The 285,318-nt window shown below is 50.4% G+C and overlaps 2 protein-coding genes and 1 pseudogene across 5 annotated transcripts; 2 read left to right on the top strand and 1 right to left on the bottom strand.

The window, feature by feature from the left end:
- Positions 1 to 33,065: 33,065 nt before the first annotated feature.
- Positions 33,066 to 39,717, bottom strand: IFT22 (intraflagellar transport 22). 4 transcript variants are annotated; one of them, XM_037139202.2, is made up of 5 exons: positions 39,615 to 39,717; positions 36,491 to 36,567; positions 36,272 to 36,361; positions 35,803 to 36,005; positions 33,066 to 34,984 (listed from the first exon to the last, which is right to left on the bottom strand). In XM_037139202.2, the coding sequence occupies exons 1-5, from the start codon at positions 39,651 to 39,653 to the stop codon at positions 34,836 to 34,838; spliced, it is 558 nt and encodes a 185-aa protein (XP_036995097.2). In that variant the 5' UTR covers positions 39,654 to 39,717; the 3' UTR covers positions 33,066 to 34,835. The 4 variants fall into 4 exon arrangements, with proteins under 4 accessions (XP_036995097.2, XP_053511341.1, XP_036995096.2 ...); XM_053655366.1 differs by having other exon boundaries at positions 36,491 to 36,851; positions 39,615 to 39,702; XM_037139201.2 differs by lacking the exon at positions 39,615 to 39,717 and adding an exon at positions 39,451 to 39,596 and having other exon boundaries at positions 36,491 to 36,851.
- Positions 39,718 to 76,024: 36,307 nt separating this feature from the next.
- On the top strand, positions 76,025 to 246,966 carry COL26A1 (collagen type XXVI alpha 1 chain). The gene is made up of 13 exons (XM_037139114.2): positions 76,025 to 76,357; positions 117,930 to 118,052; positions 144,984 to 145,081; positions 225,161 to 225,222; positions 231,671 to 231,824; positions 234,027 to 234,125; positions 234,706 to 234,858; positions 236,780 to 236,863; positions 238,480 to 238,532; positions 241,646 to 241,681; positions 242,869 to 242,916; positions 244,644 to 244,728; positions 245,415 to 246,966. The coding sequence occupies exons 1-13, from the start codon at positions 76,200 to 76,202 to the stop codon at positions 245,573 to 245,575; spliced, it is 1,314 nt and encodes a 437-aa protein (XP_036995009.2). The 5' UTR covers positions 76,025 to 76,199; the 3' UTR covers positions 245,576 to 246,966.
- An 8,174-nt stretch (positions 246,967 to 255,140) lies between these two features.
- On the top strand, positions 255,141 to 268,151 carry LOC128625854 (60S ribosomal protein L9-like; annotated as a pseudogene).
- The last annotated feature ends 17,167 nt before the right edge of the window (positions 268,152 to 285,318 follow it).

Genomic DNA, 285,318 nt, shown 5'->3' with positions numbered 1-285,318 from the left:
AATGTCTGCGTGAACAAGAGCACTTAAAATGTTCCAGTCTGAACAGCATCCTCTCCCACCGCTTGGATGTGCTCAGATGCTAGATGTCCCAGAGGCCCAGCTGTGACTAAGCGCTGAACGGAAGCCGCTTCCTCTGAAAAGTAGATCATATCAAGCTGGGCTAATCTAAGAGCTAGTTCAGGCATTGAACCTTCCTAAATGTCAAAACTGTTAAGGTGCTTTGAAAATGGGGATTCTATCATTGCTGAGGATGCTCAGTCCAAAGTGCAGGACAGGGAGAGCAACCTGTAGGCACAGAGCACAGTCTTTCGCAGACTCCACTTGCCGAGCACCACTGTGCACCGGCTCGGAGAGACACCCTTGCTTTCGCCCTGCAGCTGCTCTCCCCAGGGGCTGCTGTCACACCCATTTTGGAGAGAAGGGACATGGGCTCAGATGAGAACCTTGAAGCACTAAAGAGGTGAAATATTTTATCTGTAGCTAGTTTTTGAAAAGTCCTTTTACAGGGTCTTTTGCAGAACAAGACTTTTAACTTTTGAAAAGTTAAACTTATCTTTTCTTTTTTTTAATGGATCATGCCTTCAATGTTATTATCTAAGAACATATTGACTAGAGCAGAGTTCCCAACCTTGGCACTACTGACCTTTTTGATGAATGATTCTTTATTTTGGGGAGCTGTCCTGTGTATTAGAGCATGTTTATCATTGTCCCTGACCTTCTACCCACTGAATGCCAGTCGCACCCCCATCCCCAGTTATGAAAATAAAAAAAAATGTCTCCAGACATTGACAAAAGCCCTCTGGGGGCAAAATCGCCCTCCAATGAGCCCTGTTGGGGGTGGGGGGGTGTGGTGCTCAGTTGGTTGGAGCCCCGTCCTGTACCCCAAAATGTTGCAGGTTCAATTTGTAGGTCCAGTCCTCGGTTGAGACATGTACAGGAGACAACCGATTGATGTTTTTCTGTTTCTCTCTCACATCGATGTTTCTTTCTCTCTAAAAAGCAATGAACATATCCTGGGGTGAGGATTAAAAAAATATCACCCTCGGTTGAGAACCAGCAGCCTAGCCCTAGGTCTTGAAAATTTTCTCCTATTCTGAAAGTTTTACATTTTACACAAAGTCTGTGAATTAATTTTTATATAAAGTGTAAGGTTTAGGCTGAGGTGGGTTTTGTTTGTGTTTGTTTTGCCTATGGATGTCTAATTACTTCCATACCATTCGGTGAGAAGACTATTTTTCCTTTTTAAATTGCTTTTGTGCCTTTGTCAAAAAGCAGTTGAGTGTATTTATTTGTATGGGTCTGTTTCTCAGTTCTCTATTGTGTTCTATTGAGCTACATACTTGTCAGCATTTTGGCTAAAATCAGGTGTCATCTATGTGTCTCCCTCTGCTGATCCTTCCTTCCTTCCTTCCTTCCTTCCTTCCTTCCTTCCTTCCTTCCTTCCTTCCTTCCTTCCTTCCTTCCTTCCTTCCTTCCTTCAGGGGAAGGAGGCAGGAAGAGAAGGAGGGAAATATCAATGTATGAGAGAAATATCAACTGGTTGCCTCTTGCACGCCCCCAACCGGGAACCTGGCCCACAACCTAGGCATGTGCCCTGACCAGGATCAAACTGGCAACCTTTTGGTTTGCTGGATGATGCCCAACCCACTTAGCCATACCAGTCAGGACGCACATTTTTGATTACTGTAGCTGTACAGTAAGTCTTGAAATCAAGTAAAGTTATACCTCCCACTTTAACCTTTTTCAAAGTTGTTTTGGCTCTTCTAGTTCATTTGCCTTTCCATTTATATATTTTTAAATGTTTGTCAATATCAACAGAAAATCTTGCAAAGATTTTGATAGAAATTGCATCGAATCTGTGGATAATTTGGGAAAAGTTGACATCTTTACTCTGTTAAGTCTTTCAATACGTGTATATGATATGTCTCTCCATTTATTTACATCTTTTTATCAGCATTTTGTAGTTTTCAGTACACAAATTCTGTTAGATTTATACTTTATACCTACCTACTTAATTTTTTAGTAATTGTAAATGTTATGTTTTAAATGTAAATGTCTTTTACATTTTAGTTTCCAAATGTCTGTTGTTTTAATGTTGACATATAATTAATTTTTGTATGTTGGTCTTGTATCATGAGGACTTGTTGGTGAATTCATTTATTAGTTCTAGTTTCTAAAAAAATTATTGTTGATTTTTTTAGGGTTTTGTTTTTAGACAACCATGTCATTTGAAAATAGAAATGGCTTTATTTCTTCCTTTCAATCGGTATGCTTTTTATTTCCTTCCCTTTATTGTGCTGATTAGGACTTCCAGTACTGTATTGAGCTGAGTGATGAGAGCAAAGATCTTGGCCTTATGCTCAATTGCAGGGGAAAAACACTCAGCCTTTCCCCATTAAGTAAAACGTCAGCTGTAGATTTTTTTTTGTAGATGCTCTTTATAGGGTTAAGGAAGTACCCTTCTATTCTAAGTTTATTGCGAGTTTTTATCATGAACGAGTGTTGAATTTCGTCAAATGCTTTCCCATGTCAATTGATAAGATCATGTGGTTTTTCTTTAGCCTGTTAATATGGTAGATTACACTGTTTGATTTTTGAATATGAACTCTCCTTGAATTTTTGCAATTAACCCTACTTGCTTAAAGTGTAAAATCGTTTTTATATAGTGCCGCATTTAATTTGCTAGGATCGTGTGGAGGACTTTGCATCTGTGTTTATGAGGAACATGGGTCTCCAGCCTTTGTATTTTGCTGTCACGGTTGTACTGGCCTCATAACATATGGTAGGGGGTGTTCTCTCTCCCATTGTCTGAACGTTGTGTATAATTGGTGCTATTATTTCCTTAAATATGGGTAGAATTTTCCAGTGAAACTATCTCGGTCTAGAGATTTCTTTTTAAAGAGTGTGAGGTAACAGTGAACATAGCTGGTCTGTTTCACTCATTTCTCACTTATCTCTGTGTCCATGGTGATGACCCTTGGTCAAACTCTGAGAACTAAACTCCTGGAATATTCACATAGCAACAGGTAAAATGTTATTCTCTATGTCCAAAGCAGTGGGTCAAGATAAACCAAGTTGTCGGCAAGTTTAAAGTAAGCATAAAAATTCATGATGTACACCTGGTGCCTTGATTGGGGGCAGGCTTGGTCACCAGCTGGTATGCAGGCAGCTCCCTTTAAAAACTTTGGACTCCAAGACTCAAATAGGATTTCCTGTAAAAGGACATCTCACATCTGTTCCTGCGGTTTGCACGTGGAGAAGATGTGTCTCTGATACTGAAGAGAGATAAGAAAACGTACATTGATCCTTCTTGCCTTTGCCCGTAAATGTTTTTTCCTGCTCTTCCTGCATTGTATCCTTGGGAAATCTTGAATATAACTTCGTATGGAGTCCTGTGAATCTTTCCAGGGAATCACCAAACTAGTGGTGGGGCAAGTGAGACAGAAAGTTGTTTTTTAAAAAAAAAATGAATTCAATTTTTAAAATTATTGTACAACTTTTATAATTATCTCTTTCATATTGAGTGAGTGTTGGTAGTTTGTGGTTTTCAAGGAACTGGTTTGTTCATCTGAGTTGTTGAATGTGTGTGGGTAAGTACGTCTATAGTGTTTCTTTATTATTTAAGGTCTTCAGAGTCTATAACGATAGCCAATGTCTCTCTCTCTCTCTCTCTCTCTTTGGTTTTCAACACACCTTTATGGAATTATTGACTCGATTCTAACTATAACTCATGTGCCAGGAAGAGCAGGTGGTATTATTTGCATACAGTTGACAAAGAAACTTACTTGCTCAGAAGCGAGTTTTCAAGACTATAGGGATAGAAATTGCAGAGCTGACAGGAGCGCCCAGGCCACTGACTCCAAACTTCTCTGTTGGTAATACGGTCCCAGCTGTCACTCCTGTGTGTTCCATGTCCTTCCGTACTGGTCTCATGGCTCTTTCGTAATGGACCACTTTATTCTGTATCTGATCTTCCCTGTCACGCTTTTTCTTTAGCAAATCCTATCTTAGACATCTTTTCCTGAGTTCACTCCAGACCTTCTTACACCTGGCCTCTCTCTTTTCTCTACATTTTAACCCCATCAAATCATACTTTCTCTTTTTGGAGACCCCAACATACTAAGGTCTAATCCAGTGGTTTCCAGTGGGGGACAACTTGGTCCCCAATGGACCTTTGGTAATATCTGGAGATGCGTTTGACTGTCACTACTTCGGGGCTTGCTACTGGCATCTAGTGAGGAGGTGCCACGGATATTGCAATATCCTACCACATACAGGACACCCCACCCCCACCCACACTCCAGCCCACAATGCCAGTCATGCTAAGGCTGAGGAACTTGCTGCAACCCTGCGCTGGGGGAGACCTTGTCCCACTCCTGACTGGCTCTCTGTAGGTGGGGCAGCAGTGCCAGGCCATCGGGGCTGTACTGCTTGAACTTGGAGCGGATGACCTGACAACCTGTGGCTCTCTGGTCTACGTGGAGGAGAGTGGCTTCTTGCTACATGGTCATAAAATAGGGCCCTGGACCCCTTGGATTCCACTTACAATTTGATCTCCATGATCTTCCATGGAGGTCAAGTTATATTTGCCAGTGTCTCAGTGTGGGACATCAAGCCCCACTGCCTGGACTGGTTACACCTCACTCAAGCCTACAGCATGCACTGGTCTGACACTTCAGTGGGGTGTCAAGTGACAGTTGTCATGGAGATAATGGCAGTAATTTCTTTTCCCAGACACTGGAAATATATTGGCTGTCCATCATCAATTCCCTTTCTTCACGTTATTACTGGTGGGTTTTGTGGCTGTGGTTCTCATGCACCTGCTTTGGAATAACCTGGTTAGGTACAACTGGGACATAGTGATGATCTCTGGAGGTTCTGGTGATGACTGGCCAGGCTGACAAAGGCTGAAAAATTATCTCTACAGATGTCTTTTGCTTCCCTCCACGCCACAGTCTGCTCCATGCTGTGCTTGGTGTGGGTGCCCAGAGATGCTGGGCATTGATTTCCTGGCCCTTGGCACCAGTGAGGTGTTAAGAATTAATCAGCAGTTTCTCTGAAGGGGTAGAAGTAAACAGGTAGTTTGTTCAAAAGGGCTTTCAGAGCTCTTGTATCCAAGGTGAGGGGCAGACCTAAGGGGTGAGGCGGCTACAGTGACGAGGAGGATATTCTATTGTGGATTTTTTTGGACAACAGAATTGGAGGAGATTGTTTTACCGGAGGCCCCGGGTCTGGGGAAGATGGGGCTAATTCCTCTGAAACTGCTAGAAGAGAGATGGGTGAGACTGAAGGCAGGATTTCCACTACTGCCTTGCAGGCATTATTTTCATGGTGCTGTGGGGTGTGTTTAATGAGCACCAGCGAGAGGCCATTAACTTGGTGCCGTCTTGTTGCATGACCCAACCTGCTGCTTTTCTGGCTCTGGGTCCGGACACTTCCATTGGCAGATCAGAGCCAAGCCTGTGTGTGGGACATTATTCTCATCACCCAGAGTGAGGCTTTCTGCCTGGACCTTCACATTGTTACAGAAATAACCCCGCTCCCGCCGGGGTCTTTTTGTATTATGGTTCTTTGCCCACTGCCATGTTAGGAACTGTGGTTCTCAATGCCAGAGTTTGATAAAAAGGAACTATTCAAAAGCTATACAGGTTTAGAGTAATGGCGAAATGTTACCATTAAATCCCAAAGTCCCTTAAAACACCTGCCCCCCAAACACAGTCCTGTCTCCTCTTGCCACACCAGGCCAGTCAGGGGTACTGTATCTCAGGAAAAGAAACAGAAGCCCGAAGCTCCTGTTCTTAATGCAAAACCTTATCCTCATGGTGGGCCAATGGGAGTCCTTCTGCATTCTTTCAAACTGCTAAGAGAGAGCTCTGCTTGGCTGCTACATCTTGCTTTCCTGCTTCCTAAGCCTTGTGGTCAAGAGCTCTTTCCTGGCTCCCAAAATCACGTGGTAAAAGCCCCCACATGGCTGCCGCACCTGGGTTTAAATCCTGTGTGGATCTTTCCCTGTAACCCCATTTCTGACTCTTCCCACAAAGTGGTCTTGTTCTTCTGCCTTTCTCTGCTGCCATGGTTGGTCTGAGCAGGCATGGCCACATGTGTGGAGTGAACCGTCTCCAAGCTCTCTAGCAGGTGCTGTAACTGAGGGAGCTGCCTCCCAGCTATGTCGCGTATCAAAGTCACACCCACCTCCCTGGCTTCTGAAGGCTATGAAGCTGGCCTGCTGTTACTGCCAAAATAATGCTCAGTCACTGTGCCGCTCCTTTCCCCAGCCCCTCAGCTAGGCTTGTGGGGGGCCTTGGGGTCCCTCAGCCTACACCCCATTAAGTCTACACCCTGTAAAGCCTACACCCCATTACAGCATGCCTTTCTTCCTTGTCCTAGATCCAATCAGTTCACGGCTGTCTAATGTTTCATTCTCGATATTGGTAATTTGTGTTCTTCCTCTTTTTCTTTATCAGTCTTTGCTAGAGGTTTACCAGCTTTCATCGACCCTTCAAAGAACCAGCTTTTTGTTTAATTGCCTTTCTATTGTTGTTGTTTGTCATTTCATTGGTTTTGGCTCTTTTCTTTATTATTTCTTTCCTTTTGTTAGTTTTGGGCTTATTTCCTTTTCTTTTTCTAGTTTCTTGTGAGAGTAGCTTAAATGATTGATCTGAGATCTTTTGTAAGCATTTAGTATTACGAATTTCCATCTCAGGTGGTTTTAGCTGTGTCCCACAAATTTTGATATGTACAGGTAATGGTTGTTTCTTTAAGAGACACCAGGGCTGTTTTCGAGACTTCTAATCTTCTGTTTTCAGAAGTTTGATTATGTGTCTTTGTGTGAATTTTTGGGCATTTATTGAATTTGTAGGTGTCTGCTTTTTGCCAGCTTAGGGAAATTTCAGCCATTATTTCTTCTAGTACTTTTTCAGACCCCCACTCTCTTTTCTCCTTTCGAGACCACAATGGCGTTAATGTTAGATCCTTTGTTATTTTTCCACAGGTCCCTGAAGTTCTGGTAATTTTTTTCAGTCAGTTTTTCTGCTTAGTCTGGGCACTTTCTATTGACCAGTCTTCATTTACTGGTTCCTCGTCACCTCTGTTACTGAGCCCATTCGATGAGTTTTTAAATTTGGTTATTATATTTTTCAGATCCGAAATTTCCACATGATTCCTCTTTATATTTTTTACTTCTTTGCCAAGACTTTGTTTTCATTTGTTCCAAGAATGTTTGCAATTGCTCCCTGAGACATTTTCATGATGTTTTTTTGACAACATTTTGTTGTCTTCTCAGGCTCTTCTCGGATGTGACGGCTTCTCAGATTTTTCTTGTTTTTGATGGCCTGCCAGTTTTAAGAAGTCAGATATTTTGTAGAATTTCCCTCAGTTGAGATTTGTCCGATGCTTTTCTCATGATTAGACTGGAGTTGAGGGTTTGGGGGACAAAGGTCACAGAGGTAAAGTGCCACCATCCTCCCTCACATCAAAGTCAACATGTCTCCTCACTGTTTGGTGCTGAGCTCGTTCACCTGGTGGAGGCCCTGTGTTTCGGCTTCTCCACTTGTAGTTTCTCTTCCGCCCCCACCCCCGCCCCATTCTGCACGACGGTCTTTGGGAGTTACTAAGCACAGCCACTATATTTTTAAAACGCTTACATCAGATCTTGTTTTACTTTTACAAATTTGGAGGCATTCATTTTTACTGGATCCACACTTTTCCAAACATTTCATTTTAGTGCTCATTGTGCCAACACAAAGCATTTATGCAGCAAAGATGAATAAAAACCATGATTTGAGAGACTAGTTCTCTTAATACTTTCAAATACCACAATAGCCATTTTCAGAAGAAGCCTAGAATCATACGCAGCTTAATGTCAATGGAATTATTCTGAATGCTTCAGTTAGTTTCAAAGAAATTTCTCAGAAAAAATAGAATCATTTCAGGTCTCTTTGGAAAGCTTATTTTAAAAAGAGAATCAGATCTTACACATAATTACCTCATGACTCTCCTAAATTCCAAAAGGGAAGCTCAATTGTTAATGTTATATTTGTCCTGTCATCACAGACAGGGCTATTTTCAGACCGGACAGAATGGTTTGTGCTTCGTGTAGTGTTCACGGCACACGGAGGCCTGTCAAACAGGCCTCTTGAGTGTATGAAAATTTGTGTCATGGGACTCGAAGCGTAATGTTACCCTTTTATATTACCAAAGGTCATCAGAAGTCTTATGCTTTTGCTTTTATGACATATTTACTAACTTGTCTGATGCTGAGTTTCTGGATATGAGTAATTGGCAAGACAAAAATAATGACTTTTAAACAGCACGACCCCAGGAATACATTGTGGAGGAAAAGGATGACTGCTTAAAATAAAGATGTCGTTATGGCACTATCTGTACTAAGGGGCCTTTGAGTAATCCCTGACGTCATGATAAACACGATGCTTTGTGATGATGTTACATTCTCATTTCATCCTCCTTCGTTTTGCTGAATGTGGTGCTCATGCACACAGCTGGTCACAGTGACATCACTCTTCTCTAAGGCACAGCTCGGTCTCTGAGTAACTCACCAGCTCCAACTGACCCACCTCATTTTCACCATGAGGAAAAAGAAGAGCAATGAGAAGAGAAATGTCTTATCAGACATTAAAACAACTTATAAAAAAGTGGTTTTAAAGTAATTTTAAAACAAAAATAATTATGTATTGGAGAAGGTACATATAAATGAAATAGAAATTCAAGAAAAAGACCCACATTTAAATGGGGATTTAACACATAGCAAAGGCAGCATTTTAAAAGTGGGGAGTGATGAAAGTGGGGAGGCTAGGTCTTTACCTCTGTCCTTACATTGTATTAAATTCTATTTGGATCCAATATTTTCACATACAAAAACGAAACCATGAAGGTGCTATTAAAAAGGATCCCTATTTTGTCCTGGCTGGTGTGGCTCAGTGGACTGAGTGCTGGCCTGCAAACCAAAGGATCGCCAGCTCAATTCCCAGTCAGGGCACATGCCTGGGTTGGAGTCAAGGTCCCCAGTAGGGGGTGTGCAAGAGACAACCACACACTGATGTTTCTCTCCCTTCCTTACCCTCTCTCTAAAAATAAATAAATAAAATTTTTTTTAAAAAGGATTCACATTTTAACAATTCTGGAGTAGAAAAAGTATAAATATTACACAAAATTTAGAAGCCATAAAATAAAAATGTACCGGCCTCTGCTTTAAAACATACATACACCAGAATGAAGAAGTGAATAAATAAATAAGCCAACCACAGAGAATTGCACATTTAGCTAAATAAAACACACACACACACACACAAACTTAAAAGACAAGTGACAAATTTGGAAGCTTATCTGTAACACATTTGACACACAAAGGGCAAATATCTTTAACGCATATGGAAGTTTTACAAAGGAGGAAGGGGAAAGACAAATAAATAAGACATGAAGCAATAAACATAGGAAGAGATATTTAACCTTGCAACAAATTATGAAGCCTTCTTAACCCACCTAGACTAAAATAAAGTAAAGATTCCAGAGGTGAGAAATTCAAGGCCATCCGGGAAGGGTGCGTCCCTGCCCACGGCCCCCCTCCAGCACAGCAGCTGCACCTCAGGCATCACACCCAGGGTCCACAGGAGGAAGGGGGGGGCGGGCAGGGAGAAAACAAAAGGTTCCTGTTTCAGAGTCCACGCCCTGTGATAAGTTTTCTTGGAAGCTCACTTCTGTTTATATTTCATGTGCCGGAACTGTCTCATGGCTGCATGGTGGGGGGAGGAGGAAGTGATTTGTTCCTAAATTTTCATCATATGAAGCGCACACACCAGAAGTTTGCCACTCATGGATTTTCGCAGAGTGAACACAACCATCTGGCCAGCATCCATGTCAAGAAACAGTGGAAACAGCCTCCTTGCGACTCCCCACGTGCTCTCTCTCAGTCATCAGAGAAGGTGTTTTTAATGGGTACCTTCTCACCGTGACCAAGATTGGGTTCATTCAGAAAAAAGCAAGTAAGTAACCAGTTGTCGGTCACACGCATTGTTTTATAACATATATTCACCCAAAGGCACTCGTTCTTAAATCTTCTACTCAACTCTTTCATTTTCAGCTTAAGAAATCTTCCTGTCCTTTAAGACAGAATGGTTAACATTTACATTTTCACGTTGTGAGACCAGGGCCAGGAGCAGAAACTGACCTGGAGCAAAACGTTTCGGCAGCGGGAGACCAGTAGGTGGACGTGACCAAAAGGTGCCTGTGCAAGACTGACCAGGTCCCTGAGGGTGTAGAGGTCTGAACATGGCAACATTTATGAGGGCCATCAGGGACCTCAGCCACAAACGGGATGACTGTTTGAAACTTCTGCAATGCTACTTACATTTTTCAGAAGTGAGAAAACTGCAAAATAAGTGTGACCAGTTTTAGAAAAGAATTCAAAATTTACTCAGTATTGCAGTATTCATATTGGAGAGAACAGCTTTGTTATGAATACTGGCAATGGTCCTTGGGGCTCCCATTCCACTGAACACCCTAACGTTCATCGTGGAGAGAATCCCTATTTGTGGGAGGCATCTGTCAGCCCCCAGCACCATGTGACATCAGCTAATTCACACTCTACAAACTCGATAAATGTGAACGCTTTCACGAAGTAGAGCTCATTCAACGTCAGAGAATTCACACTGGAGAAAAATCATATGCACGCAATGGATGTAAAAATGCTTTTGGACAGTGCTCGTAGCTAATTAGACATCTGGGATTTCATGGCCGAGAGGAGCCCTAGGGGCATAATGAGCGAGGAAGAGCCTTCAATCAGAGTTCCGTCCTCACACAATGTCAGCTAATTCCACTTTGGACTTGAACTGGTCATACGTGATGAGTATCTTGGGGAGGCGTGGAAGGCATTGAACATCGGATCATTCATCCTGGAGAGAAGTCTGTGAGCATAATCACTGTGGAAAATCATTTGGGGATAGCATGGCCTTTTCTTATCATGGGGTTATTCACGGAAAAGACACATTCACGCTGGGAAGACTGTGGGAGAGCGTTTAGTCAGTAATCAGGCTAATTCATTCTGGAGAAGGAGCTTGATTACGAAGAATGAGGAAAAGCCTTCAGTTCTTTACTGATTTTTAGAGAATCTTTAGTGTTATATGGGGAAACTTGGGGGAAATTTGGGGTTTATTAAGTATCACTGAAAGCATTCATTGCATTAAGTAGGGGTTTAAACTTCTTGCTTCCTTCGTCCCAACCAATGCTTTCATTCCTTTTTCTGATTATTTCATAGCCTTTTGTCTTTAACATCTTATCAACTGACTGCTTTCTCTCCTTGCAACCTCACTCTTTACCCCTAGACTAGGATTTTAAATCTTCCAGAAGACATCCTTACCTCCCACTATGCTCACTCTCCCATGGAGGAAGAAGAGATTCGGGTCTTGTGCATTTCTGCCTCCTGGCCTTGCTTAGAGAAAACAGGAAAAAAATAGAGAATAAAAGGAGTTGGGGAGAAGGGGACGAATGTGGGGAGTACCGTACATGGGAAGGGCTGCCAGTCAGGGTCCCTTATACCTGAGAGGATCTGCAATGGTACTAAGGCTGGCTGGAGAGCAGTCAAAAGGCCTGGTTTTCCATCCGTTTAGTTCCAGCTGTCGCACACCACTTGGAGCTCATGCAGGCCTGCTGTGGACACTGGGCTCCTTCTCCAGAAGTCACCCAGCCCGCCCGCCTTTGCCCACACCTGCTCACTGCGCCGCCTGCGTGTTTCCCACGGCTCTCTGGCCGGTGCCTGGGCTCTGCATCTCAGGCATTAGCACCACCCCATCCCCGGCCCCTCCCTCGGAACCTGGTCTTCCTAAAATTCAACACTGAGCTCCATTTTAGAAGACTCATGCTCATGCATCTAGAACTTTTTTAAAAAAATATTTTATTTATTTATTTTTAGACAGAGGGTAAGGGAGGAAGAAAGAGAGGGAGAGAAACATCAATTGGTTGCCTCTCACGCAACCTCTACTGGGGACCTGGCCCACCACCCAGGCATGTGCCCTGACTGGGAATCGAACCAGTGACCCCTTGCTTTTCAGGCTAGCACTCAATCCATTGAGCCACACCAACCAGGGCTCAAACCTGTTTCTTTTTTCCTTGTCTGTGTTCTGCAGGCCCCGGGAGTCGGGACTAAGTGCTGAAATCACTCTGTTGGCTGTGAGAACCCTTGACTTTATTTCCTACCATATAAGTAAGATTTCCAGTGTCTAAGTTTGGGTTGATTTTCAGTTTGGAACTATATCAAGAACCATGAGGCTCTTAGAATTTGAAGATGGAGAGGTTCAGGGGAGTGCTGTACTGGTTAAAAATGCCCATGGCTTCAAATAGCAGAAATCTGCTTAGAAAATAAAGACATTTAACTAATATATCAGTAAGGCTGGTTCCAGGACAGGTAGAGTGGCTTGATGATGTCATCAAGGACCCAGGTTCTTTTTGTCTGTCTGCCACCCTCAGTGTGTGGGCTTTTTCCCTTGTTCTTCTTGTCTCATGGTCTCATGACAGCTGCCGTAGTTCTAAACATCCTGTCCTCAAACATCTATATTTACAGCAGAAAGAAGGGACAGACCCGTTCACTATCTTCCCTTGAATCAAAAAGCAAAATTCTTTCCAGAAAGTTCCCCAGTCATTTTCTTATATGTTTAGACAGAACTAAGTCACGTGCCCATTTCTAAGCCAACTGACAGCAAAAGGACTAGGTAACCAGCCACCGCAGGGACACACGGGCGAGTAGGGCCTGGGGAGTCCTGGGCGCCCGGTGCCTCTGGGGCTGGCTCTTCTCTCCCTTCACGGGTCCCGGGTCTCCTTCGGTCACTCCCTCCTTCTTCCTCTTGCCAAGACCAGGCTCACTGTTCTTCCCCTGCAAGTGTATTTTCACTGTGTCATAGCTTGTGTCTTTTCTTCTTCAATTTCCAAGTTTCCTCTTCAGTTTAACTCTGGCTGGCACGTTGGTCCATCCAGGCACTATTTGCCCCCATAACATCTTGCCACACACTGCCTATGTTGTCTTGAATTTTGTTTTGGTTCAAATTTCCCAAAAGAAGAATCTGACTCTCTATATTTTTGAGTCAGGTGACTTCAAAAGTCTTTGGTCAGCCTGTAATGGATCCTGACCCCCTGACTGTGTACATGTGTGTGGGGAGGGGGAAGGAGGCAGGGTCGTGTGATACAGCACAGCCCCCCGGCAGTGGGGGCTGCGTGGGGCGGGGCAGGTATGGTGGATGGAGCGACAATATAAGGTTAGGCTCCAATACCAAGAGGGAGGCCACATGGGAGAGGAAGAAGGAAGGCATGAGACACATGATGGAAAAAGGCGTCTGGGACATTTCAGTCCCACTTCAGCAGACGCCACATGGAGAAAAGCGGAGGAATCGGCTGGCAGACAGCACCAGGGCTCCTGACCTGTGGCCACGGCCCAACCATCACAGTCACATCCAGCCACTTGGCCCCCCCAGTCGGGGCCCAGGCATGGTGGAGCAGAAATAAACTGTTCCTGCTTTGTTCTGCATGAATACCCTACAGAATTGACAGCATAATCAGATTCCTGGTCAGTCATGAGTCAAGAATCTCCCCGAATTCCTGTAGCAAAAATCCCGGTGACTGCTTGGAGAGGGCGGGACGTCTGTCAGGAATGTGGCTCTTACGGGGACTGGAGCGGTCGGTGCCTGCTGGACTCTACCTCTTGGAAACCAGCTGCGGCTCTGACAGGCTGGAGAAGGGACTGGGGAAGCAGAACTGTCTCAACATGGCCTGTAACAGAGGCAGAAAGTGGACTGGTTGTTCCAGCCAATGAGATTTGCAATCCTGCATTGGGAAGAGTGGACCGTTCAAGAGCATTGGTAATGGGCAGGACTGGATTTAAATCCTTGCTCTTCTTCTTACTGGATGCATGACCTTGGCAAGCACTTGAACCTGTCTTATTTCCTTCATTTGTAATGTGAAGATAGAAACACCCTATTTCATAGGAGGGTCACATAAGATGTTGTGTGGGAAGCACTCGGCACAGCGGGTACTAAGTGTGTGTTAGTTACTGCTGTCGTCAGTGTCTTACACACTCGGTGAGCGGGGTCAGAGCCCCACCAAGGACAGTCGACCTGCCACTGAACATCAAAAGAGGCTGCCCTGGCGGGGAACTCTCCTGTTGTCCTCCACGTGGGAGTGGGGGCGGGGTTGTCTTTACACACCATAAAGCACTTTATAGACTTCCTGCCGGACCCAGTTTCCTGAGCAATTTCCTAGAAGCCTTTGGAACAGCACTGGCCAGCTCTGTGGCAGTGCTGACGTGCCAGTCATCTGTCCCTCCAGCCCCTTCCTCCTTCAGTATCCTTCACTTGATTATCCACTTCAAGCTCCTCTCCCGTTTCCATAATTTCTTAATCAATTTGGTCTTGGAATAGTCACTAGAGGAGTGACTGGAGAGGGTTCTGCAGTCCCACTGTAAATGACGTTCCAGCCATAAGCTTCCAAGGCCGAAGACTGGAGCACAAAATCCCAGTGACCGGGTGTCCTCCTGTCCAGAGATGACCGCCTGAGTGTGTACGCCCTGGTGAGCAGATGACGAGGCAGCTGGCACGGGCCCTCCTTTCTTTCTCTCCTTAATGTTCAAGGGTGGGCTTGCACCTTCACCAGGTTGGAGTTCTAGCTGCTTCACAGCAGGCTTGGGTCCCTGGGAAATGCAGTTCTCACAGGCAGTGCCAGCCCTGACTACCCCACTGAAAACATCCTAACTTACTATGGAGAGTTTATTTATTTATTTTTAGAGAGGGGGAGAGAGGGAAGGAGGGAGAAAGAGTGGGAGAGAAACATCAGTGTGTGGCTGCCTCCCACGCGCCCCCTACTGGGGACCTGGCCCACAACCCAGGCATGTGCCCTGACTGGGAATCGAACCAGTGACCCTTTGGTTCATAGGCTGATGCTCAATCCACTGAGCTGCACCAGCCAGGGTTAACTTACTACCTGTTAAAGAAAGGTAGAAGAGAGCTCTGAGGTTCTATAAAACCCTGGATGTACACACAGAATGTGTCCTTCCCTTTATTGCAGGGAGACAGAAAATTTGCAACTAACAAAAGGCGAGAGGCCTTTTCTTCATTTTGTGCTTGGGACCCAGAAGTTTGCCATACACCAAAGGGAGGCTGTACTCTCAGCGGGGAGTCGGAGTCCACTATGGTCATTAGCATCTGTTCTCATCACCCCCGTGAGCTCCTTGGCTGCTGGTAACTAGAGACACAATTCACACACCCCATGCCAGATGAATATCTACTGGGTTCTAAGCGAGGCACTGCGAACATGGAGATGCTTCAGACCTAGTCCTTGAGAACTTCAAGTTCGTGCTGAAGGTGGTCCGTGAGCCAGCCATGCTTAGCCAGGACACTGATGGACACCTCTGCACCAGTACAGACTTTTTGCTTGTTCCCTGCCTGCCCCTCCCCAAGGTCATCCCCAGGATTAGCACAAAGCATGGTGGATAGCAACAGCCCACAGGCAGAGCTGAGGCAACAGCGACGAGGCACCTGCCACCTTATAGATATCGGGGCTAATCTGGCTAGCCTGCTGGGGTGGGAGTGGGGGGAAAGGGGCAGTCGGGGTGAGACCACCTTCCTTCCGTGGGACTTGGAAAAAAACGGCCACCAGTCATCTCAGAGAAGGCAGGCTCCATCTTTAGTCAGAGGTAATCACACCTGCATCCGGGACCTGCCTGCACTGCAAACCCAGCGGCTGCCATTGCAGTGCCCACAGCCGCACGTAGTGGCCAGTCCACTGTTGTCCCATCTGTCGCTGTCCCTCGAGTCTCTCAGAGCTGCCACGAAGAATACAAAGGACAAGATGTGGTCCTTTCTCAGAGAACTTTAGGCCTGTTTGAGAAGAAAAAGGCTTTTTATAAAAAGGCCGTGAAAGACTAGAACATTCCATGGGCACTAAACGGGTTTCACAGGCAGGGGACTCTCACAGACGTGCACAGTGGAAACCCAGTTGCGGGTGGGCAGGAGGGCTTCAGGGAAGAAGTGGGCCCTGGGCCAGGCTTGGGGGATGGGCAGAATTTGGTGGGGGGGCTGCATCCCAGGGTGGGGTGTGATAGGAGCAATGACCATGGGTGCTGAGAACACAGGTCGCTCCTCACTCCCTTGTGAAGTAAGGGGTTCGGCCAATGCTCTCGCTGCTCCTGCTGTCACGCTGACAGGAAACAAACAGCCAGAGGCTGCTGTTTTTGTGCACAGAGGTTTCTCAGAGACGGGGTGGGCTGGGGGTGGACGGGTCTTGCGACAGTCTCATTTCCCATGCTGTCACCATTGAGGGAAGCCAGGGCAAAGGACATACTGTTGACACAAACACACAGCCTTCCTGCCGGAGGAGAACTTGGGGTCGTCCTGGGAGGCCTGCTTCTCTTCAGAGGCCCGGATCGGGCACAAAATGCTGATGCAGATACCACTTTGGGAAACCAGATTCTAAGCCCAAACCTCATTCTACTGGCACGATACACGTGGCCAAACACTGGGACAGAATTCTGGCAGAATATCAAAGAGCCATGGAGCAGAGAAAAATCTTTGAATATTATGAATAGAGAAAATTTCCATTCATCCCTTGACTCACACTAGAGAGACACCCTGTGAATAGCACCGATGCAGGAGAATCCTGGGAGACGGGGACATCAAGGGCAGGGCTGCAGCGCCCGCGTCAGAGCTCGGCCCTCAGCGCCTCACACGGGAGAAAACTCACCTCCTCGCAGACCGGAGTGACGCACTGAGAAAGCACAGACCTTGGGCTAAATCTCTCCAATGTAATAATTTGGAGGCGATGGTCATTTAAGGAGAAACCAACACTTATTCACCGCCCAGAGCTCTTGGCTGGAGAGGGGGCCGCTGCTCGTTGTGAATGACGGAGCTCTTGGGGGTGTTCTGACCTCGTGAAACACGGGAGACCACGCAGGGCCCAAGGAAGATGTCAGAGGGGCCCTGTGAGGGAAAAACACGATGAAAGAGCAAACCTAGAAAACGATTTTGTTGGCAACGATTTTGTTACCTGATTGTACTTCTTGCACCAGTCATGGACAGACAGACTTCGGCTACAGGAATGCAGATGCCCTGGGGGAGAGAGCTTGACCGGGGGACACAAAGTGCACCTGTCCCCTTGGGTCTGCGCGCCGGGCTACCCAGGCTTGAGTGAGGGACACAGGCGGGCTCCGCGGCTCTTGGCAATTTTCTTTCCTGTGGAGCTGCCGTGTTTCTTCACTGTCTCTCTTCCTTCCTTTTCTTTCTTCAGTAGGGTTGTGGCCATGTGTCTTCACGTGTCTCTTACTGGTATTGTGCTGTGGGCAGGAGGCCACCCACCCATCAACAGGCCTGCCCCAGGGAATGCTGCTGTGGCGGGTTCCTTCAGTCAGTCCAGTGTTCATTCATTCAATGAGTGTTTTTAGATCTTGCTCTAATCTCTGCCTGCCTTGTTATCTCGGCTGAAGATAAAGGACAGGGAAGGAGGAAGTGTCAGCAGCGGGTGGTTGGGCAACTTCAGGGGAAAGAGTTGGGAACCAGGACAACAGTAGCGCCTCTGAGATTGCAGGGTACCTGTGTTCCAAGGTTTTGGGGTGGAGGGCGGGGTTCGGAGGGGGGGCCGTGGAGGCGGAGAGGAAGAACTCTGGTCTAACGGCTCTGTGCCCTGCGTCAGGACAGAATACACCTTCTCAGAGCAATCCTGTAAGCAAGTCCACAGCTAGTAAGTGGCAGAGCTGTGCTTTAAGCTACGTCCATCTCACTTGGAATCCTACTGTCTCCCAACCGTCACATCACAAGGGAGAGAAGGGGCCCTTCAGCGGCACTGTTCCTTGGGGATGTGTCCAGGGATTTAGGGGACAATGAAAGGCCCCTGGTGAACTGGCAGGGCAAAGGGCTGGAAAGAGAGAAGTAGACTGGCTTTTGAAGACTCTCCTTAAAGGAACTCATCTATTTAACATATCTCCACTGAGCCCTACAGAGTGCCAGGATATGCGCTCTGGTGCTGGGAATGCAAGGGTGTAAGACTGGCGTGGCCCCTGCCCTCCTGGAGCTTCCATTCTAGAAGGAGGCTGCAGTCTGGCTCGGTGTGCTGTGGCAGCCTCCTCTGCCCGCGGCCTTGGCAGTCCCTGCCCTTCCGCCTTTCTCTTACATGCTCATCTCTCTCTCATGAAAGCAACACAGGTATTGCTTGGTGCTACACCTGTGCCAGGTATATCTGATTGCCAGGTACCGGGAGGTCTGGAAGTCTATTCCACATGCTACACATGTTAAGCACAGGAGAGAGTCACATAACCCAGATTCACAGGGTTGAGAATGATTCCTGGGGAGAAGCAATGCCAGTTAACACATGGGAGAAGAAGGACCAGCCTGGGGTGTGCTGAGAAGCGTCTTCCAGAGAGAAACACGCTGGAAAGAGTGTTAGAGACAGAGCAGAATGAAGGAGGTGGAAAGGCAGCTGCTGCAGCCCACACGCAGAACACAGAGCACGGGGCGGACGGAGGGGACAGATTAACTAGGGCCCTTATCCTGGACCCTAAGGACAATGGGGAACCGTGAAGTGTGCTGGGTTTGGGGACAACCAAATTAGGTTTGTAGTTCATTCCTTTACTCAGAAACCCAAGGCTGCAACAGCGGGGAGAGAGCTGTTCAAGGATTTGTTAAATTGATGCAGACATAAAGGAGTGGGAATGTGAGTTGTCTTGTTTCCTCATGAACCAAGAAGGTTTCCAGGAGACGTCGTGAGCAGAATGAGCAATAAAGCGATTGCTAGCTATGGGTGGTCTCAGTGGGAGCTGTCAGCTCCTGGACCAGAGGAAGGAGGGACTTCCTAGTTCACTAGAAGAGGCTTTGGGACAGATGTGCATGAGCAAACACCCCCATCTTGTGGCCAAAAGAAGTATTGCTGTGCTCGCTTCAGCAGCACGTATACAAAAGAAGTATTGCTACACAGGGGCCAGCGGGAACCTTGGCTCTCATTCTGAAAGCCAGCTGAAAGGAAGTCGGGGCTGCATGTCAGCTGTGGACCCCAGGAGGCTCCCCACCCCTCTGTCCTGTATAACCCTGAATAGTGGAGAAAGTGCACCTAAATATACAATGTTACCAGTGATTCTGGAATAGTTAACTACATTTTTCATTTTGTTTATAGGTATTTTAAAAGTTTCTATTATGCACATGTATTACTTTTGCTGAGAGAGAGAGAGAGAGAGAGTCTAGAGAGAGAGAGAGAGTATCACATTACAAACCTGGCTGGCTACAAGGCCACAGAGAGAGGGTCTGTCTTGGGGAACCAGTCTTCCTGAAGGATGCCTCTCCTGTCCTCTTTCTAGCCATGTCCTTCATGCCCCTTCAGCTCACACATGCCCCAGCCTCTCCTGCCCATGGCCTTGGCAATCTCTGCCCTTCTGCTTTCTCTCGTGTGCTCACCTCTCTCTCACCAAAGTAACAGGCTCCTGACCTGGGCACACAGGTGGGCCTGTCAGCTGGGTTCTGGGGGATCTGGAGGTCTGTCCCACACTTGCTGGTTCTGTCCCAGCGTGTGGCGCTGATCCTCCGTGAGGGCTGGGTCTGCCACATGTGTTGCGTCTAGGGGGTCTCTGCCTGGACAGCTTTTCTGCTTTGGAACAAGTGGCTCATCTGGCTTATAGATGTGGTCGCTCTCCTCACCTTCAGAGCTTCTGTCTCTCCTGCTCGAAACTCCTCTTGTGGGCAGGGAAGCGGCTCCGCCTCACCTCCTGGAGGTTCCCTGATGCTGGTCTAAGGGACTAGAACATTCCGAGGTGTCTCCCAGCACTGGTGCCTGCAGGGCTTCCCAGGAGTCTGCATGAGTCACCTGTGTTGTCTTCTTTCAGCAAGTTCCTGATCTGAGCTGAACTCCTTGTCCTCAGCCCTGAGGTCACCAACTGAACTCCGAATTTCCCTTTTTGCTGTGCCAAAAGCAAGCCATTGAAATAAAATCCATGCCTATCACAGGGGATCGGTTACATAAATCATGGCACATTGACATAGCAATAAAAAATGAGCTTATAGAATAACGAATAATCACACATTTAAAAAAGTTATAAACACTATACATGTAGTGAGATTGAGTTACTTTCATTTTGTTTTTACACATATTTGTATTTTATAATGAACATGTACTACTTTTATAAGAAAAACTCCTCAAATTATTATTTGACAAACTTGGAAAATGGATCAAGAAAAAGTGGGGGACTGATGTGGCAGTGGGGTGACCGGAGGGGGAGTCTGAGAGGTTTGGGAAGAAGAACTTGAGCTCTCCTGGCCACACAGGAAGAGGGTGGCTGCGCAGGTAGCTAAGGAAGTGGCCCCGAGAGACCAGGGTTAGGGAGCTGCACAGAGTGAAGTCCTTGGGTATCTGTGGGGGGCGGCGGGGGCTGGAAGCTTGAGGCAACTATAGAACAGGTCAAAAGGAAGGGGCCCAAGGAGAGGGAAGGGGAGGGAAGAGAGCAGGATTGAAGGGATGGCCCTGTGCTGGATAAAGAACTCATGCACATCACAAATAATCATTTAAAAATAACTTTTATATATAAACATTTTGTAGTTTACATTTCTCCTTTACTTTCTCCTCTTTTATGTGATGTTTGCAGATGGGGAAACAGAGGCTCAGAGAAGTTAGAGGACTTGCCCAAGATAGCACAGCTAATACGCAGTGGAGCCAGGACCTGCAAACAGGTGGTTTCAGCATTTGTTTTGCTGGGTGGCAACAGTCAGCTGTCCCTCATGAACTTGGGGAGTGAAGGTGTACAAAGGCTTGAGGCCAAGGGGGACATTGCAAGCAGGTAACTACTCGTAGGGGTCAGGCACTGACTGGGAGAACAGGTGCTGGCTTCACCTGGAGATCCAGAGACAGGGGCCTGGAAGCCCCTGTAGGACCCAGTGATGACCATTAGATGCCAGACACTGGAGGGTCCCGAGGGTCAGCGGGAGTCACTCTCGGGGCACTTGGGGACGCAGCAGAAGCTGCTTACCAACCAGTCCAGGAGCATCTCACGATTTTAACACCCCAGCCATCCATTCTGGGGCGCACCAGGTGAGTGTCATCCTGTCTCTCGCCTCCCCCAGTTCGGTGTCCCAGAGACCCCAACAGAGACAGGACTCTGGAGCGGCCCAACGTGTCTCTTATTTCCTGTGGGGGAGCTCAAATAAGCGCACTCCGACGAGAAAAGACTAGCAGTTCCTCCTGATGTAGGTGTCCACAGGCGGTCCAAGTCTGTGAAGTCAAGTCTTAGCTCTTTGTAACCATGCGGAGCTCGGTGGGCACTGCCCATCTGAAGCAGAAAGCCCCTAGTGGTGCCACTCAGCCTTTCAATAAGCACGTATAGCCCTGTTACAAAGCAGTGCCAACTTCTGAGAATTCTGGGACACAGAAACAGTGGTGTACTGACGCCTCTCTGAAGGACGACACCGGTGTGCCCAGCCCCTCCACCCTGCCTGCTCCCTACTTGTGTTGGGGCGGATGCCTCACTGGGTCTGTTCCCTTGATTCCCAATGCCCCTGCCTTTCCCTGAGGCACAGCCCCCTCCACACACCACAAGGTGGCTTGATCTCCCAGGTTCCTTCCCTTCGGATGCTGAATACAGGATACATGTAGGAAAGAAGAAAAGTTAGTGAAGTTAGAAAAGTTAGAACTTCACTCCCAGTGAAGTTCTACATGGACTACACCATTTAGTGTGATTTGGCTAAAAAGCTATTGCACCGGAATTCAGAACAGCTCAGGACACTTCGCGGTGGCCGGGGTGCCTGTGGGTGGTGGAGACGAGGGTTTGCACTCCCTTTTCTGTCTTCCAAGGACCTCAGTTCCTCGGAGTTCTGGGCTTCAGGCCTCATGCTAGTTTGATGATCACCCTTGGCTCTCAGCCTGGACCTCAAGCTGTGATGTTCTGTCCTGCTTTACAACACAGGAGGGTCCAGGAAAAAGAAACAGATACTAATCTCTTCCCCAGGTGGTTTAAGCACCATCCTGTACACCAGCAGTTGTTGGTTCAATTCCTGGTCAAGGCACATGCCTAGGTTGCAGGTTTGATCTGCGGTCGAGTGGGTATGAGGCTCTTGTTTGACGTTTCTCTCTCATATTAGTGTTTTTTCCCTCTTTCTTTGTTCCTTCTTCTCTAAAATCAATAATGAAAAAAATCCTCAGGTGAGGATTAAAACATTATTTTCTAATTACAAAGCAACATGTGTTCATTGCAAAAAATACTGTATTGCCCCCAAAGTCCATTCTTTTTCCATAAAATATAAAGACACTTTATCTTTTCACCAATAACTTTATTGCTTTGGGGATTTTGTGTATGTAATGTTGACCATCGCTCACATGATATAACGTTGATTGTTCTCAGTCAATGTCTCTATTGATTGTTACCGACTTCAACTGGTCTGACCATGGAGCACTGTCCAGTGAGAAATCTCCAGCACAAAACTTCTTAAACCACTTTTGACACGTTCAATCAGTCACAGCACCTTCTCCATACACTGCACAAGTCTTTTTATTTTTTTGCTTTTCAGTCGTGTTTTTTACTTTTCTTGAAACAATAAATCATAATACGTAGGGGACCGGTTTGTCTTGGCCTGGCAAATGTGACTCAGCTCTGTATGGAAAACCTACAGATGTGAAGTGGTGGGCAGAACCCGAATTTACAAACCGAGTTTTCCTGTGGGAATCAGGCCTAGAAAATGCTTACAGATTGTTATAGCTTGCTCTTGCTAAAACTCCCTCACCCTGGTCTAAAGCAACAGATGTGTACTGTCTATCTTCAAGGTAATTTCCAAAGCCTGTATAAACTTTCCCAAGGACACAGCTAATCAGCTCATTGCCATCCCCCTCTGTGTGTTATTTTTATTTCCTTGATTGTACCTAGAATGTAGACAATAATCTTCTATGTGATAGATAATAAATCTTTCTCTGATATAAGACTCCAGGAAAACAATAAAAGCCTGTCTAGGGAAGGGTTGGGGCGCTCCCCTCCTGAGGGAGTGGCCGAGGCACCATAGACACTCTCCCCTTGAGAGAGTGGTCGTGCCTGTTCCCTTTTTCCACACAGGATTGTTGTCGCCTGTGCGTTCATTCTCGTCGTTGTAAGCCACAACAGGCGGACTCTGCTGGCCAGGGTCTGTCACAATAAAATGCTAAAAATGTTGCACATTTTCTTCCATCTTCAATGTTAAAATAACTACGCAAAAATTCTCCAATTTTGATAAGATTTTTTAAATGCACGTGATTTTTTAAATGCATTTTGATACAATAGCTGTCACAATAGAATCTAACAAAATTGTTTCGAATGACATTAAAGACAACTAAGCATTACTAGAGCCATGTCATGGAAAAAAGCCAAAGGAACATTTTTGCCAACCCATAATTAAATGTTACATAGTTTTTAAAAAAGATTTTACTTATTTGCTTTTAGAGGGAGGGGAAGGGAGGGAGAGAAGCATCCATGAAAGAGAAACGTTGATCCGGTTGCCTCTCTTTCGTGCCCAACCCCCAGGACCAAACCTGCAACCCAGGCCCGTGCCCCTGACGGGGAATCGGACATGGGCAACAGTTCCCTTTGCAGGATGACGCCCAAACCACTGAGCCACACAGGTCAGGGCATTTAACCACCACATGTTTAATAAAAACTTCAGAGACAAAGTCCTTCATAATCCTATTTCCCAGAGATAATGTAAAGTTGTTTTTAAAAAAGCTTCCCAGCTTTACTGAGGTACGGAATGAAAAGTTATATATATTTCAAAGGTACAACCTGATTACAAATTAATTTTGATTCAAGTTTTTATAAAAGTTATTTTGGAAACTAACTTTTATGTATATCAACTGTAATTTAAATCTATTGATACGACCACATTTCCTGAGCTCCTTCCCTGGATGCCCTGGTGTCAAATATTCTGTCTAGTCTTCGCCAGAGGACACCAGAGACATGGTCGGAAAATCCCACCCTACCTCTTCCAGCTGGTTTCTAAAACTTGGAAACGGTACCCAGGTCCTTTGTTGGGGCACTTGTATTAGTTCTCTATTACCGAGCAACAGATTACTCTAAAACTTAAAACAGCAAACAGGATGTTTCTCAGGCCCTGAGGCTGGGGCATCAGGGAGCAGCTGAGCTGGGTGGCTCTGGCTCAGGGTCTCTTATGAGGAGGAGGCCACGAGGCTGCTGACACCGGATTTGTGTCCCCAGAGATAACGAGTTTGCTAAGAACAGACTGTAGAAAGATAGCACATCTCAGGGCCTCACGGTGAGTCTCTCGGGGAGAAGGTGTCCTGAAGGGGTACAGAGACAAAGTCCTTACGGCTCGGTTTCAAGCAGAGGGTGAATAAGGAGCTCCCGGAATGAAAAGCACAGGCAGACGTGTGACACCTGCGTCTGATTCTGTATCGTGGGAGAATGTGCATGTTAGTTTCTGTAGAGGATGATTTAAAGACTGAGTGGTTTAAGCGATGCTTCAGATGAAGCATACCCAGGTAAGAATGAGACTCAGAGTGCCACAGGGAAAAACCTCCCAAACCCCAAACTCTAGGAAGTCATCCAAGGTCTAATTTATGTCCCAAAGGTAAAAGACAAGAGCTTAAGAGAAGTAGAAAAACACAGTGCTAGGTCAACACAGATTCGGCCTTTCTTTGGAGGAGGATGGGCCCCTCACTATTCTTACACATTCGTACTCTTTCCAACTGCTGGTCTGGTCCATTACATTCTCATTCTCGCCCTCCAGTATGAGCTCTACCCCCTCTCCACTGCCCAGTAGCTTTCCCAGCCCCAGCTCCCAGGGCAGGATGGTCAGGAACTGCTCCGGCATCAGCAGCTTCAGGATCTGCTCCTTCAAGGGCATCTCAGGCCTCAGCCACCAGCACTGAGCTCCTGGGGACAACCTCATGGGATCCCAAACCTCCTGGTCCTGAACTGTCTGAAGTGCGGACAGGCCTGCTCCTGGCTCGAAGATTCCTTGCAGCAAGGTCTCTTCCCCACCGCCACCCGTGCCAGTCAGTGGTCCTCTGGGTGGCCAAGGACACAGCCCCCACTCATTGCTGGGGTCATTCTCGACTGGAAAAGTCTCCAAAGGGGCTCACTTGTGCCGTTAACTTTTAGAAAAACTCATGAGCTTCTTGATATTTCAGACACTTTCTGAAAAAAACTGAAAACATGATTTTAGAAAATTTCAGCCCCACCAAAGAGAATACAATAATACAATGAACTCCCATGTGCCCACCACCCAGTCTCCATAGCTCAGGGTCCCTTATTTCCTGCCATGCTTCTTTCCTCCACGCTCCATTACACTTCCTGTGTGTGTGTGTCATACTTTAAAGCAAATTCTACTCATTTCACCCTGTATGCCTTTGTGGAGGCAACTTTGCCCCCAAAGTCCCGCCCGCCCCCCCCCCATCCGCCACGGATGAAAGGGAAACTACCAAGACATGATCTGCTTGGGAAGGAGAGGTGGCCAATTTTCTCAGAGGAGAAAGGCCAGCAGCCGCTTCCTCAATGGCTTTTATTGGGTTGTAATACACAAGAATACAGGCGGCAAGGATCAAACAGTAGATAACATTTCAAATAAATCTGAGGACTTAGTCTGAGTCGGTGTCTGTCAGGAAAGGGGGTTGCAGAAACTTTGGGAGACATACTCATTTCCTGCTCGGACCTTTATCATATGAATGAAAGCACTCTTATCAAAGCAGGCTTCACAGGACTTTTAGGAATTCTTTCTTATGCCCCATCACCCCAGATCCCGCTCTAGCCAGCAAGGGGCTGCACCACCTCCCTCATCACAGGTTTTCAGGCTTAAGTGGATTAGAGCCAGGAAGCGCTTCTCCCAGAGGACTTGGTGACTCAGGCTATGTCAGAATAGCTGGGGGGCAAGGGTCCATCACTCCCTCTTTGTTGCAGCCCCCGAGACCTTCCATGATGGCCTCCCAGGTGATTGTGTCTGGCTTAGATTGCCCCTCCTCTGAGGAGTCATATCGGTCTCTGACTAACTGACCATGCACTGGTAGCAGGGGAGGAAGCGGGCACAAGCTTTGTCTCCTTGTGGCTAGCATTCTGGAAGTCGCTCGTTCAGTCTTAGCGATGGGGGGCAGTTACAACTCCTGAAACCAGGCAGAGCGATTCCCAAACTGCCTTAATTTCCGGATAGGTAACTCTAGGAGATAAGAGAATTACAGTTGAAAAGATTTCTGAATATATATAATAGTAGAGAGCATAGTTTAGTAATCTCACTGTACCAATCACCACCTCCAATAATTATTGACACCTGTCCAATCTCCTTTCATCTGCTCTCCATCCACCCCCACCCCCCACCATACACACACTAGAGATTTTTTGAGCAAATCTCAGACTCCATTTCATCCATAAAGTCTGCAGTATATGTTTCTGAAACTATTTTCCTTTTTAAAGCACAACCCCAACAGCATTATCCCAAGTAAAAATTTAAAACAACAATTTGTTAATATCAACAATGCTCACTTATGTTTTTCTGATTTTTAAACAATTCACATCCCCCCCCCCCCCCTCCGGGGTCACGTGGCTCAGCTGGGTTGGAGCGCAGTTCCAGTGTACAGGAAGGTTGCAGGTTGATTCCCTGTCAAGGCACATGCCTAGGTTGTGGGTTCCATCCCTGGTTGGGGAGGCAACCAATTGACATTTGTCTCTCCCTTTCTCTCTGTCTCTCTATCCCTGGGTGAGGATTAAAAAAAAAATAACAATTTTATGGTTGTTAGAATCATCACCCAAACACAGTCCACATATTGCATTTGGCTGGTAAGTCTCTTTGTTTTCAGGACCACTTCCTTTAAACATTTTAACTTGAACTATTTCAGTTGTTTGTTCTTAGAATGAAATGAGCATGAACTTAAATGCTCGAGTGTCTGTTCTACCTAAAGCATTGTGTTTTGTGCTGGGAATACAGGGATGAGTTGACAGCCCTGGCTTGACCTTTGACTTGGGGCAATTCGGGACTCTCTTCTGTAACGTGAGGGAGTTGGAGCAGGGGTGCCCTGGATGGCTATAAAAGCGGGCTAACACAAACTTGTAAATTTACTTAAAACTTTTAATTTTTTTTTTCTCATCAGTCTTCGTTAGTGTTTGTGTATTCAATATGTGGCCCAAGACAACTCTTCTTCTTCCAGCGTGGCCCAGACACGCCGAGACGCGGGACGCCCCCGGTAGACGTTCTCTAAATGCCCCGCAGTGTGTCACCGCGACCCGCCACGCTGGTCCGAGCACGACGCCAGCCGAGTCAGTTCACGCCTTGGGAACTCGCACCGTAGCCAGCGGAACGAGGCCAAAGCCTGGGACCCAGGCGGCCGCCCACCAGCCCAGGGCCTCGGGAGATCAGGTAACGCGGAGGAGATCGCTCCAGACGCCAGAAAAAGCCTCACCAACCGGAGGGCCAGTGGGCGGGCTGAGATTCGCCCGGACCGCCGCGGCTAGCGGTCACCGCTCGGCCGGCCCCGCCCAACTACAGTTCCCAGAGTCCTTTGCGGCTTTTACGTAGGGTTCGTGACCCCACGGCCCTCGGGGAACAGGCCTGCACGTGGCCGTGAGCGGAACAGTCTCCCACCCACGAGGCTTTCAAACGGCCGGCGGTGCCCATTGTAACCAGTCCTTGGTTCTGGGGCCCAAGCCCGCAGAAACATTTGGCTTGGCCGTAGCCCGGAAGGCCGGACTACATTTCCCAGGAGGTTCAGGACTCACGCCACAACGGTGACTGGCAGTGGATTTCAAGGAGACGGTTCCCCGGGGTTTGGGCTCCTCAAGCCGGTGAACAGAGGAGCGGAAACAGAGAAGACTCCTGGACGAAATGATGAAGGAGAATGGAAATTCGGTTATAAAGCTGCGTTAAAGAGCACAGCCCCTTCCGTTTACACTTTTGTTTCCGCGGTCTCCCTGGACTACTGCGACCGTCGCACAGCCAGCTGGGAAGTGCTGGCGACGTTCCCTTAAGGGCTGCGGGAAATGTAGTGAGTGGTGAGCGGCTGCAGCTCTGATCACCTACGAAGCTTGCAGAGCAAAGGGGACAAAACCCTGTCTTGTCCAAACACAAATTTTACCGCCCTAATATTTCCTGAGTTTGTGCCTTTCTCTTCATGCCAACCCCCATTGCTGTATTTCAGACAGTTTGCATTTCCTCAAGCTGCTCCCAGTCTTGTTCACCTATTATCTACGCTGCCACCAAATTGTCCCTGCTGTGCTTCAGGCTCTCTAGTGGCTAATACAATCAAGGCCAGGTCCCTTGGCTGGCAGGTGTACTTGACCTAACCTACTGTGTCCCACCAGTCTCCTTGTACAGAAGAACCATGCTCTAAATCAGGAGTGTCCAACCTGCAGCCCCAGGCCACATGCAGCCCAGGATGGCTATGAATGCAGCTCAACACAAAATCGTAAATTTACTTAAAACATTATGAAAAAATTTTGATCATTACATGTTGCAGTGTATTTAATGTGTGGTCCAAGACAACTCTTCTTTCAGTGTGGCGCAGAGAAGATGCCAGCAGTTTGGACACCCCTGCCTGAAGCATTGACTTTCAACCAGTGTACCATGGCACACTCGTGTACCACAAGAATTTTTTAAATGTGCAATACCTATTTAGTCAGGGGTACTGACCTCTTTTCCCATAAATTGTCAAATTAAAAAAAAATGACAATAGCTATTGGTTTGAATGAATCAAAATTATACCTATTTTTGTCAGATCAGAAAAAAAATTATTTTTTTGATATGCCACAGAATTTTGGTAATTAGTTTGTGTGTGCCAATGGATGAAGAAGGTTGCAAATTGCTGCTCTAGGTGGCTCTTCATCTCATGTGATTAATGCATTAAAGCTATTTGTAGCTATTTATTTTTAATGCAGAGCACAGCTACCTGCTTTTAACAGTTGCACCCAAACTAGGGTGATACATTCCAAGAGTAGTTAGATTTGAACAATATTCTTGAAAAGCACTTGAAATATGTATGTTCTTTTATAAGTAAAAACCAAGTTCCTCGTACTCTGATAAAATAATAATTTTACCTGGCTGGTGTAGCTCAGTGGATTGAGCGCAGGCCTGCGAACCAGACAATTGGGGTTCAATTCCCAGTCAGGGCACATACCGGGGTTGCAGGCCAGTTCCCTGCAGGCCAGTTCCCTGCAGGGGACGCACGAAAGGCAACCGTACATTGATGTTTCTCTCCCTCTCTCCTTCCCTTCCCCTCAAAGATAAATAAATCTTTTTAAAAAATAATAATTTTATTTCTCTGAACAAAATATTTTATTACATGATATAGTTAACTCACATACAGGTGTTTTCTAGGCCTCTGTAAAGTCACACAAAGAATTTAAAAAGGATGGTTCTTGTATAAAGTACTTATTACAAAACTCCAGTAAGATATAAATGTAAGATAGATGAGTTTTATTTTACACAACATTTTGAATGTCTAACATCTATAATTATACCTTATCCAAAGAGCAGTGTGGCATGGATTTGTACTGAGACTTTAGAGAAGGGAGGCATACTTTTCTTTTGTTTTTTTGTTTTTTTACTGGCTGCTTGTCGTTTATTCTCATGTATGGCTTGGATAGTAACGAGTGGGGCTCTCTCAACTTCCTTTTTGGTGTTATGCTATTTTGATATAAAAGAACCCAAATGTTTCCACGTGCTGCAGTCTGTCTAGGGTATGGGATGGTGTGGGGAGGGGGAGGGGGTCGAGGAGAAGGGGTGTGTGGTGGGACCCGAAGAGCCTACTGCCTCCGGAAGTCTAGAGGATGACGGTGGTCACTCAGGATGACACACCCCTGCCCTCGCTGCCAACTCTGTTTGCTTTGCCAGGCTGCTTCCTCCTGGGTTCCTGAGCCAGGTCACAGGTGGTGATGCTGCTGCAGGCCCCAGTGCTCTGGGGACTCCCACACCGTGGCCATGAGGCAGAGAGGGGAGGCAAACTGTTAAAGACTGTCAAAAGCCTAGATAGGAATGAACTGTAGAGTGCAGAAAGATAGATGAGGTGTTGCTCACTTCAAAGCACTAAAAACTTTCCTTTTGAAGTGGGAATAGTTGGAAGACAAGCAATTTCCATTGGCTTTTAACTTCAGTAGGAAGAATGGCCTGTATCATAAATGTAGGAAATTATTTAACTGATAAAGCAGCGAGGAAGTAACATCAAAAATATGTTATCTATTCTTAAGATTCAAAGCAGAATTTCCTCCCTCCTCATTAATTTACTTTCTTTGGTTTTGATTTTTAAAACGTGAAATCATATCTTGCCAAGGAGAGAGTACATTTTTTGAGAAAGCATCAGCCACGGCTGGAATCTTCATGTAATCCTCAACGATCAGGTAGGGGAGTCTGAAGTCAAGATCAAGAAGAGCCATCATTCAGAGTAATTCTCCTAAGTGGTACAAACGCAGTCACCTTTTCAGTGGGTCAGGAGTCGTGCTTTTGTATTAACTCGAATATATGTCCTCAGGTACTACAAAGCTCTACTCTTGGTTACAGCAATTTAGCCTACCTACTGACATAACAATCTTACGGTGTTTCACAAAAAGTATAGTGATCTCCAGGAGCTTCCCCGAGCAATTTCCAGATATGTGCCTTCTAGTTACCATGTAAGTGAGTAAGTTAAGATTGTCTTTACAACAGACAGAGCTCTGGAATTCTACTCAATCATTTGATTGGTTCCAAGAAATATGAAGCTAGTTTCTATCAGCAACATACTTGCAAACCACTTTCAACTTCAAAAATGGTTATTTGCCATGCTGTTGTTGCTCTGGTTGTGTTGTTTAACTAGATTTAGTCTCAGAGGGTGTGACACTCTTAGCCAAATCCACTTGGTGACTCTGCCCAGTTACCACAGACAGCAGAAAGACCAGGGGTCTGGTTCTGTCCCTAATCTGCTGGGCCTGGGACTAGTTATTTGTCATCCTCTTCCCCCCAAACCTGCCGCTGCTTTTCAATTAATGCCCCAGTGAATGGCACCTGTATTAGGCTGAATAATGCCCCCTTCCCCTTAAATACCTGGTCCTGATCCCTGGAACCTGTAAATGTTACTTTTCTTGGAGAAAGCCCCTCTGCAGATGTGATTAAGGATCTTTAGACAGAGAGATTATCCTAGATTATCTGAGTGGGCCCTGACTGCAATTGTAAGGGTCCGTATAAGGTAGTGAAAGGGGAGTTTGAGTCAGATACACAGAGGAGAAGGTCATGTGCACAGGGAGCAGAGATCAGAAGATTCTGGCCTTGAAAACTGTAGTGATGCCACCACAAACCAAGGAGTGAGAGCAGCCACCTCCATACTGGTCCTTTCAATCCAGCACTCATGCCGCCATCAGGTTTCTCTAAAGTAGAGAGATGACCACATGAACCTGCAGTGAAAGTCCTTCAGTGGCATCTGAATGCCTGGAGGAGGAAACCCTAACTCCTAGAGGCCCTTCGGCATCTGGCCCCCGTTTTCTCCCGCTGCCACTCCCCTCCCCTGCACACTCAGACTCACTCACCTCCACTCTCCTCACCCACACACTCACTCACCCACTCACTGCTCGCACACTCAACTTGAGTCATGCTGAACTACTGAACTTCCCACATGACTAGGCTACTTTATGCATCTGTGGCTTTCAAGTGCATTGCCATATCTATGATACAAAAAAGAAATCTTATCCCCATCATACGCTAACACATGCATGGCAAAAATCATTGTTCAGTTAGATGCCCTGGCAGGTGTGGCTCAGTGGATTGAGTGCCGGCCTGCAAACCAAAGGGTCACCAGTTCGATTCCCAGTCTAGGGCACATGCCTAGGTTGCCGGCCAGGTTCCCAGTTTGGGGCATGTGAGAGGCAACTACACATTGATGTTTCTTTACCTCTCTTTCTCTCTTCCTTCTCTTCTCTCTAAAAATAAATAAATACACGACATCTTTAAAATAATCATTGTTCAGTTAGAAAATAGTTCTGCGAAATCATAAATCAAAACCAGGTTGCCAAGGCCAGCAATCTTAGTTTATCCTTCCCTTGAAAGGACTGACGATTGAAACCGCCTCCCTAAAAGTCCGATTTAAACATGTGTATCTCAAATCATGTTTTTTAAATGCCATTAGAAATGTTCATTGATAAGAATGTATTTCAGCTAGCTATTTAAAATATCTAATATAAAATGCCACCATCAATGGTTATGTGAAATATTATGGAGCTGTAACAAACAAGGCAGCTCTCTATATATTTATACAAATCTCCAAGATAAGAAAAAAATGAAGTGTAAAAAAGTGTGACTAGTTTGCTGCTGTGTCCATTAGTAAAACACATGTGTAAATGCACAGGCTGCCTCCATCAGAATATGGGGGGTACGGGTGGGGTCCGAGGGACACGGAAGACAGGGGGACGTCTCATTCAATGTCCTCTTGTAACTTGTGCACGTGTGGCCTATTAAAACTGAAAACATTTTTCTCAGTTCAAACACTTACAAGGGTTATACTCTGGCCATTAACATCAATGAAAGCTGCTGGATTAATTCTTCTATTGAGCTTTGGGATCATCATAAAAAGACATAATAATAATAATAATTTAGTTTTCTTTCTGAACTTGTATTCTACGAAATCAATGATTATTACTTCAGCTATTGCGTAAAGATGATTTGCTTCAGTTTGCATTAACATTACTGTGTGTTCTTTGCCTGTGCCCCAGCTGAGAGCTGGTTGGACAGCAGGAGGAAATTGACCCGGGCTTAGAATGTGCCCACGGACAGCCCAGGCGGTTCCCGAAGAGTTGACTGTAGTTCAGCCTAATGTTACCAGGGGGTTGTCACTGTCTGCAAATGCCACACAGCGCCATTCCAGTCTTCCTCACTGTAAAGTGAAATGCCCCCAACCATATTTATTCATCTCAAGTGCCTCTTCTTTTCTCTCTCAGTTGAGAAAACCTACATCTAATTTTAATCTATTTAATATATTTTCAGGTTAGCTATGTAAAAAGTTGCAAATATAAAAATTATGAATGAACAATAATTCCTAAGATTATTATTAGACAAACTTGCCTATACAAAAACTACAAACTCGCTTTTGGTTAGAGCATTAAATCTTTTGATTTAATTAGGTGTTATTACAACATTATATTGCTTTTATTTCATGTTTTAGAGAGAGGGGAAGGGAAGGAGAAAGAGGGCAAGAGGGATTGAAGTGAGAGAGAAACACTGATCTATTGCCTCTTATACACACCACAGCCGGGGACCAAACTCATGTGTCCTGACCAGGAATTCAACTGGTGACCCTTCACTTTGCAAAACTGAGCCACAGTGGTCAGGGTTATGTTGCTTTTTAAAAATGACATGAAGTAATATTTAAGAATTAAATTCCCCAGGGGTCATAAATTACTTTTTAGAAGATATATATGTATTCTACTTTGTGTAGTATCCAGATATCAAGGATATCTAAATAACAGTGAAATATTAGAGAAGTTAAATGCTACCGTTCTTCAAAAACATCTTAGGTGAACTGTACACCAATGTTCCTAGCAAATTACAACAGCCAAAAGGTAGAAACGCCCCAAATGTCCATCAACAGATGAATAGACACACAAAATGTGGTCCACACACACAGTGGGACAGGATTCAGCCTCACCATGGAAGGACGTTCTGACACTGCTACGACATGGATGAGCCTTGGGGACACTGTGAAAGGGAAGTAAGCCAGTCACCGAAGGACAAACACTGTGATCCCACTCACACGAGGCGCCAGAGTGGTCACACTCACAGAGCCAGAGAGCAGAACGGTGGCTGCCCGGGGCGGAGGGAGTGCGAATGAAGAGTTAGTGCAGCGTTTCAGCCTGGGACGACGAGAATGCCGCAGGGGTGGACGGCGGTGAGGGCTGCACGGCACCGGTGTGAATGCACGTAGTGCCAGAATGTACACGTGGAAATGGCCAAAATGGTAAATTTCATGTTATGTATATTTTACAATTAAAAAAGGATAATGGTATTGTGAAAATTTTATAAATATCATAAGTGATTAAGTAAACCTTCCTGTAGGTTTATAATGAAAGTATCATTGCATTTCTTACTATTGTAATGGGGGTAATATTCTGAAAATATTCACCTGCCATATTCTCAGTATCTCCCCACCCCAAATCATGTTTTTCTCCCAGTAAGCTGAGCACGGAGAAATGACTGGACAGGTCACTATGGCACAGGGTAAAGTGACCCTGCCGTACAGACACACAGAGACCAGGGACGGGTGGGGGACACGAATGGCTGGCAGAGATGTGCAGGGCCGGCCCTGCCAGGATGGGGCCGACTCAGTCTGGGACCGCTGCTTCCATGGGGAGAGCCCATGCTACAGGCCTCACCAGTCTCCCACCGGGCGGGAGATTCCAGTAGGGTGGCCACTGACATCTTGACAGAGGTCAGGGGGGAACCAGAGGACCTGCCCTTGGAACAGTTGCCCCACCCAACAAGGGCACAAACACTGTCCAGACACTCTGATACCGTGTTACAGAGCATGCGGAGGAAGTGGATTATAATCTTGAATTAATTAAATATTTATTAGAGACTGAACTAACCTGAAAACATTTAAATGCAAGAGGCGGAGATACAGTGGGTTCCCACTATTCATGGTCATCATGGTCTGTAAAGCCACCACAAAAACTATATTAGTAAACACCAAAGCCCTCTCCTGGGGAGATACAGGGCTCGGTTCAGACAGAGAAGAGATGGAATGCTTCAACTCCCTCGGTGACTGGTACTTTCGAGAAGGCAGACACAGTTTCTTCTAGAGCCACGGGAGAAGAAAACATCAGTACCCGGTAAGGTTTTGGACCTGTGCTGGGGAAGAAGTTGACCTCACTAGGGATGAGGAAGAGTCCAGGTAAAGGCTAGTTAGGTAATAATGGACATCTCCTCCCGGTCTCTGCTCTCAGACATGGAGTTGATGATGCTTTTTAAATATTTCATGAATTCCATCCGGATCTCTTCAGGGTCATCCTCAAGATTCGAGTGCACCAGCTTCAGCTTGTTCAAGGGTGGTGCTTAAAAAGGAAAAGAAGGCAATGAGGCACGGACTTTTATTGAAGGCCATTTCTAGTTCCAAATGGCTGGAACCTTATAGAAGTCAATTCGCTCAACTTTCTGAAGTCCACAGATAAGCTGTGTCTTGCTCAACATGATTTAACATAGGAAGGTTTCACCACACTGCCACCTGACAATAGGATGACAGTTCTATAAGCCACTGCCAGGTCCTCTTTGTTCTTATACCAGAAAGAAAGAGATGCCTGAACATTGTGAGTTATCTTCTATGATCACACTGTCACATCTGTAATGGTGTGTGTCCCATGCAGATTCAAGTTTTTCTTGAGAAAAGGCCAGTTAGGAAAGAGTGACCCTAATAATACTGATGAGCAGCTAAAACCAGCTGTTTCCCCTCTTGGTGTCTACCTGCTTTTAAAGTGTCTATATCCTTACCTGAATGGGATGTCAGATCTTCCAATCTGGCAATTCTGATTTACATGGTGAGAAAAACAAATGCCTAGGACATACCAGATGCTCACTAATTGCACACAAATACTGTTTTCAAGGACAAAGCCACGGCTGGGTAGCTCAGCCAGTTAGAGCACCATCCTGACACACCAAGGGTGTGGGTTCGATCTCCAGTCGGGGCACATATTAGAATCAACCAATGAACGCATAAAGAAGTGGGACAACAAACTGATGTTCTTCTCTCTCTCCCCCTTCCTTTCTCTTTCTAAAATTCAATTAAAAAGAAAACAAAAAACAAACACACAGAGCAATACACAAATGCCTGGAACACTGAAGACAGAAGCAGACAGGAGAATTGCAGTCTCCTTACACAAAGACAGGCTTCCTTTCTCACTTCCAGAGCCTGGTTTGTGGTGTGCAATCAACAGACACTGAGTATCCTGTAAGAACTGCTGTTGAACAAAGCAGGAATACCACATCTCAATTTCCTTCAGGTGGCTTGGGATGTCTGCGTTGAAGACAATCACCACTCCATGACAGTCCTTCATCAGGGCTGGCCAGCAAGATTCGAACCTGCGAGGTAGCAAAGAATTCAGCAAACGTTAGGTGGTTCCGGTTTCTAATGGTGGACTTAAAAAATAGTATCTTACTATTGCTAATTGATGGACGACTTCTCATTGTATTGAAACCCAATCACTAAAGTTTCAAGAGCAATGCATATTCTAAACAATTGACCAAGCCCCTAATACATGCTAGGAAGTGTGCTTGGCCACGGTGCCTGGTGGGAAGCTGATTTTCTTAATCATTTGATGAAGAAAACCCTCTTAAGGGAAACGTACTTTGGATCGCCGCCACAATCCCATAGCTCAAATTCGCACCCCGTGCCTTTGTTGTTGCTGGCAACGTGTGGGTTCTCGAATTCCAGGATCCTAGAAAGAAAAACAGCAGCAACATCGCTACTTTGGAAATATTATGCTTGTAGAGTACCATCAGCATCCAACGTAGAGGGTGGGTGGACAGGGGCTCTCTGGGACACAGATTCGTTCATCAGGGCTCACCTCACTCCTTGGGTTGGGTTGTATTCAGTGATGTCAGAAGATTCTGTCAGGAAGTTGGCCAAAACGGTTTTTCCACTCTGTGAAAATGAAGATAATAAAAATCTTTTCTGACGAGCAGGAAAGTAAACCATAAAAGAGCCCTCAGTAGCTGGTTTGGAAGCGGATGTGATGGAGTGCAGGCCGCAGCCACCGGGGATCACCGGAGCAGAGGGCTCCTCTGGTTGGGTGGACCTCGCTGACTGGGGCGGCGCGGTCTGCATAGTCTGCTCCAGGGCCCAGGCAGCAGGGAGTCCAGCACTGGCTCTGCCACGGGGCGACCATGCGCACGTGGATTTCCCCGGCTACCTCTCAGTTAACTCATCTAAGAACAGGAAAAAAAAATCATGTGAGCTTTTCCTGACTTGCTCCTCTTCACATCTTCAAGAAAAACCAGTCTGTCACAGCTCATTAGGAAGCCACTGAGGCCAAGAAAGGGGAAGAGAGTTTCTCTAAGTCAAAAAGAAGTTCAAAGTCGGAGCTGGGCCCCGGCTGGAGGACTCCTGGCTGGCTATGCCACACCCTCGTGTAGAGCAGTTTCTCCCTCTGCACAATACACACTCGAAATGAACAAACAGCCCTCCTGGTCCTTCCGCCCAAACTATCCGTCTGTCCACCCCACACCCTCTTCAAAGGTAACAACAATGATGTTTTTCAGATTTTTTTCCCTATACATTTGCATCATTCATTTAATAAACATTATGTATGCCCACATGTAAAAAATTTTTTTTCTCCACCCAAATTATTCCTTAGAAGGGGAATCTCTTATATTTGAATCCTTATTGAAAAATATCTCAAATTATGCTCTGCACTTCGGTAACTTTATTTTGAACAACTGCTTCACTAGAACGGCCTCAGTCGATGCCAGTTTGGGAGGCCTGTGCAGGTCGCTGGCTGGAATCAGGAAATAAGTAAATAAAAGGGAGGGGAGAGACTTAACATTGTTTTAATAATTTTCTCTGAGGATTTGGCCTCACAAATTATCACTTAACAATAACACAGTAAGTAGTCATATTAGAAATCATGAATATTTATCTAGATGGTGAATGAATAAAGCAAATGGCTTGATGTTATAGGAATGGTTCCTTGAGCTGGAATACATTTCCAGGAAGAGGTTCATACGCAGACTGAAAAAGTGACTACTTAGGTGGAGTGTTTTGTCAGGTGACTCAAAAAGTGGCACTAGTCATAAAGATGACTTTGGTGTCAAAGGTGCAGGTGAGGGGCTCGAATAAAACTGTCATGAAATGCAAGAATGGAATAAAACAGCATTCCTAAATTATCATAAGCTTAATGTACCTTTAAATGTGTATATAGCTACACTGATACAGAAAACATTATAAAAGCATACTTGTATATTTCATTTATGCCCTTAAAGTTTATGTATATTAGCCGACTAAAACCAATTTTTTAAAGGGGTGGGATCTTAAGGGGAAATGAAGAAATCGCCTGCTAGAACCATAAGACACTTATTTTTAAGTGTCTGACTTGTGCTAGGTGCTGTTGAATAAATTAGAAAGAGATAAAGAGATCAGTACCAGGATAAAAATTAAGCAGGGTGATATTAGAGTCTTTGAATTGGGTGGTCAAGGAAAGCCTAGATAAAGTTTAAATTGAGGTTTGAATGAGTCAACTGAGGCTCCCAATCAGAGGGCATAGCTGTTTCAGAGGCACCAGGGCAGGAATGGGCACAGCATGCTGAAGGAACAGAAGGTCAGTCAAGTTTGAAGAATAGTGAGGGAGAGAGAAATGTGTATGCAGAAATATATTTTGTTGTTGAAGTTGGGTGATGGGTACTAGGAGTTCATAGTTCTTTCTCCCTTTATATGTTTGAGAATTTCCATTAAAATGCTATCTATGCTTGTTTTACTTTTCCTTATTCTCTGCATATTGTTATTATCTATTTCACTTAATAATCTGTGTCTTGGAGAGTTCTCCATGTCAATACACAGACTTGCCATGTTTTGTTTAACTGCCACACAGTTCTCCAGAGTAAGAATGTACCTTAGTTTATGTAGGTATTCTATTACTGATGGTATCTAGGCTCCCAACTGTTCACTATTGTACATGACTCACGGGGAGCATCCACACGTTTTCAGCTCCTGTAGATGCTGAGAAATGTAAGTGCAGCATTAAAAGCTAAGCACATTTTAAATTTTAATGATTTGATCACCAAAAAAGCTGTCATCATTTTATAGCCCCAACAGAATCCTAGAATACTCATTTCCCTAAGCATTCGAACACTGGTGTTAATCAATTTAAATTTTTCTCATCCAATCTGATAGGTAAACAAACGTCATCTTTTTGTCTTAAGTTGAGTTCCTGCAACTGTGAAGCTGGGCGTCTTTCTCACACTTACTGATCAGTTGGATTTTAGTGCAGAGCCTTAGCTCAACTTTCTATTGAGTTCTCTCTTCTTTCTCAATGTCAAACTCGTGATCTAGCTATTAAGTCTTCATTTGTAGTGTATTTTGCAAATACTTTTCCTGGGCTTTAACTTCGCCGTCATTTCTTTTAAGTCTTTTTTATTTTTATGTTGTGCTTAATAAGAACTTCCCTATTTTAAGATTAAAAACGTATCTTTTGCAGTAGATATATTCATCTACCACAGTGGTTCTCAAAGTGTGGTCCCTGGGCAAACAGCATCAGCAAAATGCAACTCTCATTCTTTTACTACTTCCAAGTTTGTTTGTTTTTTTACACATTTAGTTTTAGTCCATCTGAATTTTATTTTTGTGTATGGTACACATAAAGACTTAACCCCCCCGGCCATCATCACACATACATTAATTGCTAATTGTTCCCAAACTAGGTTATAGTCCAGTCTTTCCTCCTTCTGGTTTTCTCGTACCACAGACATATTAATTAGGGATAGCCTCGAATGCAAAGTGAGATATAAGTTTTGGCTCCAAAACGCCACTCACTATATCTCGGGCCTTGAGGTCTCAATGAAACAGGGTCAGTGTCTGGAGGCTCGGCGTTTTCGGTGAGGCGGACGACTCCGTCCCATTTCCGGGGGGCGGGGGGCACCGGGAGCACCCCCGCCACCGCTCGCTGCGCCCGAAGCCACACCCGGCCCCGGCCTCACCTCGCAGGGCCCCACGAAGAGAATCTTGGCCTTCAGCATCGCGGTCCGCAGCCTACAGGCCCACCGGAGTCCACTCTAGAGTCGTCTGAGACCGCACCGTTTGTCGGGGAGGAGCCGCGGAAATCTTCGCGTGGATTGGCTGCTTTGTTTCCATGGAGACAGGGGAGGGGCCCGCGGGGGCCGACGGGAGAGAGCGGGCTCGGGCGCAGGTTCTGGCTGTTTGAAGGCGGTGGGTGGGCACGGCGACCCCCGCAGGGTGGCGTGAGCTTCTGGCTGAAAGTCGGCGTGCGAGGCTCAGGGACAGCGTAGGAGGGACACAAAAGCCTGACCTGGATTCAGACTTTCTTCTGAGCGGGGTCAGGGGCGGAACGTAGAGCTCGCGAGTCTGTCCTCTTTGTCGAAAGGTTGGATTGCGGCTTCTTTTTTATTTTTATATTTTAAGATTAAAAAATATATTTATTTACTTAGTTTCTTCCTCCCTCCCTCCCTTCCTCTCTCTCTCCCTCCCTCTCTTCTTATTTTTTTAGAGAGAGGACTAGGGAGGGAGAAAGAAAGGGGGAGATGAGGACCTGGCCCATAACCCAGGCAGGTGCCGGGAAGGGAATCGAACCAAGCAGAATCCAGCTGGCTGAACGTACTGTTCGGTTAGCACGCCCGGCACGCAATGCACCGAGCGAGCGGCACGCAATGCACCGGTCAGGGCGTATTGCGGTCCTCAATCTCCCTTATTTCTCGCTGTTAACTGGACAGCTCAAACAAGCCATGTAGCTGATGAACTGGGGTTGGAACCAGCCCCCTGTCGCCTTTTCACTCTGGCATGATACTGGCTACATTGAAAACGGATTTATCATATCCCTGGCCCAGTCTAGAAGAAGTCGAGGAAAAAACGAGCCTCTGGTCTCTGTAAAGGGATTTTGTAAAGGGATCTCTCTGTAAAGGGATAAGGGATCACTCACCTTATTTGGGCGATCTGGAAGGAACCAAAAGGGAAATGCCCTGATGTGTTCAGTGTAAGTGCCGGTGTCCGGATGTACTGCTGTTAAATTCAGTCATTAGGTCCGTCTTAAATTTCAGACCCGGTCCAGAATTTTGGGAGAGGCCATGAAATTAAGCATCTATGTGCCAAGAGTGCTGATAAAAGATATGTTAGCCCACAAAGGTGCTCCCCTGACTAAAAATACTAAAACTCGAGGTTTATTTTTTGGTAGGTTAGTTATATAGTCTCTGTATTACAAAGAGCTGGTGAGTGAACTATAAGGAAGAGTCTGCTTCAATATCAAGATGTCATGATTTGATTGATTGGTTAAATAAGTTCTTTTTAAAAAATATATATTTTATTTATTTTTATTTTATTTATTTATCTTTAGAGGGGAAGGAAGGAGAGAGGGAGAGAAACATCAATGTATGGTTGCCTCTTGTGTGTCCCCTACTGGGAACTGGCCTGCAACCCAGGCATGTTCCTTGACTGGGAATCAAACCATGATCCTCTGGGTTGCAGGCTTGTGCTCAATCCACTGAGCTACACCAGCCAGGGCAGTTAAATAAATATTTTTTGAATGCCTACTTTATACCAGGCACTCTTCTAAGTACTAGGGATGTTCCTATAATTCTTGAATCTGCCATTCCAATATAGTAAATGGAAATTCATTAAACAAGTAAATATTGGGTTGGCCAAAAAGTCCATTTAGTTTTTTTCTGTAAAATAAAAGGCACATTTTTTCATTTTCACCAATAACTTTATTGATTTGGATATTTTGAGAATGTCGGCTATCTCCCACTATTGGATTCTAGTGGGCAGAGGCCAAGGGTGCTGATAAACATAAGACATGCGTAACACAAAGCATTACTTGGCCAAAATGTCAGTAGAACCAAGAAACCTCACAAACCACTTTGACACATTTGACCATCGCAGCACTTTCTCCATACACTGCACAAAAAGTTTTTTGCATTGCAGTTGTGTTTTACCTTTTTGAAATAAAGCATAATATGCCAAAAATGTTGTGTATTGTCTTCCATCTTCAACATTAAAATGGCTTCACAAAAATTCACCAAATTTGATAAGTTTTTATTAGTGCATGCTGATATGACAGCTGTCACAATACAATCTAACAAAATTGTTTTGAATGAAGTTAAAGACAACTGAGCACTCCTAAAGCCATTGTGTGGAAAAAACTAAATGAACTATTTGCCCAACACAATAAATAACATACTCTCAGGTAGAGACAATTTTAGGTAGTGGTAAATGCTGTGAATAAAAATAAATCACTAAAGAGTTAGAGTGCTAAGGAGCCAATTTTGGACAAAATGGTTAAGGCAAGACCTTGGTGCACAGGTGACGTTGGAGCAGAAAGCTGAATGAAGAGAGGGCTCAGAAAAACAATGTGAAGATTTGGAGGGAGAGCTTTCCAACAGAACAGCAAGAGTAAAAACGCTGAGGTGGAGATAAACTTGACGTGTTCCAAGATCAGCCCAGAGAGCCCATGAGGTGGGTGCAGAGAAACCAAGGGGGAATGCATGTAAGACTTTGAGAATTTATTCTATGCTTGTATTGTATTTGGCTCTGCGTAATAGAAACTTCACCACAGCAATTTAACCAAGTGATGGATTTACTGTTTTCTCACCTCACAAGGAATCAAAGGATGAGCAAATGAGAACTGATGCAGCTGCTCAAGGAACAAGATCCTTACTCCCTTTGTGTCCCGACATCTTTGGCATGGCTACTTTACCTTTGTTTTTTTTGCTTGTTAGGTAGGAACAAAGGAAAACAAATGTCAAAGGTTGTATAGCACTAAAGTCTCCCCTTTTCTCAGGAAAGCGTAGCTTCCTTAGAATCCCTATTCAGTGATTTTTCCTGGGTCTCCAGGTTAGAATAGGATCACGTGACCTCCCTAACTGCAAGGGAATCTGGGAAATGTAGGTTGTAGTTTTGCATGTTGCTTTTCCCAAGAATGAGGGCAGGGGTGGTGAGGGGAAAGATGACATTGGCTAGGAACTTCGTGAGCCAAATAATCATTAAGGAGGGTTTTTGAACAGGGGATTGACATGATCTGATTTACATTTTAAGTTATCTTCCATTATTAAAATATTTGCTCATTTTTCACTGTAGGCAGTTCACATGGCAAAAATATTAAGCAGTTGGTTTTAGTGTGGTGTATAACTGCTGTATAAGGTTTCATCCTGAACCTCAAATCATGTAATTAATAATTCATCTTATTTATGACCTAACTGTAAGTCTTTTATTAGTAAAGGCTCATGGAAAAGATCTTTTATTAAGCTGATGACTTGACCTACATTTAATTTTCCTGCAGCATATGAAGTATTGTACCAGAGTGATAAAAGATATGTAACATTTTATTGATACAGCTCTCCTTCAGAAGGAATACATTTTAGGATTTTGATGTGAATCATGTCCATGTTGATAGTATGCACAATAATTTGTGTTTCAAGAGATTTATTTAATTGCCCTTTGCCCACATATATTATGTAGTCTATTTGCAATTGTTTATTTATTTAATTTTTTAAAATATGGTTTATTGATCATGCTATTACAGTTGCCCCATTTTTTCTCCCCTTTATTCCCCTCTGCCCTGCATACCCCACTCCCATCAGCATTCCCCGTCCCCCACTTAGTTCATGTCCATGGGCCGTACAGATAAGTTTTTTGGCTTCTCCATTTCCCACACTATTCTTAACCTCCCCTATCTATTTTGTAGCTACTATTTATGTTTCTTATTTCCTGCACCTTCCCCCCCAATTCTTCCCCTCTCCCTCCCCACTGATAACCCTCCATGTGATCTCTATTTCGGTGATTCTGTTCCTATTTTAGTTGTTTGCTTTTGTTTTTTTAGGTTCAGTTGTTGGTAGTTGTTTGTTGTCATTTTACTGTTCATAGTTTTGATCATCTTCTTTTTCTTAGATAAGTCCCTTTATTATTTCATATAATAAGGGCTTGGTGACAATGTTACTCCATTAACTTGACCTTATCTGGGAAGCACTTTAACTACCCTCTCATTCTAAATGAAAGCTTTGCTGGATAGACTAATCTTGGATGTAGGTCCTTGCCTTTCACGACTTGGAATATTTCTTTCCAGCCCCTTCTCACCTGTAAGGTTTCTTGTGAGAAATCAGCTGATAGTCTTATGGGAACTCCTTTGTAGGTAACTGTCTTCTTGTCTCTTGCACTTTTAAGATTCTCTCCTTATCTTTACTCTTGAATAATGTAAGTATGATGTGCCCTGATGTGTGCTTCGTTGGGTCCAGCTTCTTTTGGACTCTCTGAGCTTCCTGGACTTCCTGGAAGTCTATTGCCTTTGCCAGATTGGGGAAGTTCTCCTTCATTTTTTTTCAAAGAAGTTTTCAATTTTTTGCTCTTCCTCTTCTCCTTCTGGCACCCCTATTATGTGGATATTGGAACATTTAAAGTTGTCCCAGAAGTTTCTAAGCCTCTCCTCATTTTTTTGAATTCTTGTTTCTTCATTTTGTTCTGGTTGAATGTTTATTTCTTCCTTTTGGTCCAAACCATTTATTTGAGTCCCAGTTTCCTTCCCTTTACTGCTGGTTCCCCATACATTTTCTGTTATTTCACTTTGCATAGCCTTCACTTCTTCCTCTATTTTGTGACCATTTTTAACCATTTCTGTGAGCATCCTGATTACCAGTGTTTTGAACTCTGCATCTGATAAGTTGGCTATCTCTTCATTGCTTAGTTCTAGTTTTGGAACTTTGATCTATGCTTTCATTTGGGCCATATATATATTTTTGGTGTCTGCATGCCCGTTATGTAGTAAGAGCCTTAGGTATTCACCAGGGTGGGGCAACCCAGGTCACCACAGTTGTGGTGCTGTAAGTGGGGAGGGGTCCCAGAGGGAACAATGCTACTAGCTTGGCTCTCACCCTGCTTTCAGTCACTTCCCCCACTACCCACAAGGAGATTGTGCTCTTCTGGTGCTCATTCCCAGATGTGTGGGTTTATGTATGGTCTAGAACACTGTGGGTCTCTTCATCGAACTCTCCTGTGAGGCTGGGAGTTCCCACCAGAGCCACAAGCCCCACAGGTCTTTATAGTCAGAGGTTTTGAGGCTTTATTTCCCCACACTGGAACCCTGGGTTGTGGGGTCTCTCTTGCTCCGCAGTTGTTCCTCCTGGTTTATTCACATGCAAATGTGGGACTGCTCGGTCCACCAGCCACCACCTCGCCCTCCCTGGTTCTCTAGCTGCCACCTTGCCACCAGTCCCCTCTGTCTCTGTCCTCCCCTTCTACTGGACTGGATGAATGTTTCTTCTTTAACTGCTTGGTCATCGAATTTCCATACAATTCGATTTTCTGGCAGTTCTGGTTATTTTTTTGTTTTTAAATTTGTTGTTGTCCTTATTTTGGTTGTGCAAAGAGGCAAAGTGTATCTACCTAGGCCTCCATCTTGGCCAAAAGTCTATTTCTAGTTGTTTTTTTTAAAAGAGAATAGTTTTTATGGAGAAACATTAGTGGGTGTTAATTATCTCCCCACCTGTATTTCTGGGTGTTAGTTCAGCTGCTTTGCTAGTTGCAAAGCTGTATTATTAGAGTAAAAATGTATTTGTAAACAGTATGGGAATTAAAAATTAGAAATAAAACCATTTCCTTATAAAACGTAGTGATCACCAGCTGCTGTGTGGAAGAAAGTGGGCAACAGTGGACATACAAGTGCCAATCTGGAGTGTCCCCATGCAGTTTAAGAGATGAGTGATGATATTAACAGTGGAGGTTGGACTCATATTTTGAAGGTAGAGCTAGCGGGAGTTGCTGATGGATTAGATGTCAGGTGTGAGGGAAAGAGGAGTTAAGGATGACTTCCAGGACATTGACTTATTTGGTTGTGTGAATGAGTTTCTCCATTACCAGACCTGGGAAGGCTAGGGGAAGAGCAGGGTTAGGGAGTGGGAGATTAAGAGTTCTGTCAGTTTTGAAATGCCTATTAGCTGTTGAGTGACAAATGGGATATAAGATTCTGCACTGTATGGGAGAGGTCAGGACTAGAGATATAAATCTGGAAGAGATATTTATGAGCATATGGTATGCCATTAAAGCTGTGGACTAGACAGAATAAGTAGGGAGTAAGTGTAGGCAGAGAAGATAAGTGTAGACAGAGTACCCTGGGGCACTCTGCTATTTAGAGGGTAATCCAGCACAGGAGGCTGAAAGAGAACATCCAGAGAGGAGGGAGGAAAACTACAGCGATGGCATCAGGCAAGTCAAGTGAAGACAGCCAGTGTTGCAGGAGAGGGAGTGACCCCTTTTATCAAAGGCTTCTAAGGGATCCAATGAGGTCAAGGAAGGTGACCCAGAATTGAACACTGAATGGGGTAAGATGGAAGTTCTTGATCACTTTTAAAAAATACTTTTCACTAATATCTTTTTTAATGTTTATTTTTGAGTTCTCATCCAAGGACATGTTCACTGAATTTTAGAGAGAAGGGAAGAGAGAGTGAGAGAGAGAGAGAAAGAGAAAGAAACATCGATGTGAGAAAGAAACATTGATGGATTGACTCTCATATACACCTGACTGGGATGGAACCCACAACCTAGGTGTGTGCACTGACTGGGGATCAAACTCACAACCTTTTGATATATGGGAAGATGCTCCAACCTACTGAGCCACCCAGCCAGGCTGTTGCCATCTCTTTTTTATTTTTTCTTTAGCTTCCTTACTTCACCCTTGACTCTCCCTGTTCCTTCTTATTCCTTGAAGTTTTTGTTCCAGTGAAGAGGCAAACAATGGGTAAACCCCAAACAGGGAGTCCCTGCTAATAACCTTGGGTGAGTGTTTCAATATTTTTTTCATATACCTTATATATCCCCATTCTACATAGCTCTATATATATACAGATCCATAACAGTTGCCAAAACGTGACTCTTCGGATTTTGGCTGAGGCTTTAAAGGCTTGTAAACCATGTTAAGTGTCTTCCAGACTCTAGTGCATTTCTGGAGGACTTAGCATGTCACCTGGAAGTTATCAAGAGTCTTGAGGTTGACGAGGGAGAGGGAGAATTTCTTTGGAGAGTATGCTGTTTGCTCATCTTGGGTCAAGTTAGAAATGGGGCTTCAAAGAACCTTTGGCCCCTGGAATTTGGGCAGCATGAGGACAGGCTTGAGAAGCGGTAAGGAGATCTGGTCCAAGGCAAGAGGGTAGGGAAAGAAGAGGGTGCACTGGGAATCACCAAGGATATAAGAGCTTCTCCGAGGGACTTGAGGTGGGAGAGAGTGGGCTTTGGGTCATTTTGGGTTTTGCTTGTGAAAACCCCCTGGAAGAGGTGAATTTCCCAGAGAAGGTGGACTACTGGATTTCTGGGCTTAGGGAGGACATTGCAAGCCTTTACCTGGAGGTGGTACCCTATAAGGAAGCAGTAGTCAGAGCCTGTGTCCTGAAGGTTCCAAGAACCCTTGAAAGTTCCTCAAAGATATACAAATCAGCATGGGGCATCCTCTAATACCAGAGGGCACTAGTGCTGGATTATATCTGCACCTATTAAATAAGACCTTTTCTCTCCCTTCTCTCTCCTTCTCCTACCTCACCCCAAACTCAACTGTGGAATAGCCTGAAGTAGCCTGGAATGAGAGTTGGGGGAGCAGGAGTAGAAGATCAAGACTAGCAAAAAGGAAAGAAGATGGCCATGGCTCCTCCTCCTTCAGTCCTATCAGCCTGAAGCTGCCTGGGGCTGAGGGTAGGGATGGGGCAAAGGGTGGTGGTGACTTTAACTTTGAACAGAGTTTTGATTAGTACAGAGAACAAGACATTTTCAATAAAAGAGATTATTCTTGGAGCTGAAGGTGCTAGGGAGATTTATTGTTACCTGGGATTGACTGAAAAATTATGGAAAGTGCCTGAGATTTCATCTAAGGAGCGGGTAAGAATGAGTCTACAGAGAAGGTTTGAAGGAAACAGTTGGGGGAAAGAATAAACTTGTTCGAATAAATAAGTCTATCCAGTTCATCTTAAAAGTGGTTCAATATACACATACATATACACACACTTTTTTTGGTCATTGTTTTACAAAAGTGGGATCGTGTCCTAAATATTATTTTATATTTTGTTTTCTTTGTTTAACAATACCTTGCTCCAAGTCACTTATTGTAGTTCTATTACAGTTTTTAAGGTTGTATGCTTTTTATAGTCTGAATAAACCACAGTTAGTCATACATTTTCTTAATGATGGACATTATAGCTTAGGGCCAATAATAGCAATGTCTGGCTTTACATACTGGTGGCTTTACCTCTATAGAATCTATGGAGCAGGGAGAGGATTGCAGGGTCAAGGGGTATGTGTGTTTTAAATATTAATAGCTATTTCCAGATTACTTTCCACTTGTCTGTTTTAATGACGTTTCACCAGCACTAATTTTTGTCGATAATATATATTTTCATAATAGTTGGGGATTTTTAAAAAGGTTTTATTTATTTATCTTTAGAGGTGAAGGGAAGGAGAGAGGGAGAGAAATATCAATGTATGGTTGCCTCTCATGTGTCCCCGATGGGAACTGGCCTGCAACCCAGGCATGTGCCCTGACTGGGAATTGAACCTCAATCTTCTGATTCACAGGCCTGCGCTCAATCTACTGAGCTACACCAGCCAGGGCAATAGTTGGGGATCTTGATAAATGGTCTCAGTGGACTGATGAGGAAGAAAATTTGACTATAGGTTAAAAAGAGAATGAGAGGTATAGTAGCTTTTTATTGTTATGTAACTTAGTGCCTTAAAACAATAAGCATTTATATGTCGCAATTTCTCTGGGCCGGAAATCTGGGCATGATTTACTGCTGTCTCTGATTTAGAGTTTCTCACCAGGCTTTCATTAAGGTGTTGGCTAGAGCTGCAGCCACCTTAAGGCTTGAGTGGGGGAAGATCCACATCCAAGACCACTCTTCTGGCTGTTGGTAGGATCCAGTACTTGAGGGACTCAGTCCCTTTCTAGCTATTGGCAAGAGACCACCCTCATTTTCTTGCTAGGCAGGCCTCTCCATTGAGTGGCTTGTCATATGGCAGCTGGCTTCTGTTGGAGTGAGCAAGTGAGAAAACAAAGGAGAGTGAGCAAGATGGAAGCCACAGTCTCTTATAACCTAAACCTAGGAATGACATCCCATTACATTTGCTATATTATATTCCTTAGAAGAAAGTCCTTAGGTCTGGCCCACAATGAAAAGAGGGGATTAAATAAGGATGTGAATACCAAGGTGTGTATATCATTTGGGGCCATTTCAGAAGTGGATTCTAAAACACTGTGAATACAATTTTTCATAAAGAGAAAAAACCACTGCCATTTCAAATGTACTTATTAATTATAAAGAGGAGCTCATGCTTCCTGTAAAGGTGGTCTAGATAATTTGTTCCAATGCTCTACTGTATAACAAAACAGCTAAAATATTTAAAAATTATTTGCCTAGAGGCACCAGAGAAAGAATAGGACAGTGAAGTTTCACCTGATCAGAATCCGAGGAGGATGGAAGCCCAAGGAGAGGAGTCCCAGGCTTGGGGCTGGGTGTCCCTTGGATGTGCTTAATTATTTCAGAGGGGATGGCCAAAGGGCTGAAGAAAGACTGTGCAATAGAACTTCTTGGGCAGTGGGGCCATGGAATGGAGACTACGGTCTGCCAAGTGGGGAGGGCACTGATGAACTTTTCTCCATTTGGGGTTAAGGTCCTGAAGGGCTTCACCCCAAGATCAAGGTGCGGTGGAAGTAAAAAAGTCTGACAGGCACTGTGGCTCAGTCTCAGGTCTTCGTGATTCTTGTGTCTGTGAAAGGTGACCCCAGATTGTGAGTGCCACAGGTACCTGGGCAAAGGAAACAGATCTTTTCTGGAGAAAGATACATCATCCTGGGCCATAAATTATTTATACAATTTCGTACTTACCATGTCTGGCCTATAATGAAAGTAATTAGATACACGAAAGACAGAGTGACACACAAAGAAAAAAATATCAAGGAAGGACTCCAGTTATTGAATTATCAGAATCAGACTTAAATATAAATATACCTTGTATGCTTAGTATACTATATAAAAATAGGGTTTTTAAAAATATATGTAAGATTAAATAAGGTGGTAAAAATACGGTTGAGAATTTTAGCAGAAAACGTAAAACTATATAAATGTATATTTAAATGTACATAACATATATTCATAAATAAAAGAAACAAAACAGAAACTCTGTAACTAAATTTTGTTTTAAAAAGCCCAGGTTAACAAACAAACAAACAGATAAATAAATTGAACCGCTAATTTGAAAAGCTGAAGAGTGAATTAGTGACAGGGAAGATAGATCAGAAGAAAATATCTGGCACACAGAGCCAGCAGGTGCCATATCTGAGACTCTGTCAAACTGGCTTACACTGTTAGACCCACCATGGTGACAGTCTTATGGGTGATAGTCTCAGAGGCTCCACCCCACCCAACTTACGGGCCCACCAAAGCTGTGAACAGAGGCTTTTCCGTATGAATGGATGATTTTGTCTCATGTTTCACATTGTCTTAAATTCTCTCAAACAAGCAATAGCTGGCCTCAGCAAGCCTTCCAGCCCCCTATCTCTTGCTGGCCCCAGGCCTAGTACTAGCAGCAGCCAGCCTAGGTTCGCAGCTTGGATTCACCTGGGAATCTCCAAGCTCAGCGCAAGTAGCAGGCATTTGCAGATTGCTTTGTAGCTCATGCTGGGTGGCCCCTGGTGGAACACTGGTGGTGGCTGACCTAGGCCCAAACCACCTCGGAAACCCTAGAGCCTGTGCACCCGGTAGATAGCTACACACCATGTCAGAGCACCACCACCCTGCCCCTGTACAGCTGATCCTGCATGGAGAGCAGAGGTTGGTGGTCAGTGATCATAGCCAGTCCTTGCAGCTGACTGCCTGGGTAAATCCCTCCCACTGACCTGCCAACAGCAATCAAGGCTCAACTACATGAGGGTGTACCCAGCCCACACAGAGGGTGCACCTTGGGTCCTGAGCTTGGATGACAGGGCAGGCTGTGCCCCTGGACCCTAAGGGATACCTACTGCAGTAGGCCATGCTACCAAGGCAGGGAGTCATAGCAGCTCTACCTAATACCTAGAAACAAACACAGGGAGGCTACCAAAATGGGAAGACAAAGAAACATGGCTCCAATGACTGTGCAGATTAAAACTCCAGAAAAAGCACTGAACAAAATGGAGATGAGCAATCTACCAGATGCAGAGTTCAAAACATTGGTTATAAATACCTTATGTACCTCAACAGTATAAAATATTTGGTTAGAAATATAGAATACACTAATTAAAATAAAGAACAATTTACAAGTAATCAACAGTAGAGTGGATGAAGCTGAGAATCAAATCAATTATATGGAATGTAAGGAAGTAAAAAACAACCAATTAGAACAAGAAAAAAAAAGAATTCCCCCCCCCCACTCAAATGAGGCTAATGTAAGGAGCCTCTGGGACAACTTCAAGCAGTCCAACATTTGCATCATAGAGGTGCCAGAGGAGAAGAGAAAGAGCAAGAAATTGGAAATCTATTTGAAAAAAATAATGAAAGAAAACTTCCCTAACTTGCTGAAGTAAATAGACATGTAAGTCCAGGAAGCACAGAGTTCAAACCGGATGGATGCAAACAAGCTCACTCCAAGACACATCATAATTAAAATGCCAAAGTTAAAGATAAAGAGAGAATCTTAAAAGCAGCAAGAGAAAAGCAGTTAGTTACCTACAGGGGAATTCCCCTAAGACTGTCAGTTGATTTATCAAAAGAAACTTTGCAGGCTTGAAGGAATTGGCAAGAAATATTCAAAGTCATGAAAAGCAGGGACCTACAGCCAATATTTTCTACTTAGCAAAGCTATCGTTTAGAATTGAAGGACAGAGAAAAAGCTTCCCAGATAAGAAAAAACTAAAGGAATCTATCATCATAAAACCATTATTATATGAAATGTTAAAGGAACTTATTTAAGGAAAAAAAGATCAAAACCATGAACAATCAAATGGCAAAAAGTACATATCTATCAACAACTGAATCTAAAAAAACAAACTGAGCAAACAAGAACAGAGACAGAATCGTAGATATTAAGAGTGTTTTGATGGTTGCCAGATGGGAGAGGGGTGTGGGAGAATGGGTGAAGAAGAGAGGGGATTAAGCAGTACAAGTAGGTAGTTACAGAATAGCCATGGGTAAAGCACAGTATAGGAAATGGAGTAGCCAAATAACTTATATGCACGACCCATGGACATGAACAAAGGGGTGGGGATTGCCTGAGGGAGCATGGAGAGCTGGTTGGAGGGGGGCAAATGAAGAAAAATTAGGACAACTGTAATAGCATAATCAGTAAAATATAATTAAAAACACAGAAAAAAGAGTTCTATATGTAGCAAAATATCATTCAAGAATGAGGTGAAATAGTTTCAAATAATGAATATGTTGGATGCCAGCATGCCTGCTCTAAAAGGAATAATGAGTGTCCTTCAGGCAGAAGGAAGAAAAATGGTCTAGGTAGAAGTCTGAACATAAATAAGAGCACTGAAAATGTAAATAGCTGGATAAACTTAATAAATATTGACAGTATATTAATAATATCTTACTGGATTTAAAATACATATTTTTGTAACTAAGTACATTATATATGAGCTATAAAACAAATACATTACACATACTATAATGTGTATATGTTATAGATATGTTTATATAATTGAATATAAGTCAGAAGCTGGGAAAATGGAGCTAAAGTATTCTGAGTTCCTTGCAACATTCAGGGAAAGAGTGACAGTCACAATTAATACTAGACTTTGATAAGCCTAGAATGCATGCTTCAAATACTTAGGCTAACTATTTAAAGAATATAAAAGTGTATAATTTATGAGATGCTGAAAGTGAAAACAACATGTTAAAAGTAGTTTAGCCTTCTAATTAGACATGGCTTATTTAATATGTTAGTATTCACTAATCAGTGATGCTGCCTATTTTTGTCAGGCATAGAAGTAATTGTTTTATGACACTAGACAAGTACATACTTGCAAGCCCTGCATGAACTGGCTACTACGTGCCTATCCAGTCTCATTCCCGTCCACATCTACCATGGATTCCTCCCTCCACCTACTCATCACCTCTCAAGGCTTCTATGCTGTGTCTCGGGCTGTTCTTCCAACTCTTCTTGGCCCTTTGGATTTGCCATGATGCCATCTTGACTGAGATAGTTATAGTAATCTTGAGGATCACCATAATTAACGTCACTTAGCCCCCATTTTCAAAATGCACCTTTGAAGGTGCTTACATCCTTGGTTTGGGGGTCTGGAGAAAGAGGAGGGATGCATTCTCAGTTGATGGAAAGTGAAGATGGAATGAAGATAATCTGGAGGTAGAGCTTGGTATTCTGATTGGGAACTAGTTTGACTGAGATAACAAAACCCTGTGACAAAGGGTCTGGCCAGGGATGGTATGGCAGTTCAAAAATGGCCTCAGGCGCCAGGGAGAGGAAAATGGCTCTTTTCACCTTTTTTCCCTCTGCTGTCCTTAGATTTAGTTTTTGTCCTCATGCTTATTACCTCTTAGTCAAAAGGTAGCTGCTGTGCCTCCAGACATCATGCCTACAATTAAGAAAAGAGAAGCTGGCTGGTGTAGCTCAGGGGATTGAGCGCGGGCCTGCGAACCAGGCAATCGCGGTTCGATTCCCAGTCAGAGCACATGCCTGGGTTGCAGGCTGGTTCCCTGCAGGCCAGTTCCCAGCAGCGGACACATGAAAGGCAACCATACATTGATGTTTCTCTCCCTCTCTCCTTCCCTTCCCCTCTAAAGATAAATAAATTTAAAAATAATTAAAAAAAAAGAGAAGGAGGGAAGCACAAATACTTTGCTGGTTGAGTCTTCCCTTTTTTTAAAAAAAATCAACATTATTAAGTTTTAACTAAATTGAAGCATAAACATACATTGAAGTATACCTATTTTCATTGTTCTTTGAGTTCTAAAAGATGTATAGACTCATATAACTACTATTTTACTCTCCCAGTAAGTTCTTGTGTTTCGTTACAGTCAGCTCCCTCCGACCCCTGGCCCTAGGAATCCTCTTTTGTACAGTTTTGTCACCACAGCTTAGGTTTGCCTGTTTTAGAATTTCATATAAATGAAACCACACAACATTTACTTTCTTGTGTCTGGCTTCTTTCACTCAAGGTAACATTTTTGATATTTATCCATGTTGCGTGTATCAATAGTTCATTCCTTTTTATTGTCGAGCAATATTCCACATACAAATACACCATCATTTATTAGCCATTCTCCTGTTGACTGACATTTGGCTTGGGCTATTTCTAGTTTTTGACTATTATAAACACAGCTGCTAGAAAAAATGTTTTGTGCGGATGTATGTTTCATTCCTCTAGGGTAAATACATAGGAGTGAAATTGCTGGTCATAGTCTCTCTCTCTCTCTCCTCACCCTGCACCCCCACCCTGTTCCTAGTTTCTTATTTTATTCACTTGATTGTGCAGTTGACCCTTGAACATCATGGGTTTGAACTGTATGGGTCCACTTACAAGCAGATTTTTTTTGATAGATACTTGTACTATTTTCAGTCAGCATTGGGCGTTTGAGGATGCAGAGGGCCGACCGTGTGCATTGGTCTATGCCGTCTTATGTAGGGGACTTGAACATCTGCAGTCTGGGCATTGGCAGACGGTCCTAGAAACAATATCCTGCAGATACTGAGGGTAGTTAGGTTTTGGGGTAGTTGAAATCATACACAGATTTTCAGCAAAGTGGGGGGTGGGCACTCCTAACCTGCTGCATTGTTCAAGGATCACCTGTAATCTATTACCATCTGTTGCTTACTCTGATGCTCAAGTTGTCCTAGATTTAGCCATTGGGAGAAATTTTAAGCTGGTCCTTTTGAAATCTCCATGTCCTTCTGTGTGCTCTCTCTTACTTTTTGGCACCATTAAATATTCCCAGGTGGTTATTTTATTAATATTACTTCATAACCGTCAAATGTTATACACATTCCTTTGTATGTATTTAAAAATTAAAAGTTTCAAAAGTCCAGGGAATCTCAACAAAGTTGTTCCTTTTCACATCTGGAAAAATTTGAGGGGATTTTGCCTCCTCCCACTTTTTGACATGAAGTCTACTTAGACCTCTGCCTGGGGCTTTGGGAGAACCAGTGCTGGGTGCTTGGATGGGCGCTGGGCTCCGAGCTCCATCTGCATGGTCCCTGCCTCCAGGGAGCTCCTCCTGTAGATGGGAGACTGACCTATATAGTGCTTTTCAACTTCTCAAGTGCCTTTCCATGTATAACCTTATTTTAATTTACAATTGGAGCTATTACTAAAAGGCAAGCGATGTGTTCAAGCCCTAAATTGGTGTCAGGGAGGAGGCAGGAATCACGAGTCTTTACAAACAGCTCCAGTTCTTTCTATATGAAAAGATGCCACGTCTCCTCTGTGCACAGAAATGGCTTTGTGTCTCTTAGTCAGCCCCAGCTGTGGGGTCCAGAGCCCAGGCTTCCTCAGGCCCTGTACTTACTTTATCGCCCCGGCGATGCTACGTCCTCAACGACGGTGACTTTCTGCAGGGTCTCCTTCCTGTTTGTGTCCACTGGACCTAGTTCAAAGCCTGGCATACAGTAGGCACTCAATAAATGTCAGCAGTTTATTGTCGGCCTCTCCCCCTTTCCCAGCACACACGCACAGACACACATACACTTCATTTACTCTATAAATATTCAAGTTAATGAATGTTCCCTTGGACTTGCCATGGCCCTTTAGTTTTGTTTCCAGGTGAGAGAAATTAAAAAAAAAGTGAACTGATTTACATTTCTTGGATATACACACTATATAAATTTGGGATTATTATTATTGTAGATTATTGAAATACTTTGCTTTATGACTTTAATTTTAATTAGAAGAGGTTGACTTCAGACGGCTTAATACCCGGCCCCTGGTCCTGAAGGGAGCAATATGCCATTGGCAGGGGCCAGGGCTGGATGACCTAAGAGTAATTTTTCTCCTGATTATGTGACTCAATGCAATAAAATCTTTCACTTGAAAAAACTTAAGGAAATATATTTGACATATTTCAAATCCTTTCTATAAATTGTTGAAAAGATTTAATATAACCGCCAGTCATAAAATCTTTAATTTGAGTTGACCTTCCATGGTCCCAATTCTTACACATGCAGTTTTTATTACTAAAGAATAAATGATGGATTTTCTATTATTCAAGGGAATAAAAATGCCCTTCAATCACCTCCTCATGCAACACAGAGAGCTGAACATACTCAGTTCAACTCTCAAAAACAGGAATGATCACAAAGAGATTTGCAACCTGGAAATATTTTGTCCTCTATAAAAACAGGCATCCCTTATTTTTTTTAAAAAAAGCTTTAGCCAGGGATGAAGTCAGCAAGTTTGGTTTAGGGCAAAATCAATAAAGTAAAATTATTTCTCATCAATTTCCATGAGAAAGCTTGAGCTACGCTCTCAATATAAAAAAAAATATTTCCCAGTGGATTGAAGATAAAACTTCTGGCAAAAACAATGAAACAGGGATGTGGCTTAACCAGGACCTTTTGTCTTCATTTGGCCATGTCCTGCATGCAGGCTTTGGGGAGGTGTTGTGCAGCAGAAAGAGTACTGATTTTGGAGTAAGGCAAAATTTGAACTTAGCTGAGTGACCTTTAAAAAGCTACTCAAACTCTTGTGCTCAGTGGAACCCAGCATCCAAGAAGGGCCCAATGAACTTTACCTTTTGGTAGTTACGCTTTTGCATGGTCCCCTTTCACATTGAGTAGGGCCTTCCTGTGTAACCAATAGAAACTTGAGGGATGTGTGATTTCTGAGGCCGAGTAATAAAAAGACTTTGTAGTTTCTGTTTTCCACTCCCTTGGATCAGTTACTCTGGGGCAAGCCAGCTGCCGTGTCTTGAGTACACAAGTAACCCTGTGGAGAGCTCCATGTGGTGAGAAACTAAGGCCTCCTGCCTACCAGCTGGCACTGACTTATGAGACATGAGTGCGCCATCCTGGGGGTGGTCCTCCAGCTCCAGTCAAGCACCCAGATGAATGCAGCCCCAGCCAACATCTCAACTACAAACCTCAAGAGAGTTCTTGAGCCAGAACCACCTGGCTAAGCTACTCCCAAATTCCTGACCCATGGAAACTTTAAGTTCCTAAGTCTTGGGGCAATTTGTTATATAGCAATAGTTGACTAACACAAAACTTTAGTTTCCCACATAACCAAAATGGAGCTTTTAAAACATCCTTTAGGGTCTTTAGGATTGAATGAGATGAGACATACAAGCAGTTTAGCTCAGTTCCTAGCACATTAGGTGGTTGATATTTGGTAGCTACCAGCACTTTTAATGCTCGCAGGTCTTTACAACACTTTTGTGATCCTTTTTTTAACTCTCTACCACCCTGATCACAAGAGTTTTCCTATTACACCAATTGTATGTACCTTTTGCCCATTAAAACTTCCTTGTCTTCCTTTGTCTTTTCTTTTCCTCTTTCTATCTTTTTCTTTCTTTTTTCCTTACTTTTCCTTCTTTGCCTCTTCCTTCCCTTCCTTCTTCTCTCTATTCCTCTCTCTCCCCCCACCTCTCTTTTTTTTTGGGGGGGAGCATTTATATATTATATGTTTAACCTATCGCAAATAAGTTAATGCCTCTAACTAGCACATGATGTATTTCTGCTAAAATTTCTTTATAGATAGCTATTTTACTTCTGCTAAAGTTAGCTAATTTCCTGCTCTTTCAACTTAGCTTGCTCCAAATTCTGTATATTTGCTTAAAATGTAGGCTACTGTACACTAAGTGGCCAGTTCCAAATTCCAACTGCATTCATTATCTTAAGAAGTCTTCCTTTATACACCTTCCACACCGTGTTTATGTTCAGGAGCAAATTAGATCAAGTAGGCACGAGAAACTGTAGCGGACAACACCTAGGAATGACTACAGTAAACCTGTGGATTTCTAGGAGATTCCACATTATGGAGTGTGCTATCTTTATGCATTTATGAAAAAGACTTACTTTCCTAACTCGACTTCAGATTTGGTGTATTATCTGTTTTGGGGTCAGGTTTTAATCTGAAATTTAACCAACATGATTCTAGAGCCCTCTTTTCCGAATAAATGCCACCCTCATATAAAGCTGTTTTGAAAGGTGGGCTTTGTTACTTTTCAGGTATGGTAAGTCCAACAGCTCACCAGACGACTGCCACTGAAAAGACAGTTTGTTACAGTTCCCAGGAGGAGGGGCTTATCCCCACATTGGGGGCTGCTCATGAGGAAGCACCAAGGCTGGTCCCAAGGCAGAGGGATCGGGGGAAATGTGGGCAAGAGCCTTATTGTGGTTTCCTCAGGGAGAAGTGGGGAGGGTAGCGTTAGCAGGTTCAGATTTTGCTCGTCCGCACAATTTCAGTGGGTTCTGGGGCTGTCTCTAATTGTTTGGCACCTGGCGCTGGAGTGATTGGGGCAGAGCCTGAGAGACAGAGATGAGGAAGGAAGTGACTGGGGCAGGGAGTCGGAATTGCTTTATTTGCATACGAGTCCTGTGCTGGGCAGGCTGAGAGTTTATTGTCACTAGGAATAGTCCTGGAGGGGCAGTCTCTCCAGAGTCATGGAAACACAGGATTAATACAAAAGCCCCTTACTTGATATTGGTTAATATATTAACCAATATATTAAGAGAGAGGAAGGGAGAAAGAGACATCGATGTGACCAAGAAGCATCAACTGGTTGCCTCCCAGACGTGCCCGGAGTGGGGGCGGAACCCACCACAGACGCATGTGCCGTGACTGGGAATCAAACCTGCGACCCTTCAGTTACTGGACGACACTCCAACCAACTGAGCCACACTGGCTAGGGCAGCATATGTATTTTTGGACTTTCAAGAAACGTAATTATCTTTATAGACTTTGTCTTTACTACTTGGTATGGATTGCAGATTTTATTGTTTTAATGCTGTATGTTTAAACCTTTTACCGATCAGATGTATTTGGAAGCATTAGTTATTGTGCAGTGAAGTTCAGGAAAACTCAGTTCCCCTTTCACAGGTGGGAGAGCTGTGTTCAGGGAAACCCTGCACTGCCCAGCACCCTGCACAGGGTGCGGGCGGGGAGGTGGGGGAGGAGCTGTGAACAGCTGTTTTCTTACGGTGGTGCCTGTGCTCCAGGTGGGGCTCAGAATACATAAAGATGCCCTAGCCAGAATAAATAAATAAATAAATAAGTAAGTAAATAAATAAATAAATAATAAAAAGCCAGAGTCACTGTTTCTCCAGACAGGAGAGATATTTTCTCTCTCCTATGACACTAGATTCCATCATCTCCTGAAACAATTATTATTTACCATGCAGATGTGCTTGCCTGTGAATAATCAGGGAGGGAATCAGCTGCAGCCCTGGCTGGTAGGGACACTGGAGTGGGACCGCCGAAGCCTTCCTCAGCTTTCCCCTCAGAGCAGCCAGGGCTTCAGCAGCTGGTGGACGATGAGTCTCTGGAGACTGCAACACCCAAGAAGGGAGAGGAGGGTGAGGTCTCTTCTCCCCGTGGGGAAGGATGGGAGATTCCATAGCACAGGCGGGTCACCAGAAGGCCGAGTGACAGAGGGGATGGAGGAGAGAAAACTCAGGAGAACTTGGGACAAGTAGGATATTCTGATATCTGCTCACTAACTTCCATCCATAAAATTCAAGACTAAATTTTGTTTTCTTTGTTTAATTTAATTATACATATACATATTTTTATATTTTATTTATTTATCTTTAGAAGGGAAGGGAAGGAGAGAGGGAGAGAAACATCAATGTATGGTTGCCTTTTGTGCGTCCCCTGCTGGGAACTGGCCTGCAGGGAACTGGTCTGCAACCCAGGCATGTGCCCTGACTGGGAATCGAACCGCGATTGTCTGGTTTGCAGGCCCGCGCTCAATCTACTGATACACCAGCCAGGGCCTATTTTTAAGATTTTATTTATTTATTTTTAGAGGGGAAGGGAAGGAGAGAGGGAGAGAAACATCAGTGTATGGTTGCCTCTTGTGAGTCCCCTGCTGGGAACTGGCCTGCAACCCAGGCATGTGCTCTGACTGGGAATCGAACCTTGATCCCTTGGTTCACAGGCCTGCACTCAATCCACTGAGCTACACCAGCCAGGGCTAAATTTTGTTTTATTTGAGCTTTAAAATAGGTAGCAGATTCAAAATGGCTCAAAATGAGAATGTTAGAAAAAGAGTAATCCTGAAGAAGTCTTTCTCCCACCCTCCCATCCACATTTCCCCCAGGTAGATCATCATTTTTATTACTTTCTTATATGTCTTGTGTTGTTTCTCATATCAGCAAATATAAATACATGGTCTTATTTCTCTGTTTGTTGCACAAAGGCACCATATTCTAACATATCCTGTTTAATGCCTTTATTATCTTCACTTGATAGTATAGCGTGGAGATCTTTCTAAGCTTGTACATGAAGAGCATTCATTTCCTTTTTATTGCTGCATAGTATTCCACTGTGTGGATGTACCACACTTTAATCAGACCCATTTTGATGTGCACTTGGTGGCTTCCAGCAGGATACCGTTGCAAACCATGTTGTAGTTAAGCCTGTGTGTACCTCAGTTCTGATGTGTGCTGGTGTATAGGCAGCATAAACCCCCAGAAATGGGATTGCTGGGTCAAAGGGATGTGCACTGTTGATTTGGATAAATAGAACCGAGTTGCCCTCTGTCGAGGCGGTGTCATTTTGTACAACACTTCCACCGGCAATGGATGGCAGTGTCTGTTTCCCTGCAGTGTTGTCAACGGACACTGTAAAACTAATTCTCAAGGTTGCCAAACCAGTGATGCCGATGGTTTGAGATAGGGATATTTATGTCAAAAATATCAGCTAACTTCTGCAAAGTGTGTCTGCTCTTACTTGTCAACTGGTAATCCACGTACAACCGGCCCAGTGAGCACAGATGTGCAGGCACGGGCTGGTGGCCCTGGGAGGGGAAGAATAGACTTGGTCATGGAAGGGGTTGGACCAGAAGTCCTGGGATGTTCCTTCCATCCTAACTGTCTGGTTTGATAATATGTCTCATCTATGCATCTCATTTTCTTCCCCCCCCGATAAAACATGCATATTAAGGTCATGGTCTGAAACATGTGGTAATTGTCTTTCACTTAAGGTACACCTGGATGTCTAAGTGCATGCCAACACTTCGGGATCTGTCTGTGGTTGAACTGACTGTGTCAGGTCCCTTTTCCTCGTGTGACAGCTAAGCTGAGGGAAGATACGTTTGGGTGTGGAGCAGAGCTGGGCGACTTCGGCAGCTCTGGTAGGAGACTCGGGAATTGTTTGGGGGGACAATTCCTTTCTCACACAAAACAGCCCCGCAATCTGAGAGCAGACCCACTCATTGGCTGTAATCTCGTCTGAAGTCTCCCGGGAACCAATCCAAAAAACAAACACGGTGTTTCCTCCATCACTTCCCTTTGAAACACTGTGCTGCCATTATCTAATCAATCTCACAGCAGACTGCGGAAAGGAAGAGGGTTGCCTCCTGTCCTGCGCCTGCCAGTCAGGATGGCACAAGGCGATGTGACAAGGAGCAGAGGGCGGATTTCCGGCGGCGGCCCTCCTGCCGGTTGCCCGTGGGAGAGCCCTACTGCAGGGTGGCTCCCGCCTGCTCTCTGGACATCTTGGTGGATATTTGGGGCTGGTAGTCTGTGAGCTGAAGGCCCTTGTCCATAGTCATTGGCAACTCAGGCTTTCTGAACTCTCAGTACTAGCAATGTGCCTTTAGGTAAGTGTAAATATTTTTTTAGCTTCTGTAAGATAAGAATAGTAAGCTGTTTGTCCTGGGATTCATTAGGAACATAAAACGAGATAATGGACATGAAGGTGTTTGACATTAATTCGTAGTGGCCAGACATTAATTCATTCAGGTAAAACTAACCAGCTAACCAACCAACCAACCACACATCACCAGTATTATCATTATCATCACCACCACCACCAACAAAATAGCGCAATCCAAGCAGTTCAGTGGCATCTGAAAAACATCACAACAAACTGGAGCGCCACTGTCCCTGGCTGCTGTTGGGTGGGTGGCTGTGGGGGGCAGTGACGGGTGCACAGGGCGTTTAGGCTCTGCAGCTGGGCAGCCTAAGTTCAAATCCTGGCTCCACCACTTCCCAGATGCATGAGCTGGAACTGGCCACTTAATCACTTTGGGCCTCCATTATCTTGCCTATAGAATGGCCATAATAATAGCACCTGTGTTGCAGGACTGTTGTGACGGTAAATGTGCTCACTCACCTAAGGGAGTCAGCTCAGCTCCTGGCACCTGGGCAGAGCTCCACCACTGTCAGACTTTATAACTGTGCCGACCTGGCCCAACTCCAGTGTAGTGCTGTTGCGCAGACCTGTCTTTCTCCACTGGTACGAAAAGGTGCCTGTGGAGGAAAGATTCGGATCACTGCGAACTAGGAGGCAGGAAGTGGTTTGATTGTGTTGTATGGTGCCCTCAACTGCACACTCAGTAGCTACATACCTGCCCTGCACAGAGCAAGTGTGTGTGTGTGAGGTCACTGTGTCAAGAGAAGGTTCCTTTAAGTGCCCCTCGCAAGCTTTTGGCCCATGGTGCAGCTCTGGTGCAAAGGTTGGATGGTACTGGGCTGCAGAATGGCAGAGCTGATCACAAAGGCCTGCTTCCTTTTACTTCAGGGGAGAACCTACCCAGTGCCACAGGACAGACGTGGGGCCCCTGGGAAGTGGGGCATGGAGGGTCAACATCACATTGATTCTGTCGTCAGCAAGTTGTAAGGGAGCCTGGAGAGGTTTCGCAAGTTCTTATTTGAAAAAAGATCTCTTTGACCCAAGTGAAGTCTCCCAAAGTGGTGAAGGGGATTAATCAAATTGTTTGTGACAAAGGCCATGAAAACAAGAGAATTTAATTTGAAAATTAGGAGCACGTGAAAACTAAAAGGCACAGTTGTGGCCGAAGGACTTGAGGCGATTCTCAGCATTCCTGTGGGATGTGTTACGCAGCCAAGGAGAGGCTGGAAAGCGAGAGACAGAGCTGCTTTGGCGGATGGGGAACTTGAGGCATCGCAGGCATGAGGGGAGAACCGTCCCTTCGGGTGGTGGAATCAGGTTACAGTCTGGAGTCCTTAGTGCTACGCCCAACTTAAGTACTTTGCACATATCAACTCGTCTAAAATTTTCAACAACCTAATAGGTAGGCACTATTATTACTTTCTGTAATACGGAAGGTAGAATCAAGGCGGGGACTAACTTTTCGAGGCCATCCAGGATCTGAATGAAGACTGCCAGATGTGATGCCAGGACCCGAAGCCCTGGCACTGCCCTGTGCTGCTGCTACCTTAGTGATGCCATCGTCAGGGTGGAAAGTATGTCACTTGGTGCCTTGGCGGTGAGCTCTGCTTGACCAGGGAAACAAAGCAAGCTGGAGAGCAGACCGTTCATCTCAGAGGGAAGCCTCTAAACCTCTCACTGGGGGAGGGTGCACGCAGACTTCCTTCTCCTCCTTCCCTTCCTTCCTCTTCCTCCTCCCCCATTCTCTCTTTCTCCTTCTCCTTCTTCACTTGTTAATACAGATAATTTAAAATACATACCCATCATGTGTTTCAACAATTATCACCCACATTCAGTCACAGTTTATCTACCATTATGGCTTTGTTTTTCTGAGTATTTTAGAGCACGTCCCAGACACCGTGCCGTCTCACCAGTCTGTACAAGTGTTTAATGGAGAGGAGCTTTCTAAAAGCACAACCACTTGCCATTATCACACCTAATAAAGTGCACAGCAGGTCCTTAATGTCACCCAATATCCAGTCCATACCCAAATTTCCCTGATTGCCTTTGAGATGTTTTTACAACTGATTTGTTCAAACCAGGGTCCAAACAAAGGCCACACACAGTATCTGGCTGTTACGCTTTTAAAATCTCTCTAACTTTCTTTTTAATAAGGTTGGTTATTTTTTAAATTTTTAAAAAGATTTTATTTATTCATTTTTAGAGAGAAGAGAAAGGAGGGAGAGAGGGAGGGAAAGAGAGTGGGAGAGAAACATCACCGTGTGGTTGCCTCTTGTGTGCCCCAACTGGGAACCTGGCCTGCCACCCAGGCATGTGCCTTGACTGGGAATCAAACTGATGACCCTTTTCATTCACGGGTCTGTACTCAATCCACTGAGCTACACCAGCGAAGGCTAACTTTTTAAAATTACCTTTTCATTGTGTGACAGTTTCAGATTTGCAGAAGAATTGCAAAGCTAACACAGAGCTCCTGTGCGCCTTCCCTGGTTGTCACTAACGTCAGTACCTTACACAACAAGGGTGCGTTTGTCAAAAGTAAGAAATTAACATCGGTACACTGCTACTAACTACATTTCAGAGTTCATTCATATTTCATCACTTTTTCCACCAATGCCCTTTTTTCTGTTCCAGGACCCAACCCGATGCGTTTGGTAGGTCCCTTCTAATTTATAGCAACTCCCCCTCTTTTTTCTTTTTTTGCCTTCTTGCCACTGATGTTTGGAGAAACCAGGTCAACTGGCTCAGAGAATGTGCTGCGTTTGAACTTGGCTGATGGCTTCCTTCTGGTGTTGTTGAATTTGTTTCTCTCTCTTCTGTATTTTCTACACACTCATGGTTAGATGTAGTGGCTTCATCAGACCGAGGCTTCATTTCTCTTTCAGACAGGAGTTCTTCACCAGTGGCCCTGTTGAACCACATCGCGAGGCACGTAATGTCTGGAGGTCACACTTGCAGTGATTTCCGGAGGACCTTTTCTGATCCCACATTACATGTTTGTTTTATCTATGATCGCACTTTTTCAAAGCCCAAGTTCTTCTCGCCTTGGGTGGGTATTCTCCTTGCACTCCCCCCTACCATTAAAGTCTGCCTCAGTGTCACCTCTTCCCAGAGGTCAGCCTCCACCTCTCCATCTAAAGCGGTGTTCTCCATCCCTTATAACACCTGGCAGTTACAAATGGCGTGCCTGCTGTTTTCTTGTTTATTGCTGGGAGCCCTGAGCAGAACGTAAGAGTACTAAGAGCAGGGCCTTGGTTTGGCCTGTTCACTGAACACACCGTATATTCCTTTCCAGTTTTATGTGGAGCAGAGAAGTCTCTTCCTCCCCCAATTTAATCTGCTTTGTTAGGGCTTTTCTTTCAAATGATTCTCCTGCTGCAATGAACACATTCTTACGGTAAAGTGTCTTGCATGTTCTAGGCACTTAATAAATATTTCTCAAATGAGTCGATCCGGTGTATGTCAGGGTGGGGGCATCAGAGGTGAGGGAGATGGGAAGGGCGGGCTGAGTGAGGAGCGGTCTGGCGGGGCTCCCTCCTGGGCATCTCACGATCCGCTCCATGACTTCACAGTCCGTCTCCAGCATGGATTTGCGTCCTGAGCTCTAGGTTTGCCCCTTCGGTGACCTCCCCCACAAAAATCTCCTTGGATATCCTAGAGGCCCCACATTCAATGCATCCCCAAATGAATTCCTTTTTCCACCTGGCCAGCCTGCTCCTCCCTCCCCAGGCTCAGTTCACGGCATTATAAGAGGTGGGTGGTGTTTGTACTGACTATGGGCCTGGACCCTGGAGTCAAACTCAAACTGCCTGCGTCCAAAGCTCAGCTCTGCCCATGACCTCTCTGTGCCTTAGTTTTCCCATCTGTAAAATAGAGATAATAATGGCACCCATCTCATTATGTTGTTGGGGGAATAACACAATATGTAGTTAAGGTGCTTGGGGCAGTATCTGCATCCCGGAAGCCGGGGCTGTGTGTGCCACACATCACCACCATTATTATTGCTCAGTGCCCCGGGTGGGGACCCAGAGGCATCCTGGATACCTGAGCCCGCTTCCCGGCCCTGCTCATCCAGCACTGCTCAGTAGCGGTGTCACGTCAGCTTCAGAGGGGATTTTGAATTTTGAATAGCCACATTAACAACATTTACAAGAATTAAGGAACGTTAATTCTAACAATTTTATTTAGCCCAATGTATAAAGATGTGACCATTTTAACATAGAAGAAATGTGAAGGTTATTAGTAAGATATTTTACTTTTTAAAAAAATTTTGGAACTACGTCTTCAAAATCTGGTGTGTGTGCTACACTGACGGCACATTTCACGTTGGACCAGCTGCTTCCCGAGAGCTCGGTGGCCGCATGTGCTGGCGGCTACGGGATGTGACGGTGCAGGTCTAATTGGTCGGCAGGTTCTGAGGATTCTGCTCCCTCGACACCATGTCCACTAATCTTTAAGTTTTGCTCTTAGCCCTCCTCTGCAAGGGCCTCTGAACTGGTTTTCCCAGGCTCTAACCTTCCCTGCTCCTGTTCTGCACCCAGAGAAATGATCCCAAAATGCAAATCTGATTATTTCTTGTTTCGGAGGTGCCCCATCCCCTGCAAATGGAACAGCTTTGGCCTCCCAAGTCCCTAATGCTGTGTCCCCGTCATTCCAGCCCATGTGGCCTCGTTTTTTGTCCCTCTCCCACATCTTCTTGGCTCGGCTGCCTCTGTGACATTCCCTGCTCAGGCTGTTGCCCCTTCTGACACCCTCCTCATTTTCTCGCCAGTGAACTCCTACTCATGCCTAATGCTTAGCGCACACAGGTCTCTTCTGAGACACCTGTAACCCCCAGACGCTGACCTAGCGGCTGGGCCCTCTCCTGGCGGTTCCTCAACACCCCATGCACGTTTCCATTTCAGCAGGTGTCATATTGCTTACACCTGTGGGTTCGCTTATCCGTCTTTCCAGCTCCTGAGGACAGAACTGTGCCCTTACCTCTGGGTCCTGGGCACCGAGCCATGGGCAGTCTCAGCTGCTGTGATTTCCCAACCCTATAAATATAGCTTGTCTGAGGTTTATGTATGTGAAAGGGAGTGGTGAGAGATAGTTTTACAAAGGTAGTTGGGGCCAGGTGGTGAAGGGCCTTGCCTGCCAGGCCAAGGAAAGTTCAGACTTTATTCTGTAGACAACAGGGAGCCATTGGAGGTGTTAGAGGGAGAGCAGCTGGGACAAGAGATAAGGCCAAGAGGGCATTTTGGCCTGAGTGTCAGGCTCAAAGTGAGATTAAATCCTTATGCTTGGCACCCTCCAGAAAGGCCTGGAAGGGAATGAATAATCTGCATTCTGAAACTATGTTTTCTGAAAGCTACTACTTAGGGATGGTGGCAGAGAGGAAGTTAAGTAACACACCTTGAGCTTCTATAGGCCAGGCCCTTTTCTGACTTTATATGTAGGAACGTATGTAGGGATGAATTTTCCTAGTGACCTTAGGGGAGAACATTCTTTCCACCTTACAGAGAGAGAAGGAAACTGAAGCTTTCTTAACCTCGGTTAAGAAAGTTGTTCAAAGCACCCAGAGAAAGTGGTTCAGCTGGGGTCCCGCTGGACCTGAATGCTTGCTCGAGAGCCTGGGGGTTGCAGAGGAAGACCAGGGAGAGATTCCCGCGGGACCAGGTGGGCTCCTCGCCCTGAGCTTGACACCTGCGCAAAGGGTAGCAACCCCTGGGTGGCACCAGGAGGTGTGTGCTGGACCATGGGGCTGCTTCCCCATGGCCAGGTCCCCTGGGTGGCCCTGGGAGAGTGCACGTACCAGACTGAAAGTGCCTTTGAGTGGAGTCAGAGAGCTGCACGGGGCTTTGAATCAAAATGGGTTACTTGCTTTGTGCCCCTCATCCCCATAAGATTTTGATTCAATTGACAGGGGCTTCTGGTTGCAACCGACACCTTAGCTTTAATAATGCCTTGATTTGAAAACCCTTGAAATAATTTTTGCCTTTTTTAGCACGAAGAGATTTCCCTCCAAAGCCTTTAATTCTGCAGGCCTCCATTTTTCCCATCAAAGGAAAATCCACAGGACTTTCATGGTCTTAATTAATGACTCTCTAATCAGAGTTCCATTCTGACCGCTTTTTCTCCCCACTTCCACCTTTTTTTTTTCCTGGTTTCTCAATGAAGGGCTTATCTAGAACTTGTTTCAACTTCAAACGGACACTTCATAATAGTAAATTGCAATAAGGTTTTACCAAGTGGAACGACCCTTCATTCTCTCCCTTTCTTCTGGGCCTTGGTATCCAAGCCACCCCGCAGGGAGTACGGCCTGCCTTCCGTGTGGTTTCCAGCAACACACGCCTTCTGAGGGGCACGGGGAAGGTGTTTTAGATCACGTACCTCCATGGTGAGTCCTTACGAGATGATGGTGGGCCGACATTGGCGAGGCTACCTGCAGACGTTTGTTTGGTTTGAAGATCACAACTGACAATTCTTTCTTAAGTGCTAAATTCAATAATCTTGGATAAAGATATGAGCAGGTCAGGCACCGTCCCTCTCAGAATGAATGGCAATTCCATCCTGGGTCTGGCCACCTACAGGACTCACTTAACATTTTCATTGGTGGTTCTCTCTCCTTTTTTGCCAAATGTCAAGAAATAAGAAGCACAATCATGTCGGTCAGGGCCCAACACTTTAATGCGTGTCCTCCAGACGCCACCCTTGGGAGGGCAGTTTGGCCCTGGCTCTCCTCTTCCTGGGGTCTCAGGAGAATGAACTGAAGAGTTCACTGAGTTACCCAGATATCCAGCTAATGTTTACTAAGCTTTGACTGAGGTAATTTTTACATCCAGGAGGTGTGATGAGTGGGAAATCACTTTTGGTCTTGGTGTGTGCAACGTGTTGTGGGGAAGATGGCAATTGTGTTGAGAAGTAAGCATGGCAAGGGGAAGTGGGTCCACGGAAAAGGCTGCGGAAAGATCTCTTGGAGCACAGAGTGGGCTTCGGTCCTATTGCGGGGGTTGGTGAAGAGCTAGATCCTGAGGAAGGCTCCCCATGAAGAGACAGCAAGAGCGGAACTAGGAAGTCCAAGACCAAGGTGCTGGAAGATGTGATGTGGTGAGCACCTGTTTCCTGGTTCACAGACGTCCATCCCTTTGTAAGGGCAGAAGGGGTGAGGGAGCTCTGTGGGGTCTCTTTTATAGGGGCACTGATCCCATTCAGGAGGGCTCCACCCTCGGGACCTACGCACCTCCCGAAGGTCATACCACCTAGTATTACCACATTAGGGATTAGGATTTCAACATATGAATTATGGAGTGGGGGGCAGAAATTTTCAGTCTCTGGCAAAGGGCATTCTGTACAGAGGGAGCAGCCTGTGCAGCCACGGCGATGGGGATGATCTCGGCCCGTTGAGGGACTCCCAGCATTGCTCTGTGTTTAGCTCATGGGGAGAGGGTGTAGGGATGGAGAGAGGGTGAGAGGGGAAGGTGCGTGTTTGATGGGGGAGGATAGACAGGAAGACAGGCCAGGAAAAGGTGGTAGAGGACGTAAGGGCTCCATCAAGGAGGTGAGGATGGGGAGCCAGCAGAGGTCTGTTTCTGAGAGTGAGGGAATCATGCTGTATTTTGGGAGGAACTTTCTGGCAGCCGCACAAAAGAAAGGGTAGAGGGAGGGGACACAGGAGGCAAGGGCACCTTTTGGGGAGTTATTCCCAAAGCCTGTAGGGGACCTGACAAAAGCCAGGCAGAACACACACCTTGGCAGCAGCTGTGAGAGCTGGCAGGGGAGGATGTGCACAGAGAGAGGATCTAAGATCTATCTACAGTGGAGCAGGCATGTAGACCCCACCAGATATGGGGCAGGGGGTGCTGGATTTCATTCTGGGCGGTGGGCACACGGAGAAACCCATGTGGGTGGGGCTTGGCCCACAGGGCTGAACAGGCCCTGCTCACCTCTGCAGGTGAGTGAGCGGGAGCTGACATCCAGCCTGGGCTCTGTGGGCTGAGCGTACCCGGGGCTGTGTCCATCCAAATAATGGGGGTACCCTTCCTTAGCTTGCTCAGGTGTGGGCAGGCAGTGACCCCGGAATGGAGTTCAGCTCTTAACCTGCTGAGTTTGAAGGCCTCTGGGAGATGGGGATGAAGATGTCTGAGGGTGGTCCAAGGCAACAGCGTAGGGCACTGAGAGGATGGGGGCATGCAGAGCAACAGGACCGAGCAGGGGCAGCAGCACTACCCTGTTGCTGATCGCCCAGGTTGAGGGCTTGTTCCCTGTCATACCTGTCTTTTGCACACATCTTTGACTTTGCTCCCTGAGTCTGTAATCCTCACCCTGCTCAGCTCGCTGACTTTGGATCTTGACTCCCTGATCAGGCGACCTCTAGCCTGAGCCTGGTCCCCCAAACCCCACAAATGACAATTCCTCATGGGTTTTGCATGAGCCCTGGACTCCTGGGTGGAGCTGGGGGTGAGGCTGAAATTCTAGAGTCAGGGGTAGAGGGACAAAGGTGTCAGGGGGCAGACTGCATTGCAACGCAGAGCCCTCACTCACTTGGACAGCTCCTTTGGGAGATGGTCTCTCTCAAGCCTTCGTTTGTGCCTGTAGGTACATGCATGCACCTGGTGTGTGCACAGGTGTGTTGGGAGCTCCTTCCCAGCTGTTCCACTCCCCAGCCCTTTTAACCCAGCATATACTCCTGCCTTTGCCCCTTTGCCATGCTCCTGCCCAAAGCACCACTGGACTTTTAGCCTCCACTTGTTTCTCTGAGTTGTTAACTTTGGATCGTACGGCATTAGGGACAATGTCTATTTATAGCCTTCCTAAGGATCCTGTAAGTCCAACTGAGGGCAAAATTACATCTAACCTGACTGGGTACCACCAGGGCCCATGCAGTCTGGTTTGTGATGGATGAGAGTTTGCTCAGTGAGAGTGGGAGACACAGCTGGGAAATGACCCAGGTCGTGCAAAAGTGAAGATGGATAAGCATCAAAAGGTCCAACCTTGCCCTCATGAGGTCATTTTCTAATAGTTACTGCAGGGCAAAAGGCCACTTTGCACCAAGCCACCAAACCATGCATATGGGATGCTGCAATGACAACCGACATCTCAAAACAAAAGATGTCCAATGTTAGTTAGAGGGGACAGTGGGTGGAGGAGTTGTCTTCTGCCCTCAGGGACTCGGGCTGACAAGGGTCCAGCCCAGGGAAGGTCTGCCGTGACAGGAACTAAGAGAGCCCGGAGAACCCATACTCTCTTCTCTCTTTGGCTCAGAAGTGGCACAGGTTCTTTCTGCTCACAATCTGTTGGCCAGAGCTAGTCACGTGGCTCTGCCTGGCAGCGAGGAGGCTTCCAAGGGGGTCTTCTCTGTGTCCCGAGTGGACAGAAGACCCAGGCATTGGTGAGTACCAGTGGAGTGTCTGATACTTATTCATGCCTGTTTGGGGGAAATTCTACAGTTGTTTAAATCCCTTTCTTGCCTTCCCAAGAAAGGCAAGAAAGGTCTAGAATCACAGTCTAAGGGCCATCGGTAGTGCTTTCTGCTTAATTACAATGTTTCTACCAGTCGTTACCCCACTCTTTGCCTGGGTCCCTCTAGGGGTGGAGAGCTCACCCCTTGCCACCCCAGCCTTCATGCAGCTCAATCCAACCTGTCGTGAAGTTCTTCCTTGTATCCATTCAGTTGACATCTCTCATCCTTTGGTCCGCAATTCATCCTCAGACAAGTTTAATTCTTGTTTCCTGCATGGCTTAAAAAAGCTGGCTCACTTCCCCCAGCCTCTCCTTTTCTGAAGAGGACATCCCTCTCCTACCTGCCCTGGCAGCTCTCCTCTTCACTCACTGATGGTTTATTTTACCACCAGCTCTGTGGCAGGGGCTCCAAATGCTGAACTGCAGAACTGGGCAGTGAAGGGGCTGTGGAGAGCCGGGCGGGGGGAGTGCTGGGCAGATTCCCTGCTACAAGCCCTCGGCCTGGGGCACTGTTGGGTGGAACATCGTGATGTGGATTCATTGTCTGGACTTCCTGCCGCCTTCCTGCCTGTGCCAGGGTAAAGCTTGTGAAGTCAGCACAGTAAAACCGGGGGGCGTTGCCGATTTTTTGTTCTATAGCTGTAGTTCCCTGCAGTGGGCTGAGCGTTTGTGTGAATCCCCCACCTCCCCACGCATATGTTAAGATCCCAACCCCCAAAGTGATGGCATTGGCCATGCCTTTGGGAGGTAACTAGTTCATGGGGGTGGAACCCTCACAGATGTGATTAGTGCCCTTATGAGAGGGACTCCGGGGAGCTCCCCCACCCCTTCCACCCGGCGAGGACACCCTGGGGAGACAGCTCTCTAGGAACTGGGAGGCAGACCTGACACTTAGTCTGCTGTCGGCTTGATCTCAGGCTTCCAGCTCCAGGACTGTGAGAAGTACATTTCTGTTGTTTATAATTCTCCAGTTAATGAATGGTGCGCTGTTGTAGCAGCCCCGGCAGGCTAAGACGTGCCCTTTCATCATCCGTCACCGCGAATCTCATTCACCCCCCGGGGAGGCATTTGTTTAGCTGCGGCTGCGTTAGCCAGACTTCTCACCACGTTTAGTCGGGCTTTCAGCCTGGGCAATCGGGTACACTCCGTACCTTACGGTGTGTTGTGGGTTTTGCTTTTAGTACTTAAAAAAAACAAGACTTCTGTTTAAGATCATGGGCTATTTTGTAACAGCCACCTAATCTGCTGTCTTCTGGGTGCCTAGTTCATTGCCAGCACTTGGACCAGCAGGTAGGCTTACACTTGTAGGAATGCTGAGCACAGAATTCCCTTTTACGGGGCCTGGGTGAAATGTTGGGGGTGTCTGTGTAAAGAAAATTCAGGGTCCATCGCTAAAATACCCATGTTCTGTTCATATTTTGTCCTGGTCAAGCACAAGTCTGGAGCAGAACAAAGCAGCCCTTCTGTCGTGACCTTCCTGCTACCTTGAGTCAACGTCAGCCGGTTTCTGTACGGCCCTGGCATTAGAACAGCAGGGACGTGGGCTGCTGGAGAAATCAGCAGGACAATCACTCTGTTCCTACATTGCCTCCCAGAACTTCTAGGAGAACTGCAGGATCCATGTCCTATAGGGCAATGGGGGGAGGGGGTGGGTTCTGTTTTAGATTAACAGGAGGATTTATCATGCCAGAAGGTCAATATTTACCTTGGCTCCAGCTTGATGGGTATTTACTTCTTTGTTCGGGGGCTCTCTCTGCTGACTTCAGCAGAAGCGAAGATCTGCTTTTTGTCTGCTGGAGAGGATGCTGACTGATCTTTTCTTATCAGAAAACACAGTTGCGGAGGAGCCCACTTCTCTGGTGGCGACGGGGAGGGGTGGCTTTGTCTTCTTCCACCGAGAAATCTGATCCCTCCTTGAAGAAACAACCTCGGTTCTAAGGTGCCTTTGAACTTACAGAAAGCAGAGAGCACAGGATCCCAGGAAAATCACTTTTTCTCTCATCTCCGCATCTGGAAGACCCGGATTTTGAGAGGGCCTGCCTGGCTGTGTTTCAGGAAGTAAGGGTTGAGGAAGTAAGTTAGTGAAACACATCCGACTCTTACTTGTCCAGTTTTTATTTTACTGAGGTTTCTGGGGTTAGGTGATCAGCGAAGGTCACCAAGGAACTGGGGGAGAAGGTGCCAGCTCTACAACAGGGTCCCAGCTCCAAGCCTTTAATCCTCACTTTGGGCTCTTGGGAACAATGGCATCTGCCTCTACTGATATTTGCACATGCATCTAGGGAATGTGGAGGGTGTGGTTTGAAATATTGAGACGAGCACTGTGTGGAGGGCTGATCAGAGGTGAACCAGGGATGTCCATGTTTGAAACGCTATAGGCCTGCCCAGGGCACGACCGTCCCAGTGTCTCCAGGGCCGCTCCGACTACCCCACTCTTGCCCACCTCCAGTGTGTCATCTATTGCAAAGTAGTGTAAACGGCACACAAAGGCGCACCCTACCCAATATCATCAGTATCCATTTTAAAATGAAGTTTTGTTTTAAATTGTTGACCACGGAGGTAAGAGGTATTGTGTTATCCTGGGAGTCCGAGTTTTTTGAGAAATCTCTGAGCACTTCCAGGTATGAACCAACTGGCTGTCCCAACCCTGGGGCTTTGAGGAAGGTGTGTCCTTTAATTCTATCCCTCACCAAAACCTTGCAAATATTCAATAATAATAATTAAGCTTAGTGATCATCACGATGTGTCAGGTGCACCATTCCAAGTACTTGATGTGAATAATTCACTGGACTTTTTAAAAAGCAAAGCCATATGTTAGGTGCTGTTGTTATTAGTATTATTACAGATGAGGATGCTCAGAGGGGTTAAATGACTTGTCCACGGTCACACGGCTGGTACTTAGCACTGGACTCTACTAACTGGAGCTCTGGGTGGTGGTGCGGAGTTTACCGTGTGGTGCCACAGAACCTTTCTCTACTCTTCTGGGCCCCTGTGGCCTTGCTGAGGGTGCTGCAGCTGCGAATCTTGCCTGCAAGAGTGACCGTTCAGCAAGGTTCGGTATATGCACCATTGCCTTTCCCTCCATCGTGGACGGTGAAGGGAAAGGAGCATTACAGAAGGTCAGAGCTGGAAAGATCTTCGAGGACCAGCCAGCCCATTCTTCATTGTTTACTCTGGGTCGCTCAGTAAGTTAGTGGGGGAGTCAGGAGCTGACCTGGGTCTTCTTGGTCTGGGTAATGTGGGTAATAATACTTCTCTTGATTTGAAGCATCTTTGTCTTTTAACCCTCACCATCTAAATGGAACTGCCTCCTGTTTGCAGACTATTTGTCTGTACTGCCTACTGCCTTTTGAAGAGAAAAAGGCCATTTTAATGCCTTCCTAAAGAATAGTGTAAGCATGTTGTTATAGGGTGAGAATGATGTTATTTGCTTCTCTAAGAGCCTTCACTGCACCTGGCCCAATGGTGGACACACAGACATTTCTTGGTACATGTTCACGGGGCCAGAATGAACTTAGTGCCCTGGTGTGAAGAGGAGGACCAAACTTGGACAACTGCTTCAGTCCTGAAGTTTCTGGGGTGTATTCATTCTTTTTCCTGGAGCTTTCTGTTCTCAGAGAATCCTGCAACGTGCGGAGTAGTGTTCTCCCTTCCTCTCCTTGGTCCCTCTAGCTTGGGTGCAGCCCCAGGCACTGGAAAAATGGATTTAAAATAAAAAACAAACGTCTTGTTCCCTTACTGTAATGTCTGCAGCATGAAGCCAATTCACAGCAACATGGAATTTTCTGGTCTTTAAGATCCCATTATGCAAGTAAAGGAGGGGAAGGAGGAAGACAGAATGCTTACAAATTCCTGGGTCGGGGGGATGACCTCACCACTTATTCTGTGTTGGCCAGCTGCCCAAGGAGCACAGTGCAGATTCTTTTTGGGGGAGGCACTGAAAGTCCCTTGATAACCAAAATTCTCCAAATCTTTTAGGCCTTGCCAGAGGGATGAGTGAGAGAAAGGAAATGGTCCTAAGTCCCAGCTATGTTCCCATTAGGGGCTGTCCACTCTGAGCTGGGCTCTACCCATTCTGATTCCTTGATGGAGACTCTGCACTTGGGAAGTGTGGATGTTGCATTTAAAAGACCCAGGCAGGATTCAGGGGAGCTGAGTTGGTAAGGACGGGCAGCCGGGGAGAGGTGCAGTGGGTTGGGTGTGGTATCCTGGGACGTGTGCTCCAGGGGTGGGTACCTACAGGGCATGAGCACATGGGGTACATACTGGAGTATGAAAACAAGAGGACAAAAGCCAGCAAACCGTTGCAGGCCATTAGGCGCTTCCATGTTTGATGCCTTCTCTCCAGTCCTACAGGCATTTTACAGACGGTTCCACTGTTAGCAGGGGCAGAGCCCGCCTCAGGGCCTCTACCAGCCCCCAGGATGCTTTTGGCAGAATTAGAAAAAGACTCCCAACTTGGGGAAGGAGGCACAGGATGGGCTCGGGTCACGTCTGTCTCGGGCAGGGTGAAGAGCCGTGGGGATCGTGCAGCCCAGAGAAGACCAGCTTGTGGTGGAGGGCCCACGTGTGGACTGGAACTCAAGCCTCTTCATCTGTAAAAGGCGAGAATGTATTATACCTTCCCCAGCATCTTGCCAGATTGGATGCCTCACGCATCTGAGATTCTAGGGACCAATTCTCCTCCAAACGGAGAGCTCTCTCATTCCCAGTCACTTCGCACCTGAAGAGATAGCTGCGGAGGGAAGGGCTGAAGGAGAAGGCGGGGGAACTGAGTGTGCAATGGTTTGGTCCAAAGAACCCTGGAAAGGAGCATGTATTTTTCTGGTTTAATGTTTTTGAGCCTCAGTTTCCACCTCTGAAAAATGGAGAGAGCCTACTAGAGCAATGTTGTGGGGATTTAAACAACTTTACCAGGTGAAGTTTCCCGGCAAGGAGTGGGTGCTCCACAAGCATTTGCGGACTCGGAGCGGGTTTGGTTGGGAAGGTTGTAGAGTGTGTGCGCGGGGACCCTGGCGCAAGGTCTGGTTTTCAGGGCTTTTCGGCCTCTGGGACTCCCGGCGGGGTTCGAGCCCCGGTTCCGCGGCCGCTGCCGCCTCCTGGGCCCCGGGCCGCCGAGGGTTAATGAGAAAGCCCCACGCCCCCTTTGACGGCGTAGAGCCCACCTCGCTGAATTTTAAAAGGCGGCCCCGGAGAGGCGTGGGCGCCCCCCAGACACTCTCAGCTCGGACCCGGGCTCCGCTCGCCGGCTCCCTCGCTCTTCTCCGGCGGGGGCTGCGCGTTCGGTCCGGTCGCCGGTGCGCTCGCCGCCGTCCTCCCGCCTGGGGCTGCGGGTCCCCGCCGGCGGCCGCGCAAGATGAAGCTGGCTCTCCTCCTGCCCTGGGCGTGCTGCTGCCTCTGCGGGTCGGCGCTGGGCACCGGCTTCCTCTACCCCTTCCCGGCCGCAGCCCTGCAGCAGCACGGCTACCCCGAGCCCGGCGCCGGCTCTCCGGGCAGCGGCTACGGGGGGCGCCGGTGAGTAACGAAGCCACGGCGGGGCCTGGGGGCGCACGGCGCTCGAGGACCGGGGCCCGGGGACCCGAGTGATCGAGGGCTGAAGACAAGGACGGTGGGGGCGGGGGCGCGGGACGAGGGACGGAAGGTGCGGGGCCGCCCTCTCCCTCTTTTCCTTGCCCTCCCAACCTCCTCCCCTTCGGCGCCCGGCTTCGGGCGGAGGTGGCCGAAACCGGAGGCAAGGCCGGGGGAGGCGGCGTGGGCTGAGCGGCCCGGGCGGCTCCGTCCCGGGACGTGCGGCGACTCACGTGGCGCCGCCGCGCTCACCTGCGCGACCGCGGCTTTGTGTTGGGCAGCAGGTTCCCGGGTTGCCGAGGCCGCTCGTCCAGGTCCCCCGCCTCTTTTGCAGGCTGCCCAGGGGCACCGAAGGGGCAATCCTGTCCGATCTTGGGGGCTAGGTGCGCGCAGGAACCTCGGTTGCGGACAGCGAGCCACCGGGAGACGTGGAACCGGCTCGGATGGGACGGATCCGCCGTGGGTCTCAGTGGGGGCCGGGTCACTGAGCCCGCGGTGCCGGCATCCGCGGCGGCCTCCTCCTCCGCCGGCAGGTGGCGCCCTGGCCACCCCGGCGAAGATTAGGGCCGAGTCTCCTAGCTCCGGGGTCGAGTTCCTCTAGAAAACTCGGAAGCACGCAAGTAAAAGTTTTCAAACCTCATTTGGGCAAATCAATCGAAATTAACTTTCCCCCACTTAGTACTAATTACTATTCACACGGCTGTAGTGGTTCTCTGGAACGCACAACCTGCATTCAAAGCACCCGTTTCTTTTGATCCTAAAACTATTCCAGGGTTAACGTTTGTAGTTACCATCTTTCCTTTAACCAAGGAAACTGAGGCCCAGAGAGAGGCCCTCAGGTCAGTGGCAACCCAGGACTGACTTCCTGTGCCTCCTGACACCATTCTGCTTATTGCTCTGGAGGACAGCAAGAGACAGACCCCAGGTCTTTTCTCCTCCTGGTATTTACCAAACCTGGGAGGGCGACCACGATGAATTCTGGCAATGTCGTGCAGGAAGGAGACAGGGATATTTTGTGCTGGGAAGAACGTACACTAGGTGGCTGAATAAGAAGGCGAGACTCAGAAAAGCTTATAAAAATGCTTCTGGGAAGCCTTGCATGCACTTTTATTTCCCCCATTCTGTTTGGAACTACTCACCCAAAGGTTCGATTCTCCAAACACCCATGGTAGTGTGGCCTCTGCACAGTTCCATGTGAGAATAGTCTGAAAAGTAAGCTTTTCATGTTGCAGAATGATATGTTGAGCATGATCTCATTTATGAAAAAAATTCTGATCTTTGTCTAGGTGTATAAGTGCCTGGGATGGGAAAAAAGTCTGTAAGAAACCATTTTCCATGGTTACCTATATGGAGAGACCTGGGGCTAGGGTGGGGAGAAGGGAGAGAGTAGAAGAGAAGTTTGCTTTTTTTCCCTCTGTCTGCATCTTGTTTGCATAGGAGTGTATATTCATGCATTACTTTTGTAGTTAAATGGTGTGGGAGGAAAAAACCAGTTCCTGCAGCCTGGAATATGCACTCTGAGAAGAGCTGAAGGTTAAGCCCATGAAGAGAGTGAGTGAGTAATCACGTTCAGGGAGGATCTGGATGAATTTGTGGAAAATAGATTCCCAAATAGAATACTAGGAGGTGTTATGGAGTCCTGGGGCAGCTTCCAGATCTGGAGATTGATGCTCCAGAGTGTAACTGAGCCCTTCCACGCAAAGCCCCATTTGGGCATTGCAGGCTTCAGCTGGCCTGGTAGCCCATTTTTTCTCTCATCAGTCACAGGTGGCCCGTGTCCTTGAAATTCAAGAGCCTCAGAAGCAGAGGGTGTGGGGATGGCATTGGAAATGGTGTACTTCCCAGCTTTGGCTTCGTACGTTTGTTTATAGTGGCTTGGTCTCAGCTGACAGGCAAAACAACAGAACTGTTTTTGACAGTCTTCCTTTATTTCACAGTATTGCTCCTGTTGGTACCTGATTTTTGGACATGGCTCTCATCTGTGTGTGTGTATGTGTGTGTGTTTGCCTGTGCCCACCCTCCTGGGCCAGGCGTCCCATCTCACATGTGTCAGGGGCATCTTGCCTTACTCAGGAGTGCTCTGCTCTGATCACCTCCATCATAAGCCTTTTGTTTAAGCCATTTTGGCAAAAAGAAAAGGACCCCAATTCCTCAGAGGGCTGTATCCAGTAGACTCTCTGAGTCATTCAGATGCCAAATAAAAGCCAAAGGGAAACACGACATTCACTGACTGCAGGGCTGTGCTACAGACTGAGCCCCCAGCTACCACCTCCCCACCCTGCCCAGTGCCCCAATTCTTCTAAAGAGCATACATTTGGGACACTCTTTAAAGCATGCAAATCTCACCCGCTTCCCTCACTCCCTCCCACAGATATTTATTAAGGGTCTCATCTGTTGTCTTCTGTTCATCTCTATATCCAGCCTGAAAGCGGCCAGAACAGCAGCAAGTGATTGGGGTTTGGGGTACGCGGGGTAAGACCAGAGATAGGCCTGACCCCATCCGTGGTGCACATCTCCCAGGTGGAGGAGGGAGAAGTTCTACTTTAGATAAAAGATAAATTTTTAGTGTTAATTCTTAGAGAGTACTCCCCTCAGGGGAGTCAGGAGAGCTGTGGGACCAGCTGCTGGACTTCAGCAGAGGTGGGAGTGAGTGTGCCTGGAGAGCCGGTTCGTGGGCCAGGGGACAAAGGACAGGGCGGCTTTCTCCCCTGAAGAATGGCACTCATTCCATAAACCACTTACTCCTGTACAGGGCCTGGGGCCCAAGGACAAAGGGAAGTCACCTACTGTCAGGCTAAATATCTAATGATGATTAACTAAGTAGGTTAAGTAGGATCTGTTGCCAGCCTTGATGAACATGCCTTCACAACAACTTGGAAAACCAGGTTCATATGAGGAGTTCTTAGATGCCTTAGAATTCTGCTCTGGGAGATGTTGAGGGAGATGGCTGGCCCTGGCTCATCTTTTACCCTGGATCTCTCTCACACTGCGAGGGTTATGCACAGGCTTACAGACCCTTCGACCTGCATGTCCAAGTTCAGTTTACACCCCTTAGCCTCAGAAGGATGGCTTGGGAGACATGGCCTTGAATTTGGACTTGGGGACGTTTGGGTGGGGAACCTGAACCCCCAGAGCTAGGTCTAGAAAGAGGCAGGAGATTGGATAGGTACTTCCTCTTGGCCCCACAGACTCGTCATTTCATGGGAGGGACACAGTGAGAGGAGGAACGAGCAGGGTCCTCTCAATGCAAGACCCAAAGGGGGCCTCTCTGTGGCTCTGAGGGCTGCTGCTGCCCTCACTGCAGTGGGGTGGGGGCTTCTGGCCCTGCTCCTAATTAATAATGTGAACTTGCATGTATTCCTTGATCTCCCTGGGTCCATTTCCTGATGGGTCCTCCATGGAAACCTGGGTTTGGGTGTGAGGCTTTCTGGGAGCGCAAGGCGTGGAGAGCAGAATTGGGTGCATAGCTGCTGGGTTTGCAGAATGCAGATCTGCCCAATGAACGGACCTTTCTCAGCTGCCATAGAGGCCTTTCCCCTGGTTAAAACCCTTTGGTGGTCTGCCATCTCCTGCATCAGCTTGGCAGACTGGTTTTAACTCTTAGGTCAACTCTCACAGATTGATAGGAGCTGCCCAGGTCAGTGTGTTAAGAAGGATTCTGAGGCAGACTCTGGGCTCAGTGCGAAAGACGGCCAGGTCAATCAAATGATGTCACCATGGGTGTGGGACAGGAAAGTGCAGGCAGGTGGGATGTATTTGCAGCTCTGGCCTCCACGATAAAATCCACCCTCCCCAGGATAAAGGCTGTCTTTCAGAAGCCCATCCTCTGTCTCTGTACGCTGCACCAGCTACACTGCATTAAATATTTTTCTCATGCCTCTGTTTCTTTGCATATGTTTCATTTTCTTGGAATGCCTTTCCCCGATGAGCCAGATGCCCCCCGTGGGCATCTACAACACTGCTTACCTTTGTCTGGAGGTTTCTGAAGCTTAGTGACCTTAATGTGTGGGCTGGGTGGTCAGCTGTGGTGTCATCCTATGCACTACAGGGTGTTCAGCAGCAGCCCTGGCCTCTGCCCACTAAATGCCAGGAGCTCACCCCGCCTCCCCAAACTGTGACAACCAAAACTGTGTCCAGACACTGCCTGATGTCCCCTAAGATGCAAAATCAGAGGGAACCATTGCTCCCTCTGAAGCTGAACCTTTTGATTTGGGGACATTTAAATATATATTGCATTTAATTTTTTTCAGTGGATATTTTCAAGTCTGTACACAAGTAGAGAGTAAAATGAACCCTCAAGAGCCCTCACTGGGATTTGCCAACCACTATTTTTGTCTCCCGTATTTCCCCCCACCCCCAAATACTCCTTCTGTGTGTGTGCAGTGTTTTAAAGCAAATCCCAGACTCTGTGTTCACTTCACCAGTAATAGTCACGTACACCTGAGCTCTTGCTACTGTTACTTTTTGTTTCTTATTGTTGACCTAAAATCCAATTTACACTCATCCTTCTTCAATTGTCAAAAAAAAATTCATTGCTGTTAGTGGGTTCAAATCTGGATCTAAGTAGAGTCCCTTTGTTGTTGCGCCTCTTTAGTCTCCTTTCACGCAGGAGCGTCTGCTCTCCTGAAAAGGAGCGCTGCCCCCCAGGACGCCGACGTGCTGACGGAGGCCAGCTGTCCTGAAGAAACGTCCGTGTTCTAGGTTTGGCTTGTTTCAAAGTGGTGCATGTAATCTGATATTCTGCTCCTTGTATCTCTTCTACATTGAAGATTAGATGTAAAGGTTTGATTAGATTGTCACTTTTGGGGGGAGCAAGAATGCTTCATAATAAGTCCAATTTGTATCATATATAATCATATCATATCATATATCATATCATATCATATCATATCATATCATATCATATCATATCATATCCTACTGTGTCATGAAATGAATGTCATGCTTCCTCAAAATTCGTATATTGAAGCCTTACCCCCAGTGAGATGGCATTTGGAGGTGGGGCCTTTGGGGGGTGACTGGGCTTAGATGAAGCCAGGAGGGTGGGGCCTCGTGATGGGATTAGTGTCTTAATATGAAGAGGAAGAGAGACCAAAGGCCTCCACCCTTTTCACTCTGCCTTGCTGGTGGGGCTCAGTGGGTTGAGCCCTGGCCTGTGAAGCCAGGTTCGATTCCCAGTCACAGCACATGCCTGGGTTTCAGGCCAGGTGCCTTGTGGGGAACATGGGAGAGCAGCCATGCATTGATATTTCTGTCCTTCTCTTTCTCCCTCCCTTCCCTCTAAAAAAAATACAATCTTTTAAAAAAAGTGGAAGAAGAAAATCTAAACCTTAAAAAAAAAAGGCAGCATCTCAGGAATCCCACAATGCTTGGGCACTGCTCCTGCTTGTGACGTGTGGATGGCTTTTGTCTTCAACATCATTCCCTAAGGGCTGCAGAACAGTTCTAGTCTGATCCTGACATTTCGTTTTCAATTTGTTACTGGAATGCTGTACATGTAACTGTACCGTTATCCTCTATTCCTGGGCAGCCGCGTTCGGACTGCCTCTTCTTGCAGATCTGAGCATGCGCATATCCGTCTCCTCCTTCTCTTATGCGGAGGTGGCGCACTGGCTGCACTGTCCTGTGCTTGGAGATTTTTGCTTTACTCTGTGCTACGGCGACTGCTCTACATCAGGGCATACATACCTTCTGCATTTATGTTTATCTCAATTTAAAAAATTGTGGTTAAAATATGTGTGCCAAAATTTTCCACCTCAATCATCTTCGGTGCACAGGCGCTGGTGCTAAACACACTCCCAACAACACACAACCTTCAGCTCCTCGCATGTGCAGACCCGCTCCGGGCTCCTGCCCTTGTTCTGCCAGCTCTGCGTTCTCTGGGACGTGAGTGCCTGCAGTCTCTATGGCTTGCCCCACACGGAGAGACACTGGAGTGTTCTAACCTTTGGTCACATATAATGCCATGTTACATGTTGTTGTGCATTATTCATTTCATATTTTTGCAAACAAATCTTTAGTATACATTTTTTAAAAGTAGGTTTTCTGCGTGGGAGGGTAAGTGCCTATGTAATTCTATTAGTATCCAGCCACCCAGTTCTGTCATTTTACATTAGCATTAGCAGTGTTTCCTAGAAGGTACATTTTGAAGCCGTTTCACGGTGCTGGGTCAAAGTGGCCTTGTGGGGGTGGGCGCAAACTTCTCTGGCTTATATCACCTGTAAGCCTGGGCCACTCCTAACATTTGTGGGGCCCGGGACTAGGGTACAGATGAAGGCCCACGTACCGTACGTCTAAATATTTAAAAGTTATAAATCAAGCTTACAAACAGTTAAAATTTATTCTGTCATTGACCTTGATGAATGCACCCTCCTAATGACCCCCCCAGGGCCAGGTTCACGTTTAGAACTCCTGGCTTCCTTGAATTTTGTGCTGGCCTCAGTGGCTCAGGGCTAGTCACCCTTCCCTTTCCTTCTTGTCCTGCCTGGCCCCTGGTGTGCACACACTGTGGACGCTCTAGCCCCAGTCCTGGCTCCTCCCCTCGCCTTAGCAGTGGCCCCTTGGCCATACCTTCGGCTCAGCTCTTTGGGAAGGGAATCCCGGGCCCCTGGACACCTACGTGCATTCTGCACCAGTGGAGGGAGGATTTGTGTGCTCCACGTCCTTGCCACTTGGGTGACCTTTTCCCAAATGTCCCCAGTCATAAAGGCTGCATCACAGTGACCGAGTGAAGTTGTCTGCATCCAGATGTTCTCTTCTCATGTCTTTGCTACCTCAGCTGCTCCTCATGCCCCAGCAGATGAAGTGCCAAGGGGGACATCACTCACCTGCCTGTTTGGGGCCCAGTCCAGGACTTGGGAATAGAGTTGGGCTTCATCGTTGTGTTGAGCAAAGCAAATCACATCCACCAAAGACCCAACGAGGCCATGAATGTGGAGCGGACGTGGGTCCTAGCACAGGTCACTTTGCAGTTGCTGTGGCTGGTCCTGGCCCCGGCCCTGGTCCCGGCCCTGGTCCTGCACATACAGACCCCTTTCAGAAAAGACAGGGTGCACCAGAGCGGAAGCCTCCAGGCTGTCCATGGGAGCTTTTTTCCTCTTCTTTTCATAACACAGCTGTCTTCTGGCTTGATCAGGTTTTTTACCCATTTTCAGATGATTCTAAGGAGTGTTGGCATAAAATTTGGAACTTGCAACTGCTTTTTGATTTCCATTTAGAAACTCACTGGCAGGCCAGTTTTGGAAAAGGCTCGACCCCTGACGGGATGTCCGTGTCCTCTTCTCCCTCCCCCGGCTCCTCCGCCTTTGCCCCACTGCCTTCCTCCTCCTTCCGGGTCCCCCCAGGCAGGACCCCATTTGGCGAGCAAGGGGACCAGGGCCTAACATTAAACAGGGTCCCACACTTGGGATTTAATGCCTTGTGCTCACTGTTTTGAAATTTTCAGTCTTATCTTTCAATGTGTGCTCTGTGAGCAAGGTCTGAGGGGACAACGAAGCAACTCGGGGACTTGATCCTCAGCCTGAGCCATGTCCCACTTCTTGCCTCTTGTCACCGCTTCCTACCCCTTCGTTGGGGAGGGTTCTCAGCTGTTTGCTCCCCGCTCCCTGGCACCCCAGGTCCACTAGGCCTCCCCCTCTCCACTGCTGCCCTATGACTGCTGCCTCCTCTGCCTCTGGCCAGCCCCTGGGTGTGGCTTGAGGGAGGGTTGGTTTGGGTGCACGCACCCCGTGACATCCTGGAGTGGGGCATGGTGGCTGCAGTCTCTGCCCTGGTCCAGCAGTGCCACCGAGTGTTCAGTGGGGTGACCTGGCAAAGGAGATCCTCTTGTCACGCTGGCTTCTAGTGTGTCATGAGGCACAGATGGCCGTAGTCTTGAGGGTTTCCTGTCTGCTGTAGGTGCCCTGAGTAGGGCACCGAGCTTCTGCACCGTGGCTGGTGGGAAGGGCTGCACACAAGCCACAAGCACACTCACACACCCTGGAGTTGCAGGGAGGCGTGTGAGTGCCCCCCCCAGTATCCCTGCACCTGGGGGATGCATGTGAAACGGACCGCAAATAACAGGTCAGGAGAGAGAGGCTGAAGAAGCAAGGGGGGAAGCCCTGTAGTTCGGTATTTTCATGACACGCTTTCCCCAGCTTTTTAATGAGAGGTCCTGCATTTTTGTTTGGCGCTGTGCTCCGCAAATTAGTTAGCCGTCTCATTCCCATGTTTTGGGAGCAGCTTCCCCTAAACAGCAGAGCACTGATGGTCTCGTCGGGATAAACTGGGGAGATAAGAAAATTGGATATCCAGACCTATCCTTGACTCAGGAAGTCTAGGGCCTGGAGATGTGTTTTAATGGCTTTCCAGGTGCATTTTTGTGGTGCAGCCAGGTTTGGAAAGCAGTGCACGGAGAATGAAGTTTTTTGAGAGTCTTTCATCATGACCCATAAGAAGAAATACCTTTTATATGGGGGCTGAGGACGCCTGCCCGCGCAGGCGTACATGCACATCTGAAACAAGTTTCACAAAATAATGCTTACTGTTACCATATGTGATTCTCTTTTTTTTATTGTATTCTATCTAGTTCATAAAGTAGTGCTTGCCAAGACTCAGCAAATTGATTCCACAGACCCTGTAGGTTAAGACCTGCAGCGGGAGACCCCACTCCCTGGGGAAGGCAGGGGTCTCTTCGCCTCCCGCGCCTTCCAGTTTCCTCGCCTGGCCCTGCAGACCCTGGCTCTGGGGTCTTTTTCTTGTTTCAGTGGAGCCGAGGTGCTCGGTGTGCCACTCCCTGGCCCCCAAACGCCTCCCATACCCGGGCTCTGCCCTCTGCCCTGCGGACTACCTGCTCTGTTCCCTCTCCGTGAGCAGCCAGCCCCCTGTGCTTCTTGTATGGTGACCGATTGTTGTGTGAGTGCCCAGAACCCACGTCCCTTGTCCCTTCCACTCCCCGTGGGTGGAATCACTTCCACCTGTTTCCGCCCTAGCATAGTCCTGACCAGCGCACCTGGGACATGAGTGCACGAGCCTTCACCGCCCACCACCCATCCCTGCCTCTTGGGTGTGGGAGCTTATCCAGGCCAGGCAGTTAACTACCCAACCTTCCCTGGCCCCAGTAGCGGCAGGCTGGAGCTGGGGGCTCAAACGGGGGGCAGCGGCCTTGCCCCGAGACCTGTGCAGGTACCCTGCCTGACGCCTTAACTTTCAAGAAGTTACTCTTGAGCACCTACTGTGTACTTGGCACTGAGGGTAGTGAGATGATTGATAATTCAGACCCAGCCTCAGCCCTTGATAAGCTCAGAGACTACTGGGGCAGGCAGACCCGGGAACGAGTGTGGAATTTGCTGTGACACAAATGCTTGTGAAGTGGGGGGGGGGCAGGAAAGGGGCATGTATGTAAGCAAATACCTGGTCCAGGAGAGTTAGGGTATATGGGAGTTTGGGTCTTTGTATCTCAGTTTTCTCCTTTGTAAAATGGGGATAATCATGGTATTTACTTCCTAAATTGTTCTACAACTCAGTGAGTTAATAAAGTGCTTAGGAAAACACGTCATCAACACCATTAGGGCTAGTGATGTGTACTGTGCCAACGCACCTTGCAGAGGTGGGGAGGACAGCAGATTTCACGACACGAGAGGTCGTGGATGGTGGTCCAGACTCCACACTTTGGGAAACACTGGCCTTGCAGATTGGTCTGTACACTGAGGACTCCCCAGAGGACTCATGTTTTCAGTGGATTCTGTAGGGTGTCCCCAGCAGCGGCTGGGGAGTGCATTTTGGGTGTCAGAACAGTCGAGTAAGGGCTGGGAGGTGTGGCGGTGCCTGACCCGTAGTGAGTGCAGTTGAGTGAGGGAGGACTAGAGCGTGGGCTGCAGGCTCATCGGGGTAGGGGGTGCAGGCTGGCCTTTAGAACCTGCATGCAAAGCCCCTTTTCTGCCACCCTAAGGATCCTGGACTTTATGTTGGGTCGGGATCATAGCGGGACTGGTGCCCGCTTTGCTGGTGGGGAAGATGGGGCAAAGGAAGAAGAACCAGAGGAGGGAGGCGAGCTCACGGCGTCAGGAGACCTGAAGTTCGGCAGAGGCAGGTGCTCTGTGGGGCGCAGCGGCAGGGAGAGGAGTGCTCAGTCTGGCAGCTGGCACACCTGGCCACTGTGGACTGGGACAGGCAGGGGCAGGTTGCGGCCTGGGGCTTCTGGCCCTTCCCAGTGCTCCAGGGATGCTGGGGGCCAGACGCTTTGCAAAGATTCTGCTGTGTTTCTCAGCTTTGAAAAGATAGCACAGCACAACATTCACGCACTGCAGTCTGTTTTTGTAAAATACTTGTGTTTTTCCTCCACGGGTTTTGTAGCCTAATTTTAGTATCTAACACCCAGCTTGCACATATCAGGTATTCTGCGACTGCTTGATGAATGAATGACCAAATAAATTCCTTGATATGTCTCCTTGGAGAAACCAAGGCTGTGGCCGCTGCCCCGGGCAGGTCTGTTGCTCTGAGGGGTCTGGGAGAGACGCCCTTGTCTGTGCTTCGTCCGCACCAGGCCAGCTCTGGAAGCCACGTTAGAGGAACCAGGGATGCCGCCTACTTCAGAGGTTCCTGCTTTTTCCTTTGATGCAGGAGTGGGTGGGAAAGGGGGAATTTTCCTGAAAATCACACTGAATGGCCCTTTTCTAATGCCCCACGGTTTTTCGAATCTCCTCTCCCTTCATCTCTCTGCCCTCTCCCCCAGCCCGGCCTGTCTGTTATTTTAAAATCCATTCCCAGAGAAACAGTCCCTATGGCAATGAGAGCACCGCTCCAGGCTTCTCTTGGCTTGCACTGGCCCGACACTTCATTGCCGCGTCGAGAGTGTGTGAGCTGGACCCCAACCAACTCTGCCTGGAGCTGGGGAATAGAGTAACAATAACTAACTGTTAGAGGATTTTCGGGAATCCTGCGGTGAATCCTATGGAAGTAGACACATGGCACACTGTTCTCCTCTCTGAGGAGTCAGGGGTCCCAGCCTTTCTTACCGGGGCTTCCTTTTCTTGTCTCCCAGAAACCAGGGTCTAGATATTTCTCTTTGGTGGCCTGTGTGAGACCACCTTGAAAGGAGCTGGATGCAGTCCAGGTTAATTCTGTAACACTCGGAGAGAGAAGTGTGGGTTCCCACCACCCGCGCCTTGATGTCTGCCCCACCCCCAGAGGCCTCCACAGTGATCTGCAAAAGGTCAGAGCTGGCCAGGCTGCCTGCTGACCCTCGCCAGCTCCCCCTTGCCCGGAGAATATCCGGAGCTTGTTCCGGCAGGTGTTAATGGGAATCATGAGAAAGAATGTTGCTAGCCAAATTCAGGAGTTTCCTTAATGAAGAGGGAGGGTGTGAAGAGCAGGCTCTGGAGCCAGGCTTCCTGGGTCTGAATCCTTGCTCTGGGTGGCCCGGTTGAGTCACCTGACCTCTGCACCTCAGCGTCCCCATCTGTAAAATGGCAGTGATCATAGCATTTACTTTATCAGGTTGTTCTGGGGCTTAAATGAATGAACATTAAGGAAATGCTTAGACCAATATCTAGTAAACACTATGCAGTCTCATAAAATGATACCGGCTTTCCCAGAACCGGCAGTGTGCTGGCAGGCCTTGCCTACTTGGGAAATGGGGCGGGGGCGTCGGTCTCACAGGCACCTGAGGCCACCAGGTCCTTTTCCAGGGAGCGTTTCATTAAGGTGGTGTTCTAGACAATGTGCCCTGGGAAACTGGCCTGGCGGGTCCAGGTTAAATGCCTCAGTAGTCACAGTGCCCTTCGTCCTGTGGGAGCTGGTCCGAAGCTCTCCCCGGGGACATTTTCAACCTCTTCCTGTAGTCGATTACCCTGGTGCTTTGGTGGAGCCAGAGAAATGTAGAACCCCAGGTCCTTTTGGTCTTTCTGAACCCCCTCTTGGGTTTCAAGGTTTTGAATGAGGGGTACACCCGCTGGGGGACAAGCACAGAATTTGACTGGGGAGCAGGTTAGAGGGTTTGGAGGCCCTGAGATGCCCATAGTGAGGTCAGGGGCCAAGGAGTCCTGACGAGCTTTGTGCCCCAGGGGGTATGACCGCCAGGGAACCCCCTAGCACTTCTTCTGACGCGTTTCCTGCAGCTGGCCTGTGGTGACCCGCAGTCAAGCCGGCACTTCCCTGCATTGACTTGGTGCCTCACAAGTAACATGAAACTAATAGGATTGGGCTGAGATTAAATGAGGAAATGGGTTAAACATGCAAACTAATTATTACTCAGCGGTTCCTGCGTACTGGACGAGGGCCCTGCATTACAGCCCCCGGCCCCACTCACCTCTCTGAACAAGGTGGGGCGGGGGCAGCAACAGTGGCCAGAGGATGTCTGTGTGTGTTTAAGTTGTTTGTACCCATAGCTGGCTTCGGTTTGCAGCCCAAACATTTTATGTCTTTGTTTCAAAGTATCTGGTCCCACCCCCGTGTTCTGGAAGGACAGGGTTGCATGGTATCTGCAGAGAGGTGCCCCCCCCCATTCCTGGCACTAGGAAAGCCCAGCAGAGAGTCCTCCTTGCTCAGAGCCCCTGTGAAAGGCTCAGGCTTTGTTCTACCCTGGGGTGTAGCCTCTGGCATCAGGGACTGCGCCTGCCAGCAGACTCTGCCACCTGGCTGGCCCTGGCAGGTGCCAGGACCTGCCTGCCTGACACCCAGCCTCACTTGGGGAGCCTTTGAGAGAAGGTGGCAGTTTCCTTCTGATTTGGCTCCTGCTGCCTGTGCCTGGCCAGTTGCCGCTGGCATCTGGCATTTTTGTCATTCCTGCACCCCTGGAAGGGCTTATCTAGGAAATCAGCACTTCCCTCTTCCTGCCTCTCTGTGATTGACTTGGCCACGCGGCTGATTCTAGGCCGATTCCCTGGCTCTCCGAGGTCTCAGCCTGCCCGGGCACCCACCATCGCTGGGGTGATGACATGCTGGGCCTCTGAAGGGTTTGCCAGGCTCTTCCTCTCTTCGGTCCCACAGCCGATGATAACAATTAGCTGGGTCCCTGAAACTCTTCGTGCAAGAGCTCTGAACGCGTGGACCTCCCTGGAGAGGCGGCTGAGCCGGTGGGAGAAACTCCTACCTCGGGGTCCTGGAGGGAGCTCTGTCCTGGCTCCTCGTCTCTCTGGGTTCCCTGCTCACCACCAAGCCTGCCTTTTCACCTCAAGCCGCTTCCTGCGATCAGTGTTTATTTTCCTCTTGGGCTAACTAACTTCCGCTCAAAGCTCAGAGGTCAGCTTAAATATCACACCTTCAGGGAAACTTGCTGTACTCTCAGGTACGGTCAGTCAGGCTCCATTGTTAAATGTCCCCAGAACTCCCCACAACTGCAAGTCAGTCCTATAATTAATTGATTGATAATTAGTTATCTGCCCCAAGGCCCTCAGGTCTCTGAGGGCAGGGATCTCACCTGTCTTATTTGTTGCAGAGTGCCTGGCTGACCGGAAGTACCTGGGGAAGGACTGACCACTTTGTAAACTGTGTTAGTTTCTTATTGCTGCTGCAGCAGATGACCATAAACTTCATGGCTTCAAACAACACAAATTAACTTTCTTACAGTTCTCCAGGTCAGAAGTCCAGATGGATCCCCCTGGGCTGAAAGGTCTTCAAAGGACTGAACCTTCTGGAGGCTTCAGGGAAGAATCCATTTCCTTGCTTTTTGCGGCTTCTAGAAGCTGAGGGCATTCCTGGACTTGTAGCTCCTTTCTTCTCTTCTGAGGCACCCCCCCCCTTTCCATTTCCTGTCTCCCTGCCTGGCAGCTGCCTGCCCACCCTCGGAGGAGGACACTAGTGATCAGGTTGGGCCAGGGTCATCCCCTCACCTCTAGATCCTTCACCTATTCACAGCTGCCGAGTCCCTTTTCTCAGGTAAGAAAAGCTGTTCACAAGTTCCAGAGATTAGGATGGGTGTGATTATTTAGCCCGCCACATAAACAGAAATGGAAAGGGAAAGCTACATCAGATATTTGAGGCCCTGGAGAGTTAGACTGCTCCTAGATTTCAAACAGTGTTAACACTGAAGTGGCTTTGAGCACCAGAGGCCCGTGAAGACTCTGCCTTGTGTGAAGAGTCATGATAAAGCCGTGGCCTGCCCATCCAGGTTTTTACACAGGCTCTGAAGTAGGGGTTTAACTCGAGCTTTTTCCAACTCTCCCTCTTACTTCTGTTGAATAATCCATTCTTTCCCAATAATTTGAAATGCCACTTTAATCATATACTAAATTTCCCTATGCACATGGTCCTTTTTCTGGTGCCAACACCACACTTAAAAAAATCCTCATCCGAGGACATTGTTTCACTGCTTGGAAGAGAGAGAGAGAAAGAGAAGCAGTGATTGGTTGCTTTCTCTGTGCACCTGGACTAGGGATCAAACTCACAACCTAGAAAAATGCCCTGACTGGGAATCAGACCTGTGACCTTTTAGTTACAGGATGGTGCTCCAACCAACTCAGCCAAACCAGCCTGGGCAAAACTGCACTATTTTAATTACTATACCTTTATCGTATGTTTCATTAGCTGATAGAGCAATTTTTCCTTCACTGTTCATCTTTATCAAAATAAACTTAGCAGCTTTTGTACATTATTTTTCTTTTGGATGAGCTTTAGAATCATCTCTTCTAGTTCTAGCAAGCATACTGTTGGGGTTTTGATCTCGGCTTTGTTGACTTAATGGATGAGTAGAATTCAATGTTTATGATATTGGGTGTTTTTCAGGAACAATGTATATGCTCCATTTATCCTGATCTTGTTAGATTTTCTTAGGCATTTTATAGTTTTCATTGCTATTGTGAGTGAGTTTCTTTTGTCCTTGACATTTGTGAATGTTTGTTTGGCAGACAGGAAAGCTGCTGACTTGGAGCATGTTGACCTTCTCTCCAGCTACCTTCGTGCAGTAAAACAATTATTTTCATGATCGGGTGGATCCTGAGGGTTTTTGTGTGGGCTGAAACATTACACACAATGTTTGGGGCTTTACATTTCTTACAAAGGATGACAGGCACGGGGGTGCTGAGGGGAGAGAAAGGGGGTCTGGAAAGTGCATGGTGGTTTGGTCCTTCATAGTCACCTTCCCTCCTCTCCTCTCTCCCTCCTGACTCAGTCCGAGGAGGGGCAGATGTTGTGGGCCCAGGACGTGGCTAAAGGATGATGGTATCTTTGCCTCACTTCTTGGTTTGTAGATAGGACATTTTTTGGCACCAGAGGACTCGGGATTCACCAGCCTTTGTCTCCCCTACCTCTTCCCAGTTATTCACTAAAGAGCCTAACAATGGGTTGTGGTTCCTAGACTCCTAGTAGGGCTAGTCATTCCGCTATGAGGCTAAATTCTTTCTGCCGCCATCACCCACATGTTCCTTCCTCCTCCTGCCGTCAGCACCAGCTTATTCTTCCTGAAAACAGCGCTGGACTAGACCATGAGCTGTCAGCTTCTGTTTTGTTTTGTTTTTCTTCTTTCTCTCCAGCACCTGTTTTGAGGGGTTCCAAATGCTGAGCTGGGGGTGGGGTGTGTGAGTTTCCTCCCCCCCCCCCCCCGTCAGCTTGTCCTGTGCTCGGGGGCAGAGTGGAAATGAAAACTAAGGGCCATCTGGATTAGCAGAGGCAAACACATGAACCGGTGTCCTTCCACACAGGTGTCCTAGGTAGGTGGTGTCCCCAACCAAATTGCAGGTGGCCCAAAGCCTTCCTAAAAGTGAGAACAGTGTCTCAGGCTAGCATGATGTACTTGTATAGGCTGATGCTGGCTGGATCTCAGTCGGGGTGTCAGCCGTCCCTGAGGGCCTGACCTCGCTGGTTGGCTCTGGTCCTTCTGTGCCTGCTGGGGTGCCAGTAGGGGAATCGTAGGGACAGCCAAGATGAAGTCACAGTTGTGTCCTAGGGAATGCAGAGGGCCAAAATCATGTGTGCATGGAATCTTGGGACACCCCAGCAGGGAAGCTTCTGGGGACGAGAGGTTGTCTTCTTTGGTAATCACTATATCCCTGGCATCTGCCCATGTAGAACCAAAATTAAGTTCAGCTGGGTGGGCATCTGCCAGCTGTGCATAGGTGGGCGGGTAAGTTTATAAAGGCTCGGCCAAGTTGGGTGCGGTGGGTGGGCCTGATAGCACAGCTCTCATACTCAGAACCTTGGAGTCAGGCAAATTTACATCAGCAACTTGGCTCCCCCTCTCGCCGTGGGCAAGTTATTGTTAACATGCGTCTGTTTACACATCTGTAAGGTGGGACTAATCAGAGCGGTTCCTGTGGGAGCATGAGTGAGCCGTTTGAATCGATGCTGTGTGTTGCTCTTGGAGTCCAGGGCGAACAGTGGCCCCTGGAGCTGGTCGTGCTGCGTTCTGCACTGTGTGGCACCTGGCCGAGTGTCTGCCGTGAGCCACGTCCCCCGGTCCTGTCCTGGCTTGCTTTATTCTTGTTCCACGCTCCTTTTCCGCAGCTGGGCTGTGTGCCCCCTGGGGTCAGGAGCCCTGTTCTAGATGGCTTTGTCTGCCACGGCAGATAAGCCAGGGCTGAGCATAGATTGTGTGCTAGAACAGTCCCTTATTGATTCAACCATAACAGGATCGACTGGGACACCGCTGTGTCTACTTTCCAGTTTGAGAAGTCCAAGTCGCTCAGGAGCTCATGAGCCTCGAGTTGCATCCTAACCTGGAATGAACCAGGGAGTGAACAGGGAGCGCGGTGGATCCTAATGCAGGGTGAGGGCCCAGGCAATTGCATGAGCAAGGGGTTTGGCAGGAAAGCCCAGTTTCCTGCCTGGTCATTGGCAGGGAGGTGGTAATGCTGGAAGTCGTCTGCTTGTTGGCCTGGAGCAGCTGCACGTGGGGACAGCTGTCTCAGCTTCGGACATAGGATCTGCCCTGAGATTAATAACAGAGCCCGTGGGGAGTGGAGAGGGGCTTGGGTTACTGCGCCAGGAAATACGCCTGCCCTGCTGACAGTGGGTGGGTAGCCTGCAGGATGGATGGCTCCAGGGCCTGGGGGTGTCTGGGCAATCAGCTCACCTCTGGTGGAGCCAAATCCGCCCCCTTGGGGTGCAAGCCGACCCTCCCAAGGGCTGCTTTCTTTCCGCTAGACCTGAAACCAGCAGGAGCCGATCTCCAAGACTTATGTGAAGAGTTGAGAATGGAAACCAAATGTTGGTGTCAGGTAGAGAGAGCTGGTGGAAGCCCGCGGCCCAGCAGGCCTAAGAGCGGTGCGGGCTCAGGCTCCGGTGGCCGGTCCAGATGTTTGGGTAAAAGGGGCCTGGCACATTTTCTTTAAAAAAAAAAAGTATTTTGTTTTTTAATTATATAGCTCATTTGGGAAATAGGGGAAAGTGAAAAGAGGGAAAACATTTATATTTCATTTCGTAAGTGGTAAGTTTTTTATTCTTTTTATTGTGGTAAAATACACATAATGTAAAATTTACCATCTTAACCATTTTTAAGTGGTTCCGTGGCATTAAGTCCATCCGCATTGTTGGGTCGCCATCACCACCGCCATCTCCAGACTCTTCAGCTTTCAGAACAGAAACTCACACGCATTAGACACCGACGGCCCGGTCCCCTCCCCAGCCCCTGGCAGCCACCGCTCCACTCCTGTCTCTAACTTGGACTGCCCTGGGTGTCTCAGAGAGTGGACTCGACCAGTATTTTCACTTTTGTGACAGGCTTATTTCACTCACCATAATGTCCTAAGTTCACTCCCATTGTAGCACATGTCAGAATGTCCTCAGTTCTTAAGGCTGCGTAACGTTCCCGAGCTGCTGGGACATTAGAGCCGCTGTGGGCACGGACACACAGGTACCTCTTTGGGCCCCTGCTTCCAGTTCTTTGGGTATATGGACATAGAAATGGAGTCGCTGCATCCCGTGGTACTTCTGTTTTTAGTCTTTGATGGGCTGCCGTACTGTCTTTGCCGGTGCTGTGCCATTTTACTTTCCCACGAACAGGGCAAAAGCATTCCGGTTTCTCTGCGTCCTTGCCAACACTTATTTTCTGACTCTTTTTTGGAAAGCAGCCATTGTAATGGGTGTGAAGTGCTATCTCACTGTGGTTTCGATTCGCGTTTCTCTAGTGATTCTTGACATTAAGCATCTTTTCATGTATTTATTGGCCATTTGTATATCATCTTTGGAGAAATGTCTCTTCAAGTTCTTTGCCCATTTTTCATCAGATTTTTTGTTGTTGGAAGTATTCACTATATAGCCTAGATTTTAACCCTTCGTCGGATTTGTGAATATCTTCTCCCATCGTGTCGGGTTGCCATTTCACCCTGTTGCTTGTGTCCTGGGATGCACAAACATTTTTAATTTTGATGCCATCAGTTTACATATTATTTTCTTTTGTTGCCTGTGCGTTTGGTGTCGTGTCTAAGAAATCATTGCCGAATCCAGTATCATGAAGGTTTTTTGTTAAAATTGATTTTTAGGAAGAGAGAGAGAAAGGGAGAGAGAGAGAGAGACATCGGCCAGTTGTTCCACTTACTCACGCACGCATTGGCTGCTTCCTGTCTGTGCCTGGCCCGGTGGGGAGGGGAAGTGGCGGGGGGGAGGCCTGCAGCCTTGGTGCACTGGGGGGATGCTCTAATCAACTGGGCCACCCGGTCAGGGCGGGGAGCTTTTGTCTTATGTTTTCGTCTATGCTTCGCCCTAAGAGTTTTATTGTTTTAGGGCATATATTTAGGTCTGTGATCCATTTGGAGTTAGTTTTTGCATATAATGTAAGACAAGGATTCAGTTTCATTCTTTTGTATCTGGATGTCGAATTTTTTTTCAGCACTATCTGTTGAAAAGACAGTCCTTCCCTGTAATTCCGTTTTTGAGAGTCTTACTTCCTTTCGGTCTTTGCTCTGTGCTTGCTTATCTATGTATTTAACTATCTATCATCTGCCCATTATTTTTCAGAGTTGAGATCACACAGGATATATTGAGGAAAAAGGTCAGTATATTTAGTTTTGAATCCTGCCTTTTTTTAAAAACACATTTTCCCAGAAGCCTCAGTGAAGTGGTCTATATTCATCCTATAGATGATGGCCACAGTTCACGAGGGACTGTGTCAGTTGTTCAATGTGCAGAAATGATTCAGAAGGGGTCGCTGCCCTACAAGTCCAATAGAGGAGAATAAAGGAACAATTATCACAGGAGGCGAGGCAGAGGGGCAGGCTGAGAACGGGGAGTGAGCAGACTCAACGAGGAGGTGGCAGAGAGCCCTGAACGGCTCCGCCTAGGCTTCTGAAAACAAGAGGTGGGCAACAAGAGGATGGAGGTGAGTGCGAGCCATTTAATGGAGGGCCTGCCCTGCCAGGGGGAGAAGTTGTGACTTGTCCTGGGGACCACAGGGAGCCTCTGGAGGCCTGGAAGGAGGGGAGGGACATGGGCTACCAGATGTGATGCCAGGTCACAGGTGCGAACAACTGAAGATGAAAGCAAGGGACAAATAAGTGAATGCATGAGCGAGTGCCTGACCCGCTCTCCCTCAGGGACCGGAGGCACTCACCTTCATCCGGAGCAGGTCTGTCATTTCAAGGGGTCCTGGGCTGGAGTTCTTGTCTGTGATTTGTTCCACCAGATCAGCTTTCCAGAAGCCACTTTAAAGCAGCAATGGGGGCTGCCAGCTTTAGGGGTCTTGCTTCTTACTTTGAAGTGGGAGTGGGTGGAGAAAAGGAAGTTTTCCAGAAAATTCCTTGAGACAGCCTCAATGTAAATATCTGGTCTAGTCTCTCAGGAATTGGGAACCACTTCTCTGAGGCTGGGGAGCCAAGGGCTCGCTGCAGGGGGGCTGTGCTGCCCACCAGGCTGTGTGTGTGGGGGGTGCTTTGCCCACGGGCCTCCCACAGACCCTGCTTCCTTCCCCTGTGGCTTCAGGGCTCCCTCAGCGGAGCGTTCCCCTCCCCAGGTCTCCCCTTTGGCCTGTGCCCTTTGCCTCCACCCCGCCTCTCAGGACTGACCTGCTAATGAAAGCCTTCTGTGCGGAGGTCAGCACAGCCTGGCTGTGGTAACGGAGGCCTCATGGGGGACAGGGCAGAGGGAGGAGGGGGGGAGGGGGGAGGGCCTCAGCCCTCAGAGCAGGAGCAGATGGTGAAGAAAAACATGGGCTTGTTTGTCTCTCTGGGGGTCCCGTTCTAGTGCAAGATGGAAGTTTCTTTGGTCTCTGGAGTGTGCTCACACACAAGCACATGTGGGCGTGTGTGTGGGGGTGTGGGTCCCCACTTTATGCTGAAAGTGCTGAGGCCTGATGGGAATTCTGGTTGTTGTTTACCTTCCCAGCGCCTGACTTCGGGGTGTGAATTCAACCAAGGCTGTCACCCCCCCATGCCCTGCACACCCTGGGCGTGTCAGTGAAGGGTCCTGGGAGTGGTAGTTGGACCCAGGAGGTTTCCGGCGGGAAGCAGGGTCTTCACCTTCCTCGTCAGACTGTGCAGGGCTTCTCCATGACTCTCTGGGGAGGGCTCCTCTTTGCATTCGGGTCCAGTTTTAAAGGCCGTTCACGTTCTATAGGTGTCAGGTTGGAGGTAAACGCTAACCTTTCTAGTTTTAGGCTGATCACGTGTGCTTGGGTTTGTTCCTCATTTTAGGGGAGGGTCTTGCTGCCCCCCCCCACCACGGGGGGGAAAAAGGCTGGGCAATGAAAAAGGCTCAGATCTGGGTTTTCTGGCTTTATCTCCTGTGCTGTCTGCATCACTCAGCTTACGGTCCATATTCGGGCTGGTAGAGTGGCGGGTGTGATAGAATGTAGTGTGTGAATAGGAAGTGCAGGGCACTTCCTGTTACAGTTCCCGAGAGGAGGGGGCACGCGGAGCCACCCAGGGCCCTGCAGGGAAGCACAGGGGCCGGTTGGCGCGCAGACTAAGTGGGGGTGGAACGAGCAGGGTAGGACTGGCGGGTGTGATCAATTTCAGCGCACTCTGGGGGGTGAGGCTGTTCCTAGTTGTCTGGTACCCGGTTCTGGGTGTTTAGGGCCGGTGGGTAGTTGTAGGGGTGGGAGCTCCATAAAGGAGGTGGCTGGGGTGTTATTGCTACACACCATTTTGACTCAGTAATTAATTATTCGACTAATTATTTGTTTGCTACCCATGTTCTTTGTAAGATTATAAGCTTCCTGAGTAGAGAAACCAGGTCTGTCCTGCTCACTTCAGTGCCCGGAACATCCTAGATGCCTGATTACAATGGCAAACAATTGGTGGTTACCGTGTGCCATGAGGTATTCAAAGTGTGTTAGGTACATTAACTTATCGATTCCTCACAAAGGAACCCACAGGTTAGGTGCTATTATTATCCTCCCTTTATAGGGAAACTGAGGCACAAGGAGGTGGACCACCTTGTCCCCAGTCACACAGCTAATAGGGGCAGAGTCAGAATTTGAACCCAGGCCATCTACGTCTGTGCCTTTAATGCTGCACTGCCCCACCTCTCAGAGCTTGAGAGCCGAGGGTGAGTGATGAAGGACACACGGATGAGGATGGCCCGGTCCTCCTGCCTGGGGAGGGCCACGCGCCCCCACGTCTGCTCCCATACTGGGCTGTGGGCATGCATTCTGGGAGTGAAGCAGAGCAGTGTGGGAACACAGAGGAAGGCGGAGCGGGTACAAGGAGGGGGGTGGGCCTGAGAGGCAGGAGGGTGTAAGCAGCTGGGGAAGGAAGTCATTCCGGGCAGAGGAGTGAGACGCTGGTGTGGGTTTCACGGCGGAGCTGAGACAGAGGAGCTGAGACAGAGGAGCCGGGGCAGAGGAGCGGGTGCAGGGGCTGGAGGGGTCTCCAGGTCAGTGGAGCGGTGGGGGCAGAGGTGCCCTGTGGGTAGGCAGCGGGTCCGACACTTTGGAGCCGTGTGCACCCGCCTCGCGCATCCAACCCGTAGGCACCTTCGCACAGTTTCTTTTTGTATCATGGCTTTGAAGCACACATCCTCTGTGTTAACTATGGACCGAGTTTCCAAACACCAGGCTCATGGTGACCACTGGGGGCCCGGAAAGGGTGGTGAACGTTTCTGACCCAGTTTCCCACTTGTCTGCACTGTGCCTCCCTCCACAGGCCCAGTGTGGCCACCTCCCGGCTGTGTGGCCTGGGGCCAGCCACACGTGGGAGGCAGAAGAGTGGCCCCAAAGATATCCACGTTCTAATCCCCAAGCCTGTGTAATATTATGTTGCCTTTTGTGACAAAATCACTTTGCCGATGTCATCAAATAAAGATGCTGAGATGGGAGACTATTCCGGGTTATCCCAATAGGTACAGCCTAATCCCAGGGTCCTTTTGAGTGGGAGGCAGGAGGGCCAGAGGGAAAGGACGTGACGAAGGAAGTGAGAGGGTGGAGTGACATGAGGAAGCGCCCCCGGCCAGGGAAGGCGGCCGGCCTCCGGAGCTGGAGAGGACAAGGAACAGGATCTCCCCCAGAGCCTCCGGGAGGACCTGGCCCTGCCAACACTGTGACTTTGGCCCAGCAAGACTTATCTTGGATTTCTGACTTCCGGAACTGTAAGATAATAAATATTCATCATTTCGCATCACTGAGTTGGAGGTGGCTGGTGGCAGCAGCTGCAGCTGTTGCTGGCACTGCGTGCGGCCATCAGGCAGGTTCCTGCGGGTGAACAGGTGATTAGCTACAGAAAATGTGCTGGTTACAGGCAATGGAATATCATTCGGCCGTAAAAAGGAAGGACATCTTGTCATTTGTGACAACACGGATGAACCTGGAGGAGCGTATTCTAAATAAAATTAGCCACACACGGAAGGACAAATACTGGATGACTCTAGTTGCATGAGGGATATAAACCAGCCAAACCCATAGAAGCGGAGAGTAGGATGGTGGTTGCCAGGGGCTGGGGGTGGGTGGGATGGAAATGGGAGGTGCTAGACAAAAGGGTACAGAGTTTCAGTTCATCAAGACCAGTAAGTCCTAGAGACCTACTGTGCAGCTGCAGCCAGTGGTTAATACTGTATTGAATGCTTAAACATTTGCTAAAAGGGGGATCTTATGTTAAGTGTTCTTATCACAGAAATTACTGACGATACATAAGAAGGCAGGAGGAAACTTTTGGAAGTGGTGTATATGTTTACGGCACAGACTGTGGCGATGGCTTCACAAGTGAGCATGTGTCTCCAAACTCATCAAGTCGTATCCATTAAATATGTACAGCTTTTTGTGGGTCGGGCCTCCCTCAGTCAAGTGGCTTAGGAAGAAAAAAGCAGGTTTCCAGGCCTTGCTGTCACAGGGTTCCAAACGCCCTGTTGTGACGTCCCTTCTGGATGGGAGACAAGCTTATCCTGAGGAATTCTAACTGAAAGCTCAGCCATCCACCGCAGGGCTGATTAAAAGAAGTCTTCCTGGTAGGAAAACTGCAAGTCATTAGTTTGCAGCCTTTTCATGTGTGACCATGGGGTGGCCGGGTTCAGAGCATTTTGCAGCTTGCGGTGGATTTCATTTTTCTGTTTTGATCCCATGGCAAAACCATAAACAAATAGAAGCACATTGGCTGGGCCCCCTCAGGGCAGCAGTACTCCCGGGACCCTTGAAGGTTCGGGAAGCCCACCCTCTGGGCAGCCCTGGGAACTGCCTGTCTGCAGGGGTTACGGCCGGGGGAGGCTCCTTGGGCAGCAAGGCTGGAGGGAAGGGGCTTTGCAGAAACAAACCAGGAACTTGAAATGGTCTCTCCCCTGGATGGCGGGGGAGAGCTGTGATTCCTCTCCTGTGAGGAATTTGTGCCTTCCTTGTAGCCAGATAAGAGGGGTGAGAAAGGCAAGGGGCAGGTGGGCTGCTGGGCCAGAGAGACGTCCACCTTCAATCACAGCAGAGAATGAAGCGGGCTGAGGAACTGCGTTCGATCAGGGCAGCTGGGGTTCTCAGGGGGCTGCGGCCTTCTGAGGGGGTCTCAGCCCCGAGGTTGTGCAGGAAGGGGCTGCTGGGGAAAAACCTTCTGGAACTTAGCTCTGCTCACCTGCTGCCCTTGCTGAAAGGCTGCTCTGATGGCTCCCCAGGTTTCAGGCTCAGGCTGGAACCCCTGGGCATGCCATTCGAGGTCTTCTGTAGCCTGGCTCTTCCCAGCCCAATTTCTACCCTCAGCCTCCCTTCACTCAGCCCCATGGAGCAGCTCCTCCGGCAGGTCCAGCGCTTTTAGGCCTCTGCAAATGTCCATCCTCTTTATGAATGTGCCTCAGCCCTGACTTGGGGTCTGGCTGGTGCTGGATGCTGGAAAGACCCAGAGCTGAGCAGGATCTGGCCAGTCCTTCTCGTCCCCACCCTCAGCCAGCGTGCGGGCCCGGAGGAAGCACATTTTCAGTGTCCTGCAGGGATCTGTGAGGCCTAGACCACCTCGGCAGGAGTGAGAGGGGTAGGCCGTGGCCAGGGGTTGCTGAGGAGATGTCGTGAAGCCATGACCTGGGTGACAGGTCTGAGAGGAGCTGCCTGGAGAACGGTGCCATTTGCAGAGAGAAGGGCCATGGGAAGGGAAGCCATTTTTGCGAGTGGGATGCTGAGATTGTGATTGAAGTTGGGGACGATGCAGTGTGAGGGTGTCCTGATGAAGATGTCTGGGGGTCTTTCCCACAGAGGCCTGGAGTGGACAAGCTCCCCAAGGCAGGCACAGAGGGGAAGGGGAAAGCTCCATGGGACTGGGGGCTCCAGCATCCAGGTGGGGCTCAGGGAGGGAGGAGGAAAAGCAGGTGTGGCTGGAGCTCAGAGAATCTCAAGGGGAGACTTAGGAAGCTGCAGTTGAGAAGGGTTATGTCACCGAGAGGCCCAGGAAGAGGACAGAGAAGGGGCCCCGGCTGGACAATGCAGGTGTAGTTGGTGGAGGGGAAGTGACAGGCGGCCAGCAGGTCGAGGGGCGAGTCCAGGCAGGAAGCTGAACCTGGAAGTATGAATTCCTCTTTTGAGAACCATGGCCCCCCCAAAGAGCAGGGGAGTGAAGCTCCGGAACTAGGCTTTGAAGAGAGGCCGGAGCATCCTGATCACTGGAGCAAGGGCCAATGGAGCTCAGGGGGGTTGGGGCGGGGGTCACAGTGGAGCTGGGAGTGCTCTCTGCAGGCTCAGTGTCCCCAGTGGTTTGGGAGGTAGTGCTGCGTGTAGGCGGCGGGAGGAGGAAAGGGGCCCAGGGAAGGCCAAACAGCCCCCAGCACGGAGGGTCCTGTCCCGACAGGGCTATGGCTCTGAGGGGCTCCACACTGTGTGGCTGAAGGTTGTTCCTTCTGTAGCCCAGGCCCGGGGCGTTGCTGGGTGGCCAGGGCGGCGAGGCCGAGAGGCAGAGGAGCAAGGAGTGAAGACAGACGGGGGTCGATGGGGGCCCAGGGTGAGGCTCTTTGGGGTCAGGGTCCCTGAGCCGTGGAGGGTTGGCCTGCCTGTCCCTCCCCGGCGGAGCCAGGCATCCCCGCTCGGGGCTGCCCCAGCAACCCAGGTGCTGGCCTGTGCTGGCCACCCTCCTCCTGTGTCGGTGGTGTTTTGTGTGGTCTGTGTCCTCTCCCCAGACTGCAGGTCTCCTTCCCAGCGTTGTCCACCAGCGGCCCTGCCAGGTCTGGTGTCTAGAGGGGCTCAATGAATGTTAGTTGACCAAATGGCTTAGATTGGCCCCATTCCGTTTTTAAAAACTTTTCCCCCAAAGCATCACTGAAATACAGTAAAAGGCACAAATTTGACCAGCCAGCTTAATGAGCTTCTCTGTACGTGCACTCGCCACCACCCAGGTCTGGTGGTGACCACCGCTCTGACTTTTCCTCCATAGCATAGCTCTGCCAGTTCTTGTTCTTGTTTTTCTTCTTTTTAAAAAATTTACTGATGAGAGCCCTGCCTAGTGTGGCTCAGTGGATTGAGCTCCAGCCTGTGAACCAAAGGGTCGCCATTTTGATTCCCAGTCAGGCACATGCCTGGGTTGAGGGCAGGGTCCCCAGTTGGGGGTGCACAAGAGGCAACCACACACTGATGTTTCTCTCCCTTTCTTTCTCCCTCCCTTCCCCTCTCTCTAAAAATAAGTAAATAAAATCTTTAAAAAATTATTGATGAGAGAGAGAGACAGAGGAAGTGTGAGAGAGAAACATCGGTTTGTTGTTCCACTTATTTATACATTCATTGGTTGATTCTTGAGCGTGCCCAGACTGGAGATCGAACCTGCAACCTTGGCCTATCAGGACAACGCTCTAACCAAGTGAGCTACCCGGCTAGGGTGCTCTGTCTGCTCTTATAAACAGAATCATACAAGATAAACTGTCTTGTCTTCTTTCATCAACGTTATGTCTTTGAGAGTCACTTATGTTGTCGGGGTCAAGTTTGTTCGTCTCCTGCTGTGTAGTGTTCTGTTGTGCAAGTTCAATGCTTTATTCATTCTCCCTCTCGCTGGATGTTTGGGTGGTTCCCTGATGTCCGTATCACAGTCTGTTGGTGAATAAGAGTGGGAGAGGCTCAGTTTGAACCTGCGATTTTCAAATGAGGAGATTGAGGCTTGGAGATTGAGTCACCCCAGCTTACCGCAGAGTTACAGGTAGAACCAGTGTGAATCCCTCATTTCCTGATTCACAGGCTAGTGCTTTTTCCCCAAAAGGGCAGAAATACAGACCCAATGCTTCCTCAGCAACCAAACCCATTTGGGGCCTCTTACTGGGTTTGGGGCGGCCGAATCCACACGCAGCCCGGTGCTGGACCAGTTAGTGCCCTGTGAAAGCCAGCAGGTCACAGGGGCCTGGGCAGCCCCCAGGGGTCTGAGTCTCACATCCTGGCTGAGAGCAACGGCAACAATCAGCTGTGGCAGCCGCCACATTTCCCGTGGGCCGGCCCAGGACAAGGCCTCCTCTGCACTGTTTGTCCTGTCGTTCCTGCTTCCTGGTGCTCTGTGCCCGGGAGGGGGGTCTTCCCTTTCCTCCTTCATTGTTGTCACTCCCCAAAGTGGAGACAGAGTCCTCAGAGGGTCTCTGCAGGGGAGGGGTGTGGACAGTTCTGAAGTGAGGTCTTTCATCATTAGATCATAATGGAGCGTCCATCTGATTAGATCAGTTGCCTGGTTGGGGCGGCCGTGGGAGGAGGGGCAGCTGTCCTGGGGATGGTGGACGAGGGCCGCTCTCCCTGGGTGTGGGTGGCGCCCTAACACGCTCATGGTGGGTCGGAATCTTCTAGATTAGAGATGACAATGTGTGTGCAGAGCTAACAGAACACAATGGGCGTTCAGATGAGTCGCCCACCCAGTGCCTAATTACGGTCCCGGGAGGGGATGAATGGACGTTGATAAACTAGCCGCCATTGCCCGCTGTTCTGGGACCCCACAGGATCTGATCATTCCATTTCACAACAGCCCTTTCGGCATCGTCATCCTGATTTTGTAACGTGGGGGATGAAGCGTGGAGAGGTTGAACCAGCTGTCTAAGGTGCCTCAGATTATGCCTGTGTTATAAGTGAGGAGAGTGGAGGGAGGAGGGAGAGGGAGGGACCTATGGTCCTTGTCCCGTTTTCCTTTGCCGTAACCTGGCTACTGAGGGTGCCCTTGGTATGATGCCCTGTCACATAAGAGCCAGGAACTGGGGGGGCCTCCCTGTGTCCCAGCCACAGACACAGTTCTTCCTCACACACACCTGTGTATTGCACGGTGTGGCATTTCTTCTCTCATATTATATACAGTCTCTAAATGTGGTCATGTATTTGTATAAAGAATCCTATTTCCAATGGACTTCCATTCTAATTTTAAAGATGCTTTCCTATGAGAAATAATCTGGTGGTTAAATATGTTAGAATTTGACTGTAAAAATCCCGAAGTTGCTTCTTCCGGTACACAGTTCATGTGCATTCAATTCTGCCACTGAACTCATTCGCTCGAAGACGTTTCGCCTGTCACCCACTTGGTTCCAGACACTGCTGTGGAGATACAGGCCAAATGGGTTTCTGCTCTCAGAGACCAGAGAGAGAGAGAGATGGTGGTATGAGCACTGAGTGCCCTGGGAGGGAGTAGTTGTGGCTATAATTTGGTGGATGGAGTTCTGGGGACCAAAAGGAGAGGGTCAGGCTTGTCCAAAGGGCCAGCAAACATCTGAGACAGGAGGGGCCGGGTGGGGAGGGTGGGAAGGGGCATCCCTAGAAGAGATTGGCTACTGGGGACTAGAAGCCCAGATAGGGGAGGGCCTGGGTAGGGGACGGCAGGGCCCATGTTCTAGAGGAGCTGGGAGAGGGGCTACCGAGGGCTCTCAGTTATGGAGACCCTCAGCAGATGGCAGCTGGGAGAGGACTTTGTACCTTCCATACCGCAGTCCACACCAACTGTGCACCTCTTCATTCATTCATCTGTTCACTCAACACGTACTCGCTGATGTGCACCATGTGCCACATTCGGGCCTAGGGCAGGGAGACTCACTGCGTGTCTCCCTCTGGAAGCCAGCAGTTCAACAGGGCAGGTGCGCAGCAGCGCCCATCTGCACAGGACATGCCCCGCACAGGCGGCTCTGCTTCGCTAGAGATTCTCACCGAGCCTTGGCCTGGGGATCACTTTGCAGGCCCAGCTGCTGGCAAACTACCTGCCTGGAGAGGTTGTAGGGCTAAGGCTTTCCTGATACCTCCAGCCCGGTGGGCGTAGAAACCTGGCCCTGACCTGCTGGAGGGCACGAAGAGGCCACTCGCTCACTAGTCTGGGTTCCCAGCTGTCTGGCTTCTGGGTGGGAGGCAGTGTCTGTTGCTCAGGCCCCTCTACTGTATTGCTGCCTGTGTCGCTGCCATTCCTGTGTTCCCGCTCCATCTGCTGCAGAGGAGGTGGAGGCCCGAAGAGGGACAGGCCCGGTGCGAGGCCACCCAGCCATTCCCACCCAGGGCTCTGGACGCTCTTGTAAGGAAGAGCTCTGGAACCCACTGGCTTCTCTCAGGGAAAATGCAGGTTCCAGCGGTGTCTAGCCCACCTTTTCTCCACCCGCTAGGGGGTCTAATGATCAGGCAACAATTAGTGCTGGTAGCAAGGTGCCTCTAAGAGGTGGGAAGAAAAGGCAAGTTTGAAGAGAGGAGGTGATCCCAAAGAACAGGTGGGACTGAATTCAGAATGTCACGTTCGTTCTCCCAGAATCAGTCCCTTCGAGTCCTCCGTGGCCTGCCCTTCTAGGGGCCTGGGGAATTCCTTAGAGACTCAGACAGCTGTGGGTTGTGGGGTACCCTCATTCTCTTAGAAAGGGATGCGGGTCCAGGGGTGTCCTGCTCATGAGAGAGTGGCTCGGTCACAGTGGTGTGTGACCCTCTGGTGGGTATCAAATGCCAAATTCCACAGCCAGTCCCTCTCAGCAGTCACATTCCTCAGATTCTTATCAGGGTTTTTATTTTTATTTTTTTACTTCTCAAGTGAACACTGGGAACCAGCCACCCCGCCGACAGCAGGAGGGTGGGAGAAGATTAGGAACACAGGCATCTTGGCTTTCTGCCTGACTCTGCCATTGGCTTGACTCTGTCGCCAGCTTATTGTGCCACCTTGGGTCCCATTTCTTGGGGCCTTGTTTGTCCACCTGTAAAAAGGGGGTTAGGTAAGATGCTCTCTGAAAGGCTCCGTGCAGTACAAAGCCTTCCTAATTCTCCATCCAAGCCCACAACAAGATGCTTTCTGGAAAATAGACCTGAACAAATCTCCGTGTGCTTCACAGAGGGGAGGCCCTTCCGGCACACTGGCAGCGGCTCGGGAGTGGCGGCCTTTCCGTGTGTCCCTCCCTCTGGTGGTGGTGGGGGGAGTGCTCCACCCCTTGACATGCTGCCCCTGAGACTCAGAGACTGGCATTTTGACTTCCAAGGGGCTGGGCCCTCAGTGGGTTTGTGCCTCCCTGCTAAGCAGTCCACTGTGTGGTCTGTGGCTATACCTACTTGCAATAGTAACCATACCAGTAACTATCACTGGTGTTCTTTTACCAGTGACAGACTACTTACCCATTCATTCATTTTTGTTGGTCTCAGATTGTATGATATATCTGTTTTATAGATAAGGCAACTGAGGCTCAGGCTTGGCAAAGCCCATTCAGCTAGGCAGAGTAAAACTGAGCTGAGAGGCTGGCCCTCTGGCCCCACCCATGTCCTATGCCATTTGTGGAAATGGTGACTGATGCCGCCTTGGCCGGCAGTCTGCAGAGGGAGGCACGGGGCTCATGCTACGGTGAAGTTTATGGAAGTGAAACATCTTCAAGCCAGAGCAGTCTGACCCCCACCGACCCAGGCACAGGCTCTGAGACTGTCCATGAAGATGATCTTATAGGGAAGTGCAGGTACCACCTGGGTAAAGAGCACAGCCTTCTTTTGCTTTAAAGAGGAGACTGAGCTGGTCCAGGATTGTGAACCGGCTATGGTATAATCATTAGAGTACAATCATTATGAAGTACAATCATTTAGAGTTTAGTAGTAACCCCAACTATCTGTCTAGAACTTTGCAGTCCACAGATGATATTCACATGGTTGTTATTGCTCTTGAGACTTCCGGTGGCCTTGGGAAGTTGGGCTCCCACTTTGCAGATGAGGAAACTGAGGCTCTGGAGTTAAGACTTGCCCAAAGCTATGCAGGTAGTAAGCGGTGCAAGTAGGAGAAATCTCGGCCTCCTGGCCTCACCTTCCTGTGCGTTGTCTGTACCCTTTGACAGCAGGTTATTTTGGTTAGAATGCTTTCAGATGTGAGTTGTAAAAACCCTGCCTATGTGGGCTTCAACAACAAGGTTTAATGTTACACATATTAAGAAATGGGTGGCCGAGAAGGGTAAAAGGAGTTAATGTCCCCGTGGGGTAGACTTTAACCATTGAGAGACAGGGAGAACCCTGTCTTTTAAGTATGAAAGGCAACAGGACTTCCAGTCAAGGTGGAGGCATAGGTAGACATGCTGTGCCTCCTTGAACAACCGAAATAAGGACAACAACAATTTAGAAACAAAATAACGACCAAAACTGAGAGAAAATTGAACTGTATGGAAGTCTGACAACCAAGGAGTTAAAATAGACACATTCATCCAGACCGGTAGGCAGGACAGAGTCAGGTGGCTGAGCAGAGAGGGGTCGCAGCACAGGAAGTGGTGACGCCGGTGTACAAGGCACCCCGGAAGCACAAGGTGGCACCGGGTGGCACAAGGTGAGACAGATCATTCAACCCAGGGTCCTAGCGCCCAGAAATAAAGCCTCAAAACACTGATTGAACATGTGGGGGTTGAGGCACAGGGAGAGACTCCCAGCCTCATAGGAGAGTTCGTTGAAGAGACCCACAGGGTCTTAGAACACATACATGTGCACCCACACGGGAATCAGCCCCAGAAAGGTCCAGTTTGCTTGGGGGAAGCAGTGGAAGGGACTGAGGAGCAACGGAGAGCAGAGCAAAGTGCAATAGTTCCCTCTCGGACCCCTCCCCCACATATAGCATCACAACCCAGCAACTGTGTCGACCTGCCCTGGTGAACACCTAAGGCTCCGCCCCTCATACGTAACAGGCACAAACAGACCAAAACATTATGGCTCCAGCAGAAGAACAGCTCAAAGCCCCAGAAACAATACTTCTAAGCTGCAAAGAGATAGCCAACCTATCAGATGCACAGTTCAAAACATTGGTGATCAGGATGCTCACAGAACTGGTTGCTTTTAGTCACAAATTAGATGAGCAAATGAAGGCTACACTAAGTGAAGTGAAGGGAAATGCACAGGGAACCAATAGTGATGGGAAGGAAACTGGGACTCAGATCAATGGAGTGGACCAGAAGGAAGAAAGAAACATTCAACCAGAACAGAATGAATAAACAAGAATTCAAAAAAATGAGGAGAGGCTTAGAAACCTCCAGGACATCTTCAATTGTTCCAACATGCAAATCATAGAGGTACCAGAGGGGGAAGAGGAAGAGCAACAAGTAGAAAACTTATCTGAACAAATAATAAAGGAGAACTTCCCCATTCTGGCAAAGGAAATAGACTTCCAGGAAGTCCAGGAAGCTCAGAGAGTCCCAAAGAAGGTGGACCCAAGGATGAACACACCAAGGCACATCTTGCTTACAGGCAAGAAGGGGCTGGAAAGAACTATTCCAAGTCATGAAAGACAAGGACCTATATCCAAGATTGCTCTATCCAGCAAAGCTTTCATTTAGAATGGAAGGGCAGATAAAGTGCTTCTCAGATAAGGTCAAGTTCAAGGAGTTCATCATCACCAAGCCCTTATTATATGAAATGTTAAAGGGACTTATCTAAGAAGATAAAAAACACGTATAGTAAAATGACAGCAAACTTACAATTACTAACAACCACACCTAAAATAAAAACAAACTAAGGAAACAACCAGAACAGGAGCAGAACCACAGAATTGGAGATCACATGGAGGGGTAGCAACAGGGGAGTGGGAGGAGGAGAAAGGGGGAGAAGGTACAGAGAATAAGTAGCATAGATGACAGGCAGAAAATAGGAGAAGGGCAAGAATAGTATGGGAAATGTAAAAGCTAAAGAACACAAGACACAGGGACATGAACTAAAGGGGGGGAATGTGGGTGGGAGAGGGTGTGCGAAGTGGAGGAGAATGAAGGGGGGAAGTGGGACAACTGTAATAGCATAATCAATAAAATATATATTTTAGAAGTATGAAAGGCAACAGATACATTGCCTTTCATACTTAAAAAAGAAAAGAAAAGAAAGTAATGGGTGGTTCCAGGATTGGCTAATTTGACAGCATCAAATGCTCAAAGACCCTCTTTTTGCTGTGCCTTCTCCAGGCTGTCTTCTCTCATGGCTCTCATATGGCTGCCATAGTGCCAGGCATCACATCCTCACACAACTGTGCACAGAAATAAGGACGAGCTTCTCTTCTTGTAACTTCCCCTCCACCCTAGGGGATAATGTTTTCCAGAAGCCTCTCAGCTGACTTTCTTACTTGTCATTAACCAGAACTGAGTGAACATGTCCAAACCTTGACCTATGAGATTGTGATTTTGCCCACTTTTCTTGAACTTACTGATGCCCAGGGTGTGAAAACTGGGGTTCTGTTAGCAAGGAAGGAGGGGAAGTTAACTGTCAGGGGCACATGTGTCATATGTTGGAGATCATTTTGCCCCTGATTCTCTTACAGTCTGTCCTAACGGCATGGTGTGCCTACTGCAGGGGGCCCTCGGCCCCATGTTTTGTGCCATGTGACTTACCTCACAGCCAATGGGCCCAGGGGTGAACGTGTGACCCAGAGCAACTAGGCCTGCTGGGGCCTGGGCTGGAAAGAGGAGCTGGGCCATTCAGCCTCTCTGTGTCTCAGGAAATAGAAGTGGGAGAGAGCGAGGTCACTCCAAGTATGGTCTGCAAGGAAATAAGGAGCTCGCACCAGCATATTAACCAACCTCACCACTAAGTACACATTTTTCCTCTTTGGGGAAGTTATTTAGCCTGTCTGGCTTCTTCTGGAACACAGGCATGTGATAGTCTTTACTTGCAGATTTTTACAAGGATTGTGGGGGGAGAGGTGTCAGAGGCTGCCGCAGTGCCTGGCATGTCGCACATGCTCAGTAAATGTCAGAACTCATATTTCTGCCTGACTTCCATCAGTGGATGGGGTCACTGTCCTTCCGCAGCATCCCTGTTATACATGCATACCCTGGGCCTGTCCCCACAGCACCCAAGGCAGCCTCGGTTTTGAGAGAGCGGCTGTGGAGGACACGGCTGCTGGGCCCTGTCCTGCTCCTGGGCACCAGGAGCTCTGGTTCCTGCAGAGGCCACGCCCTGAATGAATGCATCACAGGCCGTGCTGGACCTTGAGGACTGGCCTTGGTTCAGAACAAATGTGAGGTTCTCTATTAGGTAAAAGCGCTGGTTGATGCCAGTTCTGGTCCTGGGTTCTGCATAGCCAGAGAGTTTTCCAGCACCTGGTCTCACTAAGTGGGGTGGGAATGCTGGTCCCGTGGAGAGCACCAGGCACCGTCCTCTTACCGCTTGCCAACTCCGGCAGTGCCTACTAATGGAAGTTGCCGTGGGCCGTTGTTGAAATGCTCAAATCCGAGTGGTTTTCGGCCAGATCACGTACTCCTTTAGCTGCCCCCACTCGAAGGGGAAATTCAACCCGTAGGGGGCTGATGTTCCAGGCCAGGTTCCTCCCAGCCTTCTCCCAGGTGAGGGAGGCCTCAGGAATTCCGCACAGTGGCAGGTGCTACAGAGTAAGTGCAGAGGATAATGAGTGGGAGGAACTGCCTGCGGCACAGCTGTGCTCCCCAGGGGCGCCTCGGCTCTCTGTCCCCCCACAAACCCGAGGCTTTGCGTCCCTCCCTGGGGCCCCAGTGCTGGACCCCGGAGCCCATGTTACTACCCTCCTGCTCTGACAGGAAGATTGGGTCGGTTCTGTGAGGCTTTCAGATGAGCGCTCTTTCCCGCTAAAAATCAGCAACCTGAAGTTTACATCAGTTCCTTCCCGGTATCGCCTCCAAATGGAAAGTTCCAGTACAAACGATTGGGATGATATGCAGGCAAATCTGTCTGCTTCTGCAAATACACCTGCTGGTTTTTGTGCCTTAAATTCCGAGCAGGACTCAGTGCAACATGCACTCCGTCACTCCTGCCTAAACAAAACTGCAACCCGAGTGGCGGGTCAGGTGGGTGAGGGATGGAGAGAAACATCAGGCACAGGGACACTTACTCTGGGGAGACCGGATGGTGGGCCAAGAGTTGGCCTGATTCGGACCCCGTTTGCCCATAAAGGAGATAGGTGATGGAGAAAGTCATCGCGGGGGACCGTGGCCATGAGTGCATTCGTGGACTGTGAACTGTGTCCATTTATCCCAACTGGGCTCGACCCCCGGCCTCCGTCTGCCTCTCCCTGCCCCGGCCACCAGAGGGTCCTCCTGGAACCCCACTGGCCGGGTCCCCCTCCAGCTGCACCTTCTACGAATTCACCTTGTCTTTTCCAATAGCGTGTGTCTCCAAGCTCCTCACAGGTCAGTGGTGGATTTAAAATTTTTTTCAGTTACAGTTGACATTCAATATTATATTAGTTTCAGGTGTATAGCATGGTGGTTGGACATTATATAACTCACAGAGCGATTCTCCCGATAAATCTAGTACCCGCCTGACACCACACATCGTTATTACAATATTATTGACTGGATTCCCTGTGCTCTACTTTATATCCTCTTGACTATTTTATAACCACCAGTTTGTACTTCCTAATCCCTTTGTGTACCTTCATGTTCCACTCCGCTAGTGCTCATCCCTCCCAGGATGCGGAGGCATTGCACCCATAGCTGGCTCTCCCGGGAGAGCCGGCTGCTCCTTACCTCTCAAAGGTTCTGACCTGACTCTTGGCTTCTGGGGTCTCGTGAGCAAGGCTCATCCGGTTCCCCTGCTGGTACCTGGAGAGCTGGACTCCCAGAGCTGCCCTCTCCCTTCATGGGTCTCAGCTTGTTTCTGATCAGTGTAGCTTAAGGGCCCGCTGCCAACAGTCCCCACCTGCTGGGGACAGCAGATCCGCCTCCAAGTGCGCAGGGCCTGCCTCTGCACCCCCACAAATCTTCGGCTTCTGCCTTGTCCTCTTCCCACAGACGGTCACCGCCTTACAGGCCAACCCTTCCTCTCACGGAGCGCTGCCAGGGGCTCACAGGATGGCAGACACGGCCCTCTCCTCCCATGTGCTGGATGTTGGTTTGTCTTTTTTCCTGTTGGGGCTCACGGCAGGTACCGGGTCGAGTCTCCAGGAGACAGACTCTGAGGAGGGCTCCAACATGGAAGATGTGCATTTGGGATGGCTCTTAGGAGCGAGGCCTGCGGAAGGGAGGAGACAGAAGCAGGAGGGCATAGAAGGGACAACTGAGGCCCAGTGACAGTGACCAGTGGCCTCCCGGGGAGCTCTGCAGCTGGAGAGGTCCTTCAGAGTTGTCCTGACAGGCAGGCACTACGTTGAGGACCACCCTGGGAAGAGCCGTCCTGGGAGAGCTGCTCTGGGCAGCTGGGGCAGCCCTGGGCTGCCGGTAGATGCCTGCTGACAGTGCTTCTGGCAGTGCGTCTGGCAGCTGGAGCTGAAGGTTCTTCCTTGAAGGGGACCTGGGTGGCACAGCCCTGTGTCTGCCACACATGGCTGGCCACAGGGGAGGGAAGGGAGCAGGGGCATTCTTGACGTTGTTCTGTCCAGACGGTCTTAGATCGTCTTTGTGTTTTGGAAGCCACAGCTCACACCGCTGACTCACCCCGAACATATTGTTGGCGAGAACCTCTACGCCCCATCTGGGGCTTGTCGGCTGGGTTTCGGGGCTGCGATGTCAGACTCTGCATCCGCCTGGTCATGTTTCATCTTGTTAGATTTGGCTCCTTGCTCAGGGCTGGGGAGATCTCACTTGGATCCTGACTCTCTCCCAAGACCCAGGCCCCCGTGTCTGCCAACTCCTGGTCTTCCGCAGTTCCCTTCAGCAAGACTGCCCCCATCCGGGTCTGCTGCTCGGACCTCCTGGTGACGTGGCTGCAAGTGGAGACCCAGGCATTCTGGTGTGGACTTCAAGTCAACCTGGCCATGTAGCCGAGTGGCTAAGGGCTGGGCTTGAATCTTGGTTGGCCATTGACTTCTTGGACAGCCTTGGTTATGTTATGAAACTTGGGGGCCTCAGTTTCCTGATCTGTAAAAGTAGAACAATAACCATCCTTCCTGCCTAGGGTCGTGTGAGGGTGAACGAAGGTCTGACTCAGGCAGCAGCAGAGGGGAGGGGGCAGGGAGCAGGCCCACCCCAGGAACCTTACTGTGGCCCGACCTGCCCTCAGCTGTGACTGAGTGGTTTCTCACATGGGGTGGGGACAGTTCCTTGCTGTTGGGCATGTGAGATGGTCCCCTGAGGGACTGGCTGTTCAGGGCCTGCCAGGGGGTATTGTGTTTGCTCTCTGACTCCCGCAGACCTCACGGGCAAGGCAGGTGCAGCATGGAGTTTGGAATTAGACTAAGTCTGAACTTCAAGACCTAATCCAGACCACTAACTCATGGATAACCTTGAGGCGCCTCTAGAGTCTCAGGGTCCTTCTCTATAAAATTTCTACCTGCCATGAGGAGGTAGAGAGGAGGGAGGTGGAGTCTGGGGCCGTGTGCTCCTGGGGGCTCAGGGTAAGGGGACCTGGAGCTCAGTGGCATTGGTCATCAAGATGGAGTGACTTAGGGTTGGACAGTGTTGGGCTCAGTCAGTATTGGACAGACTGAAATGGTGTGACCTGAGGTGTCCAAGGGGATATGATGAAGTGGGACCACAGTACAGCAAGTGGAGCACATGTGACAGGGGGCACTGAGGCGACTCCACGTGGGGGTGGAGCAGAGTGTGGGACACGGATGGGGGCAGGCTGGGGAGGGAGGGCGGTGTCAGTTCTGGGGCTTGGGTTCCGCTCAGAGTGCAGGGTCCCGGCGATGGAACACAAGATGGGGTCCCAAAGCAAAGCTCAGACAGGAAAGCTGGGGCTCAGCCCCTGTGTGGGGGAGGGGGAGCCAGGGCTGTGGGGCCGGAGGGGCTGCTGCAGTGGCGTCTCCCTGGGTGGCAGGCAGCGTCAGGGACAGGTTGGTTAGTTGTGTTCAGAGGTGGGCATGGGCCAGGGATGTCCTGAAAGCTCCTCAATTCCATTGTGACATAATTTCCTGAAGCCACTTAGCACTTGTTTTCCCAAAGGGCCCTATATTAAGGATTTCATGGCTCAGCCAAGCCACGGAGCCAAACACTTAGCAAAAGCTGCTGCGGGAGCAGCCCGTGAGCCTGGCAGAGCAAGGCCGAGTCAGTCACTCCTTCCCGTCCGGAGGTGGGCCTCTCATGAGGAAGGGACCTGGAGGGGAGCAGATCTGTCTCCAAGGCTGGGAGCAAGGTTCCCATCCTGGACCCTTCTGGAGAGTTCAGCTGGGGAGGGTGAGGGGAGATGATGGAGAAGCATTGCTGAAATGATGCCCAGAGTTGATGCCAATCTCCTTCTATACTGAGGCTGCTGAGGAGGGCACCCTCATCACCTAGGCAGTCAAGGACCAGCCCTGCTACTCCCAAATTCTGTGCTCTGGGACCATCCTTCCAGGGGCATCATAAAGGGATGGACATCTGCCAAGCGAGGCTCTAGGTGGAGTGACCTGCAGCCCATACAACCCTGTCCATCCACCACCGATGGGGTGTGGGGTGAAGTTGGCGGCAGCATGAGGTCACCCACCGAACAGAGACACACACATACTGCTCAGGACGCGGGGGTCCTCAGAGGTGGCCACATTTCCCAGCCTTGGTGCCTGCAGGTGAACAGGGTTTTGAATTCCATCTGAAAAGCCCCGGAGCCTTCTTTCCTCTTCTCTGCCTGCCTATTTCGTTGTTTTTGGCCAGGTTTTGATTTGGGAAGCCATTTACAGCCCATTAAAAGATCAAATGTCTGGAGATGATGAATCGAGGCATTTGAAAATGTTTCAGACTTCACAGTTCATTTCCCTATAGAAAGCCCTGGCCCAGTGTGATTCAGAGACGGCTGGACAGTCTGTCTGTCCCAGACCTCCAGGGGCAGGTCTCGGGTGGACTAAGTGCTCTCCTTGGATTGGGTGGAAGTTCATCCTGTAGAGACTCACACTGGGATGGCGCTGATGCTCTCTGGTAGAAATGAAGGAAGGGCTCAGGCCTCTGATGCCTCACGCAAGCTCCAGACCCAGTTTCCCTGAGTAACCAGCAGAGGCGGGAGCCTGCTGTTCTCCTGGGCAGATAGGCTGGATCCCCTTCCCAGCTGGGCCTTTCAGCTATGGGCAGCGAGGTTTAACCTTCCTGTGCTGCTTTTCCCAGCTGCAAAATAGGAAGGACCAGCCTTAGGCTGTTATAAACACGGCCAGGTTTCAGTAGCCAGTGAATCCATCATGACACCTGTGGTATGTAGTGATGCATTGTTTACATGCTGCTAAGCTGGCTGAGCTCGTTAAGAACTCACAGTACCTGGAAAGGTGGGATTTTTCATTTAACTGTGGCAGAGAGGGGAACGTTACTTTGCTCAAGTCACGCAAAACGTTGGTGGGGAAACCAGGTTTTGCACCGTCTCTTGGTGCCTTTGGGGACAGGCACTGACTTTTGACTACGTTTTTGTTTTCTCCTATGGCATTTTGGACTGTGCCAATATTGGTAACATACATTTTTCCTAGACACTTTGCAATATTTCCGATGTACATTCTGATGTAAGATCGTACATCATATTTACTTACAATTTCTAATCTCTTTTTGGAATGTTTTTCTTTTTCTTAACATCTATGTCTTTTGTGTGTTTCTCATTTGTCTATGAAATTTGTCTGTGCTTTGTCTATTTGATTTTTTAAAACTTTTTTCGTTTTGTTGATTTGCTTTTTAAACTACGTTAATTTCTGCTTACATCTTTCTTAATTCCTTTCTTTCTGCTGCACTGCCTTCTAATTGCTTTATTTTTTTGTAGCTACTTTCTTGCTTTTCCAATGTTTTGTTGGGTTAATAGAATTTTCTGTTTTACTTTTTTCTTTTGTGGTTGGTCAGTTTTGTGTCCTCTTTTTTGCTTTGCCAGTATTTATCTTCAAATTCAAGATACATATTTAATTGTATACTTTTCTAGTACACTTAAAGTCTAATGGCTTCTATATCCTTTCCTCAAAGAAGACAAAAATCTCAGCAATTTTTGGTTCCTTCTGTCCCCCATACAACTCCGCCTCTTGGCCATCTTCCATATTGCAATCATCTTGAATTTTAGATCTAGGCTGTTATTGTTTTATTGTTTCTTTGTTCATAACTGCTTCTCACATTTAATATGTTCCTCTTATGTCTTTTATTTTATTTTGCTACAATACATCCTTTAGTAATTCTTTCAGAAAAGGTGACTTGTAACTTTCTGACTTCTGAGCATCTGACAGTGTCTTCATCTCATCATTGTCTTTGAAGGACAGTTTGCCTGAGTATAGAATTCTGGGTTCTAAATGTTTTCTCTAGGAGCTTTAAAGTTATTGTGTCAACTATATTCTTGATTCTGATGTTGCTGGTAAGAAATCCAATTTCAATCAATTATAGGTAATTGGCTTTTTTTTGGTTCACAAGCAGGTGCTCAATCCACTGAGTTACACCAGCCAAGGTAATTGGCTTTTCTTTTCTTTCTATAGCACTTAGTAGTTTCTCTTCGTCCTGAGTGCTCTGAAATTTCACCGCAATCTGTCTGTTTTTCTTCCTCTTGTTTAGCACTCTGTGGGCCTTTTCAAATTAAGGACCACATGTCTTTCTTTAGCTCTCAGAAATTCTCGTCATTGTTCCTTCAGGTATATACTTCCCTTTGTTCTCTCTGAGCTCCTCTTTGGGAGCAGCTAATAGATACATAGTGGAATTTGTTTCGCCTTCTAGGTCTCTCACCTTTGCCCCCACGTTTTCCCTCTCTTTTTCTCCCTTTGCAGCTCATCCTTGCAAATGTCGCGGCTCAGATTTCCAGCTCATTGGCTCGCTCCTCAGCGGTGTCCACTCTGTTTTTCAGACCATGTGTTGAGCTTTTCATTTTCATGGCTATACATTCATTTACTAGATACCTAATTTTTGCATTTCATAATATTTTTATGAATGAAAAATTCTCTTATCTCCTTGAAGACATTCACTATGCTTTAAAATTTTTTCTATCTATTTGCTTTATTAATTGTTTTCCTCCTGAGGTGAGATTTATTCTCTGTCTTGTTGATGCCTTTTTTTCGTGATCTTACCCTTTTTTCTCTAATAATTTGAATTCCTGGATATTTGGGGTTTTCCATTAGCTTATCTTTGTTTCTCTGTTTACTGCGACTTTGCCTTTTGGAGTGTTGGTGGCGTAAGTGCAGGGTAGAGAATGTGTAAGAATTCATTGTCTGACCTTGAGAGGGTCCTACTTTCTCCTGGAGGTCATAGCTTTTTAGGCAGCCTGACCACACTTGTCTCAAAACAGGTGAGTCCCATACCTGATTCTTGATACCAGCAGGGACGAGGATCTGGGTTCTACCTATCTGGCTCCTTCCACTGCGGTCCTCTGACAATAACCTGAGGCCCAGGTGAGTCATTTCCCCACTCAGAGTCCCTCAGTGGTTTTCCACTGACTTCTTAAGGCCCAAATCTAGTCTGGCAGGTACCAGGCCTCTTTTTTTACTTTGGCTCCTCCCCTTTCTACAGCCTTGGGGCTACATCTAATTGCACTCAGGTCCCTGTGCACTTGCTAGGGTCCATCTCACCTCCTTGCTTCTCACACTGCTTCCTCATCTGCTGATGCCACCCCCTCTCCCTGCCCCCACACTTTTGGTCAGCTGATTCTTATCTTTCAGTGTTCAGGTGGTTGGCTTTCTTAGGACCTGGGCTGGGTGTCCTGCTTTGTTCTCGTAGCTCCCTTGCTTGTGATGTGGTTGGACCTGTGACCCCCTGATCCTGTGGGTTGTAATCCTCTTATCTGTCTTCCCCACTGGGGTGGGATATGCTGGCAGGCAGGGGTGCAGCCTTTTTCACTTATTCCGTGTGGGGCGTTTACAACTGTGATGATGACAGGATTTGGTAGCCAAAAGGGGTGGCACTTTCCCTCCCCCTTAGACCTGAACAGAGGGTCTCAGTGGGCCCCTTCGGGTGGGACCCAAGAGGACAAGCCCCCAGGCTTGTGGAGGGGACTTTCGACTGGCAGTCAGCACCCCAGGGACAGTCAGTGCTGACATGACTGTTGTTCTCCCCACAGGCACTGGTGCCATCACACGGTGACACGGACAGTGTCCTGCCAGGTGCAGAACGGCTCGGAGACAGTGGTCCAGCGCGTGTACCAGAGCTGCCGGTGGCCCGGGCCCTGTGCCAACCTTGTGAGGTAAAGGCCGCAGGGCTGGCTGGCTCTGCCCTTCTTTTCTGTTCCCTTGGGTGGATCCAACCCCAGCACAGCTGCAGGGGCGGTGGGTTGATTCTTAGAAACAAGAGTCAAGCATGCATTTACGGAGCACCTTTTGTGTGAGGAGGCTGTGGGTGTGCAAAATGAAAAGGATTAGCTCCCCATCTTCACAGAACCTCACAATCCAGTGGGTGTTCGATGGGCAGAAACTCGCGGTGGTCCGTGAGTAGGGCGAGAGGATGGAGAAGGCGGGAGGGGGCCCGGTGAGGCTGAAGGTGGAACCAGCCTGCTCAGGGCGTCTACGAAGCCCTGGGAAGTCCAGCCCGGCTTCAGTCCCATCTCTCCCCAGCCCCACCCCGGACCTTAGCTTTCAGGGGCTCTCAGCATTCACAGGGAGAGATTTCTCTTTTTCTTCAATTTTTAAAAATTAAAAAATTTTCAACCACACGATCGAGGTTCGATTCCCAGTCAGGGCACGTGCCTGGGTTGCAGGCCAGGTCCCGGCAGGGGATTCACCAGAGGCAGCCACACATTGATGTTTCTCTCCCTCTCTCCTTCCCTTCCTCTCTAAAGATAAATAAATAAAATCTTAAAAAAAACCCCATCAAAATAAATACACAATTTAAAAAATTTTCAATTACAGCTGACATACAATGTTATTAGTTTCAGGTGAGCAACATATAAATTGGACATTTATGTAACTTACAGAATGATCCCAGCACAAGCGCAGCATCGCCCACTGCGTTCCCCGCACTGCACTTTACCTCCCGTGACTGTAACCAACTGTCTGCGCCCTTCCCCTTCTTACCCACACCCGCACCCCTTCCCACCTCGCGAACGTCACTTTGTTTTCGGTGTCTGTGAGTTTGTTTCTGTTGTTTGGTTAGTTTTGTCTTGTTTTTTTAGATTCTACACAGAAGTGAAATCATATGGTATTTGTCTTTCTCTGTCTGGCTTCTTTCACTTAGCATCATATTCCCTAGGTCCATCCATATTGTCACAAATGGCAAGATTTTATTCTTTTTTTTAATGGCCGAGTAATATTTCATTGCGTATCTATGCACACACACCACGTTTTCTTTATCCACTTGTCTGCTGGTGGGCACTGAGGCTGCTCCCACGTCTTGGCTACTGTGAATAACACTGCAGCAAACGCAGGGCCGGTGCCTGTTCGAACTGGTGTTTCAGCTTCTGTTGGATAAATACCCAGAAGCGGAATTACTGGGTCACGTGGTAGTTCTATTTCTAATTTTTTGAGGAACCTCCGTACTGTTTCCTATAGTGACTACAGCAATTCACAATCCCATCAATAGTGCCCGAGGGTTCCTTTTTCTTCATATCCTTGCTAACACTTGTTGTTTTCGATTTGTTGAGGCCATTCTGACAGGTGTGAGGTGACGTCTCATTGTGGTTTGAATCTGCATTTCCCTGATGATTAGTGACCTGAGCATCTTTTCATAGGTCTATTAGCCATCTGTACATCCCCTTGGGAGAAATTTACATTCAGATCCTCCACCCACTATTTTTGGATTTTTTTTTTAGTGTTAAGTTGTAATGAGTTCCTTGTATATTAACCCCTATTGGATATATCATTGGCAAATAGTTTCTCCCATTCAGTAGGTTTTCTTTTTGTTTTGCTGATGGTTTGCTTCACTGTGCAAACACTCTAGTATGATGTAGTCCCATTTGTTTATTTTTTCTCTTGTTTCCCTCGCCTGAGAACACATACCCCAAAAAATATTTATACTAGGAGTGATGTCAAAGAGTTTACTGCCTAAGTTTTCTTCTAGGAATTTTATGGTTTTGGGTCTTACATTTAGACCTTTAATCTATTTTGAGTTTATTCTTGTATATGATGTAGCAAAGTGATCCAGTTTCATTCTTTTGCATGATCTGTCCAGTTTTCCCAATACCATCAACTGAAGAGACTGTCTAGTACCTCATTGTGTATTCTTGACTCCTTTGCCATAGATTAATTGACCACACAGACATAGACTTATTTCTGGGCTCTCTGTTCTGTTCCATTGATCTATGTGTCTGTTTTTATTAGAGTACCATGCTGTTTTGATTACTGTGGCCTTATTGTATAGTTTGATATCAGGTAGCATGGTGTTTCCAACTTTGTTCTTTGTTTTTTGTTTTTCTTTTCAAGATTTTATCTATTTATTTTTAGACAGAGGACAGGGAGAGGAGGGAGAAAGACAGGGAGAGAAACATCAGTTTGTATGTGTGATTATCTCTTGCGCACCCCAGGCATGTGCCCGGACTGGGAGTCAGATCAGCAGCCCTTTGGTTTGCAGTCTGGTGCTCAATCCACTGAGCCACACCAGCCAGGTGTTTTTTTTCTAAGGTTGTTTTGGCTATATGGGATCTTTTGTGGTTCCATATAAATTTTAGAATTATTTGTTTTAGTTCTGTGAAAAATGCCATTAGAATTTTGATAGGGATTGCATTGGATGTATAGATTGCTTTGGGTAATATGAACATTTTAACAATGATAACTCTTCTTACCCATGACTATGCTATATGCTTCCATTTATTTGTGTCTTCTTCAGTTTCTTACAGTTTTCCAAGTACGGGTCTTTACCTTCTTGGTTAAATTTATTCCTAGGTATTTTATTCTTTTTCATGCAATTGTGAGTGAGATTATTTTCTTAATTTCTCTTTCTGATAGTTCTAGTTCATTACTGGTGTATAAAAATGCAACTGATTTCTGAATATTAATTTTGTATCCTTATTTTCATTTTTTTAAATGCTAGAGGTTCTTAACTTGGGGTCTCCATTGTAAACAAGTGTTTTTACATAGTTTGTTTTGCAAGGGAAATGGCTAAGTAAATGGATACATCTGCCCATTTTAAATGATAAGACAAAGGACCGCTTTTGAACGCTGTGTTAGAGGCATGGCCACTGGGTCAGTAATGATGAAAAAGAGGCTGAACTGTCCCCCTGACATTTCAAGAGAGGGCACGGAGACCTGCTGTCTCCCCCTCCTCGGTGCCCCTGGAAGCAGAATCTGAGGCTCTTCTGCCTTTCTCATCGGCAGGGAGCTTCAGATGACCAGGTGGCCCCTTCAGTATCTTGGGAGCATCTTCTGAGAAGAAGAGCATTTGGAGTCTGGTCTGTAAATGACCCTGACAGGGTAGCCTTCAGCTCCCAGCTCGCTTCAAGAAGGGCTGCCCTGCTCTCCCAAATGGGAAGCTGGCTGGCCCTGGAGCGAGGCCACGGAGAGCAGGGCTGTGCTCTGGCCCACCATGGCCCACCACTCCGACTCCTGCGCGCTTGCTGTTTGCACGGGGTGGTGGGGGCAGGGGGTGGAGCAGGCAAACTTGGCAACAGCTATTTTTGAGACGTGGAATTTGACTTCAGCAAACTAGTATTGTCCTCAGAGTCGAGGCATAAACGTGAAGAGTTGCATGTTTCTGTTTTTCTACGTATTTAAGCCAGATCGGATGTTAAGTGCAGTCCCGTGTGTTGGGTGCACACTGTAGTCAGCTACCAGGGTGGAGCAAAAGTGCGCACGTGTGTACACATGCACACACATGCACATGCATGCACATGCACTGTTGTTGCGATTGAATTTGGGTTTGAACGTGAACTATTAGGATTTTCTTTACTGGAAGACCTTGGAAGGAAGGGAATAGGGTCTGGCTTTCAAAATTGTAACAGGAAGTTGTTTTTATTCTGTCTACATATGGCAATGCACCTTTAAGAAAAGGTGAACAAGCTAACTATTGAATCGCTGACTTCGACTGTACAAATTTCCAATGATCATTAATTTTTACAACTGCCCTTTGCTTTATGACTTAAGTGATTATCTGGACATTGTTTCAGAAGCCTCAGATCTATTGCTCGGTTGGGGCCTACGGGCCTTTCAGAGGGTTCTCGCCCTCTCCTGGGGGCAGGACCTGAGAACGGGATGGTCAACCAGAGCAGACATGCATTGGTAGCAGGAACTTTGTTAAGTAGAATGTAATTTTCATTCTTTTAGAGGAATTCCTTACTTCTTGTCTTAATTGTCATCACTGCTTTTATTATTACTGTTAGTTAAGGGAAGAAGGGTTAATACACTTTTCTTTCCCATCAGTAACTCATCTTAGAGTTAGGATTGGGGTGCACCCCCGAGGTGCCCTGGGACTGCTGGGTGGGCAGGTGAAGGGAGGAAGGCAGGTGCAGCCCTGTTGGAGAGGCGGAGTGACTTGTCCAGGGTCACAGGGATGGTCACAGCAGAGTGGTTGGGCTTGACTCTGGCCCATCAAACAGGCTCCCTGCAGATGCTCCTGAGGTTTCAAGGCCCGGCTCCCTTCCTTCCACAAATAAACATTGTTGGTCTTCTGTATACAGGCCCCCAGGAGAGTGTGGTATGGAAATGCGGACCAATCCCGAGTGGGGCGCCGACAGGCCAGTGTGGTGGGGCATTAATTAAGCCACCACAGTGACAGGGGCACAGGTGTGTCTGTCATCACTGCTCTGTGAGAGCACAGCGCCCTGAGAGTGGGGACCAGGATGGGCGGGTGGTCTCTATTTGCTGGAGGGCCTTCCTAAGCGGGGGCATTTGCAGGAGAAGAAAAGGCTCAGGATTGTGTAGCCCTGTCCCAGTGCTCTTATTGTGCTTCTTCATGTAGTTTTTTTAAAGCATAATTTTACAGTTTTCTAGTGAGCGTGCCTGCTGCAGGAGTGAGCGTGTGCGCCCGCTGATGTCCCTGAGCAGAGCCTCGGGGTGGGAGGGACTGGGGGAGCGGGTTCCTGGGAGCACGTTCAGGTAGGGCCGTGTCTTTTGGGCCTGTTTCCCCATGTGCCACAGTGCTTCGGGCTAAAAGCAGTAGATGATATCACCAAAAGAGACTTTGATAATGGGAGTCTATTCATCTCAGAATAAATAAATCTTGGAGAGACACTTTGTAAGGAAGTGCTCTGAAGATGTGAACCAAGGCTGGGCTGTGGCTGAGCTGTGGAGCAGATCTTGGGCCCATGGCCCGCAGGCAGCTCCTGGTTGGTGTCCAGGCCGGGGCAGCTCTGAGCCTGATGTTCGTATGACAAACCCCGACCGAGGCCAGTGGCCACCTTGCGCCATGTTGTGTTGCTTATAGTCCTGGCTGCTTGGCTGTTTTGCCTCATTTCAGCCTCGGCATTTACATGGGTGTTTCTTGTCTGTTTCCTCTCACCACTTCCTGAAGCCGTGCGGGTCCCAATTCTTGTTCCCTTCATCCTTTGAAAATTTTTGGTTGCTTTCATTTGTGTTCACATCGAACTTCTGCAGGGAAAGTCAGATGGCATCTGATCCTGGTGTGATTGATTGGAAACTGCCTCTCCCAGTTCTCTTCCTGCGACCCATCTGTTAAGCTGGCCTAACCATCGCTGCACTCCCTAGGTCATGGGTATAGCCTAGGTTTCTTTTCTTGTTTAGAACTGAGGTATAACTGACATATAACACTGTATAAGTTTTAGGTGTACAACCAGTTAGTCTGAGACATTTATATACTGCAGCGCAATGGATACGATAGCGTTAGCTGGCGCCTCCATCACTTAACTATCTAGATTTCATGTCATGACACACATAAGAAAGAGAAAGAGGCAAGACGACTCGTTTTCACGAGAGCTGGTGCAGATTTCTCAGGATTCCTGTGGTGTGTTTTAGTTTAGTGTGTGCGCGGGTGCCCACCAAATTCGTCATCTGAGATGAAGACATGATCATGTTTGAGTGGATTTCTGTCAACCTCTCGCTGGGAAAGAAAAAGGCTGTTCTCAGCGTCACACACTAAACTCAGGCTGCCCCTCGCTCCCTTTATGCTTCCCTTATTTCCTTTTTCATTTCTGACTCTGGAGGAAGGAGTTTTCCTCTTGGACCTGGGAACAGCTCACCTGCCTTCTCTTCCTGTGGCGTTTGTTCATGTTTGTTCTATGCATGCCACGTCTCCTTGCTGCCCTTACTGTCCCTCCAGCCTGTGATGGAGGCAGGATGTGTACAGTGAGGTGGGCTTTGGAGTTGTCAAAAAAAATACAGTAAGTGGAGCCACTTTAAAACCGAGCCGGAGCTGCCGTCCGGGGAACTACACTGCATGTGTATGCCTCAAACTCCGGAACGTTGAAACAGGGCAAAATGACCTTTTGGACTGTGCCTCAGCAATCTGTGGTCCCCTGCCTCCAATAATAACAACAAAAAGCAAAACCCAAAAAACCAAACCAAAATGCTGTTTGCAAAGATAACAAGAAAACAGCTATTACGACTACTGATTGATGATTACCGGACTAAAAATTAAAAACACTGTTTAGGACTAACTTCCCTGTGTTATGTTAATCTGCACCAATAGAAATGTCTTTTTAAAAAATGATGTGATTGTTTCCCTTCCCTTCCTCATAAATACCTATTGCCTTTGTCTCCTGATGGGAACAGCATTTGAACTCCTGAGTCAGTGCATCCGGAATAGCTGTTCTTATTGATCACAGTAAATGCTTCTTCCCGATCCCTTTGAATGTCCTTTTATTTTTAGGTTAGTGGAGTCAAAAAGACCAGCTGTGTGACTTTGAGTAAGTTACCCTCTCTGAGTCTATCTGTAAAACAGGAACCTGTCTCACAGTGCAGTTGTTAGGATTCCAGGAGAGAAGGTGCTAGACCACTAATCTCCCCATTTCTATAATTTTGCCATTTCAAGAATGGAATTAGTATATAACGTATTGGAATGGTTACATACTGTTCACGCATCAGAATTTTCTGGAGATTCATCCAGGCTGTTGGGTGTATCAGTAGACACTCCTCTTTATCGCTGAGTAGTATTCCACAGTATGGTTGTGCCACAGTTAGTTGAATCATCCCTCTGTTGGAAGACGTCTGGGTTGTTTCCAGTTTGGGGCTCTTGTGAATAAAGCTGCTGTAAATATTTGTGTATATTCAGGGTTTTGTGTGAGCGTGAGTTTTCATTTTTCTGGGTTAGTGCCCAGGAAGGAGTGCAGTTGTTGGGTCATATGGTAGTTGCACGTCTAGTTTTCTGAGAAACCTCTGCACTGTTGCCAGAGCGGCTGGGCCATTTTACGTTCCCACCAGCAATGTCTGAGTGCCCCAGTTTCTCTGTATCCTTGCCAGCATTTGGGGTTGTCATTGCATTTTATTTTAGCCATTCTGCATAGTCCATTTCACTGTGGTTTTAATTTGTTGAACATCTTTTCACCAAATTAATGCTGAACATCTTTTAATGGGTTTATTTGCCAACTGTGTATAGTCTTCACTGAAATGTGTCTTCATGTCTTTTGCCCATTAAATGGGCCATCTTTTGCACATTTAATTGGATTATTTGTTTTTTAACTGTTGAGTTTTGAGATTTTTAAAATTTTTTATTTATTTTTCGACAGAGGGGAAGGGAGGGAGGAAGAGAGGGAGAGAAACATCAATGTGTGGTTGCATGCAGTGCAATGAATATTTCATATTCATGACTCTGGCATGCCCCCTAGTGGGTCCCTGGCCCACAACCCAGGTGCCTGACTGGGAATTGAACCAATGACCCTTTCATTCGCAGGCCAGCACTCAATCCATTGAGCCACCCCAGCCAGAGCTTGAGATTTCTTGATATATTTTAAATATTAACTCACTGTCACTTACTGGTTTGCAAATATTTTCTCCCACTGTGTGGCTTGTCTTTTCATCCTCTTAAGAGTCTTGCTGAGCAAATGTTTTTAATTTTAATGAAGTCCAATGGATCAGTTTTTTTCTTTTCTGGATTTTGCTTTTGGCTTCAAGTCTAAGAACTCTTTCTAGCTTTAGATCCTGAAGATTTTCTCCCATGTTTTTTTCTGAACGTCTTACAGTTTTATATTTGACATTTAAGGCCATGGTTCATCCTGAGTTAATTTTCGCACGGGGTGCAGAGGTTTGGGGTGCAGTCCGTGTTTCCGTCTGCCCACATCCCAGGTGCTCCACCACCACTTGCCAAAAGGTCGCTCTCCCACTGTTGAATTGCTTCTGCGTGTTTGTCAAAAATCATTTGGGCGTGTTTGTGTTAGTCCGTTTCTGCGTTCTCTGTCCTGCTCCACTGACATGTGGGTCTGCCCTTCGAACCCCGCAGAGCCTTGTTTTTCGGGTGGGGGTGGGATGGTTGACCAAACTCCCCCAGATTGGATCACACCCAGTATTTAAGGAGTTGCTAGGTGGTTATGAAAAGTCTAAAATAGCCCCTGTCAGATAAACTGAGGGAGCAATGAAAAACTTAGGCTCTGGCAAGTCGCTGGTTTGACACTGTGGACACGCAGGCAGCCCGGGGTCACAGTGCAGACTGGCAGAGGCGGTCCTTCAGTTGCAGGAAGGGATGTGCAGAACCACCCAGAGCAATTTTTCAGGAATCCAGAAATACACACTTTTATGTGAATATTTGAATATCCTGGTTTAAAATATTGGTTTAAAAATAATACAACCCTCTCCTCCCCCCTCCTCCCTCCTTCTCTTGCCCCCCACACACCGAAGTCTATAGGCCAAACAGACCACCAGTTGCCAACCTCTGCTTTACAGTATTTTTTAAAATATTTTATTTATTAATTTTAAGGAGAGGGGAAGGGAGACAGAAAGAGATGGAGTAAAACATCTATGTTCAAGAGAAACATCAGTTGGCTGCCTCTTGTACACCCCCAACCGCGGGGCCTGGCCCACAACCCAGGCGTGGGTCCTTGCGGGGAATCAAACTGCCCTTCGGTTTGTGGGACGATGCCCAGCCCGCTGAGCCACGCCAGTCAGGGCTACAGCGTTCTGGTAACGCCAGTGGCGAGCCGGAAGGGACTGAACCGAGATTAAAATACTCCGTGGCGGATTTCTTTTTCCTTGCCCTAATAGAAGCCCTAAGGATTAAGTCTTTACACTCTAAGTGGCAAGCAGCCTTTCACTATCATCTAAGTCTGATTCACTGACAGAATCCATAATCCCATATTTATAGTCAAAGCTCCAGAATGAATGGGTAATTATTTACTGTATTCTACCTTATACACTATTCATTCCATTTCAAATATTGTATTTTTATTCAGTCTAAACAAGAGTTATATTTATTAAGACAAAAATTTCGGTTTCAGGGTACAGATCTAGAGATAAAAATGGAGCTCTTGAACTTTAAATTTGTATACACCACTGGTTTTCCTCTTATCGCTTGTGGAGAAAAACCAATTTACTCCTTCAAAGTACAGGGGAAAACTAAAAGGAAATCATTTCTCCCTCTAAAAATAAGAAAGAAATTAGTGTAGAACCAAAGTTCTAGGTTTGCATTTCTCTTCTATAACACAAATTAACAATAAGGTTATGATCTAGTAGTCAAAAACTAAATAAAATCTCAGAATCTGTGACCAAGAAACAAGCTGAATGACATATATTTGATCAAGAAACTAATATTGGGATAGTACCCAAATCAAAAAGTATACACACGCTTGGTTGTTACATTTCACATTTCAGAGAAGAGGCATGAAGGGTTCACCCCATAAGTTTATTTACAGACACATCTAGTGTCAAGTTCAACAGTTTGAAACATTTCCCAAAGTGACTGCCCCTCTTAAAATGCTCCTCTTCATTGCTGTTTCATGGACTAATGAAAACATCCTTATTTTTTCAGCAGTTTGCGTCTTACTGTAAAGAAAGGTGTGGCAAATCCACATCCAAAGTACAAAGTCATCTTAGCTGGTAACTGCCGCTTGCTTCCCACTGAAAATGGCAAATTCTGCCTTGAACCCCGCTCCTCATGGCCCCTGGGGACGACACAGACTGTGTGTGAGCCTCTGAATGCTCTGTCCCGACACTTCGCTGTTAAAAGCCCTGCAAAGGCACAGAAACAAAAGCAGAAGCCATGGCAGTGCCATGCTAAGTCCTTTTTTCACAACCTCGTACCCCTTGTGGGAGACCGATACACACAGTCTCTCTCGCTGTAGCTGTGCAACAGTGGGTCCTGAAGCCAGGTAGACTGGTTGTTCTCACTTTGTTCTTCTTTTCCAAAATTGTTTTAGCTTCTATAGTTCCTTTCTCTTTTCATTTGAACTTCAGGATAATCTTGTCTGTGTCTGCCGAAATATTGATAAGATTTTACAGGAATTGCATTAACCCATATTGCCCCTTAGTATTGATATTTTTACTATGCTGAGTCTTCCAATTTAGGATTATGGCACGTCTTTCCACTCATTTAGACCTTTTTAAATTTCTTTTATCCTTCTTTATTGATTTCTTATAGTCTGCAGCATGCAAGACCTGTTCATTTTTTTAATTAACTAAATTTTTTTTGGTAAAATTTTAAGTTTTGATGTTCTTGTGCTCATTGATGGTATAGAGAACTTTTTGTATGTTTATCTTGTATCCTTGGACCTTGCTAAACTCATTAATTCTGAGAGGGTTTTTTTTTTTGTAGGTTCCTTGAGATTTTCTGCAAAGACAGTCATGTCATCTATCAGTAGAGACAGTTTTATTTCCTTTTTTCTGATCCATATATTTGCCGTTTTCTTCTCTTGCCTTTTTGTTGGCTAGACTCCTCCGCACCCGCCGAGTCAGACTGGAGGGAGGGAGAGGGTTCCCCACTGGACTCGGAGACATCTCACCACTGAGCAGTGTTGTGTGGATGTTCTGTGCCAAGTTGGGCACTAAATTTTGTCAATTTTTAAATTTTGTATTGGTGGGTTTTTTCTTTAGACTGTTAATATGGTGATTACATGAACTGATTTTGGAATATTGAACCAGCATTTCCTCCATGGAGTAAACTCCATTTGGTCACGGTCTAGAATCCTTTTCTATACTGGTGAAGTCTGTCTGCTAATACTTTGTTAAGGATTTTTATGTCTGTCTTCATGACGGATGTTGGTCTGCGGTGTTCTTTTGTACACCCGACTTTGGTATCTAGGCCCCATAAAAAGAGCTGAGAAATGCTCCCTCTCACAGTTTCTGGAAGGGACTGTGTGAAGTTGGTATTCATTCTTCTTAAAGAATTAACTTGGCAGAATTCCCCAGGGGAACCATCTAGATCTGGAAATTTCATTTTGGGGAGTTTATAAGCTACACATTTAATTTCCTTAATAGTTATAGGGCTATTCAAACCATCTACTTTGTACTGAGTGACTTTCGGTAATCTGTGTTTTTCAATGAATTGGTTCATTTCCTCCAAGTTGTTAAATTTATGTAAATAATGCCATTCCCTACTTCACTCCTGATTTGATAGTCAGTGTTTTTTCTCCTTTTTTCTTTGTCAGTCTCACTATCAGTGTCATTCCTTTTTCTGTATTGTTTTTCTGTTTTTAACTTCATTACTTTCTGCTGTCATGTCTACTGTTTCCGTTCTTCAGCTTGTTTTGGGTCTGGTTTTCTGTCCTTTGTGGAGGTTCCTGGGATGAGCTGATGTAGGTTGTGAAGAGACCACTGTTTGCTGTGGGGAACGTGGGCGCAGGCGTGAGACGGGGGTGGCACACGCCGGGTTGTGGAGACAACCGGGACAGTGAAGGCAAGTGGGTGGGGTCACAAGGTGCCCAAGCAGCTGAGGTGACGGGAGTGTCTGATCACTTAAGGGTAGAGAGCAATCAGGGATAAACCAAACATTTTCATGTGAGTGGCTGGCTGGCCGCATGTCATTACACTGAGTTGGAGACATTGGCAGGAGGTCAGCCCTGGGAGGTGAAGACCAGCAGCTCAGCTTCTGCCAAGTGAAGTTTTGGATGCCTATGGGGTAGCGTGTGGGGAGGGCTCAGGTAGGAGGCTGAGGGAGAATGTCTGGAGTGCCAGGAAGACTCTGGGGCCTGGGCCATGTTGCATTTCATTCTAAGAGGCTCTTGGTAGGAAGAAGTGCATTAACTAGACTGCTGCCAATTAAATCATAGCACAGCATTAACTGTAATAGATGTCAGGTACTTTAAACTGTAAGCACGTGTCCACGGTAGAATTGAGGGAACGTGTGGGGGAGAATCATGAGCATGTGGGTGGTATTTAAAGCTGTAGGGGCTGGAAGTAAACAAAGGGATGCACAGACAGGGAAGGGGCGCTGGTTCTGGGACAGTCCTGGTGCCCCAACCCTAGAGGTGGGCTAAGTAGGAGGGACCAGCAGGGCACCAGCAGCATCAGAAAAACTTATGTCCATGAAGATGAGTTTCTGGAGGGAGAGGAGGGTGAGTCTCCCAGTGCTTCTGGGAGGCTGGTAGGATGGGGGCCGAGGGGCGACCACTGGACTTCGGAACGTGAGGTCCCTGGGCCCCTGGCAAGGGCAGTTTGGGGGAGTGGAGGGGGTGGAGGCTGAGATGGCATGGGTGGAGGAGGAAAACGAGAGGTGAGAAAACGGAGACTGGAAAATTCTTTAAAGAAGCGTGTGTCTATAGTATTTCATTTTGGACACTGTGTTCTTCATTTCTTCCTGGTTCTTATTCATGCTTCCATGTCCTTTTTCACGCTGCTGTGGGGTGGGCGGGGCGGAGCCGGGCAAAGGGAGGAAAACTGGGACAACTGTAACAGAATAACAATAAAAAGAGATTTAATTTAAAAATTCATTAATTTTTTAAAAGTTTGTAGTGAAGGAAGCGTGAAATGAAATGAGGCCAGAAACTGAGGGCAGCATGAGGTGAGTTGAGGCGTTTGTCTGGTTGGTCGTTTTTAAGACATTTTAAACTGCCAGGATGACCCGGGAGAAGAGTTGGCGTGGCCAGGCGGAGGCTGGCTGTAGGGGGCGAGGTTTGGGGGACAAGCCCGGGTAGGTGGACCTGGCGTGGGAGGGGAAGGGGCCTTGTCAGAACAGCAGTAGGTGGGAGGGCTGAGATGGGGGCACCCATCCCCCACCCCGGGGGCCCACCCACGTGACACTGAAATGGCCTGGTTGAGGCTGACCATTCTCACCAGCCCATAGTGTCCGGAAGCAGGGCCACGCTGTCCTTGTCCCATTTACCCCCACGGCTCACCATCAGGCATGGCACACGAGGTGCTTACAACATGCGTTAGAGGAATGCATCCATCTGTTTGTTAAATGAAAAAAAATTGTAACTGTATCCTGTGTGGATTTTCACATTCTGTGATTTTTTTATATTGGATTTTCATTGTGTGTGTGCGTGTGTGTGTGTGTGAGGTGGGGGTGAGAATGACACCCCAGACTAACGTTTATGAACCAACATGAGGCCAGAGATCTGTGCCAGATGCCCATGCAGCCGGCAGCTGGTGCGGAGAGAGGGAGAGGGGCCTGCGGGGCCTGGCCTGGCCTCTGGGACTGCGGCCTGCCTCGGGTTGCTCAGACCCTGTTTGGTCTGTTCCATCCTTATTGAGCACCCGAGTGCCAAGGGCACGGTCCCTGCCTCACAGAGTTTGTGGAGGGGGTCATGCCAATCATGAACTTTCAGAAATGAGGGTGTGTCCCTGTGAGACCAAGTCCTGGATTCCCCGTGGGAAACATTGGAGCAGGGATTTGGGTGTGAGGGGCTTTCACTAGGAGAGAGGGTGCAGCTGGGGGAGAGGAAACAGCCAGGCAGGGGGCCCTGGAAGGAGTCCCGGCCTGGGGGCAGGTGCCCTGCCAGTCCCTCCCTGTGGGCCTCTCCAGCCAGCTCCTCAGTGAGGGGCCTGGACCCGGAGGGTCCCTGGGATGGGCCCTCAAACCCAGCTGAGGACTGAAGGGAGGCAGCAAGGACAACCCATGCTTCCCCTGTCTGTGCCTTAGTTTTCCTTCCTGGGAAACGAGGATAAACCCTACCTTGCTCTGGGGTTGAAATCCTGTGGCCATTGGGCCTTGTTTGCTGTTTGCTGCAGTGGGATAGATGTCAGGCGTTGCTGACGTGCCCTTCTGCCCTTTGGAGCCCCGGTTCTGCTGGGGGAGGGAGGGGGGCCAGGTCACAGGTCCGGACGGTTTCGGGAGGACCAGCCCCAGGGACTCCGGGGTTAAGTTTTCCTCACCCGCTTCCCTGCCCTCCTCTGCCTCCTGGCCCCTCAGAGTTCTTTGATGGCGTTAGAGCCAACCTTTTCCAGATGTGCTGAGTGGAGGGTTTTGCCGGAACTCTCCGGGGCTTCATCTGCCTCCTTCGAACCCCTCCTCCAGACGGCCCCCTGCCAGCCGGCCTCCCTCCTCTGGTGGGTTGCCTGCTGCCCGCAAGGCCACACGAAGTCCTGGACTTAGCACTTTCTCGGAAGCGTGGCCCTCTTTCCTGCCCCCCCTCCCTTAACTGGCCCGTGTGGGTCGGAAAGCTCTGCAAGGCTGCCTGCCTCCCCAGCGGTGGGAGCTTGTCCGGGCTGCGCCACCTCCCCCGGCCCACCCTCTCAGTGGTCTGTGCTCCTGGTCCTGGTCCTGGGTGGGAGGGGAGGCCTGAGCAGAAGACACGACCCACTTGGCTCTTGTGGTGTCCACCTGGCCTTCAGGAATGGCTAGCTTGGATTCTGAGGAGGCCAGAGGCTGGAGACCCCTCGCCTCCTGCCTCAGCACTGCAGTGGGACAGCCCCTTCCTCTCCTGCCAGCCCTCTGCTATTAATCAAGAGATTAATAATCTACTGCCTCCCTCTCAGAAACCCCCACTCCCACTTCCTGTTGAGTCTCCAGCCTGTCTCGGTACCTCCCAGTCTGGTCCTCCTAGCGGTGGTCCCTGGTGAGGAAGTGGGGCCAGGGCAGGAACAGAGGCCTGCGGGTTCAAGTGCCCAGGGAGGAGGGGGCACCTGCTCCCCCAGGCTTGGTCTCTGGGCCGGCAGGGTTGTTTTCTGTCCTGGCACCCTCCAAAGCACCGTGGTGCTTTGGAGACATTGGCTTTGGAGGCCAAAGAGCCATGGCCTCTGCTTACAGACCTCCAGTGATGGGCGCCTTGCCCCTGCTGGGATTCTTTTCTCCTAATGCCCTCTCATGTGACTCCGTGAGTCCAGGGCACCTTTGGGGATGCACGGGACACATCTGCACCTTTTGTGGAGCAGTTATTGAACAGCTGTAGGGCTTCAGCCAGGCCCTTGGAGACCTCTCGACCTCAGCCCCCTGTGTTCCCTGGAGCGACTGGGGGGGTGGCCCAGAGGGTTAGGCCCTCCTCCAACTGCTTGGAGTTGGGGGGTGGGCAGCTCCTGTGCATTGCTGGGTGGATGGGAACATGCCAGCCCCACAGGGAGGCCTGGTGCCGTCCAACCCCTGCCACTTCATTACCCTGGAGTCCAACCATCAGCTCCTCCTTGGTCATAGTCCCCCCCACCCCTGCAAAGTGAGGCTGTTGGTCCTTGCCCCGCCCCGCTTTCTCAGCCAGCAGCTGCCTGATTCGCATCTCTCCCTTCCCATCCAGCGGCCACGCAGCCACAGGTGGGGTGTCTCTTGAAAGCAGATCTGATCACGACACTGCTCTGGCCACAGTCCCTGAGTGGCCTCCCCTGGCAGGAGGGGCGGGGTCACAGGGGCTGCACAAGGCCCTCTGTCGCAGGGTGAAATGTCTTCTTTTATTTTTTAACCTACATAAAGTAAGAGTGAGATTAAACTGTACTGATTTTTAACATATGCAGAGACACTAATACCTGTACTTACACATGCAAACTTTAATATGCATATATTATGGGCTCAACAGTATTTTACTGATTGGGAGCGTGTCTGAGAAGCCCAGGGAGCGCCGGCCAGCACAGTGCTCACAGACCTTGCCCTTGCTCTCTGCCCGCATTCAAGGTTTTCGCATCCCGGAAGCCTTCCCTCGCTGCCTCGTCTGTGCCCTGGCTGCCTGTCAAAGTACTCTGCTCCCAAACACACCAAATTTCATCCTCAACAACGTCCTGGCCCTCCTGGTGCTGGCTGCCTCCTCGCCCTGAGGTCCCCCAAGTGTACCCCCGAGGTGGGGGGCTTTTCTTGGCCCCTCCTGCTAGAACTGACCATGCCCTGCCCCCATCCCTGCCGTCATCAGTTCCCAAGGACATTCCCCAGCCAGACACCCCGAGTCCCTCCAGGGAGCCGCCATGTCTTGGTTAGCTGTGCAGCCCCCCAGCCTGCAACTCCATCTGGCACACACTGTTTATTGATTGTTTCACTCGTTCCTCCAATCTTTATTGAGTGCATATGATGTGCCCCGCCCTGAGCTAGGCCTGGGGTGCAGCCAGCAGCTTCGTGAAGGAGATAGACATCAGACAAATGATCGCCTGATGGGTGTGTAATTATAAGGGTGATGAGTGTTTGGAAGACAAGTCAGGTCTCTGTGACAGTGTAAATTGAGGGGATCCAGCTTGCAGGGGTGCATGGAATTGAGAGTGGCCTGCTCAAGGGGGGCCCCTCAGAGGAGGGGCACTTCTGGAGAGCCCTAGGGGCTTCGTGATAGTTAGTGGGTGTCTCGGGCAGAGGGAACAGCAGATGACAAGCCCTGATACGGGAAGGAGCTCTGCTGGGTTTCTGAGCGGAGCTGGGGGAGGAGTGAGTGGGGAGGCAGCCAAGGTGGACAGGGGCCAGATCTTAGAAGTCCACATGGTCATACTATGGACTTGGGTTTTGTCCTAAGATTGAAGATAAGCGAGGCAGGGTTATGGAGGGAATTTGTGCTTTGCAAACATCGCTGGAGCATCTGTGTGGAGCCTGGAATACTGGAGGTGGAAGTGGGAGCTGGGCACCAGTTAGGGGCCGTTGCCGCTGCCTAAGAAGGGGGTGGTGGAGGCTGGCCAGGGCAGGCGGAAGGAGAGCCGTGGGCTGGTAGGATCCTTGTGGATTCGGATGGATCCAGAGTGTGGTAGGGTCAAGATTTTTGTGGCTATTTGTTGAGTGAATAGTAACCCCCCGGAGGACATATATCCTCGAATTTGCCAAATGACAGTGAGGGAAGCCCCAGGATCCTCCAATTCAAGGGAGCAAATGCAGAGTGATCAGAAGTTTCTAGAACTAGGCTGTCTGGGGTGAAAACCAGGCTGGTGAGGTGGGGACACCAGATTAAAAACTCCACCTTGTGTTTGGAGATGTTCAGGTTAGAGAGGGACCGACTGTTTCATCTCAGCTCAGAATCTATGGGGGTTCAGGGGTGGGGGGGCTCACTCAGCGCTCACTTTTGGGCAGAGATGCACTGGAATTATCATGAAACCAAGCAACTGGAAAGCCCCGTGCTTGTCCTGCCTGCCTGCATCGCTCCTCGAGCCGAACTGACCTGGATAGTCTTTGGGGGGGTCACCCCACACACACCCCAGTGACTCACACACTGTGTCCCCATCGCAGCCGGGCCAAAGGGACCGGAGAAGCCTCATCTTACCTCTCAGATGTGTCCAGGACTGGGGGCAGGTGGCAGCTGATGGAAAGACAGAGGTCTGGGCATGTGCAGGGTGGGGAGTGGGTCATGGCTGACACCTCTGCCAGCTGCACGGCTCGGGCAGGGCTCAGTGTCCGCTTCCATAAACAGGGCAGCCACACTCTCACGCTGTGAGCGGGCTGAGCTCCCGGGTGTTCAGTGGATACAACCAACTATCTTACGTTTCCCTTCTTTTTCTGAGCTGATCTTGCCATTTGTAAAGTGGGCATATACAGCACTTTTCGTGGACCCCAGTGAGGGCTGCCCACCTTCAGCCTATTTCCACAGCAGTGTGGCCTTGGCCAGCAGGCTGAAGAGAACTGCTGTGTCACACGAGTCAGATCCTCGGTCAGTCAGCGGATACACAGTGTTGCCCACCTACTGTGTGCCAGACACAAACAAGGTCCCTGCCGCCCTGGAGCTCGTGGTGGGGCAGAGATATGGGCATCAATTAATCACCACGCACAGGGATATAGTTTGCAACCAGGAGCAAGTGATAGGAAGGCAGGGCACAGGGAGCCGGCTGGAAACGTTGCTCTAGTTGGAGAGGGAGACCTCGGGAGGGCTTCCTGGAGTAGAGGGCCTTTGAGGTGAGGACGAAGGTGACAGGGCCTTAATTGGTGGGGGAGATGCACAGGCCCTTAAGGTGGCTGGGAAATGCAAGCAAAGGTCGGGAGGGGCGCTGGGAGGGCCTGTGGATGCCGGGCCAGAGCTTATGTGCCGTGTTGTGCAATTCGCTTGCCCTCCTGTGTGGACACCGCAGCACCATGAAATCAGGAGGAAGTTGGGAGGGTGGGGCATCTCCATTTTGGGGGGAATTCAGGCCTCAAGGGGCAATCTGGTTTCTCTCTCCAGTATCTGGAGGTTGTTAAAGCCTTGGTGGTGGGGGCACTCCTGGCTCTATACGCCACCCCGGCCCTGCCCAGTACTTCCTCCTTGGTCCTCAGAGCTGCTGTTGAGGAGCAAGGCCGACACCACCGCCCCACAGGTGGAGGGTGCCCGTGCAGGGCAAGGCCCCTCGGTGGAGCCTTGGGCAAGCTGCGTTCTTCTGGGAGCTCAGGGTCCTCAGCTGAGAATGGCCTCAAGGCTGTTGGAGATTAAATGACATCTGAAGACCCTGGTTTGGTGGCTGTTTGTCTTATTGTGGGGGTGGCCTGGGGGGCTGGTCTGCTCTGAAAGGGATTGCTCCCTGGGGTGAGAGGTAGAAGAGGGGCAGGAGTCCTCTCTTGCCCCTTGAATCAGCCTTGATCTCTTGTCTTACATAGACCTTCAAGATTCTGTGTGTGTGTACTTGTGTGTCTGTTTATATTTGGCAAATAAAAATTGTGCCTATTTAAGGTGTACAATGTGGTGTTTTGATATCTATACTTGTTGTGAAATGATTAACACAGTCATGCTTATTTACATATTCATCACTTCCCATAGTTACCATAGTTACTGTTTGTATGTGTGTGGGGGGGGAAGACTACTTGGGATCTGCTCTCTTGGCAAATTTTGAGTATATAATGTTATTATTAGCCAGAGGGGCCAAGCTGGACTTACTTCTCTTTAACCGAAAGTTTGGGCCCTTTGATCAATATCTCCCCAATTCCTCCGCCTCCTGGCCTCTGGTAATGGCTCTGCTACTCTGTTACTATGAGCTCTACATTTTTATTTTCGGTTCCATATATGAGATCATGATATATCTGTCTGGTTTATTTCACTTAGAATACTGCCCTCCAGGTTCATCCATGTTTTCCTAAATGACAGGATTTCCTTCATTTTATGGCTGAATAATATTCCACTGTGTATATGTGTATATAGGTCACATTTTTTACAAAATTTTAAAATTTATATATATTGGGGGCCACTTTTTTATCCCTTCATCTGTTGAGGGACACTTAGGTTGTTTCCACGCCTCAACTGTTGTGGATAATATTGTGAGGAACACCGACTGGGTTTCTTTTGGACACATTCCCAGAAGAGGGATTGCTGGATCGCATCATAACGCCATTTTAATTTTTTGAAGCAAATGTCCATGCTGTTCTCCACAGTGGCCACACCAGTTCACACCTCTGCGACGGTGACCTTCTTTCCTCAGTCCGCCTGCTCCAGCGCTCATCTCTCTGGAAGTGTCCTGGCAGCCACACTCAGAAGTAACGTTGCACCAGTTCTCTGGTCCTCCCTTAGCTCAGTCAGGTGGACACATAACACTAACCATCATGACAGGTAACATTTGTGAACATGTGCACCTACTGGGAATTGTGTGAAACACTAAATGTAAATCTGTATTAGTCTGCTTGGGCTGCTGTAACAAAATTCTGTAGACTGGGTAGGTCAAGCAACGGACATCTATTTCCCACAGTTCTTGAGTCTGGCAAGTCCAAGGTGAAGGTGCTGGCAGGTCAGTTCCTGGTGAAGGCCCTCTTCCTGCCTCACAGACGCTGCCTTCTGTGTGTGCACGGGGAGGACCGAGAGAGAGAGAGAGAGAGAGAGAGAGAGAGAGAGAGAGAGAGAGAGAACTGGGATCTCTCTTCTTCTCCACGTTGTAAGGACATTAATCATCGCAGGGCCCCACCCTCCTGACCTCATCTAAACCTAATACCTCCCAGAGGCTCCACCTCCACATACCAACACTTTGAGGGGTAGGATTTCAACATATGAATTTAGGGGTGGGGGGAGACATAAACATTCAATCTATGATAGCATCATCTGTTTTTTATTTAGCATTTACTTTTATTCTTTTCTGAGTGATTTAAAAGGCACAAAATTCAAAATCCAGAAAGTATTAAAGAGCATAGAGTAGAAACTAGAGCCCTGACCCACCCTGGAGGTGACCCTTGTTAATCAGCTTCTCATGGTTTTTTTTTTCCAAGAGATAAAACATTCCACTGCTATCCCTTGTAAATAGAGATGTAAAAATTCAAAATGAAATATTAGACAATAGAATTCTGTGAGCTATAAAAAGGATGGTCTGTTATGACCACATGGGGTTTATCCCAGCAATGCTACAATATGTCGGTTTGACATTTGAATGTTAATGAATGTGATTCATCAACATAACAGAATAAAGGGTAAAGCTATCGGATCATCTCAATAGATGTAAAAAAATGATTCGATAAAATTCGGCACCCATTCATGATAAAAATAATTCTGTCAGCAAACTAGGTAGAGAAGGGAATGTCCTCAATCTAATAAAGATAACGAAACAGCTAATGTCATACTTAATTGATGAAATATTGTACAGATTCCCCCTTCACATGGGAACAAGGAAAGGATCAGGATCACTGGTATCAGTTCTACTGAGCATTATGCTGCAGGCAGTAATGCGAGGAGAAGAAATAAAAGGCATACAGCTCAGAAACAAAGAAGAAATAAAGAAAAGAACTCTATTCACAGATGACATTGCGTACATAGAAAATCTAAAAGAATAGGCAAATATAACGGTAGAACTTATAAATGAACTTATTAAGGTCACTTCATACAAGTGTTCCCCCCTCCAAATTCATATGTTGAAACCTCGGCCCCAGCACGGTGGTATTTGGAGAGCGGCCTTTGAGAGGTGGTTAGGACACGAGGGAGGAGCCCTGTGGACGGGCTTACTGCTCTTAAAAGGGGCACTGCATAGAGCTCCATTCCCCTTCTTACCTGTGAGGGCACAGTGTCTGCGAGCCGGAGGGTGAGCCCTCACTAGTCATGCAATCTACCAGCATTTTGCTCTTGGGCTTCCCAGCTTCCAGAACTATGAGAAATGAATCTGTTATCTATGAGCCACCCAGGCTATGGCTCGCTGTGGCAGCATCTGGAATGGACTAACATGCAAGGTTACTACAAATAAGTGAATAACTAATACAATAGCAGACCCAAGTGGAAAGTGAAATGGAAAGAATCTCATGCACAGGAAAATAAAAAAAGTGTTAGCTACTGTTGTGGGGTAAATGTTTATATCCCCCCACTCATATGTTGAAGCCCCTGATGTGACTGCATTTGGAGAGGGGGTCCCTAAGGAAGTATTGAATAGCTAAGGTTAAATGAAGTCATAAGGGTGGAGCCCTGATCCAATAGCATTAGGGTCCTTATAAGAAGAGACACCAGAGACTGTTTCCTCTCCCTGCCTCCCTCTCTCGGTCTCTTTCCCACCCCCACCCCCAACACACACACACACACACACACACACACACACACTCTCTCTCTGAGGAAAGTGCCACGTGAGGACATAGTAAGAAAGTGTCCATCTGACAGCCAGGGAGAGAGTCCTCACCAGAAACTGAATTGCCTGGAATCTTGATCTTGGACTTCCCAGCCTCCAGAACTTTGAGAAAATATATTTCTATTGTTTAAGCCATTCCGTTTTTGATATTTCGTAATGGTAGCCTGAGCAGACTAAGACACATACCTGGGAGGAAATTTCACAAAAGATGTGCACCCTGCTGAGAAAAATGAAAAACTAAATACGTGCAAAATTCTGCCATGGATAGGACGACTCAGTATTATTAAGATGTCAGTTCTCTAGAAATTAAACTATAGATTCCACAAAATCTTTGTCAAAATCATAGTGGGTTTTCTTTTTCAGAAATGAATAAGCCAACTCAATAAGGGAATGCAATGAACCTTGGTATCTAAGACAGTTTTGAAGGAGAACAAAAATGGAAGACTTACGTTACCAGATTTTGAGACTCACTATAAAGCTACATTTATTAAGAACGTGTGGTTTGGGGGCAAAGATGGAAAACCAGATCAGTGGAACAGAAGAGTCTGGAAACAAAACAATCGTTTGGTTGTCAGCAAGGCTGAAATAATTCAATGGGGAAAAGAAGGTCTTTTCCGTAAATAATGCTGGAGTAGGTGGATAGCTAAATGAAAAACAATGAAACTTAACTTCTACCCAACAAATAATAAAATGTAAAAAATTGATGAGTTGGACTTTATCAAAATTAAAAACTGATGATCATAAATAACCTTTTAAAAATATTTCATTTATTTATTTTTAGAGAGAGGGGAAGGGAAGGAGAAAGAGTGGAAGAGAAACAGCAGTGTGTGGTTGCCTCTCACATGTTCCCCACTGGGGGCCTGGCCTGCAACCCAGGCATGTGCCCTGACTGGGAATCGAACCAGTGACCCTTTGCTTCACAGGCGCATGCTCCATCCACTGAGCTACACCAGCCAGGGCATAAATAACCTTTAGGAAAATGAAAAGGCAAGCCACGAATTGGGAGAAAATAGTTGTAATACACACATTGGGTAGAAATATATATACTCTATTCTTTACAGGAGACCTGTAAAGAATATAGTATATATTTTACAAATCAATAAGAAAAAGACACAAAATCCAGTGTAAAAGTGGGCAAAAGTCTTGAACAGGCACTTCACATAAGCAGGTATGCAAATAACAAACATGAAAAGGGATTACTTTATTTATTCGACAGGAATTGCAAGCTAAAACCATAATGAAAGAGTACTAGAGTATATACTCTAGAATGACTAAAATGAAAGTGACTGACAATATCAAATGTTGGCAAGGTTGTGGAGCAACTAGGACTGATACATTGCTGCTAGGTGTGTGGACCGGTTTATCCAAACAGGTCATGAGAACCTGTGTGTCCCATCTGCTGAAGTTAATGTGTATCCATCCTAGGTCCCATCAGTTCTATTCCTATGTATATGATCTGGAGAAATAAAAACTCCTGTTTGCAAAAACTGGATTAGAATGCTCATAGCATCTTTGTCCATCATAGCTCCAGACTAGAAACAACCCAAATACCCATCAACAAGAGAGTGGACAAATGTGGTATATTTATAGAATGGAATATTATTTAATAATAAAAAGGAATAAAATACTTGGATGAAACTCAGACATAATGGATGGGTGGAAGAAGGCAGACACAAATGATTGCATGCTGTAAGCTTCCATTTAGTAAATGCAGTTTTAGAACAGGAAACCCATTCTCTGGTGAGAGAAGGCAGAAGAGTGGTTGTGTCCAGGGCCAGGTAATTGGTGTACCCATATGTAAGTTCAATGCACTTAACATTAGATTTTCTGTTTTTCTGTATGTAAATTACGTTTTAATAACACAAGAAAAAATTTCTTTATGGTGTGAGCAGTGAACTCAGTGCTTTCCCTCACAGCACTTACCACAGTGCGTGGTCAGGTACTCGCTTGTGGTTTATGATTCGAGCCACAGGCTCTGACAGCGAAGCCTGCGCCTGCCTCCTTCATTCCTGTATTCCCGGAGCCTGGCACGCAGCAGGCTCCCGTTGTGTATCTGTGAGAGCACGAACCAGAACCAGTGTTAAGTTCAAACCAAACTCTGTACAAGGTGCTGCCGGAGGGCTGAGAGGGGAGCCCGCCAATTCTGGCAGGGTGGGGGTGGTGAGGGTGCTTCACAGAGAAGGAGGGTTCATTTGAGTCACACCCTGAAAGCTGAGGGGGATTTTCTTAGGCAGGGTAAAGGAAAACAGCAAGGAGGTAGAAGAGCATTCACATGCAAAGGCAGGGTGGGAGGGGGTGGAGGGGTGCAGGGGTGCGCTGGGTCTCGGGCAGGAAGAGCAGCTTGTGTGCTGGTGGTAGGAGCCTTGGCTGGTGATGGTAGGAGGAGGGCTGGTGGGAAGGTGGGCAGGGCCTCATTTACTGACCTAAAGACTTAGGTCTTTAGTTTATGTGAGCCACGGAAGATTTTGAGAGAGGGCAGCCACAAAACTGGATCTGCAATTTAGAAAGATCTGGGTTTGCAGACTGGAGTCCAGCAGAAGGACTGGGAGTTCTTCATGGACATAAAAAAAAATGAAGCTTCTCAGCTTCTCGCCCATACGGAGGAGAGGCAGTGAACACTGAGCCTGCCTTGGGCCTTCAGGTAAGACCAGAGGGGTCAGCCAAGCTGAGCTCTGGCCCTCTGGGCTGGTGAAGCAGCGCCACCTGCTGGTGTGCCCTGCTCTTGGACATGGAAGGCCGTCTGGGGCCTCCTGTTCCTACAGCAGCACAGGCCAGAGCATGGCCTCAAAGTGAGGGGCAGAAAAAGACCATCCCTGGGGGCCAAGCTCTGCCTTCGTGATTCAGGGACCCAAGATCAGGTCCTTGTGCAGATTTAGGGAGAAACAGACACAAACTAGTATTTCTAGGCTCTACCAATTCCGCCTGCATTTGGATCGTAGTTCCACCACCTTGAGAAGTTACTTAACTTCTCAGCCTTGGTTTTCTCATCTGTAAATTAGGAACAGTGATAGCATCCAACTGTTAGGGTTGTTGTGAGTCAGCAAGTGTAAAACACTCAGAACAGTTCCTGGTACATGGTGAGCACTCGATGAAAGCTCTTGTCATATCTTCACACACTAGTATTTTTATCACCATCATCATCATCATGAAGGAGCGGACTAGAGAATGTCTGGTGCATTCTGGAGGGCTTACAGACTAAAGGGTGGTCTACGGCACAGGGGCCATGGGGCCGCTGAGTGAGCTGGAGCAGGGTCTGCACGCGTGGCTAAACAGATCAGACCCTCCTGACCACAGTGGGGACAGCCAAAGGGCGTGGGCTGGCAAGAAAGAGGCCAGATCTGTGTTTGCAAACCTAGCCTCCGTGCACCCCTTTCTGCTCTCAGTGCCTCCCACATGTGCCCTCCTGGGGAGCCTCACACACCACATTCTGGTCTTCATGGGGTCCTCGTCAAGCAGACCAGGAAACGGGCTCAGGGAGGGGAAGGAACGTGAGCAGGTCCACGCTGTGCTTGCGCACTAGGGCTGGAGCCCAGAGCTGGAGCCGCCTCCGTCTGGAGGTGCTGAGGCTGTGGGAGTGATCCTCCCCTGGTGTCCAATGCACCGGGCAGGACACGAGCCCTGAGCGACAGGACCCTTCCTGCCTGCACACCTGCCCTGGACAGATTCCGGAGCATTTCTGATCTCTCAGCCAGACTAACAATCTTCTTCCAGGAATTAATTTAAAAACTGGCATTTTTAAAAAGTTTTTTTGCTAGATAATTCATTTTTTACAGTTTTACTGAGAAATAATTGGTGTACATTACCGTCTAAATTTAAGGCCTGCAGTCTGATGGTTTGATTTACTTATACTGTGGAATGATAACCAGTTGCACTGGCCTCTTTCATCTAAGTGAGAGCTTCTCCCCTCTGCCCTCTCCCAGCTGGGCCTGCTGCAGGCTGGGAGGTCTGCAGCAGGCTCCGGGTCTGAGAGTGTGAGCCTGTGAATGAGTGCAAGTGAGTGTTGAGTGTGTGAGCAAGTGTGTGTGAGTGTGAAAGTGTGTTTATGATGCAGTCTATTTATAGTCCTTGGGCCCAGGCTCATTAACTCACCTATGCCCCCCTAGGCCACCTGTTGTAAGAAGAGGTGATGGCGACACTGTTTCTCTGCCACCTCTTTCCCCATTGGCTTATGCCAGTTGCTTTTCGGGGTGGGTGGGGCTGGAGATCTTTGGTCCAAACCTCTCCAGATCCCAGCTGTGAGTGACTCCCTGCGCAGACTCTGGCTCCTCACTCGCTCAGCCATTCCTGCCCAGTCCTGCACACAGCGATACCTTCCTCAGCTCTGCAGGGGGAAGCTGGTTTTCTGGAATGTTTGCGAAACACAAGGGAGAAGATTTTTTCAAAAAAGGGAAATTAGTGTAACAGGATTTTTCGTATTTGGTGCAGTATTTCTGAAATTCAAGATGTGACTCGTGTGTTTTCCTGTCAACAGTACATCTCGAGATGTCACGCCTGCTGCTACCAATTAATTCATAACTTTTCCACTCAGCGGTTAAGTTGCTCGGTGTCAGCAGATTCAGATTTTGTGAAGTCATGGAGTTGTGTTTTTAAGAGGTAGGTGTGCCAGCTTGATCAAGCAGTGAGACTGTAACGCCGCCTGGGAAGTGAATAAAAAGGCCGAATTCATCCCCATTGTGAAATCTGGTTCTATGTGTTATACTCAGTATGCTTGGAGTGTCCCAAGATTCCAAAATGTTAATACAAAATAAGCATCAACCTTATTCGTAAGAAAAAAATTGAAACTGTAAGATGTTGAGATTTTACTGTGGATTCCGCAGTGATTTGCAGAGCATTTTATTGCTGCTGGAGCCCCACCCCTGGGCTGCAGGCTTTCATGAAGTGTGTCTCTTGTCTGCTAGGCTGTGATGTCTTCAATATGGGGACTCAGTTTTATCAATCTTGACCAAATAGACCATGTAGTTGGCACTCGGAAAGTACTCATTGGGTGAATCCACAAAAGGAAATAAAGATTGGGGAAAAGGTTGGAGTTCAGTGACTCGCGGGTGGTTGGAAGTTACCCAGGTTCTGATGGTATTTTTCTTTACCTTATTCGTTATTTCGGTCGGTGTCTTAGCTGGAACTGCTGTAACGAGATATCATGGGCCGGGTGGCTTCAACCCAGAACTGTGTTTTTTCAGGCAGCTGTCTTCTCCTGTGTCCCCACGTGACCTTTCCTCTGTGTGTGGGGCGGGGGAGGAGAGGGCTTCAACATACGAATTCTAGGGCACACAATTCAGTCCCTAGCCGTCAGCGTGCAGGACATCTTTCCACCACAGGTGGCCACACCTGTGGGCTTTCAGGAAGATGGACCTGGAAGGGACTTTCGAATACACTTGGCACAGAGAGGGATGGTCACTTGCCCAGGGCCACACAGCCAGTGGCACAGAGCTGGGGCCACAGGAACCACTGGCTGGGCAGCCCCCAGAGCCTGGGGCTGGGCTGGCTCACCAGGAGCTGGGTCTGGGAAGGGATGGTTGGGGGCCCACACTGTCCTGACGCTGCCCTTGTGTCAGTTACAGGACCCTGATCAGACCCACGTACAGAGTGTCCTACCGAACGGTGACAGCGCTGGAGTGGAAGTGCTGCCCTGGGTTTACTGGGAGCAACTGTGATGAGGGTGAGTCTCTGGGGACTTGGGAGTGGGGGCCCTGGGCACTGGCTGGCTGAGCTTGAGGGCTCTGCTGTGAGCAGGTCTTTTCCCCACATTCCTCCCTTCCTTTTCTCGTCACCTTGGAAGCAGATGTTCTGGACCAGCCAAGCTGGGTGTGCTGCAGTCAGGGGGAGAAGATTCTATGAACAGCCTATTTCTTTCGCTCTGGCTCCACCTCACCCAGAAATGGGGGCAGGCAGAGCTGGAAGTTTGGGCTCCGAGCAAATGCAGATGAGGGCCCACCAGCCTTAGAGCCACGTCTCCTGTAGAATGAGCAGGTGCACCCACCCGGGTGGGTGCAGCAGAAGGAAGGCCTCACCTGGTGCCCCTGCCCTTCTGCCCAGCTGGTGCCCAGAGCCAGGCCTTTTTTCTGAGCCCTGGGCTGGGCTCAGCCTAGCTCTGGGGCCCAAAGGAGCCAAATAGCCACACTTGGGTGGAAGTCAGATGGCCAACAGCAAATCCCCGCTGTGTGCACAGCCTGGGAAGGCAGGTCCTGCCCATGAACAGGCTTGCAGCCCCCCTTGTTTGTGGCAGAGCTGGCCGATCCTAAGGCTGAGGGGTCAGTTTTTTATTTGGAAATAGTAACCTCCTTCAACCTTGACTTTCTGAGAAAGTTATTCTTTCATCTTTTTTTATAATCTAATTTTATAATCTGATTTTTGTTATACATATACTTTTATGTATGTTAGGATTATAATAAAAGTTACAATAAGCTATAAATTATGTAGATGCTTCTGTTGTAAACTGCCTAAAATGCTTTCAGTCATAAATAATAACCTAACGAAACTAGCAGAAATGGTGAGGATGCTGCTGCTGCTGCTTCCGTGGGCTCGTGACCCAGGGCTGAGCTGAAGGGAGGGGCTGAGACATGAAAGGAGCCGTGGCATTGCTCTTTCTCATTTGTGAGCTGCCTGATCCTGGGAGTGGGGGTGGGCAGCCTCTGGGGCTGGGCCACACTTGGGGGCACAGGACTGCCACAGGCCTTCCTTGGGGAGGGGCAGGAGGGAGTTCAGGGGTGAGAGGCTGAGGTGAGGCTAACTCCCAGTGGAAGTGTGGGTGTCCAGACCCTGTGCTTTATGTGTTGAATGACCACAGTGTACCCCGGGTCCCTTGCTGAGGTCTGAGGTCCTCAGAGCCAGGACTGAGACCTGTCCTTCCTGTCAGTGCTGTGGTGTGTGCGAGACCTCTGGTCCCCCAACAGCAGACCCGGTGTCTGCCCTCTGCAAGGGCTGGGGAGGCAGGGGCTTCCAGGAAAGTGACGGATTGACCCGTGAGTAACTGGCTGGGTACTTTTCAATGATCAGCATTGGGCTCCACCTAATGAAGCACAGGCTTAGCCCTCATTCTCACACAAGTAGATAAGTGAGCCTGTGTTTTATTGAACTCAGTGAAGGAACCAGCAGAATAGCAAAGCCGATTAGAAAGAGGATTAGAGAAGCGGATATTTAGGCAGATTGGGAGGCTCCAAGACAGCCCTCAGGTTTGATAATTTACTGGAAGGACTTACGGAACTCAGAAGCTGTTACACTCACATTTATGGTTTATGACAGTGAAAGAAAACAACTTAAACTCAGCTCAGGTAAGAGATGCCAGGGGCAGAGCCCAGGAGGTGCCCCCGCTCAGAGCAGGGCACCTTCAGTTGTCCCCTCCCTGCAGAGGTGTGGACAGTGTGATCACTCCCAACAGTGACATGTGTCAGTTAGTACACGTGGGGCACTGCCTGCCAGGCGTGTTCCCTGAACCAGGGTTCTCAGTGGGACTCGGTCACGCACACACCTGTGGTGGCTGCCCGCATGGCTGGGCTGTCCCAGGCCCCTCTGGAGGCTGGTGGGCACCATGTGGTGTCTGCAATTTTAAGCATATTCCTAAGGTGGTTGCTGAGGGTCCCGGGACAGTTGTTCCCACTTCTTCCCATTGCTGCCTCTCTGGAAAGCCTGCAGATCAGAAGCTCTCTCCTCGTGGACTTCACTTCTGTTCAGATGAGCTTCCCCAGAAGCGTGTTTCTCTTTGGCTGTGTCTGGTCTTCCTTCCAATCGCTTGGGTCTGTCCAGTCTTCGGACTCTGGATTTGACTGCTGAGGAGTAGGTGGCTCCAGCCTCCCGGGTGGCCTCTCTGGGCGGCCTCTCTGGGCCTCCTTCCTCCCTTCTTGTTTATCCACATCCTCCTTCCTATTGGCCTCTTGTCCTTCTACCCTGGACGCCCTGGGAATGCAGGCCAAAGGCTTGGGGATACTTTCCTTCACGGATATGTCTATATATGGGGAATCCTGATTATTTGCAAAATCTGTATTTGTTAATTGGCCTACTTGTTCAAGTTTATTTGGAACCCCCAAATCAATACTAGAGGCACTTTCGGGGTCATTCACTGATGTGCACAGAGAGGCAAAAAATCAGAGTTGCTCAGTTTGCATGCTCCCAGTCAAGGTTGAGCAAGGCGGAACTCTGCCTTCTTGCTTCGATTCTCACACTAAACAGGTGTTCTTTCAGTGGTCTTTTTAATGCCATGGTTTTCACATTTTTATGCTTTCTTTGTGGGGGTGAGGTGGGCAGAAGATCCCATTGTTTACAATGTCCCCAAGCATAGAGTTATGTAGTGTTTTAAGTGCCAAAAGGCTATGATGTGCTTTATGGAGAAAGTGTGTGCTGTAGATAAGCTTTGGGCAGGCATTAGCTCTAGTGCTGCTGGCTGTGAGTTCAGTGTCAGCGAATCAATGGTACGTGTTCAGTACGGCGTCTTTAAAGGGAAGCACCCATGAAACGTGGCTACTCTCTGTCAGCTGACAACAGCCTTGTGAAGCTCCTGGCAACCCAGCCCTGTGCCGCCCCGGTTCAGTCTTCGCTAATTCGGAGTTTCAAGTGTCTTTACAGAACATAACCGCCCTGAATAACAGAAGCTAACTGTATGTATGAATCTAGAGCTATATTTATACATCTAGAAATATTTTTCCTTATTACAAAAGCAAGTACATGTTCACTTTTCTTATAAAGCAAGAAAAAGTGGAAAATTCCCTTGGACGTTAAGCTCAAGCGTTAGTTGAGTGAAACGCCTTTGGGCTGAGTTCTGAGCTGACAGGTCAGTTGTGATGAGCCTGTTGTTCGGTAACTTTCTTTTTCATAAAAGTTGTCATGAGCATCGGTCCTTGCCAATGTATAGCTTTCTATAGGGTCGTTTTGAGTGGGGATTGTATTTGGGTACATGTTTTGTTAAGTAACCCTCCCACTGTAAGGTATGTACGTTGCTTCCAATTTTAAATTATTGCTAGCATTGCCATAAACATCTTTGATTTTAACTGAGGTAAAATTTACATACACTGAAAGGCACCAATCCTAAATGTGCAATTTGATGAGTTTGGAATAATACATAAACATTTCCATCACTCCCCAGAAAGTTCCCACCACTAAACAACCACTGTTCTAATTTCTATCATTATGGATCTGTTTTACTTATCCTGGATCTTCATATAAATGGAATCAGATGGTGTGGTTCCCTTTTATGTATGGTTCTTTCATTTAATATAATTTTTGAGATGCATTCGTGTTGTTACACGTGTATTGGTAGTTTATTTGTTCTTGTTACTGGTTATTATTCTATTATATAAATAACCACAATTTTCTTCATTCATTCTCTTATGGATAATAATTTGAGTTGCTCCTGGTTTTTGGCTTTATGAATAAAGCTTCTGTGAACATATATTTTTATTTCCCTGAGATAAATCCCTGGAATTGGTAGGTCATGGTGTATATTTAATTTTATAAGAAAGAGCTCAAACTTTTTCCAAAGTGGTTTACACTCCCACCAGGAAAGTATGTTCCAGTTGCTCCACACCCCTGCAAACATTTGGTGTTGTCCATCTTTTTTCTTTTTTAGCCCACACAGTGGATGTGAAATGCTCTCTAACTGTGATTTTAGTCTGTGCTTCCCTGTCGACAAACGATGCTGAGCCTGTTCCTCTATGCCTGTCTGATGTGCCTACCAGCCACTCTTATGTCTTCTTTATTTTAATTTTTTTTTCTTATGTCTTCTTTTGTGAAGTCTGTCCAGGGCTTTTGCCCATTTTTAATTGGGTTGTTTAATGTTATAAAAAACAGACAAACTGTTTGCCAAAGGGTTTTAACAGTTTACATTCCCACAAACAAAGTGTGTTCCAGTTGCTCCATATTCTTGCCAACATTTGGTGATATTAATCTTTTTAATTTTACTGTGGAATAAAATGGAACACATTTTTTCTTTTTAAGGATTATTTTGACTACTTTAGTTCCTTTGCATTTCCATAAAGAATTTTACAGTCAGCTTTTCAATGTCCACACAAAGCCATTTGTAGGGATTAGGATCAGGACCATGACACAGTTCGCAGACCAGTTTGGGGAGAACGGCCGTCTCGGTGATGAGCCCGCTGGCCCCGGGGCACCGTGCCTTCGGGTTGTGTGGTCCTTCTTCAGTTTTTGCAGCCGTTTCTGCAGTTTTCAGAGTAGAGGGCTTGCTTGTGGTTTACTAAGTGTGCTTCTAAACATTTGGTACTTTTGGTGCTTTTTAAAAAATGAAATTGCTTTTTAAAATAGGACTTTTAAATTTTTTGATGCTACTCTATAAAAATGTATTTAATTTATAAATGTTGATCTAGTATCTGAAAACCATAGTAAATTTATTTATTAGTTCTAGTAACTTATTTATTAATTTCTTTGGAATTTCTACAAAAACTCTCATGTCCTCTGTGAGTAAAGACATTTTTGCTTCTTCCTTTCAAATCTTTATGACTTTTCTTTGTATTGTAGTATTGGACTGCTTTAATTTCTAGTAAAATGTTTAATAGAAGTGATGAGAACAGACATATTTGCCCTGTTTCTGGTCATGGGGGAAAGTTCTCAATATTTCACTATTAAGTATGGTGTTAACAGTATATTTTTTCTATATGCCATTTATCAGATGAAGAGAATCTCTTCTATATTGTTCGTTTACTGGAGAATATTTATCATGAATAGGTCCTGAATTTCATCAAATGCTTGTTCTGCCTCTGTAGCGAGGTAATTGTATTTTTTTGTTCTTAATTATGTTAATGTGACAAATTACACGGAATACTGACCAACCTTTTGTTCCTGAGAGTAACGTTATTATTACTGGGGTAAAGGTCACTGGGATGTATTATCCTTTTCTATATTTTCATATTTGATATTTATGTGTAATTTTCTTGTAATGTCTGTCAGTCTTTAGCTGTGAGGGTATGCTGTTCTCATAAAAAGAACTGGGAAATTTTTCCTCCTCCTCTATTTTCTGAAAGCATTTTAAAAATAAAGTTGGTATAGCTTTTTCCTTAAATGTTTAATAGAATTCCTTTGTGGGGAAGTTTTTAGTAACACATTTGTTGATATCAAATGAATTTGATAACAGGCTTTATAGCTACAGGGCAATCCATGGATGTAGGGCTATGCATGTTTTCTATATTTTATTTTAATAATTATGTGTGCATTTTTAAATCAACTTTATTGAGGTAAAATTTACGTATAACTTATTACACACATCAGAAGCATACAGTTAAGATTTGACCCCATGAGTAGTTTCACACATAATTCTATTTTCTCGGGTATTCTGTCCACCAGACGTGCCTCGGCCTCCCTGCACTCTGGTTGCATCTCTCCAATTCCGAGGTGGCCGAGTTCGACTGAGTCCCCTCTCTGCTCCGGTCCAGGAGGTGCCTTCAGAATTGCCTGGTTTGTTTTTCTTCTCTCAGGAATCATTGTTCCTCATTGTTCAATGTTTGTGAACATTCATTTCATAAAATTTGTCTAATTTTCTAATTGTTTATGGTGGGAGGGCAAGTTCAGAGTGAGTTCTGAAAACAGAAATTGCATATTTTCTTTCATTGGATTTTTAGTTACACTCCTCTGTATTATTCCTGTTGTTCTTCTAAGGATTACAGTCTGTCTCCTTAACTTACTGTAGTAAACAGGGTAAATATGGGGCCATTCCATGTAAGTTAGAAGAAAGTGTTAATGGTACAGTTCTATTTATCCACCCCCATCATCCTTCTTGCTGTTGTCGCCATATGTTTTAAATCTGAATATAACATTCAGAATTCAATACCATAATTTTTGAATTAACTAGTCAGGTAATCTTTTTAAAGAGTGAAAAGAGAAAAAATAAATCTTTTCCTTACCTCATAGTTATCATTTGCAGTGATCTTCACTTACTTTCTGGAGTGCTGAGCCTCCGTCTTGTGTCTCTTGTCCTCAGCCCCAGGAGGTATTTCTGTGGGGACTATTGTAATAGCATGAAAACAAAATGTAAGAAAAAGTAAATAAAAAGGAACTTATCTTAGCATTTTCGTAGTGCAGATCTGCATGCAGTAAATTCAATGAATAAAGTTTTTTTTAGTATTTACTTTGCCTTAATTTTAATTAGTTAGTTAATTAAATTTTGGTGAAATATGCAGACATAAAATTAACCATTTGAAAATGTATAATTCAGTGGTATGGAGCACATTCATGATGTTTTGCAACCATCCCCACTATCTAGTTCCAGAACTTATTTTTATCACCCCGAAGGGAAACCCTATATCCATTAAGCAGTCATTCCTCATTCTCCCTTCCCTTAGTCCTTGGCAACCACAAATCTGCTTTCTGTCTCTGTCGATTTGCCTGTTCTGAATATTTTATATAAATAGAACCATACACTATGTGGCGTTTTGTGCCTGGCTTCTTTTATTTAGCATAATGTGTTAAAGCTTCATCCAAGTTGTGGCATGTATCTGAATAATGAATAAAATTCCATTATATGGATATACCACATTTTGTTTTTTCATCCACCCATTGATGGACATTTGGGTTTTTTCCACATTTCAACTATGGTGAATAGTGCTGTTATGAACATTCACATATAAGCTTTTGTTTAAACACCTGTTTTCGATTCTTTTTGACATATACTCTAGGACTGGGGTCTCTGCATCATATGGCAATTCTGTGTTGAACTTGCTGAGGCATTGCAGAACTGTTTTCATAGTGGCTGCACCATTCTGCATTCCCACAAGTAATGTACAAGGGCTCTGTTTTCTCTGGTCATCATCCCCAGTACTTTATTTTCTATTAAGTTTTGAATAATATTTTCACTGAGTTCACAATTCTGTATTGATTTTTTCTTTCTTTACTTAAAACAGATTGGTCGATCCATTGTCTTTTGACATTATTGTTTCTGGTGAAAAGTCTGCTGTACTCATGTTGTTTTCCTTCTATGAATGTGTTTCCTTGCCCCCTCTGGCTGTTATCAAAAAGTTTTCAAATCTTTGTGTTAAAGCAGTTTGACCGTAATGTTCAGCTGAGATTTTCTTAATCCTGCTTGGGGTTCTTTGAGCATTTGGGTCTATGAGTCCTTTTTTTGTTTTTGTTTTTACCAAATTAGGAAATTTTTGTTCATGGTGTTTTCAAATATTTCTCTGTCCTGTTCTCTTCTTTTAAGATTCCATTTGCACATGTCAGATTGCTTGGCCTTGTCATTGAGGTTCTGTTTTTTGGTGTTTGTTTCTGTGTTTTTGTTTTTTACCACTCTAATTTTGGGATTGGATAATTTCTGTTATCTGTCTTCAAAGTTTATTGACTTTCTTTTGACCTCTGTGATCTTTTGTCAAGCCCATGAAATTTTCATTTCAGATACTGTGCTTTTTAGTCCTAAAATTTCCATTTTATTTTTTGTTTATGTTTCCCCGATAAGATTTTTTCCATCTGTTCAATCATTTTGACCATGATTTATTTAATATCCCAGAATTTATATGTAATAGCAGCTTTTATGTCTTTGTCTTCTATTTTCAACATTTGTGTCATCTTAGGGTTTCTGTGTATTGACACTTTTCTCTTGACTTGAGTCACGATTCTTTCCTTCCTCCCTTCCTCCCTCCCCCCTTCCCTCCTTCCTTCCTTCCCCCCCTTCCTTCCTTCCTTCCTTCCTTCCTTCCTTCCTTCCTTCCTTCCTTCCTTCCTTCCTTCCTTCCTTCCTTCCTTTTCTTCTTCCCAGGATAATGACTTTTGGTTATATACTGAATAATTTAATATGTCGTAGAGGTTCTGGTTTCCTTGAAGAATGTTGATTTTTGTTCTGGCAAGCAGTTAAGTTACTGTACATTTATGAAGGCTTAGTTTTAATAGCTTATCACGGTGGGTATGTAAATCCCCTAGACCTGGGATATAGTTTTTACTTCTAAGGCACAGACTGTATGTGGCTTCAAGGCCACGTCCTAGGTATTAAGTAAAAGCCCTACCTTGGAGAGACACAAGTTCTACATCATCTTCCTTCTGTTGGGTAGAAGTTTCTATCTCTGCTTAGCTTTTGTAGCCTTCCCCCTATTTTTTACTACTTGGCTGTGTGGAATCTCCCATATGTGTGCACAGTTTAGGGGTCAGCCAACGATTTCAGGGGACTTTGCACACAGAGTTTGGGGCTCTCTGCTGTGTGTGCCTACTCCCTTATTAGATTTCTTTCCTCTAGCAGCCTTAAGCCTAAACAACTGCAGTTTTTGACTTGATTTCTGGCCACTCGTCAGGGTCTGAACTGAGGTGTGTCCTCAAAGGAAAAATCGTATAATGTAGAATTTACTCAGTGCTTATTCCCTTTTGGAAAGAGTTGAATTCCCTCCCGTTTCTGCTGCCTTTTTGTTGATTTCTAGTGTCTTCAAATAGTTGTTTAAAAACTGAGTCTAGAGTTTATAATTTTTATCTAAAGTAGAGTTAGTCTGATACAAGTTACTCCATCATTATGGGGACTGGAACTTTGTGAGCATCTGTTTACCTAAAATCTTTGCCCTCATCTTTAACAATTTAGGATAAATCCATGCAGCATTATTAAGTTAAGGCCTTTGAATCATATTGCCAGATTAGTCCCTAGAAAGGTTGCTGATTGTACTGGTATGGACAGACCGAGAGGTTCTGGAGGGCAGAGGGTGTCACCATCATCTGTTTCTCTGGGGGTGCCCTGTGCAGTGTCTGGCACTTAGCCAGGGCTCTGCCAAGGCTGTTGACTCGCCGCGAATGGACCGTGATTTCTGCCGTGCTGATCAAAGGAGTCAGCACTAAGGATGGGACTCAGCACCCTTACTGCACCACTAGATTTAATTTAAAAAGTAGTTCTTTGAGCCACATCCCACCAGTAGATGTCCCTCCAGTTAGTTCAGGCAGCTGGCAGGAGAGGTAACATCATCACCCTCATCAACATCATATCATCATGCCGCTACTTCTTACCTTTGAAATGGTGCTTTACACTTCACACTTTCAGTCACATACTTCTATATTACCACGGCACAGATGCTGTTACAGGCTGGTTGTTTGTGCATCCCCTCCCTGCCATCATTCCTATGTCGAAGCCTATTCCCCAGAGTGATGATGTTAAGAGGGGAGTAGGTTATGAGGGCGGAGCCTTTATGAATGGAATTAGTGCTTTAATAAAAGAGAGCTTGCTCCCCACTTCTGCCATGTAAGGACACATGAAGAAGATAGATGCCTATGACCCAGAAACTTGGTCAAGGTCAGTCAGCTGGGACGTGGCCTATGCAGAACTGAAACCTGGTTCTTTGCTCCTGATTAAGTGCTCTTTACTCTAAGATGCCTGGGATCTTTGAGGTCTTGAGAAATCCGACTCAGGTGGTCCGATCACAAGGGGCAGGGCGTCCGGCTCTGGGCTGGCCCCATCCTGCAGCACTGTGGATGGGCTGCTTTGTAGTGTGTCAGAGGCCGGGTCTAATGTTGCCTTGGGGTTGTGGAGAAGATCTGCCACAAAGTCATCAGGAGATGAAAAGTTTAAGCCAAGTAGGAGAAGTTTCTTCTTCTTCTTCTTTTTTTTTCAGCTGGAGTCCTGGCCAGGACAGGAAATGAACCCTCTGGGCCCCCATATAGGCACAGGCAGGTTCGGGGTGAGGTGGCCTCGTTCGTGCATCCAAGCATCGAGCTGATTGATTTGAGTCCAAGATGATGTTGACATTTCACCCCTGGCTCGAGCTCTGTGTATGAGTGTGTTTGTGTTTGGAATGGCTGGGGGTTCAAAGCTAGAAGGAGTTCTCCTGGGAGGAGGCTGCAGCCTCCTGGCCCATATGCAGACCTCAGCATTTTGGGGAAATGCTTCTCAGTGAGTCTCATGCTGTTTCTGACTCGTATCCTGCGGCCATCCTTAAAGGAGGGACGAGGAGCAGCGCCATGTATTCAAAGTAGCCAAGTGCCTGGGAGATTCTAGTCATTGTGCGAGAGGCTTGGGTCACATTGAGGAAAAGGGGATTTCTTCAGTGAAAGCTTAGGAGCTCCCAGGCAGGGTGTGTGGGGCTGGGGGAGGGGGGACAGGGTGGTACAGTGGCCAGAGGAGTGAGCAAATAATCCTAATCCTGTGAAATACGGGCGTTGCTCAAGGCATGTTTGAGGTGCTGCGGACCCGTAGGAGGCAGGACTCAGGTCTTCCTTCGTGCCGGCCCTCTGCCTCCAGCTCATTTTCTCGGGACTCCAGGCTACCGGGCACCCGCTCTCTTCTGTAGTCTCCCTGTTTCTCGCCCACTCGTTCCTTCCCATCAGCACTTGAGCACACTGAGCGCCTCTCATCATTAAGAAGATGGTCTCAGTGATTTTGCATTGCCTTTAAGCCATGGCCCTAACTTGGGCTTCCTTTCTCAGTCAAGATTCTTAAAAGAACTGCCCACCTTCCCTGACTCAACTTCCTTGCTTCCCGGGTCTTCTCTGACCTGTGAGGCTGGGCCTTGGCCCCATTTTTCATGCAGAGTCTTCTCACTGACTGACCTCTGTGCAGGTCATGTCCTTGCCATACATATTTCTACCTCCTCAGACAGTGGCAAAAAGGTGGTACCTGGCGTGCCTACCCAATGAATGAATGATTGCGGAGGCATTTTTCACCTGTGTTAGATAATGAGGTTCAGTGGTGGCTGTATGACGATCTCCATTGCATAGATGAGTAAGTAAGGCTTAGAGAAATATTGATATTACTGTGTGAGACCCTGCAGGGTCAGTGGGGGAGGGGGAGGCCTAGCGACGTGACAAGGAAGATGCCATTGTTGCTGCCAGCTGTCTGGCTGGATGAGCTGAAGAGGACCCTTCACAGGACCTGACCACTCGGCTGCTTTTCACATCTGCCTTTTTCCTGGCATCTTCGGTTAACTGTGGGCCCTGGCCTGGTGGGGAGGACTAGCTGAGGGCCTGTCTGTTTGGCATCTGCTCTTGCTCTCGGCTTCGACAGACAGCATGGCCTTGCCGATGAGACGCTGGGCCCTTTGATACTCCATCCCAGGCTGGAGCGGTTCCAGCTGTTGGAATGGGTTTTGTTGTCAGACAGGCATCTTTCAGCACCTCCCGTCATGCTGTGTGGGGCTGTAAATATCCACAGATGTCACCTGCCTTTTCTTTCTCTGGAAAGAGATTTCGAGAGAGCTGGCCCATGTCTCGGGCGCATAGTTTGGCTGCTGGGCTGTCTGCACCTCCAGAGGGCTCTCAGCACTCCCCGTGGTGGCTTCTTCTCCCATGGGCATTTTACAGGGGGTGACGGGTCAGAGTGACGTCGAGGGAGATGACTGCTAGGTGCATGAGTTTTCCGAGACTTTTCTAGGTCTGGGTCAGGCCAACCAGAGGAAACCAGGGCATTTCCCCATTGGCCACAGGAACCCTGCATCTCCAGGGCAGAGGCTGCGGATTATAAGATGAGGTTCTCCTGTGCCTCACTCCAACATGCTGGACACAGGGTGTAGGAAAGGGTGGGGCAGAGGCTGGGAATGTCAGTCTGTCTTGCTCTTGTCAACTATCTCTTTGAGAGGTAAGTGGAAGCTAGCCCAGAGTCAGGGAGCTGGACCGTATGAACCTTTGAACGGTGCCAGTGCTATGGGGGTAAGATGTGTGTGTTGAGAGGGTGCCAGGGGAGGGGCGTGGGGGTGGAGGAGAGAGCTCAACAGCCAGCAGGGCGGGACCCTTTGTGAGAGTCCTAGAACTGAGAGGTACCAAGGAGTAGAAAACACAGGTGTTTGCGAGAAGAGTCTGAGCAAAGCAAACCAGGAGCCTCACACCTGAGCTGGGACAGGGACTGCAGGGAGGGTTGCCACAGTGAGCCACAATCTTAAGGAGTAATGCATCTGTGAACCGCCTTCTGTTTTCCCGAAAGAGGGGTCCACGCTTCTTAGAGCGCAGATAGGCCGCAGTTGGCAAGCGGAGGTGGGCTCATTAGACTAGTTTTTCTCTGTTAAAACCTGTTGCTATCCTGACCCCTAAGCTCAGTCTTTTCTAGAAAAGGTGTGGAAGTGTATTGGGATCCAATCTTCCCAAAGACTGGATGGGGCATTTTCTTACAGTTAATCTGCATTTTCTTACAGTTACAGAGTCGGGCAGAGAGGGCCCAGCTCTCAGTACTTGGGGTTGAGAACTTCCAGTGGAAAGCAGGGACTGGGCCTTCCTGGTGAGGAGGGAGCTGGGTGGAGTTGACATCTCCCAGAACTGCAGAACCAGCTGCTCTTTGCAAAGCACTATGGGCCTAAGATGGGTGAATCTGGGTTCTCGGTGCCTGACCATTATCCTCACCAGCCACATTGGAGCTGAGGGATGTCAGCCTGGAGCAGACTGGAGATTTGTGCGATGCCTCATGGCAGGATGTGGTGGGGGTGCTGGAATCCTGCATGGATGTCCCCAAATTCCCTCTTCCCACCTCTGAAGGTTGTGTCCATGGGCCCTGAGAAGCCACGGTGCAGCCCCACCAGGCTCTGCTTTGTGAGGGCTGGGGAAGCCATCCTCCCTTGAGGAAGAATGGAGAGCCAGCCTCTGGACCACCTCAGTGCCCCTTGGGGAAGCTTGGCCCCATTTATTTTTATGAGACGACAGCATAGTCTCATAAAAATAAATTTACACGTCCTCAATGACAAGCTCTCTTTCAATCCACTTGTCTTAGCTTGGGCTGTTACAACAGAATGCCATAGACTGAGTGGCTTTACAAAAACCAGACATTTACTTTTCACAATTCTGGAAGCCGCTAACTCGAAGATCAAGGTAGGGGCAGGTTCAGTTCCTGGCGAGAGCTGAATTCCTGGCCACTCTCTCACTGTGTCCCCCTCACATGGTGAGGGTGGGAGAGGGGGAGAGCTCTCTCTGGTGTCTCTTCTTAAAAGGACACTAATTCCATCATGGGGCCCCACCTGCATGACCTCAACTAATCCTAGTCACCTCCCAAGGGCTCCATCTCCAAATACCACTGGGGTTAGGGCTTCCATGTGAATTTCAGGGCAATGCACACAGTTGAGTCCATAGCACAGCAGGGCTGGGAGGGAGATGCTTGGCTACTTGGCATTCCCTTTCGCTCGTGTATAAATGTGATCTGTCCCTGGTGTTCCCAGTGATATTAAGGGTACCTTGTGATCTGGAGCCTGTGCCCGCCCAAGGTTTCCTGGGTGCCTGACCCCTGGCTGACAGCCATTATCTGCCCGCTGAGTCCCTAAGGACTCCCATGGTCCAAGCAGTCACTCTGGTGAGAATCTGGGTTTCGGCAGCCCCCTGAGATCCTGCCTCACACCTCACCCTCAAATCCACCCTGCACATAACCATCAGGGGACCCTCTAGGGGCAGATCGGACCTTACTGCTACCCTGCTGAAAACCCTCCACTGTTCCCCTTCCTCCTTAGGCCTGTGTTCCTCTCTGGCTTCAGTTCCGCATCTCATCCTCTGACACTTTAAGCTCCAGCAAAACTGAACAGCTTTGAATAGTCTAAATACATCAGACTGCTTCCCGTGTCTGTGCCTTTGCACTGGCTGTTCCCAGGTCACCAGTGCTCTTCCCCATGCCGTCTTACTGTGGAGCTTCTCTGTCATCCCTCACACCCTTGCATGGCTGTCTCCTCCCATCACATCTCATGGCAGCAGGTGGCAGGGATGCTGGGACCCTGCACAAGGGAGCGAGGTGTGCCATCACCGGTGCTGCCGCTATACGCTGAGTGCGCGCACACGGCAGGCCGCACGTTGCGTGAGGAGTCATTGAGCCCCTCTCCCACCAACTAACTCTCCCATCAGCTAACTCTTCCACCAGCTAACTCATGGGCTTCTGGATGGCAGGGCACGGGTCTGACCCCTCTGTGTCCTTGTGCCTGGCACAGGGCCAAGCACGCAGGAGGTGCTCAATGAATGCTCATTAAATCACGAAAGTTTGTCTTCTTGGGTTCTATGCAGGGAGACAGCACCTGCTCAGAAGACCCGGCCTGGGCTCTGAGGATTCCGTTCTAACAGCTGTGCAGGCACCGACCTGAATTTGAGCCAGGCCCTGCTCTGTGTCCTCATCTGCAAAATGGGGGCGGAGCCTCCGGGCAGGGACTGTCCTGGACCAAACAGCTGACACCGAGCCCGGGCCTCTTCTTCCCCCTGACTTTTAAAGAAAATTGTGGTAAAAAACAAACAAACCATAAAATTTGCCATCTTAAACATTTTGAGTGTATAGTTTAGTAGTGTTAGGTATACTCACTCTATCATGCAGCCAATCTCCAACCTTTTTTTATCTTGAAAAACTAAAACTCTATACCCGAGAAACGTCTCTCCACTTCCCACTGCTGCCATTTGACTCTCTGTTTCTGTGACTTTGACTACTTCAGACACCCTGGTAATTGGAATCATATGGTATTTGTCTTCCTGTGACTGGCTTATTTCACCCAGCATTCAAGTTCATCTCATTTTACCATATGAGAAAATTTCCTTCCTTTTTAAGACTGAATAGTATTCTATTGTGTGTATATACCACAGTTTGCACATCTGTCCGTCCGTCTGTCAACGGACATTTAGGCTACTTCCATCTCTTGGCCATTGTGAGTAGTGCCATTATGAGCATGGGGATGCAGATATTTCTTCAAGATCCTGATTTCTTCAATTGTTTTGAATATATACTTAGAAGTGGGATTGCTGGGTCATATGGTAGTTCTATTTTTAAATTTTTGAGGTATTTCTGTACTGATTTCCACAGCAGCTGTACCAGTTTACATTCCCACCAACAGTGCACAAGGCTTCCAATCTTTCCACATCTTCACCAACACTTGCTATTGCCCTCCCTCCCTCCCTCCCTCCCTCCCTCCCTCCCTCCCTCCCTCCCTCCCTCCCTTTCTTCCATAGTAAGCATCCTAATGGGCGTGAAGTGGTATTTCATTATGGTTTTGATTTGCATTTCCCTAATAATTAGTGATGTTGAGCATCTTTTCATATACTCCTTGGCCATTGTATATTATCTTTAAAGCAGTGTCTTTTCAAGTCCTTTGTTCATTCTGGACTCAGGTTGTTTAAGTTTTATTGTTTAGCTTTAGGAGTTCTTTCTTCTGGATATTAACCCCTCATCAGATGCCGAGTTTGCGAATCCGTCCCTCCATTCCAGTGGTTGCCTTTTCATTCTGTCGATTGTGTCCTTTGCTTCACAGAAGCTGTTAAGCTTGATCGCATTTGTCTATTTTTTATACTTTATATTTTAAATAGACAAATCTCATTTGTCTATTTTTTCTTTTGTGGCCTGTGCTTGTGGTGTCATATCCAAGAAATCGTTGCCAAACTCAATTCCGTGAAGTTTTTTCCTGTGTTTTTCTTCTGAGTCTTACAGTCAGGTCTTTATTCTATGGAGTTGCCTTTCATGTACAGTGTTGGGTGAGGATCCAGCTTTATTCTTCTGCATGTGGACATCCAGTTTTCACAGCATCATTTGTTGAAAAAAATTGTCCTTCCTCTCCCCCACATATTTTAGATGACAAATTTCAAACATGCAGAGAAGTTAAAAGAACTTTACTGTGGACACCCCATTCCTCAGCCACTATCTAGATTTTACAATTTTACTGCATTTACTTCATGAGATATTTATGCATCTCTCCATCCCTCCCTCCCTCACTCTTACTTTTGGCGCGTTTCAAAGTAAACTGCAGGCATCAGCCCGCCTCTGGCTTCGGACTCTCACACACATTGTACTCAGCAGGCATTTAATGCTGGGGGTCCCGGGCTTTCATGGACATGACCATACAGCCTCAAGACCACCCTGCGAGGAAGACACGGGCCAACCTTTTCATCCCTGAGCCCCATCCGCTCAGCCAGCACTCGGACAACGACAACGGGTGTGAGATGAATGAGGATAAAGTGACCCAGCTGGCGGGGGGCGGTGACAGGGCTGTGACACAAGCCCCACTTGCTCACCGAGCCCAAACCCTGCACTCTCCACTCTGCCACACTGCCTCTCTGCTTCTCCTGCAGGTAGTTTACCTGCTCACAGCACATCTGAACGGGAAGTGGATCCCACCCTGCAGCCTCCCTGCCCCTCTGATTTGGAGAATTCCAGACCCCACCCTGCCCAGCCCAAATTAAGTCTCCGAGTCAGTGCTGTTTGCTTTTCTTCCCCAGCGGGAATCACGTAGGTGCCTGGCTTGGTCTGCACCTGGGAGGGTTCACGCACCCCATGGCCAGCCTCACATTGCTGGGGAGGCAAGGAGCTAAGGAGCGAGTGAAAAAGCCCGGCTGCCGGGGCTGTGCCAAGCACCCCCCGGAGAGTCCTGCTCCTCCGGCTCAGGGCTCCTGGGTTCGCCCCCAGGGAGGAGAAATGGCTTGAAGAGAGGGGAGAATCACTTGCACACCCTGAGTCCGCTCATTGGTTGTCCTCAGCTGGGGTGGCCCCTGGTGACTCAGGTACGGCCGACAGCACGCTGACCGAAAACGTGGGGGCTGGGGCCGGGAAAGGGCCACTCCAGCTTCCTCCCCAGTGAGGAGGGCACCAGTGAGAGTCAGATGTCCAGGCTGTGGGGCGCCAGGCTGTGGGGGGAGGACCAGGGTTCATCCGGGTGAAGTGTTACAGGATCAGATCCGCACTCGTTCCCTCATCCAAAAAATGCAGGTCATCCTCGACCTGCCTCACCTTCTGGGGTTGTTTGGGAGGTTTAATGAGATACTATAAGAAAAACTCTGTAGAGTAATCAGTGACTCCAGTTCTTACTTAAAAAGGTAACATAGAGGTTTTTAATAGTGGGATTTAATTAGATGATGTTAATCCATCTGTAACAGGCAGCTGTAGTCATTTGGGAACCTGTTTGACATTTGAGACCATTTGGGCTTCACCAGACCCCGGTTTTCATGTAAAGAGCTGGCAGGGTCCACCAGAAGCTTGGATAATAGTAGCTTTCATTTCTTCACTGTGGGGTTGGAGGCTTGGCTGCTGATGAGGAGGTTGGAGGCTGCCCCACGGTCCCTGACTTGCTGGCCAGCTGGGGAACAGGTTCAACAAGGAGCCCTGCAGGCCCTTCTAGACCTCTGAAATACGGACCTGTGGGACCGACCTACGTGTCTGTGTGTTTAACAGCCTCCGCAGGTAGAGTCTCTCATGTAGGTGGATGTCAGCGATGTGGGTCCCAGTCATGAGTGTGAGGATGCCACTGTGGCCATATCGGGGGTCCCGATATTGGCTCTGAAGAGAAAGCCCTCAGGCATTTTGCTGCCTTAATGAAAAGATAAAAAATGCCAACCTACTTTCCATCTATGTATTAGTCAGTGTTCACCAGAGGAGCAGAACCAGTAGGACATATGTAGATATCTAGACAGAGGTTTATTGGGTTTTTGGCTCATGCAGCTATGGAGGCTGAGAAGTCCCACCATCTGTGTCTGCAAGTTGGAGGCTGGGAGAGCCAGCGGCATGGTCCCAGCCCCAGACAGATGACCCAGGAACCAGGGAGGACTGCTGGTGTCTGAGGGCAGCAGAAGATGGGTGTCTCGGCTCCATCAGAAAGCATATTCAACCTTCCTCCACTTTTTGTTCTATTCAGGTTCTCAAAGGACTGGACAATGCTCACCCACACTGGGGAAAGTGATCTGCTTTACTCAGTCCACCAATGTAAATGCTAATCTCTTCTGGAAACATTCTCACAGACGAGCCCAGAAATAACGTCTTACCAGCTCCTGGGTACCCTTTAGCCCAGCCAAGTTAGCACATAGAATTAGCCATCACAGTCTTCGAGGAAAGGCCCCCGCCCCTACTCACTGTGACTCGAGGCCCAGTCAGTCCACCGGGCCAAAGCCCATGAGTCGAGAAAGTGGGGAGGCCAGCGAGCAGTCGCAGGTTGGGCTCCCCAGCACACAGACTCTGGGAGGGAGACTGGTGCAGGAAATTCGCTGGGGGATGCTCTGACCGTCAGTGCCTGTTATGGGAAGGGAAGCAGGGTGGATAGAGCAACGTGAGGAGTGCGGCTGCAGAGCACCCTCAGTGAGGGCCTCAGCCTGTCCCCCGGGAGCGCTGGCATGGAAAGGCCGTGCAGAACAGCCCTGAGCTGGTGGTGCAAGTGGCTGGGCCTCTGTGCTCTCAAGCTGGTCAGTGATTGGATGTGGCCATCTCATCTTCTGCCAAGGCACCTCCTGGAGGAGCTGACCAAGGTGAGCTGTCAGCCCACGACCTTGAGCTGCAGCTTTCACATCTACAAAACAGGCCAAACCCTGCTACTTCACAAGGGTGGGATGAAGACAGGCACGACACAACCTCCCAATTGCCATCCACTGTGCCAAGGACCAGGATCAGGACAGGAGAACGGCAGGTTTAGATGAAGCACAGAGACAGTTTACTTTGGCAATTCAAAGTGAGATAGCAAATAATCAGTCAGGGCCTCTTGGAAAAGTCTGAGAGCTGTGGGTCCCCCACCCCGCCCCATGCTCCCTTCACCATGAGAAAGGAGACTTCCCATTCCCACGGCCTATGTCTGTCTCCACGTGGAGATTTGAAGGCTGGACTGGCAGCAGCTAGGATGGAAGGGCTGGGCCTGGCAGCCTGGAAGGAGGCCTACACCTGGGGTGGGAGGGCCCAGGGGCCTGGGGGCTCCTGTGCACCAGAGGTGATTGCAGCAGAGCGGCCAGATCCTGGATCTGAGGTGGCCCTGGATCCTCTGCGGGTGGGCTCTCTCCTCTCCCCACGTGCTGGGAGCGCTCTTCGGATCAGGTGTGCACAGAGGAGCATCTCCACCTTCAGAGAGCCTGAGCCTGCAGGTCGGATGTAGTGCCTATTCTGCGGTGGGCTGGTGTCTCAGAGGTGTTCGGCCCAAGGAGCCTCTTGCTCCATGACTTCTTGGGGCCCTTCCAGTCCTAACCTCCCTGGCAGGTGGCGGAGGAATAGCTGGGCTTCCGCCCCCAGCCCTCGGCTGCCAAGGTGACATCTCAGGGCTGACAGTGGACTTTAGGCAGGGGCCGCATGGCCTGGGGAGTCTGCTGAGGTTCCGGCCCCCACACGGATACCTGGGTCCTCACATCCTGGGTGGAAGGGTTCTTGCCTTGAGAGGGGTGGCTGCTTTTATATCTCATCTGAGTCTCACTCCCCGGCCTAGTGTCTGCATGTTAATCCCTTGTCATACAGTGTCTCTGCCTCTCTTGCTGAATGGACTCAGTTTCCCCAACTCTTTTCCAAACCAGACAGACACCGGGGCCTCCACCTTGCTACTCTGCCTGGCTCCCCTGCCTCTGAGGCCCAGGGTCGATGAGCTGTGCCTGCCCAAATCCATTTAAACATTTTCCTTCCAGTGACACATGACTAAGGCCGGCTTGAAGTCCACAGGAGCCCAGAACATTGTCTCTGCACCATTTTAACAGTCACAGCCCCTGGGCCCTGGGCTTGGAGATGGGGCGGGGAAGTTCCCGCTCTGCTGCCCGGCCAGCGTCGACCCGCATAGGCCCCTGTGCAGGACAGCTGGGTGGTGGTGATATAAGGCACCAGACCCTTCCTATGTAAGCAGAAACCCATGGACAGAATTTGCAGGTTTTACAAACAAGACAAGCATTCCCCCAAGGTCAAGCATGACCACCCAGAAGCAGGAGAGTGAGCCAGGCCTGCTGGCGCAGGGCCAGGGTACCTTGCAGCACCCGGGGGGTGGCTCTCCACCCAGCCCCGGGGGGAGACTCAGGGCTGACCACCTTCTCCTTCCTGTTGTCATGGGCCTGGCTGATGGCCTTGGTCCTGCTGGCTCAGTGTCCCGTGGGGACCTGTGCTCCGCTGGTTGTCCTTTACACCCCAGCACAGTCCGTCCTTGCTGAGGGATTCTGTGTCCGTCACCCACAAGAACAGTGAAAGACCATGGGCTTAAGTGCAGACCGGGGGCTGAAATCCTGGCTGCATGCACTCACTCTGTGGGCAAGCTACTCCCTCTCTCTGAACCTCAGTTTCCTCATCTGTGAAGTGGGCACAATGATGCCTGTCTTGCAGAACTGTTAATTCTATTGTATGTCAGATGCCGGGATGTGGCACAGCCTGTGGATGTAGTAGGCCTGTAATCGATGCTTCTTGATACTATTACTATTCTCCCAACTTGCCCGGTGTTAGCGCAATGGTATTAGAAATACATATTGACTGATTTTGGTGTCTTCCCTTTCAGAATACGGTGCTTAGAACAGAAATGGATCTGAAAATCTTTGTTATGTGCAGTGTGTGTGTATATGTGTGTATGTGTGTGTGAGAGAGAGAGAGTGACAGAGACAGAGATTGATTCAGTCTCTGCTTTTTAAAAATGTGACCAGGGTCCGAGTTTAGCCAGGGTTTAGGCCACAGAGTCTCTGGGCACCAGCAACCCTGAGCAGGGTGTCAGGAGTCCCTGGCTCTGTCGCCAGTGCTGGGATCCCTGGGCTGAGGGCCTGGTGAGTGACTCACCTGGAAAAGTGCTGTCTAATTCGCAGCTAGGGCCTGGCGTCCAACTGAATTCCCCTTCAAGGCAGTGGGTGCTGTGCATGGAACTCGGGATGTAGCAGGTGGCATGGAGGGAGCTTGGGGTTACAGGCTGGAAGCTGTGACTTTTCCTGGCCACCTGGCCGTCCGAAGTCTCCTGCTGCCAGCTTCTCCTCTGGGAATGAGTTCCCAGTAGTTGTTCTGCTGGGGAGGGGGTACCTTGAGGTCCATAAGCCCTTGGCTCTGTGGCTCTGCGTTCCCCTCAGTGGGGCTCCCCGCTGCTGCAGAGCAAGGCCGTTGTAACTATGACGCTGAGCTCTGGTTATTGTAAACTTCCCACAGAACGCAGAACGAGGCATACCTTACCATGATGTCATGTCTAGACACCCAGGTCAGGTATAAATTATGGAGACAAAGTAACATGTTCAGTGGTTAAACTGTAAAACTTTAACGAGAGATTTCTGTGACTTGAACATGTGCTGGTGAAGACCGCTCTGGGAGGGGGCAGGAGAGGGGCTCACTTCCCTTCCCACTTCCTCTCTGGCCAGCTGTAGGCGCAGGCCCGCCTCTGACGCCAGGCCCTTAGGACTCGGCAGAGACGCTGGCCCCACACGGTGGCTTCCTCCAAAGCCGGAAGCACCCAGCACTGGTTTCCGTACACCCAGTTGCTGGAGGTGGGCCCTGCTGAGCTGGGTGGATGTCGGGCGATCACAGCCTTGCAGGGCCTCGGCTTCCTTATCTATAAAATGGGGGTGGGACTGAGACTCTTGTAACACAGACGTTCCCATCGCCTGATCCTCTACGGCCTGGCAGAGAGAATCGGTAGACACGCATGTTGAGCAGAAGGAATGCCTGTTTGAGTTTAAGACCTACCTCCTGGGGCTGCGGCGATGAGAAATTTGGCAAGACAGAGAAATGACTTTGTAGGCTGTGAAGTGTCATGCAGACGTGAGGGGACCTGTCCTGGAAATCCAGGGTCTCCTCTGAAACGGGCTGACAGCTAGGCTGGTAGCAATTTAGGGGATATCTTTGTGGAAGAGATGGGCACTGTTGTGTGTGTGTGTTTTTCTTTTCCACACCAAATCTGTCATTCCAGCCCCAATCCTCAAATTCCTCAACACCAACGGGGTGTTTAACACTTTAATTCAGTTCTGATGCTGACCACTTAGAGTTAGGACAGACCCTACAAGTTAAGAGCTCAGGCCCATAAGGCTGCCCCCAGTTCAGACACCAGCACAAATGAGCTCTCCAGGCCGCCTGGGCTTCTGCCACGCTGCTGACCACAAATCCGTGGGTCCCACAGTATTCCCCTCAAGTTCGATCATAGTTTAGGATTTCTCCCAGGGCTCAGGGAAAATGTTCTGAGAAATGTGTTGTTAGGCAGTTTCGTCACTGCACCAACATCGTAGAGTGCACTCGCACACACAGTGGTACAGCCTTCCGGGCCCCCGGCTCTACGGTGGGCCTGACACTCCTACAGGTCTGTGCAGCGTGTTCCTGTCCGCACAGCAGCAGCTTCGGTGGGGCACAGGAGGAAATGAGGCAATCAAGAGACTCGGTAAGCACAAGATGGATAAGGCTGCTGCCTGCCCGACATGGCAAACTTTTTTTAATAAGTAGAAAGAGTACACTTGAAAACTATGATAAAAAGTAGAGTGTGGTAAATACATGAACCAGTAACATAGTCATTCTTTATCACTATCGAGTATTACATACTGTACATAATACAATGTGTTACACTTCCCTAGGACTCCGACACAGCAGGTTTGTTCACACCAGCATCTCCACAAACGTGTAAGCAATGCTTCCCGCCGCAGCGCTCGCTGGCTGTGGCGTTGCTAGGCGATAGGAACTTTTCGGCTCCATTATGGGAGCGTTCTGATATATGTGGCCCATTGTTCACCGCAATATCATTGCGCAGTGCCTGACCGTGCTTGCAATCGCAGTTCTATTGTAAAGGATAAAACTCAGGAACATCCAGATGGGACAGGTGCAGAAGGCAAGGTGTGTGTTGGGGGGAGGGGCAGGCAGTACGGGGCTTCTGTGTGCTGTCCTGATTCGCCCAGCCCAGCTCGGTGTTCACCAATCAGGAGGCTCTCTGAATCCCTTGGTTCAGGGTGTTTACCTTGCCCCTAGGGTCGGGCATGTGGGTGTGGCTGATCAAACCACTTGGACATTAGTGATTGGACTTAAGCTCCAGGTCCACCCCTCCCAGCAGGAGGTGGAGGTTGGGGGGGGTGTGGGGGGGTGTGGGGGTTGAGGTGAGGCTGAACACTAATCGCTGAGGTGGTTCCTCTGGTGCCCAGTCTCCAGCCTGAAGCTACCTGGGGGACCACCTAGAGTCACCTCAGTAGCGTGAACTCAGGTGTGGTGGAAAGGGGCTTGTTATGGACAACAAAAGATGCTCCTATTATTCAGGACACCCTAAGGGTTTTAGGAGCTCTGTGCCAAGAACCAGGAACAAACCCAAATATATATATAAACATAAACTTTATATACATATATTATAATAATAATAACTATTATTATGTCACAGACACGAAGGCCCTCTGGGCTGAGGTTGCTGTTGAGTGTACTGAAGACTCCCTCCTTGGGGCCTCAGGTTCGAGGCTGTGGTGTCTGGCAGCGACAGTCCACGGTGCCAGCAGCCATGGGGCACAGCAGAGGGGCCGTTCACAAACATCATGCATCTCAAAGCACCAGGGCTCTGCCCCAGTCACATGCACAGCTGAGGGACAGCAGAGCATCTCAGCGGGGTGGCCGGCTGTTGCCTGATGTTCCTGCCTTTGCTGCGTAGGTGGACCCGGCCCACCCTGGACAGCGCTGGTGCTGAGGGCATGGAACCTCGGACCGGGGTTGTGTCCGCCCACCACAGGAAAATGCCCCCGAGGGACCGCAGTGCAGTTAGGATGAGGACAGCCCTCCTCTCAGCCAACTGTTTCAAATCACATTTATGAACTGCCCACATGCTCTCAGAAACCCATAAACGCAGGAATCCGCGGTGCAAACCCTCACTGCTTCCAGCTGAAGTGTTGCAGGGACCCAGGGGACCCTCGGGCTCTGTGGAGGAAGTGCATTTGGCCCTGGGTCCCCCGTTCCCACAAGAACCTCCTAAATGTTCTTTGTGGCCAAGCATTGCTTGGAGTTTCCCTCATGAGGGCCCGTGTTTCCCAACGTGGGGTTGGAATGTTCCAGCATCTTCGTGCCTCACTCTGCTTTGAACTGTTATTTATTGCTTGGGCCTCTCATTCAGGGCTTCTCTCACATGCTTGGTCTTCTTTTCCTTTCAATTGCATACGTGTTTATCTTCCTAACTAGCATGTGAGCTGCCGGAGGGTTGGATCTTTCTCTGCTGTTTTTTTTCCCAGAGGAGAGGAAAAAAGGGGGATTTGCAGCCTCCAGGCCTGCAGGCAGATCTGGCCCCACTGCTTCCTAGCTATGAAATTTTGGACAAGTAAAGGGTTTCCCTGAGCCTCATTTTCCCCATCAATGAAATGGGAAAATTAAGGCTTGCCCAGCCGGGCTGTTAGGAGATCTAGAGGATTCTGGACAGTGCCCAGCTCAGTGGCCAGCACCTGGTGAGCCCTCGGGGAATGAGCCCAGGGGCTGGCACGTGGGAAGCAGGTGCTGCCTCACAGCTAACAGGGCACTGATTTTGCCGCATCGCTTCCTTTCACGGTAACGCCCCAGAGCAGGCAGGCACCACCGCGTTCCCTTTCACCGAGGAAAAGGGTGGGATCCAGTGGTTAAGTGATTAGACGGAGGCCGCACGGATAGGACATGACCGATGCTGGACTGGAAACCAGGCTTCGCCTTTGCGCTGCACTTTCCTCACTAAGCAGGAAACTAGTGAAAAAGGATCGCAGCGCGGCTGTGCTGCGGCGGTGCTGCGGCGGTGCTGCGGCGGTGCTGCGGCGGTGCTGCGGCGGTGCTGCGGCGGTGCTGCGGCGGTGCTGCGGCTGCCCGGGACTCGGCTGTGAGGAGAGGCCTGGGCACGATGAAGAGAAATGGCAGTCGGCTGTTTGAAACAGACGGTGCTTTCAGGGGCTCATTCAGAGACCAACGGCAGGGGTGGGCAGCAGGGCCCCTCGGTCACGGGCGGACTCGCGGAACAGGGGTGTGTTTGCATGCATTGTGTGTATATTGTGTTTAGGGTGTGTGCCTGCACCTAGTGTGTACACTGCGTGGTGACTGTGTCTCGTCTGTGTACGCATGTGTGAGGGGTGGGTGTATGTTAGTGATCGGTGCGTAAGGTATTGTGTGTCTGCGTGGTGCGTATTTGCTGTGTGTATAGAGTGTAAATTATGTGCATAATGTGTGTGCCTTGGTGTGCAGCATGTGAGGTTTATGTGTATGTAGTGTGTGCAGGTGTGTACTGGGTGTGTGGTAAGGGCTCAGTGATGTTTTTCCGGGTCTGGTTAGATTCCCTTGAGAAAGTGCCTCTAACCTTGTACTTGGAGGGAGTTGCCCACCTGCATTTTAGAAGCTGAGCTGGGGGCCCTGGCCGGGTGGCACAGTTGGTTGCAGTGATCTCCCGTACACCAAACGGTTGCAGGTTCAATTCCCGGCGCATATGGGAGGCAGTTGACCGATGTTGCTCTCACATCAGTGTTTGTCTCTCTCTCCCATCCCCCCAATCAATAAAAACATATTCTCAGATGAAGATGAAAATAATAATAATAACAATAATAATAATAGAGGCCGAGTTGGGGGTGGGCTGGGTGGAGGCTGTCTCGACACTCAGTGTATGACCTGCCCTTCCCCCGCCGGGCCTCAGCCCCGCTCTCTCACGCTCAGTCCCTGCCCGCATCCTGGTCATTGAGCTCCTCTTTTTTCTCTCCAGAAATGAAGTCGACAGTTTTCTGCCTGGGAGGGCGTGAGGACCTACAGATTTCTCCTCCTTGTCGACTTTGAGCCTATCCGGTTTTCAGCACCTCCGTGTATCTTCACTCTGCTAAGGACCGGATAGGCTGTCATTTGGGGCGGGCGCTGCCGCGTCAGGGAGCCCCGCCCAGCCTCCGCTCTGCTGACCTCGTGCTGGGCGGGCCTTCTTGGGTCAGCGCAGCCAGCCGTCATTCGCTCCTTTGTTTTGCAGTTTCCATATTTCTGCTGCTGTTCACTTCTCTTCTATTTTCTTTGTCCTTGTCCAGGTATGTCTTTTTTAAACAACAGCTCTTTTTGTCACTGTAGTTGCCGGGGTGGCGTGGTGGTGAATGCGTATCTGCCCTGTGTGAAGACAGGTGTGTCCCTCTGGGGGGTGGGTCACCGCACAGGGCCATCTGGCTCAGCAGCTGTACTGCCTCTTGCCATCCTAATGGTAGAAGTAAACTCTGACTTTAAAAAGTCTACGTACAAAATATTTCACACTAACTAAAACATATATAAAATACCCCATAAGATAGTTACGTAACTACCACTGAAAATGGACAGTTGTCAGCATTTTTTTTTCTTTTTAACTTTTTATTTTAAAATGACTCAGGCCCTGGCCCGGTAGCTGGCTCAGTTGGTTAGAGTGTCATCCCATGTACCAAAAGGTTGCAAGTTCGATCCCCAGCCAGGGCACTTATCTAGGTTGAGGGTTCAGTCCCCAGTTGGGGTACGTATGGGAGTCAACCCATCTATGTTTCTTTCTCACATCTCTCTGTCTCTCTCAAATCAATGAACATGTCCTCAGGTGAGGAATGAATGAATGAATGAATGAACAAAGTAATTCAGGACGGTGTTTTTTAAAGACATAAATGTTACAGGCATAGCTGAAGTCAGGTGCAGCTAACACCCTGCCCTCCACCCCTTTCCCCTTCTCCTTTCCCACTTACAACGCATCTAACAGTAATCTCGAGTTAGTGCATGTTATGCTCAGGTGAATATCTGTATTATTATTATATATATTTACATCTATGAATAATATATATGACTTATGTGTTTCAAAATTTTGATGATGTTCTGCTGATTTCATCATTTTAGGGTTTGCTTTTTCACTTAGGACATTTGTGAGATCTATTTATATTGGCTTTTTAGTGTCTAGCTCACCCATTTTAGCTGCTCTGGAATAGTCCACTGCATGACTGTGCTACAGTTTGTTTATCACGCCCCCACCAGAGGACACGTTGCTTTACTTTTTTGCATCTGAAGGCAGAACTATAGACACTGCACTCCTGGATCCTTGTGAATATGAGCGAAGGCCTGCCCAGACTGAAAGCGTTGATCTTCTAGATGGTGTGAAGCTGCTCTCCAATCTAATTGCCTCGATTTCCACTCCACCAGCAGTACGTGAAAGTTCCCCATTGCCCCACATCTTAGCCAATATTCGGTATTACCGGACATGATTTATTTCAACTCTGATGGGTGAGAAATGATATATGATTGGAAATATTTGCATTCCCTAGTCCATCTGAGTTTCAGCTTCTTTCAGTTTTTGTTCAGCCATTATTTTGTTCAGCCATTGCCTCTCACAGGGAACCTGCATCCTAGGCATGTGCCCTGACCGGGAATCAAACTGGTGACCTTTTGCCTTACGGGACGACGCCCAGCCCACTGAGCCACACTGGTCAGCGCTCGACCATTACTCTTGAATGATACTTTAGTTGAGCATAAAATTCTAGGTTGACAAGTAAATATTTTTCTTCTGGGCTTTGGCGATACCCCATTATCTTTTGGTCTCCTTTGTTGCTTTTGAAAGGTCTGCTGAAGCTGTCTTTGGAGATGATTCAACTTTTTTTTCTTGGCTTGATCATAAGATTTTATCTGCTTTTGGTGTTCTGCAGATTCACTGTGATTTGTCCAGACATGGGTCCATTCACTTTTCTGTTCGGGACTCACGGCAATCCTTGAATTCTTGGCATAGGGGGACCCATATATTTGTACATCAATTCCAGAAAACCCCAGTCCAGTATCTCTTCAGATTTTTGCCTCTTTGCAGTTTGTCTTCTCTTTGCTTCCGGAACTCCTGTCAGGCAGAGAGAGCCCTCGTTCCGCCCTCTGTGTCCCTCCACCAGCCCTTCTTTCCGTCTCTGTGCTTCACCTTTGCACTGGGGCGGTTTGCACGTGCCTGGCTCTCATTTTATTAGTCCCGCCCTCAGTAGTTAGTGTTCGGTCCTTTTCACCTCTGCGTTTAACTTTTTAAATTATTTTATTTTTAATTTCTACAAGCTATATTTAGTTTCTTAAAATTTCTGTCCCGTTTTCAACTCTTTCTTTTAGATCGCTAATATTTTAAAACATTCTCATTTTAGGTATATTTCATAGTGTTTCATTTTGGAATTGTATTTTCTCATTGGGGGGGGTTAATCTTCTTGATCGTCTTCCTTGCTCGCGGTATTTCAATCGTGGTAGCTTGTTTCTCTGCTCGTTGTGTCATTTTCCTGTGGTGAGCTCCTCTGTGTCACGGCTTGTGCCTCCGAGAGCAGGGGCCTGGACCCGCTCTCGCGGACGAGCACGCTAGGGTACCGCCAGGCAGGAATCAATTTTTACGTTAATTTCTTGGTTTGTGGGTTTCTGGATAAATTTTTGTGAGTTTCTAAGATTAATTCAAACCCCGAGATCCACACAAGGCGCAGGCCTGAAGTTTGGATGTGGCAGGGGAGATTTGCTGTTTAAACTCGGGGAAAAGGGAGAAGCTTCCTGGTCCCCTCCCTGTCACTGGCAGACAGTCCTCTAGCCAACCTGTCGTGGAGGGTGCTGTCCTTCTTCATTTCACGGACACTCAGAGCACGTGGGCGTGGAAACCGCCAGTCCCCCACCCAAGGTCAGAAGCAGCGTCTGTTCATAGAGTAACAACTCTGACTCCTTTGGTTTCCTCCTTATTCTTGTCGCCATCTCCTTTCTTTCCTGGGGGCTCAGCTATGCATTTAAAATAATTTTTATTGTATTTTATCCAGCACTTCTAAGTGTTTGTAGCAAAAGGTCTTTCTGATTTTCTTATACACCTCTTTGTTAGAACCGGCCGTCTCCACTTCCCCTCCTTGGTCTTAATTTCTTCATTTATGAAGTGAGAATAATGTCGCCTTCTATAAAGTGTTATCAGGATTAGGTAAGAATTTATGTAAACAATCTAGCCACATGGTAGCTACTCATTAAATGTCAACAATAATGGTTATTACCACATTGATATGTGTTTTGTTCTTTATTGATACGGTCATGCACTGCTGAATGATAGGGAGACATTCTAAAAAATACATCATTAGGCGATCTGGTTTTTGCACGAACATCACAGAGTGCACTCACACACACGTAGGTGGAATGGCCTACTACCCACCGAGGCTACACAGCATAGCCCATTGCTCCTGCAACCTGTACAGCGGGTTAGTGTGCAAACAGCGTGGAATGGAGTCAAGTACAAGACACAAGGTGAACACACGGTATGTCCACGTATCTGTGCCGGCATAACAGGGGTGCTATTTTACAGAAAACTTTATTTTTTTTATAAGTATAAAGAGTATACCCTTCAATAATGATTAAAAGTAGAGTATGGTAAATATGCAAACCAGCAGCGTAGTCATTTATTGTCATTATCAAGTACTACGTGCTCTCTGTAACTGCGGGTGCCATATTCTTATGTGACTGGCAGTGCAGTGGGTTTGTCTACACCAGCATCACCGCAAACACGTGAGTGACGTGTCGCATTAGGATATCATGGCAGCTAGGACATCACTGAGTGACAGGACTTCTTCAGTGCCATTTTAATCTTGTGAGTGACTGTCACGTATGCATCCCATCGTTAGGTGAAACATTGTCATGTGGCAGGTGACTGTTTTTATGGGGCCTCGATGGAGGCTTTTGAAAATGAAACAGTTAAATTTCTCCCAATGCAAGATGAGATCTTTAACGGTGCCGAATTTATCCTGATAAGAAGGTGGGGAGAAAGCAATGAAACTAAAAGTTAGTGTTCACGTGTTATTCTAGTTATATTCATATTAATGATCTCATATCGTCCCTGCATGAACCCCATGAGGTAGGATGTTATAACCAACAGGATGGACCACGTCACTTTGGTAACAAACAGCTCAAGATTTCGGGGGGGTAACCCAGCAAAAGCTGCATGGCCGCCGCAGGCCAGTGGGGGCCCAGCGTTGCAGAGCCACCAGGGCTGCGGGTTGACAGCGGCGCCGCCATCTTGCAGCTGTGCTCTCCAAAGCCGGTGGGGGACTGGAGTGTTGCAGCTGGACTTTTCCTGCCTCAACCTCTTTTTAAAAAATTATTTATCGATTGATTTTAGGGAGAGAGATGGGGAGAGAAAGAGAAACATTGATTTGCTTACTGATACATTTGTTGGTTAACTCTTGCATGTGTCCTGACTGGGGATTGAACTGGCTAGGGTGAGCTTGCCTCAACCTGTTATAATTTATCGACCCAAACTAGTCATGTTGCCATGACACACTCTGAGGGGCTGAGGACATGTTGAGGGTACGCTGTGCATTCTCTCTCAGCTGCCAGTGGCTCTGCAAGGTTGCTTTGCGTACGAAGAAACTGAAAGTCAGAGAGGTTCAGGAACTCATGCAAAATAGCACACCTAATTAGTGGCAGGGCCCGAATTTGGCTTATCCGGTATTTTTACTCGGGGAGAGAAAGAGCCAGAGACAAGCAGAAATGCAGGGGGGTCCAGAGGTCAGCTCTGGACATGTCGGCACCAAGAGGCGATGCTGTGTCTCCACGGAGCCCGGGGGCAGGGATGCCCGATCAGCCTTCCGGCTCACCTGTGGGAGGTTTTCACTCCACAGCTTTAGAAGCTGGTCCTGCCATGGCAGACATGTGTAGTTGAGACACATTCCACATCGGGACACGAATGCCGTGTGGTACTGTGAGTTTGGGTCCTTCGTGCCCTATGTTGCTGCGCTGCAGGAGCCGCCGAGGCTCCCCTGGGCCGTACACTTTGGGAGCTAATGGACCTGAAAGAACATGGTCCTCATGGTCACCTCCCTTTCTGTGCTGCTCCGTAGCTTGTCCCAACCTCTGTCCCTTAACCTATGGCCGCTTTGGGCAAGATGCTGAGTCTTCACCTGATCCCTCTCCATGTCCCTGGTGTTGGGACAGGGCCTGCCTGGAAGAGGCCTCAGGAGAGGCTCTTTGGTGGGACAGAACTGTCCTTTCTGGCATTCCTGGGAGCAGGTTGCTCCGAACCTGTAGGAGCCTGGGCTGTGGCAGAGTGGACTGAGGAGGCTTAGAGTCCAGGCCTGCCTGCAGCATCCACGTGGTTTGGGGTGGCTGTACCCTCTCCCTCAGCCTTTGACTCTCACCCCAGATGGGGGGGTGGGGGGAGCAAAGTCATCAGCGGGTCTGAGATTCTCTGGGATTCTGGAATCTCTTTACCCTTCGGGCATGGCTGTACCTTGTTGAAATGGCTGATCAGGAAGGGTCATCTCTGTGGAGGAAGCAGCTGAATTTTTGGTGCCACGTCCCCTCCAGAGCCTGAGGCTCTCTGTGCCTCACCCCATGAGCACTCTTGAAGCTGAGTCCTGGGGTCTACAGGCCCACCTGCTGTGCAGGGGCTGGCTAGAAACAGCCCCCGCCAACCGGCCACTGCCCCTGCCACTGGCAGCTGCGGGGAACAGGACTGGGCTGCATTGATCGAATTCCTGTCTGCAAAGGCCACGCAGTTGTTTTAGATTAGCATACAAATCGACATTAGTGTAGTACATCTGTTGTTAATCCTCGGCCCGGTGGAAGGGGGATGCCAACACGTCGTTTATTAGGCACGTCGATCTCATAATGTCCCTTTTCTGCTGCCTTTGTCTTCTATCGAGTCCATAATGGGTTCCAGGATGTCTTTTATTTTGCTACAGACCACGTTTCCTCCTGCCTAACAGATCAGAACGTAATGGATTCCAGAATGTAATTTGTGCTATTTTGGAATCAGACTCTGGACTATTAATTCTGAAACCTTTGGGCCGTCTCCAGGGCGGCCGGAGCCCTGCATTTGCCCCCTTGGGCATCAGACAGGCACCGGGACCTGGAGGGGGAAGGCAGCTCCCAATTAAGGGCGTTCCAATCAGGCATGGGAGAGGGTGCCAGTGGGTGCCGGGGTCTGGGGGCAGAGACAAAGGAATCTGAGGGGGTGCAGGGCCGGGGGGAGGCACACAGGTGCTCTAACAACCCAGCCATGAAGAAGCCTGCAGGACTGGTCTTGGACACTGGACCATGGTTGTTGAGCTCCTAGAGGAGAGAACTTGGACTCTGGGCATCCCAAGGGGACAGAGCCCCAGGGAAGTGCCTCCTGGAGAAGGTCAAGGCCATGTGAGTAGACACTGCCCTCGGAGTCGTCAGGCCTGGCCCCGAGACTCATGGCTGACCCTGGGAGGGTAGCTGCCCTGAATTCACCGAGGCGAGCATTTTCTCTCCAGAGCCGTCCTCACGCTGAGAGAGATAGATGAAGTGTTGTGGGCACGTGCAAGTTCTGGAGAAGCCTGCAGATTTGTTCCTGAGGGCGGAGCGGTACTCAGTGCACAGTCTAGCAGGCCCCTGCCAGGGCGGGGCCTTCCACCTGTTTGTGGAGCAGGTGAGCAGGGCCGTAGCCAGCCCACAGGGTGCCTGCATGTGAATTAGAGAAAGGCTCCTGGGCCTCTGGGAGTCTGGGTCTCTGGGAGCTCTCTCCAATCAGGCCCTGAGGGTGGGGGGAGACACTAGGGCCTCTTCTGTGCCCTGTGCCTTGGGCCGCAGACCCTGCATGTATAGCAGGCTCTGAGCCCATGGGCGCACTGCCCGGGCACATCTCAGGGGGCCTCCTGCCCACAGGGCAGTTGGTATTGGAAGGCTGAAGAGGAGGCATGGGTTCTGGGTGGCCTCCACTCTGCTTGTGTCCCATCCAGCTGTGGCCACTTGATGCTGTCATGCTTGGAGCTCCCTCCCTGCCTGGTGGGGCAGCCCCTTCCTCACCAGGTAGCCTGGGCTGCAGCCTGAACCTGGGAGGGGTTCCCCAGCCATGTGTGTCCCTTCTGCCTGCTGCCAGGCCTTGGGAGTTGAGCTGATGTGGTCCCAGGGCATCCCTTCCATGTTCCCTCAGCCTTTTCCCTTACGATGTGGTTCAGTGCCTTCTCTCCACTAGCCTGGACACCTCTGGAGGGAGGGGCTCAGGACCAGCCACCTTGTTGGGTGGGGGTCTTTTAAAAAAAAAAAAGCTTTTATTTATTTATTTTTAGAGAGGGAAAGGAAGGGAGGAAGAGAGGGAGAGAAACATCAATGTGTGGTTGCCTCTCACACGCCCCCTACTGGGGACCTGGCCCACAACCCAGGCATATGCCCCGAGTGGGAATCAAACCAGTGACCCTTTGGTTTGCAGGCCGACACTCAGTCCACTGAGCCATATCTGCCAGGGCTGGGGGCTGTGTTTTGAGGAGGGTGGAATCCAGGGTTCCCCTGCCGCCTCCAGATGGCATGCTCTAGTGCAGACCTGAGGCCTTCAGTCACTTCAGCCACCACTCGGTCCTCAGGACCTCTGGCCACCCTCTGTGTGAGGGAGTCTGTCCCCTGAAGCTGGGTCTGGAGATGTTCTGAGTAGAAGAGACCACTTCTGAGGGGTCAGAGTCCTTTACAGCCCTGGGCTTTGAGACCACAAAATGAGCCCACAGTGCCACTGATGGGGCTATTGCAGTATCTTTTACATAGCAGACTCACACATTAAATGCGTTACATTTAAAACATTGTGGCACAGTATACATGAGGTCAAATGTACTGTTTTAACCAGTTTGAGCAGCGCAGTGGACAGGAGCACCCCCGCGTTGTTGTGCCACCATCACGCCGTCCGTCTCCAGGTCTTTCCCGTCATCCTAGTTAAATTGCAGGTTTTCAGTGGGGGTGAAAGGGTTCGCTGTGCATCCTGTTTGCTCAGCCCAGACCTATCTCCACCTTTTGTGGTCTTTGAGTTTTCACCCCTCTGTAAAACTGCACAAAACTAGGGATACTGCGAATGATTCTTGCCCCTGCGAACGTGAACAAGCAGCGTCCCGTGGACAGCGGCTGGCCCTCGCCCCGGGACGAGCCTGTCCGTGCTCACTGCAAGCCTGCTGCAGCCTTCCTCATGAGCTCCGTGTTCGTGTGGTTCTGCGAGTTTTCTTTGAACTGCTTGCAGTGTCCAACTGGTTTATTCTCTCTTTAATTAACGCATTAAATAAAATCTTTGACACATGTTTATTTGATATTTGTACAAGAGCCATGGTTTTCCCTTTGCTTTTAACAACAAGCTTTACATCTGTGGGGTTCAGGCGATTTGCGGTTTAACCCCTGAAAGTCCTGAAGCAAAGTCACATTCATGATCACCCGGGATCGGAGTATATGGGCACTCGGCTGGATGGGGGGGTGCCCTGTGCATCCCTCACAGATTCGCCCTCCTTTCTCTCAGGAACCTGCGGGTTTATATCTGACAGATGGGAGAGGCGCACAGAGGCACAGGGGAGCCGGAGTCTGAGCCAGGGCTGAGGGCCGGGCCTTTACCCAGCTCTAGGAAGGGCAAGGCCAGGGGTCTTTTCAGCTGTGAGAGCTCAGATGAGGATAGAGGTGCCAGATATATTTCATCCTCTGTCACCCTGGGAGCAAATGACAGTAATTACACAGCGAGCCAGCCAGAGCTGGAAGGGGCCCTGAGCCTGTCTTGCCAACTTGCTCGTGTTACTGCCGAGGCCCCGCAGCCAGGTTGTGCCAGCAGGCACTTCCTGTGTGCCCGCGCCCACTCTGAGCTCATCCCGTCTGTCCACGCTGGTCGGCCTTGGACATGCCCGTGGGCATGAGCACCGCCTCCCGTTCAGAGATGAACCTACAGAGAGCCTCAGGAAGGTCAAGTGACCAGCCCAAGGTCACCCTGTGGCCAGGTAGGCAGCAGCAAAGGGTCCCTGACCTCTGACTGACATGGGGGAGGGCCAGGAGGCAGAAGGGCCCAAGCAGTCCCCAGTGGAACAAACAACGTTCCTGGGTGCCTGGAACTGCTCAGACAATGAGCTTTTGTTTGGTTCAGAAGAAAGGCAGTTGTTAAAGAAAAAACCAAAACAATAAAAAGCATTTGCAGGGGAAATGTAAATATCGCCTGCTGGGTGGCTGTTCATTTGGTTGGAAAAATGCATCTGTCACAGGGGAAATCGCAGGCTCAGTCCCCTTCCGCAGCTGTGTCTGAGCAGGCGGGCTACCTTGGGCCCAGGGCTGCGGGGTGGAGGGTGGAGCAGGCCCTTTCTGGGGGTCTGTGGATGGCGGGACTCCCCTTGCAGCAGTCGTAGCTGTTCATCCACATCTCTCTGTTCATCTGTCCTTTGGCCAGATCCCCAGGGCTGCTCTGAAAACAGTACACTTTTACGGGAGGCCTCATAATAAAGCAGAGACATAGATTCAGAGTCTCTAGATGTATGGACCTTGGCCCTTTGAGTCTCATTTTCCTCTCCTGTGAACGGGGGACAGTTATGCTCTTCGCTGCAGGGTGTGGTCAGCTCTGCACCGAAGCCGCCTTCTACTCCCTCGTGAAAGCCAGTTTGTACAGATGGTGTGTCCAGTGACGTCAAGTTAGTAGCTTGAAATTGGCCACAGTGGGAGGATTTATGCCATAGAAACTGGCAAGCAATACAAATGAGGGATTGTCCCCACGGAGAGCCGGTTGTTAACCGCTGGCCATCACACCAGTGGTGGTTGTACAAATGTGTAGCAGGTATTTGGTGTGTGGCACTTACGATGCTTGTCCCTTCTGGGGTGTGAGGACTATGTTGTAACATAGTCCTCAGTATAAATATTATGTTTAAGAGGGTAACAGTTAAACTCCTGCCCTGGCTGGTGTGGCTCAGTGGATTGAGTGCTGACCTGCAAACCAAAGAGTCGCTGGTTCGATTCCCAGTCAGGGCACATTCCTGGGTTGCAGGCCAGGTCCCCAGTAAGGGGCGTGTGAGAGGCAACCACACATTGATGTTTCTCTCCCTCTCTTTCTCCCTCTTTTCCCCCCTCTCTAAAAATAAATAAATAAATAAATTTTCAAAAACCCTTTTGTGGAAGTAGCAGTTTCTACACTCTCCTCTTGTCCACACAGCAGGATCTTCTGGGAAAAGTCTTCTTAATTTTTTTCTTCAGGAAAAAAACTGGAACATAGAAGTACAGTGACCCTTGAACAATGTGGGTTTGAACCACACGCAGTTCCCGTGCTGCATCACCATGCTTCGGTCAGTGCTGGGCCGTGTACGTGAGAGCGGCCCCATGAGATTATCATGGAGCCGAAAGGTTCCTGTTGCCGAGCGACACTGTGGCCCTCATGGGACTGTAGCCCTCATGGGACAGTGCACTGCTCACAGGTTTGTGGGGACGCTGGTGTAGTCAGAGCGGCCGTGTAAACGTGTGGCACGTACTGTGCTGCCGGTTGCATGAACACTAAGTGCGGTGCAGAGGACTCGGTCATGGTGTTAGCCAACTGTTCGCTGTGCTGCGTGTCTTGCTAAAGTGCTCGCTGTGAAACAGTGCACTGTACTGCTCTGGCAGCAGCCTCACACCTTCATATGTCCCTTGTCTCTTGATTGTTTCCTTTTGTCTCATGCTTGATCTTACCGCGTGTGTTTTGTGCGTGACACACTGTCCAGGCTTGTAGCCTGGGAGCCATGGGACGCACCGTGCAGGGCAGGTGTGTAGTAGCCGCCCCACACAGGTTTAAGTGCACTCTGTGATGTTCGCACAACTAGGAAATTGGCTAATGATTCATTTCTCAAAACACACCCTATCATTTAACAGTGCACGGCTGTATAGGGGATTTTTCTCCCAGTAAATTCCGTCGGCACCTGTATTTATTGCAGATCCACAGGTTTTACATCCACGGATTTAACCAGCCTCAGATTGGAAACAGTGTTCTTGCATTCCCAACTGCGATTTCCCCACCACTGATGGAAACGCTGTTTTTGATCCTTGGTTGGTCAAATTCATGGATTTGAAGGGCCAACTGCAGTTAGGTTTTGGAGAGTCAGATGTCACGGGGGGATTTCTGACTGAGGGGTGGGGGTCAGCCCTAACCACAGCATGGTTCTAGGGTCAACTCTCTGTAAAAATAACGTGGATAAGATGATGGCGATTTGTGGCCATTCTCGGACAGCCCCCGGTACCCGTGTGCTGATCGAACTACATACAGCCCTGCTGACTTTGCTCCTCAAAGACAGGTGGGTGTGGATGCCCCATTTTCACGGGGACAAAATACCACTTGGGGAGATGTGGTCACTTTGCACAGGGGCATCCAGTGGGTACATGCCGGAGCTGGCGTGGGTCGGGGTTATGTGCCTCAGCCCAAAGCGTGACCTTTCCTGTCCTCACTGCACTGAGGAGTGAGAAGTGGGGACAGGCCATGCGGCCCCTCACCTTCGCCCCTCTCGAATCCCTCCCCGCCTCAGCCCTGCCTGCCTCAGCCCTGCCTGCCTCAGCCCTCCCCGCCTCAGCCCTGCCTGCCTCAGCCCTCCCCGCCTCAGCCCTGCCTGCCTCAGCCCTCCCCGCCTCAGCCCTGCCTGCCTCAGCCCTGCCTGCCTCAGCCCTCCCCGCCTCAGCCCTGCCTGCCTCAGCCCTCCCCGCCTCAGCCCTCCCTGCCTCAGCCCTGCCTGCCTTGCCCTGCCGGACTGGCCACTCTTCTTCCCATCTTCATCCACACTTAGGGAGAATTGCTCCCACCCCCACTCCTGATTGCCCAGCGGGCTCTACTTGTCCACAAAGGCCCAGCTCAGAAGTCACCTCATCTGCGAAGCCCCCAGCTCCCCCGGAGGCCTGCAGAGGTCACTTTGCTCCGCAGGCCAGGCTCCTTGCCCTGTGGTGTGAATTCTACCCTGCACCCCGGCCAGTGTTTCTTCACTTTTGGTGCTACGAACCCCTTTGGCTGTCGGTGAAGGCCTGCAGATCCTTTCTCAGAATAATGTGTTAACATGTGTGAACTAAACTATTGGGATTACAAATGAGCACAAAACACAGTTATTAAACCGAAAAACAAAATTACATACTAACGCATGTGCTTATTTACTAACACAAACAGCAAGATCGAACAGTGGGCCTGACGACCCCCAGGCTTCGAAGGCAGTGGTGAGCGTGATGACATTTTGAGATAGAGCAGCGACGTCGAAGTCCGCGGATTCTGCAGGGAGCAGAGATGCAGACGGCCACGTCCTTGTTGGTGTCGTGGCTGGTGGTTCATAATGAAGAGAAACGCAAAATGTCAGTAGAGGTTGGGGACGACAGAGACATCATTCTGTTTCCCATCCCAGTTCATAAGCCCCTGATCCGTGTCCTTGGACCCTGGCTAAGAACCTGCACTCCAGAGTCGGGGCTCCTTGCTGGCCAGGGCTGGGTTTTTGTCCGCATTGCAGTACTTCAAGCCATGCCTGGTTTGGACCGTGCAGACAAGCTGGATGTAGCAAGCAGCCCGTTTGATGAGCGAGTGAGGGAGTGAATTAAGTGAAGGAAGGCATGGCAGAGGGTCAGGCCTCCCTTCCCCCAAGCTCTGGTCCTGCGGCTGCTCTGCTTTCACAGTAGGAACATGCCGTGCCCTGGCCGGGTGAGGTGAGAGGGGGACATGTGCAGCCAGAGTGCTGCAGGCTGAGGCTCCTGCTCTGAATCCGTGCTCCTCACGAGCCACCCAAACTGGCTGATTCATCTCTTCTCTCAGGGAGAGGGTCTGTGCTAGTCACGCCCAGGCTTCCCTACCACTTTCAAACCTTCCTCCTGGCAAACGCTGCCTGAAGGAGCTGCTGGGGTTTTAGAAATTAATTGACCTGATACTCTTCTGGCCTGGAGAAAAAAGATAGCGAGTGTTGTCTTCAAGAGGCATTACACTATCTGCTGAGAATGTCAGGCTATCAGGGAGCCGCCCGGGAAGAGGAGCCCTCAGCCCAGCTGTCCCCGGCACGCAGCACTGTGACATCATCACCCAGCAGGGCCCCCTGTCAGTCAGGGCTGGTGCTGGGGGCTCGGGCGATTGGGCTGTGCAGTGCATATGACCTTCATTTCCCTTTCTTCCCAAGAGAAGTTGCCCAGCTCCTTGAGTTTCCTGGGGACCTGTGACAGCGAGAGGGGGTGCGAGGGCTCAGGCAGGCACTCTGGGGAGCCTGGAGCACAGCGCCACCACCCTCGGGGCACCAGGCTTTGCACAGGCCGTCCATACAACCAGAAAATGGTTACTCGGTATGGCCTGGCCCCCAGCAGCACCACCACTGCTGGCAAACTTGACATTACCCTTCTGGAGACCATTTGCCTCCGTCTGGACTGGAGCACTCCCACTGGGCAGGATCTCAAAGTGGCTGACAGCCTGCCAGCAGGGTGCCGCCCGGGCCACAGGGCCAATGGCAGGCTACACTCCCAGGGGTCATCGGGGCTCATGAGCCAAGTGACTTGGGCTCCTGATCCCCAACATGGGCCGTTCCCCTGTCAGGTGCCAAAGGCCCCATGGCCCTATCTGTCAGAGCAAGACCTAGCGAAAGGACCCCCTTGGTGCTTCTGCTCCCAAGGGGTGAACATTCATAGCAGGCAGGAAACCTTGCATCACGCTGACCCTTCATTTCTTTCTTCCTCTGCAGCTAGTTTGTCACTAGGCTGGGTCTGCAGCATTTCAGAAACAAAGTGAGGCCTTGGCGCGTGCGCTGCTGGGGGGCGAGGCAGGCGATGGCTCCGTGCTCTCAGTGTTTGGGGCCGTGACCTGCAGCCTGGGGAGCAGGAGGCTCGCCTGTTTCCTGTTCGTCCTGCTTTGGCTGAGCACCTCACGTGACAGGCACCGGGCTGAGCCCTTTAAAGGCATTTGATTCTTCCTCGTTTAATCCCTGCAACAATCATGAGAGACTGGGGTCATTTTGTAGATGAGCAGACTCATCTTGAGGGCCGAGATGAAGTGCAACAGTTTGCTGGAGCTCACCCAGCTCATCCTAAGTGCCTGTGCTGGGACTTGACCTTTAACCTGTAATGATCTGCACCCTGAACTGCTGAGCTATGCGGCCAAAATCTCTTAGTCAGATCCTGTGCTAAATGCTGGAGATTCTGAAGGGGATAAGAGCCAGTCTTTGTCCCTGAGGAGCTCAGTGAGGGGACAGACACAGAGGCAGGTGAACTGGACATGGCCAATATGTGTTATAGCAGAGGGGAACATGGGGCAGGGTGGCCAGCTCCCCCAAGGGCCTGGGAGGGCCTCTCAGAGGAGGTGGGTCTGGACAGGTGAGGAGGAATTGGCCAAACAAAATGAGTTGGAAAGGTCCTCTGAGTGGGGGAACAGCAAGTGCAAAGGCCGGGAGGCTGGTTTAGGGAGAAGCCAGTGGCTCTCTGTATGCCGTGGAGCGCAGGTGCTTGGGGTAGAGGGTGGCTGGACACGGTGATGCTGCCTGGCCAGGCTGGCTTGGACTTGGTCCCGTTGGCAATGGGGAGCCCTTCAAGGTTAGTGAGCAGGGAAGTGAGCAGAGCTTAGGCCCTTATTTCAGAAATACCACCTGGGTATTCCGGGTACAGGATTCCAGACAGGGGAGGGGATGCAGGGACAGTGGGGGGCACTGCTGTGCTGTTTCCCACTCTCACCACTCAGCCCATTTGAGCAGAGCCATGCAGACTGGTGAGAAGGGAGACCTGGGGCTCCTGGTCCAGGAATTCCCCCACTCGAACACCCTTAGTTTGCCTTACAGGAAAACCAAGCCTTGTTGCTTCCCTGGGTGTCTGGGGACTGACAGGGTCACACCAGCATGGCTGAGGGGAGATCCAGGTGTGGGCGCAGTGGCCTGGGGGCGGGGCTGGGAGCCGGGGTTCTCCTGGGCGCCGTGCAGCTGGGCGAGCCTCGCATCTCATTCCTCTAAAGCCCGTTTCCTTATCTGGAGCACACGTGTTGTGCTGGAGATGCTGCACGCCAGTGAGTTACTTCGTGATGCTGGTCTGGGCTCAGAGAGGGCTCTTGGAAACAGTGTGTAACAGCGTGTTTTCCTTTATGCGTCGGTCACTGGTGTTGGTGAAATCGAGGGCACGTGTTCCCAGGACAAAGGCTGTTGTCTTTTGGCGATACAGGCTGAAGACGAATTCTTTGGGGTCTGCAAACTCCGGGAGGCGGGGAGGCCGGGCGCTGGCTCGCTGTGCGCGGCACCCCCGAGAATCTGGTCTCCATTGAGCACTCACAGGCACGGGTGTAAGCCGATCCCCGCACAGCAACGGCACATTAATGAAAGTTTTGACAGAGAGATTTCATTTTGGAACTCACATTCCCTGAAGGGTTTGTAATAATTGCGCTTGAAATGGAGCCATTCGGCCTCAATGCTTTCCAGATTGGGGGAGCAGAGGTATGCTCTTTCCCAGGAAGGTCGGGCTACAGCGGGGGGCACCATGGAGGTGCCACATGGAGGGAGCCCCCCAGCTGTGTCTGTGGATGCAGGGCCACTGGCTGACCCTGGGACCTCAGGCCCACAGCCGTGACCTCTGCGGCTTCCCAGGGCAGAGCAGCGGTGGTGCTTGGACTTGCTGGGGTCTGAGTCGCAGACTGAGTGGGCACAGACTGAAGCCCCTGACCCCTGCCACGCCCAGCCATCCTTGCTCCAGACAGGGACTGAGGAATGTCTGCCTCCTAGAGCTTCTGTGACCTGTTCTCAGGTGTGTGGGCCCTTTCTCCAACTTGGTTTTGGCCCCAAATAGGGTAACTGTGGGCCTGTGTACTTCCTGTTCCCTCAGCTGGACCCTGTCCCATTCTGCACGCTCCTCACTGGACCTGTTCCTTTATTCTGCTTTCTTTCTCCCCCTGGCACTTATCACCCCTCACATTCCAGTACTACATAATTGACTTAATATTATGCTAATTATCTTCTCCACCAGAATGTGGAGCCTCTGGGGCTTTGTCTACTGTGTTTCCTGCTGGGTCCTGTGGCTCCAAAAATACTTGAGGAATGAATGAAGGGGTGAATGAATGAGCACAACAGGACCAGGCATCCTGAGCGGCGACCTTTTGCCACACGTGGCCCAGGGGTTGGTGGCAGAGGGAGCGGAGAGGCCTCTGAGGGGCTTCTCTCCCCAGACTCAAGGAAGCTCGTTTCACACATCAGTTTGAGCCAGTTTTGTGCGGTTTGTTCTTTGCCGGAGCTGACACACGGGCTTCGTGTGTCTCTCTCATCCTGTCCCCAGAGTCGCAGGGACTGGGGCACGTTCTCCGTGTGCCTGCGGGTGCTCCCCTCGGCCCAGGAGGAGGCAAGGCCTGACGGTCACCCCCTTTGCAGGTGGTAACGCTGAGCGTCCGAGATTAAGGAAGATCTGACCCAAAGGGGTGAGCACTTGGGGAAACATGGAGCTGACTAGTCCACCCTCCCTCACAGCCCTGGACACGGCCCCAGGAACGGGGCAGGGTCCCCACTAAAGCAGCTCTGGAGGAGGAGGAGGCCAGGGACTCAGGCAGACCTGGGTTCAAGTCACAGTGACAACAATTCTCAGCGGTAATAAGTGGGCAGATCACTTCACCTCTCATTTGTGAAGTGGAGGTAATCCTGCTTTGCTCACAGGGTTGTCGGAAGGATAAAGTGACGTTTTATTTATGGAACAGCCGTATATGCTGATGGTCCCTACTCCAAAGGGGATTTTGATGAGGGTCCTGGGCACCAGCGTGATTACCATGATGGGGAATGACCTTGGCTCTCACCAGCAGGGAGGGTTCTGCAGACAGCCAGGCCCCTGTAGGAGGGAGGCACCTCCCTGTTTTTCTGAGGATGGTTAGATTCACCTGCGAGCCTTCAGCTGTAAGACGCAGGAGGAGCCTAACGCACACTGAGGGAGTCTAATGACCAAACTGCGCAGGGATGGCTTGGAGCTGGCCTTGGAATGGACAGGAACCAGGGACCCTCTCCTCCTGCCCCCACCTCATACCCTCCTCCCAGATCTTTTTCTCTGTCTCTGATCTTTGGATCTAAGCCTGGAGTGTGCCCCCTCATTCCCTCGGAAGACTCTCTCGCACCAGCACAGGGCATACACACGAGCGATGCAAGCTCGCAGCCTTACTGCTTGAGGCCCAAAAGGAAAGGGGGCTCTTCCTGGTCTGAAAAAAGAAAACCTCCCAGCGAAGGATTCTGATTGGTCCAGCTGGGTTTTGTGCCCACGTGGACTCTTTGCTGAGCCAGAGGGGTGGGGTTGTTTAAGAAGTGGGCAACTCACACTTCCAGAGACAGGAAGATGAAGGACTGTCCCTGAAATAAGGGGGTTGTTTTCTGAAGATGGGGAAAGGCGGCTGGGACGCGAGCAATGAGTGTGCCCTTCTCAAGGGAAGATGCTCACTGGTTTGTGAGAAGTGGGGCTTGTGGGTGTGGTCAGGGAGCACCTTTATTATCGTCTCCAATGCTTTCTTTAAAATGTCTTCAAGGCAGGAGTTCCACCCCCACTCCTGAGCGGGAACTGGGTTCCCCATGACTTTTCTGGTCATTTTAGTCAGTGTAAGTCACGAACTCAGGCTCAGTTTATTAACCAGAAAAGTCTGATTTCATGTCATAATCAAAACTCTAGACTTGATTTAAAATGAAATCGGCCCCCTTCCCCAGCTGGGGCTGCCACAGGCTGGCTGCCCAGGGTGAGGTGGACGTTCTCACTTTCTGTCTCATTGCCGCTCCGTCTGCCCCACTTGTCTCTCCAGGGGTGGAGCAGGGGTGCAGGGCCGAGATGAGGCCAGAGAGTGGACGAGTTGCTGCTTGTCCAACGCTCATTAATGGCTTCTCTCGGGGCTGCCATGCTTAGAGCTACCTTTCTCTCTGGAGGGCCACCTCTCCATCCCAATCAACTGGACAAATGCACTTCTTTCCAGCAGCTCAATGTCCAGGAAGTCCAAGACCATCTTCAGCTTCTCCTGCTGAGTCCTGTTCACTGAGATGCAGGGGAGCCGACCTGGTGCCCTGGCCAGCTCACTGTGTACATGGCCCATGTCTGGTCCAGGAGAACAGCCACCCCGTCTCTACTCGGGAAAGCTGACCTGCAACGGCTGGTTTGGCTACCACAGCAGCCAGCCACCCAACCTCTCACCTTCTAGATTTCCCAGACAAGGGTCGCCTGACAGCCTCGGTGTCCCATAGTTGCAGGGAACACCCATTAAGCTCCACCAGTGGCCCAACCAGAGGCCCCATTGAAACCCTCTACCAGACTCTGGGAGGTGAGAGGCAGGCACTTGTGAGTAGTCCAGCACACCCCTTCCTCCCCAAAGGAACTTTTATATTTTGATGAGCATGAGTTGGCTAAGAGGTTCTTGGTCATCTGCTCTGAACTTTCTGCACAATGGTTTGTTTCTAAATTCACTCTGTATTTGAAACTTGGTGCTTCGGTGGAAACTTTCAGTTGAATGTCCTGATTCACAGTGGAAACAATACCACAACCAGGGAACGCTCTCTGCCAGGCACTGTGCCAGGCACCTCTCCCGGGGTCCTCCCCATGCCACGGTCCGGACTCTGTTATTGCAGTCTGTGTTTATTATATTATGTTATATTATATTATATTATATTATATTATATTATATTATATTATATTATATTATATTATATTATATTATATTATATTATATTATATTTCATAATACTGTAATATGTAATATATAACATGATAATGCATAATATTACATAACATTGCTCTTATTATCCCCATTTACAGATGACAAAACTGAGGCTCAGAGAGACTGAGTAATTACTATTAATTACTGTTCTATTACTATTACTATGAGTAACTGTGTAGTTAAAGGCTACACAGATTGCAAGTGGGCAGTTGTGATCAGGCGCCCGTTTACCCTCCAAGATTTTCTGCCTTGATCTGAGTGGGAGGGTGAGAAGGAAGATGTGCCTCTTTCTGAAGTTCATGTTGCAGGAAGCGGTCCTGCCCATGGGTGGCCTTGAGCCCCCAGCACAGCCTGAGCTGTTGAGCTGCACCTGGTGAGAAGAAGCCGGGTGATTCTTGCCAACTGTTTCCTTCCCTTCTGAGTCCCCGTGGAACTCAGGGCTCCACTGGGAGTTAGCGTGTTTTATTTATTTATTTATTTTTAGGGGGGGGGGAAGAGAGGGAGGAAAAGAGGGAAGAGAAACAGCAATGTGCGGTTGCCCCTCGTGCACCCACTGCTGAGGACCTGGACCACAACCCAGGCATGTGCCCCAGATAGGGAATTGAACCAGCGACCCTTTTATTCGCAGGCTGGCACTCAATCCACTGAGCCACGCCAGCCAGGGTGGGAGTTAGCATGTTTGAGGAAGGGCATATAAAATTGCCTCTGGCCAGTGTTCTCAGAGCTTGGGTACCAGGGTTGCAGAAACCATACGGAAAGGTGGGCTGGTGGGCATGAAAACAGGCCTGATGGGCTGGTGGCATCTCTTCAAGGTCACGATAAGTCCAAGGAGCCTGCTGCGCCTGACTTTATGCAGAGATCTGTGATCTCGGGAGGAAGGGGGTCTTTTGACAGCAAACCCTTTGATCACAGACTCCCAGGGCGTTCCCTGTGGGTGTGTCTTTGGTCCCTTCCTAACATCACTCACGTCAGCTGACCACCTGCACATACTGGTCCAGGAGCATTGGCTGCAGGACGGAGCCAGGCCTCTGGGGCAAGGCCATCAGCTTCATTAGAACCAGATTCTTACTACAAGGCTTAGGAATTGAGCTTCATATCCGGAGGTGTTTTATTTTCATTCTTATTAAAAAGAAAATTGCCCTGATTATCTAAATGAGGCCATTAAATATCACTTAGGTGTCTGCCAACTGGAATGAGCCTGCGGGGTCAGGGAGGAAATGGGTTGGTGGCCATGAGAGCTGCTGGCTCGAAGACCTGCATGCATCCCCACGCCCACCCTGCTCCAGCCCCCACTGCCGCCCTGGGGGTCTGCAGGGGCTCCCTGCCTCTGGTGTGGCGGTGGGGTGAGGCCAGGAGGGGCTGTGAGCTCAGAGTTGATGCACCTTGGAGATGGCTCATCTCTTCAGGTCCAAAATTTTCACTTTTTCTTCCAGACTCACTGGGCACCCCATCCAGGACGCCTTCCCTGGTCTGCCTAGAAGGCAGCCAGATGCTCCAGTAGCTGCCACTCACTTGGCCCTCGTGCCTCTCTGATTGTTATTTCTGTCCCAGGCACAGATCTTTCGCTCAGCTGCGTGCTCCATTCGGGCGTGTTGGTCACTGGGTTCATCCCCACAGTGCCCAGTACAGGGCCTGGTCCACAAGAGCGTGTGCATTGTGTGTGCATGAACTAGGTATGTACGTGTGTCGTGTGAGCAAGTGTGGGCTGTGTACACACTGTGAGTGTGTTTGGGATTTGTGTGAGCATGAGCTGTGCAAGCAAACGCTGTCTATGCTGGCGTGGGCTGTGTGTGCGTAGTGTGCGTGTGCTTGGTGTGTGTGAACACAGGGTGTGTACTCATGGGCTGAGTGTACGTGAGGGGCTGTGTATGTGTATGGTTCTGCAGTCTTAGTTCAAAGCAGCTTTCTAGAACCACACACACAGGATATGTCACTGTTGCTGAAGCCTTTGAGGTCACTGGCCCGACCCCCTTTTTGTTTAAGTGGACAAACTGAGGTTCAGAGAGGGGACTGGACCCGCCATACCAACTGGCCCCCACTCAGGAACCCCTCCAGAGGTGGAAACATCCTTCTAAGGGACTGACGGCTGCCGGGTGGGAGACAGGGCTTGGGTGGAGTTGAGCTGAAGCCCCACAGTCCCAGTGACTCATGAATGAAGTCTTACAGCTACAGCCTTAGGGGCAGCTTGACTGGGAGCCCCCCACCCGACTCGATCCTTGGAGGCCTCAGCCCGTGTATTCTTGGGGGACCAGCCCTCCGCTTGGCATACCCACCAAGTGGCCATCCATCTGCTTCCTGGACACTTCTGGGGCGGGCACCCTGCCCTCCCGGGGCAGCCCAAGCTGTCAGCGGGGGGAGCACCTCCTGTGAGGGGCTGGGCCCCTGTGTGGTACCTGCACGCAGACTGCATCTGTGCCTCTCAAACTGCCTTGTGCACAGGAACCCACTGGGTCCTGTTACAGGGCAGGGCAGGGCGGGGCTGGGGCCGGGCTGCATTTCCAAAAAGCCTCCAGGAGATTTTGAGGCTGCTGGTCTGTGGACCCCACTTGGAGTAGCAAAGGTGTTTTACATTTGTTCAATATTTACAGTGATGTCTGGGAGGCACCATGTGTAAGGCACCAGCTGGCCCTTTCTGTGGCGGGCCCAGGTCCTGGGGAGGCAGCCCTACATGGAACCCCTGCGCCTCCCTCCTGCAGACCCCAGCAGCCCTGTTCCCCTGGGCTCACTATCCCCATGTGAGCCAGCCCCTCCCCCCAGCCCTGCTGTTCCTGATGCAGGGATTTCCACCACACCCCTCTTCACACCTGACGCTCCAGCTCTCTGTCTGTAGGGGTGACTCCGCCACTGCTGCTGAGAACCAGCATGCGTGCTGCGGTCTGCGATTCTCCAACATCTGCCCGCGGCTGCCTCGCTGGTGCTTCTCTAGAGCCCCAGAGGCTGGCAGAATAAGAGGGCTTTTATGACTTTTTAACTGATTCATCATGCACATGAGGCCCCCTAGCTCAGAGGAGGTTAGTCACTTGCCCACAGTCCCTAGCCACCAAGCACCAGAGCCTGGGATCTTGATTATCTACATTCTGTGACCCCAGCGGGGCCTCAGCCCACTGGCAGCCTTCTCCACAGTGTGTGTGTGTGTGTGTGTGTGTGTGTGTGTGTGTGTGTGCCTGTCTTTCCCCGCTGTTCAAAATGGCCTAGAGACTGGGAGGATTATAGCAAACCACACACCATGCTATTTGCTTTTCATTTCATTTGTGCCCCACCCTGAAGCTTCTTTGGCATCTATGGCAAGTGGAACTCCCTGGACACCAGGCCTCAGAAAGTTCTGGTAAGCTGGGGCGAGGCATCCATAAAGTGAAAGGAAGGTGAAGGGAAAGGAAAAGCAGGTCTGTGACTGGAGCTCGCACCCTGGGCCTGAGCCTGTCCTGTGGGCTGTGTGAAGCTGAGTGGACGGACCCGGGGTGGGGCAGGGCTCAGAGTCTTCAGGAAGAAGGGGGAAGTCTTCTGGGGGAAGTCTTCTGGAGACCACAGGGTTTCGGCATCTCTCAGAGAAGCAGATGTGACCTTTGGCCTCCCCCCCAAAGAAGCCCTGTTGCGATGGAGCCAGGTCACATGGTGCGCCAGCACTGCACCATGACACTCTGTGTCCGGCACTGTGACAGGTGCTTTATGTGAATCAGATCTCACCACAGTCCAAGGAAGTGGGTGCTGTTATCATCTCCACTTTGCATGTGAAGAACCTGAGGCTCGGAGAAATTAAGCGACTTGCCTGGGTTCACGCAACTGAATAGGGATGAGCCTGGACTTGGACCCAGGTCCTAACCAACCCGGCTCCCTCCTCCCCCGTACTTCTGAGTGCTACGTGCAAGTCGTTCAACTCTGGGCAAGTGAGCCGGCCATAAAATGGGTACCACTGATGAGGAGATGACAAAATACATGAGAAGCGTGCCAGGCACATCACAGGTGCTCAAGAAATGTCCTTCCTCTGCCCTTCTTCCCTCTTTCAACCCCATTAGGGGGAGGTTAGCAGAAGTGGCTCTTGTCCACGCCAGCCTGCCCACGATGGCCAGGCCTGGACACCAGAACCTGTAGGTAGAAGCTGCAGAGCAGGGATACTGGACCAAGGACATGGATCTTAGGGAGGTTCGTCCATGCTCCCCAGACATCTGAAGAGCTGTCATGGGTGGGAAAGGGGGACCAGGGTCCCGCAGGCACACCTGGGGCCAAGGGACTAAGAATCAGACCTGGCGGCAGATTCCTGGAGACGTAGTAATCCTCTTGTTGGAGGGGGGATGCTGAAGCAGAGTCCAGTGGCACATTGGGGTGGACTTGATAATGTTCATGGCACCCTCCAACTCTGTGTAGTTGCAAGGACCCTGCACGATCCAGTTGGGGCTTGGGCCACTCCCCAGCCCTGCCCCACTGTCCCCACACAGAGAAACCAGAGAATGTTGGAGATGGAAGTCACCCTTTGACGTCTAGGCCAAACACCTTCTCTCATAGATGGGGAAACCGAGGACCAGCAGCCCAGGGACAAACAGGCACTTGCGGAAGATAACTTACAGGCTAGACCCTCAACCTCCTGGTCACCGGTTGGAGAGCCCTTCCCTGCCCACCTTGTTCCATTTCCGGTGACCCTAAGACAGGAGAAGCCATGCCCTCGGCTGTCCCCCCGTCCCAGGTCGCCCCAGCATGCCACAGCCTTTGAAGTCTCCTCCCCTGTCCTTTTCCTGTCCTTCCGTCAGACTGGAGAAAGCCTTGGTGGTACAGAGAAAGAGAATACGGTAAAAACAGACCCATTCAGAGCCTTCAGGACAAATATCTGAGAGTCACCAATTACCTGATCCTCAAAGACATGCCTTTAACTTCCTTCCTGCTCGTCTTGATTGCTGAAGCCGGGCGGCCTCCTGGAATCCCGACTGTGACAGGCATATTGCGAGCACATGTTTTCTGTGTGCAGGGCTGTTCGCAATAAACCAATGCTGAAAACCACATTAAAATGAGCTGCAGGAGAGGGAATCACTTCGTAACATGCTTTATTTTATTTTATTTTTGACTTGGAAAGAAGCATGTCTTGGCTGCTAATCAAAGAGCTGGTGGGGGCCTCTTAGCAGAAACCAAACCGATCCCCGGCCAGACCTGCCTGCCTGGCCCCCTCGGACAGCCGCTCCAGCTCGAGGGAGCCGAGAAGGGGCCCCGAGACCATGGGTGGGCTGCATGGCTGCTCTAGAAACTGGAGGTGGGTCCTCGACGCCAGCCTGGGTCGACTGCATCCAGACTGTGGGACCCTGCATCTCTCTCTTCCCTTTGCCCAGCGGCAGTGTTTCCAGGACGACGGAACTCCATGTGTTTTCAGAAACACAGACTCCTCATTAGTAAGTGGGATCTGCAGCCCCCGTGGTTCAGGAGGCAGACGGTCGCTCAGGATCCCACTGTGGTGAGAAGGAAGTGCGTCCCGGCTTCCCCTCGACTTGCTCTGAGAGCACAGGAAGATACTGCCCCTGCCCAGGTTTTTCACAGTGGCTCTGGAGGAGGGTTTGGACCACTGTGGTGTTCTCAGTAGAGTGCTTAGTATCTTAAATTCGTAGCCCACAAGCTGAGATTCATTCCTTTACTTCCAACCACCCTCAGGGCATCCCTCTTAGATTCCCACGGTCCCCTCACCCCCAACACGTCCAAAAGCCAACTCATCCCCACTCCCTAGAACCATTTCCAGTTTTCCGTGCTTGGTGATGAGCATCATTCTATCTATGGGCTGTTGAATCCAGAAGCCTCAAAGCCCCAGCTCTTTCCTCTCCTTGCAGCCTCAGTTCCAGGAATTCCCAGGTCCCGGGGATTCTTCTGTCTGTGCATGTAGCCCTTGAACCCATTCCTTCTCTGGCCCCTGACCGTTTCTGAGGTTAGATCTTGCCCGCCTTTTACCTGGACCGTCCCAGCTGCTTCCAGTCCCAGATGGAAATTAAACATCCCCTTCGTTGTTTGAGACCCTCCTGGAGGTAAGCCAAGCTGCACCGCCACTGGTGTGTACCATGTCTTTTTGCAGATCAGGAAAAAGTGCCCCTTCCTCAAGGTGCTTGACTGCCATCTGCTGGAAAATGATTATAATAAACACACAAATCAGTGATGACTGTGCAGTGACGGCGCCCCCTAAGGTTGTGCATGTACAGTGTTCTGAATCCAAACATCTCCTGACAGGGGAGAACCTGAGGACCCTTATATCTCCAGCCTCCCTTATCCACTCACACCTTACCCTCCGAGATTTCAAGGTGTTCGAGACTCTAAATAGTGCCCGACCGTGGTGGTTAAGATGTGTGGATTTCAGAGACAGAGTCCCAGCTCTACCACATACCTGCTATAATAATGTTCCTTTACCTTTGCATTCAATCAGTTTCTTCATCTGTACAATGGGGATAATAGTAAGAACTTTCTCGTTGGTTTGTTGAGGTTTAAATGAGTTAATACTTGCAAAATGACAAAATAGGGCTTGACGCATCGAAAAGACTATATTAGTATTTTTCTTTTATTATTATTTTCTCTCACCTCCTTTATTCTTTCTGCTGAGAAATCTGTCCCACCTGGGTCTGCCTCGTCTCTGCGGGGCCAGATTCTCGTCAGACCTCAGGGATCGGAAAGCCTTTACCGACCGGGCCCAGGCGGGTCTACTTCCCTCTTCCTCTAGGTCCCCTCATTTCTGGGCAGCCCTCCGGTACAGGCCTAACAAAAGCTTGGCTATCACTGACGGCACACTTGCCAGCAGGAACGAGGTGGTATCGGGGTCTGAATCTTCAGGCCCTAGCCTAATGCTCGCCTCAGAGTGGGAGCTTTCTAAAGCTTGTTGTGAAAATCCCCTCCACTCATGTCGACCCTTTGCTTTTTAATGCTGCTTGTAAGCAAGGTAATCATTATATAAGAGATCTCAGTGTAAGGTGATAAAATAAATTAAACATTCCTTAGTAAATGCCATTTACTTGGGAGACAAACCCTTTTACAAAAGGGAGCCAAGGGGGAAACGTGAATAATAACAACTAACACTAACCGACCACTAGGGTGAGCTCCTCTCTGTCTCCTGAGCACGGCCCACAGCAGCCCAGGTCACAGTCCCATTTTATAGAAGAGGACACTGAGGCCCTGGGGTTAAAGAACTTGCTCAAGATCCCTAGGTCAGGACAGGTGGATCTGGGTTGGAGCCTGGGCTGACTGCAGAGGTGCGATCTGATCCCCGAGGGGAGGCAGTGGGGACGCTGCTGGTCTGAGGGCTGCTGGCTCTTGCCCTGAAGTCCTGAGGACGGGGATACTGTGGTGTTGGTGGGGCTGGGAGCCCCAGGGGCAGAGAAAGGGAGAGGGTCGGGCAATAGGGAGGGTGGTGCCCGGGGCTTCGCCCTCTGCCTCTGTGTCTTGGCATCATGGTCGTTCTGTGGAGCAGCGAGATGGCGCCCTGGGGGGCAGGAGAGAGACAGGCATGGAGCACCACACCAGCCTGGGCTCCGGTCTGGCCGTGCCACCCGCTCTGTGGTCCTGGGAGAGCTGTTAACGTCCCCGAGCCTCAGCTTCATCACGCTAGTATCACACCTGCCCGGGGCTTGCAGGCAGCTGGTGAGGAAGGCTGTGTAAATCGGCTCCCAAGAGAAGCAGGACAGGAAGTCTCCAGTGAGCTGGGCAGTTACCTTTTTGAAAGGAGACCAAAAGCCTGGGACTGAGGGATTTACATTTCGATCTGGAAGTTGTGCATTCTCAGACTGAGACCATTTCCTGTTGGGGCATAACTGTGTCTGTCATTCCTGAGGCAAGGTCCATGCAGCAGAGCAAAGCCCCGGATGTCATTCAGGTTGGACATGTCCTTCTATAGCTCAGCTCCAGAGGAGACTGGCGTGAGCTGTCTGTGGGGCGGTTGGGAAAGACTCATTGGTTCAGGACTCCCAGAAGGAATGGAAGGTCCGTCCAACTTCAGGAAGCATATCCTTTGGTTTATAGTACATGTTCTGGTTATTTATTTATTTTTTAAATAATTTATTGAGGTGAAAATTATGTAACATAAAATTAACTGTTTTAAAATGAATACTTCAGTGGTGTCTAGTCCATTCATAACGGTGTGCAGCCACCACCACTCTCTGATTCCACACCATTCCCATCACTTTAAAGTACAACCTCATGCCCTGGCTGGTGTGGCTCAGTGGACTGAGTGCTGACCTGCGAACCAAAGGGTCACTGGTTCGATTCCCACTCAGGGCACATGTCTGGGTTGTGGGCCAGGTCCCCAGTAGGAGGCTCACAGGAAGCAACTACACACTGATGTTTCTCTCCTTCTCTTTCTCCTTCCCTTCCCCTCTCTCTAGAAATAAATAAAGTCTTTAAAAAATAAAGTGCAACCTCATAACCAATTAAGTAGTTTCTCCCCCTTCTCTCCTCCCCTCAGCCTCTGGCAACCACCGGTCAATGTTCCGTCTGTGGATTTTCCTGTTATGTACGGCATATAGACAGAATCACACCATGTGTTACCTTTCATGTCTGGCTTCTTTCACTCAGCACAATATTTTGGAGGTTCACTCATGTGGTGTGTAGCCTGTGTCAGCACTTTGTTCCTTTTTATGGCTGAGTAATATTCTACACTTTGTTCATCCACTCATCTGGTGGGCATTTGGGCTTTTCTCACCTTTGGGCTGTGGTGAGTGATGGTGCTGTGAATGGTGAACGTGTGTACATGTGGTTGTTTGACCACCTGTTTTCAGTTCTTGTGGGTATATATCTGAGTGTAGAATGGCTAGGTCATATGGTAATTCTATGTTTCACTTTTCAAATAATTGCAACTGAGCCATTTTTTCATTTCTACCAGTAATGTACGAAGGTTCCAATTTCTCCACATCCTCACCAACAGTTGTTATTTTCTGTTTAAAATTTTTTTCAATTATTAACCCTCATAGTGGGTGTGAAGTTGTGGCTCATTATGGTTTGACTCATATTTCCCTAATAACTGATGATGGTCAGCATCTTTTCATGTGCTTTTGGCCCTTTGTATATCATCTTAGGAAAACTGTCCAATCAGGCCCTTTGTTCCTTTTTCATTTGGGTTGTCACCAATCAGAACAACAAAAAGGAAAAAAAGAATCCCCCAAAACAAGGATAGTGTAAGCAGCCTCTGGGACAAATTTAAGTGTTCCAACATTCACATCATAGGGGCGCCAGAAGGAGAAGAGAAAGAGCAGGAAATTGGAAATTTATCTGAAAAAATAATGAAAGAAAACTTCCCTAATTTGGTGAAGAAAGTAGACATACAAGTCCGGGAAACACAGAGTCCCAAACAAGATGGATGCAAAGAGGCCCTTTCCAAGACATAGCATAGTTAAAGTGCCAAAGGTTAAAGATAAAGAGATAATCTTAAAAGCAGCAAGAGAAAAGCAGTTAGTTAACTACAGGGGACTTCCCATAAGACTATCAGCTTATTTCTCAAAAGAAACTTTGCAGGGTAGAAGGGATTGGCAAGAAATATTCGAAGCTGTGAAAAGCAGAGACCTACAGCCAAGATTACTCTACCCAGCAAAGCTATCATTTAGAATTGAAGGGCAGATAAAGTGCTTCCTAGATAAGAAAATACTAAAGGAGTTCATCCTTACCAAACCTTTATTATTTGAAATGTTGAAGACACTTATTTAACAGAAGAAGATCAAAACTATGAACAATAAAATGGCAACAAATGCATAGCTATCAAAACTTAAATCTAAAAAACAAACTAAGCGAACAAGAGAAACAGTGACAGAATTATGGAAAAAGAGAACATTTTGCCAGGTGGGAGAAGGGTGGGGGATGAAGAGGTGAGAGGATTAAAAAGTACAAATAGGTAGTTACAGAATATCCATGGGGATGTAAAGTCCAGTATAGGAAATGGAGTAGCAGAGAACTTACACGTCTGACCCATGGACATGAACCATGGTGTGGGATTGCCCGAGGGACTGGGGGTGCTGGCTGGAGGGGGGGCAGAGGGGGGAAAACTAGGACAACTGTAATAGCAGAAACACTAAAATATAATTTAAAAAATTTCTGTCTTTTTTTTGTTGAGTTATTTATATATTCTGGACACCAGATCCTTTTCAAATGTATGATTCACAGATAATCTCTCCCACACTGTAGATTGTCTTTCCACATTCATTTTAATGTCCTCTAATGCACGACAGTTTTAAATTTTCATATAGTCCAATTTATCTATTTTTTTTCTTTTGTTGCTTGGTGTCATATCTAAGAATTCATTGGCAAATCCAAGATCATGAAGACTTGCTTTGTGTTTTCTTCTAAAAGTTTTTTTGGTTTTAGCTTTTATATTTAGGTTGTTGGTCCATTTCAAGTTAAATTTTGTATATAGAGTGAGGTAGGGGTCTGATGTCATTCTTTCCCATGTGACATCCAGTGTTCCCAGAACCACTGGTTGAAGAGACTTTTCTTTCCCCACTGAATGATTATCACATGTGCTTGGAAATGAGTCCACCGTAGGCATACAGTTAGTTCCATTTTATCGTTGGAGTCTGGCTCTTTCCCTGGCTCTGCCACTTCCCCTGTGTGCTGTGGGGCGGGCCTCACTCTCTCCAAGCCTCCAGTTCCTTTGTGAAGTGAAAACCGTGGGTGTACTCACTGCCGAGGCTGTGTATCAGCCTCAGAGGCTCTGTGTTCTGAATTGTAAGTGTCTCGGCTGGGCCGGTTCTGAGTCGGCTCTGCGGCTCTGAGGTGGGGACCGCCGCCTCCTTGCCCTCGCTTCTTGTTGATCCTCTGGCTTCCGCAGAGAGCACGTTTCGCTTTCCCTTTGGTTTAGCTACTGAAAATCTTCAGGGTCTCTGGTAGCTCTTTTCTCCCGCAGACTTTGCTTTGGAGTTGGACTTCCAATCTACTGTTCTGGGGGCCACGCTAGTCTTCCACACACCTCCCTGTTTATTTATCCTGCGACTCTGAAAGAATTTGCCCAAATAAGTTGGAAAGGAAATCCCCAAATGAGACCCAGGTCTCTGCTGTGTTGCCAGATTGCAGCTTTGTTGGGAGGTGTGGGGGGGAGGGGGTGCTGAGAACACTGCAGTCCTGGAGGTGTCAGAAAGTTTGAGCCCTAACCGATGCCCACCCCACACCCCCACCATTCTCAGCAGTGCCTGGGGGTGATCTGTCCTGTTCTTTCTTTTAAGGAAGAAGACACATCTGTGTAGGGCACCTGCTAATAACTCTGGTCCTGACTCCACGTAGGCACGGGGCTGGGATTCATGTCCACTCACTCCTGTAATTCTCCCCAAAGCCATGTGAGGGCGATAGAATGACCCACAGAACAGGTTAGGTACTGGCTTACCCATCTTTCTACCTGTTCTTTTTTTTTTCTTCATAGTTTTGCTTTTTTTTTCATTTTACTTTTCAATCACAGCTGACATTCGGTAATTGCCACCTGTCCCCGACCTGCTGCACGGCACACCTGTGTCGGCGTCTCGAACCATCCCCCTGTGTTTCTCACCTGTGAGAGGAGGAACTGAACTAGACAGTCAGGGCAGTGGTTTCAGCAGGTAGGGTGTCACGGATTCCCCACTCGGAGAACTGGACAAAGCTTTGGACAGTTTCTTCTAAAACATGCCCGGCACAGATGCTCTTGCTTACAGTTTCCAAGGGCTCAGAGACCGTGAATCCCTCAGTGGGGGGAGGGGCAGGGGAAGGGGTTGCCTGATCTCTCATTAAAAAGCCTGCACCTAAGAGTTTTCGGCTCCAGTGGGAGGACAGGGAGAGACCCCGAATCCTTGCTGAGCCCCATTTCACATGGGGTGGGGGTCACTTCGAAATCTCAGGCCGCTGCCTGCCCATCAAGAGTGGACCCAGACCTTTTTCAGCTGATTCTTGGGGAAAAACACACTTAATTCTGATGGAGCACCAGGCCCTTCATGGCCCCATTACCCCTCCTAAGTGGGGAAGAAACCAAATGTTCTTGGGGAGTGAGCAGTGAGTGCTGAGAAAGTGGGCTCAAGACAGGGCCCAGCCAGCTTCCAGCTGACCTCGGGCCGGCCAGGCTGCTCTTCGGCTCGTCCCAGAGTGGGGCGAACTGGAAAACCCCTAGTGGGAGCGCATCAGACAGGGAGCTGGGGTCTCCCTTCACAGTGAGCGGATGAAAGAGTCCTCAGCCTCGTCTCATGAGTGGAGCTCATGCCTGTTTTCCCTAGCTGGGACTGAGTCACAAAAAATTCTTTTATGATCCATTTTCTGGCCTTCACCCCTGTTTTTTTTGGAACTTTGAAGCAACATCCTAAATTTTCTCTGCCTAATTTTAGTCTCTGGGAACTGTAGCCAGATGATGTCAGACTGAATATTAGATGCTATTGGTCTTCCCAGGCCGGGCTCTGTCACCAGCTCCCTGCAGCTGCCCCGTCCCCTGGGGTCAGGTGTGGGCCTGGGAGATGGCACGGTCCTCAGCCAAGAGCTGCGTTGGGGCTGGGAGGGGTGGGAACCTTCCTTCTCTCTAGGAAGCGCCCTCAGCACTCCGTATCCTCCTCAGTGCGAGGCTGAGAAAGCTTTTCCCAACGGGCAGTTCGCCTGCCCTCCGTCAGCAAGCTTTCCCAGAACTCCCAGTGCAGGCCAAGAACCTACTGTATGTCTGCAGAGGTGGGCAGGACCCTCCTCTCTGAAAACGGACCTCATCCATCTCCCTCTCTCGGCCCAGGAGCACCTTCCAAATGCAATTGTTTTTAAAGACTATTTTTTAGAGAGGCTTTCGGTTCACAGCGAGATCGAGCAGAAGGAAGGAGATTTCCCTCCCCATCGTCAGCTTCCCCCAGCGGAGGGCTGCCCCTGTCACACTGACGAGCCTCCACCGACACAGTGACCCCTTGAAGTCCGTAGTTTACGTGGGGGTTCTTCTTGGTGCTTTATATCCTGTGCTTGGGCTGTTAGAGCCCCTTCTAACAGCCAAAGCCGATCTCATCCAGAGGCACATCCAGGTTCGTGGCCCCTGACACTTATACAATTGGAAGGGCTTTAAAATAAAAAGAATGCGTTAAAAATGCATTTGTTGAATTTTACAAAAATATGTGAGCATGTGAACACATTGCCCAAGTTTCTTTTGGGGCCTTGAAGTTTCCAGAAGCATAAGCTTCGTAGTCAAGCCCTCTTTGCTTCTTATTTTCTTTAAAATTGTTCATCAGGCTTCTGCCTCTCTGAATACCAGGCCTCCTAGCTGGCTCGCAGAGCCCAGCGAGGTGAGACGGGAGCTCGCGCTCCAGTTACCCCGAACTGGAACGCGCTGAGCCCATTCTGCACTCGGGGCCCTTGCCTGGGTCCGCCCCTCAGCCTGGTCTGCTTCCCTGCCATCTCTACCTGCTCGCTCCCACACTGGGGGCCTCTACCAACAAATCACGCCTGGATTTGAGGCTTCTCTCCTCATTCTCTGAATGGCCCATCTCCACTGCCACCATAGCGCATGAGACACTGCAGTAACTGTCTGACATCTCCCCAAGGGAGGCAAGGAGCATATGGGTCCCACTGGCCGCTGTGTGCCGTAGCCCTGGCCCACGCAGGGCACAGGAAGCATCTGCCGGTTAAACGGCTGATGGAAAAGGTGGGGGGAACATCTGAACTTTTCCTGTCCTGCCTCAACCCCCCCTCTGACCTTAACACCACTGCCACTCACCGCCCCCAACCCGGCCTCGGAGTCAGGCCTGTTGGCCTGGCATCTCTGCACCTGCTGGGTATGGCTGGGGATACCTTCGGTGAGGTTATCCCTGCCTTTTCAGTGAGATGTATTCTCCTGCGCGTTCCTCCATTCCTGGCCTCAGTGTGTGGTCCTGTCCTCCCCAAGCCTCCAATAACTTCAGTGACGCAGAACCCTCTGCTTCCATCTAGAGAGAGAGGTGTGGGATGTGGGCCAGCTGTTCCCTCCCCTCACCAGCCATTCCCTTCTCCCTCCTCCTCACCAGCCCCAGATGCTCCAGGTTCATGGCCATGGACGCCATGTTGCTGGCCTGGTGCCTGGCCTTGTGTACCTCATGAGATGGACCACAGTCACGCCCCCTCCCCTTGCAGGCCCCCAAGGGCTCCTGCCACTGGGCCTCTGCATCTCTTCAAGCTGCTTGGAGTCCTAGCTGGGCTCAGGCTGCCAGGCCTTCAAGAACTCATGGAGCTGGAGGCAGCCCTTCAGGGGCAGATGCTGGAGACAAAAGCCTCTCACTTGGAGATGCTTCCTTAGTCTTCCTCCATCATCGGGTCCTAAAGCTTGGAGGTGCCACCCCCCTCAGGCTTACGAGGGTTCTGCAGCGAGATGGCCGGTCCAGGGCAGTGATGCTGACTCTCCATCTGAGGAACCCAGCCCAAGCCCTGGCCTTGGGAGACAGTCGTGGGTGGAGGAAGGAGCACTGGACTGGGAGTCAGGCAGACCAAGTTCAAGTGGGAGCACGTCTTAGGTAATCTTGGCTAACTTCCATCTCCTGAGTTTCTGTCTTTATCTTTGAGGTAAACAGCTTCCCCTTCTATTTTGCATAGAAAATGAAGGATGCCTTTGTCCCTCCTTGAATTTGTACTTGGCTTGCATTCTGCGGCCTGTGATCAAACCCACAGCCCCCTTGTCTTGTCCAGGCCCTGGCTCTGCAGTTCACTTAGGAACAGTGGTTGCTAAATATGGGCAAAGCCAGCCCTGCCTGGAGTATCGGGGGGCGTGGCTTCCTTGCAGCCCTCTGGGTCCGCCATCTCCTGACGTGGACCCTGGCCCTTTCACAGCCATTGCTAGGCTGTGACTGAAGCCTGCGGGAGGACAGCAGACAGCAGCCTCTCCCCATCACAGGCTCACATGCAGGCTCACACAGCCCCATTTCCCTGCATACATGACAGACCCTGACAAAACCCGCACGGGCTCACATAAACAGCCGTTGTGAACGCATGTGCATGTGCTCGCAACAGGCTCACACATGGGCACACATACCCTGGGCTTCTGTATCCTCCCTCGCGAGGTTTCTGGCAGCTGCTTCTGCTCATGGAGGGGGTGGTGTGCAGAGGCCAGGAGCCAGGGCAGAGCGAGGTCGGTTGGGAACTGCCGGTAGGATGTGGGGAGGGGCAGAGATGGGAGATAGGCTGGGGAGGCACAGAGGCCACACTGGGGGCCTTGAAGGACACACTGAGGAGTTCGCACTTTACACCACAGGTGATGGGGAGTCTGTTGTCCTGAGAATTTGAGACTTCCCTTCAGAGAGCTGGTAACAGCCCGGGGAACGCTGACTGGGCTGAGACGGTCGCAGGATCAAGAACTTGCAGAGGGCTGAGTCCTTCTGCAGCTGGTACATGTGGGCTCCAGGCCCTGGCTCGGCATCACACCTGGCCCGCTGGGTATTCTTGGGCAGACCCTTTCTCTCTCTGATTTGGTCTCAATGTTCTCTAAGCAGTCACCTGTGGTATAGCCCACTGGGCCTAGCAGGAATGCTGGGCCTTTCAGATGAACCCTGAGTGTTGGGAAAGGGGCCTAAGGGTTGGGGACAGATCTTGCTGCTTCAGAACGTCAGACACCTGACAGAGCCCTGGGCAGACCTGAACCGGAGCCTCGGACTCACAGCATCTGGAGAATTATCAACCAAATTCAGTTTGGAAACTATCTAATTACCACTTTCCCTTTCCAGTAATTTTGACTTGTTTTTTTATATTCTGACGCCACCACCCTCAGGCAGCCCTGAATACCCTGCCCCCACCCCTTGGCTTCCGTGGCTTGCATTACAGTGGTCTTGTGGGCTGCCCCTCCCAGGGCGTGGAGCCGTCAGGGCTGGACCTGTGTTCTCTCATGCCCTGCATCCCCGGTGCCCAAGGCAGTGCTTCCTGGCTGGGTGATGGGCAGCGTTTGCCAAATGAATACCCAGGAGGCCATTTACTATCTGTTGTTGCAAATATTGCTTGGTGGCAAGTGCCTTTCTTCCTTAGAAAAGATTGTGCTCCAGAACTTTTCAGGGCTGCTTCCACCTGGGGAATACTCCGGGAGCCGAGGCTGAAAGACTGCCCTGTCCGTCACATACAGCCTCAGCCTGCCTCCGGGCCGCCGGCCGCTCCCGCCCGGCTCCCAGACCCTCACTTTCCAGAGGCCTTGGGAGCTGAAAGGGGGGTGTCTCATCATTTGGCTTTTGAGTCAAGTCTCAGCTCGGAGTGACCTGTAGGGAAGGCTTAAGGCACTTCCATGTTTTGTAAGTGAATGACAAGTACATATGTGTGTGTGTGTGTGTGTGTGTGTGTGTGTGTATGTGTATGTGTGAGATCCCAGTATCAGAGACCTCATGCCCGCTCAGAGCTTGGACATCAGAGCTGGAAAGGGTCTTGGGGACACACGCACACACCCCCTCTTTTGTGAATATAGGTATAAATATATGTGTATGCTTCGTAGAAAACTGCGGGCCCAAGAGGTTTGGCTTTGGCCGAGGAGCAGGAGCTCTTGCTCACGCTGAGTAACGGCGTGAGCCCGAGCTGCACACACGGAGGCCGTCTTCGCTGTCTAGACGCGCCCCATCCCTGGGCACTAGAGCGCTGAGAAACTGCACCAGCACCGCAGTGCCTTTTATTGCCCCCAACTTCAGGAGGTTGGCCGACTGGTAGGAAGAGAGCACTGATATCTTTTGTTCTATTCATCAGCATTTTCAAGAATCATTTTCTTTACATTTTTAGTAAAACAGCTTGAGAAAAAAAGCAGGATGAGGCTGCCGGCTCCTTCTCTGCCTCCCCTCCACGGCGGGGGCCACGAGTGGGGGCCCGAGGACCTGTCCAGGTGCTTTGGCCCTTTCCAGCTGCAGGGGCCCAGGGAACCCAAGAGGACGGGGTGTTCTGCTGCTGCTGCTGCTGCTGCTGCTGCTGATGATGATGATGATGATGTGTTGATGTGGAGGGGGGAGGGGGTCTCGGGAACTCAGGATTGAGGTTTACACCTGAGTCGGAATGAGGGGTGGGGATGTGAGAGCTCCAGGGTTGCGAGGACTGAGAGGGGAGACTTGGTGAAAGAGGTGAGAGGAGAAGCTGGCCCCCGGCTCCCAGAGGCCACGAGGAAGCTTGTCCGTCCAGACTCTGGATGGGGAAATACACCCGAGAAATCAAAGCCTTAGGCCTGTGCCTCCCACAGGCTCAGACTCAGATTTGAGTCTGACCCAACCTCCTTGGCCACAAAGTTGGTTCCAGGTTGGAGTTACTAGTGATGTAGGCGAAAAATCTAAAATAAAATACCCACAACAAAAGGGCCAAATAATCCAATTAAAAATGGACAGAGGACATGAACAGCCACTTTTCCAAGGAAGACATACAAATGGCCAACAGATACATAAAAAGATGCTCACTAGGGAAAGGCAAATCAAAACCACAGTGAGATATCACCTCACACCTGTTGGAATGGCTGTTATCAGTGAGACAGGAAAGAACCAGTATTGGAGAGGATGAGGAGAGAAGGACACCCCACGCACCGTGGTGGGAATGTAAACTGGTGCAGTCATTATGGAAAACAGTACGGAGATTCCTCAAAAAATGAAGAATAAAGCTACCATATGACCCAGCAGTCCCCCTCTGGGTATCTACCCAAAAAAGTAGAAACGCTTATTCATTGGGTTGCACGTATCCCTATGTTCACTGCAGCATTATTCACGGCAGCCAAGTCCTGGAAACAACGTAACTGTCCGTCAGTGGGTGATTGAATAAAGAAGATGTAGTATGTGTATACCATGGAACGCTACTCATTTAGTAAATAGGTGAATACTGCCGTGTGTGACAGTATGGATGGATCATGAGAGTGTCGTGCTAAGTGAAATAGATGGAAAAAGGCAAGAACCATATGATTTCACTCATGTGAGATATAAAACAAAGCTGTAAGTGAATGAACAAACAGACTCATAAGATAACAGAAGGGAAGGGGTTGGGGGGAGACAAAGAGCTTATGGATGTCAACTGTAAGGGGACAGAAGATTAGACTTTAGTGGAGAGCACACACTAGTGTATACAAATGTGTTATAAAGTTGTACACCTGAAATTTATGTAATGTTATTAACCAATGTTTCCCCAACAAATTTAATACAACCATGAGATCAAATATTAGCTATTCAAACCCAGCAGTACACAAAAAAGTAATAGATCATCACCAAGCAAAGTTTAGAAAATCTGTTTTTGTAATTCGGCTCATTTACAGTTTAAGAGGTAAAATTCAATACCTATTCATGATGAAAACTGCAAGCCAGGCAGAGAAAGGGCCTGTGGCTGTGTAGGTACCAGCTACCAACCCCCAGCCAGCATCACCCCGGCCTGAGTGAGTAGCAAGAAGGGTCCCTTTAAAGTCATGAATGGGTTTCAGAGGTAGCTATTGGGACTTCACGAAATACCTTGAGGTAAAGGAATAAAAGATAAATAGATTGGAAAACTTCTGTAGTGACAAAAGGCATGTTTTCAAGCCAGAAATACAAGCCACAGACTGGAAGGATATTTGCAATGTGCAACATTGACGAAGGGGTGGTACCAGAAATACACATAGAACCCGTGTGAATCAATATGGAAAGGAACAGTTTAACAGAAAAATGAGTCAAGAACACGAACAGGCATTTCACAGGGTAGGAGTGAAGAGAAATGGCTCAAAAAAACAATGAAAAGATGTTTACCCTCATTAGCAATGCAGAAAATGCAAATTCAAACCCCAGTGAATTAGCATTTCATACCCACTGGACTGGCAGACATTTGCAGTCTTGAATGGCTGCCATTCAGGGATCCCGCCGAGGCTCCCTGTTACCAGGGCTGGGGGTGTAGCCTTGGAGAACGCAGGGGGTAGGATGTCCCCCCCCCCCATTAGGGAGACTCATTCCTGACTCCTGTTGTCCTTCAGGACTAGGGTCTGTTAGGATGGTGATCAGTCCCCAAGCGGTGGTGCTTGGTTCTACTCAGTCCTACCAACCCCACCCTGCACCCCACCCCGGGCTCTTGGGGTCTGCCAGACTACTTCCTTGGATTCTGCTCTTGTCAGGGCCCTCCTCCCAGGCAGCCAGATGTGCCTCCTGCTGCACTACCTGGGTCTGGTCTGCAGATCTGGGAGGCAGGAGAGAGGGAGAAAAGAACTGGGGGTAACTGGGTTGCCCCTCTTTTACATCTGGACAGATCTCCCTTCCATGAGAATCTGTACCCAGAGCCCACCCCCATCATATCCCTAAAGCTCAGAGAGGCTGAAGGGAGGCAATTGGGGTGCTCCACGTGCCCCACACTGCAGCCCAGCTGTGAGCAGGGAGCAGGTACCAGAGGCCGAGGCCAACCTTTAGCTGTCCTTTCACCTCCCCTGCAAGGGCTTTGCGTCTGGCCTGAGCCTTCTTTCATCTGCCACTTGGTGAGTCTAGCCAGGTCCTCAGGAGCCTGGGACAGGACCCTGTGGATTCCAGCCCTGTTCATGGAGCAGAAGCTTCTCCCGCTGCTCCCGACCAGCATCTGGGTTCTGGAAAACATCACAACAAGGGCCCTAACCCAGTAACCACTCTCTGTGCCAGAGCAGAAGGCCTCCTGCCCCCTTCCTCAAACCTGCACACAGACAGAGCTGCTGGCCAAACAGGGTCAGCGTTTCTGGATCCAGGACCACCTTTCACCTTTCTGGGCTGAGTTATCTGTCCCCCCTTCTTAATCGTGGGGATAATATTATCTTCCTAGGCTCTCAGAGCAGGAGAGGGGAATGGGAGAGTGTTTTGTAAAAGTATGGTATTGTATGGACTTGTTCTCACTATTGGGTAAATGACTGAGTGGGAGTAATGAGGTGCACACCCCAGGAGGGTGAAAAGGCTGCTGGATGCATGCCCGCAACTGGGTTTCAGCTCTGGCTCATTCACCTTCTCAACTGCATGACTCTGGTACCTACCACCCCAGAACTCTTTTCTAATCTGTAAAAAGGAAGGTCTGTACAATTGTACGGAGACTTGCCTTCTAACAGAGTGCGAAGAACAGCTGCCCTTTCTCAGACATGCACTCTGTGCCAGGCCTGCTTTTTCTCTAAACAGTTCAGAGCCTGAGGAGGTGGCCTTGATTACTTCTGTCCTATGGGCAAAGTAACTGAAGTTCAGAATTAAGTAACTTCCCCAAGGTCACACAGCATGTTGGGCTTTAGGGGGAGTAGAGAGGTGGCTAAGCCCTAAGCTGTAGACAACCACCGTAAATCCTGTTCAAACACCTTTGTGCTGTTCAAATGCGTTTTAAACGATACCGGGGTGGTGGTGGGGTGGGAGAAGTGTCTCTCAGAAAGCATCGGATTGCGTCCAAGTAATCCTCCAGGCTGAAAAATACAGATGGGGCCCCATCGACTGGTCCTTTGATGGGTGTGGCACCCTCCTCCTGCTGCTGGCAGAGGCGAGGTCCAGGTTCGGACCTGAGAGGCAGGAGTTTCTTCACTGCCTAATCCTCCTCCCCGGCCTTCTCCCACTGTGTCTCAGTGGGTGACCAGGGTGGCCTGGGCTCCAGCCAGACCTACTCTGACTAGGAGGGGTGGAGGGGGCAGCGGACCAGAGGATGGTGGCCCCTGAGAGCAGAGCGTGCAGGGAGGGGACAGGCCAGGCCCAGGAGTATGTAAGCGCCAGACACTGCCCGAAGGAGGTGAGCGCAGACTGCCCAATGCCACGAAGCAGGTAGCTTCTTTGTGGGCGCTACACTCCCTGGAGATGTGGGACGTGCCTCTTCACATGCTGCCCCCTTGGGTGTTTGAAAACTGAGGTTGGGGGCACCGAGACCTGCCCACCTTTTGCCCACTTTGAGCCCAGGGGGCAAGAGGTGCTCACTGGGATTGCTGGGCTCCCAGCCCCTGCAGCCGGAGCAGCTTCTCTGATTGGTTATCAGTCTGGGTTGCGAAGCAATTGTGTGTAGGAAAAAGACTTCTTCCTTTTAGAAAAGCATTTGGGAACTGCCCCTCTGAGTGCTTCTCCAGCCCAAGATAAGGCATATAGCCCGGGATGTGACCCCCGATTGGGAACTCTGGAGACCCAATAAGAGTGCTAGACCTCCACATTCACTTCCCAGCTCCCCCAAACAGCCATCACAAGGTAGATGGCCTCATGAGACCAGGTCTTCCCTGGAGCCCCCCTGGGGCCTTCGCTTTGCCTTTGGCCGAGGTGCATGCTGGGAAAGGTGCAGAGCGGCTCCCCAGACCTCCTTCCTCTTTTCCCAGGGCTCCTCCTCTGCTGCCCCGTCCAGTCCTGCCATCTGGGGCGGGCCCGTGACTTTGTCTTTAGTTCTTAAAACTCTGCTACCATTTCTACCTGAAAGCCCAGTGACCAAAGAGATGCTGCCCCCTGCTTGCTCCTTTTGGACACCTCACCTGTTTCCCTGAGAGAGTTCATCGCTCCCCTACTGAGCCTTAACCAACGTGGCAGAGGGGGTGGCCCTGCCCTGGGTCCCAGGCTATGGGTGCTCCTCACAGGCCCCTGGAGTCGAGAAGGCTCCGGCAGAGTCGTGCAGCTCCCTCCTATGGCCTGGTGGACCCTGCTCAGTCAGCTTTGCTTTATGGCCACTGACCCTTGACCTTGGCTTTGCAGTCCTATTAAAAGGGATTCTTTCCCGGTGACACACAGCGATGGCGGCGCTGACTCCACTTGCCCAAGTGGGTCAAGACTCACAGCGCTCGTTGCCCTTGTCTGGGCCTGGTGTCGTCTTTCAAGTGCAGGTGAGGCTGCCTGCCAGCTCCGTGGGACGCTGGGGATATTATTGATGATTTCTTTCTGGATGAGGAAAAAAGAAAGAGTGCTTCAAACAGTAGCTTCAGATTCAGAACACCAGAAATCCACCCAAGAGAAGCAGCTGAATCACTACTCTGAAAGGTAAAATGTATGCAGAGAGGACACCCCCAGTTCCTCGTTACCCCAAATGTCTACAGAGACCAGATCACTTATTTGTGTTGTGATGAAATCCCGTTCAAGCCTTCAGGGGCACCTGGAAGTCTTGAAATACTCCACTGAGCAAACTGTAGCACATCTGCCTTCAGCTACGCATCCCCAAACTCCGGGGACCCGGCTTGGTCCCCACCGAGGGCCCAGAAGTACTTCATCCCACAGGGCTCTCGCCCTCCTGGGGACTTATCCCAGCCATGTGGGTTCAAAGGATAAGCCGCCCTCCAGTCCGTCCAGAACACACTTGCTAGCTGTTGCCCACTATAACTTACCTGTCCAGAGGTAGGTTATCCTTGCCTCCGGGCAACCTGTCCAGCAGGTGATGCAGCCACCACAGGGCCTGAGCAGCCTCCGAGGATCACAGGGACCAGGCACTGAAGCTCAGCTGCCCTTCTCAGGTGCTGTTACTGATGGTAGGGTTCTGACTCCTTTGCTTGGGATGTAGCCAAAGCAACCAGAAACTGGGAATCATTAGGGAAAGAATGCAGGCTTCGGAGCAGGTCCTGAGCAACTTCATAACCGCTCCAGGTCCCCATTTCATCATTTGTTTAGAGGAATCAATGGCCGCTCCTGGGGCCATTGTGAGGGTTCCTGATTCGCAACCGTGGTGCCCAGGAGACAGCTAGCAGCACCCGGGGCAGCACAGCTCTTGTTTACAAACAGCCAGTGGGAACTGAAAAGAAAGCACCCGCCGAAGGCAGTTCGTATCAACAGCTGGAGAACTCCAGGCCACCATATACCCAAACCTGGTCCAGGGCTCAGAAAGCCTGGCAATTAGTGGGGGTGGAGAGGGGTGTTTACGTGAGGGGTGAGCTGCCCTCCATGCCTGGGTGCCCCGTGAGTGGTCAGAACAAGGGGTGACTGTAAACCTCTGCTTGAGAAGATGGGTGATCAGGTACTTCTCAGATGAGTTTCTCTCAAAAATGGTCCAAATATAAAAGCTTCTACTGGGCAGAGGACTAGCTCTTTGTCACCTACAGCCCTGGAGGGTCCTCAGAGCCCTCTGTTCTCCCCAGTTGTGCTGCCCTGCAGGCTCAGACAGGTGTTTTTGGTGGCCTTGCCCAGAAGCATCGCCTGAGACCCTCAGACCCCCACCTTCAGCCCCACGATGCCAGGCATGCGGACTGCCCCCTCCTGCATCCCCCGCCCTTCAGTGGTGCCCTGACCCTCTCGGGGCCACTGATGCTGCCCTGAGGTCCCTCCCCAAGTGCTAAACTCCCTGCTGCTGAAGCCCCCACCCCATGCCAGTGCCAGCTTGGGTTTCTTCCTACTTGGGCCCAGCTGCCCTCCGGGAGAGAGGGGCAAAGGCAACATGTCAGTGCCATATAGCAAATGGACACAGTTAACAGGAGAGGGGGTCTCATTCTTTAAAGAAATGCATTTCTTTTCACTCCTGCTGTTTCCCAACAGAAGGTGAAGAAGACATTGTGCTTTAGAAAGGAAATGCCACGGTGCCCTCAGCTGGGGCTGGGGGCCAGAATGACATCCGGGCAAAGACTGTGGAGTCCACCCCACAGCCTGCTGCGTAGGGGCAGGGACTTCAGAGGACAGCGAGTTTGGGGGAGCTGCAGCAGGGAGGAACCATCAGGGCAGGGCCCTCCGGAACTTCAGACCGGTTCCTAAGGCCGCCGGGGTGCCGGTGCAGAGCCAGGCCCTTCCACCCCCGCCCTCGACTGCTTCGGTTTGCGTGCAGGCTGTCTTACTAGCTGTGTAACTCTGGGCAAGTTACTTAACCTCTCTGCGCTTTGGTTTGCGCATCTATAACATGGAGGTAATAGTGGTCCCTACTACACTGGGTTATTGTAGGAATTAGATGAATTTACACGAAAACTAGTGCATCAGCATAGGTCCAGCCTTTCCAACAGTGTCTGGCACATGGTAAGTGCTCCCTGAATGTAAGGCCACATCTTCTCTTTTTGATCATTATTGTGACCTGCATCGCTCCACGTGGGCCAGACCCTTTGCTCTTGTGAAATCGGAAGAGAACATTTCCTCCCTTCCTCCCCTCCCATGGTGACTCAAGCCAGAATGTAACAAACTTCAGCATTAAAACATCTTCCTAATCTCTACCTTAAGCACCTTCCACTTTTCCTGGCCTTGGTGGAAATGGAAAGCAGCTGCCCTGGGGCCTCGGCACTTCCCGAGCACAGTGAGGAAAGTCCTGGCACGGCGCTGCCTGCCAGGGTGTGCGGGGCAGACGCCCTGGGCGCACACCTGCCCTGCAGGAGAGCAGCCCCTCTCCCCTTCCCCGTCCCCTGAGGTCTTCCCGGATGGGCCTCCTGCACACCCCCGCTCCGCAGACACCTCCCGAGGGTACACACGAGCATCTTTGCAGCCCCACGTGACAGTGGAATATGCCTCCCCCCATTATGTTAGAATGCAAGAATGGCTGACACGGGGTCCCTGCTCTCAAGAGTTTCACAGTCCACATGGAAGAGGGATACCCAAAAAGTCATCCCATCCGGAGTGGTCAAGGAAGGCTTCCTGGAGGAGGTGGTGCTTAAGGAGTTAGCTTATCAATGAGATGGGCTGGGAGCCATTCCAAATGAGATGAATTAGGCGAAGTCCAAAGGCCTGGAAGAGTGAGGTGCTCCGAGCATGGCAAGTGGCCCTCACTGGTGGCTTTTCCCTCAGGGTGACAGAGCCTGAGAGGGTGACATGTGAGACTGGCGGTTCAGAATGAGAAGGGAAACAGCTCATGTTTTTCACAAACTGACTGCACCTGGGAACCAGCCCCCACCTCAAGAAAGAACGTTTTCATCATCCAAGAAGCCCTCCTCCCGCATCTTGCAGTAATTTCACCCCCCCCCCCCAGGAAACCATTGTGAGTGCCAGCACCTCAGCGCTTCTTTGCCCGAGTTGGGGCTTTTGAGAAATGGAATCACGCAGAGTGTGCCCCGTGGGTGTGACATCCCAAAAACCCAGCGTTATTGCTGTGAGGCTCACCCACTCGCTGCCTGTGGCTTGTGCACACTTCATAGTGTGTCCTGTTCCATTTTATGGGTACCCTGGTTATTTATCTAGTCAGCCATCATGGGAATTTGGGTTACTTATTGTTTCTGGTTACTGTGACCAATACTGCTTGAACATTTCTGTATGTGGCTTTTGGTGACCACATTTATTCATTTGGTCAGATTCATATCTCGGTGTGGCGTTGCTGGGTCACGGAGGGGCCTTCTAATCAACCTTATTAGAAATGGCTGAATGATTTTTCTAAGTGGCTATAGCACAGATACTCCCTTTACACTGTGTGAGAGTCCCAGGGGCTCCCGTTTGATGTTTTATGTAGTACTAGGTGGTGTTAGTCTTAATTCCAGCCATTCTGGTGGGTGTATGGGAGTATTGCATTGTGGTTTAATTTGCGTTTCCTCATACGGCTGAGTTGAGCCCCTCTGCATGTTACTGTTGGCCAGTAGGATATCTTGTTTTGTGGATATAAGTATTCCAAGAATCCTCTTCTACTTGGTGATAGGCCCCTTGGTTCTCTTAATGGTGTCTTCTGGTGAAAAGCAATTTTCCATTTTAATGCAGCCCCTTTATCAAAGTTTTCTTTAATGTTACTGCTTTTTGCATCCTATTCAAGAACACCTTGTCTCTCCCGAGGTGGTGAGGGTAGTCGCCCAGGTTTCCTTGTAAAAGCCGTGTTGTTCCATCTCTTACATTTAGATCCACAACCCAGCTCGAACCGACTTCCACGTGGGGCGCGCCTTAGGGTCCAGTTCTTCAACTTCACTTTTCCACTGGGATGTTCACTCCCCGCAGCCCCGTTTGCTGGAGACCCCCGCCTCTCTCCCCTGCACTGCGTCTGTGTCCCCCTCACGCTGGGTGGCTGGGTGGGTGCGAGCCGGCCACACAGTGCCTTTGTTACAGCACTTTTATAGTGGATCTCAATTCTGATAGTGTGCCTCCCCTACGCCACCTAGTCTATCTGTAAATAATAGGTATATTATTTTGTGTATCTTCAAGGTAGCCTTGACTATTTATTCTTAGACCTCTGCATTTTCATGTATGTTTCAGAACCAACTCTCCAACATACACACATTCTCACACACACACACACACACACACACACACACACACACACACACACCCCTCTGAGGTTTTGAGTGGGGAGCAGTCACTCAGTAGATCAACTGGGCAGAATTGCCATCTTTACAACATCGGGGCTTCCAGGCAGTGAACATAGTGTGCCTTTTCGCTTATTTATACCTTTAATTCCTCTCAGTGATATTTTATGGTTTTCAGCAGATTTATTCCTCGATGACGATGCTTTTGTGAATGGTATATTAAATTTTTATTTTGTTCGTCACTAGTATATAGGAATATGGTGGATTTTTGTAAACTGTCTTTGTATTTCAGTGACCTTGCTAGATTAATTTAATGATTCTAATAGTTGCTCTTTAGATTTTGAACTCTGGGCTGGATCTGTAGGTAGACAGGGAGACAGACAGATGGAGTGAGCCCGGCCAGCAGAGCCCTAGGGCAGGGGTGTCGAACTCATGTTCACCGGGGGCTACATCAGCCTCACGGTTGCCTTCAAAGGGCCGAATGTCATTTTCGGGCTGTACAAATGTAACTGCTCCTTAACGGTTAAGCAAGAGCTTGGCACTGCTGCCAGGTAGAAACAAGGTGCTGGGCTGGGTAAAACAAGGTGGAGGGACGGATTCGAACCGAGGGCCTTGTGTTTGCCACCTGTGCCCTGGGGCAGTAGCCGGGTACTCAGAAGCCTCAGGCTTTGCCCGAGCCCAGCCAGCCTGCAGGGGCTGTCTTCACACCACGTTGGAGGCTGCTGCCCTGGCCAGGGCGCCTGGCTCAGCCCACCATGGCCTCATGGGTAGGGAAACCTGGGTTCTGATTCTGGCCTTTAATCAGCAGTCTGTGAGACCTCGAGTAGGTTGCTGAACCTCTCTGAGTCTCATCCTCCTCACTGACAAGGAAGGAAGGGTAGTTCTGTCTCTCATCCACCAGGTGACTGATAAACACTGGTGAACTGATTTCACTCACCAGTGATCCCTTTTCCCCAGTGTTTCTGAACATTGCCAGAAAGCTCCACAGTCCAGGGGCTGCTGGCGAGGGTGCCGGCCGTGGGGGTGGAGGCGGCTGACGACCACCGGGTTCTGGGAAGCTTCAGTGCTTGTCAGTCGGCCTTTGGGGCCTGGCCTTTCTACAGTGAAGACACCACGTCTCCAAGAAGGAACTCAAGTTACTCTTCAATAAAAGGCTTGGCAGAAGTTCCTGAATAGTCTTGCCTTCTCTGTGATCCCTGACAAAAAAGAGGATGGAATTTAATTATTCTGTCCTGTCCACGAGCCTTATGGCTGGGCCCGGCAGGCAGTCACAGCTCTGTCCGACCAGCAGGCTCCCCAGCCCCAAGTGGGGTTCATTGCTCTGGCATGTGTTGGGGAGCACAGGGGAGGCCCAGGGCAGGGCCCCTACCTTCAGCCTGACCTTGCTCTCTTTACCCTTCCTTCTGGGGTATGTGAGATCCAATCTGTCTGTGATGACCTGGACAGGTGGCTCTCTAGAGTTCACTGGACAGGTAGGCGGCTTCCCAGGAACAGGGCCTCTCTGCTACCCAGGAAGCTGGGCTCAGAGCACCAGAGGGCACCTTAGAGCTGCGGACTGCACTGGAGACACCAGGGGTGCAGAAATCCAGCATCGTCATGCCCTGGTCACCCCAGGGGCCCGGTGAAGCCTCTGCAAATCCGGCCTGCAGCTGGCTTGCTTCCCCTATCCCCTAGCTGTCTCCAGTCCTCAAGGCCAATTGGATTCCTACTTGTTACAGAAGCTTAAGTAGGGGCCCTAGTGAGTTCCATTTAGGCAGATTGCCAGTGCGAGGTCAGGCAGAATCTCATAAAGGTGAGCAGTGGGGGGCCAGGAAGAGATTCTGGCACCTGTTAGAATGGTTCCTATTGGGCTGGAGGATCATCACCTTAGATCTGCTTCCTCCGCTGCAGGTGGAAGGAACAACAGGGTCCCTCATGGGCTGATGCAAGGGTTTTAAGTGTCAGACATGCCGTGCCCTAGCACCAGGCCTGCGTGGAACAGGTGCACGGTGAACACCAGCACTGTTATGTCAGACGTTAAGTAGTTCAGGGACTAAGAGCGGAGTGTGTACTTCGGGTCAGTTTCTACCTGGAGGACTTCCAACAAATTTGCCTGACCTCACTGTGCCTCACTTTCCCCGTCTGCAAAGTGGGATAACAATCTAGTGCCTGCCTCAGGGCTGCTAAGTGGCTTACATAGAAAGAATGGGTGTGAAGAGCTTAGGCCAAGGTCATTCCCAGAGCAAGTGCTCAGCAAATGTTTTACTAGCAGCTGTCCAGACTCAGGTCCACCTCCCCAGGAAGCCCTCTTGATGTTCCCCAGCTGGGGTTGGCCCCACCCTGCACTGGAGAGGCACGCAGACCGGCCCTGTCCCTCAACATGGTCACTCACATGTCCAGAGGCCCTAGAGGGTGAGGCCACTTATCCCTGGGTCCTTGTCACAGAGAAAGTGTATCTGTAGCAGGAATGAAGTACTAAGCAGGGTTGCTAAAATTTTGAGTTTTCATTTGCTAAATCTGACAGCACTATCTTTAAGGCAGCCGGAGCTAAATCATAGAACCCCCTGCGTCCGGGAGAAGCTGGCTCGTTATGACCTGTTTGTGGGGACGGCCTGTATCATTCAGGTTCCTCAGGGAAACGGAGCCAATAAGATGTGTGTGTCTGCACCTCTACATGTGTTTATCTACTGAGCTATCTCTATAGACACATAAGAAGTTGGCTTGTGCTGGTGTGGGGGCTGGCAAGGTCGAAATCTTTAGGGCAGGCCAGCAGGCTGGAAACGCAGGCAGGACTGGCCGATACGGTCTTGAGGCAGAATTCTTACTTCTCTAGCAAACTTCAGTTTTTGCTCTTAATACCTTCAACTGATTAGTCGAGGTCTACCTCCCTCATCGGGGTAATCTCCTATACTTCAGGCCCGCCGATTGTGGATGTTAACCACATCTACACAATGCCTTCACAGCAGCGTCGGACCGGAGTTTGGTGGACACAGCGCTGGGGCCCGGCCAGGCTGGCACAGGAAGTGCAGCCGCACAGGCTCCAGCCTCCCGTCAGCCGTCAGTCTCAAGGCTGCTGACCTTCAGGGGCCACGGGTGTCGCGGGGCTGGTCCCTCTCACCCCAGGCCAGAAAGGTGAGCTTCAGAGCCGTTCCCCTCACACACTTTGTAGTGTGTATTCACACTGATCTCTTCTGAGACTGTCACATTTCTCAGGGGTGGGTCAGGGAGACAGCGTCAGGCCCATTTTATTGATGAAGAAACTGAGACTTGATGTTTGGTGACTTTGCAGAGGTTCTGGCTTGGCAGTGGGGCCAGATCTTTACATTCTTCTTCACCTTCAGGACCCATGCAAATCTCTCCTCATAATGCAGGAAACCCCCAGTGAACCGAGGACGGGCTCACGGTCTGTGGTCAACGGTGGGGCCCTAGACAGAGGGAGCAGACTTGGGCTCATCTGGCATGAGGCCATGAACTTGGCCACCCCCCTTTTCTCTCTGGGCCTTGGTTTCCCTAGCTCTGAATGATTTTCAAGGTCTTCTGCTCTGTTCAGAGTGTAAGAACTGTTCAACCCATGGATATTAAGAGCCTACTGCGTGCCTGCTATTGTGAGGAGCCAGTGGTGGGTTCATGCAGAGCGGAGGCCACCAGCCCCACAAGGGCAGGGAGCTGCTCTCGGCGTGGTAGTGGCCCTGAGGGGTGGGGTGGCCAATCCAGGACCTGAGTGCTGGGGAAGGTGGAAAAGCCAGGGGCTAGGGGCTGGGAGCCACTGTCGGAGGCTGGGACAAAGGGACTGGGGTAGGTGGACACCACTCCCCCTCAATTTTCCCACCCCACACAGCAATCCAATCTAGGTAGGGAAGGTTGGCCCTAATTTTAGATCCAGAGACTGAGCCAAAAGAATAAAATACCCCGCAGAAATTTTACAAAAACTAGAAGAAAACACCCATAATCCTACAACTATTTCCACTTTTCCAGGTTTCATTCCTTGACTATTTATCTTTTATATAATTATGAACAGAATACAGATATAATTTGGTGTATTTCTGACATAGCACCATGAGCACGCTTCATGTTTTTACCCAGTTACACATTTAATTATATTATACATGTTAAATGTGTTTTTTAAAAGGCAGATAGTCCCTTAAGGCTTACAGTGAGAAAGAGTGGTCCCCTGTCCCCCTCTTTACTCCTGATTTTTGTTCCCTTTGGTCAAGTACCTTTTTCGGGGGGAGGCAGTGCTCACCTCCATAGTGCTAACTAACATTTACACATTGCTCTTTCTCGTGGTTTTTAATCGTAGAGGTTTTCTGTTGACTCCTCCTGTGCAAGGTTCCGGTGCTTTTGTTCACCCCTGATCCACTTTCCAGATCACCCCCTCCTCCCCAGCTCCTGAATAATTGTTTCACAATTTGGGTTGGATCAGTAGACAATGAACAGAGTGTTATAACAAAGCAAATGCTGACTCAGGTAGTATACCAGGGCACTTCTGTTGCTTTAGACTTTCCCTTTTTCTGAAAATTAACAATGATATTTTCTTGTTTAGTTTTCTATGCCGTATCATAGAGGTGTGTTGTGTGGCATGTCGCTGATTCACCCCAGATTTTCCAAAAGAAGTTTAGTTCTCTCTTCTTCACATTCACACACGTCAGGGGCTCTCTCCCTCCTAGAACCACCTGCCTCCTGGTCTATGTAGCTGAGTTTCACTCCAGCCTACCGTACACTGTCATTCCTTCATTTCCCTTCTTGGGAAGTCCCTTTGTCTCTCTCCCATGTTGAACTTGTCTTCGTTTCCCCGTTTAGGGTACTTTCTCTAGTTTTCTCCTTTGTTTTGACAGGTCACATCCTTCATCATCTTCCTGAGGAGGGGGGGTGCCTGGAGTATAAATATTGAAGATGATGCATGTTTACAAATAAATGCCTTTATTCTCCTCTCAAACCTTGAGGGCTAGTTGAGCTGGGTATAAAAATCTTAGGCAGAAAAATCTTTCCTCAAAACAACACTTCTGACTTGAAGACTGGAAAGAGGCTGTGAGGACAGTCCTGGTGGTGCATCCTGCCTGCTGGAGGCAGTTGGCCTGGTTGGGGGTGTTGTGGTGAGACCGGAAGGCAGACACCAGGGCAGGTCGGCTAAACCTAGCGAAGACAAGGACATTTTCCTGAGAGCAGTGGAAACTGTTCAGCGTTTCTGACAGAGTGAGCTGAGCACAGTTTCACTAGTGGAGGAGGGTCTTCACTGACCTCCAGGCCCCAGAGGGGAAAAAGGGAGGAACTGAAAGAAGCTGTGGCCACAGGCCAACCTCTTGGGAGCAGCAGGGCTGACCCTGTGTTTTGCGAGCTGGGAAGGTACCACATGTATGTCTGCTGGCCCAGCCCATCTCTTGCCCTACTGAATAAACTGAGGCCACTCAGGACCTCCTTGTCCCTGTAGTCCCCTGTGATCATTCGTGACCAACCTACGTGGCCTGCCCTGCCCCTGTTCCCACAAGATCTGACTCCACCGACCTCCCTGAAACTTTCTTCTCCTAATGGGGCCTAAGAGTCTTGGCTAAGGTGAAAGATCCCAAGGGGATCTTAAAGGATCTGCTCCAGCTGGGCCACGTCGGCCTGGCCTTCTGCTGACATCCACCCTGCACATGTCCCCTCCCTGCCCACCCTTCTCCAGGACCTCTCACTCAGGGAGCTGGGTCTCTGGGGACAGGACCACCCATGTGCCCTGGTTCTCCCTATTGGGGTCTCATGGCCCCCAGGCTCACGGTGGGCTCCCTCTGCCTCTTTAGGTTCCTCTGGAGTAGCCAACTCCTACCCTAGAGTAGCCAACTCCTACCCTTCTCAGGGTCCAGGTCTTGGCAGTCGGTCTCATTCAGGAGACAGGTCCTAGATTCTGGGTGCAGAGCCATCCCCAGCTGCACTGCCGGCCAAAGGCAGATGGCCGGTGGATTGGCGACAGCCTTCTTGCTGTAGGTCTGCAGAGCCCAGCCGTGAGGGCCCAGGGCGAGGGTGCAGGTGGCAAGAGCAAGAAGTCCAGGACTCTGAGGCCCTTGGAGCTGACCCATGTAAACCCCCGCGCAGAGAGGTGAAATGAGGGTCTCTCAAGCCACATAGTGAGTCAGTGGTCTGTACAGAGTTCCCTTCCCACGGACCACATCAAGGAGTTAGTCTCTCTCTCTTGCACACACACACACCCGGCTTTGTCTGGCATATCCACACTTCTGATATACACATACTGGCAAAGATTTTCTGACAAAAGTTTCTGCACCTGTGTCCTAAACAACAGGAAATGTGCGGGCCCGGTGCTCGTGGGCCTGTGTGGTCGGGGGAGAGGACTGGGGACACGGGGGTCTGCGGAATCCAAGCAAGTTGGAGCCCTCATCTCAGCGAGGGAAGACAGGCCTGGAGCTGGGCGGGTGGGGCCTGGTCCAGCAGAGCCGGTCAGTCCCATCAGTGCCGTTTCCATGTTTCCACTGCTCCGTGAATAATTACAGAAAGTTAAACAAATGTAATTTCATTGCCTGTCCATGACAGAATGCCAGGGGAACCATAAAAGCCTCCTGGTCTCAGAGCGCCTGCCAGGGCAGGTGGCACAGGGCGATTAGGCTGATGGGCCGCCCCTCCCTGCTTGTTGGCGGGGCCTCCTGGGCCTCTCGGCGGCTGGGGAGCTGGACCCCCTGTGCCCACCAACAGCCAAGCAGCTCTGCACTTGCCAAACAGGATGCCCGGTGCCAGAGCAAACTGGGCCTGGGTCCAGCACACTTTCCAGAAATAGGTTCACTCGAGAGCGGAGGTGCCCCCTCCCTCCGCTAACCTTCCCCCTGCAGGGAGTCCTGTTTGTTGCCTCAGGCCCTGGAAACACTCTGTTCAAGGTCTGTAAACACTGCTGAAATGTTCCCTGGGTGGGGCTGGGGCTCTAATGTACAATTTACCCACATCCATCCTCCCTCTTTTCCTGCTGCCCCCAGGTGGGGGTGGGGGTGGTGGGGGTGGTGCTGGGGCTCGAGCAGCCTGCTCCCCACAAGACCTGGTTGCTTGAGACAGTCCGGGCCTTTGCTCTGAGGGCAGGCACCCTCACGCTCTGCCCTGCCACCCACACTATCAGCAGCAGCAGGTCACCCAGGGGCTCATGGACCCCGCTGGGCCTCCAGGTGGCTGAGGGTGCGGTTGTGTGGTGGTGGGGTGGGTGGATGGGGTGGAGGGTGGGTGGACAGACACATGGGACCCTCTCTGTTTTAATCTACATCTTCCCCTTGAAAGGCTTCTTGCAAAGGCCCAGGCACCCCGAAGTGCTGGGCTGTCTGTATTTAAGAAGGGGGCACTAAAGCCGCCTAGGACTCTTTCCCTGGGGTTTGGCCTTGTTGACTCGGGGCCTCTGGGGCCTCAGCTGTTTCCCCAGGGGGGCTCCTCCAATGTCAGTACCTGTCGGCCTTTCCCCTCAGGTGAGCCGGTGTGCCCAGGCAGGACTCCTCCCCTCTCACTGCAGTTGTCCCAGCCTGAGCAGGGAGTCTGGAGGGGCTGCCCCTGTGTGTTAAAGAGGCTGGGCCCCAGCCCCTGGATGCATTTCATTTACTGGCAGCGCCCACCTGCAGAGGGTCCCCTCTGCCCTTCTCTTTGCTCTGTGGTCCAGCCTGTTTTTTTCCTTACCATCCCTTTCCCGGGAGAAACTAGAGGGAAACGAGTGTCTTTAATCCCCCCAACCCGCCCACTCCTTTCAACCATAAACCACCATCCCTCCGCCTCCCCCGTCTTTCTGGTCTTTGTGAAGTCGTGCCCCGACCCAGAGCCAGACAACTGTGTACATTCTTCTGGTCGTTTTAGAGTTTCAGTGTTTACACCTCGTTTTTGAATCTATTTTATGTGGTGAGGTTACTGACAAGGTTTCTTGAGGGAGGGAGGCTGTTCTTTTCCTTAAAAATGCCTATAAACCACTGGCTGGGCCCAGCCCAGGGGAACAGGGAGGGACATGAGGCCTTAAAACCCAGGCAAGGCTGGCGAGCAGAAAGCAGGGGATGTCCGCTCTCCTGGCCCCAAGGCTGGGCACCCTGGGAAGGACTCAGCCTGAACCACCTACTCGTTCTCACGGCCCACAGATCCCCTGGCCATCCCTCTCACAGAACAACCACCACTTTGCAACAGGGATTTTCTTTCAGTGACAATGAGGGGACCTTTCCAAGGACAGGCTGGCGTGGGGCCTCAGGACCCAGCTGGTGGGCACGCAGGCCTCACTGCAGCCCAGGGGCCTCCACACTCCCAGTGGGACTAATCAGTTACCCGTGACCCCTCGTGTGTCTGTCTGTGTCTGTTTAACCAGAGCGGGTTCCCGTAGGGTTGCACTCGGAACTGAGTGAAGAATTCAGGTGTCCCCCAACTTCCAGAGCAACAAAAGCTCTTTAGAACAGCTTTGAACCACCTGTTTCCTCACTGAGAGCTCTGGTTCTCAGGGACAGCCAGACGGAAACAGGTAATCACAGCCCGGGGAGATGTGTGCCTGGGGGGTGACAATTGCTGGTGTCCTAATCGGGCCTCTCGCCTCTCCTGCTCCTACCCCTGTAGACTTTGCTGTCAGAGTGAGCTTTCAAAAATGTGAACCTGACCATGACTTTCACCCACTCCAGCAGCTGCCCATTGGCCTCCGGAGTTCTTCCTGCCAGGCTTCCGTGCTGGGACTCGTGCAGGCCCGCAGACATGCTGGGCGGGGTTTGGCTGAGTGGCTGGGAGACCCCTACTTTTTTTTCTGCTAGAAGAGGTTTAATAATTAACCAATTATTAAATGTATAAAAATATTCAAGTCAGAAGTGCTTTAGAGCCCTGGCTGGTGTAGCTCAGTGGATTGAGCGCGGGCCTTCGAAGGCCAGTTCCCAGCAGGGGACGCATGAGAGGCAACCATACATTGATATTTCTCTCCTTCTCTCTTTCCCTTCCCCTCTAAAGATAAATAAATAATTAAAAAAAAAAAAGAAGTGCTTTAGAATGCTTACCATGAAGTCAGTAGTTCCCCATGGGTAGAAAAGGTAACACTTCCTCAGTGGAAAAAAAAAAAACCAAGAAAAGATCGGATTTAAAAACAAAGACAACTGTTAGAGAAAACTTTTAAGTCAACATTGATTGTGTTTTAGACAAGGACATGGCAACTATTACTTAAAATTTGGTGGCACTTACTTTAATAGGTCCTTAAGGCAATATATTTAAAATTAATTTACAATTGATTTGATGTTCACTTTTAAAAAGTCACCTCAAAATAATGCCCTCACGATAGCCTTTAAAAAACGCATTCAGATATTTCACAAACAATAACGGTGGCTTTATGATAGCAGTGCTCACCAGCACTGCTACAGTTATGGGCCTGCCAGGTTTCCATGAAGGACCCCTATTTCTGGCTTCACCGTAAATGATCCGATTAGCTCATCTAGTTGGGTAGTGCACAAAAGAGCAGTTTTATCAGTTGCTGGTTCCCCTCCAAGCCTCAACACTTGTTCTTCCCTCTGCTAAACTTGGTCTCTCCCCACTTCCTCACCTGGCCAATCACCGCATATGTCTCGGGCCTCACTTTAGATGCCACCACCTCCAGGATGCCCTCCCTGACCACCTACTCCTCACTCCAGACTGGCGTTGGCATCCCCCATGACGCTCTCTTGCATGTTCTGTTCTTAAAGCTCCAGCATGGACCTTACCAGCTGTGTCTTTGAGACGATAGTTCTCGAAGTCAGGGAGCACATCTCATTTACTATCTACTCATCAACTCTCAGGTCTTTTGAGTCCCTACTTTTTTGTGCCAGATGCTGAGATTCATGGGCAAACAAAACAAAGACCCCTGCCACTGTGAAGCTCACAGGCTGACAGGTGCTGGCTCAGCACTCGCTCAGACACTGCTGAATAAACGGATGGTACCATGTGCTGCAGGTGCTCAGAAAGGTGGTTCAGAGGTCAGACAGGCCGAATGCTGGAGAGGATGCTAAGGATAAGCCCTGATAGGTGGGCAGTAGTTTTCCAGGCAACCCAGTCAAAGGTTTCCCTGCCCGCTTGTCCAGAAGCTGTCCCAGTGGCTGGGCGGCTCCTCCACCGGGATCTACTCTCCACCCTCACCTGGGATCCTCTTCTCTTTCAGAATGCATGAACTGTACCCGGCTCAGTGACATGAGTGAGCGACTGATCACGCTGGAGGCCAAGGTCAGATGGACTGGGGAGTCTGGGCCTGGAGAGCTGGCCACGGGGAGGGTGTGTCAGCCACCTGCCGACTGTGGTGGGGGAAACCCCAGCCTCAGGGAGCCTGGCAGGCCTGTGCAGCCGGGTCCCAGGGATTGGGTGCTGCTAGGGCCTAGGTGGCTCTGGGTGGTGACCTTCTCTAAGCTGGACCAGCCTCCTGGAGTGGGGGAAGAGAGTGGGAAGAACAAGAAATCTGAAGGTCCTGGGTCAGGCCATAGGCTGGTCTGGGTACAGGCCTTGGGGGCTGGGAGACTGGATGCTCGGAAGTTGACTCCTCAGTAGGAAGAGGTACCGTCCCCAACTGGATCCTCCCCTGCCGTCTGGCATGGGGCTGGGCGCAGAAGAGCCAGCACTAGCCAGCCCTCAGCCTGTCTACATCGGGGGAGGAGCAGGTCACCCCAGAAGCCCTTGAAGGACTTGATAAAGCATAAATGTTGCTTTGGGAATGGCCCCAGGTGGCACTGGGGAAGAGAGAGGAAGTAAGCCAGGGAAGGGAAAACATTCGAGGTGCAGGTGTGTTGCCAGGCAGGTTACCTGTGGGTGCCCCTCTGGGAGATGGGTGGAGCACATGCCGCAGAGCAGGTCCCTGAGGGGCCAGGATGCCCCCCTCATGGGGCGAGGTGTCTGGTAGGTGGTGTTCCCTGTCACTGTGGTCACTCTGCCAAGTTCACTCATGGCCAGAGAAAGCCCTTGGCAGGTACAGGCAGGCAGAAGGCAAAGGAGTGGGGGGCCATGGACTGTGCCCCGGCTGGGCTGCTCTCCTGAGAACCCAGAGGTCAGAGGACTGACTGGAGGGGCCAGGCCTGCGGGAGGACAGACCCCTTGGAGCAGCAAAACTTCAGGGGAGGGGTCGCCTGGCCCCAGGGCAGACCCAGCATTGGGAGGCTGGCTTTACCCCAGCCTGAGGCAGATCTCCCAGCTGGGGCGGGTGGTTTCGCCCAGGACAGGGTGTCCAACCAGCAAGTGGTACGATAATGGCCAGCTGCCAGGCGGCCCAGAGTGAGGACAGCGCACCGAGGTGGGCTGAGGGACCCCCAAGGCAAGAGCCCTGAGAGCAGGCTCAGGAGATCCTGACAGGCAGATGCCCCCTGCACACACACACACAGACACCATGGACACAGATGCACACGGATACACATAAGCACACACATGGACGTATGCAGAACATGTTCACAGTCGGTGGTGGGACCCGGCGTGGGAAACGGTCGGGTGCTGGACCGCTGTGGGGGTCCGTGTTGTCGTCGGTTCCACATCTGTTTCCACCTTACAGAGGAAGACACAGGTGTGTGGGAGGCGTTTGTACAGAGCACGGGACACGAGTCCCCCAGGGCATGAATGGCCTTCGTACTCCACCCCTTCTGCAGGCAGGAGGTCCCTCTAAATAGCCCAGGCTCCTGCTTATAGGCTTGGGGCACGGACCCTGTGCCTTCTTGGGCATCAGTGGCTTTTGGGGGCTTGAGGTGGAAGGCTTCAGGGGGCAGATGCTGCTACGTGGGCCAGACTGGGGCTGGGGCAGCCCTGGAGTTGTTGCGGTGCTGGGCTGAACTTCTGGCACCCAACAGTCTAGGAAAGGCAGGGTCCCTGGGCCAGTGCCTGACGGACATTTTCCAGGCACCTGAAGCCTCTGTGTGGTTTGGCAGAGCCTCGGCCCGCAGCCTGCCCTGGCCCCAGCCCAGCACCTCGGGTGTGAAAAGTCACAACTGCGGGGGAGGACTGGCACACAGTCCCCACCCACCTGGCCCTTGCTCATGCCCTCCTGCCGTGAGCAATTCCTGCCCAGTCTTCCCAGCCTGACCCCTCCCTTCCACTGGCCCCAGCAGCACAGCCAGGGCAGCAGGCTGGCCGCCAGGCTTGCTCTCTGGCCCCGAGCATGAGGGCCGTGACCCCTCTGCAGACTTTGGGGGCTGGGGGAGGGACAGCAGAATGTGTGAGAGGAGCCAGGGCCAAGGTTCCTGTCCTAGCAATAGCCCTGCCTCAGCAGGTCCCTTCTTAGCTCCAGGCCTCGTTCTGCCAGCCAGTGAAATAGGAGTTGAAGGGGTCACTGCCCTGCTCCTCACTGGGTCACTCTGAGGCGGGTGTACAGGCGGAAGCTCCAATGGCTCTTGGGTGGGGAGTCGGGGGAGGTAGCTTGGGTCTGGGGAGTACAGAGAGGTGGTCACACCACCTTCCTTGTGGGAGCCCAGTTCAGCAGCCCACTTCCTTCTTGGTCCCCAGAGAGGGGCTGGAAGACTCCTGTCTCAGCGCCTGTGCCTTGTTTGGGTCACCTTCTAAATGCCCGCCTGCCTGCTTGGTGCCCAAGTGTGTCCTAGAAAGACAGGGCCTCTGGGAGTTGTGTTGGCTTGGGTCAGAGGGCCGTGAGAGGCGGTGGCCTGGATAAGGAGGAAGACACGATTTGAGCAAGTCGTGAGGACAGCGCAGCAGCCCCAGGGGCTGTACCCTGGCCAGGGGAGCCTGCAGGGTTCAGACAGCAGGGAGCTGGGGTCAGCCAGGCCAGAGGCTGGGGTCTGGTTGCTGACGGCAGAGTCGGGCAGCCAGACCCCACATGGGAGTCAAACCAAGCAGCTGACATCAGGGAGCAGCAACCCAGAGGCCTGAAAGCTGAGCCTCAGACAAAAAGCCTGTTTTGGTGTGTCGGGAGGAAGGCCCCCGGGTGTAACAGAAATCCAACTACTCCTTAAGGATGCTTACTGTTCCTTCAACAAAAAGTCCAAGAGCAGGTGGTTCTGGGATTGGTTTGGTGGTTCAAGAACCCACGCTCCTCGCAGCCTCCCCTTTCACCTCATTAGCGGTTCACCTTCTGTCCTGATGGTCCATGACTCATGGTTACAAAGCAACGACTGCAGCTCAAGGCATCACGTCCTGACGTCATGTTCCAGAGCAGTCGGTACCCCCCAACAAACCCATTATGTCTCGTTGGCCAGCACTGGGCCACATGCCCACCTCCTGGCTGCAGGGGAGCTGGGAACACGAGTGCCCGGGCAGTCTTGCTTCTTTCCCCGGGCACAGTCGGGGGCCTGGAGCGAGGGGCGAAGGGTGCGGACAGCCATCAGGGCCGGTGCCATCTTCACTGACTGTGGGTGCTCGAGTTGCCAGAAGACCCAGACCTCGCAGCTGATTTGGGATTCTTGCCACCCCGTCTTCCTGGGACAGTTGGAGTGGCTGCTGGGGGACAGAGAGGCAGACAGCCAGCAGGAAAAAGCTCTCTGCCTTCCTCCCTCCCCTCCCCCTCGGTTTACACTCTGACTTCATGGACCACAAGGAGTGGGAGGGACCCCAAGGGGACTTCCCTGCATGAGGGTCACAGAAGCCTCAGCGTTCCGCTGGTGTCTGGTGCCAGTCGGCCAGACCACAGTGACGTCATTAGGGCCACTGCCCTGGAAAGCTGTGGTCTGGTTTTCTTGGGCCCGGTCCCCACACCCACTGCTGTCTGCTGTGGGAGCTCGTGCCCCGCGGGGGTGGGGTCAGTTGCTGCAGGAGGCTGGCCACGGCCAGGCCAGGAGGGTTTGGACTCCAGCCACGGCTGATGCTAACTTGGCTGTGATCACTGCTCTGCCCTGGTCTGTGGGCTCCATGGGCCTTGTCTCCGTGTGGGAAGTGTCCCAGAAAGAAGTGAGTCAGGCCTTTCGCGTGGGGACAGGTCCCCTCAGGGGAGCCTGGAGCTGGGGCATGAAAGGGGAACTGCCCCCAGGGTCTGCCCCCAGTAGGCCCTGGCCAGGCATCCCTGTTGGTCCCTGCACCTGCCCTCAACTGCCCCTGACTGCTCCCTGTGAAGTATGTGCGTGTGCAGTTCCCCCTGACACACTGCAGCTGAACCCGCCCCCACAGGGTCACCTTCACCCCCAGTCTTGCCCGCTCCCACGCCCTTGTTTGACTGGTGGTTGGTGATCCCACTGTCCCTGGAGCCAGGCCCGAACTGGGGGAGCCACTCCCACCTGCACCCACCCTTTGCCCCAGGCCCCAGGCACCAGGTCCTGCCTGTGCTCCTCACCCCCATCCTCGTGCCCACTGTCCTGGGTCCCCCCGTCACCTGCCGCTGGCAGCCAGCTGTCCCCGGCTCCTCCACTGCCCCAGAGACTCTGACTCGGAATGCCCAGCCAGCTTCCCAGGGAAAACTGGGGCTGAGGCCGGTGTCATAACCCTCACCTCCCCGTATGGTTTCTGGGGTCAGAAGACCAGGTTCCACCCCAAAGGCGCTGTGTGACCTGAGCCAACTGGTCTCCCTTTTCTTGCCTTTGTGAAGCTCCGCTGAGGCCAAGGCTGTGGTCCAGCTTGGAGAGGTGGATGAGGCACCGCATGGGACCCTGCTGTCTGCTCGCTGAGTAATCTTGGACGAGTCGCTTGTGGTCTCTGAACCTTTATTTCCACCTTGCCTGCGGTGTGGCCACCATGACCCTTCCTGTCTCATGGGCTCTTGTAAGGACCAGATTGCAGGGGGGCTCAGAAAAGTCACTAGAGGATCACAGGGAGGGAGCCCAGCCCCCCAGAACAGATGGAGACGCTGAGACACTTGGTTCCCTAGTATCTTCAGGGTCTCTGTCACCTAGACCCAGGGAGACTGAAGAACTGGTGGGGGTGGGCTTGCTCACAAGGACCCTGTGCCATGCACTTGGGAAAACCCAGCCCAGGCCTGAGCGCTGTGAAGGCAGCTTGTTATCACCCGTTTTGCTGATGGGAAAACTGAGGCTCACAGAGGTCATGGTGCTTGCACAGGTCGCACAGCGGCCGCGTGGGAGAGCCAGAATTCAAGCCACTCTGCATGGCCACCGGGCCTGAGCGCCCCCATCAGGTGGCACGTATCCTGTGCCGGGCTCTGGGGACCAGGAGTGGGAGGGGGCCCACTCCAGGTGGCCCAGCTGGTGGCACTGCCCCTCCCACTCTGGCTGGCTTTCACACAAAGCAAGTGTAGGGGGGCGGAGAGGAGGTCCCCACTCTGCCCCAAGGGTAAGACAGACAGTAGGGAGGCGGCGGTGGCCTGTGTCGGGATCTTCCTTGGGAGGGAAGGGCAGGGCTGGCAGAGAGCACTGCAGGAGCAAAGGGCCGGAGGGGGGAGTCTTGAATCAGGAGGGGCCCTGGGCGTCATTCAGGGTGGGAACAGAGCAGAGTGAACGACCCGAAGGCGAGGCCCAGCAAGGCCAGGGCGGGGCCAGACGGCACCGGTGCGGGCACCCTGGAGACGCGGAGCAGGGCCCGGGTCGGGCTCGTCTGCCTGAGGTCTTCCTTCCCTGCGGTGCTGGTGGGGTTGGGGAGCCCCAGAAGGTGAAGGGGGCAGATGGAGGTAGAGAAGACCAGAGGTTGCTGTGGGGCCTGGGCCACAGGCCAGGGGAGCCAGGCTGCGGCTGACCGTAGGCTGAGGGGCGCTGGGGTGGGGTGTCTGGTACTCTAGTAAGACTCCCAAGAGCTACAGGGAACCTGAGACACCAGACTAATTCCTCCCAGCAGGCAGATGGGACATAAGACCAGGGACACACCGTGGAGTAGGAGCAGAGCCAGACTTTATTTAATACAACTGAGGGACCCCGGAGCTCCCCGTCCTCCGCCCCACCCCCATCACCTGGGTGGGCCTACCTAGGTTCGGGGTACCTGCCCACCCACCCTGCATTGATCCTGGGCGCTCAGTGCCCCCTGCTGGCCTCTTTGGAGGCAGCAGGGCTTTGCTGAGGCCACTGAGGCCTGGCTCCAAGTTCAAGGGAATTAAGGAGGGAGTTTCCTTAACCAGGCTCTGGGTCTTCGCAGTCTTTGACCCTTGATCCCCTCCAGGGGAGATGACAGGCTGCTTTCCAGGCTGCCCCTGAGTGACCGTGGCCTCCTTTAGTTTTCCTGGAGCTCCTACTAAAACTCATGAACCAAACCAGGCCCATTCAGTTTTTCCTCCCTTCCCCTTCCTTCCTTCCTTTCTCTTTCTTCTTTCTCTGTCTTTCTTTCTTTGTCTCTCCCTCACTCTACCTTTTTCTTTTCCTATTTTCCTCCCTCCCTCACCCTTGCATCTGTCCACCACTCGCCCGCATACCCACAAACACTCTGACCACCGTGCCGTTTGTGCCCCGACGAGGCGGTGTGGGGGACCAGCGTGCCAGCCCCTGCTTTGGAGGAGCAGGGAGGTGGAGGTGGCCATGGTCATTGCTCAAACAACCACAGATCTCCAGTGCTGGTGGCGGCCGCTCCGGAGGAAGTGTAAAGGACTCCGCACATGTCCACTGGGGACCTGCTTGAGCCCGGGGTCCAGGAGGGCTGCCCTGAAATGGGGAGCAGAGAAAGGCAGCGGGTAGCGTTCTGGCAGGGGAGCTGTGGTCCCACAGAGGAAGGTGACCACCCGAGCAGGCAGCGAGCAGCTGATGGTCTCACAGAGGCCATCCCTGTCCCCGTGCGTGCCTGGCCCAGCCCAGGCCTGACCCTCTGCTCGTCTCTGTCCCAGGTTCTCCTGCTGGAAGCAGCAGAGCGGCCCTCGAGCCCAGACAATGACCTGCCAACCCCCCAAAGCACCCCGCCACCCTGGAATGAGGACTTTCTGCCTGATGCTATCCCTCTTGCCCACCCGGTGCCCCGAAGAAGGCCCACAGGCCCAGCCGGTGAGTGCAGCCCATGGGGGAGGGCTCGGCCAGCCAAAGAGGCCCGGGAGCGGCCTCCTGGGGAATCTGCAAGTAGGCCACCCACCGGGCCTCTGGGTCCAACATACCCACATAACATTTAAAAAAATTGAGCTACCATTTGAACATTGTGAGATATCACATTAAAATCAGGATTTCTGGCTTCTCCTAGGAAAATGGAAGATTTGACTTCTGGGGCAGGCAGTCTGTCATGGAAACAGTGGACTGCAGCTAAGTCATATCTGCCCCTTCAGACTTTGTCCAAGCTCTGCAGTTTGCCACAGTCCCCACCATTCCTTGTTGCATTAGAGTCCAGCTACTGTCCTCGTGAGCTGCCCCGATGCCCCTTAGTGACTTCATTTAGGCCCTCAGCCCAGCCTACCCCTTGGGTGGCTCAATGTACAGCAGCCCCTGTCTGCATACCCCCAGGGACCGGGAGCTAATGTCTCCCACCGCTTTCTGGGGAGTCCTGTCTAAACTCTGACTAGAGTCGGAGGACCTCTGCTGCCCTGTTATTTCTCCCTTCCCTCCACTCTTTAGAGTCAGAGATGAAATTTACTCTCTGCAGCTTCCATCCGTTGGTCAGAATTCTGTCCTGAGCCTGCATATAGTAATAGTAACTAGTTGCAGTAGCTCGGATTGCTGAATGCCTGCCTCGTGCCAGGCACCGTGCGGGGCCTTTACCTCCCTGGGTGGTTAGCTGGAGCCCGCAGTACGGCCGCACTTGGGTTTAAGGCTGATGTCCTTTCTGACTGGCCAGTGTCCATGCCGTGTCAGTGAATAAATCTTTTTATATCTCTCATGCTGGACCAATGGCCTCTCTCATCATTCTGGCAAAGAATTATATCTCTCATAAAGCTTGGGGTTAGAGGACAAAACTGAGGCTCAGAGAAGTGACCCCTGGGGTTAGCCAGCCGTCCAGGGGCTCTTTGTCCCCATGATTCTTGGTCCTACCGGAGCCCTTAGGAGGCGATAGTCTCCCGCCCCTCCTTTCTCCCAGTGGGCCCCCCCAGCTTCTAGCACTGCCCAGACACAGCCCCTCCCTTGCCTATGTTCCTGGCCTGTGCGTGTGCCCGTCCTGTTAGGAGTGGGAGCAGAGTGGCAGGACGACCCAGGCGGTAGGAGGGTTGGCCTCCAGTGGCCAGTCCTGGGGCTGGGGGAGCAGCAGATACTCTGCACACTTCTGAGGGGCTGTGGGAGGAGGGGTGAGCTCAGGCTGCTATGGGTATGGGGGGAACCTCCTCCTCTGGGTCTCCGCTCTAGCCACTGTCCCCAAGGTCTCACCTCAGAGAGCTGCACCACACCCACGTTCTTCAAATCCTTCTCAGAGACTGAAAAAGAAGGAGGCTTCCCATCCCCGGGGAGGACCCAGGTCTTGACCTGTGAGAAGTGGGAGGGGAAGGCAGGGAGGAGCTCTGGGTCTTTCCCCCAGACCTTGCTCCTTCTGAGGGAATGTGCAGTTCCAATGAATGGCCACTGGGTGGCGCACAAACCCTACAAATGGTGACCAACTCAGCTTCCTCCAGGAATCCGGAGAACAGGTGGAGTCTCCCCAAACCGCAGCCTGTCGAGCCCTTCCTCCGGGGTCCTGGACCACAGTCACTGCAGACGGAGATGAATGGGTGTTAAGAGCCTGCACAGGTCTCTCTGTCAGTCCAGCTCCAAGCATTCCCCCGGGAGAAGGGGCTGTCCCCAGGCCACAGGGCAGGCCTCTCACCTCTCTGCCCCCCTCACTCATCCTTGGGGCCCAGAGACCCTGGCGGTGGGCAGGCATGTCCTCTGAGGCTTCCTGGAGTCTCCGAGGAGGACTTAGAGGGAGTTTTTTTTGCCACAAGGCCCATTCCCAGCTCTGAGCAGAGAGACAGAAAGAATGTGGAGCGAGGGAACCTCACTCATCCACAGCCTGGCCCTGGGATGCTGAGGGAGAGACTGCGCCTTTCGGAGCCTCAGTTTCTCCCCCTGCCAAAAAGAAACAAAAGCAGTGTTTGACATCACAGAGGTTAATAGGTGCAAGTGGTGTGTAAACTGTAGTGAATGACGTGAGCTGACCGCGGTCCCTTTGCCCATTCAGGAAGCCTCAGGCGGACAGGGCTCCTGGGTCTGTGCGGACGACACAGATGGCCGGGCCTGGAGCCACCAGCTCAGCCCACGGTGTTCTCAGGCCTTGTCTCATTCTCTCCCCAGGGCCCCCTGGGCAGACAGGCCCACCAGGGCCTGCAGGACCCCCAGGCTCCAAAGGCGACCGGGGCCAGGCAGGAGAGAAAGGCCCAGCAGGGCCTCCCGGTAAGGACACCGACTTTGTCCTTTGTCTCCTGGGGACTGGGGACTGGGGCTTCTCCCCTCTCTAATCAGATGAGTCATCTCATATGCCCACCAGCGCCCTAACTGCTGCCCATTGCGGCCACTTTAGGGTCTGGTCTCACCCTGGACTGCAGGAGGAAGAGAAGGCTCTGGGAGCTCCGGGTGCCTGCATGGGGGGGGGTCTGCCAGGGGCTGGGGGGCTGTTCTCAGGCATGTACATACCCCCAGGGAGCACCCAACTCTCTGGTTCCTGCAGGGGAGTGACCCGCGTCAGGCTGCCTGACACCCTTGGTGCTCCTGCCTCAGAGCTAAAGTCCCTGGAGGGGTCAGAGGGCATCCAGCCAGAGCTGGCCCTGCCTCTCTTGCCCCTGCCACCCGGCTGCCCCAGCAGACCTCCTGCATGGGGCTGGGAAGGGGGCTGCATTTCACTTACATTCCGAGACAGCCCTCCAGGGAGACTACGGTCTAGAGGCCACCACTGGCCCTTGCCAACCCTGTCCCCTTTAGGGCGCGCTGGCTGCCAGGCCCAGCTTTCATGTGACTCCTCTTCTCTCCATTGCAGGCCTCTTGGGGCCCCCAGGGCCCCGTGGGCTTCCCGGAGAGATGGGGCGCCCCGGACCCCCTGGCCCCCCCGGCCCTGCAGGCAGCCCGGGCCTCCCTCCAAATGGCCCCCAAGGTGTCCTCTACTCCCTGCAGCCACCTACCGACAAGGACAGTGAGTGCTGGCCTGAGGGTGGGGTGGGGCTGGCCGGAGCCACAGGGTCTGCCCAGGGATCAGCCCTCCTCAGAGGACCCTGCGAAGGGGCCCATCAGTGAGTGGGGCGGCAGCTTGGGAGTGGGCTTGGACAGGCGGGGGCTCCTGGGGGACCCATACTGACCCCCCAGCCTCACTCTGGCCCCTGCGTGACCTGTCTCTTCCTTGGTGCTCAGCTCCTGCCCCTCAAAGGCCACTCTGTTCCTTGTCCTGGCCTCAGTTTCTCTGCCTGGTGATGGCAGTGCCGCTTAGGTCAATTGTTATCCCATCTCCTTGTCACAAGCCCCCTCATCCGACAAGTGTTGATTGAGCACCTACTATGTGTTATAACCAGGCTACAGTGAGCACTCCTGCCCCCCAGAGACACAGGCTAGTGCAGAGGGCCCCTCTGAGCCCCAGAAATACCGCTTACACGTGGGGGACCCCGGGGAGTGGGTGGCAGCCCCGGGTGTAAGGGGCGATGGTGCAGCGCCAGCCCGGCTGAGGGAGCCTGCAGCCTGTGCGGAGCGTTTTTGTTAAGTGCCCGGGGCAACCTGGGAAGGGTTTTATAGGAAGCAAGTGACAGGATTGGCTTTAAATGTTGAGGAGAGAGGGTGGGTGGGTGTAGTGTGGGCACCGTGGTGGAGGGGACCCTTTGTCGGAGGAGCCCCAACCCCCGTCCCCTCGGGCAGCACAGCCCGCGCCTGAGCGTCGAGGCCTGAACCTGAACTGCACTGTCCCTCCCTGAGCCTCTGCTCTCCCGTCCGTAAAGTAGGCGTGGGCTCCTACTCCATATTTCTTGATGCAGTTGCTCTGGGCTTGTAAAACAGCCCCCAACTGTAACCTGAACAAGGAGGGAGGGCTCACTGCTAAGTGAACTGGGGGCCCTGGGCTGTCCTCAGGGAGTTCAGGGGCCAGGCCCTGAGAAGCTCAGGGCCAGGGGAGGAACTGGCTGTCTCACAGGGCATCTGGAGCGAATGTTAACTCACTATGTGCCCGGCTTTCTCACCCAAGTGGGGCTCAGAGATGCCCCCTGGGCAGCAAGAAAACAGAAGGTGCTTGGGGGTCTCAGGGCTCAGCAGCCCACACCCTGGGCCATGAGGCGTCGTCCAAGGGCTGTGGGCTGCCCTGGCCTGGACACGCACGATGCCACCTGCCCCCTCCTGGGCCCAGAGCCCTCCTCGGGCAGGACCCTCCCGCCCTCATCCATGGGGCCCCTGAGGGAGGGCAGCCTTTGGGGTGTGAGCATTCGGGCAGAGCCGGGATGCCGCAGTGGAGACAGCTGGTGGAGACTGAGCACCTACAGGGGCCCATCTGCTGGGAGGCTGGTGGCTTCCATGGGTAGAGGGAGGGGCAGAGGTAGCCACTCCCATCCCAGACATTTCCTGGGCCTGGCTGCTCTTGGCCTTGCTCTGGGGGTGGGCAGGGTGACATCACATGGGGCTCACCCTAGAGGAGCCCAGGACTTGGGAGATAGGCCATTAGACAGACCCTCACCCCAGCCCAGGGCCCTGATGGCCATGGAGGCAGCTCAGAGCCGTGAGCAGGGAGGACTTCCTGGAGGAGTGGGCCAACTGGGTATATCAGGACAGGCATGTCGGGTGGAGCCTGGAAGACAGTGCCAGCCTGGGACATGGGGAAGAGAGTGGGACAGGCCAGAGGCAAAGAGTCTGGAATGTTCAGTAAGGACTTGATCTTCATACGAAGCCCTCTGGGCTCTCACTGCCCTCTGACCTGACCTCCGTGCACCCTCTGAGCAGCGGGACGACAGCACCCAATTGCTGGGCTGCTGTGAGGCCCAGCAGGGTCCAGGTACCACCCTGGCTCTGGGGACCTCAGGCCCAGCCTCCAAGCTCTGCCGGCCCCACCCTGCCAGGTCACAGGCCATCTGCTCTTCCCGCAGATGGAGACTCACAGCTGGCTTCTGCCGCCGTGGACACGGTGCTGGCGGGTGTCCCGGGGCCCCGGGGTCCCCCCGGCCCTCCAGGTAAGTGCAGAAAGCAGCAGCACTGAAAGGCCTGGACTGGGTGTCCTCTCCTGTGCTTCGCCTGGGCCAAGGGGCCTTGGGGGGTCACTCGGGCTCCCATGGCCTTGGCAAGGTGCTGGGGACTGGGTCTGCCCCAGCTGCTGTTTGCCAGCTCAGCTGTGGGACTGGATGTAGGAGCCCCAAGTTGTGATGGGGCCCTGGAGGCAGGGGTGGCCCTGGGGCTCAGTGGGCTGAGCCTGGATGTGGTTTGACCCCCATGCCCCCTGGACCCTCCCTGGAGAAGAATAGAATTTGGGGCCAGGGCCACCAAAGCCCAATCCATCCAGCTATGGATGTCCCTGGGCCCAGAGCCCTCACTCCCTGTCATTTATGTGCACTCTGACATGCTCAGCACACTTTCACTGAGCCAGACCTGCCTGCTGGGCAGTGCTCTAGGCCCCTGAACAAAACGAGGTTAGTAACACAGAGGTTCCTGTCCTGGTGGTGCTCCAGTTGTAGTGGAGGGAGGCACCCTTGCTCAGATACCACGAATGAGTCAGGTCCACAGATCTGAGGGTGTGGCAGGTGGAGAGCAGGGCTGGGTGAGGCCAGGCCAGGGCAGGCCTCATTCTCCAGGTGGCATTCGTGTCAGCGCTCAAAGGAGGTGAGGGAATGAGCTTGGGAGTACCGGGGGACCCCAGGTGATCTGCTCTGACCTGAGGAAGGGGTTGTTTCTGAACTGCGTGCAGGTGTGTGCCCCACCTGGGGTGTGATTTCCTGCAGGTCCTCCTCGAGCGTGGGGGCACTGGTACAGCCCACCAGGGAGCTCCCTGCAGCCCCGGAGCCACAGGCTGGACATTCAGTCAGGAACACATGGCCCAGCCTGACCCTCTGGGCTTTCTCTGACCCATGAGTCAGTCAGACATGTAGACCGATAGCAGCCAAGGGTAGCAGCTGGTCCATGTCAGAGGTTTGCCTAGAGGAGAGGTTGGGGCTGGGTGCTAGGGAGGCTTCCTGGAGGAGGTGATGCTCAGTTTGAGATTAACAGGAAAGGCCAGGAGGAAAGAATCTGCAGGGATGTGGAGGGAATGGAGAAACTCCAGGAGGAAGGACAGCACTGGCAAAGGCACAGAAGCAGAAGAACTTTCTGTGAGGGTGTCTGGGGGATGAGAGTGGAGGGCTGGGCCGGGAGGGATCTTACTGAGCGGTTGCTTTCTGGGTATCCATGTAGGGGCAGATGATTAAGAAGCAGTTGTGGTTACCCAGGCAAGACGAAATACCTGGGAGGGGTCTAGTCCAAGGTCGAAAGGAGGGGCCGATGCGGAAGAGATTTGCTGGGGCACTGACTGGCTGGGGGCGGGTTGCCGGGGGACCCCGTGGATGAGGCAGGCGGTGGTGCAGGGGCTGCGTGGAGAGTGGTTGGAGGTGGGATGTCCGCCCTGAGTTCGGGCCAAGGAGGCCAGGGCTGTGCGTGCTCGCTGTTCCCCCACCACCCACGCACCAGATCTCTGTTCACGGCCCGTGGAGAAGGCCCAGGGCAGGGGCTGGGGTGGGAGAGTGGGGACGGACCTCTCCAGAACTGATGGGGGTGGAGGGCTTCTCTGGCCCCAGGTGACCATCTGTGACTCTGCCAACAGGTCCCCCGGGACCCCACGGTCCTCCAGGACCCCCAGGTGTACCTGGATCCCAGGTAAGGCCTTTTTCATTTCTGGTGGGTGAGGGGGCATAGGCAAAGAGGAGCCAGGCTTCTTGGCTGCAGGAGTTGCTCAGGAAGGAATCAATCTTCTTGGGTGGTCCTCACCTGGGCCCAGGTGGGATGCAGGGGCAGGTAGGCATGCGCTTCTGGTTTTATTGGTGGTGGTGTCCTTAGCAAAGGACACCCTTTGCTCATTTCCCCTGTGCTGGAGAGGTATCGGCATCATTCCCATTTCACAGATGAGCTAACTGAGGTCCAGAGAGGTCAGCACCACAGACTGTCACCCATGTGGGAGGGGACACCTCAAGGCCCGAATGGGTGCTCCAACCCCAGCTTGCTCTGCCTTTGCAGCTGTGGGACTTTGGGCTAAAAGGCGGCCTCGCTGGGCTCTGGCTCCTAAGACCAGAGCAAAAGAGAAATGAAGTGCCCGGTGGAAGCACCTTGTGTTGTAGGAGCCCGAGGGCCTGCGAGGAAGAACACTCCGAGGAGGAGGAGGGGCCCAGTTGCCTGGTGGAGGCAGCAGGGGTGGTGCTGAAGTGCCCTCCTGGGCAGAGCTTCTGGCGGCCCCCTCCTGGGCCTTGCTCGGCCAGACCGGGGGCTCTGGAGCTCTGCCGTAAGATGGGGATTGCTGAGAGGTGACCCCCACTTTATGAGGGACATGGGTCCAGGCCTTGGCCCTGTAGGCACAGGGACCTAGGGAGTCCCACACGTTCATTCATGCCTTTAGTTACTTGACAAACACCCGAGTCTCTGGGAGGGTGCCAGTCCCCCATCCGATGGCACAGGCAGCACCCAAGGCCACAGTCCAAACCCTAAAGCTGACACTCCAGATGCCAGAGAGCCAGTGGCCCGCAGCTCCGACCTGCTCCTGGTTGTCCCCATTGTGTGTTTTCACACCAGAAGGACGCGGTGTGGAGGAGAACGGCTGGGCAGTGCACTGACCCTGGGGAGGGGTGGGGCAGAGCTCCGTCCGGGGTGTGCGGTGCACAGCATCGGGCGGAGCGAGAGGGGAGGTGGCCCACACCGGGCTGGCCTGCGGAGGGGTGGAGAGGTCCCCAGACCTGATCTGCTCCTGAACTTGGGGGGTGGTCCAGGTAAGCTGAGAGTCTAGGTTTTCCAGAGCCGAGCACCCCAGGGCTATGCTCCTTGCCTGTCAGGTCCCATGCACAGCCCTGGAGAGAGGGGCTGGGGAGCAGGCGAGGGAACGGCAGTGCCCGAGAAGACTGGGATGAGGGGCAAAGAGGCCCAGGGACCCGCAGCAGACCACGTTCTCCTGGGGACCCAGGTCTGCAAGATTCTAAGGAGGTTCAAGGTGACAGGAGTCTGAGCTGCTTGTCCAACCCCTCTTGAGAGGATGTGACCAGGCATCAGCCTGAGGGGGCTGCAGGTCACCGGCATCTTGACCCCTTACCTCCCTACTGCGGTTCTTCCCTAAGGCTGGGGGCCTGTGGCCAGGGCTCGGATGCTAGAGGGCATACGGCCCATTACCGGCTCTCCAGGGCCCCAGTGGACAAACTCCTCCCAGGACCCACTGCCAGGGCCTGTCCAGAACGACCACCAGCCTCCTCTGCTCACCCCAGAGGGGCCAGAATGTGGCCTCATCGTGGATGGGAGGGCCAGTCCGGTGATGCACCCATCATCTCCTCCCTTGCCAAGGAATCAAGGCCTCTGAGAATTTGGGAGGGGTGAGGGTCCTCCTAGACAGGGGTTAGATAGGAGTAAGGAGGACCAGGTGGCCCCCACTCTGCCCTCCGAGCAGGACAGACGGACCGGAAACTAGCTGTGCCGTGTCCAGCTGGTGATCCTGGGCCTCAGTTTCCCCATCTGTGAAATGAGAACAAAAATCCCTGTGAGGCAGGTTTATTGTGAGGAATCAAGGGGGTAGTAGAGGGGAAATGGCAGACCCTAAGGAGACCCTTAATAAATGCTGCTGATGAACCGAACGTCCGAGGCCTCGATCGCGTCAGACGCTGTACTGGGCACAGGAACTAGGACGTGGGACCCCGGCCTCCAGGAGCTAACAGCCTAACAGGGGAGGCAGGTGATGAAAAGCGAGGAAGTGCCAGAAAAGAGCTGAGTGAGGCGATATAGCAGAGTAACCGGAGAGGAGTCTGCTGCGACCGGAGGGGAGTGACAGAGGTGAGGAGGGGCACTTGGGCTGCGACCCAGGGACCCAGAGCAGCAGCCATGTAAAGATGCCAAGGAAGAGCAGCCCAGGTAGAAGGAAGCGTGACTGCTGAGGCCCTGAGGCAGGGCAAAGGCTGGGCCTTACCGAGGGAAGGGGAGCAGGTTGGGAGAGGAGGTAGAGGACGGGGAAGGGCCTCGCCTGGGAAACTGGAGGCTGGGTTTGTGTCACAGCGGAAAGGGCACTCGGAGCGCTAGTGGGGGAGAGTCCATGATCTGATCTGCACCTTTAAGGCCCCTTGGCTGTTGTGGGGGGAATGGAAGGGGGGGCAGGGGCCACAGCAGTGCAGGGGGGACTTGAGAGCGACTCACAGGCGGTAGCGGTGGAAGTGGCCAAGTGAATGGACATATTTAGAAAGTGGACCTGACAGGTCTGGCTGATGGAATAAACATGGTGAGTGAGGCAAAGAGAAGGGGAACTCCCAGGAGTGTGCCGGAGCAGCCGGGAGGACCATGGAGCCCTTTCCCTGAGAAGGGTGATGGGGGGTGGGGGCAGGTACAGAGACGGGGAGTCCACTCTGGAGAGGTGGAGTGGGGTACATCCTGGCCGGCCGGGCGGGGACATTGGAGGCTGGCTGGGCGCGTGCGTCCAGAGCTTCAGGGAGCCTCTGCGCTGGGCACGGCACTGACGGAAGTCTACGAGCGGTGCCCACTCAGCGTCTGAGGTGAGGGGTAGGGGGAGAAGATGCGGGCTCTACCATCCATGTCCCTTTTCTGATTGCCCCGTTTCACAGATGAGAAGACCGAGGGCCCAGCTGAGGTTCACTTAGGAGCCAGGGGAAGGTGGCGGTAGAGCCTGGGAGGCCCCCAGGGGCGGCCTTCCTGTTTTTCAGATGCAGAGCCCAGTGCAGGGGGAGGGGAGGGCTGAGGGTGGGCAGGGGAGGGTGGGCAAGGACTAACCTGCTTCGTCTGGTTTCCTGCAGGGCCTGGCCGGAGAGCGGGGCGCGACAGGGCCGTCTGTAAGTGCGGGACTGTTTAGGTAGACCACAGCTGGGGCACCAGGTGGGTGGGGACTGTCCCGAGTGGTGTTCCCTGAGCTCAGCCCTACAGAGCCTCCCCGAACGTGGCTTTATCCAACCCAGCCAGGACGGGGAGGACAGAGAGGAGCAACTCGAGTGCAGCCCCAGGTGCCCGAGCAGAGAAGGGAGGCAGGGAGCCGCCTCACTGGGAGTGTGAGCAGGACTGAAAGAGCCTCCTGTTACAAGGGGCTGGTTGGGAGTCCCAGAGTCTCTTCCAGGGCGCCCAGACCCCTGGGCCGACGTGCTGTGGACCCAGAGTGCGCCTTCCCTTGTCTGGACCTCTCTGAATGTAAGAGGCTCAGAAAGCAGGCTTCTAATTTCCATTCTTGGAAACACAAATTTATGAGCTTCCACTCCTGCCCCTGGGGCAGAACCTCCTTCATGCCCAAGGCCTTACGGAGGGGTGGGGAAGGGAATGGGGCCCTGGAGGAAGGGTGGATCTTTGCTGAGTACCTACTATGTGCTGGCCACGGTGGAGGTGCTCCTCATCCACAGTGTAGTTAAGCTTCACAGGGACCCCGCCAGACTGTGCTTCGTTATCCCCATTTGCCAGAACTGGCAGCTCAGAGAGATTCAGTAACTTTTCCAAGGTCACACAGGGAGGCAACCACAGAACCAAGGTTTAAACGCAGGTGTGTTGGCCTCCAGAGCCGGGCCTCCTCCCAGGCTTCCGCCTAGTAACCCCTGAGGACACTCAGGGCTCCTCCAGGCGCCAGGCTCCAGTCTGAGCTTGTCTGTGGATTTACTTAATCCTTTCAACAGTCCTCTGAGGTAGATACTGTGAGAACACTGAGGCACAGAGAGGTAAAGACCTTGCTCAAGTTCACCCAGGAGGCGTAAGTCCCAGGTAGGTAGGTGTTAACTGTGAGGCTGGCCCCACTTTTGAGATAGGGAAGCAGAGTCCTGAGAGGCAGGGTCTTGATTCCTGGAAGGAATCAAGCCAAGACGTGAGCTCAGGAGGCTCCCAACTCGCCCCAGAAGCAGAATTAAGCCCCTAAAGCCAACTTCAGACACCGCCTCCCAAGTGAGGCTGTGCAGGGGACCAGGGCCCCCGCTGCTCTGCTCACCCCAGATGCCTGTCCTCCACCGGCCCTCGCGGGCTGTTGACTGCATGCTTTCCTTCTTAGGGTGAGCCTGGCAGGAAGGGGGAAGAGGAGGAGAAAGCTGCAGCAGAGGTAACTGCGCCGTTGGCCCCGCTTCCCGCCTCTGGTTGGCTGCGTCTTAGCGGGAGAGCGGGTCTCAAACAGATTTGTGCTGACACCACTCGGCCCTGTCCCCAGCACTTCCCGAGACCATGGGGTGAACGGGGTCTCGCTCAGTGGGGGAGACAGATGAGTGAAACTTGGAGCGTAGAGTGAAGGTTCTGCTGTGGGGGCGGCACGGACGGGGTGACCGGCCCAGGGCAGGGGCCAGGCGAGAGCCTGCTGGAGAGGACAGGAGGAGCCGCAGACCCGCACAGGAGGCTTCGGGATGCAGGGGCGGGGGCGCCCCTCCGGGAACAGGACTTTCTTGTGGCTGGTGCCTGGTGCACTGATGTGCCCGCAGGGTCAAGGGCTGGTGGACGGATGGCTGGTGGATGTGAGAGAGGATGAGGAGGGAGTGAGACTGGGAGCATGCAGGGTCCAGAGGGTGGGTGGGGAGGGACATATCGGGGTGAGGATATGGCCATGGGGACCTTCTACCTTCTGGGAGCAGGAGAGGTGCTGGGACTGGGGTATTGGATAAAGGGGGCGAGGGTGTGGGGGCCGGCAGGGGACACCTTGCATGTTGAAAATGAGAGTCTCCCCTTGAGTGAGTGAGCTGGGGGCGGTTCCAAGCAGGGGGGTGTCCGGGGAGGTGGGCTTTGGAGGCAGGGACCCAGGGGAGGTGGACGGGGGCCGTGGGCCTTCCGGAGGGTCCTTGTAGGGCCGGAAAGTGGGGAAGATGCTGGAACAGAGCCACTGCGGGGGGGGGGGCTCAGGAGGCAGCGGGAGGAAGGTGGGAGTGCTGGGGTATGAGCCCGGGTTCATGGCTTCTTGTGATGCCAGACCAAGAGGGTGCCTATGACCCCCTCCCCACTTCATAGGAGTGCGACCTGTGGCCCAGGGACTTGGGGCTTAGCTGGGTCCCTGACAGAGCGGCCTGGATGCCCTGCCCCTCACCGGGGACACCCCATCCCGGGTACTGTCCACAGCACAACACCTGGTGGACTCTGGTTCCTCGGTGGGAAGAACGCTGTTGTGACCCAGTGGAATGCTCTTTGGTCCCCTTTTGTTTTGTTTTAACGTATTCTGAATGTCACGGCAGTTGTCATGTTACACAAGAAAAAGATGTCCTTTTTGCTGCTGACCCCAGGCAGGCCTGGTCCCTTCAGCATCACTTTTCAAAGCAGACGTAACACCTGTCCTCTCAATAAATCAGCTCATTCTCAGCACGTGAGGTTCTGGGCCCAGGTGTAGGCCAGGTGTCGCAAGTGCAGACTCGCCACCATCCCTCACTCCCGCCGGCACCGCGGAAGCAGTGGCTCCCCCCCTTTTCGTTCAGAAGGAAGCCAGCAGAGCTCCCCGGCCTGTGAGCCCGTGCTGGGTGCTCTGCAGGGTGTTTTCTGGAAAGAAGGGCACACGGGGGAAGCAGGCAGGCAGCAGTGGAGCAGGAAGAGCCCACACTCGAGGGAGCGGGTCTGGGCATGAGGCCCTGGTCGGCCACTTCCAGGCTGTGTGTCCTGAGGACTCTTGTTCCCCTCTCTGTGCTTCAGGTCCCTAGTCTGTGAACAAGAATTCCAGCACCACCCCTGGCAGGTAGTGGGTGATGGCTGTTGTAGTAATGATGGTGACAGGGAAGAGGCAACAATGGGGGGTGGGGTGGGGACAACATGCACACTGACGCGGAATGGCCCTGACCCTGGCTGCTTCCTCCCGGCCAGGGCGAGGGGGTGCAGCAGCTGCGGGAGGCCTTGAAGATCCTGGCAGAGAGAGTCCTCATCCTGGAGCACATGATCGGGATCCATGGTGAGCGGGGACCAGGCCCAGGGACAGGCGGGCCCACAGCTGGCCACGGAGTCGGGAATCTCCCCCTGCTCCGCCCTCCCTGCTCCTTGCTGCCCTCACGACCGCCACCGCTCGCTCTGGTCTTCCCGCTTCCGTGTTCCCTTTGCTTGGCTGCCAGATCGTTTTCCCCAAACCCTAGTTGGACCCTGTCCCTGCCCGGCTCGAGGACTCTCATTGACACCCTGCCACCCATGACTGACTTCTGTCTAGGTCCATCGAGTCCCAAATCCCTCCCCAGCACAGCCTGGTGCCCAGTGACACAGAGCCACCACCCAGTCGTCTCAGGCCCCTTCCCACCTCCAGGCCTTTGCTCAAGCCCAGCTCTCCACCTGCTAAACACCAGCCCCCACTTCAGGACCTGCTCCGAGTTCTCTTCTGTGAGGCCGACCTCCCCTTTCCCCACAGTGCTCTGCAGAGTCTGTTTCCTCATAGTGGGTTTTCCAGGTCTGTCCTTGGTGGCAGGGTGGTGACTGGCACCTCTTCAGGGCCTGGAGCCCAGCCCTGCTCAGCATTTGCAGAAGAATGAATGAATGAATGAGTAGCAAGCCCTGTCCTCGCTGGGCACAGCACTCCCTGTGCCGGCCAGGGAGCAGAAGTGCAAGTGCCTGTGAGTGCTCCCGAGGCCCACCCTCCTGCTCTCCTTCCAGATCCCCTGGCCTCCCCTGAGGGGGGCTCTGGCCAGGACGCCATCCTGAGAGCCAACCTCAAGATGAAGCGTGGTGGCACCCCACCTGATGGCTCCCTCGCTGCCCTGCTCAGCCCCAACCCCGTGCAGAAGAGCACTGGCCAGGCCAGCAGCGGGAAGTAAGGGCCCAGCTCTCCAGGATAAGCCCCGCCCCACGGAGACCCAGCCCTGAAGCCTGTGCCAGCACTGGGTCTTGAAGGCACCCCTGATGGGACCGGACCCAGGCATGGACAGTCACGGAGGACGTCGGCTCTCACAGCTCGGGGGCCTCGGGGACAGGCGGCACCTCTAGGGATGGGGTCCAGAGGGGCCCGACACCCTTGGCAGAGCCCTGCTGTTGTCCCTGCCTCACCCACCCCTGACCCCCTACAGGAGACAGAGTCTGGGTGGGCCGGGAAGGGTGTGAGAATAATCATTATACTTATCATTTACTGAGTTCCTGAGGCGTCTGGGCCTGTCCAAGGAGCTCTTCCTACGTTGTCTCATTTAACCCTTAGGAGGTAGGCTTGTTATCCCCACTTTACATGGGGGATGGAGGCTTGGAGAGGATAAATAACCTGCAAAACCACCAGACCATGGAGGACTGGGGCAGGATTTGAAGTCAGGCCTCTCGGTTCCTGAGCTCTCTACCCGGCCATCTTCCTCTCTTCACGGGAAACTCAGACAGGGCGTTGAGCACTGGGTTGGGGAGGCTGGGCCGGCCCAGGGCAGGAGGGCGGGGCCCTGGGTCTCCTTCCTCAACTCTGATCCCCTGGCTTAGGCCCGGGAGACCCCGCATAAACCCACGAGCGTCACCTGGACCTCGGGAATGAGAAAGGAACCTTGGAATGCCAGGGCCCTCAAACCAAATTGGTACGGTCCACTGCTGCCTCGGTCTCCCTGAACCTGCCCACCCACCCCTACCATGTCCCCCGCCCCTGAGCCAGAGGATGGAGGATTTAATGGGAACACACACCCTCCGGGGGCTGCACTTGCAGCCCTGCCTTCTCCAGGTCCCTCTGGGAATTTGTTGGCGGGCACTTCTGCATTACATGGAAAGTCTGATGTCCTCTCGAAGTAGAGGGAGGAGGGCTGCCAGAGTCCCAGGCCCTGCTGGGGAGAGATGTGCCTGCCCACAGGGCAGTGGGCCCAGGCCGCTCCACAGTAGTCCCCACACCCCGGTGCCCTAGACAGAAGAGCTCAGTCCACAGCCCTCGAGGCCTCTCAGGCCACGGGGCCTGCGCCTGGACGCCCCGGTGCTCCTCACTCGCTAGCCAGGATCCGCACGATCAAAGGCAGCAAACTCAGAGACTCACAGGTGCTGGCGCCACCCCGAGTATGTCGCCCCCTGCAGCAGGAGCACTCCCTCCCCAGCGCTCTAGGTGCTCCCGGGAGGCCTCGGCCTGCTCCTGGACCCTGGTAACCTCCCCTGCCCTCAGGGCCCCAACCGCCCCTCTCCAGGCAGCTGCGGCCTTCTGCAGGCCCGTGTGGCAGAGGGGCGGTCACAGGCGGGCAGGAAGTCTGTAACGCTCTGACAATAAAGGTGCTCTCCCCACCGGGGTCTCGTGTCACGTGGCTGCGGCTGCACAGGGGCCTGGCGAGCCTGGCCACCTTGACCCCTGGGTGCTACAGGGAGCCGTTCTCAGAAGGCCCACATCTCATGTCCCTGTGACTGGATGTGAGGACAGGTGAGTCCTGGACAGTGCGACACCTGTGGCAGGGGTGGCTGTGGGTCACACCAGCACGGCAGAGGGGCAGCGAGCCATCAGGGAGCAGGAGGAAGGCCCACGGAGGAGGAAGGGGCCTTCAGAGGTCAGCGGGAGTCAGCTGCGCAGGGAAGGGCTCTGCGGGCAGCGTGGGGAAAGGCTGGAAGGGGGGAGGAGGGTGGCTCTCTGGTGGCCCCTCGGGTAGGACGTACATGGTGTGCTTGCAGGGGTGCAGGAGGGAGAGGGTGGGTCGGACAGAGGCATGAGTGCTGCTCCCAGACAGCTGGGCCCCTTTCTCATCCTCCAGGCCACCCTCAGGGCTCCCTGGAGCCCCACCCCCATTCTGCCCAAAGCACCTCTTGGAGCGCCCATAAGACCTGATGCCTGCTGACCAGCAGTCACCTACCCCTTAGTGAAGCGGTCCAGGAGGCATCTCGGTCTCCCAGACCCATCGGCAGAATGGGGGGCTAAGAGAGTCTGTTCTGCTTCCCCAGGACACCAGATGTGCTGCCCTAGTGGCCCCCAGCCTGGGGTCCGCATGAGCTCCTCCCCCTAAATGTCTTAAAGGCAGACCCCGTCACCACCGGTAACTGCATCCTTAGGCCATGGGGGGCGCTGTTTAAGGGGGTGTGGACTGAGCGTAGGTGTGCAGGTGGCAGTCCACACATTCACATAGAGCCCCTGGTGCAGGGCAGACAGGGGTCCAAAGGGGGTGCAAGTGGGGGTTCAGAGGGCTAGGGGCTAGCCTTCCACGGGCCATCATGTTCCAGCACATAGCTCTTCGAGGTCACAACCTGAATTCTCCTGATCTCCCAGGTCCTTACAAAGGATATTGTCAAAGCAGGAGCATAGAGCCCGTTTTATTTAAGTGAGTTAGCTCCACACATAACTTTAAAATACTTAGACATGTGGGGGCCTCCATTTGTCCCCTGGCCTTGGATCCTGCACAGTCTGGGTGGGAGCTAACAGAGCCTGGAATGAGCCCCCAGCACGGGAGCAGGATGTCCGGGTGCTCCCAAGCCCACCTCGGGGCCACTGCGGATGGGCGGGGGTGCAGGAGGGAACCCACTTCCCAGGGGAGCTCCCTGCCAGCTGGGAGGACAGGCCGAGTCTGTAGTGTGTTGGATTGGGCAGGGCAGCAGGTGCGGACCCCAGAGGGGGCTTCAGTCGCCACAGGCTGGGGGTGTGGAACAGGGTCTCCCCAGGGAGGCGGACATGGCCTGGTCCTTCATATGGATGAGTTCAGGGCCCCTGCAGGCCTCACCTCCCTTCAGCTCCATAGCCACCTTCCCCACTGTGTGGAGGGTCAGCTCGGCCCCAGGGAAGCCGAGTGGCTTGCCCAAGATCACACAGTGGTCAGTGGTGAGGCCGGCGTTCAGAACGGCAGGTCTCTGGGACTCGGAAAGTGTGTGCTCTCGGCTGCCAACTTCCTACCGGAAGAGGAGTCCGTGTGAGCTGAGGACTGAGGGATGGCACCGCAAGGGTTGGGGGGACGTGTGAGCAGAGGCCAGTGGCAGGTGATAAGCAGAGCAGGCTCGAGTGAGGAGCGGAAGGAATCCTCACGGGAAGGAGATGGAAGCAGCTTCCAAGGATCAGATCTTGGAGGACCCCAAACGCTGGAAGGAGAGGAAATTGACCCATAGGAGACACGCAGCTTCGGCAGGTTCTCGAGGTCAGTCTGGCCTCATGCCTCCATCCGACCTGACAATCTGACGTGCAAACCTGACACGCTCCCCACTTACTCAGGAATCTGCAGCAGTTTCCTGTTCCTGGCCCCCAGTCTGGGCTCTGTCCCCCCAGGCTCGCCTCAGACTGGGGGCACACAAAGGGCAGCACCAGGCCCATAGCTCAGGCCCAGAGCTTCTCTCATTGGCTGGTGATGGTGGGGGGTGGGGGGATGGGCACTTACAGCCCTCGAGGAAGCACATTTCTTGGCTTTGGGCAAAATCCTGGCATGTCTCCTTCGCTGATGCCTGCAGGCCAACAGGGTCAGGTTGGACCCCTCTGGCGAACCTGAGTGTGTCTGTGCCCATGTGTGGAAACTCTGATCTGTACTTTGGTGTTCAGCCGACAGGGCCCAGTGGTGACAAGGAGCAGTGAGGCAAATCCCCCGGCGCCCTCAGCCAAGATGCCATTGCTGGGCCTCCAGAGTACAGCCAACCTCCACTGCCTGAAACTGGCCTTCTCCTCCCAGTGCCTGGGGAGGGAGAACAGGAGGGGCAGCCCAGGACAGGGGGAGAGTAAAGGGCACCCCTGAGCTCCCACCCTGCACCTGCCTACGCTGGCCACCCAGGGGGTTAATGAGGGAGAATTAGCAGAGGCCCACCCACCCTGCCCCAACCTGTCTCCCCCCCAAGTCTGCTCTGCTCTCCCCCCACCCCACCCCCCGGGGGTGTCCCCAGCCTCTTCTGAGGTACTGCCACCTGCACCCACTTCTCCCTGTGCCCCAGTGTCCACATTAAACCCAGCATTGCCCTTCAGATGCCAACAGGCTCAGGCCCTGGTGCATATGTATATGCATGAGTGTGCAAGCATGCACATGTACTGGTGGGCACGCACATGTGCATGTGTGTGTGTGTGTGTGTGGTGGGACGGGCTGATAGCCCTTCACTCAACACCTGCCGTTCCAGGCTCCTCCTCCGGGGCCCAGAGCAGCCATAGTCCTTATTTCCCCAAGGCCCTAGCCCTGCACTGTTGGCTCCGTGAGAGCCTCTCTCCTCACACCCCTGCCCATCGGAGCCTGGGGAGCAAGGCCCTGACTTGGGCCTTTCCACTGTGGGGGTGGGGAGAGGGGGTCAGGGTCTCCTGGGCAGGGCAGGTGTGGATGCGAACAGGGCTCCTCAGCCCACCGCAGGGAGCCTCGCCTGCTCCACCCTTGCTGGTCAGCAGCCAAAGCAGAAACTCGGGATCCCCTTAGTGACTTCTGGTGAGTACCCCAGTGTGGCAGCTGAATGGCAGGAACTCGGACCGGGCTGGTGTTCACTGGCTCCCACTGGGGATGCTGACTCTGTTGTTAAAATATGAAACGTCCCTGTATGACTGACCCCAGCTCCCCATCTGCTCTCCACCATCCCAGCCCCTCCTAAGACCTCCCACCAATCCCAGTGCCCAGAGCAGGATCTGTAGCAACTGGTGGTCCTGTGCTATACCGGCCAGGAAGTCCTTCTAATATCATTCCCAACATGGACAATGAAAACTGATGGAAGGGCTGGGGGTGAGGGGTGCGCTTTGCCTCAGCCAGGGAGCATCTCCTGGCCTCGGGCAGAGACTGGCTGCTGATGCACTGCCTTGGGGTGGAGAACATCCAGTAAAGGGCCAGATAAACTCAGAAGCAGGCTGGAAGCCCTGGAAAGCCCAGCCTTGGTTCCTAGTCCAGGGCATTCCAGCAGGACCTCACATTTCCTGGTGTAACTCCTTGGGGCTACCACTTGAGAAAACTTGTTCCTGGCTCAGTGGACTGAGTGCTGGCCTGAGAACCGAAGGGTCGCCAATTCAATTCCCAGTCAGGGCACATGCCTAGGTCGTAGGCCAGGTACCCAGTTGGGGCCGCATGAGAAGCAATCATACATTGATGTTTTTCTCTCTTCCTCCTTCCCTTTCCCTCTCTCAAAATAATAAATAAAATCGTATAAGAAAAAAGAAAGAAAGAAACTTGTTTCTGGGGACCAGAAGGAATTGAGGTGTGGCTAGAAGTTTATCGGACCCTCAGTCCCCAGGGTCTCGGGAACCACTTCCGGGCACCTGCCCTCCCAGCATGCCCTGGGTGAGGCTGGCCCAGGCTCCGGGGTGACTCCGGGCTGAGCAGGAAGGGCATGTTGGGGGCATGGTCTTCTCACCCTGAGAGGTGTGAAGTTTGGCACGTCCCAAAGGCACACATGGGGCCATTCCGCATGGGCAGGAACCGCCTGACTCTGGCCAGAGGCATTCCAGGTGCCAGTGGGACACCCCAGGCTTCACCTCCCTGAACCAAAAAGGCGTTTTCACAGCTCTGTCCCCATCACGGAGCTGTGCTCTTGTGGGCAGGGTCACATCTGCATCCCCAGGTCCCAGCTCTGATCACTACAGTGGGTCATGGGACACTTCCAATAGGAAAGTGACTGCTTCCAGACTGTAAGGGGCAGTGACAAGGTGGTGGGCGGGGTCAGGCAGGCACCCAAGAATGGCCTTGGTCAGAACAGAAGCCCCTCCTCTCCCCCCGACCACCCACTCCGGCAATCCCTACCACCCCGGAGATTTCTGGAACACCTCTCTTCCAGACCTGTTTTATGGATTATAAAAAAAGAGAATTTCATGAGGCTTTCAATTACTTGAATTCCAGGGGGATTTATTTTCAATGTTATTAATAAATTCTAGTGTCACCTGTAACTTTCAATTGCCAGTTAACGAACTTGCAGTTGATGCATTGTAAAAGGCAAATTAAATGCCGCTTCGGGCAGGGGCTGACAAATCTAATGAGCGGGTGTGGCTGGAGGAGACAGCCAGACTCCAACTTCCCAGGCTGCCCGCCTCCACACTGATGGGTGTGTGACAGGGGCAAGTGACAACAGGGCCTCAGGGTCCTTGTCTATAACAGGGGATTGCAGAGCCCAACCCTGGAACCTTCATGGTAACTGGGGTTGAAGCTGTTTTTTATTCACAGATAAATGGAGTGAAGTGATCACTGGAGTCCAGAGTCCTGGCCCTGGGGCTGTGGGCCGAGTGGCTGGCTACACGGGTGTCCCGGAGCTGCTGGAACAACGGCCAGAAATGTCTCCGTCAGCCTCGGAGGCTAGAGTCCGAAATCAGGGTGTCGTCGGGGCCCTGCTCCCTCCGAAGGTGCTGGGGAGGTCTGTGCCTTGCCTTGGCCAGTCTCAGCGGCCGTGGCTGCATCCCTCCAGCCTCCACCTTCACCTGGCCTTCCCCCCTGTGGTAGTCTTGTCCTCTGTGTGTCTCTCACGAGGACACCTGTCCTTGGACCTCAGGCCCAGTCAGGTAATCCAGGATGATCTTCTCACCTGAGGATCCTTCACTTACTCACATCTACAATCACCCTGTTTCCGAAGGGGGCCCAAGAATGAGGACTTGGCCACGCATTTGGGGGTGCAAGGCCTTCTTCAGCCTATTACAGTGACTTCGGGCGAGTCGTTTAGCCTCTCGGGGCTTTCCTGCTCCACGTTATCCGGCAAAGGCTCGCTTCACGTGGCAGCGGCCTGTGCAAGCCGGGCGCTGTTCCGAGCCGGTTGTGTGTGCCGTCTCGCTCAGTCTCCACGAGGCCTGATGAGACAGGTGCTGTACCTGTCCTCACTGTGCAGGTGAGCACAGGGGGTTATCCGCACAGTAAGTGGTAGGGTCAGGATCTGAACCCAGGCCATCTACCCCTGCAGCCTCCATCCCTTTTCTTGGAACAGCTTTTTTAAATTGAGCTGTGATTCACATACTGTTCAGCTCACCCATTTCAAGTGTTCGATTTAGTGGATTTTATTACATTCAGAGTTGTGCAATTATCACCACAATCAATTTTAGAACATTTTCATCACCCCCCCAAGGAAATCCTGTATCATTTACTAACACCCCCAATCCTCCCATTCCCCCTACCCCTAGGCAACCGGTAATCTACTTTCTGCCTCTGTAGATTGACCTATTCTGGACATTTCTTACACATGTATTCATACAATATGTGGCCTCTTACATCTGGCTCCTTTCACGTAGCGTAATGACTTCAAACCTCACCCATCTGTGGCATGTACCAGTGCTTCATTACTCCTTAAGTCCCAGCTGGAGCCTGCATCCCCAACCACTGTGATGACTTGTAAGGTCCTCGGCAGATCTGTGTTCCAGAAATCTCAGCTAAACCCTGAGGCTTCACCTGAGAAGATTCTCTGGGATGTGAGGGACTGAATCTTACCCTTCTCCCCACAGTACCGTCCTCTCTACAAGATTCCTGGCACAGCAAGACCCCCAGCAATGCTGGTACCAGTGGGGGACCTGGAGTGCCAGCCACAAGGCTTGGTCACTCCTGAAGCTGAGCTGTTCTGCCCTCAAGTGGGATGGGGCCCCCTGACCTTTCTCACATTACAGACCACAGAGAGCAGGATGTTTGCACAGCACTGGGGTTAAATAACCAGGGCTGCAGGCAGCACCACCCTGGTAGCACCTCTGAGGGCCAACACCTGAGCCCGCCTGGAGCCCGTCCACAGGGCTGGGGAGGGCTGCTGCCAGGGGGTAGGGACTGAGCCTAAAGGACGCTCCTGTTGGACGTGAGGAGGGAGATGTGCTGGCTCTTCGCCGACCAGGCCTCAGGCTGATGTCAATGGAGCAGAGGGAGGAAGGACATAAGAGAAAAGGAGGCACCTGGACCAGTGCTGTGGCAGGCCTTGGTCCCGGGTCCCTCAGGGAGAAGCAGAGAGGGGTGACTGATTAAGATTGGAGACCCTGGACCAAAAGCGCTGCCTGCAGACAGGCCAAGTGAAAGGCCAAGAGCACACCACTAGGCCCGTCATGTTGACTGGGATATGGGATGCTTTGATTGTAAAAGCAAGAGAAACTTATTCTCAGTGCCTCAAGTAATAGGGGCTTATGGCAAGGCTCCAAGGACCTCAGGGGAGCCCCAGGACAAGTTAGGAGTAGGGACAAGCCCCAAGAGCAAGGCCACAGTGCCAGCTCTGATTCATCCCTGGGGTCTCGGCAACGGGAGGAGGTTGCTGATGAATCACAGTTCTGGGTGAGTCCATCCTCCCTCTCACTGCACCAGTGTTCTGTCTCCGACCTCAGAGTTTCTGTCTGCTCGTGACTTCTGTATCTTCCTGCGGCTTGCTGTGACCTCTCGCTCACCCCCCTTTGCAGGAGATGGCTTCGTAGCCACCCAGTGCTCGAAGGGGTGGTCAGACATCTTCACCGTCTCTCCCTCCAGTGCTCAGGCTCCCTGGGACTTTCCCTGAAGTAAGAAGGGCTCCCCCTTCTTGGCAGATGAGCACAGGCCCAGGTCTTGTCTTCTCCCTGCCCCCCAAGATTGGACGCAGACACCTCACAAGGAAAGAGGACTCCGTGGACCTGAGGTCAGAAGCTCTGAAGAGAAGGAAATGTGGACTTTGCTGCCGGTGGGTGGCAGAAGCTGCCATCCCAGAAGGGGAAGGGATGCTTCGGGCCTGGAGCTGGGCTCTCGCTGGGCTGACAGGGCCGTCTGTGCTTCGTCTTACACATCAGTGCTGCGTTCTTGAACGAGACCATCCTACCTCCCGCCCTCCAGCCATTCAAGGACCTTGATGGTGTCCCTCCAGGTTCTCAGCATGTAACGGCAACAAACCACCGCCCACTTTCTCACCTCGGTGCCCATTGCCTCCCTGGCAGGCCCAACTCAGCAAATTGAGCATGAAAGGGCCTTGGCCTTAATGTTCTTCCTGCATCATGGCCATAAAGGGAGAATTTTTTTAAAAACATGAAACCAAAAGGTATATCTTAATTAGGGAAGATGTGCAGTGAGGCCAGACTAAGCCCTGCTGGGCACAAGCCCTCCACTTTGTGAGAACGAATGCTTTTAACGCAGCCCCGTTACCATGGTGATTACCAAGTCTCAGCTTACTGAGGTGGCGTTGCAAGTCTGTGGGGAAAGAACAGGTTATTCGATAAATGATGCCGGGACATTTGCTTAGCTACTTGAAGGAAATAAAATTAGCTCTTTCCTTCAGGTCAAACTCCAGCATAACCTTCAGAGGATTTAAAGAAGTAAATGTAAAAAGGGAAATCATCAACAATCTAGAAGAACCTGGAGACAAATATTTGATCTTGGGATGAGTAAAGATTTTCTAAACATAAAAGCAGTGGAAAAATAAGAAAGAATAAGAGAATTTAGCACATACAAATTTAATCTCTATGTTTTAAAGAGCCATTCAACAAAACTTATTGGGGAACTAAAAAACAAAGTGTGACAAAGGGTTAACACCTCTAATATATAAAAAGCAGTTATAAAACAATGAACTTTGCAATAGAGAAATGGTCACGCTCTCTTTGCTGCATCTACTGCAAGGATGAAGACCATTCTCAGCAGTCAGACCATGGACATCCCAGAACATGCCGACATCACTCTGAAGGGCTGCGTGGTTATTGTGAAGGGCCCCGGAGGCGCCCTGGGGAGGAACTTCAGTCACATCAGTGTGGAACCCAGTCCCCTTGGAAATAAAAGGAAGAAGCTCTGGCTGACAAATGGTGGGGCAATAAAGGCACTGGCCACCGTTCGCCCTCTCTGCAGTCACCTACAGAACAGGATCAAGGGTGTTACCCTGGGCTTTGGTTACGAGATGAGTCTGTGTACGCTCACTTCCCCATCAAATGTTTTATACAGAGGGATGGTTCTCCTATTCAAATCTGAAATTTCTTGGGTGAAAAATATAGCCACAGGGTTCCAATGAGGTCAGGCATTGCTTGTTCAGTATCTCAAGCAACACTGAACTTGCATCCAATTCAGCTGCTTTGGTTCAGCAAGCTGCAACTGTTAAAAACGAGGGTGTCAGAAACTTTGGGGATGGCAGCTATGACTCTGAAAAAGGTGCAGCTCAGCAGGCTGAGGTGTCCAGGTCTAGAAACAGCAAGATGCCGAATGAGTCCTCAGACTCATCTGTGGTATTTTATTTTAGTTTTATTTTTTTTTAAAGATTTTTATTTATCTTTAGAGAGGAAGAGAAGGAGAGACAGAGAGGAAAATCAATGTATGGTTGCCTCTTGTGTGTCCCCTGCTGGGACCTGGCCTGCAACCCAGGCATGTGCCCTGACTGGGAATCAAACCAAGACCCTTTGGTTCACAGGCCCGCACTCAATCCACTGAGCTACTCCAGCCAGGGCTTGCGGTATTTTAAAGATGCAATGAAAGCCATGCATTGATTTGAGGGGAAAGAAAAAATAGTCAAAAGGAGATATACAAAAGAAGAAATAAAAATATGTAATACACATTTAAAAATATTTAGCTTCACTGGTAATCAAAGAAATGCCCACTAAAAACACCAATGAGATTCCCCCTGTGAGGTTATCAAAGACTGTTTAGAATTATATTACTCAATCTTGCTGAGCGGAGTGGAACTGAATGAACATTCTTACCCCCGAGGGCACAAATATGAGGGCACAAATTAGTATAAAATTTCCAGAAGAAAATTGCTTTTCACCATATGAGCTTTTAAATGTCCATACCACTGACTTGGTATTGTCACTTGTAAGCCACCCTAAGGAGAACTGAAGCTAAAAATGTGACTACAGTAATATTCACTGCTGGTATTTAACAGAAATTTATAATTTACGCAAACACTAGGTCATGACTAAAAAAAATGTTGGTACATAAATATGAAATATTGTGCAGCCATTAAAACAATGTTTTGAATAATATTTAATGCATGGTATTATGTCTGTGATACAATGTTATGTGGGAAGGAAATAGTATATCCGTCAGGGTTCTTGGCTGCAGGCAATTGAATCCCTCTCTGCTCGTCTGGGTGAAGCAGAAAAGACGTTCAGTGGGAGAACCTGGGAGGGTTCCCAGTGGGCAGGAACACGGGGGAACCGGATGAGAAACAGTCCATCGGCAGGACAGCCACAGACAGCCCAGATCGGAACCCCTGGTGGGTGGGGAAACCGCTTGGAGTGCTGCTCTGCAAGGAACACTGCTTCCTGCCACGGCTGACCCTGCAGGTCTGACTGGTCAAGTGCAGGGGAGGCCCACTTCCCTCAGAATCAGAGCGGGGAGGTCAGCACCGTACAGGGCAGCCCAGTGATTCCAGTGCTGCCCACACAGCGCAAGCTCTGGGCCAGGTCAAATGAAGACAACCCCTGAGAATGGAGCTTTTTGGGGAGCTGCTAGACCAGTCACAGGGCGACAAATCCCTGGGGGTGGGACTTTTGGGGGAAGAGCCAAACCTGTTCTTTCCTTTCTATTAGCTTCCGGTGGCTGGTTTCCACTGCCACCAGACTGGGGAGGCTAGCACTTTTCAAGCCCACAGTAGAGCTGGAGGGAGAAGTGGGGTTAAGGCAGATTAAAACTTCACAAAGCTTGCTGTTCTCACTGTAATTTAAAAAAAAAAACCACTCCTCAGATTATTGCAAGCCTTTGGTCACGAGAAAGTTGATTTTGAAACTTTTGGCCAGCTTTCTCCGTTGCTTTTCTGAAGGAGCAGTGTTTGGAAGTCCTTACTCTGTTGTTCCGGAAGTGCGGCCCCCCACCTGTTTGTGTAAAGAAATTTTATTGGAACACCACCATGCCATCCACTTATATATTGTCTGTAGCTGCTTTCAAACTTCAGCTGAAGAGCTGAGTCATTGCAACAGAAACCATCTGGCCCCAAAAGCCTGAAATGTGTACTCTCTGCCCTTCACAGAAAATGTTTTCCAATCCCTACAGTAAAGCAAGAAAATGATGTGAAGATTGGAATGGAGACAGCGAATGGCCATTATTCCCAGATGAAAACCATTTTGCATTTAGAAGAATTTTAAGTGTGTGAACTTGCTGGGATGAATAAGCGAGTTTAGCTGGGTCAGGGTGCTACCCACACCCCATCATCCTCGGGCCTCTGGATCCAGCTGAGATGGGGTGAGCATGGACCACCTTAGCTCTCCCGCTGATGACAGCTGAAACAATTGAACGGGGGCCACAGAAAGGAAGAATATGTAAATGGCCAGGCTAAAATCCTGGCTACCTAAGGACTCTGAAAAGTAAACCTCAGGAAGTAGGTTGGGGAAGGGAATCACAACTCAAAGAATAACTGAAATAGCTGTGAGCTCCCTGATTTGACTGATTGCTTTTCTCCACATTTCCAAGTTAAAGTCTATCACAGCCCAAATCCTGGAACTCTGGGCGGGGATGGAAATTGAACAAGCTCTGAGAAAGGCTCTGTCTTTCTGGCCACAGAACCAGGAATGGGGCATCTTGCAGGACTGAGAGCACAGATGGAAATTCCAATTTTTTTCTTTGACTTTTAACTGGCGTTGTGCTGAGACAAGCCCCAGGCAGGAATCTGTAGTCCTGGGTGACAGCAGCCCACGTGCACTCGGAGAGCAAACATTTCCCTCTGATCACCTGGGCACGGGGCCCTTTGATCCAAAGAGGGTGGGGAATCCCCATGTTTTTCTCTTTTTTCTGTTGCCACTTTTCCCTGAGGTGGACTCCGTTGTAGGAAGTGTGGCAGAGCAGAGAGACTAAAACCCTGGCTTTCTAGTGAGAGCCCCAGGAAAGAGTTGGAGTGTTGTTGGTCTTGTGGAGGAGGGAGCTAGAAAAAGGGATTCTTTAGATGTGTGGGAACAGTCCCAGGGCTTGTGTTATGTCTGCGTGAAACTGACCTGAAACAGCATAGCCAAGGCCTTGACAACTGAGGATGGAAAACTGTCTGTAAGGGACCAGATAGTAAATATTTTAGGCTTGTAGGTAACATATATTCTCTGTCACGTATTTCCCTCCCTCCCTCCCTCCCTCCCTCCCTCCCTCCCTCCCTCCCTCCCTCCCTCCCTCCCTTCTCCCCTTCCTTCCTTCCTTCCTTCCTTCCTTCCTTCCTTCCTTCCTTCCTTCCTTCCTTCCTCTCCCTCTCTCTCTCTCACCCCCAATCCCTTACAAATATAAAAACCAGCTTTATCTCATAGGCCTCTAAACAACAGTCTGCAAGCTGGATTGGGCTTGTCCGCCATACTTTATTGTCTCCTAGTGTGGACCACGACCAAAGTCCCAAACTAGCCTCTAGAGAGCGCACATGTGAGGTGGGCCAGAATAACATCGCAAAGGTGTTAAAAATGTAACTTGCACTGCAATCGTGGCTCAAAAAAGAAGGATCAAAACTTGGAGGCTGAATCTGGCTGTAACGATTACCTTCTTTTGACAAAAAATCATTTATCAGAAGATTTTAATAGGACCCAGAATTCCCTAACATAATGTGCAAAGTTCCAAGATAAAATCTAAAGTTACTCGACATAGTTACAAAGAACCAGGAAAAAGTCAATGGTTCTCCAGGGAAAGGATAATCGATGGGTGCTATATTAGTCAGGGTTCTCCAGGAAAACAGAAGCAGTAGGATATATAGATCCTGTATGGTAGATAGATCCACAGATATTTATGATGAAAATTGGCTTGTGCAGCTCTGGAGGTGGAGAAGTCCCACAGTTTGCCATCTGCAAGCTGGAGATCCAACAAAGCCAGTGGTTTAATTGAAGTTGAGTCTGAAAGCCTGAGAACCAGGAGCTTTGATGTCCAGGGGCAAGAGGAGATGAATGTCCATCTGCTCCAGACACGTGTTTGCTGCCTCTGCTGGCACCACACATAGGCTTAGAGAGCGACTGATTTTCCAACCTGGAATCCTGCACACTGCACCTTGGGCCAAGACGCCTATTTTTACAGAAACGGAGGGACAGTGCGCACATGACAATGGGATCCATGTTCCTTCCAACTCGTGATCACCTGGAAGCAGCCAGCCTGGTTGACCATGGGAACTGCCCACTGAAGGGAGGCTCAGCGAAAAAGTGCCGGTTTGAGCCAAATTGTACTTGGGATCTGTTTTGATCAGGTATGGCGAGGCCAACAGATCGGGAGGAGACTGTCATGAAGGACGGCACTTTTACTCACAGTTCCCCAGAACCAGGAGCCATGGCACACCATGCAAGGCCACATGGAGCAGCCCCTGGGTCAATTACTAGGTGCAGAGAGCAAGGACAACACATGAGCAAAGGGTTTATTGTGGACTTTGAGAGAAGGAATGGGTAAGGCAGGGAACAGGCTGATTAGATTTGAGACCCGCTAGTTTGAATAATTTTAGCAGGCTTGACAGTGTAGGGACTGTCCAGTCCCTACTTGCCTGATGCCTGGCCCTGGGATGATTAGAGCTCAGAAGTATTGACTCCTGGAGAGTAAAAGCCAGACAGAGAGGGTGGCTGAGCTCTGGACTGGCTGCTCTGCATAGCAGAGGCATGAGAGCAAACCACTTGCTACCTCCAGTTATTAGCCAGACTCTCCATCTTTTCACTTTCAAGCCATCCGTGTCTTTGGATCTAAAGTGAGTCTCTTGTAGCAAAAAAAAAGCAATAAAAACAAATTTACAAAATGAAAAATAAACTGAGTCTCTTATAGACCATAAACAGTTAGATTGTGTGTTTTGATGCTTTCTGCCAATCTCTGTGATTCGGTTGGAGGGTTTAATCCATTTACATTTAAAGCAACTACTGATAAGGAAATATCGCTTTTCTACCTGATTTACAGCTTTTCTTATCCCTCATTTCCCATATTACTTCTTTTATGTTTAGTTAATTTTTTGTAGTAAAATGATCAAATTCCTTTCCAATTTCCTTTTGTGTTTATTCTGTATCTATTTTCGTTGTGTTTATCATGGGGATTACATTTAACATCTTAAAGCTGTAACACTCTATTTTGAATTTATACCAGCTTAACTTTAGTCACACACAAAATCTGCTCCTTTACAGCTTTGTTTTCACCCTCTTCAGGTGTGGATGCCAGAAAATTATATCGTTATAGCTCTGTTGCCAAAACATAAACTTGTAATTCTTTTAAATGCATTAGTCTCCTATATTATGTAGAAAACAAGATTTGAAGTTACACATCAAAATTGCAGTAATACTAGCTTTTATACAGATAATTTTCAATGTATTAGCTTCTCAAATCACGTGGAAAGCAAACAGAAAGTACGGTTACAAACCAGTGTTACAAGAATCCTAGCTTTGCTAATTTCCCGTGTATTTATCTTCACTAAGATCTTTAATTCTCTGCACAGCTTGATGTTGCTGAGAGGGTCCTCTCATCTTACCTCCCAGGTCTCCCTTGAACATGTCTTGCAATGCCAAGTTTAGTGGTCAGGAACTTCATCACCTTTGTTTGTCTGGGAAGACTTCATTTCTCCCTCACTTTTGAAGGACAGTTTTGTCAGACTTAGGATCTTTGGTTGACAATTTTGACTACATCAGCCTGCTTCTGCCTCCAAAGTTTCTGAGGAGAAATCTGCTGGTCATCTTAGTGAGGATCCCTTTTATGCCATGATTCTCTCCTCCCTTGCTGCTTTCTCCCTTTGTCTTTGGAGAGTTTGATTATGTCTCAGTGTAGGCATCTCTGAGTTTATTTTACTAGTAATTCATTGCGTTTCTTGAACGTCTATATTCATGCCTTTTGTCACATTTGGGGGGTTTTCAGGCATTATTTCTTTGAGTAGGCCTCTCTTCTTCTTTCTCTCTCTTTTTCTAAGACATCACATGTGTATGTCGGTTCGTTTAACGATGTCCCACAGGACACTCAGTCTATGTTCACTTTTCTTCAGCCTTTTTTCTTTCCGTTCCTCAGCCTCAACAATTTCCATTGCCTTATATTCAAGTTCACCGATTCTTTCTGCTGTCTAAATCTGTTTTTCAATGCCTCTAGTGAGTTTTTTTTTAATTTAAGTTATACTTTTTGGCTCTAGAATTCCATCTTGATTTGTTTTTAGGTTTTCTATCTCTTTACTGATATTTCCAACTGTTCTTTGCATGTTGTTTTTCTTACTTTCTTCACATCTTCCTTTCTTTGAGCATCTTTATGGCAGTTATTTTAAAGTCTTTGTCTAGTATAACTGCCATCAGGTCTTTTTTAGGGACAGTTTCTGTTGATTATTTTTTTCCTTTTTATAGGCCATACTTTTCTTCTTCTTTGTATGCTTTAAAAATATTATTATTAGTAGTAGCAGTAGTAGTAGTGCCATATTCTACCTCTCCCCACCCCCTTTTCACCCTGGTAATGACCACCGTTGTCTGTGTCTATGAGGTTTTTTTTTTTTGTTTTGCTTAATCCCTTCACTGTTTTCACCCAGCCCCCAAACCTGCTGCAGTCTGTTCTCTGTCTCTATGACTCTGCTTCTATTTTGCTTATTAGTTTATTTTGTCCATTAGATTCCACATATAAGTAAAATCATATGATAAGTTTCTCTCTCTGACTTATTTCACATGGCATAATACTCTCCAGGACCATCCATGCTGTCACAAAGGGTAAGATTTTCTTTTTTACAGCCAAGTAGTATTGTGCCACAGCATTTTTATCCACTCATCTACTGAGGGACACTTGGGCTGTTTTCAAATCTTAGCTATTGTAAATAACACCGTGATGAACATAGGGGTGCATATGCTCTTTTGAATTAGTGTTTTGGGTTTCTTCAGATATGTTCCTACAAGTGAAATCACTGGGTCATAAGGCAGTTTCATGTTCAGTTTTTTGAGGCATCTCCATACTGCTTTCCACAGTGGCTGCCCCAGTCTGCAGTCCCACCAACAGGCCCTGGGTGCCCCTTTGTCCACAGTCTTGACACCATGTGCTGTTTGTTGATTTATTGATGACAGCCATTCTGACGGATATGAGATAATATCTCACTGCAGTTTTAATTTGCATTTCCCTGTTGATAGTGAAGTTGAGCATTTTTTCATCTGCCTGTTGGCCATCTGTATGATCTCTTTGGAGAAGTGTCTATTCAGGTCCTTGGCCCATTTTTTAATTGGATTTTTTTTTGGTGTTCAGTTATAAAGTGATTTATACATTTTGGATATTAACCCATTATCAGATGTATAACTGGCGAATATGTTCTCCCATTCTGTGGGTTGTCTTTTCATTTTGTTAACAGTTTTCTTGGCTGTGCAAAAACTGTTTAGTTTGATGCAGTCCCATTTGTTTATTTTTTCTTTTGTTTCCCTTGCCTTTTTTATTTTAAAAATTAATTTATTTTCCAATTATCATTTACATACATAATTTCTATGATTTTTGGTAATATTTCTGTTGTAAATTGAACACTTGGATCTAGGCTGAATCCAGTTGAATATTAAATTATGTGGTAACTCTGGAAGTAAGATTCTTCTCCTTCCTCAGGATTTGATGTTTTTCGTTATTACCTAATGTTTTTCGATTATTTATAGGACGTTTCTGTGCCAAGGATTATCAGCCTAAAACATAAACATAAGGTCTTCCTAGATCCTGAGCCTTTCCCGGGACATGCACGATCTTCCTAATTTTCCCCATATATGGGTTGTTTTGAATGTCTTAGTCTCTAATGTCTGTCTCCCAAAGAAAAAGCAGAAAGGGAAAGGGGCATATGGAAGGACGCCAGCTCCTTAAATTCCCCGGAAGTCACTTCCGCTTAAGAGGGAAAGGCTCGCAGCAGCGGGGGAAGTGCAACCCCAACTCGGCCTGCCTCTCTGTCTGAACCTCTGCGACCAGAACCCATGGTCCAGGATCAAAGCACAGGCTCTTAGTCCGGGGGTCCTGGTGGAGGGTGGCCAGGGCAGCAGGGAAGCACTTCGGTGTTTAGGGTGGTTGCTATTTACGGACACACACGGAAGAGACAGTCATACGAGTGTGTATGGGCAGGATATCTGCTTCTGAGCTTAGTAACTGACAAAGTTCCGAGCTTGGCAAGTCATGTATGGGTCTGAGGCTTGAGCAAGTTAAGTCATTCATAACCATTTCTGTCGTGTATTCATGAAGATGCCATGTAAACATCCGTTTTTGGTGGTTATCTGACTGCCTGGGCCTACCTCTCTGGTATCCAGCATGCGGAAACCAGGTAAGTAATCATTCTTCGACTGACTGGGGCTTCCTTCAGCCAGAAATTTGTCTTGTTTGGTTTGATGGTCAGGTTCTGACAAACATTGCATTATCATGCTTAGAGTAATAGTTGTGATACTAATGGAAAAATAACACTTATGGGCACTTACTAAATGCTAGGCACTCGAGTAAGCACTTTACATGCGGCATCTTGCATGCCTCCTAATTACTCTCTGGGATAACCATCATTGTTTCTTCCACCTTCTTGAAGAGGAAACTGAGGCTCATAGAGAGAGGTTAAGTAGCTTGTTTGGGGTCACTCAGCAGGTAAGTGACAGAGCTAGTATTCTCACTCGTCCTCTGGGCTGCCTCTGAAGTGTCCTCGTGAGAGCCAGCCCCTGGCTCAGTGCCTGGCACAGTGGGGCGCAGGCGGGGCCCTGTGAGGTGGGTTCATCTCTGCACGTTGGCTCCAGTGCAGGGCCCAGCTCAGCGTGCCCATTGGCCTGTGTCTGCTTTGTGGACCTGTGCACACACAAATGAGTCCAGCCACTGCTGTCCCTGGGTGAGTAGGAGAGGCCTTGAACTCCACTCTGGATCAGCCCTTCTCAGTGCTGATGTACTGCTATTGATGTTCTTTGGACATAATTTTCAATGAGACAGGATCATTTGGAAAGCCATAAATACACATTCAGATGTATGTGATGGATAATAAACTCGGCTCCAATGAGTCACTCGAGCCCTCATAAATCTTGGCTGCATTTTCTTGCCTGGTGCCTGTAAATCAGGCCCTATCTCTGCCTTCTTCTCTGTTGCCTTGATGGCCCCGACCTGCCATCCATCGTGCTGCAGGTGGAGTGTCTGACAGCGGCCCCGAAAGCTGCCCTCGTGCCTTGCGTGCATCCTGCCACAGGCCTGGGCGGCCCGGGCACCTGACCAATTTTAGGGCTCCTCTGTGCTTTTCTGAACAGCAGCTGCCCGCATATCATGGTTTGCATGAGCCTGGTGGAGTTTTAACAACATGCAAGTTTTTAAAAGCAGGTTATACCTGTCCTTGCCTATTTCCCGTTGTGTCCCTATGGCTGTTTCAACATGCTGACAATGCAAGGGGCCAGGAGTACCTCTCGGTGTCTGGAGCCAGTCACAGGGGTCTGAAGTGGTTCCTTAACTACAGATTGCACCAAGTCCCTTTTCTGGGCCTCGGCATGCTCATCTGCAGGATAGAGACCCAAATCCCTATTCGCCAGGATTTTATTACTCAGAGTAATAACACTCTGATAATCAACATTAGAGAAAGCCTCAAACTTCAGCTGTTTAACTCAACACAAAGGTTTAAGTTTGGTGTGGAGGACTTCCTGCATCTTACACCATTATTATCTGGAATGTGTCCCTCTAAGATTGCTGCAGCAGGAGAAGAGAGAGACAGAGAGAACACATTGGCTCCTAACCGCTTCGGCCCAAAGTGACACGGTCACCTCCACTTACATCCTATTGGGCAAAACGAGTCACATGGCCCAGGCTAATCGTAAAGGATGCGGTGCAATAGAAAAGCACGTGGTTAGTTGGTAAGCACTTACATTCCTGCCAGGGTGGTTGAGTGTTTAATTAAGTGAAATTCACAAGAGAGGGCAAGAATGGGCTCTAGCAGAGCCTTGAGATGTCAGAGGGGAATCCAGATTGGGATTGGTTGATGGAGGATTCACTCCCAGCCCTCTTTCAGATGGTCATCCCTGTTCACGGGCAGAGTTCACCATCATGCCTCTTTGGTTGCCTGTTTATAAAGGTCCCAGAGGCAGGTTTCTAATAGGTGCTTGGGAAGTGGGGTTCATCCAGGCCAATATCTTCTGTGATAGAATACATGCTCCCTGAGGGTCAAGCTCTGTCCTCTTCATATTCCCACCACCGCCCTTCCCTTGGGCTGGCACCTAGCAGCACCCATGGCCTTCCCCAGACCCTGGCTCCTCTCAGTCTCTGTTGTGGTTTCAGGTTTCATTACTCAAGAAAATGAGAGAAAGGCTCCTACCAACAGATGGGCCACACCTGCAGGAAGCCCTCTGGTTTCCCCAGCTCCTGTGAGTCTGGGGAGAACATAGGTTGCTTGCAGCCCTCTAGGCTGTGGCTGGATAGGGAGGCAGAATTTGGCATATGAAGGTCTTCCACGTCTTCGGGCCCACCTGCCCACTCAGCAGCCTCCCACAGCTGGACCACATGGATTTTATGGCTGGAACTTTTAATGCATGGTCGGCCCCTCTTCAAGCTTAGAGGTAGAGGGTCATGGTGAGGAGGGGAAGCAGGAATTCTGGGAAGGCAGGGCTCGGTGTGCTTGGAGGAAACAGACTGATTTGCTGTCTTCTGCTATCGGGGCTGGAGGTTGGAACTGCCCAGGGCCACCCCTCCAGTGGTTGAAGACAGCTGGGCTGGAATGAACCAGCCTAAACTGCGGGGCAGATGCTCCAAGTTCTAGTCCTCACCTGGCTGCTAATTTAATATGCAGCTGTAAGCCAACCCTCTCTACCTGGGCCTCTGCTTGCTCATCTGTAAAACAGGGTTGTGTTTATCCTGCCCACCTTACAAGGTTAGCTACAAAGCACTTGAGAAGAGGTTCAGGGTGGGGATGAGGATGGGGATGAAGGGTGGGTGAGCCAGAGGGACCCTGTGCTGGGATCTAAAATCCTGCCTGTGACCAGCTCTGGGCTGAGGCAGCAACTCTGGACCGTTGGAATGTAGGTGATGACCAGAGGTCGGCACTGAACCAGAGGGGCTGTCCTTCCTCTCCTTCCTCCCACTCCAAGGGTGAAATCTGCTGCCAGTCCCCTGTGGAACTCTCTTTTTCCATCTCCCTTCCTCAAAAGCACCCCATAAAACACTAAAAATAAACACTGTGCATGGCTTTCATTTGGGCAGGGTTTGTCTTTCCACTTTTATTACCTCTTACCACGTCATACCAGCCTTTTATCTTTGTGCACCCAGTTCAGTGACCCTGAGAGGCAGGCCAAAGGCAGCATGTCCAGGCCTGTCTGGTCAAGTGCGGGCTCCCTTCCTGGAATGTTAGGGTGAGCACAGGGGGCTGCCTGGGTGAGGCAGCAAATGCTAAACTAAGCAGATGAGGAGGCATGGGGCCTGGGTTTTAGAGGATGAGTAGAAGTCAGCGGGAAAAAATAGGCGGACAGCATTCCCAGCAGAGGAAACAGTGCAAAGGGACAGAGAGAGGGCAGCTGGGGTGGGAGCAAGTGGAAGTCCAGCGAAGCTGGATATCGTGGGGCCTGAGGGAGGAGATGGTGGACCCACAGGGCGGGAGGGCTGCGCTGTGGAGGCCTTGAATGCCAGTCCAAGGTGCCCAGGCTTTATCCTGAGGGCCGTGGAGAGCGGGGAAGAACATAGGTGAGGTGAGGGTGCCCTGGGACACCTGCCCACAGGGCCAGCCTTTGTGACAGTGCTGCTTCCTGTTGTGTTGACGGGAGGCGGTGGGTGGCAAGCCAGACCTTCTCCTCCCAAATTCAACCTCCTGAGCGAAGGAAGTCCTGAAAGATTCTAAAAGGAGACACCACATAAAATGACTCTTTTAAAATGTCAACATTTCCGTGATTTTGTAGAAATTAATCAGGAACATATGTGTTCTATTTTTCATAAAATGCAAGGGATCAAAAGGGAAGGAAAAATCTCTTAGGGTAAGAGACAATGTGAGTTCCATCATCAGTGAAACACGCCACAGCTTTGGGAGCACGGGGCCTTCCTTCCATCCAGCATCCCCTGTGCCCCCCATGGATGTGGGCCCCAGGCCTGGTGTGGGACACAGAGGGGTCCCAGACCCCACAGTGCTCCTGGGTAGGAGGAAGTGCCTGCAAGTGAGGGACGATGGCAGTCAGTGTGGCCAGGGCAAGTGGGGCTAGAGGAACCCAGAAGATGCTTCTAGCCCAGCCGCTGGACAGACCCGACAAGGCTCAGTTAGAGGGAGACTGGTGAGAGCTGGGGGCAGATTAGGACTGTCGTGAACACCTTCGTAAAGACTCTGGATTCTCCCTGCACTTTCCCCCACAGCTGTCTGAGATCCAGTGCCTGGGGCAAAAGCTCAGTTCAGCGCAGCCTCCCTCTTACAGTGGGATCTGTCCTCAACCTCAACCCTCAGTGCCCTCGCTATAAAATGGGCATAATAATGAGGCCCATTTCCTCCAGGGAAACAGTGAGAGGGCAGGGGTCACTCACTTGGGCCTCTGTCACCCTGGCCTCACCCCTGCTGCCCTCACCTGGCTCTGCGCAGGGGGCTACAAGTCAGGGGAGCCAGAGGCCCAGGCGTCCAAGGCTCCCACACTCCTGCATCCATCCCGGGCAGTCAGGAGCCTGCCCAGGACGCCAAGCGCCGAGGCCCGTTGTACTTCAGCCTCTGCACACGAGATCAGGCCTCCCTCCACCCCGCACCCCCTGCCCTGAGCACCCTAGCCCGGCCGAGCAGCGCCGGGCCCGCCTGGCCACCCCCGCGGCGGGCGCCGAGCCAGACCTGCGGGCGGCGGTGAGCTAATCCGGCTAGACGGGCTGCCATCTTGGCACGGCCCGGGGCGCCGCAGGCCGCGGGGAGCTTCAAAAGGAAAATTAATGTCTCTTACTAGCAATTAGAGGAAATTATTTAGATAGAAATCTTGTTTTATATCTCCTCGTCCTTGTTTTTCAATCCCCAGCCTTTGATTTCTTTCTTCTTCGCGGATTCTCAGAAAGACACGGCAAGCGGGCCTCGCACCGGGGCCCAACGAGCGCCCAGCACACCTGGCGCGCGGAGGCAGCTGCAGGCGCGCGGAGCCTCCTCGACCCAGCCCTGGGGTCTTCCAGGGCGGCGGGCAGCCCGGTGGCGGAGGGGGCCACGCTCCCGGGGTGGGCAGTCGTGGGTGGGCCTCTGCCTGGCTGGCTTTTTCACTGCCCGAGGCGGTGGCACTGGCGCCCAGGCTTGGCTGAGGTCAGAGCACCTGGGGGTGGCGCGGTGCCAAGCCTGAGCCTGGGGCGGGCAAGAGACAGCCTGGGTGAGGGCCAGCGCTCTTCTTCTCTCAGCAGGAAGACCCCTTATATCCCATGGCCTCAGATGAGTTCTCAACTCCACAGCTGGAGCTCAGAGTTCAAAGATCCATCCACACTTCCTTCCCCTCCCTTGCCCCCTCCACCATTCATCCCCCACTTCACCTGCCCAGGGCACCTGCTTCTCCCATCGGGGAGCTGAGCTGCTGTGACTGAGGGTCCTGCACAGTCTCAGCCTGAAACCAATGGCCTTATCTTTATCTACCCGGCCGCCCCCTGCACCTCCTTCCAAGCCCAGCCGGCCTCACCGCCTGAGAAGTGCTGACTCAGAGCCCCCCTCCCGGAATGTTGGATATCCCCAGCACTTAGCCCAGGCCTCTGCCCCAATCCTATCCAACTGGTCTTGGACTTGCTCTTCTGGGAGCCCCTTGGAGCCAGGGCTCAGGTCTGTTTCACAGGCCTCAGTCACTTTTACCCTGTTTGTCGGGGAGCAAGTTGCTTTACCCATTTCTTACTCAGTGATCAGTTCTGTAGGTGGGATTAATATTTCTAGCCCTCCCTTCAAAACAGAACTGTGAGGATAAAACAAAATAAATGAGTCGAGAATGCTTTGCAATTGTATTAAAGGGCCACACATTCCCCTCCCTCCCTTCTTTTCTCTACCTACTCTCTGCTCACCCATCCATTCACCCATCTAAGTATCAGCCATCCATCCACTTATCCCTCCACCTATCTACACTCATCACTCATCCCATCATCCATTCATCAACTCACCCATCGTTACCCATCCAATTATGCATCCATCCATCCATCCATCCATCCACCCCAACACCCATCATCCACCTATCCATCCATCCATCTTCTTGCTCATTCATTTAATGAGTACTCACTGAGACCTTCTATGTGTTGAGATCTGGGGGACAGAGAGGGATCAGAAGCAGGACCTGCCTCCAGGACCCCCCTCCGAGGGAGAGGCCATCAGTAGCAGCAGAGAAGCACAGGCAGGAGCTGAAGGTGAAGGCTGAGTCCCAGGACACTGCTGCTTCTCCCCACCACTAATGCACTTGCTCCTCTTAAGCTCAGCTTCCTCTGGGAACCCTGGGAGCCCAGGAACATTTCTGCCAGGAGTCCAGTTAGGAGGGTACCTGGAGGGCATAGAGGTGAAGGTGGAGGTGAGTAGGCAGAAAAACCCAGGTACAGAGAGGTCAAGAAATTTCACTGTGTGACTAGGAAGCTGCTGAACTGGACATTGGCCCACAGCCCCATTCCAGCCTCTTCCTTGTATGGACTGGTCAACAGCCTCACTATGGGCCCTCAAGTGGAGTGTCTAGAAAGCTTTCGAACAGTGACTGTCCAGCATCTGCCTATACAATTCTTCAAACGAGAAGTTCACTGCCTTCTGAGGATGTGAGGCTCCTCTATGAACAGCTTTGTCTGTGAACTACTGGTTCGCAGCGGGAGGTCCATGTTGACCTTGGTTCTGCCCTCTGGACCCTGTGTGTTCCTGCTGCCCTGGAGCGTCCCCTCAGAGACTTGAAGAAAGCAGTAGGGTCCTTCAGCCTTCTCTTCTGCAAGCTGGATTTCCCCAGACCTTCTCACTTCTCAGCTGTCAGCCTGACACATGGAGCCAAGTTCATCATCGAGGCCACATGGAATGGGAGGCACTCAGGATATCACAAGAAAGTAAGTACTGTGTGCATTAATTTGGGGGTCTAATCTCACTCCTGGCTTTGTTCTCTTCCTTCCCAATTACTTCATCCTCTCCCAAACTCTTCTTTATTCACTGTAGCTTATCACATTGTCTTCATTGCTATAAAAAGCCTTGAATCTATTCATGGGAAAGAGTAGAGATGAATAAATAAAGCAACCAGCCACCCCGGTTGAGTTCCAGGGGACGGCCACACGTGGGTGCTTTCTCCACGGTCACTAGCCCACTTCTCTCACTGCACACCGCGGATGTCTGTGTGCGCCCACCCCGCTCTGCCGTGCTCTGTGAGGGGGAGGACAGGGGTGAAACTCACTCAGTGGTGCTGGAACCTGCACCTGCCAGCTCTGAGAACTGATCGCTAATTTCTCCATACGTTGCTGTCCAGCTGATGTCACGATACCTTGAAATCGGAGAGCATTTCTACCACGGGAATTGGCAAATGCCACAAACTGGGGCTTTCCCCACAGTCTGCAGCACACGACCGAATCTTCCTCTCCTCTTTCCTCTACCCAAGGACTGTGGACATTGAGCGAGAAGGGCCCTGGGTCTGTTGATCCCGGAGACCCCAGTCCTCCCACGAGGCAGACAGGGGTCCTCAGGGGACTTTCCCATTGCCAGCCCTTCTTCTCGGCACCCACTGTCCTCCTCCGTCCTCTCTCCTAGGGGCTGCGGGGGTATGAGGATGCATCCATTCATTTACACACTCAGTATATGTCAAGCAATACTGTCTGTCAGTCACTGGACTGGGGATCCAGTGATGGGGCAGAGCTGCTGTCCTCTACCAGCCTGGGGAGGGGAAGCTGCTGGGCTCCATGCACAACACACATCATCTTCCTTCATCTCGCAGCACCTGGACCCACCTTACAGCCGAGGAACCTGCAGAGCCTGGGATGCCAAGTGAGTGGTTCCCATCTGTCCAGCTCCGAAGATCCAGCCTTGACACTACAAAATGGTGGTGGTAGTGGTCTCCTTTTTCTTGTTTGATCTTTGCTATAGCTCTGAAATGAAGCCATTATTGACTCTATTTGCCAATGAGAAACCTGAAGCTCACAGAGGCTGACCGGTCTGCCTTGCAAATTTTAATGAAGATGCAGAGCTTTCGGGGCGGGACCTTGAGTCAGGAGCACTGAGTCCTTTTCTCAGCTAGACTCATGATGCTAGGATGACCTTGGACAAGTCACTTCTCACCATGTAAGCCATTCTGCCATGCCCACCCTCTCCCCAACCCTGCCCCCACCAGCCCTGATATCCCTCTGAGCCACAAGCCGCAGCACGCCCTGACACCAGGACTTCGTCATGGGCTGTCTTGTGGACATTGCAACTTACATTTCCCGGGTAGACCTCTCTAAGCTTCTATTTCTAGTCAGTAAAACTGGAATAACAACAGTGCCTGATTCACAGGATATTATGAGATACAACAATTTGTACTTTCAATGCACCCATTGTAGGTGCTCAATAAATATTAGCCCCTAACTGGCAAGAAACGTGTCCCCACCACTCGGCTGGCTTTGGCATGCGTGTGTGTAGTCGGCGGACACTCCAGCATCCAGCGGTCCCCTGAAATCCACAGCAGTTCATCCATCTACCTCTTGACCTCCAAAGGTGGTACCGTGATTTAAAGACGGCCACAGATTATTGTCATTCCCTTCGAGGGATCTGTCCATATTCCCCTCCCCCCTAGTCTAAGCTAACCTGTGACTGCTTCCTTCACAGAATGTTGTGGAAGGGACATAGTGCCAGTTCCAGTCCTAGACTTTAAAAAGTCTGGTAGCTGCTTCTCTCTCTTTCTCTCTTTCCCTCCTCCCCTCTCTGTCTCTCTCAATCTAACCATCACGCTCCAAAACATGTGGAGAGGCCGCATTCAGGAACGCTGGTCAACAGCCCCCGCTCAGGTCTCAGCCAACATCCGACATCAGCTGCCAGTCACGTGCACAAGCCCCCCGGGATGTTCTGGCACAGTCGAGCCCCAAGACAGCTGCAGCCCCAGCGAAAGTCACATGAAGCAGAAGAGCCTCTCAGATGAGCACAGGTGACTCAGGCTCACGAGGTTTAGTGAAGCAGCTATTGCTTTAAACGACTAAGTTTTGGCGGCAACAGGTAACTGCAGCAAGTGGGGTACCCGCTTACTGTATGTGTATGCATCTCTACGTGGTCATTCACTGTCCTTAAAAAGACTAACCGCTCTCCACTACGGAACAGGAGGTGGGGAATGTCGGAGGGCAGCTGCTGCCTGGTTTTGTGCAGGATGCAAGGTAAGAATGATTTTTACATTTTTAAACGGCTGTTAAAAGTCAGAAGGACGTCATTTGATGACTGATGCAAGAAAATTATATGAAATTCAAATGCCGCTCTCCATAAATAAAGCGTGCCTGGAACACAGGCAGGCTTATTCATCTGCGCACCGCCTGCAGCAGCCTCAGCACAAGGGCGGCTTGTGTGGCTGAGGCAGCAACGGCGCAGCTGCAGCACCTAAAAGATTTACTGTCTGACCCTTCACAGGGAGTCACCAGGCCCTGCCATAGAGCATTCAATATGTATCATTTCGAACTTAAAATACTGCATGAAAGGATTTGTATGTGTTTCTGAGCACTTATTTACTTAGTTAAGCTAAGTTTAAAAAAACAACCCCACTGTGGTTTTGCTGTCTTACTTATTTGTTTGTTTGGTATTTAAAAGTTTGAAAGTTTTAAGAAGTGTAAAAATGGTCAAACAGTGTGAAGACATTTAACAAATTATGGGAGGAATGTTGCGAAAGCGTTAGAAGAGAGGTTAGAATACCACTTTCTGACGAAGGGGAGGGAATGAGGGCTCCGGAGGAGAACCAGGTATGAGAAGTGGGCCCAGCTGTGCAGGGGCGCTCCCTCAGGCCCACACGGCACCCCTACTCCCCGCCTCGTTCTGCCCCCTTCTGCCCCCTGCTCCCCACAATCCCCCCTGTCCTGCCCTGGCCAGTGCTCCAGGCCTCATGCCTCTTGCTGGGGGGGGGGTCACAATAGCTGTCTCCCTCCTTGTCCCCTGCCTGCCTCTCTGTCTTCCACCAGGGCCCCGTGGGTCTATGGACTGGCTAGCCCCCATCCGGCACAGATTTCTGCACGTGTTGTGCTCTTACCCCTCCCAGCCTCCTTTTCCGGCCTAGAAGTCTAGGCAGAGCTTGCAGCCCCCTCCCACCCATGGGCCAGCATTCGCTCCCTTCTCTGAGCTTGTTCCTCTAAGATCGCAATATGTGCCATATTGTTCAGACTCACTGGCTTGTCCTTCTGCTCCCTGGGCTGGAAGCACCTTGAGAGCAGTGGCTGAACCCCAGGAGAGCCATCAGAGCCCAGATACTGAAACACGGAGCCCCAAAGCCCTTACCGAGTGTTTAGGAACTGCAAGGATTCTGGGTGGGCCAGACCGTGCAGGCCTCTGTGATGTGACACCTCCTCCCCACCGCACACCTGTCAGGTCCTGGAGTGCAGAGCGATCAGGGTCCCTTGACTGGTGGGTTAAGTGTGAGCTGCTCGGATTCTTGCTGCCCTCACCTGGCCTTTATTTAGCAGGGCCCCTTGCTTGGCAGGAGCAGCCAACAGGCACGTACCCTCCCGCTAAGCGGGACACTGACAACCAGGTCTGGAGAACAAGCGGCCCATTCAGGATGCAGGGCTGGGAGGGCCTTGCTTTCAGGTGCATGATCTCACCCCATGGAAACCCAGTGGGTCTGCCAGAGGGTCTCATAAAGCCTTTGATGACCCAGTGTGGGGGACACAAATCACAGGCCCCAGGCCCCTCAGGCCTGGCCGACACCCCACTCCATGGACGAACATTGAAATCCGGATGGTCGGGACCACAGAATATGCAGGCGGACAGCAGGGTGCTCACCCTTGACAGCAAGCCGAGGCCCGACTGGGGCCCAGACCCACCAAGTGCCCTGCATACTTGACAGAGCAGGGCCAGCCCAGCCCCCAGCTCCCTGCCCTTCAGGACACAGCAGCCCATTTGCTCTGGTCATTTGGGTTTGGCAAAACTGACTGGTGACATCAGGCAGACACACACCACCCTAGACTAATGGCCCCGACATGCTGGGCCCAGCTGGAGACTGGAGCTAAAGGGCCTCTGGGTCTGGGCTCTGTCCCCTGGTGACCACGAGCTCCCTGTGGGGAAGTGACCAGCCAGGGGCACCAGCTGGTTCCCTCTTGGATGCAATCTGCCGGAATCCTTGGTCTGCAGTTCATAGGAGGCCCTACTTTTCTGTGAGCTCATAGGGCGTGGCCTGGGAGCTGAGGCTGAGGCAGAGGAAATGGAACTTAGATGGCCAAAGAGCGCAGCCCTCCGCCCTCCTGGCAGGCATTCTTGGCTCCACCTGTGAGGACAGGGCAGCAGCCTCTGGCTTCTCCAAGTGTTCACAGGGCCAGAGTCCAGGACGGGGCGCACACACCTCTCACCCTCTCACTGTGCCCCACCCCGTGTCCAGCAGCAGCCTCTGTCATCACTCCGGGGATGACAGCCTGGCCTTTCCATCTGTTCCCCACGGGGACGGCCGTGCCAGGCCCACAGTGCCCGAGCCCTGGAAGGCAGCTTCCAGTGCCCTCAGTGCAGCCGCCTAGATCTGGCTGGAGGCCCAAGGCCCTGCCGCCTGACCCTCAGGGGCCTGCCTCCCGACCACCCGCAGAGCCTGGCCGGCTGTGGCCTCCCGAAACTCCTCCTTCTCTGGCAAGCCCCGCTCCTCAGTGCCCGGCCTTCTCCCTCCGCCCCTGGCAGCAAGGGCTTCTCCCTTCTCCAGGTCTCGAGGGATACGGCAGAGCCCATGCCCTGGGCCTTTTGTGGGTGCATCCATTGCTCCTAGACGTGGCCGTTCAGAAATGGAGGTTGAGGGTGGGCCAGCCCCGCTTTCCAGTGCCCAGCACCGGACTGGCCAAAGGAGGTGCCCACCGGGGGCTGCAGAGGGACTGAAGCACTCAGGAAGTCTCTGGTCAGCGGCAGCCGGCCTGCCACAGCCTTGGAGCATAAAGAGGGCACACTCTGAGGGCAGATAGCCCTGGGCATCGTTGGCTGTGGGACAATGTCTGAACTCTGTGCCTCAGTTTCCTCATCTGCAGAATGAGGATATTGGCACCCACCTTCTTCATTTTAGCCATTTGGTGGGTGTGCACCTTCCCGAGATTTTTATTTGCATTTTCCTTACGAGGAATGAGGTTGAGCGTCTCTTCAGGTCTTTATTGACCATCTGGATATCCTTTTTTGTCATCTCCCATTTTGGGGCGTGTTATCTTTTCATTATTAATATGTATTAAAAAGTTGGAATATGAGCTCTTTGTCAAGATCTGTTATTGCCAATCCCACAGGCCTTCAGGGAGGTTTCAGTGACATCATCCTTGTGAAGCCCAAGGCACAGGGCTGGGCAGGCAGGTGCTCAAAAAGTGCCGGTTCCCTCTCCAGCTCCAGGCATCTCCCACCACTTGCTTCTCCATCCCTAGTTCAGCTAAAATGGTCCTTCCTCTTAGGCCTTTACCCTGTTGCAGTGTCTACCTCAGGACCCAGGACCAGACCCACCCCCAAGCTGTAGCCGCCCCAACCTAGGGCGCTCTCTGGGGACCCATGTCCTCTGGGCCCAACCCCCAAGGAGTAGACCAGAGTCAGGGGCTGAAGCCAGAGCTCTCAGCCTTGGCTTCTGGGGTTTACTTTGCCACTTCCTGCCTGCGTATCCAAAGGCAAGCTGCTTTTCCTCTCCAGGCCTCAGACTCCTCATCTGTAAAATGGGTTCTCCTGCTTCCCTGGCCCACGCCCCAGAAGGTGGCAGGCCTGAACCTCAAAGTGGAGGTCTAAGAGCTATGGAGACTATCAGGGGCTGCATACCAGGTGGCATGGGACCCCCGGCACTCAGCGACAGGGAGCTCCCCTCCTCACTGGTAGCTTTGCGGAGGGACGGTGTCTGTCCAGGAGTGCCTCCCTGCGAGGTGGTCTGCTCAGTGTCCTCAGCCTTTAACCAAGCTGCTCTGGGCCCAGCTGGATCTGTGGTCCCATTCGAAAGTCTCCCCATCTGGACAACGGGTTTCTAGGTGCCCACTTCCCTTTCTATTTCACTTGGATGTGCTCAAGCTGGCTCGGACCTCCAGCTTTTACAGCAGACTGCTGTCGGCTGGCCAGCAAAGGTTGACGAAGCTTGGGGGCGAGGCAGGAAGGAGAAGGACCAGTAATTACAGAGCTGAAGCGGGCATTCCTGGGAGGGGCATTGCACTGAAAGAGGGTGGGCTGGACCGGAATGGCTGTCTCCAGATCCTGACCCTGGCGGCCCCCTCCTCGGCCCTGCCATCCCCCAGAGTGGCCACTGGGAAGATTTTGGCTCCCACTGGGGGAGCAGGGGTCACATGTCACAGACAGGCTCTCCCCAGCAGAGGTGTGTGGAGGCCTAGAACACATGTCCTTGGTTGATCCAACACCTGATGGACATGCTGACGGAGGAAGGAAAAGGTTGGGAGAGTTTTAGAGCTGCAAGTGGCTGGAGGTGTAAGGTAATCCTGTGTGCAGACCAGGAAACAAGGGGTCTCAGGTGGTCACATGAGACAGAGGATGGCAGGCATTTCCTCCCACCCCCATCATTGTCCTAGGAGGCCCCCTCACCCCCCACCCTTCTATCCCCCACCCCGTTCCTAAGTAGATGGTTGGGTTTGGCTACACAGAGACTCCCTGAAGGCGCACAAAGAGAGGGACCTCTTCTCCCAATGGATTTGGAGGAAAGTATGAGTCAGGCTCCAAAAGGTAGCCTCTCCAAGTCTGCTTCTGCCTCTCATTGGGGACCTGGAGTCCAGGCAGCCTCCTCCCTCTCCCCTGGACGTCAGAACCAGGAAAAAAACCCTTTCCTTTGAGCATTCACTCTCCACCCCCAATTGCCAGCCTTCTGGCATCTGAGGGACACAGGACCGTGGCAGCGTGAGGGCTGCTTCAGGGGCCGCGCTTTGCACAGGGGCCAGCAGAGGCCCGCCTTCTCAAGCAAAGGCAGCACTGATGCATGAGAACAACAAAGAGCCCGCTGTTGCCAGCTGCTGTGTGTCCCTTCTGTGGCTCATCTCCGACCCTTGTACCAAGCCACTGATGAGGATGTTGAGGCACCAGGCATTGCACAGCTTGCCCAGATCCCACAGGAGCCAGCACTTAAACCCAGAACAAATCCTGTGCTAGAATCACCATAATATACCACCTTGAGCCAAGAGTTTCAGCTATATTACCAGGAGTTACTCTTACCTGCAGTTCTGATAGGCAGCTAGCTACACCAGCTGTATTTCAACCTATGGTAACAAGTAAGGGCCGAGGGGACATGCTGCTTGAGTTCTAATCCCAGTTCTGCTATTTACTGACTGTGCAGCCTAGGTTCAGTGTCTTACCCTCTCTGGCCTCAGTTTCTTCATCTATGATAACAAAAGGCATCCTGTGGTTGTTGGGAGACATGTGTGAATGCATATAATAAAGCACAGTGGGTACTCTCTGTCTGCTGTTACCTTTTACAAGAGTTTAAAGAGCTTACTTTGTCATTAAGCCAGAAATCGAGGCAGCTTGTACTCACATTCAGACTTGTCTGCCCTAAAATTGTGCTTTTAACCTTTGCCCACGGCTGTCCAGAAAACGCCCAGCCCAGGAGGCTTTGGGAAAGTCAGAGCCAGGCACAGCTGCTCAGCTGTCAGTAGGTGGCGCTGTGGGGCCACAAGGGTGGCCCTTGCAACAAAAACTTGTGCCTCCGACACAGCACAGACTGGAGTCTCCCAACCCTGAGCCAGGCTCTACACCAGATGCTGCCTTGGGAAGGAGCTACTGCTCACCCTGTTTTTCTGGTGAGGAGTGCAAGGGCCCAGAGAACTTAAGCCACAAACTCAAAGTCATCCAGCTGTAAGTGGCCAGGGCTCCCCCATACCATCCGCCCCCACTGAGATCTCCAACCCTGCCCTCATGCTACCTGCCTCGTCTCCACAGCCCCCGAGAGGCCACAGTCACTCTCTGGAGCTTGATGGGAACCAGGCATCCCCCTTCCGCCCCCACCATGGCTGGACATTCCAACCAAGCCGCCAGCTTTGAAGTCAGAGCTAAGCCCCAGATTAGGGCGGCTCCAGGCTGGCCTGTCCCTCTAGCCCCTTGGCTGGGCCCACGCCCACGGCCTCAGCCCCACCTCCACCCCCAGTCCAGTGTCCTCGTGGCATGGAGACATCTGGGGCTCAGAGAGATGAGGACCTGCTCAGCAAGACACAGCCCCTGTCCTGGAAGCCCTCTGCCTGCCAGCTGAGGAGCCCTAAGTCTCTCAACGGACCTGAAATCCCCCCACCTTACAGCCCCAGCATCACCCAGGACGCAGCATGTTAATGTGTCCCCACCCTGTGCTGTCCCTTTGACACCCACTCCCTAGTGTCCATGACCCCAGTAACATGCCTTGGACAGGAATGTGATCCTGAGCATGTTCGGGTACATGGGTGGAATGCAAAGGTGGCCGGGGTAGAGGCAGGGGTAGGGGGAGCGGGACAGGGAAGTGGCTGGGAAGGGATATCTCACCCGAACTGAGGCTTCCTCGTCTGTTCACAGAGCACTGTGCATCTCAAATACCCACCGGGTCCTTCTGGGTCAGCCCGCTGTGGGCTCTGATTCTGGCTGGGCCACACTGAAGCCGTGGGGTGGGAGAGGCAGTGGGCTGGCTGCGTTATGTACCCCTACGGTTCTGCCCTGAGTGACTGTGTCTCTGAAAGCCAGCCTGTCCCACCTCTGCCACATGGCCGGCAGCTCCAGCTCCCATGCCTCCTCCAGTCATGGGCAGTTCAGTCCCTCCTGAGGCGCCTTTCCATGTATAGTAGCTCGGGTTGGCAGAAGGTTCTTCCCCAGAGAAGCCCGAAGGCTGGGTGCCTGTCACTCCCAGACACCTGCTGGCAGTGCCATCTGGGACACCTGAGGAGCCAGTCCCACCTCTGCTTCAGGGTAGGATACCCCTGCCCTGCTTACACAGGCCCGGCCACTGCCACACACACACACACACACACACCCTACACGTCATTCTGGCCTCTCCCCGTTGGGCTTGCACCTATCCAATTTTGTTCCCCAGCATTCAGGGCGCGGGTGGGTCCAGTCCTCCTGGGGTGAGCAGGACCATCCCTCCGTGGCCCTGGCTGAAGCCTCTCCATGAATCCTCCCGTCTGTCTGTCTGTCAATAAGCAGCCACATTCCCTTGGCCCCACCATACTGGTTTGGGGTTCGGGTTGGAGCCTCTTTGTTCAAGGAGAATTGGACTTAAGACTGAAAGCTAACACTTTCAGCACAGGGGCTCTGGAACCCGCATTCCAGAGAGTTCGGGCACCTTAGCTTCCGGAACGGTCTCTTCCTGACTCTCCAGGCTCATTTCCTCCCACATCCGAGTGGTTCCCATGCCACACTCATGACTTTTGCCCCTAAATATGGTTTACATTAATCATTTTCCTTAAATCAATTTATGTGCACACATTTATTTTAAAGAAAGCTTTTCTAGAAACCTCCCCAAACCTTCACTAAAATGAAAAGTCAGTGTTACATGCCGTGAACAGAGGGGGAGCATAAAAATGTATCGAGTGAAACAAAGCCGTCCCGCTCAATTCCAGGGGCTGCTAGGGCCCGAGGGCGGCTCTCAGCCTGCGTCCGCCCCCTGCTTGTGAAGAAAGGCAATAGTCTGGCCAGAAACTCGCCAGCACCCAATGGAACCTCTCCGCTGAATGTGATCAGGAATGGACTTTTCTGGAAGAAAACTCCCTTTCTCCATCTTTCACCTGGAGGCCTGTCATCATCCCCTCTTTGCCGGCATTTCTCCTAGCCATTGTTAAGGTTATCACCTCCTCCAGGAAGCCTTCCAGGCTGGATTGGGCATCCCCACTGTGTTTCCTCAGCCCCACAGGCCTTTCCTCACCCACAGAGTGACTGGCCTTGTCACTCTGGGTTATGAAGTTGCATCTGTGATCATGTCACTCTCAATGAAATAGATGTGTCCCTATTCCTGGGATAAAACTTTACTATGGCCCACACAGGCGGTCTACTCCCTCCCCACCTGCACCTAGTCCACTGTCCACCTCTCTACCCTCTTGAGTCTCTTGCATCACAATGTTGTCACTGGTCATGGCGTCTGCCTTCCCCTGGACGTAGGATCAGCAGAGGTCCATGTGATGGATAACATCTGTCCACCTTTGGGTCCCTAACCCTGGCTTTCATGAAGGAAGGAACCACCCTGTGAGGTTACTCTATGATTATCATCACTTTCTAAGAAGGACAACTGAGTCACAGCAAGGTTAATTAATGACTTGCCCAGGGTCACCCACCCAGACGTGCTGGAGCCAGGCGCAAACCCAGGCCTCTGGCTCCAGAGCCTGCACAGGTCCCCACCACCTCCCAGTGTCTCCCTTGCAGAATTTTCTTCCTTTGGCGAGTGAGACTTGAGGGCTTTATGTGTGAAACAGGCAGGAAGAGACAGACAGACACAGACAGACACGGGGGTCCCCAGAGGCCCAGACTAACCCTCAGACAGACTGAAATCTCGGCGCAGCCCAGGGTTAAGCTTGCAGCAGGAATGGAGTAGAATTTCCCACTAAACAGACTGTGGCTACAGGGGTCCCTTCGTAAACTCCCCGCATTTGTTCACCGCCCCTGAGGCCTGAAATTCCACCAGGAAGTTTCATTGCTCTGAGGTTTAGTGTCCCTGGTTGGGGACCTCATCAACAGCCCCCCCGCCCCCCCCACCCCCACTGCACCCCTGTCAGCCATTTCCTGGCTGTGAAAAAGAAAAGGTGCAGAGTCACCCCCCAGGGCTGCCACAGAGACAGAGCGATGATGAAACCACTTCGGCAGGGTCTCTGCGGCAGCCAGGGCGGCCCTGCCCTCCCTCAGTCAGGAGAGGCTCCCCAGGCGATTCCCGCTCCCGCCCAGCCGGCTCCAAGCCCCTGGGGTCTGTCCTGGAAAGACCTTCAAAGGACTTGGCCATTCTTGAGTGAGTGCCAGGAGGGAATCTGCTCTCAGAGTCAATTTAGCCAGCCACATGGGTGGAAGGAATTTGCTGTTTCTCTTAACAGCTACCCCCTCGTGATTTATACGGGGCCACGTCCGAAGGCCCCAGCTGACGGATCACAGTGGAGAACGAAATGCCAAGACCCAGGCGGCTCACGGGACTAATTACCCTCAATGAGACCCAGCTGTCTGGGGGAGCCAGCGAGACCAGGGCAGGCCCAGATCCCTGGGGACACCGAGGTCTGCCATGGCCACGCCTGGAGGTGCTGGCCTCTCACCTGCCAGGACTGGGTTGGGGCCACCAAGAACGCCAGTCTGGCCAGCTCATGGGACAGGTCACCTTCAGTGCAGTACAGCCAGGCAGGCCCGGGGATGGGGTCCCTGTGACCCCAAGAGCCACAGGATCTCTTCTGCTCGTGGGGAAACTGAGGGCCAGCAGACAGGCCTGGCCCCCGGAGCCTGAGGGAAGGCTCTGGACTGGCTGCAGACCCCGGCATCACCCTCTGGCCCCTACCGTCTTCTTGGAGGCCCAGAGCATGAAGCAGCTGGTCGTGGAAACTGCCTCCAGGCGCCTCTGCAATTTGGGGTCAGCTCTCTGGGCTTCCTGGTGTTGGTCCAATGCCTCTCAAGGGTCCACCAGGTGCCCGGCCCATGCAGGGTACGCCGATGGACAAAATCCAACCTGATCCCAGGCTTACAGCCTTGTGGGGAAAACAAACACCACTGTATCTCCCCAGCTAAAAGTATCTGCTACCCTGAAAGTGCACAGAAGTCGATTTGACCTATTCTAGGCATCAGGGCCTAGGGATATGATGCAGAGTTGAGAGCAGAAAGCTAAGTAGAGAGTAATTGAGCAAAGAAAGGGGCGCTGCCAGGTGGGATAGTGTTCCAGGCAGAAGAAACAGTATATGCAAAGGCCCTGCGGCAGAGGAAATGTAGAGCATTCAAGGAACCGAATGAAGCTGTGCAGCGGGAGCCCAGAGCCAAGAGGATAGTGGTGTAGGGGAGCTTAGGGAGGCCACAGGACTTCTGGTCCCTTTACAAAGGTGATTCCAGACATGACTCAGGAGAGGCCGGGTGTCTGCCAGCATGTGTGCTCCTCCCAGTGTTTCTCCAGCTGTCAGGAGCCTCAGACCCTGCCCCCTGGAAGGGGTGGCTCTGTAGACCTCCCCGGCTGCTTGAACCAGAGGAGGGTCAGGGGGACTTCGTCTGGGGAATCTTATGAAGCCAGTCCAGGAATCCCTCGAGAACAGGATAGAGAGTCATAGAGATTGAAGGCAGTGGTGGTGGGCCCTTCCAGGGCCAGCCGAGACCACCAGTGACCCACAGCATGGGGGAGGAGGCCCATGAGCAAGTAGTGCTGCAGAGATGCCCAGAGAGGCAGACACCAGGGACCTCACAACTGGCCCACCGTGCCCCTCCCACCTGGGCCACTGAAGCCAAGTCACAGTGGCTCTCCTACCCGGAGCCCCTGAGGACAGAGGTGAGCTCTGAAACAGGCAGTATAAGTGGACGAATGTCTGAAGGATGGAGGAATGAAGGAGCAAGAGGGTGGCCCCAGTCTTCTCTCCTGAGTGTACAGAGGCCCTCTGGCCTTCCTCACTGGTGGCTCCCCTGTCCTCGCGGAGCTGGGCCTCGGCAGGGCAAGCAGACCTGGGTGCCGTGGGGCAGGACAGCCAGGAGCTGCCAGGCAGGTGAGCCGGGGAGGCGAGCCAGTGCCTGTGGCACCCACTCCCTCCAGCTTGGCTCCGGCCTGGTTCTTTGGGACACAAACAGGTCTGATGAGTTCCTGGGCAGCTGAGTCCTTGACTTCCAGGAAAGCTGAACTCTAGGAGGGCAGAGGGGGAGAGGGCTGGGCAGACCAGGCCTCTTTCTGAACATCCTCCCTCATCCTCGGGCCCCACCCACCCGTGCTCACAGAACTTTTTTCTTGTGTCCTGAGCAGGGCAGCTGCAGGCTGTTGAGGACACTTCTTTCCCCACCTCCCCTAGAGGGAACAAGGAGCTTGGAGATGAGAAACAAGGAACGGGACCTCCTTTTTGTAAATTCAGACTCTGCCCCCACACCCCCCGACTCTGGGCGGCCGTGTCAGGGAGCCAGGCCTCCTGGGCTCCACACCCAGCTCTGGCCCTGGGTTTCCTCTCCTGAGCTCACAGGACGTGCTGAATAAGAGCACGTGTGGACCTTAGCCTGGCGCCTGGAACACCGGCTCCCAGGTGGTCGGCATTTCTCCGCCCGATTCGACCTCATGAAATCTTCCGGCCCCCAGTTCCTACCTGTCAGCCAGCTTACTACCATCTGGTCCTGGTTCTCCTCCTGCTCTAAGTGCTCGGGGCTGGCTCGTGGGTTCTCGTCCCACCGCCCGCTCTCCCCGCACTGGCTCCCTGCCTTGGCTCTCTGTCCCACACCAGCTGCTGCTTCCCCAGCATCCACCTGCCTCCTAGGCAAGCCCCCAGCTGGACTCAGCCCTTTCCCCAGAGCCACTTCTCCTGAGTTCTCTGCCCCAGGGCATCACACCATCAGTGACCAAAGCCAAGTCCCCTCCACATCCATTTTCTCCACCCTACCCTCCGACCTTGCTGTCTTTTCTCTTTTCCTTCCTTCCCTCCCTCCTTTCTTTTTCTTTTTCTTCCTTTCTTTATTCCTTCCTTTCTTTTTCTTTCTTTCTCTTTCTTTGTTTTTCTTTTCTTTCTCCTCACCTTTTTCTTTCTCCCTTCCTTTCTATTGGAATATAGAACATACATATGATAAAGAGTATTACTGTATTTTTTGGACCATAAGACACACCTAGGTTTTAGAGGAGGAACATAGAAAACAAAATTTGAAGTAAAAAACATGATAACATATTTAATAATGTAAATAACATAATATTTCACCAATGTAAATGTAAACAGAACTCAATGGCAGCATTAACAACCATTGTTCCTCCAAAATTGGTGGGGGTCGGGGTGGGAGAGTGTGTCTTATAGTCCAAAAATATGGTAATTGCACAAATCTTAATGGTTCAGCTCGGTCATCTTTCATATATGTTTACACCCACCACCCAGATTAAGACAGACAGCATTCCCAGCTCCCACAAGGCTCTCTCTCTCGGCCCTCCCCTCCCCGCTTCACCTCCCCCACCCCAAGCCCAGAAGTAACCATTATTCTCTCTTCTGATATCATAAATTAGTTTTGCCTGGCTTTGAATTTCACATAAGTGGAATCAGAAAGCACGTACTCTTAGACATGGAAATCAATGAACTGGAAACGAGAGTCCAGAAATCAACCCATACGTCTCTGATCAATTGGGTTTTGACAAGAGCACCAAGACCGTTCGATGGGAGGAAATAGGCTCATCAATAAATGATGCTGGAAGAACTGAATAAAGAATAAACTTGGGCCCTTACCTCATGCCATAAACAAAAAAGTAACTCAAGATGGCTTAAAGTCCCAAATTTGAAAATTATAAAACATTTAGAATAAAGAAAGTGCATAAAAGAACACTATCAAGAAAGTGAAAAGGCAACCCACAGAATGGGAGAGAATATTTGCAAATCACATATCTGGAGAGAGTCTACTCTCTGAAATATATAAAGAACTCTTACAACTCAACAGCAAGAAAGACCACCCAACCTAAAAATGGTCAAAGAACTTGAATAAACATTTCTCCAAAGCCATACAGATGGTCAGTAAGAAGATGATGAGGTGTTCAACATCAGTAATCACTGGGGAAATTCACATCATAACCAAAGTGAGACACCTCCTCACACCCGCGAGGATGGCTATACTTTTTTTAAAAAGGAAAGAAAAATAATAAGGGTTGGTGAGGATGTGAGGAAAGTGAAACACTTGAACACTACCAGTGGGAGTGTAAAATGGTGCAGTCACTTTCAGAAAGTGCTTTGAAAAGCAGTTTAGCAACTCCTGGAAAAGCTAAACATGTCGTTACTACCTGACCCAGCAATTTCACTCCTAGGTGTGTGCCCAAGAGAAGCAAAAACATGTTCACACAAAAACTTGT

This window comes from Artibeus jamaicensis, unplaced genomic scaffold (genome assembly GCF_021234435.1).
Source record: "Artibeus jamaicensis isolate MK-2021 breed Jamaican fruit bat unplaced genomic scaffold, CSHL_Jam_final contig_956, whole genome shotgun sequence".
Lineage (NCBI taxonomy): Eukaryota > Metazoa > Chordata > Mammalia > Chiroptera > Phyllostomidae > Artibeus > Artibeus jamaicensis.
This window is presented reverse-complemented; position numbering and strand designations above follow the sequence as displayed.

Coding starts and splice junctions, on each gene's coding strand:
- COL26A1 (XM_037139114.2), top strand. CDS start 76,200: ATGAAGCTGGCTCTCCTCCTGCCCTGGGCGTGCTGCTGCCTCTGCGGG. Junction 225,223..231,670: donor TGATCACGCTGGAGGCCAAG/GTCAGATGGACT, acceptor TCTCTGTCCCAG/GTTCTCCTGCTGGAAGCAGC. Junction 236,864..238,479: donor GGGTCCCCCCGGCCCTCCAG/GTAAGTGCAGAA, acceptor CTCTGCCAACAG/GTCCCCCGGGACCCCACGGT.
- IFT22 (XM_053655366.1), bottom strand. CDS start 36,750: ATGCAGACCGCGCCGCCCCAGTCAGCGAGGTCCACCCAACCAGAGGAG. Junction 36,362..36,490: donor AACCCAACCCAAGGAGTGAG/GTGAGCCCTGAT, acceptor TTTTCTTTCTAG/GATCCTGGAATTCGAGAACC. Junction 36,006..36,271: donor GATTGTGGCGGCGATCCAAA/GTACGTTTCCCT, acceptor GCTACCTCGCAG/GTTCGAATCTTGCTGGCCAG.